The following is a 243,793-nucleotide window of genomic DNA, read 5'->3' on the forward strand; positions in this document are numbered from 1 at the left end:
CAAGGGCCGTAGGCAACAGGACAGCAGGTTGTCATCGTCATTATGTTTTTTGTTGTCGAGACTTGATTTTATGTTGGTTGAAGAGTTTGCTTGCAAGGTTAGCTTTTGCATTTAAGGAGCTAACAATCAACAAGGTTAAAAGTTTAAGCCACAGCAAAGGTATTCTTTTTCACATTCCGACCTTGTGTGTTTAACTACAGTCAATGAATTGCATATAAGGTGGCAGTGCCAACACCCAAAGCCTTTTGAAACATATGGTGTAATTTGATCTCGCTTGCTTTGCTGCGGTGTAATAAGCACGCGATCTTCTTGGAACCTTTTTTAGAAGGTAATAAACCTCAACCCATGGTCTGGATACCTTATCTAATCTTTTTAAACCAAATTATTATGGTATGTTACGCAGTAGGTGGACTTCGCTCTATAACTCGTCGTTCCTGGTGCAGTGTTGCATAATTATGTGTGGGAGTTTGAAAGAACTCATAATATTGCAATGTTTTCTATTGCTTCCCGTTATGTTTGCTGGTGTAATTCCCCGATATCGCTCCAAAAGGTTTGATATGTGCGCTAAATGACAGCATCCTATTGTATGGCAATACTTTTTGATATTTAAATATGGTTTCTCAGGGTGTTTTAGTGCGCAATGAAATTACAAACAGCTTCCTCATCCAAGACTTGTTGACGCCATCGAATGCGGCATTGCAAGAATTTTTTGGCATCTAAAGTAGCAGACCGACTGGCGTTTTGCGCCCTGACGAAGACGCCGCCAATGCAGCAGACGAGACCTCTCTGAGATAGTTGACGCGCTTTTTGTTTATGATTGTCACTTTAAATATTTAACTTGCTATACAGAAAGCGATGTCACTGAGACTCATAAATTTTTCACAATTTATTTGACAACTGTGAAATATGAACTGAATGTGCAATATGTAGATTCTTTTTTAACTGTTGACACGTCCACAGAACGTCTTGATGTTCTGTAGGCTATTTTTACGCTTTTGGGCGCCTTGGAGAGCAGGCCCTTGAATACCTTTCCTATAAGTGACAGGCCGATTTAATTTATTAGGTATGTTAAAGCATGACCTTGTTACGTCATTATCCAGGTTTGACGTCATTATCCAAGCTTTAATAAGACTTGATGACGAGTTTAAGGAGATAAAATCTTCGAGTCTAAACAAATCATTTAGAAAACCAACCACACTAAGTAACGACATCCAAGCAGAGACTATGCTGCAAATCGGATTACAGATATGACATAAAGCTATTCTACATTGATTGCTGATATAGCAGTTCCTTCTTCCTGTGATATCTGAGCAACCGCTTGGGAATGCAAACACTGCTTAATAAAAAAAGATGTGAAATGATCAGTCATCATGGATAAATTATATCTGCAAAGTATAGCGCGCCAATCTACAGAAGCACAAACATAAACTTAATCTGCGAAATTTGGAAAATTTCTCTTTAATGCATGGAAACAAACACATAAACATACCGGTAAATTGTATGTTAACACATTGTATTATTTATTTTAAGTCAAGAATAATTTAAAGGATATGGTCACACTAATGCCTAGTCTCGGGGTTTCTCTAGATTTTGAGACCATAATTTTTGCATTTGCAATGACTCGGCAACTGGGTGCGTCGCTATGCAATGTACCAATTGCACAAGGTGTGCCTAACACCTTTCCGCCATTTCTTTCAATACCTCTTAACATTTGTGACTTTACCACAAATTGGGGTATAGGAGTTTCCAGATTACGGTAGACCTACGAAAATGCTGAAGGTGTTTGCTGTTCTTTCCAGCAAAACGAATTTGTGCGGCTATAATAATTTATACAAATCACCATATGCAAGTAATGTAACACTTAAAGAACACACTGACCTTTGCAGCCTTACTTGAAACAAATGGCACAAAATGAAAAGCTTCCCTGTTCTTGCTGTATGTGTATCATTAACACAACCATGGTAGAGGAATTTCTTATCGGTCGGTGTGGCTAAAACTGCTTTTGCATTGCATGCATATGGACTTATTAAGTGACCCGATTAGCTAAGCAGGTTCGTGTTAACTCTGGGTGTAATTAAAGTTGTTGTGATTATGCACGGCGATAATGTGATCCATCTCAGCCATCAACCAAGCCACGACTCACTTGTTTCTTTGATACCACTAACCCACGTGAAGAAAGCGATATAATATTAGTGCTTATGGTACTTATAACAAAGTAGGCTTTTGCAGCTTATTTTCGATTTTAATAAGCTTCGTTGGTTCGCTCCACATCTGCGGTATTTTAAAGACATTTTTGTCTGACATGCGTTGTGCCAAGCGTTGAGATACTGCACAAAAATATGCAACAATAAACCCTGCCGTTTCACACCGTAGAGCATTGCAGTTAAAAGGTTATGATCTTTTAATCCACTGACGTTAAAGGCGCTATAGGATTTAGAAAACTCGAATTGCTTTCTTCGTTCCTCCTAACCTTGCATCAAGACGAGTTTAGAACGATATAAACCTATTTTGCATAATAAGCAGAAACTCTGGTGATCTAATTAAAGTAATTTTACCCCAACTAAGTTTCCGGTCAGCCATGGTTTATGTTACTAAATATGTATTTTACACAATATACTCGTAATTCTCCAAATAATATGTCAGAGATAAGATGACCCTCCCAAAGTCGAGACTTTATACAAGTCTTAGATGAAAACTTTATGATCAGTTATTCAAACCATTTTAAAATCGAATTATGGTTTTATGTTGTGTATTGTGCATAAGCAAACGCATTATCTTGAATTAAAGAAAATATGAAGGAAGAAAAAGTGATGACTTTTGTTCAAGGCAGTATAGTTCTATAAGGCAATCCCCTTTCATCGGCTTTTTGAAAAAATACAATCTTAACCGCAAAAAGTATACAAAACGCCTTTGCCCAATATCTCAACTTCAAAGTGTCCTTGGTAACACCAGGCTTAAAGGGAATTATATATGAAGTACTTTCAAGGTTATTTCTATACAATTGTAAGCATTTTTCTCTTGATAGTAAATGTTTTTAAGTTACAGGTGGCGGTTTTGTTTCTTTTGTGACTATTTTTAGCTGTACTTTAGCGGCGGTAAAAATAAAACCGCAGTTTGTTTTATTGTTATAACTTTACAAGGTTTCCATTTTGCACCGGCTAAATCAAGCGAAAGTTCACACGCGAAGGTTCTCGACTTTTAGAACGAATAATCTCAAGCACAAAGCCAATCCATGCTTGTGTCATCGAGTGTCAAGAGGGATTTCCACTGCAACGTGAGATCGGAATTCCAGTAATGCAGACTAGATCGCCTTCAGCGATTTCAATTTGATGAGAGTGAAGTCCCACTTTCTGCATGTACAGGAAATAACCTCCATTTACCCCGCTTTACGTAAAACTGCGTCGCCAGTTATGTGACAATTTTATCCATGTTATAAGTGCACGGCTTTATAGGCATGCCTGTGGTGTTAGAGCAGTTAGACCAAACTTGGGTGGATATCAATCCAACCCCGCCGGTGTCGAGTGTTATTTGCATTTGTGCATGAAAGAAACCTTTCCAAAGCGAGATTTTCTTACCTATAACGATTCGTCTTTGCCTCTAGTAAATATTTTTATCACTGTTATTGTAAGCCAAGATGCTCACTGACGTATATAAAAATCAGCTGAACATTCCGCATGTTTTAGGTAAGCAGTTGTGGATTTTGATCCAGCTACTGCCAGTGTTTACCGCTTGTATCAGCTTTGACCTTTTTTTGTACATCTGGGTCTTCTGTCTTGGTAACTTGCAATGTGAAGTGCTTGGGCCATGTACTTCACACAATGAATTATCTGAGAATTTTTATCGAGCCATGCCTCCGATTTGTCATTTGACATTTACATTTGCCAGAAAGAAGCTGACTGGCAATATTTGTCCTCCTTTAATAGGCTGGGTTTTTCGAGTGGAAATGTTGTCCCGCATGTATGTACCTGGAAATGAAAGGACCAAACGCGCAAAGTTTTCACTAAATTAGGTCTGGGAAAGTTTCGGTGACGTTTGTTCCCTCGTCCTGCAATCCGTACTTTGACATAAGCAAGGCACAGGGCCAGTTATTAGTTGAATTTGGAAGCTACCGCATCCTACAAGAATTGTTTCCTATTGTCATATAAGTGGAAATGTTTCTCAAGATTCATAGATAACGGGGAACAAGCTTGTGACAAACTTTAGAGAAAGGGACCTTATCTTCCTTCTGTGCTGTAACCTATAGTTTCCCTTGTTAGCGGCGACATTTCTATTTATGGTTTTGATTGTGCAAATTTCGACCTGAAACTCTCATTTGCTTCACAGAGAAGTTTTCTCACTGTGAACGACACTTTCGATTAAGCTCGTGGCTGTTATGACGAGATGTTTTGCGAAACAAAGCGATGATTATGGAAGTGTTACAAGTTGCAACGGAAATGATTAATGTACAAAACGAATTATTTACTGTACCACGTATTTATTGTTATTAGCGATGAATTTTGCAGTAATTCATACTTCAATTCACCAGGTGTCTAGACATTGTCTGCATGAAATGCTATGGTATATCCGCTGAATTGGACAAACATTACGTGTAAGTTAATTGATCTACTTTCGGCAAATCGTGCACCTGGCCCTTCAATCGGTTTCCCTTGTTTCTATATTTGCCAAGAAATCTGTCATTTTTGATATAGTGAAAACCCTAGAGAGGCATTTCCAGTTATTGGTCAACAGGATAATAGTGTCCAAGTGGTAATTGTTATCATTCGCTATTGACCCAACTTTCAAAGTAAAGTAAACAGAGCGATTATAGTAGCACGATACTGCCCGCTTGCTTTTGTTTGTGAATCAATAACAGCCAAAGCCTTTCCGCTACGAACTGGTTGACTCACCATTCCTTTTCCAGCAACCTATTTTTGCTCGTGCCAGCGGCGTCATCCAAACAGCCGGACCCCCACGGAGCCGACTTTGATAGCCCAAGCGCGCCTAACATTCTGTGTATTTCAGTCAGTCGTTATTATCCAACACACGCGTTCGACTTACATCTTCAACAAAGCTTGTTTCGACACGTTTATCCTTCTGTATTGTAGTGTATTATGAGCGAACGATGACCGTTTAAGGTTGTAAACGAGATTGGATAATGACGTAGGAAATAAATGCGTTGACTGTTATTGTGTGTTGTTTAACACACCTCCGCATATTCTTCGAAGAACGCGCATGATTACGGTAAGCTTTCGTGTTTTATTTGTTTCTGCAATTCGAAATACAAGACGCCGTTTTCTATAATCTTGCATTATTGATTGAAAACAAGATAACTGGCATCTATAGCCGTTAATTGGATGGATTTAAAGCCTTCTTATTGCTAATGGTCCTACTAGACTGCATGTTTGAAAGACTTAGCAAAAGCTCAGCATTAATTAATCTTCTTTTTCAGCTTTTGTTGCTTTTCGCAGGCTGGTAATGATGCATATTTTCAAACTTAACGTAATGTATTTTATACAATCTTCGGTGGCAAAAGAAGTTACGCTGCCACCAACCATCAAAAATTACTTTTTTGCCTTGAATCGCACAAATGTTGTAATATTTGTTTTTCAAAATGTAAACTGAGTAGGTAAGCCACTAATAGCAGGAATTTGAAGCTGTAATTACAACGCAGTGCCACAGTGGAAAAAGCCTATTAGCCTATATATTTTTTCTATTCTATACTCTGTGAGCTCACGGGGAATTACATCAAAGCATACATATCAAGACCGGCGTACACTTTCATTTATTGCTTAAAATGAAATTAAATCCGGGGGTGGTAATAGAGACGAAATTAGTTGAAAATATGTGAGAACATGATCTAGAGTAGGGTCACGGTATATGACGAATCCAGCAAGAGCGATCTCCACTGGGTAACGTAATCAAAATCGAACCCTTTTAGGGCTTTCAGGCATTCCTTCATATTGTTTGGACCACACAATTGCTGCTATTTTTGCTTGAGTGGATTTCGACCAAAATTTTTTATTGTATTGTACATTTTTTTGTTGTTTATCCAACAATCACATACCATATTTTTATCAAGAGCTGGCGCCATTAAAAACTTTCTATTTTCGGCACACTTACTTATCATTCCATATCACTTGACATTTATTCCACATGCTGACTAAATAAAACCGGAATGGCCGGTTGTAGACGTGGCAGTAAACACATCAATTTAAACCTCTTTGTTTAAACATTGTTTTCCGAAGGACTGCCTTATACCTTTAAAAGGCATGTTTGAAGCACTTCTGACAAAGGGCTGTTCCATTGGCGCGTAAAACACAATTAAATGAAAACCAGCTAATTTCGACCCAAGCTATAGTGAAAAATATGTGCTCAATATGTGTTTAATATTTCACTCTGAAAAGCGCTGCAGAACTTTTGATGGTGTTATTATGTAGTCATTGAAATTGCTGTACTGCAGGACGATGTTCAAATATTTTCTATTTTTGAAACGAATTGCGACTTGCCGTGCCAGGCGTAAACAGTACAGGAGGCATCCAGGTAAAAATAGCTCTTGTTTACTACTTCGAACCACAACAGTGACCAAGGCGCAATTTATTCCTTTTCTCGGGTGGGTGAAAACAAACGTCACAGACATTTTTGTTGGTTTTAATTTGCGTTCGTGTTCAAATGTTCTGGCTTGCGGTACGGTATTTAATTCTCTCTTTTGTTTGAAGATGAATGAATGCAATAAGACACCACTGACAGCATCGTTTTTGACTTTTGCGCACGCGAATCTACTTTTGAAAACACAAGTGCCCCGTTACCAAACTATTAAGCTACTTCCGTCCATAACGAATATATCTTAATGGGACATTCGGTTTGCGCGCGGTCCTGCTGTAACCTAATCCTCATTATGTGTCTAGATACACTGCGCATGGGCACACATGATCAATTAGTAGACTTGTTAGGCCGGTCTTATTCTTAGGCCGGTCGTATTTAAGAACAATAAAGGTGACAGCGATACGAAATGGTACAAAATTGGAGCGTGGAGCGTCTCGCGGGCTGGGGGAGCGATATTCGTCGGATCGTCCCAGGGATATGCGATTTCAGGCGCTTATTGTTCTTTTTAAAGCTGGTATCATATTTCATGTCCCATTATTAGTTTCCAATATTTGATCGAAAGTCATCACCGTAATGACATACACCAACAAAAAACAACATTTGGCTTGGAATCGCCTAAGCGCGAGTTATTCGTAAGATTCGTGTGGCAGCCTTGGTAACAATTACTCAATAGTCTGTTTAAGATTACACCGGGCTTAGTTAAAACTTGGGTTGTAATAGGAACAGCCATCTGGCTTTTGTGCATGATACTATTGCTATTAAAAGTACAACAGAGCCTTTCAAGACAAGGTATGCAAACTTTATAGCGTGGCATAGTAGCGCAGGTTACAAAACAACCAAACGCATTAATCATGCTGTTGTGTGGAGTTAAAAGTTTTGACCCGTCACTTTCCACATATGATTAATTAGTTAAAACTGTATAAATAATCGACCTTGGCCATATGCGTCATTAACTTAAACAAGTGGTTGGCGACGCGGTTGCCGAGGGTGTTTCTATGCTCACTTACGTAAACATTGATTAGATTAAGTTTCTGTAAAAGATCTTCATCTCTTGAAGGACATGTAACCCAGCCAGTTCACATTCCAAGTCCCGAACAGGGCGTTTTGAAGTTTCATCGTTTACGTTATTGTGGAACAAATCTTCAGTTTCAAAAACAGATTAAAGTCTTTTTGAAGTTTTTTGCTTTAGGGATAATCGCTGTCGCAATTCTCACATCTGGTCGGTCGTGGACTTGGCGTGGGGGCAACATTACCCAAAGTGAAGCCTGCAAATTATCTGAACAAACGCAGGTTACTTTAGCCTGCTTTTAACTGTCACGTGTTAGGTATTATCGTTTGATGCTAAATAATAACTTTTTCCAGTTTGTTTTGCTCTTTTCTTGCCACTTTGCAAACTTAAGTAACGCCTTTGTTTTTCAGGCTATTGTCGTTTTGGTGCAGTTCAGTACCTTAACTGGTTCACCTAGCGCTAGACATTCCAACAGATGACCAGAAATGTTTGTCAAGGCAAAATAATTTTATTCAGTTTGCAAGGTTTCTAGCCAAGCAGTAGACGAATACAAAAATATGGTCGCTCTGAATATGTGTGAAGTACAAATGGTATATAAATTAAAGAAACGTATAAACGAGAAGCACACGGAAACAGTTGATAAGAACAAACAAACGATGAGACAGGAGGCAATAAACTAAAATGTTGGACAAATGGACCTATTTTGACGCAAAAAATCACTCGACTAAGACATTCTAACCACTGGATAGTTCCAGTAAGTCAAACTAACAAATCAACAGGTTACTACAGTAACTGATATAATTAAGTGTGGTGCCGATAGTGGTAGTTTATCGGACCGGTCAACAAATCTACGGAATCATAAGTTGTATGCGAATGGTGTCAATAAAACGCCAGGACACATACAGTAAACACAGTTTAAAAGCTAAGTTAAAGAGGAAAAACAAATCACCTTGTACGTTAATGTCCCGGTAGATGCGGGACATAAAACCGGTGTCGTCACAGGATAGTAATAGATAAACAAACGAAAAACTACTAGTTCAGTGTAAAAGTGTGTACTTGTGAATAGTGAAAACTAATTACAAAATACGTGCGTATTGACTTTTCGACTGCGTCATTAAAGTTTTAGAAGTTTTAATGCTTTTATGGATCGTATTCACCATTTGAGGAGCAAAATATTTTAATGGACTTTGAAAACCGATAGAGCTAACAGCGCAGTGTGGGGAAAGCCTGTTTTTCTCTACGAAACCACGCAAAAAGCGGAGAGCAGGGAACTGGCATGGGAGAAAACTCGTGCGTGATAAATGCGTTTGAGTTTTCTTCGCACGCGAGCTACATACCAGGTAAAAGACAATGTTCAACTAGCAAAGGTTAGCACATTGAACCCGAATGACTTGCTCCAGACACCTAGCTGCTAGCCAGGCTGGTGAATAAGCTTAACAGCCATTGGATATTTATGAGGTATCGTAAAACAAAAACAAGCTTTCGCCGGCCGACTCGTCCCGTTTGGAGGCTTGTCGTATTGGCAGTGACCGTATAAAAGAGTTATCGGTACGCACGCATATGTCGGACAACATGTGAATACATGTAGAAGTGTGGTTGATGGCAAGATTAAAAGTGGAAAAACGCAAACTTTACGTAAAACTGTGGGTTTTTGTGGTTGCAATAAACAGCTTTCGGAAACAATATTATCTCCTGTTTTAACTGTTACTATTGAGGGTCGTGGTACAGCTGACCATGTACCAGCAATCATCTGCTACTGACAGTTTTTCTAATGAAGTCTTCCATCGACCAAGAAGGCTGACGTTTAACGCTTTGACGATGTTGTAATTCCATTGCACATAAAAGGTTGTTGACAGTGGACGGTGTTTGGGGAGGGTGAGTCCCCTTTCGGGGGGCTCACCTTTTAGTCCTCCATTAACCACTTTGTTTAACCTTTCTGATCTCTTTAATGGCAGCGGCTTATCGGGCCCTGGTTGGCCATCTCTCTATTTGTTTGGCTACATCGCTCCTCACTCTCTCCAGGTGTCCCCACCCATGCTACGGTAAGAGAAGAAGATGTCGTTGTCAGATGCACACTTCCTGCTGCACTGGCAGGACTTGATAACCATCATCCGCTTCTTGAACTGAAAGCCATCATCGCAAGTGAATTTGATAGGTTTGGTAACGGTATGCTTAGGTGTACAGCATCGTCCGTCCGTGCAGGTGCCGCAGTACTTGGGGGTGTATACCTTGCTGTGGCAGCCAGAGAACGAATAGCGGACGCGGCGTTCAGCCTTAACTGTGCGTACACATCGCTTTCCCTTCTGAAAAAAAAGTAACTCACATTTAACTTACAAGTAAAAATATCTAAGATCACTTGATCGTTAAACTTAACAGACAAGATGCAAGAAATAAGTTAATATGTTTAACCGGCATTTACCTTAATGTTGTTGTTGAATTCGGCAAGACAAGGGCGGAGTTGGCAAAGTCTGGTTTGCTTGCGTAACTTGCATGCCTTGTTATCAGTAGTAACACGTTCTGATATGCCCCAGCCGCAGGTTTTCGAGCAGGGAGACCATTCAGTTGTTTGTACATTGCATCTGTCCTTCTCACGAACTGTGATCGCAATGGGTTGAGGGCGAGAAGCTATAAAAATTTAAAAGGTGACGGTTTAGTCATTACATTCAAACTGTCTATCAGTACAGAACGCTTTACTTTATTGAAAGTATTATAGTTGTTTTTTCTGCCATTTGCTTTTTCACTCACAAACAGCTTTCCTCGTCCAGGCGCCCGATTTTATCTTTAAGCCCTAGGCTTAGCTCACACGATGCCGTGTTTTGTCGGGAGACTTCGATGACGAATTCTGTGTTCGCCCCGTAATATCCCGAAGGGAAAACCATTTTAAAATACCGCAAAGTACGTTCCATGTCAGGTACGACCATAAAAGGCGAATTTTTTACGTTTGCAGTAGGTGATGTACGTGTTTTTCCAGCCACGTTTTAAGCTCCAACGGACAAAGACCAGTAATTTTATGTATCGACTACAAACTACGGCGCGCAAATTGGTTCACTCTGTGTCAAATCGTAAGGCAAACATCCATATTGGCAAATTAACTATAGAAAACAACGGAGAATTTACAAACCGCTTTTGTTGAATTTTGCTTGCAGATCAATGTCCACGCATTACCCAGCTGCGTCGCAATACTTAAAAAGAGGTGTGTCAGAAGGCGATTAAGCACGATAGTGTGGCACAAAGCGAGACAATTCCTTTGCTCAGGCACGTATACATTACAGCATCAACGACAATCGGTAAATTTACCAGGGCACGACCCAGAACGATTTAAATTTTAGCGAAATCAGAATTTACTCTGCACAGCTGGTACAAACCGAATTAAGTTTACTTGGGCGACGTGGAATTTGGTCGGAGTTTCCGCGCGTATTTGCTTACGCACAATGGACCCTTTATTCGCCCGGTCGGCCATCGACTAGGACCAAGCATTCAAGCCTTGCATATTCGAACTCGTTCTCACTCTCGCACGCAATAAAGTCGCGCAAAGTGAGAATACAAATATCGCGTGTTAAGACCTTGTGACCCAACTGCTAATGTGTTTTTGCTTTAACAGCAGTTATGGTTAAGTGAGCGAGACCCGATTATAAATTTTTGCGTCTGGGCTAAACCCATCTTCGATATTGTTATCGCATTACTGAGCAAACATTGTCGAAATTCGCTCCCTTCAAGCGATCAATCGTGCACAAAATCGTTCACTGCTACTGAATATCTCCGGTACGTGTCTACCACCGACTATGTTGTTTTTGCACTTTCCTACATAAAGACGCCAGCACGTATTATCCATAAAGAAACAAAAATTGTTTTGGGCTTACCTGCCGCAATAACCCGGGGTCTGTGTCTCAACGGGGCGGATACCACTCGTCTCTGGCTGTGGATAGGGCGCATGGATTCGTCCGTTGTTGTGTTATTGAGACGTTTGCTAGTGCACACCCATTCCTCGCAGCATTTGCCTGGCTTGGTCACCAATCTTGGGTGAAGACAGTTCTATAAAAACACGACAAATTTCCTGTTTATCGGCTGACCCACATAAATATCAAGGACTGTTTACAGGAAAGGAAATGCCTGGAACACTTCAGAGGGAATACAAATGAAGTTCCACGACGTTAAGCGAGGTAATAACATTAAGTTGGGGTCTAAAGTTAACTTCAAATAACAACCTTGGGGGCAGTGGCGGTGATGGTAACAGGGCACTGTGGTGCGCAGCCAAGGTATCCATCTATGCAGGTGCAAGTTACTTTGCATCCGATGTTAAACGATTCGCCATTGACGTAAGTTTGGCCGCCCGAGAAACACGATCTTCCGGGTTTAGCTGCAACATAAAAATTGAGAATTGAAAATTGAAATTCAAAAACTTATTTTTCGTTTCGTCATATACAGTACAGCGCCCTGTAAATAAATTCATTTCCTTAATTTAGTCGCTATAAGAAGTGGCACGAAATTAATTAAATGTTAAATTCATAAAGATCACATTTCTATAGTCGGTTCGCGTAAAAGTTATTTTGACTATCAACAATAAATATGAATTCACAGCTTCAGGTCGTTTCTTCAAAGCATGTTCGAGTATATACGAGTGTTAATTGCGACGAGATAACTGGTACGCGCAATCGGATATTTCCATATCTTACTTAATACAAAACTGGCCATTGTTATGCGAAGAAATCCTTTGACGACACGAACCATACTGTTTTTATAGGAAGGCCTCAATCCGGAATTCGATCCAAAACACATAGCTATTTATGCTCCCTAACTCTTATAGCTTTGTTCGCTTGAAACAGTAGATTTTAATTATTATTCTAAGGCCTTTTTTATGTCCTTTCCATTGCGCAGTATTTAGGTATTACGCACACCCTATTGTTTAAACTTCTAAGCATCAACAGGAAGGTATTTGTTTAAGCGGTCCAGGTGCACCTACCCACGCATATGCCGTCATTCTCGTCAATGTCACTGTAGCTGCAATAGAGGTTCTTGTGGTGATCACACTTCATTTTGTCGTTGCAGGATTCACCAATCTGGCGTGCGCACGTCTTGCAACATCCACAGTCGTCTAGTACTAAGCTTACTCCAGGAGCACAGGACGGTGTCTTGGGGCAGCTGGAGCACTTTCGTAAGCACTTGGGAGAAGGTGTCGTGATCGCTCTTGGTACACCGGCGACACATGTCTGAATAAACAAAATCAGGGTTCAAACAGACTCAATTTTTTGAGGGTTAATTCGTGCGTAGTAAAACAGGCGATGCAAGGAATGTCGTTTTTTCGTATCACGCCGGCAAATGCCCTTATACGGAAATATTTTTCGTTACCTCCATGATACTATTTTCGTCTCGGCGCATAATCTATAATCTAGCGAACGTTTACAGCATAGTTCAGGTAAAACTGCAAACTTATGCTTTGCGATAAAGACCCAAAGGCATGCGGTAGAAAAATTTTTACAGCGCACAAGTCACAACTATATATGTTTTCTGTATTTTATGCCTTAAATTGACTGGATAGATCGCTTGCTGCTATGAAAATTAATAAGGCATAAGTGGTCAAGGTATGACTTCCTGTTTCGTGAGGGGACCGTCTGATTTTTAAAAATTCGCTCGTGGGTTGAACGAGCGCCACAAAAGGTGTAATCCAGTATGCGCCGTCCGTAACGACGAATGAACTTGTCTGGTATTTCCACGCATACCTTTCACGTGTTTACCTCAAAATTCAAACTAAGTCGCTCCGCTATTACCCGGGGCACCTGGACGTGCTTCTCGCCTACCCGTAAGCCTATATTACTTTAATTGCGCCATCAGTCCTATGTGCTTTAGTTAACAGTCATGTTGGTATGCGAAATACTCGTGTTTCGGAGCACACAATTAGCGCTTGCCCACGTAACAAGAAATCAAAAATAAAATTTTCGATCACAAGACGTTTCACGTATAGCCACTTACGTATGCCATAATTCATCGCCGTTAATTATTAGCAGTGAGCATTCCGAAGCTTTTTCGGGCGGCAAGCGCGTGTATAAGCGTTGGCTATCTACCACACAGATCTGCTTTATCGGTGGTCGGTCTTATTTGTCTTCAGAACACTGCCGTATTGTGTGAAGTGTATTTAGGGCAAATGAATTGATGCCACTATCAGCAGCACCCATTTCAATCTTTCGCCACACTGTTGTTCGAAAGAGCTAAAAAAATTTGACACCGAGACCCACTTACGCACACAATGCCGAAACAAGCTTGGGCCATTGAAGCAAAAATCGTTTAAGTTGTAAACGCTAAGTTATTTGCGTCTTCGAAAATCTAAATGTTTATTTCTTTTCCGCCATTATGGTCAGCAGCAAGAAGTTGGAGCTTTAGATTTAAGTCTTCTTGTGCAACACTTAGTTCGTTTTTTAAACTATATACCACGTTTCTACGTTTTTTATTTACAACGGACAAGCGACAATGATCAGCTGTAAAATGTTTTGCCCAAAGGTGCCATGTTTACATTTTTTATAAATTGATTGAATTTGTAACCTTTTATACAACATGGTCAATAAAAATTTGTCAAAAAATCATTTAGTGTGTAACTAACAACTGAAAATGGCAATAATATCCGATAGCAACTGTAACACCAAGCAACATTTCTATAATTATGTGCAACTTAAATACGCCACAGTCACGAATCTTTATTTATATAACCTTCTGTATCAACAGCCATGCCTTTTCTTGAACGCAACGATTTCGTCGCCGATTTGAGAACGCTAGGGCTCGGCATTGTTTATAACAACTCTACTGGTTGTCATGGATTCGAATCGGTTAATGGTGGCTTGTAACGCTCAATTAACTTACTTCAGTTTTTCTATGGTTTTAACTAAACTAAAGCATTAAAAGATAAATGTAGTAAAAGTTCAACTTACCAGTGAAATGAAAACGAGAGTAACGAAAAGAATAACGTTGTTGTAGGTCGACATGTTTCTTGGTTGCTCCTATATATTGTTGCACAAAATACTCAATACGCTGACTTTTGTCAGATGTCAAAAAATAAGGGTAGAATAAGTCCCTCGAATGTCAGTTGATTTCTTCGGTAATTCGACGTTTTTCGCCTGGCAAGGCAGTCAATTTAGCAGTCGTTGGTTCTGTGTAACTCTTAGCTTCGCGCTATCACTTCTCTTAGAGAATGACTCTCCCAATAGCCATCAAGGGTATTTATAGAAGCGTTTACTTTTCCCTGATCGTGCCAGGCGACTCAAAGGAAAAAAGTCGACGACAAAGAGCAGAAAAGAAAGACGTTTTTCCCCGCGTGGAGAAAGGAAGAAACATCATTTACAAAAGCATGGAGTTCGTTGCCAGATAGGAATGTTCCTTACGTCACAAATGATTGTTGCCTTTGTTAATGTTTCTGATTTTTGGCCTAAAAAGGCAACTTCTTCTTTTTCTTAACAGAGATCGTCAAAGCGACGTTGTTTTTTGGGCAAAAATATTTCCCGTGTTTACAACCGAGCAACTTTCAGCAACGTAATCGTTAGGGAATTGTGCCCTGTAGTAGATTGTTGCGAATTAACATTCTTTCTAACAAACTCATTACCATGAAAAAATTTTGTAATTAAGTGATCTTTTTTGAATTTTACGACGTAAAATTTCGCACTAGTTTCGTCATAAAATTGTTTTGAGCTAATCATAAATAGTAGGTAGTTTTCGTGACGACTCACAAAATTTTGAACAGGTTACATTCCTTGACGAGCATCGTGACAATGGATTAGGTCTAACGCGGCATTTTAAACCCATAAATATTGTTACTATGTTACATTGCAAAGTGGTCAGTATAGTGCGCAGGTGAACAGGTGCTGCTGCACGTAACACGTACCAGTGTAGTTCGTCTTGTACCAACAAGGTATGCAAGGAATTTGCCACGGGGTTTTTAACATGGATTCTGGCTATTTTTGCTCTCTTCTTACCTTCTAGAAGTATCTCTTTAAGCAGTCTTTTGTGTGCACGATATAATGTCAATCAAATCTAATTCACTTATCTCAAAAACTAGAGCTGGCTTAATTTGCTTTTCTACGTATTTATAGCTCGATAGCGCCACCGATGGGGAGCATTACTGTTAAACCTTTACTAAGTTTATTTGAATATTTTTTGCAGCTGTAACGCGTTTTGACACAGACGCAAAAACTAACACGAATATATTTTAAGAAATAAATTTATTGGAACATTATCTGCTACATCTAATAACTAGAAATGCTGGTTTGGTACGAATATTGTTACCATAGTGGAATTCATTTTAAATAAAATCCATTGCTTTAATCACAATCAAATTACCGGTCTCAGCTAAAAGTTTCAAATTACTTTGTCACAAGTGGTTTGTGGCGTTGATGAAAAGTAAAAAGCTTTGTAGTTCGTTTTTATTTAAATTCTATTTACTACGGCACGATTAACCAATTAGTTCCAATTAAAATTGTTTCCTTTGTTATTTTCTTTAATCTTTACCCCACCTATAACGTTCACCTTTAAATAGTTATAATCAACTATCAAAACAAAATCATTTTACGCTTAAATGATGTTGCCAAGAAAAGGTGAAAAAGCTCCTTATTCTCAAATTATGTGTGGAAGTGTTATAGCGGCTTGAAGTTTATTCCAAGTTGTGTTATGCAGCACCAGTACTATGCCTCACGTCTATGTTAACGTACATTTTAGACTTAATTTGTGCTAAGACAAAAATAAATTAGGATAGCGGTTTAAGCCTTAAAGTGACTGCCGTATGAAACAGAAAGATTTGAAAAGTTTACTAAGTTGTCATGAAATTTGTTTCTAAAAATCTTTTCAAAGAAAAGGAACAGTTAATTGCGGTTTTACTTGAGATGCTACAGGACTTGGTAAGTTATTTGTACAATTTGAACACAAATCTGTGGAATTAACGCATAAGCTACAGGTTACTCCAGGTGTGACGTCACTGACGTCTAGCCTAAGTGTGACGTCTCTCTATGTTTTATATTAGCTAATTATATTTAAACAAAGAAAACTAAGAAAGAGTCGGAGCTGAAAATTGGCAGTAAAGTTTAAAAAAACATAAACTTTTGCATTATGTAGACAAGCATTATGTAGACAGGCGAAGACCTTCCAATGATATCTTTATCGTTTTGTCTGAAGTTGCTTGCGTGATTAAATATGGACATTGGACAATTGGCCACCAGTTATCGCCTATAGTTTTTCTAATGTGCCTCGGAGAATTAACCATAAGATTATACCATAAATAGCAGTTTATGTAACCAAAATTGTTATAATGTCGTTAGCTTTAAACCGCGGTTTTGTGGTAACACTTTTGACAAGGAGTTGAACTTGCCTGGTTTAAACAGGTCTGAATTGAGTCTCATTTAGCTGTGGTGTCACACTATCTCATTATTATCGCTTTACAAGATTTCGTTTTGCGTCAGAACAATCACGGATACTGAGAGGTCAAGCTGGCATAAGCCGGTTCGAGTCTGCGCAACCTTGCTCATCATTTTTGTATCAAAGCGTTATTAACTCTTAAGCTTACCATTCAGAAGTCTGATCGCTGTGGGTAAACAGTATACACTATCAAAATACTAAAAGAGCGCTTTATTTCGTGTTGTTGACATCATTGGGCGTAAACACCGAAGCGAACTTGTTAATTTCGACTATCCAACTATTATCAACTTTGCTTACATCATCGTTGCACAACGTGGTGGTGACATTTTTTTTAAGTGCATTTTGTTTTGAGCATCGTGCAATTCAAATTTGAACGTTGTTTTAAAACTGATGTTTTCTGTTTCAAGAAGTATTTCATAAATAATTTAATTAATTAATAAGTCGGCGTAACCCCAAAAGCTTGGTGAATGTGAGCTGTGTGGTATGTTAAAAGGTCAACACATCGGGTGAAAACTTTTAATTGGCTATCAAGTGTATACACAATAAAGCCTTTTTGTTTACTTTCAATCGAGTTGAAAGTGGCATTGCGGTGTGTTGACGAACAGGCAGCCGGTGTATGACAATAATTTCACACGGTCTTTCATCGAATGCAGCCCAACAACGAAACAAAACAACATGTTTGTCGTATGCTTTAGGCCATAAACGGTTACTTCGAAAGTCATCGTAGCAAATGAAGCGGACATTTCTATGAAAATATTATTTTCACAAAACAAACGTCAAGTCGCGTCTGAAACGTTTTCCCGAATTTGGAAAGTAGAAAATTATAACTAGCGCATTCCTGCCATACGCGATGGCGCTTTTATTAAAAGGTGACCTGAAAAATTTTGGCTTCTAATTTGGACTTTTTAGCGATTTCGTGTTGTTCGTAGACGTCTTATGCAGAATTCTTTAAATTTGATCATTAGTTTGGGTTCCACATTAGGGCCATCATGAGCAATGTTTGCACTCGTTTTCTAATATTCTTTTTCTTCGAATTGTCATCTTTATTTGGACTGCAAACATCTGAAATGTAACTTTATTTCTGATTTTGTGTGAACAAGCATTTAGCCTTGCGAATGCTGAAACATTTTACGGTTAAAGAAAGCATGTTTGGCAAGCATGAGCATATTTGCAAGAATTCAAAACCTTTTATTTGAAATATTTTGATTTAACCTGAGAAATATTCAAGTTATCTGCCAAAGTTGTTTTGAATACAAATTAAGAATTTGGTCTCACAGTTCATATTTCAAAGTCACATCAAATGCTATTTGTGGAATTGAATGCCATATCGTTTCCTAGTTGCCGAATTACGGAAAACTTCCTTTAAGAACCTGTCAAAGCTTGGATGATTCTGACAAATGGGTTGTTTTTCGCAAGTCTGGGAAATATGTTGAATGACACCATTCAAGGAGAGGAAACGACGTGGTGACATCGCTGTTTAACGCTGTCAATTATAACAGTGAAACAAATAAAATGCCATTATTTCTGAATGGCTTAGTACTGTTTATTATCTGTCTTTCTTTTGTCTAAAGATGCTTTGGAAGTTTTTGAAACCAATCGCAGTAATCACAGTATGTCTTGTCGCGTTGGTGTCCGGCGCTGAAGTCCACCAGATTGCCAGACAAAAAAGGGTTATTGAACGGTACCACCATCAATGATTCTTTAAGGCGCCGGGAACAAATCCAAATCCGAGCAATTTCAACCCAACCCCAAAATACTATAAAGATGTCCATAATTGGATCCGGACTCAATTTTTATCTGTATGCCAGACCACTTCGAAAGAGCTACTTTGTTTTTAGCGACCGTGGTTCATAGAAAAGTCACTTGCCTTTGCAGTAGGTGCTTGGTTTCAAAGTGAATTACATAATGACTCATAGGAACACCGCTGTAACTATTTTAACGATAACATTATTAACTTCACTTTAGGTGAATTTAAATGCAAGATCAGCAATTATTACTTACATCGGTCGGCAACGAAGCAGAGACGTAATAATGATAAAATAATTAGCAAAAACTTCAACACACAATCATGCATTGTGTCAACTTTAGTTTGCTTCCATTTATAGCGATTTGGCGGTTGTATTTCGGGGCGTTTTCTTTTAATTTTTCCTTTAGTAAATAACCAGCAATCCTAACGACCAACTTTTCCTCCCTGATAATGGGTGGACGAAAACCAGAGATCTGTCGCTATTAATTACATAAAGCATGCGTTTCAATTTTCCCCAATCTTGTCGCTGACGTAATGGGCTACGTCTTTCATCGATAAAGGCCAACTGGTGACGTTAGCGCTGAAAGAACAATTTAAAACAAACATGTTTTCAGTTCACCAAGTGAAGATTTGTGATGACATATTGTTCACACATTTCCTACAATTACGTCTTTCATTCAAAATTCCTGCTCTTTTTTTAATCTCTTAATTTACTAAAGAAAAATATTAATACAGAAACAACAAAAATCTTGAAGGGTTTGATTATAAGTGAGCACTGCGCTTTGAAATGTTCAGAAAACATGGTGGGCCCAAGCCTAAACAAATCCATCTGCGCCATGCGTGCTGCGTCTTTCTGAACATTGTACTGTGTCTTTTGTTTTATGGCTAATTAACGACGCGCCCAAGTGCTTTGATACAAGCGGTACTGCTTAGCCCGAGCTTGGTTTTGCACTTCATGTACAGTTACGCCGTGTGAGGTATACTCTGACGAAAAGAACGGTGTTAGCAACTCCCAAGGCGTGTTCAGGAAAATCATCTTCTTTAATTACTTCTTTAATTACTCACATTTACCTCATCTTGTGGAGTTACATGACTTTTGCGGTGTTTGATCAATTAAAACTTTTACATCTTAATTCTTCGGTGGCGTAACCAAACCTTTAAATATCTTTTACCGTTGTCATGATGTCAATCATTTTAAACTGTGACAAAGCAACAATTGGTTTAATCTTTGTGGAAGCGTCTAGTACGCTTTCATAATTACGTCACGAAGCTATTTTTGTGCATTTGGACTTTCTGTAAAACCTTGGCGAAAAACCTTAAACTAGGCGGTGTCATTCATCACCATCCAAAGATTGCTGAAATAAATTACCTTCGGGCGCATTTTCCATTCTCATAACACTTGCGCAAAGACCGCAAAGCGTAATTCAGTTCCAAATATAAGACTTTCCGCGATTATAGGAGAATTTTGACGTCAAGTTTGCGTGAAACTCAATGTTTAAACCCCAGCTGGTAAAGTATATTCCTGATGAGTAACGATCGTTAAATTTTATGAGATATCGTATCATGACAGCTGCTTCTCCTTCGTTTAACTTTCTCTTTAGTTTGTACCACTTCTTACAAACTGATAAAATCTTTGCTTAAAGAATAAGTGAACTTTTAGAAAGCTGGAAAATTTCATCAACATACGACACAAAAAATTTATAATTTCATTTTTTGACCATTTAAAGGAGTTATATTTAAGGAATTTATATTTCCTTTTAAAGTAGTGAAAAGACCGACCAAACGCCTTCTGAGGCTAGAAGAATATTTATTTGGCTTCCAGCCGTATAGAATTTGTCGACACGCCGTGGAAGTTTCGTCCAACCTTCATCAATTATATCGCAACCTTTCAGCAAGCAAAATAATATAAAACTTGCAAAGATTATGACAAACAAATTTGTTTTCATGAGACATTGATTACGGTGATTACAGTGAATGGTTTGTTTTTCAGCACATACAGTCTCTTACGTTAATTGGCTACGCGTCAGAAGAACTACGACACAACCTGCTTGCGTCATCATGACGTTGACGTTTCCACCGCAAGTTATGAGGTAGTCTTATGACGCCGTGCGCAAAATTTTACAGACCTCAAATTTTCTTTGAATGTTTTGCTCGGAACTTTGTTTTCTTCGACAACAGCTAAGTTGTGAAATTACACTTTACCTGTTAAGGAAGAGATTTCCGTTGCCATGGCAAGTTTTTGCTTGACTGCCTTTGACAGGAGTCGTCATGGGCAGATAATGCCACTAATCTAACGATGGTGATAAAAAGGGTGTGTCTTCATTGAGTAGGAATGGCGAGAATGCAGTTATCCCCAGGAATGCTTCGATGTACACCCTCGCATAGTCGTTAATCTAGACGACCTTTGGATTGGTTATTATTACCTCATTACTTCGCTTTTTAGGATTGAATCACGTAAGCCGCAAATGGCCTGAAACCGGTCAAGCAGGAGCAACAATAACAGGCCACGCAATGCTATATTGTGCGTGGCTTAACGATGAGACGATGACTGATAAAAGTTAGTACTAGGAAAACACAGTCACTTAAATATGTTAACACATTTTCAGCACGTGGCCGTACTGATCATACTTTTGTGAATGTAAAAATAAGGTTGTCACGATTTCCTGGCCAGAAATATCACACATTTTACAGCAATGAATCAATCCCAGATGGCATTGACTTTTACATGGTTTTGCAAATATCTCGATGGACAAGAATAACTGATTGTCATCACCTTCTTGTAACTATATATAGCGATACGGTAATATACCACATGTTTTTGCTTTTCGATTTATATCAAAGTACTTTAGATAGATAGATAGATAGATTGTTGCATTGCTGTATCTTTTGATTTACCGACGTTCTTACGTGGACTCCAATTAAAGAACGTTATATTGATAACATTAGAAATAACTTTTTCAAAATTTAGTACTATTGCCTTGTGTCTTAACGTGATTTTACTACCAACTTACATACTACTATTCACCACTCATATGCTGTGATCAAAAACCTCAGTTTTAAATTTCGTCGTAACATAAATTAATCTGCTGCGTTCTCTTTTTGAAAGAACTTTTATGGAAGCCATTATGGGCACAAAGCGAAGCTTCTAGTAACTTGGCCTTACGTTTCTTAAATTCGGGCACAAATTTCATACTATAGGTTTCTACTAGAATATTTTAATTTATGAAGACATAGACTTGTTTCAAATTTTACTTTAAGCAAAGGCCTAATTAGCCGCTTAAAGTTATATAAACATCGAAACTGGAGTTAACTTTAAAGTTTTAGATGTTGTGATAGTCATACAATTGTTTACATGTCTCATAAGCCAACGTACCATAAAATCGATTGTGCTAGTGATAAAACGGAAACGTTTGAGTTTGAGAATTGGCTCAATACAAGAATCACGCTGCTTTTTGGAAAAAACCTCCAAAGTTTTACATACATAGTGTTTTTTTTTATAAAAATTGAGCTGAGTAATAGCTAAACTGATAGCGTTGTTTACCGCAGCTATAGAATTCCTGAAATGACCATAAACATTAAAAAATGTTATACCACTGCTATGACGCAACGTTTCAAAAAGCACTGAAATGAGAGGAGAAGGTCTTTGATCTGCTTATCATTACACGTTACCCATAAAAGGCAGTGTTGGCATTGTACTGTATTGAGAATGGCGCGACTACATCAAGTAGAAAGTATCTACCAGAGCAAGCAACATAACAGGCTGTATTGTTTTTTCTGGAGCTTATCGGCCTCGTCAGTTACATCATCTCTGTAACTGTTTCGTTTAGCCGGGTATGTATTTTCAGGTGCGTGCCTTTTTAACTTTCGTTAAGTCAAATTGACACAAAATACGTGCTTCAAACAGTAGTTTTTTGTGAATATTCTGCAAATAGTGATATACGTTAATATATGTACACACCACAGACCAACCATAAATGCTTTTGCTGATACTTTTGTCAACCTTGCTGGTAGATCAGCGTGATCAACCTTCGCTTTGACATGGATAGAACATTTCAAATGAAATGATTACAAATATCTCCGTAAGCGATTGAAAAAACTCAATGTTATTTCGAGCAAGGAACACACGGTACGCGACGAAAGATATTTTGAAGCAAGATAAGCGGGAAATTTTACGACAATCTCAGGTAAGTTTTTAATGCCATGGTTACGTCACGTGCAATTACGTAATCGTTTGGTGCAAGGCAAAATCATGACATAATGAATAGTCCATGAAGTATGCGTTTAGCACATGGCCCAACCGCAGTCGTAATACCAGACAGTGTAATTGCCAACACGTTAAGTTGTGTCTTAATTCAGTTTATTTTTATTGTCGCATTAATGTCTTTGTTATTAATCTTGGGTCATACAACTCTCAAACTGATTTACACATGTATACTCGTACAACGGTTGATTTATCTTGCGCAAGGGGGACGGCGTCGTCAATTAATCTCCATAAAATATCAAATAATGCCGCACAGGTGCAAGCTTTCAGTGTTACGTTTAAAATAATTAAGCCATAAAGCACCGTTTAAGTTTATAATGTCACGTGTTGAATTCCATTTTTTAAACCAGCATGTAACCATGTAACCACCATACCACTTGTGCGAAATCATTAGCTACAATCATAGCTGACAGATCAACTAGATTCAGCATTTTTGGAACGTTCTATTGCTAAAGTTATTTAGTTCTGTTCATTCAGAATGTAGGCCATAAATTTTGTTTTGTCTCTTCTGTTATTTATTCTTTACGACACTTCTAAAAATACAAGTTTCGTTGATTAAATGGTCATATAGATCGAATTTTGTATGATGATTGCACAGAGAATGCTATCTATCGGTATCTTACTTCTAATTTCCGTGTGGTAAGATAACTTGAACTGTTTTTACTGCTCCAGATAATTTTCAAAAAGTTGGAAGACTGTTTTAATGAATTGTATAGCAATTTTTACTTTATAGCTTTGAAACTGATTTAATAAATTTTGTCTGATAACATGCACATTTAATTCACTACAACAACTGCAAGGGCAAGACTTTTTTAGTTTATTTTTAATTTTTTTTTAAATTATGAAGTTTTTCTAAGTTTTTTTTTATAATAACGGAATAACACAAAGGCAAACACACAAAACACTCTACAACGAAATCCCGAGCTCAGAATATTATAACCACCTAAAGATATTATAATTTCGTAAACATTGATAATCTCAAAGAATACGTACGCTCATAATAAACAGGGAATCAATATACACATAAAGATACGGCCTAATAGCCTATATTGGTACTATATGAGATTACTCTATTTTACACGGTGTTGTTGAGGGTGTTTGGCAAGCTCGTTTTTTGTGTACGCTATCACCAAGAAACCATGAACCCAACAACGTTGCCTATTTACAGTGTACCAACTGCTCAATAGCGCTACCTTGCGCCAACTATTTCGAAGATGTACCTAACACTACTAGTGTTATTGTAGCCAAAAGCAAAATGTTTATTCTTTGGAGCAGGCCTATAGTTTTGCTGTTGTTCATAAGATATTGTCGTGCATCTAAAGCACATGACACTGACACATGTATCAAAAGCACATTGAACTTTATGCTAAATTATACCTTAAAACCTAAAAGTTTACCTAAAAAGGTTTTTATTTAAATACTTCTACTTCTACTCTGAAAGATTTCGATATAAAATATTGTTTTAAATTTTTGGTTTTAATCACACCTCCCAATCACAAAAAGGAAGTGTGTTGATCACAAGCCCGAGCCCGAACTACCTGTAAGATCATCACCAATTTTGTATTTTCTTACAAACTTGAGCATTACTCCTGGATTTATCTGAGCGGTTATTGTGCAAATAAAACAAAGCTTTTGAGTAACATACTTCATGACCCTGTTGGACACTTAGAGTTGGATAGCGTTAGCTTCTCTCCTGCATCAAAAGCGAAATACGAAAGAAAAATTCCGTAAAAAAATGCGAAAACACTTTAGACATGTAACAGATAGCAAGCAACGTCAACGTTAGGACAATTAATTCACAGAAAGTGAAGATCGGTTTTCGAAATATAACCCCTACATGTGCATATAGGCTTAGTACTGAATATACGTATAGTCTTTTGTTCCATAAAACAAATAGCGATCTTCTTGAAATTTAATTCAATTTATCCATTTATTTTAACGGAAACTTTTTCCTGAATCATTATTAGCTACTCGCAGTCGTTTGTAAGCTATTTAGTTGCTGTAGCCTGACTATAATGGAATCCATGTATCTGGTACGCAGAGTGTCGCGCCTATGACAGCCAAACCAACGCTGGGGTTTCTTATGAATCAAGTTATTTCGAAAGCCTTATCATAAAGTCACATGAATTATCAGCACGTATACATACACCTAGTATGCATGCAAAAGCTGTTGTTCGAATAGTAAATACCAGTCACATAGCAAACGTACGTCTTTGGCTAGCAATCATTTTAGTTCATTGGCTTTTGTATTTATTATTTGAACAACCCGCAGCTCCCATTACTTAGCTTTTAAGATGTAATGTTTTAGAAACCTATGCTGTGGATTGAAATCAAAAATCTTGCTTATATAGTCATATGTAGCAGCCAGCAACCATCTGATCAAATCGCCGCTTATAGGTATATATATTCTTTCACCTCATTTACCTGATCAATTACGTTTATTTTTGCCATTTACAACAACTCATCATAATTTGACAAACACGAATGCATAATTAATTGGGATGAACTACAACTACTTGTAGTTAATTTCAAAAAGTATGAAAATAAGCTTTTAACAGCAGCTATTTTTAGCATTGTCACTAATAATGGTTTTATGAAACAAAAGTTGAAAACAATTACTTGAAAACTTTCCAAGTCCATATCTAGCATAGAAAAGTTGAATGTAATAACAGCAAATATTTACATGTATCTTAAAAGATGTTTATGTCAAAATGTTTGTTAAAGATATGCCTAAATTTTGTAGTCAACATCCGCTATTCATATGATGATAAGTGCGCAGAAAGCATCAAGACCATCGATTATGATTTCATTGCCACGTTACTGTGAAAATAATAATATATACAAAACTGAGCGGTTTCAAACGGTGCGAAAACTCATGTCAAACATGGAAAAAAGAAGCATAATCGAATAAAAGAAATTTCAAAATGTAGTTTTTCTTTTATGGGGCAGCTTTTTCCTCATCGTCCTGTGGACTTCTTTTCAACAATTTCGGTCCCAATAAACCAATTGCAGCTGCTCCAGTCGGCGCAGTCAAAAGAATTGAAAGTACGGCTATTGTTAATACCTTGGAAAAGAAAACTTTTGATATAAAAGTTGAAAGCTGTAGTTAATCTTGGTATATGTCGTAAGTCTAAGCATATTAGACAAACATTGCATAAATCAGTTAATACATAATTATAAACCTTATAAAAATCATATTCGAGGAGAAAAACATAACAAAATTTACCTTTGTCCCGTAACCAATGACTTCTTCGGATGCCTCCTTTTCTGTTGCCATATCTAATGCAACTGCCCCAATAGCTGCCTGAAACAAAGGAGAGCAAATTGTTAGAAACAGCGAAGTGTTTCAACCGATGTCAGTTATTGGCTCCCTGGTTACTTGTTCAGTTACTTCTTCGAAACATGATGCTAGTTACAAGTTATACTTAGTTACTTGTTCTTTCATACTTATTCGCAGTTTACGTGGGTTATCTCTAACCTGTCAAAAGTCACTGGCTATATTTAATTTTGTTTATGTAAGGAAAGCTTTATATATTCTTCTTCTTTGTACAAAACAACACCAAAATGTCTTACTTGTACAGTTGCTTTTGGTACCCAGGCGACAGTCATAAAAACTTTTTCTTTCATGTTGAAGGCTGTCCAGTAAACAGCCAAGAACGCTGTTACACTCCTGAAGGCTAGGCCGGTAAAAATCAATGCAGTTCCCATGCCTACAGAGTAAAAGTTTAGAACATCCAAAAACTCTTTATTATAGACTAATGATAATAATAATAATAATAATTATTTACCAACTGTTTCTGGTTTTAGACTCTCAATCTTAACTGACGCTCCTATCAGTCCAAACAACAGCGGCTGAAAGATCACCCACAGGTTTGCAAAAGTTTTTGCTACAGGTTTTTTCTCCTTTCCCCACCTGCAGTAGCAAGACGTTCAGTGCTTATCTAACTTACACGGTGAGTTTACAACAAAACGAATTCTTACTTTACACCAGCTACAAACGACATAACGAGAGTAGCTAAGGCTCCAGCTCCGGCATAATGCACAACTTTGCTTCCAAAACCGCAGAACAGAGCCAGTCCAAGAAGCAGGCCAGTTCGATAACCATTACGTCCTTTCTGCACAAACGCAGTATAGCTGTAGGTAATAGCTAAATGTCATCAGGATAAATTAAAAAATTTACTAAACTTACCAAATTTGCAGGAGGAAAATACCACAAAAATATTCCCAAGATTACTCCGCCACCGATTCCAAATACTAGTTCCAACGGACCATGAATAATTTTTTCTACCAAGTCACCTGCAATAATGAAATTACAATCGAAATGTTTAATAAACCGTTGTCAACCAATCAGCAGACATGAATGCCAGCGGAGGGTAAATATAATTGCGTAAATATAAAACAATCTTTGGAATTAACATCACAAAAAAGTTGGTTTGTAGCTGGTAATTTCTTCAAACTATTTACCACATTTCACGCTACGTAACATGAAGAAATGTCATTTACCGACTGAGTTTCACACACAATGCCTGAATAGGGTTGACGCAGATGTCGCGATTCTCACGCAGTGAGAGTAATAGTGCCATAATACATGACAAGCTTGTCATATAGTTATTTAAACAGCTTAATCTGGCTTGATAATACCTTCTTGAATGCATTAAAATTTTTAACTATACATTTATGCCAATACGCGTTGGCTCAACACTGCGTGAACTCTAGAGTTCTAACACTGAGAATACGGCTAATTGGATTAACACAGTAAAACCAAAAGAAACAAGTGAGAAAGCCAAAAGTAAATTTTTACCGTCTGAGAAAATCATTCCTAAGACGACGTTGAACCCTGTGATCCCAATTACGTCATTCAAAGCTGCCCCTGCAATTAGAAATGTTGGAATTCCTCCTTCCACGCCAAAGCCCTTGTCTTGTAAATAAAGCAGAGACGGGACGACCACTGCAGGCGATACCGCGCATAATACAAACCTGCACCACAAGAAGTTGGATTACTGATTAAATTATAGAGCAGTTTATTTTATCATTTTTTCTAAATAATTAACGATGTCATCTAATTTAGAATGGTTTTACCAATTTATTGCTATTTAGCTTTTTGATTATTATTATTTTACCTTTATCTTAAAAGAAAATGAGATTTGAATAATTTTAACAATTTGATTTTCTTTGGTCACCATATTTTTATTTTGTGTGGATGCTTACCCAATCACAAAACCCCAGTCCCACGGAAAACCAATCATTATCGTTGAAAAAGCTGCCACCACGACACATTCTACTATTGAAGTGGAAACGGCGAAACCAAGAAGGACCCATTTTAGCTTGAACAATGCCTTAATTTAAAGAAATGGTCGGTTTATTTTCGTTGTAGAAAATAGAAATGCACTAGCGAAGGAATAAAACCTATCCTGAGCTCATACTTTGCCATCTAGACCGATTCCAGCTCTTGTTAAAATAACTGTGAGAGCTATTGTTCGTAACGATGAAGACCATTTTGGTTCGATGTATTTTGCCACATCAATGTAGGGAACGTTCCGAAGCACAAATCCCATTATTAACATTCCTAAATTATGTTCAATTTAAACATTAAGCCTAACGTGACCGTGTTCGAATTGTTGATGACAAACACAGTCGTTGAAAGACAAAGAAAAAGTGAAATGGTTTAAGTGTGAGAAAACAAATATAGTTGTACAGTTGCAGCCTTTTAACTTTTCAAACTTGTTCTACTTGCCTAGCAACGGCGGAAGGGGAGGGATTCCTGGTAATGGAATGTGACTAATAAGCCAACCAGCGGCTAAGCAAGATAATAGAAGAATGATGATTCCAAAAAGGTTTCCTCCAGGCAAAGCCTCGTCGGGAACAATGCTCCACGGTACCGCCCATGTCAAGAAAGCCAAGACCACTAAATCATAACAAAAGATAGATTTGCAAAATAATATTGTTCCCGCATGGCTATTGATGTTATTAACTGTAAGCTATCATGTTTTGCTATTATGAATATACGGTAACATTCTTTGCAGCAGTTTAAAAATAGCTGCAAATAGAATTCACATCACGAATCTGGAGCCATACGTTGTTAATTCAATATGACTTTAAAAGCAAACCTGAACGCCACTATACACGGCCGTGCAAAAAGTTATAACATGTCCAACAAAAGGTCTTTTAGGTAATGGGTTCTAGTAAAAGGTTAACTTGTCCTGATAATGCTATCGGTATGCTGGTTTTCTGAAAGGTTTAAGCCAAATCTTATATTGGACCTATACTGCTTTATTTGATCGTAGTGAATCATTGAAATCTTTTTGTCTACAGCAAGCTTTTGTGAAAAAAATTCAAGCAAGTCAAAGATAGTTTCGCGCACTTAAACTCAACCTTCAATGTGTTTGCAAAAATGAGCTTGAACATATATTAACAAAAGATCTACTCTTGGTAAAAATGCGTCGAATAAAACATCATCGAAACAGCATTAGCAGAAAAAGCTGTTGTTACAGAAAAGCTGTTGTTACGTTACTGCGGTAAATTTTTAAAAACTAACGCAGTAAAGTGAAAACAGATTTAGACAAAGCCAAAGGAACACTTTCACTTAAACATCTTTACTCACGTATGCAAACAAGCTTGGCAATACGACCGTGAGGTGGACACATGAGATACCAGGAGCACTTTTTGCAACATCCATCATCATCATCTGGCTGGTCATGATACTTCCACATACAGCATTGACAGACATACTCCAGTCGGGAGCACCAAGAACCTGATCGCGACGTTTTAAGGTCATTTATCATATCAACGTTTAAATAGTGATTATCTTATCAAACTTCTAAACTCAATTAGTGTATAAGCCTATCTTTTTTCTATTTTTTATTTTAATCGTATTGTTTCATATAAGCTGAAAGTAAATAATGCATATTCTCAAAACAATCAGTTTCTTTATGAAACTTGTGCGGGCGACCTTTTGTGCTGCTCGTTTGGCTGTTGCGTCCTTCTGAACGTGCTAACAACGACTTGGTGTCTTCTTTTTCTTCTCCTTTTTCGGAATAATCTGTCGACTGCAACAATAAAAAATAAAATTTATTCACTGAAAAGTATTTTATTGCATTTTATTGTCGCCTGATATAATTTGAAGCCCTCGGGGCAATAGAAATGATGATCGTTGCATTAAACAGACAAAAATTTTCGAACCATAATAAAAGCAATTAAAGCAATCCTTGATAAGCAAGGGTCAAACAAGGATAAAAAAGAGCAAGAACTTTGATTTTTTTTTTTACAAAAATCTTTTTGCTTTTTGATTTAGCGAGGTTTTCATATCTGGAAAAAAGCTTATATATAAAAACCTGACACGAGTCTTATAGGTTTGAAGAAAAAATATTATGATAAAAATAAATTTTAATAACATTACTTTCGCATATGGATATAGTGTATTATTAAAGTATTTTATTTTATTACCAAGTCGATGGCAGTTTGCTGTAGTTATATAGTTAAACAGCGTATGGCTTACATAGGTCGGGATAAATATTATCAATTCCATTTAAGCGTAGTACAAAACACTCCAAACATAAGATATTTTTCCCAAAACTTTCTAATAAATATTTATCAATAAAAATGTAGATTAGTCGTTTAGAGGTAAATAAACTTTCGTGGTAAACAGTCCGACAGCAAAAAGAGCTCGTTCTGCCTCAAGTGGTGTGAGTGGAATGCTGAGTAATGCATTGTAAAAGTGCTCCAATTTTCTTGGTTTTAGCCGGTATAGCTTCAAAGATTTTTGTTTTCTGTTTGATTATTGTGCAGATTCCTTCATTACATGACAGATGTGCGGACCTTGATAAGTGTGCAATTTTCGATACGAGCCTTTCAAATGGCTCATGACAACCAACCAATTGGTGACCAACTCGAGAAATTGTATCCTTTGTTCATCATATAGCATGTTTATGTTCATTCATATTCATATAGCATCGATAGATAAACCATTTACAGGGGCAAGCTGCAAAACAATGTTCTGCAAACTCTATTTCTTACTTCGTACAAACGACAAAACATATTTCTATTGACTACTTATAGCCGAAAACTATGCTTGCTTTTCAAGTGACGGAAAAGGCTACTAGTTGATTCAACTTTGCCACATAGCTTTTTAGAACAGTGGTGACACGTAGCTTGATCATCGATTTGGGCAAATTGTAGCCAAACGTTTTACTGGCTTTCTATATACGTACTATTTTGCGACTATGTAGTGTATGAACGTTATACAACTGCTTCTGAAATCTGGTTAAAACGATCAAGCAATCGACCGAACGTGAAAATGGTGCAGTTATATTGAACATGTTGAAAATTATTTGTCATGAATAGTGCAAGAAGTAGAATAATGACGATAAATAAAACATATATTTGCATCTTAATTTACAAATATTCCAAATTGTGCATTAAAAATAACAAATAACTAATGTTAAAAGCAAAATGTGTTTGCTATAATTATAATTTTCATGCAGTTTCAAGTGCAAAATGCCATAACAATGTTTTTAACCAGTACATTGTTTAAAAATTGGGTGATGTTTTTGTAGTGAACTGTTTGCAACTTTGAATATATTTTTGCAATGTAATCAATTGTCTTAAATTATAAAATATTATATACTTACTTGACTTGAAATTCAGGCAAACTTTTTATAAATCGTATTTTTATAGTTAAAAAGTTGAGTTTTTAAGTCTATTTAAAAAATTATATATTCAAAATGCAGTTATTTTAGTTTTTTTATTATCATGCAATAAATCATTTTATTGTAATAGTCAAAAACCCATAAAATATAAAAACATATTATGGTCACAAATTAATTTTATATACAAGCAACAAGCATTGAAACAAAGTTTTTATTGATAAACCTAAACTACATACAAATTAAATAACTTCGCAAACAGACTAAACATAGAAAAAAAGACTTCTTACAGAAAAATTGGTTTCTTTCATTGGTATCCCGTTGAAATCTTCGTGTCCGTTTAACGGAGCTCCATCTCCATTGAGTTGAAAGACTTCATCACTGTGGCTCGCTTGGATCACCACATCTTGACGACTTATCAAATTTGCATCAGTGATAACCGACACCATTTTACTTTGCTCACACAACTCAGCTAAAAGTCTTCTGCTATAAAATTATTTTTAAAACGTTTGGGAAAAAATAAAATTAAAAGTTATGTATAGTACAATCATTTACCCAGATGTACGTACTTATGCAGCTTGTTCCGCAGACTGTTTATTTTGATACAAACTAGACTGAAGTGCGTTCATTTGAGCTGGTATGATACTGAAGCGAATATATTGCACTTGTACTAATAATTAAATGAACTATAAACTATTTGTATTGGAAAGACATAATGATTTTATTTTCAAATTACATATCGCTAACCTGAATATGTTTTTAAGTGACAGAATTTATAAGATAAGATAAAGTAAAGTTAATAACGATGCGTTGTGACATTTTTATTCGAAGAAATATCTAAACCTCTAAGCGGATTTATTTTTATAAAAATTGTAAAATTATTTGCAGCCTATGATAAAGTTAGCAATTGTATGATTTCATCAACTTATATCTTAAACTATCTTTTCTAATATCAAGAAATTTCTAAAAACAAGTTTTTCTCAAAATACAGCACACTTAAGTACGCAACTTACTCAGCTGTAGAAAGATCGTGAAAAGTTGCTTTCTGTCGGAAATATAGATCTTCAGCACCAGTTTGCACAACCGTTCTGCACGGTGGCGACTTGATAAGAAGAATATTTATATTGCTCTCTTTTCCTCCTGCAACACGTGACCAATCTTTGCTCCTTGGAAACCTCCCACTGATTTGCGTCACATCGCATACAGAGAAGAGAATGTTAAATATGTTTAAGCGATATAATGATAATATGGTGGTACTTCGGCAATTGATTAATATTTTTCCAGGTTAAGTTACAAGAAATGTGAATAAGAACAAGTGCTTTGAAATCTTTGTTCCATCTCCAGAAATTGAACATTTGTATTAATATTCCAAATTTGCGTTGGTTTTCAAAAGACTTTTAATTTGTTTTATATGGTAAAGTCAATATAGATTTTATGTAGAAAACGACCTTCTTTTGAGTTCCTTATATGAAGTAAAATGACGATGCAGCAATAGTGTGCTTCGCTCATTTAGTTAATTATTGCACCAGCAGGTCTATTTGAACATGGCCCTCCTTCTATTAAAACTAGCCCATAATTAACACCTACTACACCATCACATCACCTAAAGCAGATGGGGTTTTGAAATATCTCGCTTTTGTTTTCTAAAATAAGATAGCATCCGGTACAATCATTGTTTGTATGCTTAATCCCATCCATCACTCTAAATCACGTGCTTGTTATGGCCACCAACTTTTTTGTTATTTCCGCTTTTTAAGCTTTTGCATCTTAGTATATACCTGGCATGTGATTATACCAAAGCTTATACGTGTAAGTGTATATACAGTACTTTCCTTAGTGCCGTTTAAGTGATTTGCAGAAAATGCCGGTTGGTAATTTGATCTATACTATATTTGATGGAAACATGCAGTACTCGTATCACTTCATAGGTAAAAATCTATATGAAGCAGCCAAATTATGTTCAAGCAACTATGTCAAAGGTAGTTTAGTTTATGACAACAAGAAAGCAATAAAGTTTGTTGTTGCCAATTTACCAACAAGGTCAAATTTTGAGTTTTGGCTTCCGTATGTCAAGATCAGAAGAAACTCGAAAAATTATGTTTGGCTCAAGCCCCCTTTTCAGCAACCCAACCAAGGGGTTCCCTGTTTTGGGTATACTTATTCCAGTCTTTACCGTTTTTCCCCTACCCGCTCAAGAAGACGATGTAATTACATAACTCCATTTGTTTGCCAGAGCACCAACTCTTCAAATTTATCTATCGGTACACCTTACCCAACAATGCCAGATATAACCCAAATGCAAACTACCTTGACGCCAAGATCAACCTCAAGCAATCTTTATCAACTTAACAATCTCGGCTTGATATTGGCAGCTGCTGGATTGCTTTGTTTTTTGCTTGTTCTGCTTCTCCTAGGAATTTTATGCAGATATAAGTGGAAGATAACCAGTCAAAAGCAAGCTCTTATAAACAACGAAAGCGCTCCAGCAAAGAGGTCATCACATTTGGATGAAAACACCACAGGTTTATAGACTTTTTCTGCCGTTGTGTGTTTTCTTATTAGTAAAGGCAAAAAAATGTTTTTATTTGATTTTCTATATACCGTTTTTGTATTAACTTTTTAAAATTGTTACCAACGCTTTGCGTATAGAATCAACATACGTAATACCGAAGGCAAGTTTTGAGCAAATGGTATGAATCTGGATCACTTAATTTTTTACATGCAATAAATATATTTTCAGTAGAGCCTACTAGAGCAGGCGGAAGCTACGTCCAGAATGTGTTTACATTGAAACCTAAGACGCGAGAACACGGCGAAGAAGGATATTATTCTATACGCACTAATCTTCAGTCAGAAGTGCCCAGAATAGATGAAGTGGTTTACAACGACGTCGCCCCCCAAATAAGACCTGCTGCCAAGAAAGCATTTTACATAAATTCAAATTAAAGTCCGCTGGGAATCGAAACATCTTTTCTTTTAAAAATATTTTTTCAAACTAAACAACATGCCTAACTGTTTGTACAGCGATTTGTTTAAAAAAGCTTTATCCACTTCTTACAAATCAAATAGAGAAGCTATTATTACGACCATGAGAGAAAACTTTGTGTAATTATAGTGTGAAATAAGTAAAGTTGTAAAATATAGCAAGCGTATATATACATGTATAGGCATTAGTTACATTGCGCTTTCCGATTGCTTTGTTGTTATTGTAATACTATTCATTTTAGAAGTTATTGCCAGAACCAGTGTTAAAAATGAACTCAAGTAAATAATCTTAATTTGTATTTGTTTAAGCCTAAATATTTTCCATGTTATCGAACATGTTTTTGTTTTCATGAGTCTTGTAGTATCACATGGTGTATGTGGTGTGATAAACCTTTTGAAACAACAAATATGACGTGCTGGTTTCCATGCACAACTATACTGTTGAAAGGTATAAATAAACGCCCTGTGTAAAACGGTAATATTTACTCATATTTCTGTCAACATATCTACTCCACGTCTCCACATCATCAACAGCTTATATGTGCCAATATTCTGTGATTTCTGTTGATCTTTTTCTCTGTTTTTCCAGACAGGGTGTCCACAAAGTCTGGGTGCATGGTTAAAAATAAGACGATCCTTACGATAAGTCCGTCCTTCTCGTCCACTTACCAACTCGATTCGTTTTTCTTTAGACGGATCCATCATTCAATCTGGAAAAAAATAAAGGAATTAATAAAATTCCCTATGTACCCAACCTTTATGAACACCCTGTAGTTTGTGTCTGATAAAGTATGGCAAGGAATCAATATTATACTTACTCATAAACACACTAAGTTTAATGCTTCTTGGCACTGACATTCTAGCTATCCCAAACAAGCACGGTTATGGTTCCGGAAAAAAGATACTGTAAAGTCCGTTTCATTATACTCGACATGTAACTTAACTTAGGCTATACAATGAAAAAAGTTTTCAACAAAAAGATATGAGAATATACAGGCTAGGTTATATTCTGACCGAAAACAAAGGGGGTTCATGTGAAAATGGTTGGAAAAATCCATTTTTTTATAATATTTTAAATGCCCTGTATCATTTGCGTAAACTATATAAGTCAGCTTAATACACAATTCACGAATACATAATTTTTGAAATGTTGACCACAAGTCTTAACAATTGTATAAAAAGCTACCTGTAGATGCAGTGACTGATTTACAATGTAGCAAAAGTAGCAATTACTACGGGCCCTGCGTTAAAGCCGTCTTCTTGTAACAAAAAAAATCTATGAAAAGAATATGGTATAACATTGACGCAGGAATTTCCAGCCAGGGGTTCGTGGAAGTTGTGGGGGAGGGGGAGGGATGAGGCCCGTAACGACTTTTAGTAAAAACCTTTGTCGAACGGTTTTCAGTTACTTTTGCCCATGTCTGGTTTGCATGAACAAAATATTGGTTTTAAAAGATCAGTTAAAATTTGACGTAAATAACTAAATCTATTGGGATCAATGAGATTATAATGACATCATAGCCTACTCTACAATCTACATTATTATTTTAGGTACAAAGGCAAAATGCACAGAGTGTTTACTTTTTTAGAACATATCTTATAGTACGGTACACCTTAAGAAATAAGCTCAAGCTGCCAAAATCTCGTGTTGAATAAGTAAAAGTTTACCCTAAACATGATACAACATAACTTATTCTGCTTTTTTATTAGATACATAAGTAAACACTGTTGAGCCACTATCAACTTTAAATATATCATTTTCGGTATCCTATTATATAGCAGAGTTTCCACCCTATTTAATCGGCGCTACACAAATTCAACGACACACAGTATTATATACTGTATTGTAGGCAATCAGCGTGCAGATAAAGCAGTAGCCTATGTCCAGTAGAAGCTTTAGGGTGAGGCGAGCGAGGCAGTCACCCTGGGCTCCCCCTGCAAGGGGCCACCCTATATCTGTATACACTCTATAGAAAAATAAACATTGCATACAAATATTATTACAAATATAGCTTGATGCTCAAAGGCTCACATGATTTAACACATCTTGTAAAGACGAAGAAGAAGTTTTGTTCTCTACTGACAAACCTCTGAGGAATACGGCGCTCGACAGCAACGAAGAAATGAAGGGTGTGAGATCTTGGGGGCCCAGAGAACAAAAGCAATAAATAAACAAATCTCAGGTAGTTTGATTTTTGAAAGAAAAGTAAAATTTTATGCATTTTAGACCATGTAAATTCCTACTTTTCCGGGAGAGCATGCCCCAGAACCCCTAGAATACATTTCTACGTCATCCGTCATTTTGAAGACTGCAAACGTAAGTCGCGCCGTTTAACTCATTAACACGTTGGTTTGTTTGCTTAGCGAGTACGTTATATACGCGCTAACCGTAGTCGGACAGATGAAGATGATAACGTGACACGCCCAATTTTCGCGATAATTAAGTTGCGAATGTCAAAATCCTAACTGTACCTATAGCATACTAAACATTCAAGTTCAAACCATCGGCATTGTATAAATTCGAGATTTTTGACGACGTCTGTTGTGTTATTTTCCAATATACTGGTTTATATAATTGAAAACAGCGGCATTTATCACTACATTTAATGAAGTATTCAAATTATTTTGGTCATATTATGGTCCCGCAGATTTTTTTTGCTACAGGTCCCTGCTCGGGCCCTATGTGTATGGTTGTGTTAGATTCGAGTTTTGTTAACGTTATCTATGCAGATGCATAGCTTATGATATTAAACAAACATATCGAATTTACGATAAACTTCTGAAACTTCATATAAGCTAGTCTTGTATACAGCACGTTATGTAGCCCAAGTTAAGTATGTAACTGTACAAACAGAATTTTTAAAGTCAAAAGGGAGTGAAAATTTCAGATTGAATTACATGCTGGTGTGTAATTTAGTTTTAGGTATAAAAAACAAAACGAAGAATGAGTTATAATAATTTATACCGTATCTTTAAAGTTTGCAACAAAAGTCCAAAACCATTAATAGACTAACACAATTCACATTAACGCAGTTAAAATTCTATACTTCTGGGCTACATATTACAGTTTATCCTGTACTAAATGCTATACCTAAACAAACCTAATAACTATTGAATATAAAAAGAATTAAAATAAAAGAATATTTTCTCATTAGCTGATCCGCATAACGTCAAGTAAAACCTGATAAACCGCGGCAAATAATAAGTTTTTATCAAGGGTCTAATATAGGCAAGTGTGTAAAACATTCCTTTTATGAGCTGTTGCATAAAGACAGCAAGGAGAAATTCAGATGAAACAAGTTATGTAGTGTTGAGCGAGACAATTTTCGGAAAAAACATGTTTTTCCATTACCTATATAGAATTGAAATGACGTCAACAAATAATATTTGGGTGTCTATTCTTCTGTCGTTAAGAAACATTAAATGGCTAAATCTTCACAAACGGGGCAACGTATCGTTTATACTTTGTTGTACTTTTACGAGCTATTTGTTTGAAAGTCTTGTATGAGTCATGACAAAATCCAATGCAAACACGATCGATAATGAAGAAGTTATAATAAATGAACTCGAATTGGGCTTATCGAACTGTATTCAATAAGTTAATATTTTCATCTTCAACATTTTTAAAGTAATAAATTACAAAGTGTCATATGTATACCTCACTATTCTTTTAATTTCACGATGGACATTTTAAAGCATGAAAAAACAAGTTTGTTGTTCAAATGACAAATAAAAATTAGTTACTTGTAAGTTACAACTCTCAAAAGTTTGCTCCTAAAAACAGTTAGTTTATTGGCTGAAGTAAAACATTTTGCGTTAGATGAGCATTTCGTTTACAAATTGAAAGATTGTAATGAGTTTTTGCAGACAATTTGTTTGTTTTGGAATTTTCTCTAACCTTATCGTACTTCGAGCAACTTGTTGGTCATGGGAGGACAATTTATCCTGTCCAAAAAATATTTGCGCAAAGGTGTACGTAATTAGTTTATTCGGAAAGTATGCCATATCAGTTTGTTTAATTGTTTGTCATAAAACAAATCTACTTTTTGAAAGCCGTTCAAATTAAAAATTAACGTTCCTTTACTCAGTTAGTAGGTTGGCGATGTTTAAAATGCAAGCTTTTGGATGCAATTCTGTTTTCTTGATAAATGTGAAAGAGCATTGCATGGAATGTAGTATAAAACAAAAAATGAGGGCTAATCATAATAACACTACTCAAATAATTGGAATTGCTTCATGCAAATCCAGATTGGCTTTTTGCAATGTTCTTAACATAATTAATATCCGCAGCTATATAGGCCTACTGCTAACTATATTTTATTCATTTAATAAGAAAGCATTTTTGGAAGTAAAGTAGGCTACAAATGATTCCATTCAATTAGAGCATTTCAAGTTACTACAACGGATTTTGTTACTTACTATATAGGTAACCTCGTATATATAGCCTATAGATTGGCTTCCAATTGAATAATTGAGTTGGATTATATCAATATCAGTTATAACGTCAATAACCCATCAAAGATAATCTCATCCAGTTCTGATCGTCAAATTATCTGTTTATTTTGCTAAATTTATATTACTCAAAGATAGTTTAAAATCCAGTTTTTGTATTCGTTTCGTGCGCGTATTTCACTCAAGCTTACAAAAAGATGAAACAAAAAAGAGTTAAAGCACTAAGGTACCATGCGGGAATTACAAAGTCTTTGCTAAATAACCTATTTACGAATTGATCGCAACAGTAGCGTTATACTGTAACACAGTCTCAAGTTAGTTATTCAGGAATATATTTAAAAATGGACCGAAGATTCTAAGTAGGCTAAAACTGCACAAAAATCCTATAAAGCATTACTCCAGACTGCCACCAAATGACAAAGTGTTTTTAACTACCTAAAAATATCTGCTTGAGCGCGTTATTAATATTTAGCTTCCCCCTTGCTGGAGCAATTCTTTACTAGTTTGACATTTAAATCGTTAAACGTAATAAACGGCCACGTCATATTTGATGTAAATTGAAAACTTGTTTTTCAAAACTCGATCCAGTTTATAATTTCGATTAGTCTCTCAATTAACAAATTGATTTAGTTTTTTTTTAATTAACTGTTGCATAAGGTCAAAGAAAAACTCAAATAAAATACCATAAAGCTTATGTGTTATTGTGCGAGGTTAATTTCATTTCCTTAAGTTAAGACCTGTTCTGTATAGGCCTATAGCGTATGACGTCTGCACAGGGAAGAACAGCCTAATTTGAGCGGTAGAGTAAGTTGCGTAATGTAGGCCTACCGACCTGCCTTTCTTCCAGAATAAAATGAATCCAGAGCGTCACCTGTGGGTGGCCGTTGATATTGCTGACTTGGAGTAACAATACGCTTTCTAGCAACTAACTCTGAACGATGTGAAAGCAGCTATTGAAAATCAAACTTATCTTATCCAAAAGTGGAATTCACTATCCTTAGCCTCTGGATAAAAATTATTATACTATACGATTACGAAACTTGTTTAATCTCGAATGCACCTTATTTTATTTCTTAAAAAAGATTATAAAGCAAAGTTTAATTAGTAGGCTTACTGCAAAAGACTTATCTCAAATTGTAAGCAGTCTTTGCAATTTACAAATTCGCTAAGCTTACTATTAACAACACCTAACTCAAAAGGTATTCAACAGCAAAAACGCTAGTACAAATGACATAACAATACATGGTGGAAAAAACCTGAGTTTGTACAGGACTTCAAACATCTAGGCTTTCTAACCGGTGACAAAGGTTTGAAGCCAGAGATCCTTGCATGAACTGTTCAAACAACCGAAGCACTGGCGAAGTTAAAACAAATATGGAAAGACAAAAGAATCACCATCAGCCACAAAGTTAGACTCATGCGCGCTTTAGTACTTCCTTTAATTTTGTATGCTTGCGAGACATGGACACTTACAGCAAAATAGCAGAAGAAAATTTAAGCCGTGGAAATGAGTTGCTATCGCAAGATCTTGGGCATTTCATACCCTTGAGCTCTTCACCAACGAATCCACGAACGAATCCTCACCGACGAATCCAACCATCATCCAACCTATAGGACCATATAGTGACCTAATGAACATAGTGAAAAAACGAAAACTGAAATGGTATGGACATACTACAAGATCTTATGGTATTGTCAAAATTGTTTTACAACGTACTGTATATAGGGGAAGAGAAGAAGAAGCAGTCATTTGCGGAGTTACAAATACGTGCACATGACCACTTAAAATGGAAGGTGTATGGAATGAATGAATTGAAGTGAACCGGTGGGTATCCTCGCCTGCCACTGGCTAGCTACAACCAAACAGATGTGGCCAACTCATACCAAAAAGGCTGTAAGCAGTTTTACGTTTATGAAGCGTTCTGTGGATGCAACTTATCTTTTGTGATACCAATTATAGTTGTAGCGAAAACCTAGGCGCTACACAACTTCCCCCTTGGTGAGGAGAAGGCGTCACCAATGATGTTGACTCTGTCGATTCCTGATGAAATGCATCACCCATTATGAGAGCGTCTTGGAGGGCCGCTAACATGCTTTGATGATCAGCGCCAGGAGAGAATGATCGAGACAAGAACAACAGACGGTTGTTATCAGCATCAGACTGCATGTACATCATGTCAGGGTCACCACTGTAGCGGAGTTGGTCTTCGCCTGCCGCTGGCTGCTTACAAACAAAAAGATGTGGCCGACTCACACATCAATAGTTGTAAGCAGTTGTGCATTTGTAAAGTGATCTGTCGAAGTAACTTATCTTTTGTGGTAGGCTACCAATTATTATAGCTGTAGCGACAAGCGGGGCGCTACAGAAGTTATGCACGAAGCAGGTCAGTCTGGGTTACTCTGGTTTCGTTTAATTTTAATATGAACGGATTCTGGGTTTGTTGGCCGTGCTTCCATGGTTGTAACACCACTGTAATTAACGAATTGCACGATTTAAGCTGTCAGGACTTTGCCGCCTTTTCCCGTTCGTTGATTGTCTGTGAGCGTACTTCTTGTTTGAATATTCTACATTGAGGTTGGCACAATACTTTTCGCTCTCCACAGTCAATGGCGAAAAATGAACAATAAAATATAAATAATTATCGAGGTGCCTCGGTGGTTCTAGTTAGAACTAAAGAACCAAGAAGAAGAAGAAGAAGAAGAAGAAAACTCAAAACATTAACTCCTAAACTGATGTTTAGCTGAAGATCAACGTTAAATTCTACTGCATCAGGAATCAGCGCTTCAAATATGCTCAGTATACTTCAGGTCATCAAATAATCTATCCTGGTACACAACGTTTCTCGCGAGTTGAAGTGAACAGATCTTTACGTCGCATTTGCGCGTTCGTCACATTGGCGACTTGGGAGCGGAGTAGTATTGCCCCTGATGAGTGGTCAGCAAAGATTGAAACGCAATGGAGAGTGAAGATAACGAATAATGGAATGACATGTGTGAAACATGGTAAATTACTTTTTGAAATGCACCTAAGATGAACGTGTTCCCTACATGGAGGGGAGACCGGGGTTAGTTGGAAAAAATTTTAGGAAAATTTAAACCACCAAAATTCAGAATGATCTTCGAAACCTTTATCAGGTCTGGCATAATGACTACGATCATCTACAACTTATTACAAAAGACTGACCAGAAATTGTTACAGGTTTACGCACAAACTTTAATTTTTCACATCTCAGTCACGTGTTTCAACTAACCCCGAAGCCGGGGCTTGTTGTAAAACCGCACGGGGTTAGTTGAACATACATCGATTTGTGATATACAGTATTCAAAAGTGTCTGTTCTTTGAATGTCAATCAATCTATTGTGGATTTTAGCCCGACTAGTCAACAGGGAAGACAAATTTCTGCTGACAGCGTTTCGTTGATCCGCGTAGATCCACGTTGAGTTTTGCGTTTATACTCGCGCATACTTTTAATTATAAAGTGTAGCTATTTATCGATCTGTATCAAATAACAAGTTCCAACTTAACTGTACGAGGCTGTATAAGTAAAAAATATGAATTCCATCAAGCATTAATAAAAGAAATTTTTACTCATATGATTTTACATATTCCAACTCCATTCAAATTTTTCCAACTAACCCCGTATACACATGGGAGAGAAAACTTACTTTTTATGTAGCCACTAAACCAGGTAATTTAATTGCCTCTGTCCTTTCTGGTACCATGGCATCTACGGTCAATATAGACTAATGAACTTTCACTTATCTCTCTAGAGCACTATGTTACACTATATTTACCAACAAGCTCGAATTTTAGTTCAAAGTGTAAAAAACAGAAAAACGTGTACCACTCTTATGCTTCTGCTCTGAGACCAATAAAATTAATATGGCGAATAGTTAACATAGTTGTCAATCACTAAGGGGCAGTAAAGATTTACAAAGATGTTCGGGGAGTACTAAAACAGCTATGTTTCAACTAACCCCGCTTTCCAACTAGCCCCGGTCTCCCCTACATATTTGAGAAGATAAACGTATATATGAGAAACGCTCCAACCTGCAGTGAAGTCACATATTTGGGAAAAAACAGACTTCACAAAGTTTATGACACGTATGCTTTGGATGTAGTATTTTTCCTGCGATATCGTTGCATAGCATCATTGTATGGCTTCTACTGTGAAACGACTTTAAATAACTGAAATCGTTGTATGTAAATGCAGTTATCCAGATGGCTTAATATTCAGAAAATATTTTAACAGTAATTGTATCATTTAAACACAAACTTTAAATGTTTTCTATAGTGAAGTAAGCCACAAACAACTACGTAGTGAACATTTTAAGTTATTATTCATGGTTTTACTGCTTTAAGCGGGTAGACTCTACGAATTTGCCTAACAGTCGATTTTAAGATATCAGATGAATCAAAACGATGACAATTTCTATGCAGTTCAAAGTTCAAACCTTTAAAAGAAGTATTTTCGTTAAAATATCAACTATTTTTATAAAATAGTGCACGTAACTCGTCACAAGGACCAGTTTAAAAAATATGTAATAAAATACATTTAATTTTAATAAATGCGTGGGGACAATTATAGTCTATTTGCTTCGACTTCTGCTGACACTGTAAAAATGTACTTATTTCTGCCTTTCTGAACCTCATCTCAGCTTTTTACCAAATATGGTGATCAAGAACGACTACCATTGATGCATTGAATTCATATGTTTGCTAAACATTTCGTTCTCAGACGCATCAATATCTGAACATGCAGTAGTAAAGGCGACTTCAATTTTCTAATACAATCATCTTGCAAGCAGTTAAAAAGGGCGAAGGAAATTAATTTTATTTTATCCAACATTATAAAAACACATTAAATAAAGCTTGCAAATTAAGATTTCAAATAAAATTTGAAAGATATGAAGGCAGTTGTAAGTATCAAAAAAGGCAGCATCCGAAATAAAACTACAAATTAAAGGTAATGTCGATTGTGGCAGTGCCAGAGACATCGCAATATTTACTTTTGTATGGTAGGAAAATTCCAAACGAAAAAATCGTATCAATCAATTATTCTGCTAACAAACGATTGTGTGAAGCAACAAATAAAAGTGTTGGCAAAAGTGCACGAAACACACACAACAAAACATAAGTAGTTAATGAAATACAAGCAAATACAGATAAACATAATTAAATTGCTGTGGTTTCCTCCTAGCATTAAAACTCATAAGCAATGAGCATACGTTACTTAGACGTACTTCCTTAAACCAAACCCTTAAACCCTTATCAAGCCTCCCAAAACAGCTTATAGGTCAAAAAAGTTTTCAGGGAATAGCTACTGCTTAGGAAGACAATTTGGAAACACTTTCTGAGTTGGGCAAAGCTGTTGCGGTGATATCAAACAACTCTGCAATACCTTCGCTGTCATCCAGACTGAATAAATAATCATCTGGATTCATGGTGGGCGAGAGAGCTATGAATGACTCAGAATCTTCATCAACAAAAGCAGAGTCAGCTTCCATCTCACCTTCATGAAGTTGATCATCTGTTTGAAAGAGAAGGGGTTGGGTTGATTCCATTGAAGGAGAAATATTTTGATCTTCAATAAGTGGGGATTGATATCGACGTCGGCCTGAGGGCGACTTTTCTTTTGGCATTTCTAATAAAGAATATTTTAGTGATGCTGTAAGAAATGTCAAGACGCTGTTACTAATAATAATATAGTAGGCATATGTAGTTCACATTTTAGTCAAAATAATACCGCAAATTCCTCTGTATGCAACCTTAATATTAGATACAGTATAAATATTTTACTTTTCATAGACGGAGAACTTTCTATAGTGGAGTCTGAAAAGCAATCTTCAGATGAAGATGGTAAAGACATATTTTTGGACGGTGAGGCAACATCCTGAGGATCAGGACAAAGAAAAACATCTATTTCACCTTTCGTGCTTTTCAGGAGCATTTGGATTTTCTGCAAAATGCAAATGATGCAGCTCAGCATCACATGAATAAAATGTCATGGTACTAACACATATTTTCAGCATATTATGGAAACAAATAAAGTTTTGAAGTAAATGATTGAAGAACAATTTACCTCTCCCGGGTCAGGCACTTCAAGCTTAGTATCCTGAGGAGCTTTAATACAAATGACAATTTGGTCCTTGAAGCTCTTAATACTGCGAATGTCTTGGTAAGTCACATATGAATGCGTAAATGACAAATCAAAAATTAAGGAATGGAAACAATGTTCAATGCATCAGCTTCAAAAGATTTTCTAGCACCAATGAAATAATACAAGTTTGAACTTAAAACAAGTCGAAAACAAACAGGGATAGCAAGGCATGCATCCATATTTGTAATACTAACAATGGTTTAGAAATATAAACGTTTTCTAGTAAAAAGGATATTTCGAATTTGATTCTGACAATCGTTCCAATTCGATCTGTCGTTGTTTGATCAACATGTCCAATTCTTCTTCTTTTTCTCTCAACTTTCGAACATCTGACTTATATTCTAAAATCTCATTTTCACTGTGTGGTTCATCACCTGTTTTTGCAGCACTGAACATGCAGATTCAAAAGAATAAATTATCATTAAGAAACCACCACAGAACATAACGAAGTCTTTCAGTGACTAGAAGATTGTTTGTTGACATTGGTTAATGCTTAGAAATAAAAATTAATTTAATTAAACAGCATCCTAGCAAAGATTCAACTAAAAATACAGAAACAAACATACTTACACCCATTGGACATTGTTTTTGGATCGTTTTTCTATGAGCTTGATTCCCTCAAGCACATTAGTTATGTCATAAATACGACGTTTTTGAACTGACAATCTCTCAGCTGCCTGGTTTAAATCTAATATACCATCTTCAGCTTCATACATCAGTTGAATAAATCTGGTAACAAAACAACATGAAAATTTGCAGAAAAGTTAAAAGGAAAATGTAGTAAAATCTTGTAAAACTTTCCCTTACCTTTTTGTTAGTAACCCCAAAGACGTGTCATATCTTGACTTCTCACCCGGTGAACGCTGAACAGAACTATTTGAACTGGTTCGCGGCCTTTTTCTAATTGGAACATTTGTGCTGAGAGCTCTTTTATCTTGCCTGACACCAACCTTTATCATTGGTTTGAAAGAAACAGGCTGTGAAATACATTATATAACAGTCACTTTAAAGTAAATAGTCGGTGTCCAGTGCCTGCACCATATGAACAGCCTTGTGTCGGAGAAACATTGATAAGTTTGTTTGTCGCCACAACTTCATAAAGGGTTACAGATGACATTACGTAGGTAATGCACTATATTTGCTCATACAAAATGCAAAAAACAAATCAAAATATTCGCATAAGAAACAACACAAACATGCTCTATGATTAGGAGATGAGTGTTGGAATCATCTCTAAGTCATACGAACACTCTATTAACATCTCAATTCAAAAATACATATTGTGATACCATATCATTTTTAAAACTTACTAAGGTATATATATTTTTCCAAAGCTAGGAAAGTAGCCAATTTTCTTTAGCGGTTAGCTGGTGGTTAACTGCCAGAGTCTCTTATTTTCATGCCAAATTGTTAATCACAGGCAAAACTGGTGTTTATTATTTAAGAAAGATGATGATAAGGGTTGTATTAGCTGCTTATGTCACGCTAGACTACAAAGTTTTATCAGGAAAACTAAGTATGAAGCATTAAAATGATTAACAGAGTAGCAAATTTCCTTGAACCAATGGATTACCAAAAATTTTGCTCCAAGTTCTCTCCTCTATGTACGTTTTCGGCTAATGGCTAACAAAATCTTTAGTAGCTAAGAGCTCTTAGCCGTTACCGGCTATTGGCCGGCCAAACTTTCTCAGCCTTAATTGATTCCCTTGTATTTTAAAACGAACTTTACATACTTAAACAAAATATTCAGTAAAAATATCAAACATAACCTGATTTGCAAAAAGTAGCCTAAAGTTGACCTGACAGACCTGACTGACCTGACCTGACAGTTTGCAGATATATCAATTGGCTAAGAAACATGATAAATATGGAGTGTAGAATTGTGTAAACCGCAACAGAAAAACTATATAACAAACTGATAACTTTCAGCAAAAATTACCTAGCACATTTTTAGCGAATCTAATGTGCTAATTTAATAACTGAAATCATTATCTGAAATATAGAATCAACAACCATCTTAAAAATTTAAGGTAACAACTCAAATATAAATGTGAAATATAATAACTACTTCCCTGCCAAAATCACCAACTCAAATCTAATGACAAAATACCTCACACAACATTTTCATATTTAATTCTTAATTAAGTATAATACCTTGTTAAAGCCTTGCAATATAGCCGGTGCTTGATGTAATTCTTGATCAGTTAAAGATGAGAAAATTTCACTCTGCATAAAAATATTACACTTATCACCAAATATTTTGAAATTTACACCAAATCAGGAACATCATGGAAATGATATATAATACAGGCAGGCCTCGCTTATCTGTACACCAAAAACTGAAATCCCCGCCATCCAACAGGAAATTGCTGGAAACAGACTTCTTCCCATGGATTTTATTTTTACCTCTTTAATCTGGAAACCTTGCTGTTCAACTTGACACAGAAGTTTAAAAGTAACGAATATGCCAAATCAAAAGCAAAAGCATCCACTAATCCAGATTTTAATGCGGGTATTTTTATGTCTTAATCCAGTAAATGACATATCATCCCTATGCCCAACCATGCGAGGAGAATTAAATCTGATGCATGTGCTCTGTACTCTGTGAACAAGAAGTATGCAAAAGATACTTGCTATGTTCATCAACAAAGCAGATGAAATGGATGACGACAACGTTTCTGATATAATCAAAGAAGTGCCTAAGTCATATGTAGAGGCGCAATATCATCATTGTCCTCAGTGATATGAATGCATCCATCGTCATGTGAGCCAGATGTTCATCGGAAAAGACACAAGTCGAGCAGTCAATCGGTCATGCTGTGAGCCATAGCTCATAAGCCATGTACTGTGGAGGACACAACAGACGGGAACAATCAGATACGACATGGTCTACATCTTTCTCTTCCAGGCCACCATTCAAAAACCACTGATTTTGTCACTGCCATTGGTACTAAATTGAGCAGATAAGCCCAATGCTAAATCATGGGCAATAAGCTGAACGAAGAACACACTAGGCAGCGAAAGTCCACTGAGATGAGAGTAGGCATCAGTGATGAAACTATGAAGTCTTACAGGACTTGCCACTCTGCATTTTATTTATGGTGCACCGAACAATCCACACTGGTGCCTAAGTTCTTGGTATGTTTTAACAGTTGCAGTACGGCTGGGACAAATGGGGGTCTGATTTCAGTCCTCTGGCTTGCCGAGATTGTTGAGGCGAAAAGTGGAGCAGAGCTGTTGAACAAAAAGTAGCAGCCTCAGCAACCAGAGTTTCCAATTTCGGCCAAGTTTCAAAACCCGGGATTCGGGTAACCGTGTTAAAAAATGTAAAGGCCCGTTTTTTTTCAGGATTTGAAAACAAGATCTTTTACAATAACAAACCCAATATTATTGTAAAAATCACTACTATATGTATATTCACTTTGTCTTTTATTAATGAATTAGTAACTAAGCATTTATTTTTATAGAATAGTTTTCATGGATTCTTGCAGTACTGACAAATGAAAATTAAAGCGTTGAGAATTTCAGCATTCAATCTGTTTCTGATTTCGTGACAAACAGACTCATGCTAAAAAGCCCTATCTGGCTCCACTAATGAGGGTTAGAATGTAAGGAAACCAATAATCAATTTTTTAATCTTAAATAGCGAAAAACTTGTCATGATTAATTCATCCTGATTGACACAAAAAATTTGGAACTAAACCGAGCAGGGCTGGAAAGGGTCAACAGAAGGTCAAACAAAGCAAAGGCTTTTCCCTGTATTGTCATGTCATTCGTTACTATAGTCATATAAATTTGATTAGCGTAGGCTAATGCAGTCCTTTTTCTTCTTTGCCAGAAAAAAAACTTTGATCTGTCATTAAATAAAAAACCCAGGTCTTCACTTTCTAAAACCCAGTTGCAAAATAATAGCAAACAAATTGGTTTTAATTTGGGGAAACTTGAGTTGGAAATGCTACCAGCGAGTTATTTAAACAGCTCGAGGTGTGTTTCCTGCACAGTGACTCAAGATGTCAGTGATATGTGACACCGTTTTGGTTTTGCTGAGCTTCTCCATTTCGGGAGACAAAGTAATAAAACAGTCATTGTCTTCGCAAAGCGTCCTCTCCACTATTTCCATTACCTATCTGTGTATGCAATCGCAGGTTGCCATATACTAATCAAAGACATCATCATCACTAAATGTTTCACAGAGCTTGAACAAGCTGAGGCCTTCCTAAGGCTGTTCTCAAGCAATTTTAAAGTTTCAAAAAGCTTTCTGTTGCTACTCCAATGCCTAGGTTAAATAATTCAACTTTTTTGAAATTTATTGAGCTGTTACTTTCTTTTTGTGAACTTACAACGTGAATTTTGGATAGTATGATCAGGTGCTTCAAACAATACACACGTGCTAAAGGGTACAGAAAAAGCTGCTTTTTCTTGAACAATGAACATTTCTATTGAAATGAGTATATATGTTATAAGTTTGTATGGGGGTGTCCTTAGATTTTGTAAAGTATTTTCGTAAAATTTTCTAGCGAATGGTTAGTGTGTCCTCTATGTTAACTGATATTATATATACATCTATCAAATTAACTATCCCATATTCCCATGTTTATATGAGCACAATGCACATACAACTGATAGAAATGGCAAAAACTTTTTGCAAAGAGACATTATAAAATGCTAACCTTGCCAAAGAAAAATATCACTTACTTGAGTTGAAAAAGTGTTCGGCATTGTATTGTCCAGAACAACTGGCATACTTGCCATATCAATAACCTCAGTGTTCCCAGTTAACCATTGCATGTCACCTTTATTTTCTATGGCAGAAACTAAATCTTGTGGTAGCAAACTAAAACATATAAAAATCGAAATGTTAAACTCATACTTACTGCAGCTAGCATACTCGTTCAAAATTGCAATGAAATATTTGAGTTTGAAAAAAGTACACACATTACATACTTTGTCACAAGAGTATTGTTGGTGGGCATGGCTGGAGATATGGATGCCAAGTTATTAGTAAAATTTTCCCGTGCTGTTGTTGTAGAAAATACTCTGTCACTTTGTGAATTCATCATAATTCAACAAACTTGCATTAACATCTGTAAATTAATAACAAAACACAATTCAATAGCATAATATAATTAATCAACTAGAAAAGTTTCAATGGGTGTTGATTGTCTGAGGAAAAGACATAATACATAAACTGAAAAACAAGTCATATTTTTACACTGCCTTGTTTTGTAATGCAAAAAGTTTCTTTTAAACACATTGAATCTTATGAGTTTAATGATTCAATGGTATCACTTTAAATTAATACAAAGATGAAAAAATTGGTTCTCAACTCAAAAAAGGGTGGTCATGATTAATGGAGTAAGATTCTTAAGTCACACTGTATTAAGTTAAATTTGTTAAGCAATTTATATGACGAAACGCAACGCATGTCAGTTAAGAAAAGTATTAGTGCTATCCTCGTCACTTCATTTCTCTTGTTGAATACTTATTATGTAACAATGAGCATGTTACATATGCTAGTCGTTTGTCACAAAATGACAGCAAGCTGCCAACTGAAAAAGATCCTTGTAGGCATAGACCACACCGTTGACAAGACAATGTAGTTTACGAACTACTACATGAGAACTTCATATTTGTTATGTATTACCATGGTGTTTGTTTTAGCTACAACGGCTTTCATGAGTGTTCTCATGAAAGATGCTTGGCTTCTACTGTCAACCACCAGTATACTTCTTATTCCTGTTTTTTGCCCATTGCGTTCTCATCAAGGTTACTTGGTGATTGACATGTAAACCACCAACCCCTGGTGTCTTGGGATAACACAAAGATTCTCTTCGGCAACCAGACCAAAATTGGAAATTTAAGTAATTGTAATGTGCATGGAACATGATTACATTGCAGTTTGTCGTCATTTTGCAGTTTCCCATGTACGTATGGGAAGTTGCATATTCTTCGGTTTGTGAGTGTGGCATGGAAGAAAAAACTGCAGACCATGTTAAATGCAATTGTTTTATATAACATGTTGTGATAATGATAGCAAAAAATAATAGCTTGTGAGTTTTTGGAAGATAGCAAGATCAATGGATGCTTGACTTATGCCCAGACATCTAAGCCGAATGGTTGAACAAACCTGGCTCATAGAAAGAAGAAATAAAGTCACCAATTTGTCCATTGGACAAATGAGCATTGAATCAGTCAAGAGAGAACTGGCGTATGTTTCAGGGTGTAAGAAGAAAAACTCCACAAAAACGAACTCCATGCAAAGAACCAAAGTCCCGTTTAGGCAGCATAAGGTGAGGGCAAAGTAAGAAAGCCCTGCTTGGCAGAGGTTGGCTGTGGGAGCAAAGTAAATAATGATCGATTACTTCACTCATGCACTGCCCAATAGTTTGATCAGCTTGATTTAAGTGGCATACATTGACAATGATGTCCGACGGGAAGGTTTTGCAGTTTTCAATGAGAACTCGTGTGTGCAAGATGTGAATTTTGGTGGGATGGTGGGCACTAAAGTCTCAATTATTTGTTTATTTATTATAAATTGGTACATTGATACCAATTTATGGTACTTATTTGGTAAATAAATGTTGGTTAATAATTTGGTAAATACATGAACATTGAAAAACTGGTCAGGCAACCAGTTGATGTACGACGGTGTATGGTAGTGATGTATGACTTGGAAGAGTTGAACAAATATGAAGCCCGGTTAGAACTAGAAGCATTTTTGACAATCCAAGATCATAGGTTTATATTTTTGCTAGAGTGTATGGCAACCTTCTTGTTCTAAGGTTATCTCACTGGTGTTTTAAAAAATAATCTTTTACCATGCAACTGTACGCTACTGGCGTAAATATCAGTTTCCGCCTTATTGGCGTGGCGTGATAACTCACAAGAAAACAAAAATTGCAAGTGCAAGCAAATGGCTTTCCAGTTCACGTCGCCTCCATTCGACTAAGAATGAAGCTAGGTCTAGGCTAGTTGTGGCGGAAAATAATTAAGAGTTAATGTTGGCGTTACGTAAAAGATAGACCCTAATTTTTGGGGCGTAAACTTCCTTGTGCTATAATGCAAGCTTTCGATAAAGGACCACCCAAGAGAGAGAAGTGGACTTTGAATTTACAGCAAGTTACCAAGAATTGCAATGTTTTTATAAGGTACAATGTGATGCAAAACAAATACAATAACACAAAAATGATATAAAAACTGCAAACAAGGTAACATAGGTACATGAAGTAGTGCTTATTAAATGTTAATTATATAATGGACTCACATAGTTAGATAGTGCAATAACCAGTTACGTCACAAAAGCACACTCAAAGCCGAGCGTAAACAAAACGTTTTGACATAATGGGATGCCAGCCTGGTCATACCAGGATGGTTGTTCTCCATTAGAGACCGAGAAAAATTGCAGCGACACGGCATTGGGTGACTGTTCTTTTAGCTATTGTTAGTAACTGATTACGGTTGCCATTGATAGCAATGATGGATTCGCTCAGATACAGTTGTTTGTAACATGTTAGTGCGAGTGACCTTCACCTTACCTGACAGACCTAGCTTATTACCGATCACAAAAAATTTATTTCCAACCATCTCTTGCTTAAACTCACCTCAAACACCCCACACCTTAAGCTTGGCCTTTTTAATTTATGTTTTGTGAGTTTAACTAATTTTGTGTTTAGTGGTCGTGCTAGCTGTTACCAGCAAGTATTACCTTAGTCATTTTGACTTTCAAGCATGTTTTCAGTGTTAAGGTTAAGAACACCTGGCTTGAGTTTTTTCATCCCCATTAAGCTTTCGACGAAAAATAAAATGATTGATTGATGTACCGGTAGGCCTAGGCTTATATTTAAAGCGTGTTTAACTGTTCATTTTTTACTGCATTTCCATTTGATTGTAAAAAATATACTCAAATTCGCATAATCTTAGGTTAATCAGTAATGAGTTATCAAAAATTGCCCACAGAAGACAGCATAATGCCATGCTGTTTTCTCGATCTCTACAACTGGGCATGACCGTTCTGGTACGACCAGACGAGTGTATGGCCAGGCTGGCATCAAATATAATGTATTGACCTAACGTAATCATCGTAATGTAAAAACCTAAGTTTCATTTCATGTTTGTGCCTGTTTTAGGCAACATGGTTAATTTAAAAAGTTTAAACTAGCCTAAGGTTTATGACTGTATGACGATTGAGAAGTAGGCAATAGCTTTTTACAGAAGTCTAGTACAGAAGTGCACAAGCAGATGACGTCACAATTTGAGTAGCTGGGGCCTAGAATACAAAATCATCCCGTGGTTGTGCACTTCAGCACTAGACCCACTCTTTCTTATATAGCAGCACTTGAAATCACTGTTTATGAAACTACCAGTTAGGCCTAGACTTTGACTACAAAATACTCTTACTCAGTTAGGTAAAACCAAATAGAAACCAATCTATTCGCTCACAGCACAAAATGCACATTTCGGTACCCGTAATGAATAGTAACATAGGCTATAGGTCATAAATACCACATCCTTCCAAGATGTGAGAAACCTTATGAAACTTAGCCTAATTCCTTTTTGAAGAACTTTACAAGTATGATGCAACTAGGCCTAGGCTACTTAAAAAAAATCATCGAAAACTTACGGCTCGGCCTTAACAATCAGTTTCACGCCTATCCGAAATAAACCTCGGGCCACAAAGCACCAACGACTCTCTCACTCCCCACAGTGTAACAACCTGTATCAATAAAAGCAAGCGCGCGAATGATCGAATTTCGCGCGAGTAGCTGGGCACGTGATCAAATCCTTCTATTTTTTTGCAATGCCGTCACTTGGTGGTGGTATGAGGTCAAAGCGTAAAAGATTGCTCGTTTTCCAACAGCTGATTGTTTGATATGATACCAGAAAAGGCAAACACCGGAAAACCAAAGATTGCCTTGAAATCAATTAATTTTAGAAACTAAAACCTAGAACAAATGCCGTAAAGTAGTACCAAATCTATTCGGATTTGATTGAGCCAAATCGGAATCAATTTGAATTTATTCCAGGGCTAATTCCAAGCCTATCGTTTTGTTTGCTCTAATGTATGGCATGACTAGCAGATTAGTTAGCATATTTCAAAACTTAATAATATCACAAAACACCAAAATGCTAAAAACGCATTTGCCAATAACACAAAAATTGGTTACGCATATCAAAAATTTCAATTTAACCTAAGCTAGGCTTATATGTGATAATGCGTAGGCCTAGTACTTAGCAAATTTGGCTATAATTTTATGTTTTCTGGATTATTAAGTTTAAGCTTAAACTACACATTTTCTACGATACTGCAGTGAAAAAGTATCGCTCTCCTATCAGGTAATTCTTTAAGGCATATTTAAACAAATAAATAAATCAATAAAGCAAAGAAATCAATGTTTTGTGAAATGTTTGGTGTTTTAGTAAACAGACAAAGAGTGTAGCCTACATCTTACGCCGTCACAAGAGAAGGTTAATTAGGCTAAACAAAATATGCGTTGACATTTGCCTTAGACATGCAGTTTAGCCTAATCCAACTCAGTGATTTTGTTTACACCTATAGCGTAAAACCAAATTCGTAAATGTCTACGCTCAACTGATTTCAGTTGAGCTCAATTCCACTCGACTTATGGCCTGACTTGTTTTATTAGACAGTTCTGCGCTGAATTGGGACGGCTTGACACTTTAGGCCTACGTTCATAGCTGTTTTTACGAATGTCGCTTAACCTTACGTGAAAGTTGTCTTAAACCAACCTAACTTCTAAACTTAATCTACGTTTATTGTAACAAAGTTGGGTCACCACGGCCGTGGTTATAGGTTCACACTCTATACGTCCAACATTAATACCAAGATTTGCCACAACTTGTAAGTTGGATAAATTGCGTAGGACACCGTTGGTGGTCAGTTTACGTTTAATAGCAGTTCTCCAAAACTGCTGGCATTCGTACCGGCCGAACACCACAGTGAATTAATTCAGCAGATTACAGCACTCGCACAAGTTCCGACACAAAATCACCATCTTTGCACTTACGTATAACTTAATAAAAAAAAGACAACTCGGAGGTATTGCAACGCATATATACAATTACTGTATCATATACATATATACATGATTGTAGCCTTAACCTTCTGTACGTTTAAAACTACACGTCCGTACAAGAACGTCCTTGACAAATACATTCGTAAAACAACTAGGCAACAGTACCGGCCAACTGAAACATTGAAAATGAATAAAATATAATGAATCAGACGCGAAGTGCTTATTAGTATGATGTTGAGCGTAGCATAGAAATGGGATAGATTATAAAGTGGCTTCCGCATTCACTTTTCATTTTTTTACAGAAAGCCAATGTTATTTTTGGCCACAATAACTTATACAGGAAAAGAACAAACATAATAAGTGTTTAGTACAACAAGCATTACCGACGGTCTAAGACGATTTTTTTATAAAATAAATATACAAATACACGTTAACAGACATGGCTTTAGTTCCCGTGCACAAGCAAAACAACATTGTTTCATATGTACATGTATACATTACGACATTACATACGCACTATATATATCAGAAAAGATAACTATGTTTGGGATTTTCCCATGGCAACCAATAATTTAGCAAACAAAAAAATAAAGAATAGTAGAGCAGACACCAGTCACACTTTTTTGCCAGAAAGACAATTAAACGCAGAAATATGGTTCGACAAAACAAGCAAAACAGCAAGTTCTAACCAAAAGGGTTTAATGACTCATCGTAATCGCTTTTCTTACTTTCGGCTTCTTCAATCCCATTAGAGCCCGTTTCCTTTAGTTCTGATTTTGTCGAGGTTGCGTAATCGTCAGGTTGCTGTCAAGATATACATCAAATAAAGAGTCTAAAAGTTTGCTTTTGCTTCTCGCTAGCGCGTTGTAAACGTAGCAGCTAAAAGCATCCACAAAGTATGGGCAAAAGTGGAAAGCATAGCAAGTCAAAAGCGAGGAATGTTAGTTCTTCATAACATCAATCGATTTTAAAAATTATATCATACTTTACTGTATTACTAACCTCTGTTTCTTCAGCAAACGGATTTAGCGCATCGTCGTAATTAGCCTTATCATTATCCTGTGGTTGAAAATAATAAGAGCTGTTTAACGATCATTACATGTTGTTGACATATTACATTGAAAAAGTACCGTATAAGTTCAGTAGTTTTAACATTTACAACGTGACTTTTTATAGTCACCGACTGGCTTATACAAAGTTGTTACGTATACGAATACTGGCGTATACGCCAGGGTTAACAATCAAACGTACATATTACTGTATAGTTTAATTAAAGCAATGTTTGTAACTTATCAATTAGTCGTGTTGATTCGTCGCGTTATATTTTGGAACAAATGTCGGCATAACTACCTCGGATACAACAGGCGGTCTTTTCACTGAGGGTGGTTTTGGTCTTGGAGGCGGAACTTTAGTAGATCCGGACCGAGCGGGTCTAGGACTTGCAGTAGCCTTTTCCATTTTAGGTCTCGGTGGAGGAGTTCTACCAGCCGCATCCTTGACGGTAGCTGCTGGCTTCGTAGAAGGTGTTGTCGCTGTTGTTACGGGAGCAATTTGGCCGGGAGGTTTGGGTGCTGCGGATTTCTTCTTCGATGGCAGCGGGCTAGGAGGAGCGGGAGATAAAGACGGCGAATGAATAGAAAGTCCAGCTGGCGAGGAGGAGTGCGGTAACGACTTGCTTTGATCTTTCGGAGGTGAAGCAGGCCGACTCTTTTTCGCCTCAGCTTTTCCATTAAGTGAATCTTTCTTTTGAACAGGCATCGACACAGTTCTAGGCTTTGAAATCGGAGGTTTGCTTAATTCGTTTGAATTTTGCTTCCTAGCCCTCGGTTTAGGTGCTTGGTTCGGTTCTGAGGAAAGTGTTGCTGTGGCATCTTTTCCATCGTTTTCAGATTTCTCGCATGCTTTGTTTCTTTCTGCTGTTTCAACTTTGGAAGTGTCGGAAGCAGTAACGGCCGGTTCTCTTCTTTCTTCCTCATCCAATGTATTTTTATTCTCTGCTTTATCTGATAAAACTTCTTCCGAGTCATTTACTGAACCCATTTCCTGTTTTTTAGCAACATTAGCAGATTCCAGTTTAGACGTTTCCTTGGAAGGGTTTTCGTGCGATGGGTGCCTTTCCTCTTTCATTTTTTCCAACATTTTTGCTTTCCGTAAGCAGTTCAGCATAGATACATACACAGTTTCCAATTCTGGAAACCGCAGTTGAACTTCTTTAAGGCAAGGATATTGTGAAAGCTTTTCTTCGCAATTTGATTCTTCTTCCGCTATTCTTTTCGGGAATTGTGTATCATTGAACTGTAAAATTTTATGCAAAATCTCAAAAGCGTGATCTAATGATGGAGATGGCTCTTTCTTTCTGTTCGTCTTCCCTTCAGCGCTAATCGTAGGTAACATTTCTTCGCTTCCGTCAAATGTCAACATCCAACCTAATCTTGACATGGCGATGTCAGCGCATATCTCCTGCACCTGACAATGAAGAAATAGACAAAATGAAAATTGAACATATTATCGTTAACGAAAACATAGGCTAACCAAACGCGTATAGATTTTACCTCTTTCATTTCTGAAATGATTGCGGCCAGTAGAGTAGGAAGCAAATTCTTTTCGTTTATTTCAAGTAACCCAGAATAAGCAAACTTTAGTATAGTACGAAGCCCGGCTGCCGTGCAATCAAAGTTAACCTCAGTTACATCGTCAGCTATTCTTTTGGTCTTCGAATTAACAAAATGTGACCTGAAATTAATTTTTTCATTTTCTTGTTTACTTTTTGCCCAAAAACGATGGCTTTGATAAAACAAATACAGGTAAGGTTTAGTTAATTTAGACTTTTTCCCGATTAGTGCTCTAGTAGGCAATTGTAGTTTGGCTAGGATACGTCTCACAACCACATACCTAAACATTCCGCCACAAGCTGCAAGCACAACCTTATGGGCTGACAGGTCTTCGTCTATAGTTTTCAAGGTGACATCGTAAAAGATATGTTTGTTGCGGAACTCATCCAGCCTTTGTAAAAGTTTGTGTCCATATTGAGGCACCTCTTGTGTCCATTTAAATTTTATATTCTCAATCGTGCTCTTAATTTCGTTATTATTCACTCCGTTAATTTCGTCTCCCATTGTACAAAGAATATCAGTAGTCATTTAATGCAAGTAAAAGTTGAACACAAAATCTGCAAACGTAAGTGGTAACTTGGATAAAAACTTACGTCGCTACTCTACACTGCGCATAAACTGTCATTGTAGCAACATCTACAAGTTGAGACGATTAAATTGTTACAGCACAAGATAAATGTGTAGTACATCCTGTAGCATATCAGAGCCGTGTTCTCAAAATGTAATCTGAAGCATATATAAGTGTGGAAAAAGCAAACTAATGTCGCGGAAAAGCAAACTAATGTCGTGGAAAAACGTTTCTGTATGTTTTCTTTGCTGTTACTGTCGTACCCATACTAATGTAGTCATACTTTATAGTGTATGCAGAACTTCCGGAATGCATGCAGAGTTTAGACATGACATCAGAACAGTGCGGTCCAACACAGAGCAAAGTGCTCTACGCAGTCTCACGTGAAAGGTAGATCCATTTATTATGCTAATAAATTATGCTGTACAGTGCCACTTAAAATAATAAATGCTTGATTTAACCTGCAACGTGTTCAGATAGCTTATCAACCTTGATTGTTTAAGACTATAAGTCAATTAGAGCCACCTCAAAATGATTTTCGTCTCTGTACTGCAATACTTCATTTACTACAAAAAGTAAAAAACATAAAGATGACGTAGCCCATTACTTCATCTTCAGCATAACTGCACAGCTGTTGAGTATAATAAGAATACAGATAAGTTTAACTATTGTCATAAAAATGGATTAGGCCTACTTCAGTTCACACCAAAGTGCTTCCGCTTCCTGTCATTTACTTGAAGCTTTTTCGAACGAATGCGCAAACTTTGACGGTAATACCGGTACTGCTTGATGTCTGTCAAGGTTGCGTATTGTGTTGTTATTAAACGCTGTTATGAACATTACCACTTTCTAGGAATTCTTCCTTAACACAGAAAACAATTCTGAAAGTATCAAACTGCACAAAGTGTATTTTAAACGTTTAAACTCTGTAGGTTTTCCATTTATGTTTCCGCCGCTATTACTGCGGTTCAATCAACGCTGATGTTAAAATGAAAAAGCATCAGCCAAGCGATTTAATCAATATACCAGTGGGTTTCCTCATTGACGAAGCGATTTTGGCTACGCAGACGAAAGCCCTCTGGCAAAAACAACTGCGCTAAGCTAGAAACACGTACAGATTATCTTCGGAGACAGAGCGTTCAAATTACCGCTTAGCAATGTCGTAAAGGAAATTAACCAGGCAACAGAAATAAGAACGTAACGCAGAAACTTCACCTCACGTCCTGCTCAGACAGTGCTTTCCGCGACTTATTGACTTGTTTTCCTGAATCACAATGAATCATGTCTTTAGAACTTTGAAAATTGCAATAGCTATAAACCACTTCCTTGTATAATATACAACTGTGTAGCTGTCTTCACTCTACTGTGAACCCTGAGTGACTTTTCTTGGCCGCCCGTCTACGGCGCTTTAATAAACTGGAAATCACATAGCGCAGCTTCTCGGTCCATTCTAATAGCATTGATTCTGTATTGCCTTCTGGAAATCCCTTTCATACAGTATGGCTCTCTTATACTAAAAGTAATACCTAACAATGCTCGCATATTGAAAACCCTGAGTATGCCAAGTACTTTACCTATATGCCTTGAATAGGACAAGTAAAAAATTGAGTGGCATGCGCCACTTTACAGCAAGTCCTCCTTATGAAAACTGTAGTAATTCAGCACACGTTTTTTTAGGCGTGTCACGAAATGAGCCTCTCTGAACAACACGATAGAGTTGAAACATTGCTTCTACGTCATCTATGCAACCTTTGCGCATGAATGCATCCCGAACGCATGAAGCATGACAAGCCCGCAGACATAACATGCTGCAGTATCGCAATTTATATATTTATCATAGTCACTATTTCAGTATATGTAGGTCATGCAGCTTGTTGTTAGAGGTAGGCGGTGAGGTTACGAAAATAGGTATGCAAACAGTTGAATTTAGCTATTTAAGGTTTCATTGGAGTTAGATGTAGATTAGTAGGTAGATTTAGGTTAGGTTACTGTGTTATAACATTTAAGCTAGCCTAACAAGGAACTGTGAAATATAGCTTCAAACACACGATTTTTTTGGTGAAACCGTGGCAGCCAATATGCTATTGTAACATAGTTCAATGTTATCGCTAGTGTGGTATTGTGACGGTTACGTCACGAGTCAAGTTGCTTTCGAAATGCAGAAATTTTGTTTTGGGATTTTGCAATTCAGTTGTTGATCAAACTTAAATTCTCCTTAATGACGTTCAGATTAATCACCTCGCTTGAACTGGTGTGCCATATATATACTGTGGTAATGTTTGCAATCTTTCTTTTACTGTTTTACTCTTTCACTTGTTACGACGGCGCCATGTAACATTCAGTAAGCTTTGCCCAAAGGTGAAAGCCTTTGTATCTGATAATAAATAAAATGGGAACTTTATCATATAGTAATATGCATTGACAGAATTTAAGCGACTAACAGCATTGTCACGCCGTTTGAGAAATGAGAACTCACATCATCGAAGCAGAAGTAAAACGAGATTATCAACCATCAATCGTCCTCGCTCATCCTGTAACTACAGCCGCACTTTTGCCTTTTCTTGTTTTTGTTTTAAAGCCCAGATCAGTGTAACCTGCGTACAACGTCATTCAATCCTGATTCGTTATGATGTTTTTTGCATTTAACAATTGATTAATGTTTGACAGCTTAACCACACCGTATTATATTAACAGTATTGTATGTTTCATTTGTTAAAAGTGCCATACAGTAAAATATCTAGAAATAGCCCACATTTCAAAGATAATACTGTACCGGAACATTAATACTTGGTAATGTCGGTTGTCATTTGTATCAAGCTGTTTTATGTTTGCGACATGTCACTGTTTCAAAGTTTATCATGGTTTTTGTTTGAAAGAAAATAACGAGTTGCAAATTGCAATACGACCATGCAATGCACATGCAGTACGCACAACTCGTGTGAAGAGTTAAAATAAGGAAAAAAAATTGAGGCACACAACACCCTTTACTTCTTAAACATCTCGTTCCGGATTGAACTGACGGTGGTTTGACTATATCAGCAGGCGTGCAACGTGAAAGTAAACAACATGTTACAAAGCGTGTGTTTAAGCATAAATGCGTTCATTTAAAACAGAATTGAAGAGTTAACAATAAAATGTCACCGATTTTGTTCATTGCGGAATTAGCCAAAGTCATCAACGCAATCGTTCTATTTTATGCTGCAAATACTTAGGAAGTTTGTCTAAAGGAAACATTAGTGAAAACTTAATTTACTATATAGCCTACCGCAGGAAAACACCTTTTGAAAACACTTGTAGTTTAAATTTTCACTGAGATTAATATGGTGCTAAACTACATTTTTAAAAACACTTAAGTTATTTGAATGCAAGGGAAGGTGTTCTCGCGCAGAAGCCGCAAGTGTTGTGATTCCTCCCGCTCAGCATGAATCCATACACAGTAATAGGTCTACCGTGTTTATCCAGAAATAAGACAGGGCTTATATTATTTTTCGCTTAAAAATATGACACTAGGACTTATTTTAGGGGATATCTTTTACTTTCATTTATTAAAAACAAAGTTGAGAATTATGTTTATTCTAAGTTCAAACGCGTAACTTCAGGTCATTGCACTTTCGTGCTACCGACTAGGTCTTATTTTCAAGGTAGGGCTTATATCAAAATCATTCTCGAAATGCAGGCTAGGTCTTATTTTTAGGGTAGGTCGTATTTTTGGAGAAACACGGTATGTGATGTTATAAATGAAATTGAGGCCTGCATTTCTTCACAATCGATTCCTTTTTTCACTCGTGTTTTAGATACAATTTCAAAGTACTGTACCTGTAGCCTAGGCCTAACTTAAAATACAAGTTGGTCGTGACAAAATAAAATATTACACAAGTCAGTTTGTAGAACCGGTTATTAAATTTTTTGAATCCCTCCATTCACGAAATGACTCGAGTCACTTCTTCCAAATGACATGACTTGCAAATCTAGTTTGATGACTTGATTACGACTTTGGAAATATCCTTAGTTATACGTTAAGCTTGCTAAATACAAGTGAAGCCGTCATCTTAATTAGAATACTAAAATACTTCGTTTCATCATTTAGTTTCAAAGTAATGCTTCTTGCAATAAAAAATGGCACTTTTTGGCTCTCACTTATACCTACAGTTTTACCAGACATTCCACAGCACTTAGGTATTAAGTATTTGCACCATGTTCTTTATGTATCCAAGTGATAATGCCAGTGATTTGTTTCACAGGGCTCGACACATCAGTGTGTGTTCACCAAACAAAAGAACCTTATTAGTTATTACCCTCACATTAGTTCAAGGGAATGTACAGGCACTCGTGGGCATCAATATCGTGACTCTTTTGGAAACAGATAGGTTGTTTAAAATCGGCAAGGGGCCCGGTCATCAGTTCTTGCATTTGGTCTGGCCTTTGGCTACTAACTGGGCTACTGCACTTACAAAATAATTATGAAAGTACAATTCATTTATATGTGATTTTAAAAGGTAGAAAGGAGCACCGAAAATTTTGCAGCCCGAATTACTTCGGTCGAATCAGTTAAAAATACCCGAATTCGGTTTTTGACCGAATTTTTTTCCAAATTCGGCTGAATACCAAATAGGCTATAGGCTAAGTAAGGGAGGCTATAGGCCTACTCTTAAAATCCTTCAATCCTAGAAAACCATACTGTATCAACAGCTGATATCATTGTTTTTCACGTAACAGGAACACTATATATGTTATTAACGTACCATTCTGTTGCAAGTAACAGCTAACTATATTTGTAAGCTTAAAGTTGTAGGCTTATTATGTTTTGTTCGCTTTTACGATGCGATATACGATACGCTATTACATTGCATTACCTGGCCAAAAAATTTCGTTTCTTTTTTCAAAAATTCGGTTTCGAACCAAATCCAAAAAAACAAAATTTGGTGCCTTAGTTTTTAAACGGTTTTTGAACCGTTAAAGCGCCAAAGTCTGCGCGGTGCGCATGCTTTTGGGATAGGGGAAACGATTCGACCCCGATTTCGGTGCATAACTTCTCTAATACTTGACCGTTGGAAACAAATGTGGTATCGTCGGAGTCGGGAAAAACTCCCGTTTCCTCGCCGTAGATCACTTTCATTTAAGCAAATTCCCAACACTACGCCACCGACCGAGTATGAAACTTGTCCTAAATTTAAGGCGTAATATCTCGCCACGTGGTATCGCAATTTCGATCAGACCACGACGGAGCCTCAGAGCAACCACTCCTCTATAATTGTGTCTAGTGGCAACAGTATGACGTAATTAAATAGCAAACTATTTCCAGGTCTAACACGAAGGTTAGTTGGAACGTATCCGATCTGTTTTATCGCCGTTTAAAATTCGTTCAATTAGTAACATGACGTCTTTTCCAGATCACAAATTAATAAGTTTGCTTTGTTAATGTAATTTATTAGAAGCTAGAAAAATGCGTTTTTTGATCTTTAATAGGGGTTCCCCCCCGGAAATTAAGACGTTACTTGGTACGACGACGTTGTAGTGACATCAAATGTGTGGTATCTTTGAAGTGTTCTGCATTTCCGAACGAGACCCAAAAGTGCAGGCTATGCAGCCAGTTGCAACATCGTACACTTATAAAAGTAAACGAAGTGACTATTTCACCGTATGTAGGTCACGTACCTGTATGGAAAGAAAGCGTTGTGCATTAAACATGTCTGATGCAAAACGTAGCTATTTGGTGCACAAAATGGTTCAAAAAATCTTCCTTGTGTGCCTAACGTAAGTAATTCCCAAATAGCGATATTTGGTGTACACTCGCGCATACCGGTGAACACTTTTTGTTGCCAAAAAAACTTACATTCTGTACTGGGTCACTCGGTTAGGTTAGGGTTAGGAGAATGGGTAAGCAAAAAGTTGATTTTAGCAATTTAATGTTTGGCTGGAGTTACATTTAGATTAGAAGGCAGATTTCGGTAAGGTTTAGATCACTATGCTATAAAATTTAAATTAGGTTTACAAGAAACTGAGAAAAATACTTTCGAATTCACGATTTTTCCGTGAAATAGTGGTAGCCAAAAGTAAAACGAATATGCTTATGCTATTTCTCCTGCCAATGCCATAACTTACCGAAGTTTACTGTTAAGGAAAGATTTTATTAATTAGGCTTTAGAACAGTGGTTCCCAAACTTTTTCAGCTTGTGGCACACTAGAAAAATTAGAAAACGCTCGCGGCACCCTTACAAGAGAAGAAATGTTGCTTTAAAAAATTACCCTACTCTATCGACAATGCCATAATTGGTTTCATCGTCACATGAGCTTATTTCTCAGCTATTGAAGCAGCTAGAAAGCTTTTAAGTTGCATATGCTTGTCTGCATGCCTTATTTTAAATATTTATCCAGTTCTTTTCCAAAATTCCAAAAAGATTCGCGGCACACCTGAGAATCTGTGGCGGCACACAGTTTGGGAATCACTGCTTTAGAAGGATAAACTACCATACCTGAATGCTAAAGATAGTTGTCTATGTTGTAACTTAATGTCTCTGTTGAGCAGCAAATGATGGCGTTACAAATTACTATAGGTTACAGTCAAGAAAAACAGGCTTAAGCCTTGGTATTAAAAACATGAATAGGCTAGGCTTACGCTCTGTTTTTAGTGGACATTAATTACATACAGCATTTTTTATGGTGAAACCAGCGTTCGCACAGAATTGTTAGAAATATATTCAAGTAACCGTATCTGAGTGTATCCTTATCCTTCATTGCTATGTTTGCGTGAGTTTATGTGTTTGACCGTAACCATGGCAGCTAAAGTGCACAACGGTAATCAGTTACTAATACTAACTGTCGGCATATTGCTATGTATTGCCAGCAGGATGATCGGCTTAATGCCATATCACTATATTTCTTTTTCGACCTCTAAAAAGTACAACCTACCAAAACATACGACCTTGTATGATCTGGCTGACATCTCGGTAATATCGCAATGATACTAACTAACAGAGTAGTCTATAAAGACTCTAGTGCAGAAGTGCTAGTCAAATGCACTAAAACCTATTTTTAAATAGTATGCTTAATTCACAGGATATTTGTATACCTGTATTTATAGTAAACTTTACTAAGTTGATAGTTTATTAATAAATCATAAGAGCATTATGAAATAGCTGGCAAAAGATATAACTGGAGAACTACATGGTTTAACATCTAAAGGTCGTAACTTACTGAACCCTTACCTGATTGTTAAGTGTCAAGAAGTGTGTGGAATGCATGTAATCGTCAAAGTTAATAGACAATGGTTGTAAATTATTCAAATGATCCCAGAAGCAGAGAAGATATGACTCGCTTCATTGATTATTTCTTCATGTGTGGTTTAAATGTGTCAGAAGAACCAAAGCTCTATAAACATTTTGAAGAACCTTCACAAGGTATCATACATATTATTCATCTATATACATTGTAAATTACACTAAGTATTACAGCAACCACAATCTCTCCAGTACATTGTTTGCTAGCAGCTATATACAAATGTTATGAAAGAATATATTATAAGATGTGTTATCTTACTTTCTATATTATCTTCTATTATCTTACTTCATCGCTATACAGTTATTATTTAGAACAAGGGTCTGTAATTATTTTTTGGTGTGACCCAAACGTTTGGTGGGCATGATATTTTGCAATTTGTTTTTTTTTTAATTCAACACCTAGCACTGTTAGACTCTTTCATTTTAGTAAGGATTGGGTCATTACCAACTTGAACACTTGAAATGCAACAACACTAAATAAATTTTGATGTCTTATGACTCAAAGTAGAAGGTCTGCTGACCCAAACTTGGGTTGCAATGATTCACTATTTGGCATTTGCGGACTCTTAATTTTGAAGATAGTTGTGGTTATTGAATGTGTCAAACGGCTGTTTTGAACACCGAAAAATTGCGTTGAATGCATAATAGTATTGTTGAGGAATACAGAACTACGGGTGTACCGCCATTGTAATAATTAATATATATATAAATATATATATACGCACATATTCTTTTAAACTTTACACTTTTTGCCTCCTGCACATTTGTGTTCTCCATTATGAAAACACCATTCATGTTGAATTTTCTTACAGTCAAATAGTATATAGCTTGGCAATACATATTTGTATATGATATCTGTTAATGTTGTTTGTATGCTCTATGTTTTAGACTAATTGAGAACTGTCTTAGATACTACACAACCAGCTAGAGATGACTTAAAATACCACTTTTGAAGACCAATCAAGCGTAACATAATTTTTGAAGTTAATTATCTTGAAACAAGAATGAAAAAACAGTTTCTTTTTTAACAAATGATGCAACAAAGCTAAATGTGACGTAACAAACAAGTGTACTCGTCTGTACCTTTAACATTCATGAATAAAAAATGTAATACTAATTACCCAACACTTTTAATCATTGAACCTTTCAAAATCGGTTGACTCGACTCACATTGCAATGTAAAATGGATACCGCATGCTGCAGATTCGCAGGTTATTCTCCCAAATCTGATTTTTTGCAAACTGTATTTGGTCATATCATTTATTTTATACCATGGTACACATGTAAATAAGAAATCAACAGCCAAAGTTAAAGTTTTTGTTTGTAAAAATATGTGATCAACTGATACCACGAAGACAGGTTGCAAAATATTTTTGTTCTTTATATTTAAGTGAAAAATAGATAATTTGTATTTTTTTCATTCGCCAACAATATGACATGTTTAAATGTAAATCCTGATGCCTTGTTTATCAGGTGGACTACATTCATTAAGCGAAAGAACAACATTAACAAATTTAAATTTACATCCGGATATTAAAATCTGTTGTTTGTATTTTCACGAATCAAAGTAATTTTCGATATTTCATGTCACTGCTCTAAACAGATTTTAATCACCATATACAGTATGTATCTATGCATATTGAATATTGCTCTGTTGTGTTTCATTCATTCCCGCCTGTTGTATACCCTAACCAGTCATTCAAAGCGAAGCTTTCATTAATTTCTCAAAGTAAGCGCTTTGTCGTCACGCATCATAAATTTTTTTATTGCCATGCGAGTTTCTGCCAAGTCTATGATGAATGTCAAATTTGGGCTTTTTTCAGCAAAAATAACCTGACCATTGGAATTCTTTTAAAAATTCTTTCACCAGTTTTCTCGCTTTAGTGCTCTTTGATGCACAAGTATTCCGTTACACACCCTATCAAGTTTATATTCTTTTTGTTCTAGGTTTAAAAGGTAGAAGAATAATACCATCAGTTTTATGTCACTTTCCTAACGACATTTCTGACAATCCCTGGAGTTCTGCTGAGGTTTTGCTGAATAAAAATATTTTTCTTGTTTATGTTACATACATGACCTAAATGTGCAAGTAAAGTATCATATGTAAACAGGTATTCCATATAATTATCCATCATATGATTTCAATTATAATTGAATGTATTTTTTATTGCAGTTATGGAGGTTATGTGCTCCTGGTGGACTTTCAGTTCATATTGGAAATTCCACACCTGCAGTGGAACCTCACTTCCATTCATTTGCTATTACACGAGAAGGCGGTTCAAAGATATATGGCCATGTACTTACATTTTATGAAGTTTGTGTGAACCCAGATCAGCAAGGCAAACTTGCAGGTAAGTTTAAAAGCCGATATGTTTTTTCAAGACTTTCATGAAATCCAGTGTTGTTTGTTGACAGTATCATTGTTTTTCCATATTATGTTTCCTGTGCATGGTGTCAAATTTTCATGGTGCTAGTTAATATCATCACCTTGTAAGGAACATTTTGTGCAGCACGAAATGTATTTTGGAATTTTCAATTAATAAGTTAAACAGTTTTAAAAGCCTAATAGTGAGATCTTTGCTGATTTGAAACCAGACAGAAGTAGCGAAAAGAAGAAGTTGACAGCAAAATAGCCAGTCAAAATATGATGTATCGAGTAGAGTAAATTATAGATTGTATTCAACATTTGTACAGCGTTATGTTCTTAATGACTTATCTTTTGAACACTTTAGTGTGTATTGCAACCCTCGGGTAATATTAGAAGTCTTCATTTGGCTCTCAGAGCAATTTGTGTAATTTAAATCCATGCTATAGCTTATGGCACTGTATGCATTATAACATTTTATATCCTTGGCTTTCCTGTCTGACTTGTTTGCTACTCCCTAACCATTCTTGTAGTTGTTCATATGGGACAAAGTTTATCTTAGGGTGAACTTTGACTCACCACAGTTTGTCAGCCATAAAATAGAGAGGGACAATGCTGCTGAAATACCCTAATCTACTTATTACTTCCACTGTTTTTACTTGATCACAAACATACAGACTTAAATGTGTGTATTGTTCACTGTTTTATTGTCTTAGCATGTGGCCATGAATGTCTTTTGTATACTTTTTATTATTACAGATTGCCTAGGACTTGATTGCAGTGATGACAGCAAAAAGATATTTGTACAAAAGTGTGCTGGTTTCATCACCCAGCTTGCCCTTATAAACACTTGTGAGAAAGTTTTAAAGTCGTTGTACAAATCATTTGTCACAAATCAATCAGCAAACATTCAAACATCCAACAATGCCCTGCCCATTGAAAGCTACATTTACAATCTACTGTATGAGGTATATAGCTTATATTAAATATATGTAAAATATCGGTAATCGTATAATCGCTGAACTTCACTGTATTGCCAGTTCACAGATTTTAAGCTTTCTTATGTTGTGTAATATTAACTGGCATAATATCAATCTCCATATTGTTATGTAGAGTAGCACAATATGAAGCATTGCATGAAAGCATGACTAACCTTACTGTAGCTCTGATCAAAGTAGCTCTGATATAAGACTATTGTTTTGATATCAACACTGAAAGAGGATATCCAGAATTAGTGTTAAAGATTTCATTACGTGATTGTCTTTCATGACAAACTTTGTTCCAGGGAAAAATTTTTGACAATTACGTATCAGTATGTTCTGACGTTATCATTGAATTATCATGCAAACCAATTTTAGCAATCTTTTTTTTATATTTTTAAAGGTTCCGCAGTTGACTCCAGGCTGCAGTCTCAAACTCTCTTGCATGGGTCACGTCGATCCAGTTATTGTTCATCAGCCTGGCAGTTCCGATTTGCCACTTCTTGATGTCAACTTATCAACAGTGTATGGTTTATTAGGAGGCGCCAAAAACCTGATGAACCTCCTCACTTCACTGTTGTACGAACATCAGATTCTGTTGGTGTCAGAAGGTAGATTTGAATGCATTATCAAAATTGTTTTACAATCTTACACGTTTTTATGTGAAGATGGGTTTTTTATTGGTAGATAGCTACAAGCTGTCATTGGTGGGTGAAGGGATTACTTCACTGCTATTTCCTTTTCAATGGCTAGTCACTTATGCCACTGTGTTGCCATATGAAGTTGCCAAACATTTCTTTGATGCCCCTGTTCCTTATGTGATTGGTGTTGTTGTTGCTAGTGATGAAAAGAAGTTAGTGCGGCAAGCAATTGAAGTAAGGATTATGACTATTGCACTTTAACTCTAACATGTTTACTACTATCATGGACTTGCAGAAGTAAATTATGTGACTATTTGAAAAAAGGATGCGGTTGATTTTGGATCACTAAGCATTCAGTTAAACTTTTTTTTTATTCTATTACTGTATGCAGCTTGTTATTGTTGTCTTATGTAGGAGTAATAGCAATGGGTTATGGGTATTATAATAGGCTAAAGTTTAAACAGGAAAATCCTGGCAGAGTAATTCTCACCCAAATCTTATTTTGATTTTCTCTAAGGGGCTTTTTGAACTGATTTGATATGCATAGATACTGAAGGCTCAAGGAACTAATATTTCCGTGTGTCTGCAGGTAAATCAGTGTTATGTTGATTTGGATGAAGCCAGTGTGGAAAGCCCAGAAGATCAGCCGGGTTTTCCAAATCAAGCAGAAATAATTCTTAAAATTGAACATGTTATGGAAGCATACAAAAACGAGGTGAAAGTCTTTAACTATTTTGCTATTTTTATTTAACCATTTCCCTTATATGTAGTGCATAATTTAGTTATAGTTTATTGCCAAGAAAGTAGGGATGCTACACTACAACGTATGACTGCTATTATGGATATACTTCAATTTAACATTAACTAATGTTAGACTTTTTTTGTGTGTACATCACATCTATACTGGTTTAAATTTTTGTTCTTTAGGCTGAACATAGTTTTGCTTTTGAAATACCATGGTAGCTTGTTTAGTCAAATTTGAAGGTATCGTATAGATTGAATTACTTTGGCTCATTCAAAGTTTCGACTATCGAAGTTAATATAATTCAAATTTGTGTCAAATAACCATGAAAACTTGCCTAGCAACAGTAGATACTTTTTTGCAAACGTCTAAGATGTGTGTTTGTGTAGGTACTTTTTTAATGAAAAACAGTTTTGAACCAAAACAGTCCTTCCCCAAGTAGATGGTTACACCCACTGTGGGTGCTGGAAAGTTCAAAGTTTTTTTTGAAAGAGGGTTGATAGAGGAGGCGTCAAAACAATAGTGCGGTGAACTGGTAACATATGTAGAATCAGAATGTTTTACATTGTGTTAATATGAGTTTTCAGTAAGCAAGAGGAGCAAACTTAGGAGAAAATCTGGCTGTAAGTAGTTGATGACTACTGACTTTCTACTAGATAGGCTGCTTTTTTCACTACGTTTTTTGACGATATAGTAACTGAATTTTTATATTTACATACCTTTTTATATACTTGAATTACTTATTTTGATGTGATCTTTTCAACCAAATTGTAATATTTGTCTTTTAAAACACAGGTGTGATACAGTGCCATTTCATAATGATATTATAAATAAGTACTTGTAAAGCAGAAATGCCATGTATACTGTATGCTGAGAGTTGATTGTGTACCGTACGCTGAGAGAACTGATTTAACCAACAAGCCCACCATACATAAATATATATGTATCATAACAAACTTAAGAACAACTTTAATTGTAGCAACAAGAAATGGTTGTTTGTTCAATTTAGCGTTTTTTTGCCAAATAATGGTGAAAGGAACATAATGGAGACATGGCAATTTAGATATGTAAAACCAGCTTTAAAGATTTCTGTTTGGTTGCTTTTATAACGTATTGTTTCTGACAAGTGACTGATTAAGGCCATTTAAAGAAATATAGTGGAGGTAATCGGCATGGAGACCTCAGATTATCAGATAGCCTTTTTTTTAAATGTAACTATTTCATCGAGTAGGTCACAGAGAATATTAGGTTAACTTTAATTTATTTAAAAAGTATGTAGCTTGGGAACTATCGTGCCAGTGTAAGTAGTCAGTGAATATTTTCAAACTTCTTATTAGTTATATTGATAAGATAGTTGCATTGTTTGATTTTGTATACATTATTTTGAGCTATCTGGTCTCACATAGTTTTGTGATTTGGGATGTGCTAGGGATTTTTTGAGAGCAAAGATGGCGCTGAAATACTTATCACAAACAAGCACTAGACTATGATAATGGCATTAAACGTTGTCCTAAACAAAAATGTTTAGTTATTTTAACTGTTACGTTGCAATTGTTTCTTTCCAATGTTGCTTACGTATCTCTGTAACCTTTCAACAACAGCATTGTGACATCTTCACCTAGAGTTCCTAAATGTTATACTGGCATCCACATAAGAGTTATCAGGTGGAGAAGCGTTTATAGAATGCAGAACTAACATTTGATATTTCCTTCCTATAATTACTCATTATATCAAAACAAATCACCATCATATTACATTGCAATGATTGATTTTTTTGATTAGTTTCAAGATAATGAGACATGTTATTCGAGCGTTTGAGTTACAGAGCTTCCGGTTATCCATAGCTGTTTATGGACATTGGGCTCTTTTCCCACACATTTGGAGTTACTGAAATTTTAGTTGATCTGAAATTTCAAAGTATGCAAGATTAATTTATCAAGCTTCTATTTTATGCAATTTAACAGATTAACGCTTCAAAACAAAAAGGGACAATTAGCACTACAAGTACATCTTCTTCAGCTCCTAAGAATTTATCTGTCAGTAGTGAAAATGGAAATACTTCAACTGGTACCAATAACAACACAAGTAAAGGTAACCTATGTTTAACTGTCTTATTTCTTACACTACAGTGCACATGCATTTGTTATCGAATATTTCTTAGCGGTTCTGTTAGTATATGGTCTTTGGAGTGAAGTACTTTTGCCTTTAGGGTAATTTCATTATAATATGAACATTGGTTGGAACCACCATATTTTTTGCTTGCTTAAATGATTCTGTTTAATTTTCTGTTTTTCGAAAAAAAGTTGCGCATTGTTGTTTTATTGTCGTTCAAAGTTAGGAGGTCAAAAATTTCTATCTCAAAATGTAGAGAAAGCCCACCCCTGAAAACATGGGTTAGATCAAAAAATTATCCAAATACAATTAACAGATCTCGAGACATTACAGTTTGTTTGTTGCTGCTTGATTTAAAGCCATTTAATGGTCAAAAACATTTTCGCCCATAACTTGACAACTGCTCATCCAATTTTCGTCAAATTTTCACTGTTCATCTTGGAAAATTGAATAAAATCATTCCAGCAAATAAAAAATAGGGTGGTTCCAAAAGTTGAAATTTTTGTTCCTATTGTAATGAAATGACTCTTTATAGAAATTTCCATGGAAACTATTTAAGCAACATGGTTATGAACATGGTTAGACAGAGACAACAAAAAATATTTCAACTATGAATATGTAATTGTGTTGTATAATATATAGGTTATATTTTTTATTCGATGTCGGTACTAAAGGTTGATTTCTTATTTACACTGCTCCTGACAACTGTTTCATGAATATTCTTTGTTTATCGTAGATGTGGCTCAAAGTGAAGAAAGCTTGACAAAACTCCAAGCAAATGAAACAGTGTCTCGTATTGCTGATATTGCTCGTAAAGCTGGAGTCATTAACTCCTTGGAGGACATCGACAGTTTACATGCCAATGTCGCTTCTAATACAAAATTTGGTCATAGATTGCAGGTGAAGTGTAGCAATCGCATGGAATGTTCAGCCAAATGTGGTGATTTGTGGAGTACAAAACTCTTTTTCTTGTAGTTGTCCTTTTCTGTAGCTTAGGTGTTAGGTATCTTGTATGACCAAGGTTTTTGAAGTGTTTTGGGTGGAAAAAAAGTCTTAATTTTCTCGAACGTCTCTTAAAATTTACCCTTCTACAACTGCTGCAGAAAACCAGCAGATAGCCTAAGTTAAGAGTCTTAAGTCTCTTAAAATCTTATAGCAATGGCCAAAGTCAAATCTTAAAAAATAACGAGTTTGAGTATGAAATATCACTATATATCACCACTATATGACAAATCAATGTGGTATAAAATCAATAGTGGCTAGCTCTATTTCATCTTACAAGTACTTAAAATTTATTTGTTGTGTTTTCATAAAAGATGCGATTTGTTTATCATGAATAATAACAATTTTTTTGGATCAGAGTGCTTAATTTGGTATTGTTATTTCTGATTATGACAGTCACTTGGGAAGTGGTAAATGTAAAAACTTTGAGCCAGTTCAACATGAGCATTGGTGTCACTGTGACGTGTTGATGTATTTTTATTTTAAGGTAAGTGAAGCAGTGTTTTGCGAGCAGAAGTTCAACATTGCTATTCGAGAAACGTTGGCTGCATCGTTTCTCTCAATTTTCTCACAATATGACAAGTTTGTAATTCACCCCAATCTTGATGAGGAGGGTTCATGGAGTGAAACCCAGGATAATTTTGACAAGGTAAGCTACATCACATGCTTTTGATACTTTAATATAAAACTCATTGCTAAATGCTAATCAATTCTGATATGCGCTTTTTTATGTTTACAACATCTTTTGTTGGTGAATCATCTGTAAATATGATTACAAGTTTAAATGGTGTATCACATTATGCAGACATCATTTCTATCAGACCAGCCAGAGTCCAGATTACCCTTCCTTTTTTCTTTCCTGGAAACGCAAATTTTTGCCTCTTTTGTTGACAATGCAATCCTGGCTCATCAAACTCAACAAGACGGTGGCAATGCCAAGGTGAAGCCTATTTTTAATTGGAGTGACATTGGTAATTTGATTATACTGAATCTTTCTTTCTGTGAAGTTTATGACAAAAATATTAAGGGAGCTACTGTAACTAGTAATGGACTGGTACTAGGTAGGGTGAATTTGTTTTTGATTTCACAGGATCCATTTTTAAGACTTTTTGATGATCGCATTGAGCAGTCAAAAATTCCTCCTGATCATACTAAGAGTCCAACTACATTGGATCCTCCAACGCCAGAAGGAGTCTTTCGAACATTGTCAATATCTTCATCCCATACTATCACTTCTCCATATGTTGAGTCATGGATCAAAGATGCAGGTATCATCTTTTTGAGATGCTTCTCTTGTTTCTCGCTATCAATATTTACATTAAAAGCAGTTGTTGGGAAGATATTCTATTTTTGATTAAGAGTTTTAAACGTTGGTTTTTCATTGTTCAGCTAAATGCTTTGTTTTGAAAGTGTTGCCCAGGTTGTTGTTGTATAATCAAATCAACATGGTAACCTCGGATTTTGGAATATTTTATTTAAAATAAACGTTTTTAGTTTGTAGCGGTACTTTTTTTTGTAGAAAATGCCGTCGAAAAGAGATTAAGTCATGTAGATATGGTCAGTTGCCTTCCGCATCCGGTGCATGTCGCAATTCCAGAAGATACTACCAGCATCCCCATAATGAACGCTCAGGGTACATTTCCAGTGATACGAGTGAGTCACATCCTTCCCTTAAATTTAAAAGTCTAATGTGTTGCTTTTATTGTCATTATTACATACTTATTCCTATCAATTTTATATAGAGTGTGTTGTTGGAATCTGAAGCCTTTGAAACCAAGAAACATCACCTAAAAAGAAGAGATCAGTCCAGAGCCGCCTTTAAAAAGCAGACTTCAGTTCGTGCATCAAAATGGGTGAGAAATGGACAATGAAATATCCCTAATGCTCTCCTGTTATTTTCATTACATCGTAACATGCAATAGAAACATCCTATTGGTTATGATGTTTTCACAAAATTTTCTGTATCATCAGAAAAAGATTCAGGAAGCTCGGTCAAAATTATTACGGCAGCCTAGCATATCAGAATATTCACCTGAGCTTATTGCACAGACCAACTGGATGTTCGTTGAAAAATTATTGAAGGATGTCAAGAGCAAGGTTTCTTGTTTGTATTCAGCCATATCACTGGTCTACTGACTTGTTTCTTTTTTACAGGTTTTCTTTAAAATAATTACCTTTGTCCATTTTTGCAGACAAAGAAGATTCTGGTAGGCAAAATGGGTCAGGAGGCGATAGAGCTTGGACATGATGATGTGAGTGTCTCGGATCTGGAAGAAAACACATGGATTGCAAGTCTTTGTGATTTGCTTGAAAGGGTCTGGAGTCATGGTTTATTAACAAACCACAAGAAGGTAGCATAAATTAAAAAATTATATTTTTATGGCAAGAATTTTTTGATTTGCATTAGCTACTACCTCATCAGTTGAAAAGTTGAATTTGTTGGTTAAAATTAAACAGTTATAAAACGTTTAGTTTGTTTTTATTTTAGGGCAAATCCGCTCTTTGGTCTCACCTGCTGCAGTATCAGGTAGAAGAGGAAGAAAAGGCTCGCAAGAAAAGTTTTCAGCGATTTGGCGGGAGCTCACCTTCCCTTGTTAATGATGCCGTCGAAGATGACGCACATGTCTCTTCACCTTTCAACCCAGTCACATCCTACTATTCACTTCCTCGATCTTTTCCAAGGAAGAAATCAAAAGCTGTTCGTCAACAAAGTGAAGGTATTTGTTATAAAAGCGAGATTTTATTGAATGTAGTTCCAGCAGACCAACGCTGGTAAACAAGGTTGCAGTAAAGTTAACATTGAAATTAAACCAAAATCCATCTGAATAGCAGAGAAATTGCTTACAAATAGCATGATTTTCTATCATATTGGTATGTATTTAAATGATCTGAACCTATTTGAGCAAAGACGTGTTTTCGTCTTTTTTTGCTTTGTTGCATCTTGATCCTCAGGATTGCTTTTTTATCATCAAAGAAATGTCAAATTAGTTTTAAAAAGTGTATGGCTTTTGAAGTATGCGCTCTTAGTTTTTAAATTTTTCCTACCAAATTTATTAAATGCGTGACGTCAAATTACTCTCCACTCCGTAAATATAATATAGTTTGATCGAACATACAGTTTACAACGATATTATGCTTAGTTACAACTAAATGTTAAAATTTTGCTGCCTTAATTGCAGATCGTAATTCTGAAATTTCAAATTCCTCCAGTCAGCAGAACATCCCATTAATGGAATACACTGTGATCACATCGCTGGAGTAAGTACTATCGCTAAACAGCAAATTTAAACTTGTCCTTGTCTAGTATTCTATTTACAATAATGAAGGTAAAAACTATAACAGCTCTTTCAGACAGTAGTGTGGCATGGCTTGTAACATTTTCAAAGTCATGTTAAGTTATGTAATTTTGTGACTCCTTCTCAATTTTAGACGAATCCAGGCGATGCGAGAAGTCCAGACAGAAGTTGGAAGAAGTAGAGCGTGGATCCGCCTCGCTCTTGAGCAGAAGCAACTCCATACTTACCTCAGGGAGTTGCTAAGCAAAAATAGATTGCTCGAGTAAGCAATACTCCAATTAACACTTAATATTCGTCCAACGAATAGCGTTAAATTGAAACTGTCTCAATATAAAGTATGTCATATATGGTTGATATATTTCTGCAATGAGCATGTGTAACCCAACTGACCACTCAAACAGTTGATGGGGGTAATTTAATTGTTTACATCACATCATGAAAGTTTCTCTTCATCTGATGATGAAAATAAGATAATTGATAATACTAACCTAATAGTTAATCAATACGAAGTAACGTAGTCTCTCTTAATGTTAGTGTTGCACACGATGTACAGTATATATATAATTATATATGCATGTTTTGGCGTGGTATTATTTTTCGATATGGATTTATCTATTCGTTTTCAGTCGCATGTACAAGAGATACTCCTTGCTACAGTGCGAAGATGAACGCGAACAATTTCTCTATCATCTTCTTTCGTTAAACGCAGCAGATTTCAATTGTTTCACGAACTCGTTTCCCAAAACAAGTAAGCAAAAACAGACAATCAAGTCAAATTCAAGTCAAAATCGGTTAATTTCTTTCACTATGTTGATAACAATTTAACAAGCGATTGAAGTTCAAGTTCTATAACAGATTTTATTTTCACGAATTCTACAGATATAGTTCCAGAATGTATTGGTTTTAAAATTACAATGACGCTATACCGGTATCGCAGCATTGGATTTCCCCATCCGTTTTATCTCAGATAATAAACTAATGTCATAGCACTACCATGGTTTGCTTACTTCTAGCTATAGAGTATCAGGTCTGGATTGTCCCGGGTCGTCAATTTGCGGGAGCATCCCAGACTTCCGCCAACGTTTACATGAGCATATGCGGTGAGCACTGTTACACTGAACGAATCATTGTTCCTAAGGGATGTCTGGAATTTACTTTCAAGGTACATGTCTAAAGCAAGAAATTTTCATCATTGTCCTATATTGGATAAACGGGATTTTTATGTGAATCTTTTTGAGTATTACATTCCTATTTCTAGCATCAAAATCTTGGTGTGATAACAACACTGACCATAGGACATGATAATGCTGGCATGTTGCCCAAATGGTTGCTTGATGATGTAATCGTTCAGAATAAAACCACGGGCCAGGTATGACAGTGCAAATCGCCATATCCCCAAGTAATATCTTTTAAGCTACGATTATACGAAGATTCGAAGAACTTTTTCTGTAATGATTGTAACTTTGTTGTACAACTATGTGCTTGCTGTTGTCATAAATGCAGTTATTTTTCAGACATGTTGCTTTTCTTGTCGTCGTTGGCTTGGCAAAGGTGTGGACGATGGTAGTTTAGAGCGCCTTTTAGTGGCGGAAGTGATTCCCAGGAAAATGGACGTATTGAAATTTGCTAACAATCTGGCCCACTCCAATTCGAAGCGGTACTTGCTTGTGTGCTTACCTTTAACAAAACTTTAACTCTACCTTTAACAAAACTTAGTTTCAACAAGCGAGCTTTAGTTTTTTACTAGTGGGATCGTATGTTGCAGCGCTAGCCCGACCTCAACAATACCTGAATTGCAAGAATTAGTTGGTCAAGCAGTTAACAACATCGTAAAATATTACTATAAACCAGCGCGTGACCGAAGACTCGATGTATCGCCCCCTCCAGCGTCTTTTACTAGACTTTTGTTTAACCTGGTGAGGTCGCTGGAGAGCGTGTTCACGCATGGCCTGAAAACAGGCCGCTTTATCAAGTAAGTCAATACCATTTTGCTCGAGTTATCTTATGGTATTTCCGTGGTAAGAATATATAATAGATAGCAAGTTGTTAAGTGAAAAATATCGCCATCTGTCAAGCTTCGCAATTCGCAAGTATCATTTCGTTTTCTCTTACTCTACTTTTTCAGACGTCGTCTCTTTGCACTTGACGTTATCGGGGCTTGCTTCGATTACTTCCGCGATAACATCAAACCAAGTGTCCCGACAATTCGTTTCAAGCCGACCAACTCCCCACCAACAACCTTCCACACTGTTGCCGCCGGTGGTGACTGGTTTCTTGGTAAATTCAAAATCTTATGCTCGCTAGACAAGAGATGTTTGGAATTGACAAAGCATTAATGATTATTATTAATCTTTTTATTTACAAAGCAAAGAAGAAGAATTCGATTGATCGAACTTATTTTATCAATTACCACGAACTAGCGATTATTGCGTTTGTTGTAGCTGACCTACGTCATAGTATCGTTTTAAAGCGGGCGATTTTGCTCACTTGTATAGGGAGTCGCAGGAGTTCGGCCGGTTTTCGGATGGACAAGCGGCCACGCGAGGGTTATGACAGCAGGAAAGACGTAAACGACGTTATTAAAAGTGAAGCATGGTACAGCACTTAACGTACAGTTTACTGGTTATGAATTATAATTTCGAGATGAGCTTTGATGCCGACTTAATCGGATTTTAATTGGCGGTTTAAAACTCTATATAACGTGTAAACGCAGAGTTTACGCCTTTAAGTTAATCCGCAAAACCCGTTTATTTCAGCATTGCCAAGGAGCGAGTGGCGACAGCGCGTCTCTGCCAGTTGTATCAGCAGATTTACAGCACCAGCCAACACCGAATGGGCAAGGACGACATATTCCACTTGCTTATGTGCGTCGGCATACATGAACACTCTGTCGCTTTGTGGTTGCCAAAGATCTCTGAAGTGGCTCGGGTAAGGGCAAAAACACCAACAACTAATTGCAATATACTTTGACTTTGAGATAGTAACAAACTGTCGGTGCAAGTTAAGCCCACGATAAAGCTGCACTTTGATGTAGGATTTTTGAAGGGTGTGCTTCGTGTTTGTAGGGGGAAGTAGTACAAAAACAAATTTATTTAATATCAAAGACTAGTTACCGATTAACCTCGTAAAAAATGAAAACAGATGTAGAATAGAAAGGTAATCGCTGGCAAAAATGTGTTGCGAATTTGAAGTTTATCATGACACGCTCGGCGAAACTCTGACGTCACTTAAACGATGCGTGACAACAAAAGCGCATGCTTACAGCGTGAAAATGACCGGGAGTATTTTGCCGAGTTTTGTATCGAAAGAGATCTATGTGATATTGTATATACTGTATAGATCAGTGGTTCCGAAAATGCTACGCTGTGTTTCGTGTAACCCTAAGATTCCGCGAGAAACGTCAAGGATTGGGCGTGATAGTTGCAAATATTATTAAATATAACTCGCCAGCCGCTACAGTAAATGATTAAACGTGCTGCTTTAGGGCGCGTCAAGATGACAAAAGTGAGCATCAATGTGTGCTGTGTAACCCGATTTATTTGCGGTAGATCGCAATTCTTGCCAAGAAATAAGAGTTCTAATCCATTGATTTGTGCGACGTATTCCAAATATGATACATGTCTTTTTCTAGCATCTTGAGACGTAGTATTCTCAAAATATGCCATACGAACACAGTTGCATTTTTCCATATTCACTTTTACCTAATATTACAATGTGATCGAGGGGTTTTGTCTGGGCAAAATTTTGTAAATTGATTGAATATTTGCCGCTTAAATCCAAGTACTTTTACGATTCGTGGTTTTCAAGATATAAACAACGTACACAAAAACAATTCGTTATAACAGATAGGATGGTGAAATGAGAACCCATTGTAAAATATTCAGCGAAACTAACTTTCAAGACTTTTATCTGAGGCTTAAGTAGAAAATTTACTTCAGTAACTAAAACATTTTTGTGTTTCCATTAAACAACTTATAATTGCAAACGCTGTAACTTGACTGTGAGGGATGTTAATTGCATATAGAATGACTTGATTCTGTCTGCCTATCATTTAGGCTACAAAGCAGTCCGATGAACGGACCATTACAGTCTGACGCATTACCATACCATATGTCAACCCAAGTAGGCTACGGTACAGGCATCATTGTGTTCAAAATAAACATTTTGATTATAATCTATACATAACGTCTAAAGAAATATAAATCGATCAGCGTATTTCTACATTCCATTTAATGGCCACCTGTTGCTTGTTTTATCTATAAATATTCCCGCCTTACAATAGTCAGCAAAGGACTCTCGTTAGTTCCCGTACTACAAGTGACCGTCTTGCAGTAACACTCCGTGATTTTCCTTTGTGGCTTCGTAATCACCGCCGATTGCGTCAATATCAACGTCAAATATACGACATCTTCTTGACAATAATCGCTTAACCACAGAAATGTTGCTTACTATCTTCACCAGTTTTTTCTGGTAATGATGCATTTTGATTGTTGATGAGTTTGTTTTTGCCCTGTGCATCAGTCCCACCCAGAAGTCTGTGTTAGTTCACGAAATTGTGATTTTTTTACTTTCAGAATCGTCAGGACCTGTACCTTGACTCTGCCTTTCTCTGCGATATGTCGGCTGTCGTATTCCTTGGTCAAGTTCTTAACATGCTGCATGACTTCGAGATACCTTTGGACGTTTCTTTGTTGAGAGGGAGCGATGGTATTATTGGTTTTTAAATTAAATTTCTTATGCTCTACTCACTCCTCATCGACTGTGAACATTGTGAAATACATTGGATAATTCAAAAGCTTTTTCCTAAACTGCCAATGCTGTAGGGCTGATTACCTTGAAGTAATAATAAGCTTTCATTCTTAATTCTTGCCATTCTGTGTTATCTCTTTAGTACATCTGTAAATTATTGCTTCACCGAAGCACTATTAGTGTTAGTTTTGTGAAAACTGTGTTCAAATTCAGAATTTTTGAAAGTACTCGAATTTTTTGTAATGAAAAATAGTTAGTGAAATTGTAACAGCTTAACGTAAGAACGTTAGCTTGGCTTTTTTTATTTCATTCGAACCAATTCCTTGCGAATAAGCTGGTGTCTGCTTTAAGACCACGACTTTGATGTACTGTTAAATTTGTTGTTGCGTTATATTTTAATTCCAGTTTTGCAGAGTTCTGATGAACTTTTCAATTATTTTTCGTGAACTTTCAACTTTGTGAGGTGTATGATAGCATTTAATATCAGTATTACTGACTTCAATTATTGTCCATTGCAATTGAATTTTATGCATTATGTTCCCAAATGATTTGAACGAAGCCATGAATAAGTTTTTTGTTCTTGTTTTGCTTATCCGAGTTATAGTAATACGCCTGATGTTATATCCAAAATTTTGAAGTAGAAAAATGTGTTAATTGGCTCAAAGCGCGTAAGGTATTCGTGCAAAAGGAGGCCAAGTGTTACACTTGTTTTTGTTTGGTATGGTTTGGCTAAAATCTCTCCCCGTTGTAAAACTGGGAAATTTGGCCGCTTATCAACACCGGCGTGATTCACTTATTAAAGTAACATTGCCTTTTTGTTTTACGATTTCTGCACGAATTAATTCTCAGTGAGCAGTAAATAACGTCATTGACCAGTAAAAAGAAATTGGGAGTTGTTAAATGTCTTTGATATTCCACAAATGCGTGCAATACCAACACGATTTATTTTCCCCAATTTCGCGATTTTTCTTGTGTTTTAACACGAATCATGGTTCAGCTTGTTAGATTATTATTGTTTAGCATTTTTTATCAATTAACGACTGAAATGGAATGTTCATAAAAATATTGTATGTGCTTATCGGGTCATAGTTGTAGTGAAACTTATAAAAAAAACGGTGCCAGTACAATGATTTGGTAGGCGTAATAAATCACCAATTAATTAATTACTGGAAGCGTTAAAATCTTTACCATATATTGCGTGCCTCGGATTGCCTTGTACGACCTGTATATCTGAAAGACCGTCGTTCCTTGTTTTTATTGTCTTTTACATCAAATGAACTATGATTATTCTGATGTTCTGTTATAAAATATATTTGTTTCTTGTTTTCTGTGTTTTAGTGCCCACTTCCATATTTCAAGCGCCCACTATTGTTGTTTTTGTCTTTGCTATTTACAAAATTTATCCAGTAATAATCCTGCCGTTTACTTATGCCTCGAATAAAACATCTGTTTCGTTATCTTAACACTAGAACGGTTCCAACGCTTCGACGAACTCTCAGCTAGCCATATGTCATAATGCCGACTCCAAACAACGCTGACACCTTTATTGGATCAAAATATCTTGCTATCGTAAATAGAAAGTCTGCTTGTGTAGTGTACCAAAAACGTTATCGCCTTGTTTTTCGGCGTGGATTACAACATTTTGGTTTCAATAATGACAAGACACTATACGTGTACGACGACCATAAACGTTTTTACTAGCCTGAATTTTTAACTAAGTATATTAAGGTTAACTCAGTAATTTCGTTGTTATTTGGGGTTTGTTTACACCTTGTTTTTCTCGTCATCTTCAAGATTTTTACCATTTAGGTGGACATTGCGCACGGCCCTGTCATCTAAGCCCGGTTTGTTTGCGGCACTTAAGTTTACACAGCAACCTTTGACGAACGCACTTGGGGTCGAACGACACTTCTTAGACTGTTATTTTCCTTTAATCGGTCACCCATGCCGTTTACTTTCTCCGTACGGTTCAATTGTCAGACAGGATTAGGTTGCCTGAGTATTTTGGTTTATTAGAAATTTTCAAACATACTGTCAGCATGAAGTCACATCACTAATGTCGTGTCAAATTTCGCAAAATATGTTTTTCTGCCCGGTCAAGTCTTTTAAATATATTTTTTTCTTACTCAAACTCATTTGAAATCGACGTTTGTTTTTATTTCAGAAACATAAAAAGAAAAAAGTCTGGTAAAAATAAAAATAGCACAGTATGAATAAAATCAAAGATCATGTTCAGTAACATGATACTGGGACGACAAAAGAATTACGCAATAACGAAAACTCCTGATTTTCCTTCAAAGCGCAATCACAAGCAAACTTAGCATAAGAACAAATTTCGTATCAAACGAAAATCGTTAACATACAAACCATACCTTATTTAGCTGGCAGTAGTAATAACAATATTGCAATAAAACAAAAATATAGTGTAAGTAATGATTTTTCAAAAACAGATTATGTGCGATGAACGTTGTGTCTGCTTTTTTCAAAGCAATTCTTTAAATCCTGATGTTACGTCACGAACGTTAAACATATGGGTTAGTTCAGAATCCTTCGACTTCGGGTCGTGTTTGTGGATAATTCATGTGCGGATAAGAGTTGGAAAACGATTGATTGCATCTTGAGGAGTGAAGCCCCCTACTCCTATTCCTCCTACAGTGATCATGATAAAGCGATACCATGTCTTCATCGCTGTCGGGAACAGGAGAATGATTCGGCAAAGAATGTCCGTCCGAACGGATCCTTCCTCTCCAAATCTCGTTGCGCTTCGGTTTAAAGTTGCCCGCTGAATGCGGACACGGACTGATCGCGTTAAGTGATGTATTTGAAGAAGAGGCAGAGGAGGAGGTTAGAGGAGTATTCATTCCGCTGGAAGAGCACGGCGTTAAATCAAGCGGAATGAAAACGTTATCGACACTGATAGACTTTCGAAGCGCTTTATTAGGCCTATGGGACAGAGCTGGCAGCCCCAGAGAGCTAGTGTCAGTGAGCGCGTTTCGCCGTGCTCGAGGTGAATTGAAGACGTTTGGTTTGCTGTTGGTATCACTGCTGTCGTCCTCATCACTGTCCTCCGGGATTCGATCGATGTCTCTTGAGAAATTAAAACGTTCATCGTTGTTGTTTGCGTCACTGTAAACGAAGTCTCTCGCTTTCCTGCTGCTCCCAAGTTGCATTATAGGCACGCTTGTTTGCCGCCTTAGAGTATTTCGAACATTTGACACGAGAGATCCGTTGAGGATCAAACTGGAACCGCATTTTCTGTGAGCTTCAGAAGCGCACGTGCAAGAGTTGGATTCCAAGACTGGAATTTTATCCTGTATGCGATAAGAAAACTTCTTTCTTTGACTGCTAGATGGAGACCTAGGACTTTTCTTTGAAAATTCTCTCCACAAATCTTCGAACACGCATTTGGATTCTTCCGTCGACTCTTTTACCGATATTTCGCGGAACAAGTGGCAACCCAAATCCCGCGCAAGTGCCATTCCTTCTTCAGGGGTCACCATGCGTTCCCGTTCGGCAAGGTCCGCTTTGTTTCCAACAAGAATCCAGCACGGAGTAAAGTTTACTCGCATTTTTGAATGTGTGTAACTGGCAATGAATTTTAGCCTCGAAAGTTCGTCGAAGCTGTATTTGTCTGTGACGTCATAAACAAAAATAAAGCTTTCTCCCCATTTGCATTTGTCCTCCAACATCAACGAATTTTCCTCCTGAAAGCGTATTACAGTAATAGTTTACGACAAGTTGTGTTTAAAGTTACATTTAGTACAAAATACGCAGTAAATTTCACATAAACCGTGTTAATTACATTTTGTTGATGATGGCATTTTGTAAATGGCAATGTCGTTAAAAGATTTGTTGTGTTGAACAGCTCAGTTTATCGTTTTCGCTATAGTTAGCTTAAGCCACTGTAATGATTGACGTGAGTCAAATGCTACTAATTCGTCAAAAGTACTTAAATTTCCAAAAATTATAGGTAAAGATGGCGGATAAGTAATTTTAAAGACAAATTGTGTCATCAATCAAGTACACGCCGAAATTCTTTGAAGATAAAAAAGGTTCAAAAACAAACCTGTCCAGCGGTGTCCATGATTTCGAAATTGACTACTTGGTTATCAACCTCAGTCGTATGTCGATAGATGGTTTCTACAAAAGAAAAAAACATAAAGCTTTTAACACCAGCCGCATTATCGCATTAAAATAATGTTTATGATGGCAGTGACGTCGCGACACTCACGAATTCCCAAAAGAACAATAAGCTTTAATTTGTGGGAACTTGTTCAAAGAATTGCGCGAAAGATTAATTGACAGTTATGACATGAAATCCTGTCCTTCTACAAGAAATTTATCTCGGGCGATGTGTAACTATTAAACAAAAAAGTTGAAGCAAGGGCCAACCACAAGGGATTATTTTACTTATGCATAAATAATTCAACAGCGCTCGTTATGAAACCAGGTTTGTTAACGAAGTAGCAGCCAATCCCCAATCACTGTGGTATGCATATGTAAGCTGTATGTTGTCCGTAAACCCGCAAAATAATTTGGTTGAGAGTCATTGTTTAACAAACTGGTCGTGGTATAACTAATATAGGGGTTTATAAAATCAATTTGACAAGAAAAAAAGGAAAAAACAACTCAATCTTACCCAACGTGGGATCGTAATCTCCAATGAAGCGTTTGGTGACGAAACGTACAGCCATCGCTGAAAAAGAACAAAACGCGTTATAAAACAAGCAAAGTTAATTACACGGCAAACTTACATGTCCTTGCTACTGTAAGTGTATGCGAACACTTGTTTACAATCGTTGTGTATCTTACAATCGAAAGAAAACTTCCAGTTGGCCAGAATTACGATAAAACGCTGTTGTTCTTTAGTGTGCACTCGCATCACACCGTATACTGCTCAAACATTCAGTGTACATAGTCGTGTGACCTGGCTTCAGTACACGACGAAAGCAGAAAAGTTTCGCCTTAAATCCGAAACACGCAGCACGACCATGAATAAAAGTCTTTGTTGTAATAATATGGAGAATTTAACATTGTTTAGGTAACTTAATTGCTCATAGTATAAGTCTTGAAGTGTTTGAAATGTTCAAGCTTATGCAACGACCTAAAAAACTTGGAACGTGGAAACAAAATTTTATAGCAAAAGTTTTTTAAAGTAATTCTGTTTGTAATCTTTGCAGCGAACATCTTTCGTCAAATGGTTACAAAAGTTCATTAACATGAAAGGTGCTTGTGGGATTTTTCACCAAATCTTTAATATTCTTTCTATTAAACCACATCTTAATCACTTTGACGTCAATTGCCGTATGTTTTGGTTTTAAGGCTCATCAGATATCATACTCTAACGTGGTAGGTAGGTCGGTCTTAACACGTCGCTAGATCAGAAAAAGTAAACTAAGGCAATTGACCAACATTTAATTAGAGGTTTAAATGTCGCATGACACGCATTCAGTTAATCATTAGTAAATTCTGTTAAATGCAGTCATTAGCACTGGCAGCTAGGGAAAATTGACTGGTATTTTCCATAAATTTTCAAATCACTTACTTTGGGCTATTATTTTTATAGTCAGTGTTTTCCAGTCATTCAGTATCCTGTTTTTTTGCTATAAGTGGATGACCAAAATAATGCCGAACAATTACGTTGCTTGCTTACGTCACAAAATTAGCCACGATCTGTAAGTCTATACTTTTATTTCGCGTCTGTTATTGTTTATTTCTTGGTCTTCATGGTAAGGTTAATTATTTCTTGAATACCTAACAGATGTTTTAAATGGAAAGTAGCCGGTATAAGGTTTTCCAACTGCTGTAAATAGTAATGAATGAGATTGTTAGCAGAAATATCCAAAGGAAACGCACTAATAGAATTAATCATATTAGAACTTTTAAAATAATAAGGCCCTCTATGTACAAGTACATAGGCTTATTGAACACTTAGGCGACAAAAATTGATCTTAAACTTCTATATCCATCTTACGTAATGTATTGCCGAAATGCAATACCCATGAAAATTTATTATGGCGTTTTTTACGTCAGAAAATATTACTGCAACGTTTATTTGATACAATCGCGTGCCAAATAGTTGCGTGGGAACCTTTGATCTAAAACTTTACCGTATCGAAAAATCCTGTTTTCTCTGCATAGGTATCTCATAATAAGCATGTAGATTTGTTAGGATAGAGACCACACATAACGGAGAGCAATTACTCGTAAGCATGTACACCATATAGTCTTCGTTGTAAGTGAAATTGTAGCAAACAGAGTCTTTTCGTTGTAAGTGCAAAGTCTTACGTTATTTCTTCATTACCACATTACTGTGATTAACTGAAATATATAGCAGTAAAAATAGCCTATAACAATTAGAGGTGCAACTAACTGAAAAAATTTAAAAAAAATTGGACTCAATTACCCACGTGATTTGAACTCATGCAGTTAGGAGGCAAAAGAGGTTGTTATGTCTTTAATAGATACATGACTCAAAGCAGTAAATTCTAAATCGGTTTATTGCTCACAATATTGTGAAAGTAAATGAACTCGCAAACAGGCTTATTTTGGGGGTAATTGTTAAATTGTTTTTACGTTTTGAGAAAGTCGTGTTCAAGTTATTTACTACACACAGTCTTGTTGCACTTGTATTTACGGATATTCTGTTTTCCTATTATTCAAAGTTTCTCTTACTGTCCTATGTCTGAATTGAAAAAAAATATTACATGAACCAATGTTAGATTTAAAAGTTTCAACTTTTTAACGTTGATGGCGATTAAAATTTATTTTCTCTATAGCGATTTCAGATTTTAATTGATTGATGTGATCAATTGCATAAATTAGAGCTGCTAAATTCGTTTTTTATCAACTATACGCAGTGATTAAGCAATGTCGTAAGACAAAAATAATTAATCATAAAATGAGCACACCACACAACTGATTTAGAAATCCGTCCGCGTACCTAACATTTTTCTAAGGTGTAAATGTTACATTACGTCAAGCGTACATGGCTGTTCAAACCGAGAGGTTTGGCTGTGTTATGGTTTATGCGCTAAGAAAAAAATTACAGGCTTATTTTTCAACATTAAATGTTGTTTGTTTGCGTATATAGCCTATTGTGTTTTGATTAGTTCCGAAAAAAAATTAAAAAACTTAAAAAATTTCGACAATATATAGATTACTTAAAATTTGCTGGTGTTAGATTTAACTTGAAATAAATGATAAGGTTTCAAACAGCAGTCACATGCATTCTACGTCCAATGCTGCACGAATTGGATTCGCTTAAATTAGTATATCGGTTATAGCATCACAAGAGCATTGTTTGATTTTTTGTTTACACTAAGTAATCACCTCACTAAACGTGATCAACTTTGTTGAAGCATGTGTCGTGTAATTGCAATATTAGTAAAAATTACATCCAGATTGGAAAATGAAGTCATATTTGACAACAATTGTAAAGCGTGGTCCACAAAATACCATTTATTGCATCATTTGATTGTACATCAATAATTGACAGAGTAAGTTTTGTTTATCGTTTGCTAGCAGTGAATGAAAAATTTATAATTCAGCTGTAAATCTCGTTCAATATTAGGGTCGTGCTTGTTGTGAAACAGCAGTCAGTGAGAAACGGGTGTCATTAATCGCATACCAAGTCGTTTTTATCGTTAATTAAAGGTGAGTTGTAATGCGACATTGACGTAATAGTCCACCCACGATACACGATACTGTCGCGACCTATTGAGAGTAAATATAATTGGCAAGACAAGGTTGGCCGAAGAAACATGCCTAGAAAACTCTTTAATTTAGTCCAATACCCACAGGTTATCTTAACGTGTCGCTAAGTCATTAAGACTCCGGGCAAGTGTACGTATATGTGGTTAACCGTGAATTAAAATCGTCTACCCGTGCCATCGAGGCATTAACAATTGACCTGCAAAAAAACGCAAAGAATTTGGTCTTGCAAATTTACTTAACTAAACAAACTATCAAACATGATCACATTGAGCAAGGAGATTAAGAATATTTCGCATATGTATATGTAGGCTTATGGCGAGCAGTTTAGCATGACTAACCGAATCAAGCAGAGATTTAGAAGACTTAACAACTCAGCTTCGCTGTCGAAAAAAGGTCGCATCTTCAACGCAAGTGACAAGTCAACTAACATCGCGCCACTAAAATCTGGTCGAATTATCGATTTTAGACATACGAAAGAGGTCGTGTCAAAGATGAAAACATGCAACATGCCTTAAACCTTTTAATTGTAATACAATTATGCAAACTTATAATTATATTACTCCCTCCTTTACTCATGTAACTTGTTGTCATATTACTGCAGAGTACAAACTTGTCCCCGAATTTGTATGGTTTTTAGTTATGACATAAGTTAAATAAAGGAATTTTAGGTGATGAATTTCAATTTTTGTCATTTAGGTGCTATTTTAAGAACGTTTAGCTTAGGTGGAAAGTAATTTCATTCTGAAATTTCCTCAAATGCTTTAACGGTGACTTACAGTAGTTGCAAGTAATAAACCGCAATAATTTCATCATCGCCTGAGCGTTATGTAATGTGTAATTATTATTAGTGGCTTAACATACTGTAATTGCAATAATTGTGCATTTACTTTGTCATGACACTTGACATGTTTACCTGTTATTTGTCATAAAACCGACAATACAAAGGCAATCCAAGTCTAATTTATGAGAATTCTTGTCATCATGAGAAATGCCCTTAGTTTGACATAAAATCTTAACTTTTAAGCGTCCATGACGTTGTTAAGTAGGCCAAATATTTTTCTTCTCTATTTGGTGCTCGTTAAATGTAATGAATGTTTTAACTTACAAGTGCAACCCGTTATTAGTTTAATTTTAAAAATTTGAAAAATGACAAAATATCTGGCGTCAAATGGCAATGGCGTAGATCACAAGTTATAACGGAAGAAAGTAATTTTAAGTGCAAATTTCAGACACACTACCGCGGTGCATTAATAAACGCTCAGTAAATGATAGGGCGATAACGACTGCATATAGTTGAATAACACGCTAAAGTACTAAGCACAGCTTAAATTCTTGACATATCTTGACAGCGTCAGGGCCACGACGACCTTATGACGATATAATGTGAGGTTTTTTAGTCACGACAGCAACCAAACTAAGACGTTGTATGAGATCTTTTAAACATAAAATCTGCGTTTTACATTTTTAATCCTTACCGGTTTTCCCGACTCCAGCAACGCCCAGGACCACAACTCTCACAGATCTAGGTAAAAGTCCGCCAGTGCCAGAGGACTGGGTTCGACGAATTGCGTTGGATTTTGGCAAGATGGTTCTTTGTCTAACGTTGCTGTTCATCTTGGTCAAATCGTCCAAGAAGATGTGATTGAAACACGCTCTTCAATTTCTTCAACCCTTTCAAAAGCGTCTTGCTGATCCTCACCGTTTAATCGCGATTGAAGTAAAAGCTGACTCTTATAATTGCGTTAGAAGAAGACTTTTCATTGAATTAAAACTTTAACAAAAACGTTTCAGAAAAAATAAAATCTGCAGCAATAATGAAACAGGATTTTAGTCACCATTGATTACCATCACTTTATACTTATTCACCCCTTTCTTCGTCTCGCACATGAAAACTTTTCTCTCATCTGCCCAGCCACACATCGCCGTCACATTCATTTAACTCGTTCTAATGACGGCGCTTTTTTCTCCACAACACCCTCGTACGTCAGCTACACCTCTCGCCACTCTCTCCACTCCCGACAAAAGACACCTTCAGATGCTATGCCTTGCCATGCGTTTTTCTTGTATTTCACATTTGCTCTATATGAAGACAGTGAACTAAACGCAAACATTCTTACTCTTCTCTGTTAGGATGGTGGTATTTTATTTAGTGTTCGGTTTAACAGAGTTGGATAGTAATCTTACACATTTACTTGAGACTTGTAATGTTTCTGCAATTTGCTGGCATTATAAGGCTACAATATGTGATTTGTGTTGGTTCAACCAATTTCTAAAATTTAATTTTTTAAATGTGCTATTGGCATGTGATCTTTCATTTTGTTCTAACAGTTGTAGGTTATTTCTTTCTAGTGTAGCTCCTGACTTTTTAATGCCATTTATCATTTAATGTCTTTGTGTGCTTTGGGAAGCGATTGTGACAAGTATTGGGAAGGCTAACAATCTCTATCTCGAAATCTTATCTATACGTGCTGTATTTTATTGTCAAACTTTTCATGGTGAAAATAACTTACACAATTGTATTGAACACTCACGCTAACAATTGCGTTGACAAAATATCGCTGTGTTTTTGTGCAATAAAGCAAAAGTTAGTTGAACATTCATTAGCCTTGATTCTTTTCAACCTGCAAGTTCATCAATCATCATCAGCAGCTAATTGGAGTTTAACCTGAAGTTTGTTTGCAACCCTAGGCAAAGTCATAACATTAAATTCAAAAACATTTTTTAATTAATTTTAACTCACAAGATATATCATCACGCACATTTTGAACAATAAGAATGATGGCAAAGTTTAAAGGTCGATTTCTGCTACAGTTCGTTGCGTTATTCTGTGCAATCAATGCTGGTTGACAAAAACAGTTAAAACGGTTGATGCGATTAAAACAAGCGACTCGTAGGTTGTGAATTATAGAATTGTGAGTAGTGATTATAAAGCTTATAAAGCTATAAGCTATCGCATTGTGTATATCGTCCAAAACGCATGAAATATCTTGCTTAAGCTTGTTGCTATTCTAAATAACAAAGTTTGATGGTAATATCACGGTGGTCCCCTATGAAATCGGTCAAACCCTTACTTGTGCGTAAATTTTTAAAAAAGTATAAAAACAACCATCTACTAACTTGCAAGTAAATTGAGAAACCGAATGCTTCAAAAATTGAAAGTTCACAGTAAATTATGCTCATATTAAGCCCAGCTAATTCGATGTAAGTATCGACATTTGCGTCATCACACACAAAAAATACATCAGTATTGAGACGGCAAGTCTCACGACTTACAAGATTGATTGACGCAACTCGGAAAAGGGTGTATCTTGCTCAAGCGAATTAGTATGCAGAAATTGTACAGATGTTTTAGAAACTAAATCCATAATTTTTCGTAAACGGGGCAATTATGCTAGGTAACGTTATATGATATACAGGAAATTATTCACACACTGGCTTGTTGAGTTTTTACTTTTTAAGCCAATCTGTTTTATCTTGATATTTCAATATAGATCATCCAAATAGTGCAGTATGGTATGCTTAATACAAGAATATGCTCATAACTCATTAGTAACTTATACGAATATGCTTATTGCTCATCCAAGACTGCGTTTCCCCTATTTTGTGTTCCTCTGTAGGCTTATACTGCATTTGGACATGATTTACGTTTTATATATAGCTTACCGATTACTCAAAACGAAATGTGCTTTTATTGTTTGTGGTGTAAAGAAAACTAACTTAGCCTAAGTGCTAGAATACGACAATTTGTATAAGTTATATTAAAAACCTGTTAGATTGCGTATTTAGACTAATCAGGATGACAATTTATACTATTGAGGTAAATCTTTTTCATACAAAATTCTACTTCATGCATAGGACAGCAGGTAAAGCATCTTCTGAACCACCATTTTGCATTTGAAATCCCAAAAGATCAAAAAAATAACTCGGTTACCAAGATTGGAAAACAAGTTAAAATTGAGGGATTTCGAGGCTTTTTATGAATTAATCATGTTAGGATAGTGTTATTATCTAGAGTCTAGAGTCTAGACGTTCTTATATGGCTGGTTAGGATATCCCCTAAGATGATAATTCTAATGAAAAGTGCAAATGAAAATCCGACTAGTATTTTTTGTCAGGCTATTAGAAGACTTCATACGCTATATACGGTTATACCTGTACAAACTACAGTCTTAGCTGCTTTTTTTCAGAGATATGATAAAACTAACCAATCGCTATGAGTCCTTATAATAAACAGAGGTTTGCTAACAAAAGTTCTCACTTGGGATAAAGTAACCATGCCAGCAAAAGTAACAAAGACAAAAGAGATTACGCGGACACTTTTTTGAGATGAATACTTTTCTGATGAAATTGGTGTCTTAATGGAGATACAGCTGGTGGGAAGGCTCAAAACACTTTATTGCAAACCCGACAATTCAAACCATTTTAGTTAAAAATAAATAAATACGAAAATAAGTCACCAAACTAAACAAACTTAATGTGGCAAGGCTTAGTAATTTTTTTCTCATTTCACTTATTTGTGGAGGTAATATTAAGACCCACACAGAACGTAAATTAATGCCGTACAATGGCGGAACTTTATTGTAATAGTTTTACACCCTGTATGCCAATGGTTAATTACATTGCCGCAAACTCGTAAAGATGTCAGTTCAAGTGTAAACGTCACAAATTACGTCCATTGTTACGTTAAAAGCCGCCTGTCATGGTTTGCCAAGCACTTGTCCATGTTTTGAACACAAATATTGTAAAAACTACACAGACTCGAGGCTTGTGTTAAATCTATTTAATTGGCCGACGCTGCAGTTGTACTATCCCGTTTGGCTCTTAGAGGAGAACTTTCTCATTTATTATAACAACGTCACGGCCTAGCACACATAATAAATATTATGGGATTTGGTACATACCGTTCTATAGAAACAACAATATAGGTAACGGCTTATATCTCCCACCACGACCATACAGACAGTAAGCCAAGAATATAAATGTTCTTAAAGCTAAGCCTTAATTCAATAAAAAAAACTAGGCATACATTTAGCAAGATAGCAACTCAAAAACCGCAACAACAAATAGTAAACATTTTGGTGTTTCTGAAGAGGGAATAACTTCTATATTGACTTCTAAAGCGTTGGTTTCATCAAAATATGGAAAAATTGTTAAGTGTTAAGTAATATATATATGCATATATAGCCCTTTTGCACGATACAGGCAAATTGCATGATACACGGCGGATGAAAAAGAGACCGTACATGTTGCTATACACGATAATTTTATCTCTGCTCGACTCGGTGTAATTCTTTTAAAACAGTAGGCTGGATACATATTAGATCCGTCCAATCCTGATTCAGAAAAAGTATCAGGGGACTTACTTTTTAAAAAGACCAAGTTGGTTTTATTGATTAGTGTTCTACACCAGTGTAAAAGTGCGGCTGCTTCGGCGCTAAATTGAAATGAAATGAAAGAAGTCAAATGTAATTTTCGTTCAGCGGACAATTTCGATCACGTCAAAAGCAGATATATCAATAACCAACTTACGTTCGAAAGGTTTGATAATAATTAATTGTTCGGAATTTTTTTTTTAATTTATAGGAAGAAAATAGTTGTGGTGGTATGTATATTGTATACACTGTATAGATTGCTTCCGGAAAACTGGCAAAATAAAAATTAATGAGTCGTGGCGTTTATCACTGCGGATTTATTTTTCAAAAAATTTTGCAACCAATTGTATTTTTGCATTAGAAAAACAGCTGGCATTTACTTTTATATATATGTATAACACATGTTACATAACATATCGATTATGTACATCTATAGGCCTAATTATTTTCACTTTGGTATAAGTTTATGCGTTGTTTGCGCTTCAAAAGCATTTCCATAAATATGTACCTGTTGTCTTTAACTTGTAAGTAATTTGATGTAATTAATGTTATGAAAATTATGTAATGTAATGAAAATTACGACTTGTTTTTGCTTTAACGTTTATTCTTGACTGCCACCTCGCGGCAAAGAAATGGTTACTTAATAATCAATCAAAATGTGAAACATTGCAGATTGCTCCGGGACAGAGGATTGCCTTTAACACAACTTAGAAATTTAAGACCTAACATTTAATTGCAAAACAAAACAGGTAACAGTAGTACTATATTATAAAGTTCTATGACGTTTGGGCTTTTAAATTGGAAATTACTTCAACTTGAAAAGGCCTTGTTGCTTATAATAGACAACTACAAGGTCCACATCACGCAAAAATTTTGTTCGTGAAATGGGGCGTTTAGTTAAGATTGAAGACAGACAGAAGAAAGACAATTTTAAGTATATCGTCTGAATACAATAAAAGCATTCACTCACTATAAAGCTTGCTGCTGACAGTTCTGGTTATTCACATCGTTGAATATGTTATATGTCAACGCAAAGGAGTAGTCATGGAAATGACACGAAGTCGATAAAGCGAAAGATAAAAGAAAAAATTATTTACTAATTTTAACTAAGGCATTTCCTAGAAAATGACGATGTTTTTGCTGACGGGCGACTTTCAATGAAACGAAATAATTACTTCTTAATCTACTAAAATATATACAGCTTTACAATGATGTGCTTTGTGTTTTATCCAAAACTATGTGCAGCATTGGCAACTGTTAAATTTGAAAACAAGTTAGAAACACAATTTCGGATTTATACGTAACAATTCTGCTGCTGCTTTCAAAACTTTAGACACGCGACCAGGGACCTAGTTTGCTATAAAACTTTGGAGCGGACAAACTTGGTGTGATAAACATTGGCAGTTGCAGAATACAGTTGTAATTGTTATAAACTATGATATTTGTTCAAAAGTTGGGAGGGCATGTCCCTCAGACCCCCTCCTTGAAACGAGGTCCCTGGACCCGATGTAGTGCAAGCAAAGTGCGTGAAATGCTCGAAGAATTAGATCGATGAACATAACTATTATATTCAAATAAAAGCCTGTCGCTCAACTTAAGAATTATAATTCCGTTGTTATTTTAATGTCTATTGAAAAGACCAATCTGTTGAACTTTGTCAAAATCATGCGCCTAAAATAATTCCTTTAGGTCAGGGAAAAGTTTTTTCACCGGTGTTGTTATTATACCAATTCAACTACATTAATATTTTATATGACTCTGGTCAGTTTTACGGTTGAAGTGAATGGGAAACGGCAATAAAAATTGACGGGCGCAATGTAGTATGTTTTCTTCAAATTTGATGCTTGTTTTCACAATACTTTTAAGTTTTTATAACTATTTTGAATTAACTTGAAAAATTGCCCAATAGCCGATGACAGCTGCATGACAATAAAAAGCATGCGGATCTTTCACGCAAACTATGCGAAGCATTCAGTAACTAACGTTTAAATTAAGACTATAGCTTTTTGGAGTTACGTAATTCGTAGTCTGGCCACGAAAATTCCTCACATAGCTTATTATGTAAATACAACTGCTGACAGGAAAGTTGAAGCTCATAACGCCATAGAAAACTATCTAAAGTTTCGATAAAAGTGATTATATTTTCTGCGCATAAAACTGTGAAGCATTTAAAGTTTTACAACGTTTTAATCATCTTGACGTCACAGATTTTTAACTGGCTTGACCCTACCATTGTCTGACGTTTATACCCAACAAAACTTTATAAGATTAGTGAACATTCCCGTTTTCACTATCTGTTTTTGCGAGAATGGTTTAATTGTACAATCCGTCTGTATCTGCTAACACAAAAGCTTTTTGCGAATAAATGTAAATTCATATAAATTAATTTCTTTGATGTGTGCATATATTGACTTTGTTTTTCGTGTTTTATCCACTTCTGTTACGATGTTAACTTGTAAGTATAGTCTACAACAGGGGTGGGCAAACTACGGCCCGCGGGTCCATTTTCTGCGGCCCGCCGGCACTTGCAGAAACTCCTACTCATCACTTACTGTTTTAATTAAACAGGTTACATGACAAAATATTATTCCCTTTACGAGTGTGTTTTTCTCTTCACTTTCAGTGCGTAAACACACACACGTCAGTCGCGCATGTATTGCAACATACACTTCTCACGCATTGCTTGATTCAATTGTTTGATCATAAAATACAATTACGGTAGCGGCTACCGTAGGCCTAACGTAACCGTAAAACTGTGAACAGTTGCACAAGTCTCATTAAATTTTGTGATGATGATTGCATAGATTTAAACGTAACTGAGTGTGGAATACAAAAATTGTGTTTAATATGAATATGCGTTTATTTACACACCGGGTAAATTTTCCTACTTTGTAATGAGAATGTGCGGCCCGCCGGCTGCAACATTTTTTCAAATGTGGCCCTCAGTACAAAAAGTTTGCCCACCCCTGGTCTACAACAACATATGTTTGCATTAAAGTTTAAAGCAAAAGTTTTGGTTTTTAACTGGAGCGATGTTTACTTTGAATAAGCAGCTCCTTTATTTGCATTTTTGATCGTTTAATAGTTTCTGCTGCGTCATCTCGTAAAAATTTTGCCATGTGTCAGTTGTGTGTGACACTTTTTTTTCAAAAGCTTGACAACTACCGAAGCAAAACAACTTGAATCAACTCTAATTTGGTCATATCTGACACCACAACGTGTTTGTGCTGGTAGCCATGCATAGAGTAGGTATATATATACAGTTGACGTGATAGCATCTTCAGTAACACACTGACCCTTTGTACCAAACTAAAAAGTTTAATCCTATTTGGAAAACATGTTGTTAACTGATTATGCCTTTTATACTATTGTCTTTAGTATCTCATACGTCAATCAACCACGTGACAACTACGTCCTTTGACCACATAATGCCATCAACTTTTCAGAAGTCAGTTCGGCGAACTTCAGAGGATTTGTGGTTTAATATACTGTACTATGTTTCTTCAGGACAGAATAGAAACCGTTGCTTAGCATGAAGCCACACTTTCGACTAGGACGTGATAAATTAGCCCGAGAGCAGTAGTTCGTAAAAAAGTAACGGGCAATTTTGTTATGAAACGGAACATCACCCGCAATTCTCGTTTTTGTTGTTTGTCATCTCTGATCTGGCACTGAAATCGTCTTTTCAAAACCTTGCCCACAAAATTAATCACTTCTACGATTACGTGCAAGTTTGTCCGTCACTTTAAGTGAAATTTGGCTTCTCTTGTTATTTCCTCTTTATTTAAAGCATTTGAAGTGATTAATTATTGAGCAGTAAAACGTTTTAAGACAATCGATATTTCTTTGTTTGTGCCATGAAGAAAGACCAAACAATGTGCTTTTGTAAGAATGGGTAAGATGACTACTAATTGACACACAAAGGCATACAATTATTGACCACTATTAGCTGGTAGCAACTCTTCATCATTTCTTTTAATAGCAATTAAAAGCAAGCGGTACAGAAATGTAGCTTTTACATCAATGCGCGGCAAATGAGTTTCAGTAATGACTTATATGGGAAATATATGACGCTTTGAGTTGGTAAACGTGTGAGCGTGAAGGAAGAGCAAAGCTAGAAACGTTAAATGCCGGATGCGGTGCCATTATAACGTGAGCTTTACGTCACGAAGTCCATATTTGGAAAATTATGTGCAAAATTGGATGGTCTTAAATTATTCGATGTGTACGTGCACGTTATGGATGTGCTTATTCCTGATTTTTTTTATAGAAATATTCTGATTGAAGTTTTGCTGACCGCTTTCGGTGGTTTAGTGATAGTCAATTCATCCATCAATGCACAGGAGTCAGTATAAATATAGGTGTTTGGCCATCACATGAGTTGGCAGTAAGTATCTTTTGTGTTATTACTGATATTTTTAGCATGAATTTTTTCCCACTTGTAACCAAGTTTAGCAAAAGTCTTGCAAACAGTACCTACTACGTAAAGATTATTAATCCGCTAGTTTTTATTAAGTTGAGATTTGTACATGCAGTTAACAGCTTACTTGCCTTGCGCTGTTGGACGGTCGAAATGTTTTTTAGATGAGGTGCTGCTGTCATTTTTCAGCAGATTTTGCCTGAATCAAACTTCTTTTTAGTTCGATACCAGATTTCAACGGCAGTACCGTGGTTTGTACCTTGATCTAAATGAATCGGTTACTGTTATCAGACCGTTAGTTTAAGGTTTTCATCGAAATTACAGCTACTGATTTTATACCCAAAGTCCGGCTACTCCTGAAACTGGGGCAAATATGTCAGCGATGTACTGCATAGGCTCAGATGCTAAGCAGTTTTATTTTATGTTTAATTCAAGTAGACGTGGCCAAAGCAATACCGATTCACAATAAATGCAGGACAGTTAAATATTGTGCAAGAGGAAATAAAAAGTTGAACAAAATTTCATGCTCAACACCTGGCGTTTATCAAAAGCAGTGTAGTTTGTAAGAACGCCAGTTATAGTAGGCTTGTCCTCCAGGTGGCCATGTATAAAGTCATGGTGGATTACATCAAGCCCAGATAAAAACGTCGTACAGTCACGTTCTTTGTCATAAACGCCGAATTAAACGTGTTCAAAACTTTTTTCGTAGTTAATCAAGTAAATATCAAACAGTTTAGATCTTAGGGTGTGATTGTTTATCTGGGCCAGTAGCTGCATGGTTCCACCCAATATAGAAATGCTGAACATATGTAAAGAATTTTTATCTGCGTGACTCTAAATTTAAGCGTATTTCTGCAATCTTTGGTCCATAAACAGTGCTTATGAAGTAAATTCATTCTATTAGTGAATAAACTTATCGCTTGCTTACCGCCAGACTTAAAGTAATAAAATCATTGAACTCATTTACTTGTTACGCAATCCCCATGCGATCACCTCAGCAAGAAATGGTAAGAAACTACATCGATCACTTGATCACTTGACCTACTTGATCACTGCACGAAACTTAATTGATCAAATTTAATTCCTTTTTTACTACGCGGTTTTTAACGATAGAAATTTCTTAAAACGATTGAAAAATTTGTTGGTATTATGCTGCCGTATTGTATGACAGACACTTACTACAATTGTTTGCTTTTAATTACGGCTGACAAAGAGGGTCGTTGTCATTTAAAATTGCATAGTTTGTGCGATGTGTAACTTGGAATCGCAAAGGATATCACTGCTATGCGCAATGGATTCACCGCTCTGAGCTGTTGTGTGCAAGTTGTCTATAGTCGCAAACACGAATGAGATTGATGCAAAGCAGTGAGAATTTTCCCAGATAGTTGCGAAGAAAACTTCATTTTCCAAAGAAAAAATGCAATATTCAGGGTGACCTTTTTTGTGAAAAAGTCTTTCTGGTTAAATGTGTTGATGCAACGGCAATCATGATTACGCAACTTTTGTGAATGTGTCAAGCATTGTATGTATCAACGTATAGTAATGCCGGTGAAGTGCGTCATTTCACTACAACCGGCTTTTTGGTTGACCAAAGAAGGACTTGTCTGACAGATTTTGTATAATCAGTCACGTTGCTAAACTTAGCTAAAGCATTGACATAAGCAACTAATTACATAAAAAGCTTACAGCCAAAACGGAGTCTCTCAAACTTATCCCTCAATTTGTAGATGGACTTCAAAAAGAGATTACTTGGTGCTTTAGCACCCTTACCGGACTCTAGCTATATCGCCCAGAAGCAGAACGTTTATAGGTTATTAAACTACTTTTATTAACAATAACGTCATACACCAATCACAAGAATATTTTTATGAGACAAGCACTGGTAAGATCTTTCTAGATCAGTGATTTTCAACCTGGGGGTCGTGCCCCCGGGTGGGTCGTTTGCCTTTTCTCTGGGGGTCGCGAAGACGACAAATAAATACCAATCACTATTACGAGAATGCCAATTAATTACCATAAAAAATTAACTGTAATGATTATTAGTGAATGTTGTTGACAGTGAATGTTCAAACAGTTGAATAAAAGTTGAATGTTCAAACAGTGAGCAGCCAGGAAGCAAGTTGCGAGATAGACTATTATTTTTGCAGCAGATGATAGCCTAGGCAAGCCAGTGTAAGCTTACTATTGAGTTCCCGGTATCAATCATAGGTAGCCTACGGTAGCTTGCTTAGCCTGAGGAAATTTCAAAAGCGACTGTAAAGAGCAAGGTAACATTGCTAGCTAGATCTAAGGTGTGCTCTGGCAACAATAGCGCCACGCATAGACAAGCTTGTCGCCAAGATGCAACACCAGCCATCTCACTGATGCTGCCTTGTGCATGAATTCAATAAATGAGTATTTTTTTCAACAGAGTGGTATCATAATTTATGTTATTTTTAATTAGATTTTTTGTGCTATTGCGCATGCACAAATGTATTACATATGCCTGAATCAAAATTTTTGGAAGGGGGTCGTTAGTTACACTGGGTTGTTAAAATGGGTCGCGGTATGAAAAAGGTTAAAAACCACTGTGCTAGATTTCATCCTGTGGTAATCGACTGCTCAACATTTCCACAAGTTCATGCGCTGGAAAACGAGAGATTACACTTAGTTTGATGAATATGGTCGGTTTATTTTGCATTGGTTTGTCAATTTTCTACAGAGGGCTGCGACGACAAAACAGCAGCAACGAGAAAGCAGTAGGATCTTACGCGGAGCCACTAGGCCCACAACTCAATTACGTAGACAAACCGAAATCCTGTTTATGGTGATAATAGACGCGGAACTTTAAACTTGGGTTTTTTATCATGTCACGGGACTACTCTGATGTCGCGTCGCAAAGAGAAAAAAGAACTTATGAAGACGGCGGCCCAAATCAACAACTCGGCACGAGTGATAAAAACATTGGACGCGCTTTAGAGGCGCTTCAGTCGATTCTGACAGCTGGTGTGATAGTGAGGTTGTGTTGTTAATCACAGGGTAAAAGTAGTAAACAAATATTGACGTAACCGTTGACATTTAATGTCGCTATGGAAAGGAAAACCTATATCTTGGTTTCTATATCGTTAATGCTTCAGTTTGAGATTGAAAACTTTGGTTGACAACATCAAAGTTGTTCTAGTAAAATTATTTAACATGTAATTTTACAATTAATTTTTGTTTCAGAACTCTTTGTAGATCGCAATTTATTCAAAATCATACAGAGATAAATTGTTGTGCTTGTTGAATCATCGCCGGTTCATTGCAACTTAAAAGTTAACTCGTTGCAAGAAGAAGCGATGAACAATCAAAGAAACCGGGCCATTTCAGTTGGCACAGCTCTAGCCAACCTGCCACGACCACACGGAATTCGACGAATTCAAGGCACAATGGCTTCCTTGACCCCGAAGTCTGTTCGAATTGTTTTACTGGGCTGTGGTGGCGTCGGAAAAACTGGTAAGCTTTTGCTTATCTGCAAACCCAGTCTGATTAGATGTTTGATTGCAAAACGTTTTAAATACTTTTCAGTAGAATCGTAAAAGAAACCTTTGGCCTTTATGTTTGTTGTGACAATATACAAATGCAAATATATTCTGGAACAGTTTTGACCGTTTAAAAAACTTGTTAATGAACGTTCAGTTTAATTTATTTTGATTGACGAATTAACAAAACATTTTGTTCACTTGTCAACATTTTATGTTTGGTCTTTATCAAATTTCTAACAAAGTTTTAGAAACTGCCACACGAAATTTGTGATTATTTTCTGTAATAAATGTCAACGGATTAACATAGACCAAAGCACCACAACAAATTGCGCCACTCATCTTCAAATAACTTTGAAAATAAAATTACTTTGACTAAAAACCACTAGGTTTTTGTAATAAAGCATAAGGAGGGCACAACTTAATAAGATTCCACTGGTAAAACGTCATCCATGACATTAGCTTAGATGATGGCTTTATACAGCACCTGAAAGACTGAAGCTCACTTCCATCGTCTCAGTTTACTCAGTCGTTACTGTCGCGAGTTAAACGGACAATCCTTTTCGGAAATCGAATCGCTTTGTTGTGAAACTTGTGACGAAGCATGACATAGAAATTTTTTTTGTATAATAAGTTTAACTCAAATGATGTTGACAAACAACAAACGTTTTGGACGTAACGTTATTAATTACTGTAACAAATTTTGTTTTTGCCAGCAAATGCCCGTATTACATAAAATTAGCCATACGTGACGCGTAACCAAATCTGTTCAATTTTGCGTCATGGTGTAAGTAGTGTCATAGTCAAGAATGCGTTTGATTGTCGCAAAAACAGTCAAACGGACAAAGCACTTTTGTCGAATTTATAATGTTCCTTGTGGCACTAATTTGAGAAAGTCCAGAGATCATTTTCGGTGAAATACGTAATTGGGTAGCATTACAGTAACCGCGAAAATGTTTATAAATGATTTAGAAGCACTTTTTTGCAAAGGATAAGATTTTTTTAATAGCTCAGTTTACCAAAATTGTTTGATGTGAACCGCGCATAGGCTCAAAATGGCACTCCGTTATAACTCTGAAGTATCGAGATAAGAACCCACCAAATCGGTTATGTAATAAAATATCTTGTATTGCTCTGCTTTTATAGTTTCTAATTTAGGCCGTAGTGTAGGCGTTGCATGTTGTTATACACGACAAAATTCTCTTCACTTTGGCGCCTACATCTTAACGTTATGATTGCTTTGCCGTGTCACACAAGTTTGATGTTGTAAATGTAGACATGTGAAACCTATGCCATCTTGTAAATCATTACTGGAATATACTTTTGAACAATACCGTTTAGGTTATACCGCAGCCAATATATTGAAATTTTACGAGTCGTTTTATGGTTCAAAGATCGATCATCGCACCCATCAAATTGTACCCAAAATTTACTTTTTGTACCAACCAAAGTACACCGGTATTTTGCGGCATTTCCACAAGCCATGATTTGGGACATGAAGTTTGACATGTTTGAGACGACTATCAATCAAAGGTCTCGTGCCTAGGTGGTCATAGATGACTCACTGAAATGCTATAATTGCTCTTGTAATTTTTTTTACTCACGATTCATAAGGTGTGCTGCTTGTTTACGCAAAATACCGAGCCCATTTTCGTGACAAAAATGAACGTCATTGCAAAGTTTCTTTACGAAATGTGATTTCGCCGAAATCTTATATGTTATCAAAACGGGCGTTTATTCACCTTCTTATTTCAAGAGCACAACGAAAGTTCGGTAAGTAATCTTAGTTAATGATAATTTAATGACATGAGTCAAGCGTGTAAATCGCCGGTCGATTTCTGATGGTTTCAGGTAAGGTAATTTTTTGCCATGATTCCATCAACAATATACGTGACCAATGCGTGTCTCATTTCAGTAATTGCAGGCACTTCTGGTATATGACCGAATCCAACAAAAATTTTACGAAACAAATTATACGACAAAAAACTATAACAGTCTTAACTTTGAAAAATTCCGTTTTTGAAACGAGTTGTATCAAATTTCACCGACATTTACTTATTGATTTATCTGGTATTTATTCAAGGCCATCTCACATGTCATTCTGCGAGATTTGTCATAATTCCTCTATCACTATACTTATCATATCTAATCATTTGGCACACCTTTTGCTATGCTTTTATATAATTTGTCAGAAATCTGTCTGTTGATTTCCTTGTAAATAACGACTAAGGGGTAATTTATGGAGCACAAATATTTCTGATCAGGATCTAAACGAAAAACCGTGAGCTAACAGCGTATGTTCCAAAACAACTGTTTGTAAAAACTGTTTCCTTACCACCTGACCCACATTTTGGGCACACAATGTTGTCATATCAACAGGAATAGGATTTGTAAACACACTTGTTCACATTTTGATATATTATACGTTTTGATCCGATTATATTTTTGTACGAGCTTTTAAATGACAAATTTCATACTGTCACGGCAAAGAAGAAACTCCCTAAACCGTACCCTACGTAAACGAACAACTCATGAGAATAGTGCTGATGACGTCTTCAAGTCTCTGTCGAAGGCATACCATTGGAGGCTTGCAGACTACAGCAGCATGCAAGGCTATTTTTAGCAGTTTATGCCGCCCGCTTGTCTAATTGTAATGCATCCTTTTACCGCTGCTACGTTTTGTGAATAAGTTTATTACGGTTGGTAGTGAGCTACCGCTGTTGGCGTGATTTATCCTATTAATCATAACAGCTGGCTTATAATAAAGATGTTACTGAGTGTTAAAGTTAAAATTGTATTTGGTACGATTTCATGATTGGATTTCAATCATATGTTATGCCTAGTGATATCAAAAACAGTGACTAACATTGCAGCATACTTTTAAATATTTATGAAATGAAGACATGAATAATCACACATAAACGTCCTGACCTTATGTGTCAGCATTTAGTCAATACTATTAGTTTCGTTTTGCGACACAAAGTAAGTACTTGAATCGCTTTCAGTTTTGGCAAGAAATTATCAAGGGTTAACTTAAATAACTCCGTCACATTCATAAACGACTTTGCATAATAATATTTTAGACGGGTTTCAAATGTTTTCGTCTGTAATTTCGGTTGTAAGTGTTTATGCAAAACATCTTTTGGAAAGATTTTTGTTACAAACTTCCTTTTCCTTTGTTTTTCAGCGATGGCTGTACGATTCGTCACCGAACGTTACATAGGAGACTACGATCCCACTCTAGGTGAGATAGACTCAGCATCCTGTTTTGAGAAAGTTTGAGCAAACTTTTTGCTTACGTTTTTCCTTTTTAAGGTATATCGCTCAGGCCGTGAAACTCGTTGTATGACGTAAGCAGATCGTAACGCAAGTGTATGCCAAAAATATGTTTACCATCAAAGTTGCGGATGTACGATCATATCGTATCCATACTTTATACGATTTTCTATTGATTGATTTGCGCATTGCGTTAGTTGCGAAACGATTGAAAGCACCTGATAATTTTTAGGTTTAAAAAGCTTATCTGACTACTGCTGATGATACTTTATTATCGTGGTTCTTGTGCACGCAGTGCCAAAACATCGTTGTCTATAACCAATAAACACTGGCGTATGTAATATTTTATATCGAGCGCGAACGTACGAGTTAACGCTTTATGCTACGATTGACGATCTACGTTCAATTGCTAGCCTAACAGTGTTTGTCATTCAATAACAAAATAAGTTAGCATTTGAACGAAGCATCTACTGTATTAGGTTAAGACTAGCATATAATCACCGTGGAAGCAATCGTGTTATTTACGCATGACTGTACATGAAGGTGCTAAGTTTACGAAAACTGTCATGTAATTCACCTCAGGGTAGGTATAATGTGAATTCTTTAGATACTTAGAAGACAGTTGCGTTTTAAAACTTGAAAGGGCATTTGGTTCGGGTGATATTTTTCTTTTCAAGTGAAACTGTGTACGTTGAAAACCTGTCAAACGTTACCCTAAAGTTATTGTCTGTTAATTGACACAAGTTATTTATGTTATGACACGCGTTATTTCATCTTCAGAGACGATATACCGGCATAGTGCTATCATAGACGAACAACTGATCAATTTCGAAATCATGGACACAGCCGGACAGGTAAATAAACATAACAAGTCAAAAAGCAACATAAAATACTTATTGACATATAACTTTTCTTTTAACGTTTTATGGATGTCCTACAGACCTACACGAATGTGCTTTTAAAATTTCTGTGATAGTTTGTTTAATGTTGCGCAAGAATCCCTTAGTCCGGTCAATGTTTTACGGTGTTGGTGAACTTTGTACACGTCACCACCATGCGATGCGGTTGCGATCTACCCAAGTATCCTGCCATCCTAATGAGTTGTTCATAATTATTAACGTGGGCTGACTGCTTTTTTATCGGACTCACATATAGGCGATCCCTATTTATGCCTCATGTTTCTAATAAATTGCGATAAACTTACAGATAATGTAGATTTCATGATAAGATAGACCAGTAAGATGAAATTAGCGCAGATTCTGTACAAACAACACGATCGTTAGTGGAAATTATACGCAACCAAAATTGTTATGGCATCTCATCCATTGTCTGTTTAATAGGAGGACAACTCTTTGCTTCTTGAGGACAAGTGTAAATGGGGAGAATGCTTCATTTTTGTCTATGACGTCACAGACAAGTACAGCTTTGATGAATTATCAAGGTTAAAATTCATTGCCAGCTACACACATTCAAGAATGCGTCACAGTTACAATCCCTGCTGGATACTCATCGGAAACAAATCCGACCTTGCTGAACAGGAGCGCATGGTGACCGTGGAAGAAGGAAGAGCACTTGCGCAGGATTTGGGTTGTCACTTGTTCCGTGAAATATCAGTCAAGGAGTCCCCTAGCGACTCGTGCGAAGTGTTCGAAGATTTGTGGAGAGACTTTGAAAAAAACAATCCTCGTTTACCATCCAGTAGCCAGAGGAGAAAAATGTCTTACCGCATCCACGACAAGATCCCAGTGATTAGCTCCAATGCCTCGATAAAAGCATCCGAAACTCTGAAAGCAATTTGGGAAAGCGGTGACAACAGCGGATATCTGACGTATAATTTAACAAACAATCTAAGAAGGTTAAAGAGTGCGCCCGTTTTACTTACCAACGAAATGAACAACCATAACAATAACAAAGAGAATGCTTTGGATAATACGCGGACAATTGACAGCATTCCGGAAAATGTGGAGGAGTGCGACAGTTGCGGCGAAAACGGGTTGAAACCGGAAAGTCCTATTACGTCAGAGGTTTCGGAGTCCGAACCAATGAACGTTGTGCACGAAAAGAAAACTTTTTTTCACCCGACGCTGTCGCGCTGTAAGAGCCTCACCAAGACTTTTAGCTCGAGCTTGGAGAATGTTTTTTCCTCCATCGACCTGCATCGTGCGTCATCGAGTGGGGTGAGTACCCCGCTGACATCATCAACGTCCCCGTCATCGTCAAATTCGTCGCTAAACGAAGTTGTTGCTTCCACTGTTGTCCACGGAAAATCAAAATCTATGGATAATGGTAGTGTCCGCGGAAGAAGCAGTTCGGATACCGCTTCAATGTTAAAGAAGCGAAGAAATAGTGTTAAACCAGATGACCTTATGATGGTTACAATGTATCATGAGCACTGCCGGCGGAACAGAGCAAGGTAAAGCTTATCACGCGTATTTATCAGTTATCGGATGCACTTTTATCATCGATGATGCACTTTTATCATCGATTATATCTGAGACACAAAGATAAGGTTTTTTGCACGACTTTTACCATATATAAGCCACCGGCTGGCTGATGTTTTGCAGTCTTTACCAAATATCCGATTAACTAGAACACTGCAATACAACTTTTATTATTGAATGTTCACATGCAGTATATGCTTATAGGATGTATATTTTCATTAAAAATGTCTTGCCTTTATGTTACAATTATACTGTATTATATAAGCGTGCATGGTGAAATCGAAGCTTTATAAACTTTATTGAGAAATTCAGATTATGTTACAACATATTTCTATTCAATCATTGTTTCAACATTTTATTTTATGATGTTCTATGACAAGTTTTATTTTCAATTATTCTTATTTATTTTCAAGGTATTCTGAAATGTGAATCTAACATCGACTAAATCAAACATGAAATTCGGGCTGGTCCCACTATCGGTTGCCAAATGTTTCACTGTTTCGCTTTTATTTCTTGCAACATAGTTATGGAAGAACTGTGTTTTATCCGCTACATATACCCTTTTTGTAAACTCCAGTATATTTGCACCGCTTCATGTTGTTCCCGCATTTTGCTCTGTAATAATTTAAGCTTGTTTAGTCGTATAAATTACGTCATAGCGTGAAGGCTATAACGTTAAGCCTCAGCGTCGAGTGTGATATTATTACACATTGTTGTTAAATCTGTGATTGACGAATGAATATACCTGTTGGGTTTCTTTTCTTTTAACGACTTTTACCTTTTTGTGGAATTATACATCGTCATTCATTTTCGTCTATCCTGTTTGCGTTAATAAATCTTTTACTTCATGCCAGCAAGTTGTCCGTTGACTGACAATACTTTAATGGCAGAACAAAAGTTAAGTATTATTCCAGAAGTATCTACCTCATCTGTCAGTCTTGCGAAACACCGGGAAGCGTAAATTATAAAGTAATTTCGAACGAGAACTTGCAGCCTGAAGTAAACCTTTTTATCAGGGGACACGTTTTAATTTTCGCTGTTGTTAATCAAATTATTTGAGCCCTAACAACCCTCCTAAAAGGCTAAAATAACAATGGGAATTTCACAGCAGGGAAACTAATCCTCACAAAAAGGCTGTTACGCAAGGATAAGAAAGAACAAAAGGATATAAGGTCTTTCAACACATTCTCTGATCGTCTCCACGGAGAATAAAACTTTTCTTGTTCTTGCGTAATTTGGCTTTATAAAATGTTTTGTCTGTCTACAAAAAAGAGCAGAAATATTCCAGCTGGCACAGGTTTCAAACGAAAAATTTAATTTTACAAAAATGCAAGTATTTGTGAATTACTTTCATGTCTCATGTGATGACATTTGTCTCGTGCTACAACCGGGGAAACAGTAACGACGGTGTAAAAATCGTCCGCTATATACGTAATTGCAAACCCCTTTTTTTAGTACACTTGCAAATAAAATGCAATTAGCTGCTATCGTACTCCTTCTGCTGACATCATCTTGAGCTGTTAAGTTAAAGTAACATTTAGTGCATAAAGCTTATATTTTTAAACAGCCGCAATAGAAATATGATTGAATAAACTGATGAATGGGATATTGTGGTTGAAAAATATCTACATTTAACCCCACACACCCAACATACCCACATTAACAAAAGAGTTGTTTATGCAGTTTAATTAAACGTTTGGCAAGATTGGAAGCTCCTGCGGGTTATAATGCCAAAGCTAATGTTAAAATCCTTACTAAAATGAAGTGTTATTATACTAAGTTGTTATGTAACACGTATGATACACTGTTTTTACAAAAGATTTATCCGGGCTTACGTAAATCCAATGTTTACCAGGTAGTGTGCGAATGATTTCACATAGAAATATCGCATGAGCAGCAGGTAAGCGGAAATCCTATGAAAACAATAACACGTTTGTCTGTTTTGGGTCTGTACAAACAGCTCAATGGGGACCCTAAGCGGCATAATCTTGTCGGCATTTTTAGCGTTTAATTTTCATTCGTGTCAAAATTGATGTGAACCGTACGTTTGGGTGACTCACCTTTAAATAAACGGATCTTCATGTAAGTATACGACCTTAGCACAGAACCAATAATTGCAGGCAAAATATTTTTCAACTCTTTGTGTTTATTCAACCTGAATATAAAATTAATGTAGTCCAGAAATGACGATTGTCTTATTCATCAAAGAATACCGGCCAATGGCAATTGATAAGCAATTAATTAGACTAAAATGTACGTTGTACTCACCTAAGCATCTGACGTTTTCCTACTCATGTGAAAAGGGTATAGCAAGTATTGCATGTATATGAGTAACAAAGGCAATTCATCATCGATCCTCTAAAACGAGCGAAAACTTAATTTGTTGATGTCTGTTCAATTTATCGGATGTGTAAATAACATTTACTGGTTAAACGCGACGTATATATTATGACAGTATTTTTGCATAGGTTCAGACCTATTTGATAATTTTTTCTTTTTTTCCGTTTTACAAGCCCGATGTATTTGGCGCCTCGCCTGACAGCTTGGCCGACGAGTATGAGCGGATAATTCAAAAGGTCAATTTCAGGTTCAAAGTCGCATTCCCTGCGTTTTCTTTGATACACCTATAAACCATGTGTAATTACGTCTTGCGATGTCGTTTGCTGTACGCTCAAGCAGATATTTACGAGTCCCATGTGTTGAGCAACAACTTTTATTTGCGGTTGCCAGGTAACTTGTGTTTCAACTCGTAAAAACTATTATTAGTTGGTTAACACTAGCGATAAGTATCATTTTACGAGCCCAAGAATAGAGTATTTCAGCGTCGCTTCACGCCTGCACAGCACAGCTATAACTTTATATGAGAATCTCGTGAAGCGATATTACTGACGATATTACTGACGATATTACTGACGATATTACTGACGATATTACTGACGATATTACTGACGATATTACTGACGATATTACTGACGATATTACTGACGATATTACTGACGATATTACTGACGATATAGTATATGGCGAGTAAACGTTATAGGCTGATACTATAATAATAGTAAAACAATTGCTGAGGCCATTAAGCGAAATGATTAAGGCATTCTATTAGAGAGTAAGCTCAGAAGGATTCGGTTCTTGTAGCAGACCATAAAATCCGAAATCCGTTCAACTTTCATATGACACGTTTTCAACAGTCTTTCTACAAAGGCCAATAATTTGGTTGCAATAATTGTTATCAGTTATAATCACACGGGTTGCTATTGCTTACAACAAACATGCTTAAACCGCACACTGCAAGAAACTTCATCATGTTCAGTCGAAGTGCAATATAAGCGCATGTTAGGGCATGTGAACATCATTCAAGTTATAACATAGATTTAAATGGGACAACGGTTTCCCTTAGAGCATGTATATTTGTTCTATTAATACCCATTTTGAATGCAGACAGTATCAATTTCTGGTCATAACCGCCGTCGCATGTCATCGTCTGTGTTCCGACGCTATTTACACAACATTGCTTCCACTTTGCGTCAACTATAGGAACTGTATTCGTTGTGAATTTTCAAAATCTTTCCGGTAATGTGAAATATTCTTGCCACGTCCACTTCAGCGGTCAATCAACGTCAAAAAAGTGTTTTTAAATAGTAAACCTTTCGTTGGCCCGGTAATAATAAGGCAGCTTGTTCACATATTTACGACCGTCAATTCCCCTTTTTAACGAGCATGCTCTTGTAGATTTTTTTACTGCCCGTTCAAGTCTTATTTAAAGGTTGTCGTAAACACAACTCATGCCCTAATCATGATATCAATGAAATGAATTGATATCAACTTGAGTACTACAGTACTATAAAACCGTAATTACCAATAACTGATTTAAGTAGTGATTTAGTAACAAAAGTCAGGCGAAGATGCTTTTATATGAAGATTTCAGCTATCAAAACTTTGTAAGAAAACTCACATGTGAAACAATGAACCGTGAAATATGCGTAAACCACACATATGTCACAAACGTAATAGTTGATTTAATAATAAGGTCGTCGCTTTTGTGGACAATAAATATTTTAGTTAAATGTTATCTTTTTTGATCTTTATGGCAATTTTTTTGTTTGCACGTCGTTATGAGAAAGTAAACCTTTACGCGCAATTTCATTCATAAATATTTTGAAATATTATCACAAATATGACGACATGCTTAAAAAAACAGAGGTTATCAACCGATGCATGGTTGCGTCATCAAGTAGATGCATATGAACTATATTTGACGTCACGGACTCTTAACCAGGCACGTGTTGGGCGCAGTGGAGTTACCCTTCTTTAAGAAGAGAGCAAGTAACTTGTTTAGGCTGCAGACGTGTCGTAACCGATTGAAGTCGTGATAAGAAGCGAAAGAAAAAAGTAAGAAGGCAATTTACCAGGACCAAGGTAGCACGTCAAGCACTTGATTAGAGACGGGGAAGGATTGAGGAAGTGTGTTGGCGCTCACAATTTGGTTTTAAAGCGTTAAAGGTTCTTGCACTTAAAAGTGCTTTGCTAAACCAACTCTTTTAAATCTTTTCACAAGTGCTTTAAAGAGGAATAGAGTTTTGGGATTGAGCAAAATAGAGTTTTGCAGGTGAAATCATGAGGCGTTTATAAAAGCCTCGTTAGAAGTCTCAGCATTGCCTATTATACAGTATGTTAAGAAACTAAACCTTAAACGGATGGCATAATAATACAAATGTCAGTTTTCTGAAAATAATTTGTACAGGCTTAATATAATTTGCTAGCAACATTAACGATCAATTGATGGCCAGTTTTATCGCCTTTTTTCTGCTTATGACATTGTTTAGGCCATTGCTAATAAAACTGTTGTTAACCTTTTGCCTTTCACAGGTGAAGTATTATTAATTGAACTGTCATTAGGAAGTTTCCACAGAATGTTTTGGCAAGCGTTTGTTGTGAAGCAATAGTCTTGTTGAGTTAAACTGTGGCACAAATTGGAGTGAGACTACAAAAATACAAAGAGGGTCAATTTTAACCGAACTGACGAAACAAAATCTGAACGTTAATATTTCATTTTTTATTTGGATGGTGTCTCCTTGACATCTCCAATTTGAAAAAAAGATGAATAATTCTCGGACACGTTCAATGAGTTCCGCTTTTGCTAGCATTCCTCGTCCACATCATGTGATCAGACGCAGCCAATCAACGGTCACTAGTATTAACCCAAGATCACTTCGTGTCGTCGTCTTAGGAGTTGGTGGTGTCGGAAAAACTGGTAAGCAGATTGCGATATCTCATAAAAAATAACGATAGTAGTAAATCACTTTTATACGTTTATTGTTTTACAAATAAGGTTTTCTAATATGAATGAAACATTTCATGAAGAACCACAGATAACTTTTACGAAGTCATGTCTACAAAAAATTTGTTCGTAAAACAGTTGTTTGACTGCTTTGTGTACTGGAATGCTCTTAATTCCATTTAAATCCGATGTTTGTGGTATAAAGTACACTTCTTTTCACGGCAAATAACCATTAGCATGTCGCCTACAATATGCTATATACACAATTCCTTGGGCGATTACTTTTAATATATAGGGGATTAGGTTTAACAATGTTAGGATAAAAAAATTGTGTCAGAGTAGATGCACCGTAAAATTAGTAATATCTTGCGTATAAAAGTCAGGTCAGACGTAATATGACGAATGATTCTTTGACACTCGTGATCCCGTTTCCCTGTAATCGATCGTTTTTCTTTTACGCACTCTCTAACTCGGCCATGCATGTATGAGGTCACAGCTTTTATAAATTTTATGTTGCTTTATAAACACTTAAATTTTAATTAGACGTAGTGCTTGAAATATTGTTTTTTGTATGTATATGGGTTGGTATAGTTCCAGTATGGATAAATTGGATATGCTAACCAGAATTTCAATTATATAAATTTATTTCGTAAAATGCCGTCTGAAAAGGTCTACCGTTCTAATTACAGTGCGTGACAAAATGGAATGTTTGGTCCAACCACATTTTTTAACATGTGGTTTCACATCATAAACAGTAAGTAGGCACAATTTAAAGCCGGTGTTTTTGTGGTTATTGGATCATTACTGCCATGTGCCATTATATTCAATATTCGACATTCTTGAGATTGTACAGCCTCTTCAAAGTAACATGTCATTTGCACATTGTGACATATTTAGGTGAAAATCGTTGTCCAAAGAAAAAGTTCTGCGCAAACGTAACAGAAACGGGTGAATGGGGAAAAACTTGACATAAAACTTGTGTTTGTGGTTTATGTTGATTTTGAACAGAACTTTGCACTTGATTGTAACAAAACCTTGAAACCAAAAGCACTACTTTTGTAGGAACATTGAAGAACAAACAGACTTGAAAAATCCGTCGTGAGTGAGAAAATGTTATGAGGTTAATACGCGGTTATTACCATACGTCATACTGTACAAACTATAAAGTATAAACCATACCTGTTACCAACATGAACAGTTGAAAACAATGAATAAGCGATAAAATTTCCATGACTGTATTAACATCAAGGTGACATGAATTGAAACTATCGATTAGGGCGCTTTATAGCACTCGCTTTTTGAGTTAATGGTAATTAAGGCGCTTATTTTGGGTAGTAGGTACGGACAAACAACGACTTGCTAGCATGACTTAAGATTTGCTCGGGTGGATGATATATTCCGCGTTTTTCAACAAAACTCCATCTAAGACCACATAATGTTTTAACCGTGCTCCATTAGTTTGTAAAGAGTTTTATATTTATTTTATGATTTTGGTTTGCCTCGATATAAGTTGCACGAAAATTACGACCGCGAAAGTGCTATTAAGAGGAAGCTATTAAGCCAGAGGACCACTTGTGACTAACTTTATTTAATTATGAACCTTAAAAGCCGCATTCGAAAAGTGCCATGGCCAATTAAAACGAATAAATTGTCATTGATATAAAGCTCTCTATTCTGTTTGTAATAATTGTATTTTTAACGCGTAGGGCCTTTTATTATTTGTAAGCAATGTTGAAAAAAGTCGCATGTGACTTTAACCGTGTACAGAAAAATGGTACAAAAAATTTCGATATATTGCAATGAGCTAGGTTTTGCAAGCTCTAAAAGACCGCCAAAATCTCATGTTAACAAAGAAACATTTATCATATGAAGTTCGGAAGCTCACAGTTGAAAATAACGTCGTTTGATAAAACAATCGTGAAGTTACTTGACACGGTCTGTCGTCAATTGATTTCTGGTATGTTGGTAAAATTTCCGACACGTGTTTTGGGTTGAATTTCTTGTTCGTTGTCTTCATAACGTCTAGTTGCTATGGTTTGCTACTTATTGTCGTCGTCTTCGAACGAAGAGCGATGCCATTACATGCTTTGTTTGACGTGAATGTTACCGCATTCGTTGAACTATTCTTCTTGCATTTTCCTGGTATTACAATACCAACATTTTTTGCTTGAAATCTGTTGTAATGGAGCGGTTTTAAAAATCGTGTCATTCTTCAGAAGTTCTGTATAGATGAACAAGCGATGCTGAGTGACATTGCTTTACTACTCCTTTCTTTAAAAGGACCTATATCTATATTATACCTCTACATCTATATTATTTTTTCAAAACCTAAGCCGATAATGAAACCTATCCATGGCCTCAACTTGTAACAAGTACATAACCAGCAAACTTCAAAGACGTTGGAGTGATATTAATCAGGGAATCATATTACAGGATAGTACAACATAGTAACTTGTAACGTAAACCGCGTTTAATACAGTGTATCAACCAACTGGAAGCAAACAAGAGTCTTCATCGTAAGAAGTGTCCTCAAGGTTCAGGTTTTGAAGCTAATCCAACCTGTTCCGCTGTTTGAATGCGCTTCGGGTGGCGCCTTTTGGGCGCCTTGTCGTAACATCTAAGATTTGTGTTATTGGATTTCGTGTTGAAGGGCGTATATATACTGTACAGAAGAAAGTGTACTATAGCTAAATTCTAATGAACACGTTTATCCTCAAAAATTTTTATCTTTTGTTGTTTGGTATTAACCTGCCGAGTAAAATAAGTTGCTTCAATGTGTGGTGGTGCACCTTTCCTAAAGTCATCGTTTGCATTTGCTACATCGGGTTTGCAAACCTTCGGCCCGACCACCATTCATCACGAAATGCATACCTTTTTATCGCATCGCAATATCAATGTTCATCTTAACGGTTTACTCAAATATTATCGAAATTTTCTTTAAATAATTTTTACAAGAAGCTGTTTTTGCAACCAAATAGCTCGGAGGCAGAAAATAAAATTTCAAAATTTCCCTAAATCTTTTGTGGTAAGAGATAGACACGAAACTAATTGATTGATCAACAGCGAATATGCTTTGTCAAAAGTTTTCAGTTCATGTTGTTTCTAAAAACGTTTTTGCAAATTTCCGAGGCCGACTTGGTTTGTCGACTCGTAGATAAGTAGTTTTCATCGTTGCTTAACTGAAAAGTGTTGCATTAGTTCGAACTGAGTCATAATGCAGTTGTACGCCCAAGGTTTAGTTTCCACGGCGATGATAGGTGTGTTGTTTACTGACAATTCACTCACCTTTCACCACAACCCCGATAATGGACGATGGACGAAGACGATTGCATTCACATCAGTTGGATTTTGTTACTATTATGGTGCGTTCAGTTTCCTTTTAATTAACTTTGACCATTGCTTTGTAAACAGGTCTCAGCATATGGCATTTTGTCTATTTAGTTTGCATTCTACGATTACAAAGCATTGTCAAGATGTCTTGAACTTTAATACAGCGACAAGTTTGAGGCTGTTTAACTTGTGGTAAATAAACCTTATCAGTGTCACCAGGTGTGTAAACTAAATATGTTGCTCATACAATTTCAGCGAAAATAGTTATTGTGCGTGCGCGTCATCTGAAAGCCTGCGCAAGGCTTGTCTAAAAAACAACAATATCCGGGTTAATTTTACAGATTCTTAAAACTTTTTTGTATTTCTTGTGTATATTATTAGAGAAAAAGCTGAAGATATGTCCATTAAAATAAAAGTGAAGAGATCAGGGGTTCAAAGGTAACTTTGTTAGCTCCTTAATGTAAAGAGCATTTATCTATAACCAGTAAATATACAAATAATTACATCATTACACGAACATGCACTATATAGAACAGCTTTTCTCAAAACTATTTTATTTACTGACATATGCTGATGGACACAGCTTATTAAAACCTGACATCTGCTTTGGAGTCATATACGAAAGTGTGGTGCAACTAAGCCCGAAATTTGTTGAAGGATTGTTTTTATGATTTCTATTTAAATTTCGAACTTGTATGACCTCGAAAATATTTTCCTCTATTTCTGGCTTAACTTCTTTTTAAATCATTTCAGATACGAGTCTGTTAAAACGCAATGCTATACTATAAGATAACTTAAAGCGTATGTTGTTGCTTTGTCCTTACTCATGGGTCATCTGACTAAGAATCATCTTAAATCCATGAATTGTTTCGAACGGAGTAATCCTGCAATTGTGTCGAACTGAATGAACTTTGAATATTTCTTGTGGCAATCAAAGAAAACAGGATGCCGGCTGTCTGCAGTTCCATTGAACAAACAGATACCACACAAAAACTGGACACATATACAGACTTTCACAAAATTAGCTTAGCCAGACATTTGATTCACGTTTTTATCTGGCGCAAGAATTTGCCAAAACATTGCATTTATTACCCCTTTGCCAATAGAACACGACTACCGCCTTGGCAAGATTTTTATCTTATGACACTATTAGTTTGAAACACCCCACATAACTAAGGCACAGGTGTTGATCGAATTACTCAAACTTGTCGTCTCTAGAAACTCGTAATATCAGGCGATAGTTCGGCCGCATTTCATACGACATGCGGCTACATTTGTTAATACATATGGTTGTTCTCACCCCGTAATAACCGTGCGAAAAGACAACACATTCTATTCTGATAAGTGACCACAGTCGTAAAAAGAAGATTATTGCTGACGACAAGATACCCAAGAGATCCAGCTTGTCTTCTTTTCAGTAGTTTGTCAGTTTAGACGTATTCTTATGGGCGCTTGTACCCCATTATGTATTCTGTTGTATACATTAAAGGGCATTTGTTGGCGTTCTGCACACAACTTAAATAATTTTCTCCGTTATTACAGAAGAGCCGTGTTTAGTAAACATTCCTCGACGTACTCGTCAGACAAATAATGGCCAGATTGCTGGCGAGAATAGGTGTATGTAACCAACCTTGGAACCTCTGACTCACAATATATTATTTGCTGGACGGACCCTTCTCGTTACGCTCCTTTTTCTGCCCGTGCACATTGTTACAACTGAGAACTTTAAATTGGTAAAATAAACTGGCCTAAATGATATGCGGTTTGAAGAGTAAAATGTCCATTTTGACTTTGAGCGATTGGGCCGAAAAAGTCAAACGAATAAACATAGTAATTGATAGGTATAGGGTTGGGTTACAGCGGTGTTCCTTGGATCGATTTTATCATTTTTAAAATCTGAGACTACGAAATAACTAAGTTTAACGTCATAATACGGCCTATAACTTTCAAAGCGGTTCCCTAACTTCGACTTTGCACTGCTACAAGTCGTAAATAAATACAGATATTGAATTACAAAGCATTTTTCAAACACCTGTTTTTTAAATGTCAAAATGTTCAAAGAACTTTAAGCGTGGAAACTTAAAACAATTGCTGCACAAGCATTAGACAAACACCTAATTCTCGTTCGTCTTTAACATTGCTAAGAAAGTTGGTTTTGATCTTTTTATGCATGGTTGAGAGGTGCTGACGCTCCTTGCAATAGACTAAAGTAAAGTACAGTTACATATAGGTCTATATAACGTCCAAGAGACTGTAGTGTTTGTCATTTGGACGACATAAATAGCTGAATAACAGTATTTGTTTCCACTGCAACTGTAAAAGCTGAAAATGATTTATCCTTGTTCTTTAACTACAATATAGACTAATTGATAAATCTGTTTCGCAAAGACAAACAGTCTACTTTTAATAACACAAAACATTATTTTGGTACTTTATATATTATCAACTTTTTTATTTTTACAAAGTTTGACAAGTTTTTCGCCCAGATTTTACTTGGTGATCCAGGAAAATTTTCAGTCCATTGGCGTTCATGCAATGTATCACGTATTCTAAAAATATTTTAAATTATAAAACGCAATATCGTGCTTTTACAAGTATCAACAAAGTGCCGAAATGGAGATAAGATCTGTGTTTTCTGAGATTTACAAGTCTAGGAAAAAGCAGAAGTTTTGAGAAGCTTTCATTGAATTGAGTTCGACGGTCAAATGGCAAACAACAAATTGTAGCCTCATTTTGAAAATGTTGTGGTATTAGCCTGAAAGAAAATTATTTTAAGCCATAGTTAAAATAACACATTTCAGTTTGTTTCTGCACCATCTGCACTTGTCGTTCCGCAATTTCGTTTGCGTTCACTTCCCCGCACTTGTCGTTTCACCCAGTTCCGTTTAAAATAATGTCGCTGTCGCTCTCGCCAAATAAGGGGAATACTTCGTCATGATGTCCGCAGTTTTACGTCATGCGGCGTTGTTGACAGCATTTAAGAGTCGAAAACGTGGATAATTTAGAAGAAGATGCATTTTCATATATTTGCATTGTTTTAATCTTTTTTTCCGTGGAATTTCAACGTAAACCCATTTTTAACACCCAATATAGAATATAGAAAATAGACAAACAAGTACGGAATTTTCATACGGGCTGTTTTTGAATGACCGTTCCTTGCACGGTGACACAACGTCAATCGTTTGCTAAGTCAGACTCTTACAAGCTGTTAAAAATCACAAAAATACCTTAACCACAAAAATAAGTCCTGTCAGTCATTAATGGAAAAATTTTGTTGATTGACATCCTGCTGTTGTTTCCAGTTTTGTTTTTTGTGACGGGAACATGGTTTAAAACCTGCAACCTTGGCAGATTTGTTATGACAGCTGTTGTTTTATGTTATACTGTAGGAGTCATCTTCACAAAGTTGTTGCCCTGGCCAAAGATTTAGAAGGCAACGAACTGCTGTATTTTGGACGTTAAACAACAAGTTACTAATAAGCTTATCTCTCGAAACGAGTTAATTATTATAAATTTAAGGCGATTTAAATTTCAAGAAAATGTTCACAATTTTTTCATCACAATACGTATATAATCGGATACTGTTTTGCACAAAGCGTTGAAAAACTGTTTTGTACATGCTGCCTCATTTCCAAAATTGGTCCATTTATTGAAGTTAACGTTGACCTTGTTGATCGATTTCACGAAAACACCAACTATAAGTTTTACTAATACTCCCTGAAATTTAGGTGTTTGGCAAGAACTGCTGGTGTCGTTAAACTTCAAAGCGTTGTCGTTGAACTTGGACTTTAAGTTGAGAATCGATAATCCAGGTTGAAACGTAGGACTACAGTGTAGTTTTGACGTCATTATCCTATCATGTAACGTTAAATTTTGCAACTTGGTACTCCAAAGCTGAAGTGTTAAACTGTTACTCGACATTGAAAATTTTATGTGCAGCAGGGGTTAACACTGCTTGCAACGACTGTTTCTTTTAGGATTTTTTTCATTTGTGTTCGTACATTGGCCTCTTATAAGCTGAAGGACCGTGAATGGAAATAACTGAGATATAGAAAATTTGACAGTTTTGCTGCACATGCAGGTTTTCGTCGTACGGGGAAATAGTTTTGCAAAAAGTGTAATTTGTGACTATTAGAACCATTTCCATCAAACATTTTTAATAAAATCGACAATCAGGATTAACAGTTCTTGCTGTTTTCCCTGTCAATATTTAATTATTTCGTGTGTATCATTATTCCCCATGACGTCAAACGCTTATGAGTTCTGTCAACTATAAACAAGAATAACAAGAGCAAAAGAGTATTTGAGGGCAAGTGAATCTGCGATTATAACTTCAAAATGTCATTGTTCTGGTAATCGTCATGTGAGAGCTCTTGTATTATGTCTTGGTTTATGTTTGATTCGAAATGGCTAACTTCTCCGCAGAGTTTTTTATTGACTGCGATTGGATTTTCTCTATGACCTCATCTAAGGTCAGAATGGAACCATATTACAACCACAAAATAGTTTTTGGAAGTACGAACATCAACGGGTATCGACACTGTAATTATGGTATGGTTCATTTCAAAAACAGTTTTAATTCTGTCAAATGCCAATTATTGCCTGAAAACGTTTGTGGATAACCACAAAGGTATATAACTTCACTTTACAGGGCTGTTTTATGACGCCATTGAAAGAAAATTTGGCAGTGATCGTGTGGCGTTTTTATGTTATGCCCAATATCCGCCTGCTCTAGAATTTCTAACAAGGAATGTTAATTAAACTATAAACAAATTATCGTGTCCGTAATTTTTCTATGTGCAAAGAATTAGAGACTGGATTCTCCATATTTGAATAAAACAGTGGAATTTTAGAAAATCCGGTTAAATTTCTCTAGCCGAGTTGCATTGGAGATCATGAGAAGCTTCGTTTAAGCGTTATTACGAGTCTTTCGTCCTGGTTGAATCGAGGGTTGCCCTATTAGTTGGAATTCAAAGCGCGCCGCCGAAAATGTCAAGCTATAGCGGGCATAGTTCAGATTTATTGATGCATAATTTCTATCTGGTTTGAGTGTGTGTTAATCGCTCCATGCACATTATAACTTAATCAAGTTTTTAATAGGATTTTTTACCGGTTTGTTCGATAACTTATGGTGAATGGCAATAACGAGTAGCTCAAACCTTTTGACACTTGTTTACTGTCAAATGAGTTGGAAGTCATTTTAGTTGTATAAACATCTATTAAAGAAGGATTATTATACATGGCCTACTCGGTACAGATAAAGATCTAACACGTTTATAGTAAAATATACTTTACTCAACTTGGTTAGTCATTTGGAATGATAAGTGCCATCCCTTAGATTCTATGATGACGTATCATTTTGCTTTGTGTTTTTCAGCAATGACTGTTCGTTTCGTTACCAAAAGATTTATCGGTGATTACGACCCAACTTTAGGTAAGTGTTTTTTGTTTACAAATGGAAATATAATTTTTGGTTAATTTGATATACAGTGTCTTTGGAAACCGTTACATTGAAGTATTTTTGCAAATACTGTAACACAACACGACTGCTCCAGTTAAATTGTTAGTATAAGACGCGAAGCAAGTTGTTGTTTGTGTAAAAAAGTCGGGCTGGCATATTTACGACACTATCTACAGTAGTTTCCAATATGTTCGGGTCATAAAAAGCAATTAACATAGGAGTATGAGCCACAAGGTTACTTTATTAGCTTGCTATATATAAAATACATCCGTGTGAATCCATGGTCAAACAGTGTGTTAAGGAAATAGTTTGTCATATTCTAACAGCAGTGGATCTTATAGGAATTGAACTGCTACTCAAAAAAGGTCAAATTCTTTAAAGGTTGCTCGGTCGTTTAAAAGTCGGCGGTGCTGTTATAGTTTACGCTTTGTTGACCCTCCAGTAAATCATACCCTATTAGTATTATCCACCTATTTCTAAATGTCGCCCCTTTCTTGCAGAAACCATTTATCGTCATACAAGTGTTGTTGATGATCAGTTGGTCAACTTTGAAATTATGGACACTGCTGGTCAGGTAAATGACCTTTGACATTATTTGTTCATAAAAGTTGTCTCCTACATGGGATTCCGTTCTTGCAAAGAGTCGCAATAGTTGGCGCCAGATAGTTTTTAATTTCTATTTTCATCTTCAACAAGCCAATTTGTATGCAGCAATTTGCAAAAGGTGTTTTTGTTCGAAAAGTATGTCACGGCCTTTGTTTGGCTTCCCAAAACAATACTGACATTTTTAAGTTGTCGGAATTAAATCTTGACTTCCTTAAAGTGCAACGTACTTTAGTAGCAATTATATTTCCAGTGTAATTATTAATTATTAGTGAAAGTATTAGTGTTATTGGTGTTGTTACAACAGTATTCCAGTGAACTGGCACTAGATGCACAAACAATTTTCGCAACGTAATGCACTGTAGTACAGCATTGTACTGTAACATAGCTTATTGTATTTTGGAAATTAATGATGATCAACATATTCCATTAACTAGCTATTTAAGCCAAGAAATGTTTATTAATAAACTCCTTTGATTCAAGGACGAAAATTCGTTGATGTTGGAAGACAAATGCAAATGGGGAGAAAGCTTTATTTTTGTTTATGACGTCACAGACAAATACAGCTTTGACGAACTGACAAGGTTAAAGTTCATTGCCAGCTACACACATTCAAGAATGCGATTAAACTTTACTCCGTGCTGGATTCTTGTTGGAAACAAATCCGACCTTGCTGAACAGGAGCGCATGGTGACCGTGGAAGAAGGAAAAGCACTTGCGCAGGATTTGGGTTGCCACTTGTTCCGCGAGATATCGGTACGAGAGTCAATAACTGATGCGACGGATGTTTTCGAAGCTGTGTGGAGGGAGTTTTCTAGGCGTAGCCCTAGGTCGCCCTCCAGCAGTCATCGTCGAAAATTCTCTGGTAGAATTCAAGATAAAATCCCCGTCTTAAATTCAGCTGCATGTACGTGCGCTTCGGAAGCGCTAAAGAACATATCAGTTAACGGGAGTCTTAATGGCGCCTTTGTTTCAAATCTTACAAGTAGCCTAAGAAGACAAACAAGTGCTCCTGTACTACCAACAACTCTTGTTTCTAATGCGAAAGAATTTCACTTCAGCGACTCAAACAGCAATGAAGAGCGTGTTGATGGAACACGATTTATCTCTCGCATTCCAGAAGACATAGATGAAGATGATGAGGTCGAAGAAAAACCCATTAAACCCGTTTACACCCAGGAAAGAAGACGAAGAAACGCGGTGACAAATGGATGCTCCGGAGCGAACAACAACCCTTCCCCGTCTGCAAACTTATCGCGTCGAAAAGCTTTAAGTGTAGACAATGTGTTTACCAATTTTGATTTAAGTTCAACTTCAACAAGCGACACAAGCGCAGCTCTGACGTCATCATCTGCGTCTTCATCAAACACTTCTCTTAACAACTGCAACAACGCGTTACCACAAGGATCAAAAACAAAGTCCAGTGACATGGGCCGTGGCCGAAGCAGTTCAGATGCAGGGACACTCTCCCGAAAACATTGCAAGAATGCCAACGCCGACGATCTTGTTTTGCTTTACCAGAATCATTGCCGTCGAACCCGGCCGCGGCGGATTGATTCAACCCGATCCCTGGGTAACAATTTCACTTCTATGACATTCAATCCTACCCAAGAAGTTAGTGGCTATTAGCGATTGTTGTTCCGAAATTTAAGTTATTGCTTTTCGGTGTACTGTGGTTCATGTTTTAAATCTAATTTTCTTTGTTGCTGACGTTTCGCTCTTATTAATTTATAAACGTGGAACTGGTTTTCTCGTTTTTTTACATATCTGTTATATCCGTTGTCAGTTTCGTTGTCTCAAAATTTGTTGACGTGCAAGCACCTTCAAAGCTCATTTCACGCGCCGTAGTGTTTTGTGCTTTTGTAATTTGTTTTTTGTTTCGTTTTCAAAAGAAAAAAATATTACAAAGTTATGCGCTCTTGAATCGAAAAGCAATATAGACAATGGACATATACATGGATTGCCAAGGGTAGTCAGAAAATATAGATAGCTATGATTGTAAAATCTCCCACATAACTGGTTATTTTACATGAAGTTGAAATGCAAGTCCCGTATGTTTTAGTTTCAAATTAATTGGTTTATTGTTCAGTTAGCTATACTAAATGCTATCGAGCTATATCTATCGCCATATGGTTATGAGACAATTAGCAAAGAGAATTGATAATGCTAAAGTTCATTACATAAGGTTTTGCAAAACAATAAGCTGTAAATAAAATATTTAGCAAATTAGATATCATCAGCCGCAAAACCCGCTTCGATAAATCGATCACCAACCATAATTTATACTGTATATATGTCGTATTTCGATCTTTGCATAAATAGTTGAGTAGACTCTGACAGAAAGGTTGGCTCGTCCCTATTGATAACGGAAAAGTGCAGAACAAAACGTGTTACTGTATATATTAAGTAGCCTTAACCGTGTATACGAAGCTAATATGTAAAATTACAAACTACTTCACAAATGAGCCTTCCATGCAGTGCATCCTGCTCCAGAATAAACAGCGATGACGTGGTTTCCGTATTCTGACTTGGCGTTCCAGATATTATTTGTTGGTTTGCTCGTATTTTTAATTCAGTGATTAGTTTAAAAAGTTTCTGGTAAGCTAAATCAGTTCTTGCGTTGATTATACAAACAAGATCGTTGACTACATGCGTATATAGAGTTATCGTTCTTTCATGTTTTAGTCTTTGTTATTGCATATTGTTGCATAGTTCTTGAGAAAAACAGTAATGAATCCGTTAAGGAGGCGTCAAACACCAAAAACTGCCATAAAATCTTTGTTTGTTTTATTATACAGTAATTCTACTAAAAGACCGATTACTCGAAAATTCCAATATGAGGCTCTCTGAAATTTTACATGTCAATTTAGTATGCTTTGGACTAGCATTCCATAATACGCCATCACGTTAAGCGTTTTTAAAAACGTTTAAAAGAGGCGCAAAATAAACACTAGAATTTTTGGCCTAAAAAAACAATTTTAGCTACTTTCATGCTAATTTTTAGCCAAATTCTGCACGCGACCTGGGACATTGAAGCACGCCAACTGCTAGGGTAAGTCCCAGGCTAGAAAGCAACACCAACCATGCTGCCTTCTGATTGGTCTAAACATGTTTTTTAAAGCCCTACGTTGGACGTCCAACAAAATCGTGGAGATCTTAGTTTTATGTCTTAATAGGACCTCATCCTTAAACACCGGTGTAAAGTTAGTTACCTGGTTCCTTAGTTAAGCGTTCAGTATCTTTTTCGCAGTTTAAATTGATTACTTGTCGGCTTGGTGGTGGCGTAATGGGTATAGCATGCCCGGCTCGTAGATATAGGGGAGTCGGACTCGATTTTCCAGTTGCGCTAACGTTGTAACATCCTTGAAATCTTGTAACATTCTCCAACGGTTGCTTCTGTTCAGTGGTTCGGTGAACATTTCCAGATTCAGGAAAAATAACAAAAATTCAAAAATAAAATAAATAAAAAGTGTGTGTCTGTCGGAACTTGGGGAAAGACCATTGTTCGATAACTAGGGATCGAGCAGTGAAAAATCATCCCCGAGCTCAAGTCCTAGAATGACTTTTTCTCAATCCAAGGATAAAGATCGTAATACCCTGCTATCGTGACTTGTTAAACTAGCCTTTATTGTTCTGTCTTACTCTTTCGCGTCAGTGTTGTTACTGTAGATGTAACACCAGAGTTCCTGTTGAACACTTTGATCTTTTACCTTACGGTGTACCAAGCACGGCTTGATTTGAAATTCTTTCCTAAGCATTCTGGATTCGTGACCATACCATCGTCGTTGGTACTTCTCAATTGGACAAAGTACAGTAGGTGCTCAACATTTAAAGATCTAGGCTACGTATTGCAGTGCTACCTTTTAACTTTTAACCATGAATCCTTGAAAACCCCTTTGTTTAAACCTGCACCCGTGAGCGCACTCTTTTAGTTATTATTTAAGATTCATGACAATATGTGAGAAATGGAAAGAAAACTGAGTTAAAATAGTAAGCTTTACCATCTTTGTATGCTCTGGCTTCATGACAACCGAACGTTGATGCTTACACTTGGCCACACTCGGGTGCCCAATTTAATTTTTGGCCTTCCCTTCTCTACCTGCTCGATCAGTGTTTCTCTGCACGCTTCCAGTGAGCACTGAACAGGGTTTATTGAGAGACAAAGTAACCTATCTTAGTTTTCTATGTATATTTTTATCCTGGAAGTTATTGCAAACAGTAAATGACTGATCTTACTTTTTACAACCATGACACACTCTTAACCATGGCTGATGTGCCTGCTTTTCTAGTTCATATAAAATACGAAGAGTATAGAAATAAAGCACACGCCCTTGGTAGCACACCAACATCCACTTGGAACAGCTTCGATTTTTTCGATTAGTTTCTATCTTGTCCTGTTTATTTTCTTAGTCTGTTATTACTTGATAATAAGGTTATAGTGCAGTGCGGTTTAATGAAATTAATCGTTAATATTTTTTAATGTTAATCGTTAATTAGTTAATATTGTATTTTACGCATATGGGTTATGAGTTTTAATAAGAGCACGATGTGTTCACAGGGTATAGTGTAATTTCAGCTTAATAAAGCATATACACTAAGTCCATGTGATCCTGTTTGTCACACAAACTTTAGGGCAAATGTAAAGTGATTTAATTTCCATTAGTAAGCTATATTGATACCGCACTCCTGCAATATACTTTCCAAAGCTTATGTCGAGAAACTCGATAATATATGCCTTTTTGAGGTAAACGAAGTAGACGTAAACATCTTCTGCGTATTTCCAAGACTTATGGAAAATTTTCTTGAGATTGACAATTTGATCCGTTGTGCTCCGGCCGGGAAGAAAGCCGCATTGTGTGCCCTCAAGTTTAGACTCAACTATACTTCACGGTATTGCCAACTGTTCCTTAGTCGCCCTCCCCCCCAAACTCGTAGCGATCGCATTGGAGGGTTTCCGATTACGAGCTGCTTGTACAATATAATGTCCTTTATACTTGGTGAACGAGCTTCTCTGCTTAACCTCGAAGGCGATCCTTGTTAAACTGCCCGAAAAAAGATGCTGTGGGACTGACATTCTTGAAGGTATTCATAAATGTTGTTTTAGATCAGTTTTAGTCTGATCTCTTACTTTCGACGTGAAATAGTATGGGATATACCTTTGAAAACAAAGTGTCCTTCAGTTTATCTCGACTGTTTATTGAGACACTCAAGCCTCAACGTCACGACATGGTAGGAGACAAGCTATTGAAGAGTCCATCCACCTTTTTTTGTTGTAAAATACATGCCTTAAAGTGAGTAGCAAACCAAAAAAGGTTTTGACGTCAAATCAAAGAATACAGTAGTCGTGAATTTATGATTATAAATAGCATAAAACAGGCTGAAGAATAGAACCATGTTCCCAAACGAATGCGACACCAGGGGTAATTATTTGCTGACATGCCATATTTTGCATTATTTTGCAAGCATTTTGATTTAAGTCACTTCGAAAACTTCGCCGTAAATAGTTCAAAAGAAACACCAAACAAATGAGTATGTATCGAATACCATGAAGTACCTTGTGGACCTCGCAAACGAAGATTGCAAATTTCTGCGCAAATTTCCTCGAAACAGTCAAAAGAAAAATAATGGCATGGTTTGGACACTTTACCAAGCGCACGACTTTCTTTCAAAAGCCATTGTACAAGAAACCCTACCCGGTAAAAGAAGACAATTAAGGAAGTATAAGAAATAATTGATACGGTAACATTAAGAAATGAACCGGTTTCACAATTAATGTAAGGCCTTCTCTCTATGTCATAGGTGTCAAACTCCCGGCCCGCGGGCCACATCCGGCCCGCTTTACAATAAAACTTGGCCCGCAATGCTATTTTATACATTGAACTATTTCCGGCTCGCGAGATCATTGTGCAGTATAACTTAGTTTTTTCAAGCAAGAAACAAGATTATAACAAATCGCACAATACAGCAGCACAACAGTTGCCTCATCATACGATAGAATATATCGATTTATTCCCAGCCAAAACCGTCAAAAAAAAACAAAAATTTGGTGTTGTTTCGCTGACTGTTCCAATTCATGTACTCGTGTCACGAAACGTTCAATCAAGTTTTATCCTTACGGCCCGCGGCGTTAAAAAAGGTTTGAGTTTTGGCCCCTGGTGCGATTGAGTTTGACACCCCTGCTCTATGTCGTCAGAACGGTTTGAAAGACACTGACAACTTCATTCATTCTCAGGTCCCTCTTAAAGACTAGTCAAGGGTAAAAAGGTGAAAACGAACCTTATTGTAGTAGATTCTCCCAAACCACATATTCCAACTGCATGGGATAGAACATAAAAATCGTAAACGTTTAAGATATATGCAGTCGAAAGTTATCAAAAATTTATCGCAGTGTAACAGTGGCACCTGCGACTAAGAAGTTATTGTGAACTTTTCCTATGAACGCTTTAGTTATAATATGTTCTATAGACACACCAAAGGTATTACATACAGTTTTGTAAGATATACAGGTAGCTTGGTGAAAACCAAACATTTGAATAGCCATTTCCACTTATTCTGCTTCGTTTTCGATCATGTATTTTGTAGCTGTTGGTGTATATTTTATAACAAAATTGATTTATATGTTACGCATAATCTAAATCTTTTGTCATTATGATGATGTGGATTTTCGTTTCTTGAAATAAAACACGTAACAATGTACAATTAAAGTTCTAATAGTATAAAACAAGTACTGCCCAACCTGAAATTAATCTACAGACATTATTTACCTTAATTGCGAAATAATTTGTAGTCTTGTCAATATTTCGTTTTTGTGTCTGCTATTAGGCATAACATTGCGTCAGTTTTCCGCGTCAAATAATTTAAAAGTTCATATTTAATCATGATTAAATATTTAAAAGTATAATCCACTTTTTGCTTTTGACATATAATTACATACAAATTATGGTTTAACTTGGCCAGGTTAAATGTATAAAAGCGGCCACATGTTCCCAATTCCGCAGACAGTTTCAATTGTGCTTGTGGACAGCACAGTTATTAAGTGAGTATACGTTAGACTACAACAGAAGAGGGGCAAATGCGAAGTAAGACTAAGGCTCAGTGATAAACTGAAGCAAGTAGCAATTTAAAGAATTCACAATTTGGTGAAAATGGTTTTGCAAACTTTTAATGATTTTATTTTAATGTATTTTTATTTCTGCAGTTTATTACAAAACGTACATTCTTTCATCAATAACCTGTTTTTGAAATAAAGGTAAGGTTTTTTGTAGCTAATCTTAATTTTAATATACTTAAACCTGTACGATGATTAATAATTCAAGGATTTCAACAATACGATTATTGTACGCCATTATTCTTGCAGCATTATGAATATTTTTGCGATTATTTCGTCAATCTTTCTCCTTACACTTCTGGGAGCTCAATCGACTTCTGCAAATGTCCAAGCATCAGTTACATCGAATTCCGTTGCTCTGAAGTGGAGCCCCATTTCCGGTGCCGTCAAATACCACGTAAGTTATTAAGTGTCCAAGCTCGCTAATGTTTTCAACTTAAACATGTTCTATAAATATTACTGTATAGCCTATATCTTATACTCATTAATTAATTATCGATATATGCCATATTGTTCACCAGGTACTTCTCAGTGATGACCAAAACACAGTTGTAGATAGAAACGAAACCCAGTTCGGCACATTGCTTCCAAATACTCTTTATCAAGTCATTATATCTGCCGCCGATGTGAATGGAACTAACATCGCAAACATATTACCTCTTGAATACCAATTTAGAACTGGTAAGAAACAAACCAAAGGCGTAGGAAAAATACTGAAAAGCTTTTCTTACAGCTACTAATTACATAATTATTTATCAATTAAAACGAATGATCGGTTACTATGTATATGTTAACCATTACAGTTGCTGCTCCTGTAAGCAATCTCCACATCATGGATGTGACCGAGACCTCTATCCAACTCACTTGGGATATGGACAACGAAACCGATAGTTACCAAGTAATGGTGAAAAACGACACTGGAGCTGAAATGAGTAAGAAAATTTAGAAGTTCAACACCTACAGTGCTCACCTAACAGCTTAAGTGTAATGCTAGTTCGTGTATGAATACATACCATAACTGATGTAATTGCATGTTCAGTATATGTAATATTTAATAAAGTATTTGTCAATAAAACTCGCAGGTGCAACTGTTGTACTAGGAGAAGAGGGTGCAACCATTTCTGGATTGCATCGTATGAAATTTTACAATTTTGACGTTGCCCCAGTTGGAAGCTCTGGCTTGGGTGAATCAGCCACAATAAGGTTCGTTTTACATTGGAAAGTATGGAAATAATGGAAAGATGGAAAATGTTTCGCTATCAAACACTTTGCTAATCTCATTTGTGTGTTTTTATGAATCAATTTAAAACCATGTTTCCTCAAAGTAATTGTTTTATCGGTATTATACAGAGCTCGCACTGATGGTTCCGGAATTAAGCTCATTGCCATCTGGCAAGGTAGCCAGGGAATATTCGGTGGAGCTGCAAAAATTTTCAGGTATCTTTATTTTTAATGAAACAGTTCAATAAAAACAAACAATTAAAACTTAAGCCAGAATTTTAGTGAAAGCTAACAAATAACTTCTTTAGACCGATTACAATTCCTAGAGGATCTTATTCCATAAAAGTTCAGCTTCCCTGCCCAGTTTTAGCCGTGAAAGTAAGTAGCAAAGTTTTACATTCAATCTCATTATAAACGATTTACATGTTCAACACTAACTTATATAAATACTTATACGAGTTGCGTTTGTATATGAATTAGTTCTGGAATGCTAAACTTGACAAAAAGAACTCGGTGCCAGCTGATGCAACTTACGTTTTGCGTCAAAGTAAATTGTGGCAAAGAAGAAAGGCTGAAATTGGAATGAACTTCTACTTCACTCAAGAAAATGAAACGTAACTCATATATATTGTTTCTAGCCACTAACATATGTAAAATATTTAAGAACATTTTATGCTACTACAGGACTAAACTAAAACTTTCATATTTGCTTTCAGCACCACGTGTGTCATCTCTGAAGACAATATCAGCCTCGAGTTTGGAGCGGTCGTAGAGGCTCCAAGAGATGCATCAGTAAACACTGGTGATTAATAAGTTTGTTTTATCTTATTATTTTCCAAAAGTTGTTAATGATAATCAAGCTTGCATATGTGTTAATATTTCTACTTTTACTATCTTGTGCTTTCAGCCATTCCTCTCAAAGTTGAAGAATGGGGTATCAACGGACTCGTTTCTGTTCTTTTCTCAGAACTATACAACGATACAAACGCAGTAAGTATTGTGGCATTTCATGCAGTTGTGAAGTAGAAAAAACAGTTTTAGCTTGGTCAATAGAAGTTTCAAAAGTGATCACTGCATAAATTTCAGGATATGACCAAACCAACAAATGGTACCTGGAACGCCAAGCCGGAATATGGAGACTACGTCATCGCTGTTGATTCTGGAGCTGGATGCACAGGAGGACTTATTTATGACGTAGGGCTATAAGTATTTGTCATTTTATCGGTTCCTTTACAATCACCAACTAATCTGTATTGGAGTATTGGCATCTTACTTTTCCTAAGTAAAATTTGCTGTTTGATAAATAGTTATACGCAAGTTACATAAAATTTTAACTTTTGATTATATTCTTCAAAATAATAATTTATGCCTCAACAGTTCCCGCTTGCAAACATAAATCTTTTTTAATAACCAACAAATTCTTTCAATAGGCTATCTAAAATGAAAAAAAGCTTTGAAAGTGTGCCCCTGAGCTGGGCAATAGCGATGATTTCTCCTGAATGGTTCTGGTGAACAGATCCAAATTCCGACAAAACAAAAAATCCAATAATAAAATATGTGTGCCAATTGCAACTTCCACAAAGGCTCAATCAGTAACAGTGGCTCGAGCGATGAGGAATCATCGCCGAGTTTAAGTCGTGCAAAGACTTTCCCAAGTCCGAGGATAAAGATTATGGTATCATACCATACTACACAAATAACCGGTTAACTTTTGTTGGAAAAATGAATTTCAAAATATTTGTAAAAGATGGCAGCGTTTGCTGTTTGGCATAGCGCATAAGGTCACATGCAGTTGTCTATGGCGCTGATTTCAAAATTGAAAATGGAAAACTGAAAACTTGAAAACTTTTATGGGCCTGTAGAAATTTTGCTGTTTTCTATCCTTTTTATCTGTATATGACCCGATGAATAAGTACCCCTTTCAAGTTTTTTTTTGTGAATCATCTATTTCAAAATGTAGACTTTTGTGAATGATTTATCTGCCAAAAAGTAGGCTTATGTTCTTAAAATATGAATATGAGAAGCACAAACAAGTGAAATGAAGAAAGTGCCTCAGCGTGGTTCTAGCAGGCATAACATTACTGAGTTTATCTAGCCAACGTTAATATCCACTATCAAGAGACTGTTTATCCTATTTCTTCAAATCAGCTTTTTGTAATAAAGTTTATACATGTAAAGAAACAATAATAATATAGACTCCAAAAGTGAGAATTGAATTTAAATTGACAGATAAATTTGATGAGTCGCTTATGTTTTTTTCTCTACTGTAATCTACTTATTTCATTTATTTCAGGACGTGTGGGGAATGACAAGGAAATCATCCGAGGGTATGCCAGGTGCACTTCCTTCAACCGCTTACTTTGTTCAAGATGAAATGCAGTGGCCAAGCAATGAAATAGGTAAAATATTTAGTATTACCAGGCAAACTCGTGGAATTAAAAAGATTTTTAATATGTTTTTCTGGTTATCTGCAGCAAAAATATCTTTTGCTTGACTTTTGCTTCTTGTTGCAGGTTTACTTTATGGATATAACCCAGAGGTATGTGAAGACCGATCAGGAATCACGGCACAAATTATGGTTGGAGGTCCATTTGTGGATGCGGTTTTTGCGGCTGAAGATGCCTAAACTATTTGATTTCTAAATTACTTAAATCACATAACATATTTTGTGCTTTACTACAAGACAGTATAATACAATGTTAGTATAACAATATTAATCTATGCTAAACGTCTTGTACTTTAAAACCAAAAAATCTCCATGACCACTCATGTTATTTGACTAACTAACATATAGTACATGTTATTCATCATGTTTATCTAATACGAATTCTGTATTTATTTTTGACATACAGCCTATTTCTCACCAGACTCACTATATTATTGATGAAAAATATTATAAAAACATGAAATAAAATAAATGCAAGAAGTTTATTTACTAATTTGCGCTCTGAGATCAACAGTTTTATTTCGGACTTCATTTCCACTGCAGTCATGTGCACCTTAAACTTAGAATTCTGAGCTTGTACAGGTGCTTATATCAAGAATTTAGTACTAATCACAGCCGTCAACAAACAGAGTTGCTTATTTATTTATTTCATCTGAAAAGAAGCCAAAAAAACTACAGATCTGAAATCGTAATTTGTGTTCTCCCGCCCGAGAACCCTGCATAGTGTATGTTGTAAATATTTCATCAGAAAAACATTTTTTCTGTTGAAGACAAATGTAAAGTTTTCAAAAAAGTACATTTTTCATACTGAGGAAAGATTCATGCACTTCGAGACTTCAGTAGAAATTTAATTCAGTTTCTTAATAATGATTATAATCAAGTATAGAGTTCTCGTTTTACCCGGATTTAAAGTTGCTTGCAGAGCCAGTACGTATACTCGTAAAGGCAATGCTAATAAAGTAGGAAGCATTGTGTTCAAAGGAGTCATACACAGCTCGACAGTGTACAACGTCATAATTTTCTTTACCGACGTCACCGTTAGAGTTCTTTAGTTTAATCTTTTAATGTGTTAAGTCAATAAAATTGTTAATCCGCAGAAATTAGTAGAATCGAGGAGATATGTCAAGAGAATAGTAACCTAGTTAAATAACAATTAACTCAGAATATTCCACAAAGCTTTGTTTTAGTTGATCGAGGTATATAGGCATAACTGTAATTTTTACTTGAGAAATAGCTCTACATGGATTACAGATACACTCTGCTGGCGACAGAAGTGCAAAGAGAGTTGACAAAATTTAAAAAACGCAAGAAAATCTATAAAATAGAATGTAAATTTGTCATAGAGTTTGTGTTGGAGATTGTATTGCTTTTGTGCAGTACCTGCGGCAATGTCAAATTAAACAACACAACGCCAGTAAAATTTCTTCAAAATAAATAATTATCAAAAATTCTGCATACGGGCAAAAATCTACAGCCATTAATTAATCCCAAATACTTCGTGGAATATTTTTTAGCAAATGATTGCGACACTTTTTAAGTAAAATGTGCCTACTGCCAAATATTCCAGTCTTTATCCAGTCAACCAAACTTGGAATTATGTTTTAAAGAAATACAATATTGTAGAGTTTTCATCTGTTGCCGGGTGAAACTACAAATGCCAAATTCAAAAATAATTTATGACTGATTAGTATAGAGGACAGACCAACTTTAATAGTTGATGTCCGAATCTTTTTTTTCTGTGGGTTTCTAATAGCACAATTGCCAACGTGTCATGTTTCTATTGCAATGAGGCAATAGAGAACCTCATATTTGGACAATGTTGTTTTAAGTACTTTGCCGTTACATCCAATTCGAAGACGGATTTATGGTCGAAAATTTATTGCCTTGCTTAAGGATTTTACACCGCCAAGAACAAACTTGTCTTTTAAATTCGCACTTATCTCATAAAACATGAATAGTATTGAAGTACCACAGACTCGTTTGCACACAATTTTGGTGGCTGCCATTATTTCACCGACAAACAAACGTGCGTTCGAAGCAAGTTTTCACGGTTCTTTGTAAACCATCTTAACCTAACCTGGCAGAGAGTTGCCTTGCAGCAATGAGAAAGGTGGATTGCAGACACTGACTACAATATTAACCTCGATTTCTGTGGCTGTCCATCCATCATTGCACTCTGGATAGGATGAAGCAATCGGTTTCCACTTTCCAGAGTTCCTTATATATGTGGCAAATGGCAATCCCATGGATTGGGTACCGCAATTTGTGCAGGCAGCCGGGTTGAATCCACTGACCATGAATGTGGAAGCCTTCATGGAGTGAGTTTCCTGTGTGCGTATTGCTGTGACTTCGTGTTCCTGCGTAAGGTGTTCCATAATTGTGCTTTTGGCTTTTGTGAGACCTTCCACGTTTAACAGCAACTCAGGCCCGCACGTCAGTTGGAGCTGTTCGCGCTAAGAGGTGGTTATTGGGTATGCTCATGACAGGCTGCGAGGTTGCTTTCGCCGCACACCGGGGCCAAGGGTTTAGTTTTAACCTCCCCGAGTGCACTGTGGGTCGCTGTCTCTGATCGTTGTTATTCGCTTCACGTAAAATAACTTTTCCAATACTCACCTCGCGGAGTTTGACAATATGAGCCCGATGAACTCAGCTTAAAGTCGCTATCAAACTTCCATATTTTTGAGACTTGTTACTTTAGTTGATTGTATTGAGAGCTCGGCGAATTCAGTACACAGAAACAATAAGACGCAGATAGAAAGACTACCTTATAAAGAGTTCCCATATAACTGACAACATCATTCATATTAGCATAACAGACTGAAGTTAAAAACAAATTATGGTTCAATCAACAATATACACGTACAGTTTCTTCTTCTATTCTTCCTCGAATCGGAAGTGAGTCAGATATTTTTGATTTTGGAGAGTTTTTGTTTTTTCTTGTAAGCGAAGCACACTTTTAAATCATTATTAAACATAAAACACATATTCGAACGCACTATTCCATATGTAATGCGTATTCGATCAGATTGAAAATTATAATATGATTAATATATTCTTTGCTGAAATAAAAAGTGACATCACTGTAAAAGGTTTTATTTTTTCCAATGCTTTCATCTTTTTTCTTTTCCCCAGGAAAAAGTTTGTGGAAAAATTTGTTATTCCCAGAAAAAAAGACAAGGACGAACTTTACCCCTGGAAATAATTTCCTTCTTATCCTTGTCCATTGTTTCTGCTGGTCTCTGCAATTCGTCTGGCTTTCCATTGCATCCCATTTAGTTTTCATCTTGTTCCTTCCGTAGTTTTCAAACAGCGCTAAATTTTGCTTAGGTTTTAACGGTTGATTTTTTATCACTCTTTATCTTTTTTATCTTTTATTCTAATAATTTTTGATCATGAATTTACGTATGTTATCTTATGATCCCCAGTACAGCGTATATAGATTCAATAGTATTGTAGTTGGCCGAATTAGTTTTACGCTCATGAAATATGTACATCCAATGTTATCGTGCTGAAGTATAGAATCAAACATTTAGGTTTTAACTCTCTTGAAAAATTATTATTTGTGTAAGCTAAATCCTATCATATTTCTCTTATTTTGATATAACATACAGTCCTATACACACTCATGAGGGTCTTAGTAGTAGCGGTTCGTTATTTGTGGAGCAATTATAAATACCTAGCTTAAACAGCTGTGTCTAATGCAACACTATAAGCATTAGCACCAACTCAGAAGGTAGGTAGCCTTTGAGCTAACTTACCTAGAATACATGTTTAAAAGTCTGAAAATAAACTATACTGACCATATATAGCTCGAAATGAATAACAAATATCTTGCACTTGTTTTATTTAAAACTTTCATAATATTTTTCATCGTTAATTTGATGAGCCTGGTGAGAGTGAGACATTAATCACAAATAAATACGGAATTGTTTTTTGTTTAGGAAAAACATAAAAAGTCATGCATATATAGTCCTAATTAAAGCGTATGGTATATACAGATTCATGATCAAAAATACGAAACAAAATATGTAATCAAATAATTTAGGCATCTTCAGCCGCAAAAACAGCATCAACAAATGGACCTCCAACCATAATTTGTGCCGTGATTCCTGATCGATCTTCGCATACCTCTGGGTTATATCCATAAAGTAAACCTGCAACAAGAAGCAAAAGTCAAGTAAAAGATATTTTTGCTGCAGATAACCAGAAAAACATATTAAAAATCTTTTTAATTCCACGAGTTTGCCTGGTAACACTAAATATTTTACCCATTTCATTGCTTGGCCACTGCATTTCATCTTGAACAAAGTAAGCGGTTGAAGGAAGTGCACCTGGCATACCCTCGGATGATTTCCTTGTCATTCCCCACACGTCCTGAAATAAATGAAATAAGTAGACTACAGCAGATAAAAAACACAAATTAAGCAACTCATCAAATTTATCTGTCAATTTAAATTCAGTTCTCACTTTTGGAGTCTATATTATTATTGTTTCTTTACATGTATAAACTTTATTACTAAAAGCTGATTTTAAGAAATAGGATAAACAGTCTCTTGATAGTGGATATTAACGTTGGCTAGATAAACTCAGTAATGTTATGCCTGCTAGAACCACGCTGAGGCACTTTCTTCATTTCACTTTTTTGTGCTTCTCATATTCATATTTTAAGAACATAAGCCTACTTTTTGGCAGATAAATCATTCACAAAAGTCTACATTTTGAAATAGATGATTCACAAAAAAAAACTTGAAAGGGGTACTTATTCATCGGGTCGTATACAGATAATAAGGATAAAAAACAACAAAATTTCTACAGACCGATAAAAGTTTTCAAGTTTTCAGTTTTCAATTTCCAATTTTGAAATCAGCGCCATACACAACTGCATATGACCTTATGCGCTATGCCAAACATCAAACGCTGCCATCTTTTACAACGATTTTGAAATTCATTTTTCCAACAAAAGTTAACCGGTTATTTGTGTAGTATGGTATGATACCATAATCTTTATCCTCGGACTTGGAAAAGTCTTTGCACGACTTAAACTCGGCGATGATTCCTCATCGCTCGAGCCCCTGTTACCCTGTTACTTTTTGTGTTGTCGGAATTTTTATCTGTTCACCAGAACCACTCAGGAGAAATTATCGCTATTGCCTTGCTCAGGGACAAACTTTCAAAGCTTTTTTCATATAAGATAGCCTATTGAAAGAATTTGTTGGTTATTAAACAAAATGTGTGCTTACAAGCGGGAACTGATGAGACATAAATTATTATTTTGAAGAATATCATCAAAAGTTAAAATTTTATGTAACTTGCGTATAACTATTTACCAAACAGCAAATTGTACTTAGGAAAAGTAAGATGCCAATACTCCAATACAAATTAGTTGGCGATAGTAAAGGTACCGATGAAATGATAAACACTTATAGCCCTACGTCATAAATAAGTCCTCCTGTGCATCCAGCTCCAGAATCAACAGCGATGACGTAGTTTCCATATTCCGGCTTGGCGTTCCAGGTACCATTTGTTGGTTTGGTCATATCCTGAAATTTATGCAGTGATCACTTTTGAAACTTCTATTGACCAAGCTTAAACTGTTTTTTCTACTTCACAACTGCATGAAATGCCACAATACTTACTGCGTTTGTATCGTTGTATAGTTCTGAGAGAAGAACAGAAACGAGTCCGTTGATACCCCATTCTTCAACTTTGAGAGGAATGGCTGAAAGCACAAGATAGTAAAAGTAGAAATATTAACACATATGCAAGCTTGATTATCATTAACAACTTTTGGAAAATAATAAGATAAAACAAACTTATTAATCACCAGTGTTTACTGATGCATCTCTTGGAGCCTCTACGACCGCTCCAAACTCGAGGCTGATATTGTCTTCAGAGATGACACACGTGGTGCTGAAAGCAAATATGAAAGTTTTAGTTTAGTCCTGTAGTAGCATAAAATGTTCTTAAATATTTTACATATGTTAGTGGCTAGAAACAATATATATGAGTTACGTTTCATTTTCTTGAGTGAAGTAGAAGTTCATTCCAATTTCAGCCTTTCTTCTTTGCCACAATTTACTTTGACGCAAAACGTAAGTTGCATCAGCTGGCACCGAGTTCTTTTTGTCAAGTTTAGCATTCCAGAACTAATTCATATACAAACGCAACTCGTATAAGTATTTATATAAGTTAGTGTTGAACATGTAAATCGTTTATAATGAGATTGAATGTAAAACTTTGCTACTTACTTTCACGGCTAAAACTGGGCAGGGAAGCTGAACTTTTATGGAATAAGATCCTCTAGGAATTGTAATCGGTCTAAAGAAGTTATTTGTTAGCTTTCACTAAAATTCTGGCTTAAGTTTTAATTGTTTGTTTTTATTGAACTGTTTCATTAAAAATAAAGATACCTGAAAATTTTTGCAGCTCCACCGAAGATTCCCTGGCTACCTTGCCAGATGGCAATGAGCTTAATTCCGGAACCATCAGTACGAGCTCTATATAATACCGATAAAACAATTACTTTGAGGAAACATGATTTTGAATTTATTTATAAAAGCACACAAATGAGATTAGCAAAGTGTTTGATGGCGAAACATTTTCCATCTTTCCATTATTTCCATACTTTCCAATGTAAAACGAACCTTATTGTGGCTGATTCACCCAAGCCAGAGCTTCCAACTGGGGTAACGTCAAAATTGTAAAATTTCATACGATGCAATCCAGAAATGGTTGCACCCTCTTCTCCTAGTACAACAGTTGCACCTGCGAGTTTTATTGACAAATACTTTATTAAATATTACATATACTGAACATGCAATTACATCAGTTATGGTATGTATTCATACACGAACTAGCATTACACTTAAGCTGTTAGGTGAGCACTGTAGGTGTTGAACTTCTAAATTTTCTTACTCATGTCAGCTCCAGTGTCGTTTTTCACCATTACTTGGTAACTATCGGTTTCGTTGTCCATATCCCAAGTGAGTTGGATAGAGGACTCGGTCACATCCATGATGTGGAGATTGCTTACAGGAGCAGCAACTGTAATGGTTAACATATACATAGTAACCGATCATTCGTTTTAATTGATAAATAATTATGTTATTAGTAGCTGTAAGAAAAGCTTTTCAGTATTTTTCCTACGCCTTTGGTTTGTTTCTTACCAGTTCTAAATTGGTATTCAAGAGGTAATATGTTTGCGAGGTTAGTTCCATTCACATCGGCGGCAGATATAATGACTTGATAAAGGGTATTTGGGAGCAATGTGCCGAACTGGGTTTCGTTTCTATCTACAACTGTGTTTTGGTCATCACTGAGAAGTACCTGGTGAACAATATGGCATATATCGATAATTAATTAATGAGTATAAGATATAGGTTATACAGTAATATTTATAGAACATGTTTAAGTTGAAAACATTAGCGAGCTTGGACACTTAATAACTTACGTGGTATTTGACGGCACCGGAAATGGGGCTCCACTTCAGAGCAACGGAATTCGATGTAACTGATGCTTGGACATTTGCAGAAGTCGATTGAGCTCCCAAAAGTGTAAGGAGAAAGATTGACGAAATAATCGCAAAAATATTCATAATGCTGCAAGAATAATGACATATACAAGATTTGAATTATAGGCCTACAAATGTTTTCATTTATCAATCGTTTTTCAAATGTTTTCAGGTCATGGTTTACATTATGAAATATCTATAATATTCCTTACCTTTATTTCAAAAACAGGTGTATTCACAGAACAATATATGAGTAACTAGTCTCAAAAACTGCAATATAAAGGTATTAAAAACGGCACAATTACAAAAAGGTTTTATGAGATTATAACTTGCTTAAATTGCTTAAGTTGCAGTCATTGCGTCTTGGTCATAAATTAGCCTTGCTCCATCTACTGGGTATACACTCTAACAGTCTAATATATAAGCTAATCAGTAATCACTTAATGCTAGACCTGTCATCCACAAGTGAAACTGTTTGGTGAAGTGGAAGCATGACACCGCTTTTATACTTTATTCCCGCCCAAGTTAAACCTTAATTTCTGTGTAATTATATACGTCAAAAACTTAAATTGACAATTTTGTTTAAGATTTAACGTTATTATGAAATATAAACAAATCAATTGACGCGGAAAACTGACGCAATCTTATGCCTAATAGCAGATACAAAAGCGGAATGTTGACAAGATTACCAATTATTTCGCAATTAAAGTAAATAGTGTCTGTAGATTAATTTCAGGTTGGCAGTACTTGTTTTATACTATTTGAACTTTAATTGTACTTTGTTACGTGTTTTATTACAAGAATCAAGAACTCACATCATGAAGCCAACATGATTTAAGCAAATATCGTAATATGCAACGTAATCAATTTTGTTATAAAATATACATCCATGCGTTAGCTTGAGTGAAGATTTTTGCGGTTTTCTGAAATTTGCTTGTCTCAGCAATGGTATATATGAATGCGTAACAATTTTTTGGCTCGTTTTTAATCACAGGGTACAGTTTACTAAACAGATTCGTATAACCTATAACTTTGGTAATTGATAAACATGAGACAGCTGTCAAATTCACGAATACGGGTTGAAACTTTTTTGAATTGTTTTAGACTAGAATTAATGTTGTTTTTTCCCGTAGGAAGGTGAAAATTGAAAAACATTTTACCTGATTTTTTAACATCATTTACATTGGAATAAACACTTTTCTACTGTAAAAACTTCTACAATGTGTCAGTGCGTACCCTTAGCGGTGTAATGAATTTGATTTTTTACCAAAATGTTAATTACTTTCTTGAATACATAATCACAAGATTAATCATAGTCATACGCTCCTTTATTCAAGAAGTCATACTTCCGATATAAACCATATAATTTCCTCATATTATAATTAGCATGTAAGAAGTACAGTACAATTATAATTGTAATAGTAATAATAATAACTAATAACTATTAGTCTATATACAGCAAAATAATTTTGCGAAGTAAATTTAAACAAAAACTACAGTTCTTAGTGATTACTCGTTGCAAAGAATGATAAAATGAATATATACTCAAATAATTGAATCATTTATTACGCAGAAAAGGAGTTGGTTACACGAAATATAATCCCGTAGCAAAACGTACAGTCTATCAGAAATAGCATACACAATACTTTATTTCTCCACTTCTTCTTAAACTTATCAAAAAATAATACTTTGCTAAAATATTTTTTCCGGATATAAAGGAGAATACAGAATTTCGTATATTTAATAACAATAACCACTAAAAAAGATCAACTCATTGTGTACAAATAAGAAAACTGTTATTTTCAGTTGCGTATACAGTGTAAGCTATTGCCAAAGTTTATTTGAAGTGAAGAGCAAGACGAAAAACAAGTTGATCTTACATCAAAGAAGAGCTGTTAACAAACATACAGGACAAAGAATTTTTCATTGATATTTAGTGGTTATAAGCAATATCTCTAAAAATGTTTTTATCTAATACTGTATTTAAAAAATGTAAAACTATACAGTAGTTATAACAAGGACTTTAATTGCCGCATTTTTGTTGCAGTCAATCATCGTAGGCCTACTTTAATGTTTTTACAAAATCTTTTGCCGATTTTGATTTTGTTTTCCTTTTCTATCTTGAAGTTGATCATTTGTTCATTTCCATATGATTAACGGTAAGATAACTCTTATCATAAACCATTACCATGACAAACTCAAGACTCACTAAAAGAAGTTTAGGAAAGCTTAAATTGAAATAAACAGTAAGGTACAGTACTTTCACAGTTATACCCTAGAAAGATACACAATGATACTCACATCGGGTAAAAGATGAACACTAGTAAACTTGCTATATGCGGTTAATGGTACATAAAAAATTATAAAACGCGAATTTTCAATAGCTGAAAATTGTGTTTTAATATTATTGCTGTTCAAAAAAAATGCGAGCAACACAAAAATAAACGTAGCTGCAAAATGCACAAAAAATAATTTTCAGTAAAAACTACTTTAGCTTGAAGTGAGGGGCAAGTCAAAAACCAGTTAATCATATATGAAAGAACACTATTAACTGAACATTCTGGTAAAATATTTTTGAAAAATAATTTGTGGTTAGGTAGTTAGCCGCAAAAGAAAATCGCAAAAAGTCTCTGTTTTTGTCCTGTTTTGCGCCGTAGATGAAGGCTCTTGTTATGTCATACATTAGTCAAGTTGCTTGACAACATGCTGCTGCTGTTGCTTTCGTTGGGTGGCAGTCAACTGAAGTCAGAAACGTAGGTGATAGGATAGGTGATACGTAGGTGACAGAAACGTAGGTGATAGATAGGAGTTTAGCCTAGGTCCAATTAGGCGTCATGTGAAGAAATTAGCAACGTGAAGCATTGTAATTGAATAAATTATGATTGTCTTAAACATTGTCTTAAAATCCAGTAGCCCAATGATTTGCGTCGTTACGGTATCCTTTGGACCGCATAGACTACCCATCAAACCGGTACCGTACTATTTGCCGTGGTTGGGCAATAGGATGTCACTTATCAAGTCATTGGTAGTTAGGGCAATCTATACAGCTGTAACCACAGACACCTGGCTGTAACAGATACATACGTGATATACAGTAGGTGCTGCTAAATTTATGAATTTGCGAATATTGTCTGTGATTACCTATGACATCATATGAGCCTTGATCTGCGTCACAATTAAGGCAAATTTTACGATTTCCTTTTGCTTATAATTACCTAACCAAGAATTATTTTTCAAATCTATTTTACCAGACAATTCAATGAGTAGTGTTCTTTCATATAGGATTAACTTGTTTTTGGACTTGTCGCTTACTATAACCTATTCTTCATTAATGTCTTCGAAGTCGATGGTTATCTTTGGATTGGTCTCATGTTTTACAACTTCCACTCTGAACTCTTTCAGCATTTTTCTTGACGCTAGGTAAGCATTTTTTTCACTTTTTTTGTCCGAGTAATAAACGACTTTCTTTATACCTAAAATTTTTAATCATATTTTGTACATTTATTGTGACAGCTCGTTAATAAAGCGATCGAAATTTAAACCAATAAACACAGCATTTGTATAGTTTATGAGATTAAAAAGATCGCTAGCCGTCGTCGTGTAAGCAGCATGTTATTTAGATTCCCGATATAAATGTTGGGGCACAGAGTCGATCAGCGACTGGATCGCGCTGTCATCCAAAGTTTATGGGTCATGTATACCGCGAAGGACGAGGTATATAGGTGAAAGAGACGAAGATGACATGGACTACGATTTGATACTCAGCTGCGCCACAATCACAAGATATAGGGTTTGCCAATGTGTGCCGATTTGTATTGAGTTGAGCTGAATCGCCCATCGGCCGTTGGCTGGCAGTTGAGCTGTTCCCATTCTGGGCAGCGATAGTCCGTTGGGGTTGAGAGTCAGCGTTGGTGTTGAAATCAAGTAGAATTTCTTGCAGAGTCGTTATGATTAAAGTCAGTGACTGAACTTGAGATCCACTCGAGCCCTTTTTTCAAAGACTTGACTTGACTTAAGTCCCTTTCAAGAAAATTACATGAAGGACTTCACTTAAATCGGGATAATGTTTCAAATGACTCGACGTGACCCGAATCGGTTCATTTTGATTACTTTTTACCATTTAAGGTGCAACGAACATCTTACAATTATGCCCGAATACATCAAAGTGTGACTAAAAATTAGTTGTTTACAAAGTCGTACGGTGCTGCAAAACGACGCAAACTTTGTAAATTTTCTAAACGCTTTTTCTTGACAGAAATGGTATTTTGCTTTCAGTACGGCTAGGTTTCAGATATCGCTTGGCTTGACTTCACTCAAGTTTTATTTACCAAAAGGCACGGCTTGATTGGAGTCACTACTTCCAAATGACTCGACTCGACTTGACTTGAGTCTTAAAAGGGAACTGTCACATTCAACCTATTTACTAAAAAAGGATAAGAATACGCTGATGCGGAAAATATAACCAAAATTTTTTGATCTTCCGTTTTGTTAACCAGTTTTTGGCAAAACCGTTTTCAAAAACCCGTGCACATTGACGTCACAAAGGTTGTTGGTGTTCGAACATACTTCAAGCGCATATCAGATCAATGGAAAGTTGCTATTGCAAGATTCGTTTAGGCAAATTTAGTGGGCGTGTTGGACATTTTTTTAAATTTTTCAGTAATGAACAATTAACTAATCATTATAAAAGGAGTTTTTTATTAACCAAATGCTATCTGTATGTCAATTGTGTTGAGCCTGCAAAAAGAAAAGAAAGCTAACCACTAGCACACTAGCTAGAGGGGTATAGTTGTAGCATAAAACTTACGATCAAGTGCAGAACCATGTCCATGTGTTGTATTAGTTACTTCGTATACTAGACCTCTTCTATTCAGTTTGTAATGTCAGGTTGTTCTGCACTAGACCCAACAGTTGTGTGAGAAAGTGCTTTGAATTGTAGGCTAAAGTTACTTTTTTTTAAATAGATTGGAAAGTTTTCAAACTGCATGGGGGGTTTTAATCCGCGCGTTACTTTGTTTTGGTACCACCTAATGTTTGCATTTATGAACGTTATTGAAAAGCTTAAAGCAAAATAAGCCTTATAAAACTGTATATATTTCTGATGACTAGACTTATACTGCCTAGAGCTGAGACCAGACAATGTACATACAGATATCACTTGTATAATTATAAACTCCTTTTAAAATTGGTCAGTCATCCATTAATGAAAAAATATAAAAAATTTATAACACACCCACTAATTTTAAGATGCTCCATGCATATTATGGCTTGAGTATGAGAAGCTGTTGACTTTGGTAGATTCCGTGTACCGCACTAGCCCCGTGTTTAAATGCTTTCACTCGGGTGTTTGGAACTAATGTCATGTGTTTGCAGCGATAATAATTAATTAATCGATAGAGAATGTTGGAACAGATGAAAATTCTCAGGCACACGTTTGTTCGGTATAGGTAATTGCCTATATAACTGTAATCATCGATGCTGGTGAATGAATGCCAGGTCGGGTTTAGTTCCTGTTTCCTATCATCTGAAGAAGACAATACTTTGCTATTTATGTTATACGCTATTTCCGACGTTAATAGAGCTCGGTTGAGCTGTAAAACTCCGTTGCCACTTCTCAGAAGGAGCTATTCCCCAGCATCACAGGCGGGTTAACATATTAAAACTTCTTTATGGCAAACGCCTTCACAACGAAAGGCGTGGTAATTCAAGTTTAACTGAGGCAGCAATCAAAGTAAAGTTAAAACTGACAGCAGCTCGTGCGCTTGTCACAATAAGCTGTGGCCGAATGAATGATTGACCGCTGTAACGGAGTCACTACACAAAACACTGAAATCGCTGTAGAGACAGATAATAAATATCGCACAATAAAAATATTAAAGCCATGTAAAGCGTAGCCACCACAAGGCAAATTAAATTGTTGTTGGCCACCCAAAAAGCCTAGCGGTCTTTGTCACTGTTGATGTAGTTATTCCCCTGTTCTCTATTTAACGTAGTGACAGTTGATTTCCGCCACCATTCTTACAGACAGGGGCAAGGTAACAGTGAGAGCAACGAAATAGACATCCGCGAGTTTTGAGGATTTTGCTGTATTCATTGATGATCTTGTAATTGTCATTGTCTATCTACGCCCAATCTATCTCCGCCACAGACAAAGATTGCTGACGAGAGATCATGCTCTCATGAAATGAACCGGCTATATGACCTCTGCTTACTGTGTATAGACTCAGCTACCGAGAAATCGAGACGTCATAGCTTGTTTGTCATGCAGTAGGTCTCTTGGAAAAAGATGACAATGGCCGGATGTTTGTAGGGGAAATGCTTAATGACAGTGAGCTTATGCCCTCGATGTTAAGCTGCAGCTCTGCTTGGTAAGTTTATGTGCTATGTGGTTTTTTAATAATTAGAGATGTTTCTGAGCCATTTTTTGCTGGACATCTCGGCTAGAGGTGCTTGGGTCAGATTTCGCTGTCAATTTATAGCAAGGATATTGCCCGAAAATCTGCACGAGCAGCCATAAGGCTTAATTCCCAGCAGGGCATCGAAAAATGTAAAACAACGATTTACCATTAGGAGTACAGCTAACCGGGTTCAATTCTAAGTTGTACTACCGTTGTAATGCACTACAGCTAGGTATGAACGACGCTTTCTTCTGTTCAGTAGTCCTGATGAACTGTTCCAAATTCATACAATATAAAGAAATCATAAAACCAAATATCAAAAATAAATTTGTATTCACTAGAACTTGCAAAAAGACAAGTTCGAGCAGCGGAAAATTATCATTGAGTTTAAGTCGTGCATCGTCTTTCTTCAGTCCGAAGATAAAGATTGTGATAGCATGCCATATACAATACCAGGTTGCCTTACCTGACTGTATCAAGAGCTTGGCGCATTCATTGCACGGAAATAAGGAGACGTAGATAATACAGCCTTCCAAAGATTTCCCATAACTATTGACAACAGCATTCATCTCAGCATGACAAACTGCAAGATTGAAAACAACGGTTGATTACAATAATAACAAATGATTACAGTTTCTTCTTGTAATTTAAAGAAAAATTAAATGAAAATTATTCATTGGTTGATATACAAAAAGAAAAAAACTCTGTCGAATCGTAGGCTGTATTTAGAAGCAAGGGTATACAAGGAAACTGAAATCCCATTTGTATAAAACATTCTGCACCAGATGCAAATTTAGTTGCAATTTAGGGTTTAAAAATATCTCATGGGTCACCGTAAAACTTTTTTTCTTTGTCCAACGCTTCCTTTTTTTCTCTGTGCTCATAAGGAACTTTATTCCAGGAAAAAGTTTCATCGTTATTGGGTTCCGTTTTTGAATTCCCTGCTGAAAGTAATTGCTGTTTTCCATCCGGCATTCCATTATATCCCATTCCAACAATTCTTTTCTTTTTGTTTACTATACATGCTCCAACCTGTATAATGTCGCTAGGTAATGCTTAAAAACACTTCTTTAAGAACTTAAAAATACTAAAGGAAAACTATTTGAAAGCCTTTCTAATTTTATGAACCACTTCCAAAATTTTAAAAACTTTGTGGAAGACCTCTGTCACTTCTGTGATTCAGAAATATACCTGAGTTTTAGGATCTTTGCTTCTTTTTCCAGAAAGGAAGGCTAAACCCATAAAATAATCATCCCAAGATAAGACGTCTTCTCGTCTCTTCAAAGACCTTCATACAGCAGAAATTCAATATTGCCGGCAACGCACTAGCATGTTCGTTAACGTTAATGTAGGCTATGCAATGACTCTACTATAGTACAGTACAGTATGTAGACTGTATATTTTAATCAAAAGCTTTGCAACTGTATTACGTTTTATATTTATTAATTAATTATTAATATTTATTATATTAATTTGCATTTAAGCAAACGTACGACGTAGGTAGCTCTTCGTCTACAGGATTTATTGGATTGTTGTCAGCCATTTTCAGTTGACGTATATTTAACTTGAACGCATGGAAATGTCAAAGAAGTACTTTTATTATGCAACCTAGAAGAAAACTAAACTTTATAAATCGTCATATTTTCATTATTTTTCTCGTATAGTCCAGTTAGGTCAACATACTTAAAATGCAGAATTCATTTAAAATTTACACTTTAATAGGTATAGAATATTTTGCCACATCTGCTGCTACAGCCCAATATCTCCAAATAAACCTTGTTTCTCAGTACTATGTTTTCCACCAGGCATAACTAACCAGGCAACTAGGCAACCATAACCAGGCAATAACAAAAGGTGCTCAGCTGGTGAATTAATTCTTTTATGAACCACAATTTTCCAAACCCATGCGGGTGAGCCTCGTCAGGGCAGATTACAATAAGAGAATAGGAAACATTCTTTAAAAATTACGAAAATGATTATGATGTATGGAGCCATATATATATATATATATATATATATACATATACTGCCATATACATACATAAACCATACACCTACATCTTCCTAAACCTTACATCCTCCTACTTATATACCATACACCTCCACCTGAGCATCTTTTGTTATTGTTGTTTCTCAGTCTTCAGCCACATTATTCCGTGCACTTAGTTTCTTTTGTCGGTTTGACATAAAGTCATTGCACTCTCGAGATTAAAGTCTGCCCACAGCACACTACCAAAATTTGTTTAGTTTACAACTAATGACTTTACGACAAATATTAAGCTACTGTAATTAGGCAGAGCAAAGATAACAAAATCACCCTATGACTTTTTTCAAATTCTATTTGGCATTCAAGTGCCTGAACTATTCTAAACTTACAAACATGTCCACCCATAAAGTTTATTTGTATTAATTTTGAAATATGAGGTTCTACCACTTCTAAATATGACTGTTACGACAAGTTTTGACATGATTGTACAGGCTCTGCGCAATTCGACATAATTTCTAACTATATAGTCACATAGTCTTCAAATTCATAATTTCAACTCCATTTTCATGGTTCGGAGACAACCGAAACTACGTTTCTAAAAATTTTAAATAACACAGTGTGTTACAACATATGTGCAATAAAAGAAATCGTCTTTTTGTTATAGTTATGTTAATGTCAATGTTTAGTTCTAGTTATTCATTTATCAAGCTTTGTTTTAGAGAATGACTAAATAGGTCACGCAGCCTGTCGCTAAAGGTAAGCGGGTACGCAAAAAGTTGATTTTTGTTATTTAGAAGTTAATTGAATTTAGATTAGAAGACAGATTTAGGTTAGGTTTAGCTTATTGTGTTATAACAATTAAGTAACATTAACTAGAAACTGTAAAAAATAGCTTCGATTGCGCGATTTTTTCGGTGAAATAGTGGTAGCCTTGTTTTATTGCCAAGTCGATGTAAAATGACTCGTCGCTCGCTGCTTTGCTAGACTTGTGTAATTAAACTCTTGTAAATCTCTTCAATCAAATTCAGTTCGAGTTCTAAAATCCAGCGGTTATCAATCAAGACTGATATGATATGCTTTGACGTATAGCCTATATACTGTATGTCTGTATAGGTTTGGCCTTGTTTAACGACAATGTAGATCATTGCTTCTTATCTAAACCTTTCAATGGTGACCCAAGTCTTAAGCGTTAAAAGCTTAGCGACCCACCTCACCACAACGTTTATCAAACAATTGCATTTAAAATTATAAAGTTAAATAACTTTGCTTATACATCTTACTACAAACTGCATAAAAACACTAAACCGCTCGTTATCGTCACATGTAGAGTAAAACATTTATTCTAAATTGCAAGTTTGAGACGCTGTGTAATCGTAAGGAATTTTAAAACGTCACGCATCTCTAAAAATGGTGTTATTTATTTGTTCAACTGATTTTTTATAATGCAAATTTTAATAAATTGTATTTGGTGTGTTGGTACATTGAATTCTCATTCATTTTGTTTTTTCCATAAACTGTACAAACGGAAATTTATGCTGACACAGAGAACCAGATAATTTCGAACATACGAGTGTATTCATAGTAACGACGACCAGATCACAACTATCGCTGGAAAACATCTACATAAAACGTGCGTTATGACAAAACATAAAACAACAGAGATGAAAGTTTCATGTCCTCAGCAGCCACTCATTTTGTTAACTGGATTGTGTTTTTGTCAATATGGTATTATGTTTTTGCTGTGTTTTCCAAAATTCACTTAAGCTTTTAGTTAGCAGTCCCTTACCGTTTCGTTAGTACATTGTTCCAACGATTCCTACGCGTGACGCAGTCTCTTGTTACGCAATAGTTATCTAAATAACGAAAACAAGGTGACGCAAACACCACTTTTCTTTTTTACCTATAACGTATGCTATGTTTCGACCTATAACAGTAATAATTGCTTAACATAATTCTAACACAAGAAACACAACTTACAAATCTTAGGGGTTGAGAAGCACTGCACTGTACATGATAATTGTGTTCAGGCCGATGGTTACTTTTACAGAGTGTGGACTTAAAAAAGTATTCCCTGCAACTATGAGTTATAAATATGTGATAGCGATTGTTAACGTTGCATTTGGTGAGTCGCAGTTAGTGACAAATGTATTACAATTTAAACTTATTTTACATTATGTAGTGCTTCAATATAAGTTAACTTATAGTATTTTTTGTCGTGTGCTCGGTGTAACCTGCAGTATACCTGCCTTCAAGGTAGCGTTGTATTCACGAGTTACTAATACTGACAAGCAATGTGTACATTTAATACAAATAACCCTTGTTGTTCTTAAACGCCGCGTTCAGAAAAGATTTCGATTTGGAACTGACTTGACATGTCTTGATATTTGCTTGATTCGAAAAGCATAAACATCAATAACTAATAAAAAAAGCTTTTCAAAAGGCAAAAGCGAGTTGTAAAAATACACCCATTACATCGCTAAAAAGCTCTTCTGTCCAGTTATAACAAAATGATTATCTCTATTCCCACTGGTAGTCAAAAGTGATGTAAGGTAAAGTTTACCTATCTCCTAAAAATCAAGCATCTTCATAGTTGACATCAGACATAAAGCGTCTTTCTCATGATTTTGAGAAATGTATTTTGTCTTCAATATACATAACATAAAAGTTTACAATTACTTTAAACTTCTTTGCTTAGTGGCTTATATCGCTATTGACATAACACTAAGTGACGTGTGGGGCGTGGGCACCTTAGTCGTTTCTTTCTTTCTAAAGTCATTTTCTTTCAAAAAACAAACTGCCCAAGATTTTTCGCTGCTTAAATCTTGCTCTATGGCTCCCAAGATCTCACACACCCTTCATTTCCTTGTTGCTATCGAGCGTCTAATAACTCAGAGGTTTGCAAACAGAGAACACGATTTTCTTTTCGTCTTGGCATGATGTTTTAAATCACGTGAGCGTTTATGCATCAAGCAATATGAAGATAATTTCAAAACAGGACCAATTTACACGGAGGTTCGATATACACAACTTTCCCCCTATTCTAAATACAGTTCGTACAGCTAATCAGCTTTAACCAATGAATGACTGTTGTCCTGAAAAACTGCGAATAGTTAACAATAATACTCGTATGAATTGTTTGTTCGTTTAGGGTGCGTATACACGAACAAGGAGGACCGAGGCGACCGCCTCGCTCGCCTCACCCTAAAGCCAATACTGGCTGAAGTAACCAAATGCTATTTGTTTCTTCAGTTGAATTGTGTTCAAATTTTGCTAATGGTTAACGAAAACCTAGCGTCCTTAGCAACAGTGGCTTAGAGGGAATTTTGCACGACAGAGACAACTTGAACTATTTCGCTTCTCCTTTTTCTCTTATAAATGAATAAATTGAGCCAGTTGCATATTTAGAATTGTGTTAAAGGGGGAGAAAAATATTTTAAAAGCTGGGTCCAAAACTCCCGCGTTTAGCAACCCAACAAATAGTGTGGATTTTATGCCTCAAAAGCTTTAAAAAGGCTATTAATGTTGAAAGATGAAGTTGTGGTTTTTCTAACGGAAAAGCAATCTGACTTGGTCCACCATTTTCGCAACGACAGCTGGCTTTTGAAATTATTCTATTTGTCAGATGTGCTTGAAAATCTGAACAAACTTAATTTGTTCCTCCAAGGAGAAAACACCAATGTTTTTACGCTCAAATCAAAAATTGAAGCGTTCATAAAAAAATTGAACATCTGGAAACAAAAGGTTGAAAATGACTCATTTGAAATGTTTTCATCTACAGAAGATTTTTTAGCTAACAATGATGCGGAATCAAACGTTATTAAGCCTCTTGTAATCGACCATTTGTCAAATCTGTTGAAACAGTTTCAGAAGTAGGCTATTTTCTTCCAGAATTGGACAATACAAAATTATATTGGATTCAAAACCCATTTGCAATGCAAAAATAAAGTACTGAGCACCTCACTCTTAAATCTCAAAAAGAGCTAGCTGAACTATCCTCTGACTCTAAGTTGCGACTGGAATTTTCAGGAAAAAAGCTTCACACTTTTTGGTTTACCGTTAGAGAAGAATATCCATCATTATCTGACTCAGCAGTAAGCGCACTCCTGCCTTTTGTCTCAATGTATCTGTGCGAGTCAGCATTTTCAACATTAACGGCAATCAAAACAAAATACCGTTTTAGCCTAATCAACATTGAAACCGCCTTGAGATCAGCATTAACAGATATTTAGCCGCGACTGGACTTGCTTTGTAGCAGAAAGCAGTCGCACCCACCACACTGAACAAATGTGTGGGCTTTTTTGTTTCCAGTAGCCTACATATGTGTAAAGTAGTAAGTAGGCTTTGAGTACTGGTTGCTTGAATTCAGTCTTTGCCTCTCGATAAATGTCTCAATAAATGGCTAATGTATATTTCGCACTGCTTATCAATTTAAACGTGAAGGGTTGCGGAAAACTTCGGAAGTTTGAAAGGGCTCGCGTGCAAAAAAGTTTGGGAAGCCCTGTCATATACCATACCAGGTTGCCTTACCTGACTGTATCAAGAGCTTGGCGCATACATTGCACGGAAATAAGGAGACGTAGATAATACAGCCTTCCAAAGATTTCGCATAACTATTGACAACAGCATTCATCTCAGCATGACAGACTGCAAGATTGAAAACAACGGTTGATTACAATAATGACAAATGATTACAGTTTCCTCTTGTAATTTAAAGAAACATTAAATGAAAATTATTCATTGGTTGATATACCAAAGAAAAAATCGAACGCGGATGCATGAACTAAATACACTGTCGAATCCTAGACTGTATTTAGAAGCAAGTGTATACGAGGAAACTGGATTCTCATTTGTATATAACATTCTGTACCAGATGCAAATTTAGTTGCAATGTAGGGTATAAAATATCTCATGGGTGACCGTAAAACTTTTTTTCTTTGTCTAACGCATCCTTTTACCTTCGAGGTTTACCTTCAAGAAAGCAATTAAAGCCTACAGCACTTGCCCAAAATGCACCATCACCATCATTTTATTTTGAAGTTGTGTCTGATCAATTTCAAGTTGGTTGTCGTGTTGCAGTCGCCATCCTAACCATGACACAGTGGCAGGGTATATTTCGCGTCTATTCTGACAAAAAGTACTTTATTCTGTCTTTTATTAAAACACAAAATTAAAAATTGCCAAACAAGTAACAAACTTGCCTCTAATTATGACAAAAGTGGTGAAAAGTGTGACGTCACCATGTGAAGTCAACAAGCTAGATGGCTGTCCTTAAAATCAAATGTGATAGCAATAGTTATAATCACCTAACGTGTTTTGGATCCAATGCAACTTTGCATGTAGGCGATGTTTACCTTTAGCATATTATTGTCACAAGTAACAATACGTGTATAAGAAAGTATTTGTCGCAAAAGACCCGCTTTTTTCTGAAACTACGTTGATACCTTGTAATAAAATGGCGTGTAATTATACGATTTTGTTATGTACTCTGATAAAGGATTTATGCAAAATCTGCTTTCATTTTGTTATATGTAAGAATTTAATACATGAAGTATTTGTGTTTTTTACAATAATTATACCCGTGTCTTATATCATACCTTCACTACTGTAAACATGTGTAAATGGAATTATATCAAATTTCAGTATGGATGTAAACAAATTGGAGTTATTTAAAAAAAATACAAAAACAAAAACAATTTACAAGAAATTAGAGAACTGGAAAAAGCTAAACAACAAATAAACAAACTTTATTAATTGTAATTGCATGTAATTGCAGAAATTCTTGAAACGGAATATTTCGAAAAAAAGGCAATAAAATATATATGGAAATAGTTGCTTTGACAAGTTCTTGTTTAAACTAACGCAACTTCTTTAATTCTTGTTTGTATATTTTCGGTTTTCTAATTTTCTATTTATTAGTTTGTTTCCTGTTTTGAAAATAAAATTTCAGTTTGTTAAATTCTGTACTGGAATTTTATAGCGCAAGCGTTATTTTATGTTATAAATCTCCCAGTTTTTAGTATGGTATGACATCAGAAATTTTATCCTCGGACTGAGAAAAGATTTGGCACGACTCAAACTCGGCGATGATCCAGCATTGCTCGAGCCACTATAACAGATCTTGTCTTCATGCAAGTTTCGGTGGATATGCCTACACATTGACATTTGTTTATTTTTGTATTGTAGTATGCAAATTTGAAACTGTTAACCAGGACTATTGCATAAGAAGCATGCTTTGCTCATTCCTTGCTCAAAGGCATTATAGTGGTAGCTCAACTGAGAATCAAACCCTATTGGCATTTCTTCAGCACTTGCCATCCCTTTTAATTAATGTGTGTCATGCCAATATACATTTTGGCGTGTAATGTATTGGAATTTTTTTTAATAGTCTTGAGGTAAACTAACATCGTAAATGAATATACTAATCACCAAATTTGACAACAGTGCATACAGTAAATATCTTGTGCTTTGTTTTATTATTACCCATTTTTGCATTATTCTCTAACGTTAACATTGACGAATTAATATGACATTCATAAGCTAAACGTACAAGGTTAAAGAACAGATGATAAAAGGTAAATCAACGTAAAACATAGCCTAGTTGAAGCGCATATTAAATATGTTATCTGAGTAAAACACATCTAGAAATACAGAATAATTTATGTAGGAAATTATGCATCTTCAGCCGCAAAAACCGCATCAACAAAGGGACCTCCAACCATGACTTGTGCCGTAATTCCTGATCGATCTTCACATACCTCTGGATTATATCCATAAAGGAAGCCTGCAGCAACAACAACAACAATTAATAGCAAAACTTTGAAGTTATAGGCTAAATTAATCATTAAAACTATAACATTATTGTTAGCTACCAATAAATTTTAATTTGTTTCGAATCTAATGCTATGGCCAGTTTTTTACCCATTTCATTGCTTGGCCACTGCATTTCATCTTGAACAAAGTAAGCGGTTGAAGGAAGTGCACCTGGCATACCCTCGGATGATTTCCTTGTCATTCCCCACACGTCCTGAAATGGAAACGAGCAATGAACGTCTCATCATAGAAGAGTTTCTGCATTAGTAATAGAGCACTAAAGTGTCCAAAAGTGATAACTTACAGCGAAAAGGAGCCCTCCAGTGCATCCAGCTCCGGAATCAACAGCGATCACGTACGTCCCATAGTCTGGCTTGGCATTCCAGGTACCATTTGTTGGTTTAGTCATATCCTAAATCATCCACCGATCAGTTAGTTGAAAACAAATAAGAAAGAAATATTATAAAATATTATGTGTATTTATTCAAACATTATTTTGTTAAATCGATTATTTTAGAACGTTGCTTACAGCATTGGTGTCATTGTAAATTTCTGATACGAGGATTGAGACCATTCCGCCGGATCCTACAAGTGTTTCAGTCGTGCCGAGCCATTCATTTAAGATGACCGGAACAGCTAACAAATACAAATAGTAATACATGTTGTTCTCTGACTCACCAAGACTGATATTAAACAAAGACTGCAATGTTAAATTCAACTTTTAGATATTTCAACTTGTTAACGATAAATACCGGTGTTCGTTGAAGTGGTTCTAGCTGCTTCCATACTCACTCCAAATTCAACATTTATATCCTCACCCGAAATGGTACAAGTTGTGCTAAAAACGTTCGGTCAGTTCAATTAATTTGAAACTGTGTATATAGATGAAGTAATGTTTTCGTTATATTAAATAAACTCTTACGTTTCATTTTCTTGGGTGAAGTAGAAGTTCATTCCAATTTCAGCCTTTCTTCTTTGCCACAATTTACTTTGACGCAAAACGTAAGTTGCATCAGCTGGCTCCGAGTTCTTTTTGTCAAGTTTAGCATTCCAGAACTATTTTTAGGTAAAAGAAAAATAAAGCTGTTGTTAGAACAGTTTGTTTTTCTTTTTTAAGAAAGTTGTTCCATTTCTGTAGCGTTTTTTAAATAGCCATCTCTCTATTTCTACTCACTTTTACAGCCAACACGGGGCAAGGAAGATGAATTTTCATAGCATAAGGTCCAGTTGGAATGCTAATTGGTCTGATAAATTAAACATCATTGATCACTGGCTGTGTCATGCATTTTATTAAAGTAAAATCGAATAGGCTTTGGTAAAGATACAGATACCATGTACTTTGCCAGCCATTTGTCAGATCATATGGCAATAAAATGATCTCATAAGGTGGTGAACGAAAATTACCTGAAAATAGTTGCGGAACCGCCGAAGACACCTTGACTTCCTTGCCAGACACCATTGATTTTTATTCCGGAGCCATCAGTACGAGTTCTGTTTAAAACGAACCCGTGTAAAACATAACTTAACTTAAAATAATAACACCGATGACCGCTTAACATTTATTATCGCAGAACTTGCTTTGATAAAAAATGGGTTTTATATACCTGATCATTGCTGTGTCTCCCAGGCCGGAGCTTCCGACTGGTGTGACGTAGATCTTGTAAAATTGCATACCCTGCAATCCAGAGATTGAAGCACTGTGCTCGCCCAAGGTAACACTTGCACCTGGAAGGATAAAACCCGTTTAAGAATCTCGACAACAACAATCGTTAAAGCTTCTTTTCCCCAAGGACCGAGGTGAAATCGTCAAATATCTATACAATGTCAAACTACAATTTTAATGAGAGCTTTAACTTACTTATGACAGAATCGGTTTCGTTTTTCACCATGACTTCGTAACTATCGGTTTCGTTGTCCATATCCCAATTGAGTTGGATGGAAGACTCGGTCACATCCATGACTTGGAGATTGCTTACAGGAGCAGCAACTATAGGTTCGAAAAAAACGTTTATACAGTTTTGTTGTGATATGTAAAACTTTATGGGCGAGTTTTAATCACGTAAACAAGCTTGTTCAACTAAAGCTTATCTTACCAGTTCTAAATTGGTATTCAAGAGGTGCTATGTTTGCCATAATAGTTCCATTGACATCGGCCGCTGAGATAATGACTTGATAAAGAGTATTTGGGAGCAATGTGCCGAACTGGGTTTCGTTTCTGTCTACAACTTGATTTTGATCGTCACTGAGAAGTACCTGAGAAGTATAGGGTGATAAGTCTTTAATTTTTATAAAAGCTTTAGATCAACTAAAAGTGATTTCTTAAAAAAAATAGCTCACTCTGGGAACTTACATGATACTTTTCTGCTTCAGGAATTTCTTTCCATTTCAATGCAACCGCGTTGGATGTTGCTGATGCTTGCACATTTCCGGCAGATGCACTTCGGATAAGAGCAACAAGGAAGAGAGATGAAATAATCGCAAAAATATTCATAATGCTGCGAGAAAAATTAAAATTATTATAACCTGAAAAATTCCTTCCATTAAATAGTTTATATTATCAAATAGAACGTCGGACCAAATAAATGCTTTAACAAAATTTTTACCTTTATTCCAATAAAACAGTTTTACCACACAAACAAATAACTTAGTTATCACACTAGATTGAAAGAAAAAAAATAGAAAAAAAGTCGTTAGTACAACTTTACGCCTTAAGTTCATTTTTCTTTACTGAACCTTAACTTTATGGAAACTGTAATATTTTTCCAGGTTTTGTTAGTTAACCTAAGCTTTTGCATAGGCACAACTGACTGGTCTGTCGAAATACATTGAACCTTTGCAATATATATATTCTCAGGTCATTTTTTCTTAGATGTAATTTGGCCTATTGTCTTCAACACTTACCACTTACTTTCTTTTTACTTCCTTCATATTCTTAAACACAAGTTACAGAGAAAGAATGGTGTTACGTAGGCAGATAACGTAATGTTTAACCTAGCTTGAAACGATAAATCTTGACTATAGCTGTAAATTATATATACTAATTCATATAAGTATGAATAATTTTCTTTTCGAGTGTAAATATACCTTTATAATATAAATAATTAGCTTGCCAACGTTTTCAAGATGACGTAACTGCGTACGTTTAATTTGTCGTTTTAAGTCATACTTGAGATAGCGGATCATCATTAATAGGTGCCTAAGGGCAATATCGTGAATAAGATTTCATTACTTTTAAAACGTTTTGTATTTATTTATTTGTTTGATCGTTTAGGGTGCGTATACACGAACAGGGGGGACCGAGGCGACCGCCTCGCTCGCCTCACCCTAAAGAAAATACTGGCTGAAGTAACCAAATGCTATTTGTTTCTTCAGTTGAATTGTGTTCAAATTTTGCTAATGGTTAACGAAAACCTAGCGTCCTTAGGAACAGTGACGTAGAGGGAATTTTGCACGCCAGAGACAACTTGAACTATTTCGCTTCTCCTTTTTCTCTTATAAATGAATAAATTGAGCCAGTTTCATATTTAGAGTGATGTTAAAGGGGGAGCAAAGTATTTTAAAAGCTGGGTCCAAAATTTCCGCGTTCAGCAACTCACCAAATAGTGTGGATTTTATGCCTCAAAAATTGCACCTCGAAATGAAATCTATGCTCATATGTATTTGCAAAATAGCTAAAAATTTGTTCAACTTTGCTATCAGAAGTACAGCTAACCGGGTTCAATTCTAAGTTGTAGGCTACGATCGTTGCAATGCACTATAGTTAGGTATGAACGACGCTTTCTTCTGTTCAGTAGTCCTGATGAACTGTTCCAAATTCGTGCAATATAAAGAAATCATAAAACCAGATATCAAAAATAAATTTGTATTCACTAGAACTTGCAAAAAGACAAGTTCGAGCTGCGGAAAATTATCATTGAGTTTAAGTCGTGCATCGACTTTCCTCAGTCCGAAGATAAAGATTGTGATAGCATGCCATATACCATACCAGGTTGCCTTACCTGACTGTATCAAGAGCTTGGCGCATTTATTACACGGAAATAAGGAGACGTAGATAATACAACCTTCCAAAGATTTCCCATAACTATTGACAACAGCATTCATCTCAGCATGACAAACTGCAAGATTGAAAACAACGGTTGATTACAACAATGACATGTGATTACAGTTTCTTCTTGTAATTTAAAGAAAAACTAAATGAAAATTAATCATTGGTTGATTTACCAAAGAAAAAATCGAACGCGGATGCATGAACTAAATACACTGTCGAATCCTAGACTGTATTTAGAAGCAAGTGTATACGAAGAAACTGGATTCTCATTTGTATATAACATTCTGTACCAGATGCAAATTTAGTTGGAATTTAGGGTTTAAAAATATCTCATGGGTGACCCTAAAAATTTTTTTCTTTGTTTAACGCATCCTTTTACCTTCAAGAAAGCAATTAAAGCCTACAGCATTTGCCCAAAATGCACCACCACCATCATTTTATTTTGAAGTTGTGTCTGATCAATTTCAAGTTGATTGTCGTGTTGCAGTCGCCATCCTAACCATGACACAGTGGCAGGGTATATTTCGCGTCCATTCTGACAAAAAGTACTTTATTCTGTCTTTTATTAAAACACAAACTTAAAAATTGCCAAACATGTAACAAACTTGCCTCTAATTATGACAAAAGTGGTGAAAAGTGTGACGTCACCATGTGAAGTCAACAAGCTATATGGTTGGCCTTAAACAATCAATGGTGATAGCAATAGTTATAACCACCTAACGTATTTTGGATCCAATACGACTTTGCATGTAGGCGATGTTTATTTTCAGCATATTATTGTTTCAAGTAACAAGACGTGTATAAGAAAGTATTTGTCGCAAAAGACCCGCTTTTTTCTGAAACTACATTGATACCTTCTAATTAAATGGCGTGTAATTATACGATTTTGTTATGTACTCTGATAAAGAATTTACACAAAGTCCGAAACATAATAGTCTTTGAGTAAATATTATGACTAAATCTGCTTTCATTTTGTTATATGTAAAAATTTAATACATGAAGTATTTGTGTTTTTTACAATAATTATACCCGTGTCTTATATCATACCTTCACTACTGTAAACATGTGTAAATGGAATTATATCAAATTTCAGTATGGATATAAACAAATAGGAGTTTTTGTAAAAAAATACAAAAACAAAAACAATTTACAAGAAATTAGAGAACTGGAAAAAGCTTAACAACAAATAAACAAACTTTATTAATTGTAATTGCATGTAATTGCAGAAATTCTTGAAACGGGATATTTCCAAAAAAAGACAATAAAATATATATGGAAATAGTTGCTTTGACAAGTTCTTGTTTAAACTAACGCAACTTCTTTAATTCTTGTTTTTATATCTTTGGTTTTCTAATTTTCTATTTAATAGTTTGCGAATTTTTGTTTCCTGTTTTCAAAATAAAATTTCAGTTTGTTAAATTCTGTACTGGAATTTTATACCGCAAGCGTTATTTTATGTTATAAATCTCCCAGTTTTTAGTATGGTATGACATCAGAAATTTTATCCTCGGACCGAGAAAATATTTGGCACGACCCAAACTCGGCAATGATCCAGCATTGCTCGAGCCCCGGTAACAGATCTTGTCTTCATGCAAGTTAATTCGGTGCAGGATATGCCTACACATTGAAATTTGTTTATTTTTGTATTGTATTGTGCAAATTTAAAACTGTTAGCCAGGACTATTGCATAAGAAGCATGCTTTGTTCATTCCTTGCTCAAAGGCATTATAGTGGTAGCTCAACTGAGAACCAAACCCTATTGGCATTTCTTCAGCACTTGCCATCCCTTTTAATTAGTATGTTTCATGCCAATATAACTCTTGGCGTGTAATGTAATGGAATGTTGTTTTTAATAATCTTGAGGTAAACTCAGTAAACCTTTTAGTCTATAGACGTCTTTAGAAATAAATTTGTTACAGCCAATAACCATATGTTTTCATACTTTTAATTTGCATGCAATAGTCATTTTATGGTATTTCGGTTGTTATGGAGTGAAAACATTAAAGCTTATCGGAAAAAACCACTGTATACTTGACAATTTCCAATATCTAACAATTGCATGATTTTTTTGTCAAATGGAGTCAAAGCTAACAAATGTCTTCATGAAATAAACAGTTATTTGCAAAAACAACTTATTGTGCGTCAACCGCCGGTTTAAATGTAGGCTTACGCCTTTTGTAAGCTCTCGTAGGGTATAGTAACTGAAATGAATCTTAGGTGTACATCGTAAATGAATATACTAATCACCAAATTTGACAACAGTGCATACAGTAAATATCTTGTGCTTTGTTTTATTATTACTCATTTTTTGCAATATTCTTTAACGTTAACAGCATTGACGAATTAATATGACATTCATAAGCTAAACGGACAAGGTTAAAGAACAGACGATAAAAGGTAAATCAGCATAAAACAAAGCCTAGTTGAAGCGCACATTAAATATGTTATCTGAGTAAAACATATCTGGAAATACAGAATAATTTATGTAGGAAATTATGCATCTTCAGCCGCAAAAACAGCATCAACAAACGGACCTCCAACCATGACTTGTGCCGTAATTCCTGATCGATCTTCACATACCTCTGGATTATATCCATAAAGGAAGCCTGCAACAGCAACAACAACAACAATTAATAGCAAAACTTTGAAGTTATAGGCTAAATTAATCATTAAAACTATAATATTATTGTTAACTACCAATAAATTTTATTTTGTGTCGAATCTAATGCTATTGCCAGTTTTTTACCCATTTCATTGCTTGGCCACTGCATTTCATCTTGAACAAAGTAAGCGGTTGAAGGAAGTGCACCTGGCATACCCTCGGATGATTTCCTTGTCATTCCCCAAACGTCCTGAAATGAAAACGAGCAATGAACATCTCATCATAGAAGAGTTTCTGCATTAGTAATAGAGCACTAAAGTGTCCAAAAGTGATAACTTACAGCGAAAAGGAGCCCTCCAGTGCATCCAGCTCCAGAATCTACAGCGATCACGTACGTTCCATAGTCTGACTTGGCATTCCAGGTACCATTTGTTGGTTTAGTCATATCCTAAAGCATCCACCAATCAGTTAGTTGAAAAAAAATTTGTAAATTTTGTCAATCGATTATTTTAGAACGTTGCTTACAGCATTGGTGTCATTGTAAATTTCTGATACAAGGATTGAGACCATTCCGCCGGATCCTACAAGTGTTTCAGTCGTGCCGAGCCATTCATTTATAATGACCGGAACAGCTAACAAATACAAATAGTAATACATGTTGTTCTCTGACTCACCAAGACTGATGTTAAACAAAGACTGCAATGTTAAATTCAACTTTTAGATATTTCAACTTGTTAACAATAAATACCGGTGTTCGTTGAAGTGGTTCTGGCTGCTTCCATACTCACTCCAAATTCAACATTTATATCCTCACCCGAAATGGTACAAGTTGTGCTAAAAAAGTTCGGTCAGTTCAATCAATTTAAAACTGCATATATAGATGAAGTAATGTTTTCGTTATATTAAATAAACTCTTACGTTTCATTTTCTTGGGTGAAGTAGAAGTTCATTCCAATTTCAGCCTTTCTTCATTGCCACAATTTACTTTGACGCAAAACGTAAGTTGCATCAGCTGGCTCCGAGTTCTTTTTGTCAAGTTTAGCATTCCAGAACTATTTTAGGTAAAAAAAAAATAAAGCTGTTGTTAGAACAGTTTGTTTTTCTTTTTTAAGAAAGTTGTTCCATTTCTGTAGCGTTTTTTAAATAGCCATCTCTCCATTTCTACTCACTTTTACAGCCAACACGGGGCAAGGAAGATGAATTTTCATAGCATAAGGTCCAGTTGGAATGTTAATTGGTCTGATAAATTAAACATCATTGATCACTTGCTGTGTCATGCATTTTATTAAAGTAAAATCGAATAGGCTTTGGTAAAGATACCGATACCATGTACTTTGCCAGCCATTTGTCAGATCATATGGTTTTAAGATGATTTCATAAGGTGGTGAACGAAAATTACCTGAAAATAGTTGCGGAACCGCCGAAGACACCTTGACTTCCTTGCCAGACACCATTGAGTTTTATTCCGGAGCCATCTGTACGAGTTCTGTTTAAAACGAACCCGTGTAAAACATAACTTAACTTAAAATAATAACACAGATGATCGCTTAACATTTATTATCGCAGAACTTGCTTTGATAAAAAATGGGTTTTATATACCTGATCATTGCTGTGTCTCCCAGGCCGGAGCTTCCGACTGGTGTGACGTAGATCTTGTAAAATTGCATGCCCTGCAATCCAGAGATTGAAGCACTGTGCTCGCCCAAGGTAACACTTGCACCTGGAAGGATAAAACCCGTTTAAGAATCTCGACAACAACAATCGTTAAAGCTTCTTTTCCCCAAGGACCGAGGTGAAATTGTCAAATATCTATACAATGTCAAACTATAATTTTAACGAGAACTTTAACTTACTTATGACAGAATCGGTTTCGTTTTTCACCATGACTTCGTAACTATCGGTTTCGTTGTCCATATCCCAAGTGAGTTGGATGGAAGACTCGGTCACATCCATGACTTGGAGATTGCTTACAGGAGCAGCAACTATAGGTTCGAAGAAAACGTTTATACAGTTTTGTTATGATATGTAAAACTTTGTGGACGAGTTTTAATCACGTAAACAAGCTTGTTGAAATAAAGCTTATCTTACCAGTTCTAAATTGGTATTCAAGAGGTGCTATGTTTGCCATAATAGTGCCATTGACATCAGCAGCTGAGATAATGACTTGATAAAGAGTATTTGGGAGCAATGTGCCGAACTGGGTTTCGTTTCTGTCTACAACTTGATTTTGATCGTCACTGAGAAGTACCTGAGAAGTATAGGGTGATAAGTCTTTAATTTTTAAAAAAGTTTCAGATCAACTAAAAGTGATTTCTTAAACAAAAATAGCTCACTCTTGGAACTTACATGATACTTTTCTGCTTCAGGAATTTCTTTCCATTTCAATGCAACCGTGTTGGATGTTGCTGATGCTTGCACATTTCCGGCAGATGCATCTCCGATAAGAGCAACAAGGAAGAGAGATGAAATAATCGCAAAAATATTCATAATGCTGCAAAAAAATCAAAATTATTATAACCTGAAAAATTCCTTCCATTAAATAGTTTATATTATCAAATAGAACGTCGGACCAAATAAAAGCTTTAACAAAATTTTTACCTTTATTCCAATAAAACAGTTTCACCACACAAACAAATAACTTAGTTATCACACTATATTGAAAGAAGAAAATAGAAAAAAAGTCGTTAGTACAACTTTACTCCTTAAGTTCATTTTTCTTTACTGAACCTTAACTTAATGGAAACTAAAATACTTTTCCAGGTTTTGTTAGCTTTTGCATAGGCACAACTGACACAAACAACAAACTTAAAAATTGCCAAACATGTAACAAATTTGCCTCTAATTATGACAAAGTGGTGAAAAGTGTGACGTCACCATGTGGAGACAACAAGCTGGATGGCTGTCCTTAAAATCAAATGTGATAGCAATAGTTATAACCACCTAACGTTTTTTGGATCCAATACGACTTTGCATGTAGGCGATGTTTATTTTCAGCATATTATTGTTAGAAGTAACAATACGTGTACTAAGAAAGTATTTGTCGCAAAAGACCCGCTTTTTTCTGAAACTACGTTGATACCTTTTAATTAAATGGCGTGCAATTATACGATTTTGTTATGTACTCTGATAAAGGATTTACGCAAAGTCCGAAACATATTAGTCTTTGAGTAAATATTATGACTAAATCTGCTTTCATTTTGTTATATGTAAAAATTTAATACATGAAGTATTTGTGTTTTTTACAATAATTATACCCGTGTCTTATATCATACCTTCACTACTGTAAACATGTGTAAATGGAATTATATCAAATTTCAGTATGGATATAAACAAATAGGAGTTTTTGTAAAAAAATACAAAAACAAAAACAATTTACAAGAAATTAGAGAACTGGAAAAAGCTTAACAACGAATAAACAAACCTTATTAATTGTAATTGCATGTAATTGCAGAAATTCTTGAAACGGGATATTTCCAAAAAAAGGCAATAAAATATATATGGAAATATTTGCCTTGACAAGTTCTTGTTTAAACTAACGCAATTTCTTCAATTCTTGTTTGTATATCTTTGGTTTTCTAATTTTCTATTTAATAGTTTGCGAAGTTTTGTTTCCTGTTTTCAAAATAAAATTTCAGTTTGTTAAATTCTGTACTGGAATTTTATAGCGCAAGCGTTATTTTATGTTATAAATCTCCAAGTTTTTAGTATGGTATGACATCAGAAATTTTATCCTCGGACCGAGAAAAGATTTGGCACGACCCAAACTCGGCAATGATCCAGCATTGCTCGAGCCCCGGTAACAGATCTTGTCTTCATGCAAGTTTCGGTGCAGGATATGCCTACACATTGAAATTTGTTTATTTTTGTATTGTATTGTATTGTGCAAATTTAAAACTGTTAGCCAGGACTATTGCATAAGAAGCATGCTTTGTTCATTCCTTGCTCAAAGGCATTATAGTGGTAGCTCAACTGAGAACCAAACCCTATTGGCATTTCTTCAGCACTTGCCATCCATTTTAATTAGTATGTGTCATGCCAATATAACTCTTGGCGTGTAATGTAATGGAATTTTTGTTAATAGTCTTGAGGTAAACTCAGTAAACCTTTTAGTCTATAGACGGCTTTAGAAATAGATTTGTTAACACCAATAACCATATGTTTTCATACTTTTAATTTGCATGCAATAGTCATTTTATGGTATTTCGGTTGTTATGGAGTGAAAACATTAAAGCTTTTCGGAAAAATCCACTTTGTACTTGACAATCTCCAATATCTAACAATTACATGATTTTTTTTGTCAAATGGAGTCAAAGCTAACAAATGTCTTCATGAAATAAACAATTATTTGCAAAAACAACTTTTTGTGCGTCAACCGCCGGTTTAAATGTAAGCTTACGCCTTTTGGAAGCTCTCGTAGGGTATAGTAACTGACATGAATCTTATGTGTACATCGTAAATGAATATACTAATAACCAAATTTGACAACAGTGCATACAGTAAATATCTTGTGCTTTATTTTATTATTACTCAATTTTGCAATATTCTCTAACGTTAACATTGACGAATTAATATGACATTCATAAGCTAAACGGACAAGGTTAGAGAACAGCTGATAAAAGGTAAATCAACGTAAAACATAGCCTAGTTGAAGCGCATATTAAATATGTTATCTGAGTAAAACACATCTGGAAATACAGAATAATTTATGTAGGAAATTATGCATCTTCAGCCGCAAAAACCGCATCAACAAAGGGACCTCCAACCATGACTTGTGCCGTGATTCCTGATCGATCTTCACATACCTCTGGGTTATAACCATAAAGGAAGCCTGCAGCAGCAACAACAACAATTAATGGCTCTACTTTAAAGGTATAGGCTAAATTAATCATTAGAACTATAACATTATTGTTAGCTACCAATAAATTTTAATTTGTTTCGAATCTAATGCTATGGCCAGTTTTTTACCCATTTCATTGCTTGGCCACTGCATTTCATCTTGAACAAAGTAAGCGGTTGAAGGAAGTGCACCTGGCATACCCTCGGATGATTTCCTTGTCATTCCCCACACGTCCTGAAATGGAAACGAGCAATGAACATCTCATCATAGAAGAGTTTCTGCATTAGTAATAGAGCACTAAAGTGTCCAAAAGTGATAACTTACAGCGAAAAGGAGCCCTCCAGTGCATCCAGCTCCGGAATCAACAGCGATCACGTACGTCCCATAGTCTGGCTTGGCATTCCAGGTACCATTTGTTGGTTTAGTCATATCCTAAATCATCCACCAATCAGTTAGTTGAAAACAAATAAGAAAGAAATATTATAAAATATTATGTGTATTTATTCAAACATTATTTTGTTAAATCGATTATTTTAGAACGTTGCTTACAGCATTGGTGTCATTGTAAATTTCTGATACGAGGATTGAGACCATTCCGCCGGATCCTACAAGTGTTTCAGTCGTGCCGAGCCATTCATTTAAGATGACCGGAACAGCTAACAAATACAAATAGTAATACATGTTGTTCTCTGACTCACCAAGACTGATATTAAACAAAGACAGCAATGTTAAATTCAACTTTTAGATATTTCAACTTGTTAACGATAAATACCGGTGTTCGTTGAAGTGGTTCTAGCTGCTTCCATACTCACTCCAAATTCAATATTTATATCCTCACCCGAAAATGGTACAAGTTGTGCTAAAAACGTTCGGTCAGTTCAATTAATTTGAAACTGTGTATATAGATGAAGTAATGTTTTCGTTATATTAAATAAACTCTTACGTTTCATTTTCTTGGGTGAAGTAGAAGTTCATTCCAATTTCAGCCTTTCTTCTTTGCCACAATTTACTTTGACGCAAAACGTAAGTTGCATCAGCTGGCTCCGAGTTCTTTTTGTCAAGTTTAGCATTCCAGAACTATTTTTAGGTAAAAGAAAAATAAAGCTGTTGTTAGAACAGTTTGTTTTTCTTTTTTAAGAAAGTTGTTCCATTTCTGTAGCGTTTTTTAAATAGCCATCTCTCTATTTCTACTCACTTTTACAGCCAACACGGGGCAAGGAAGATGAATTTTCATAGCATAAGGTCCAGTTGGAATGCTAATTGGTCTGATAAATTAAACATCATTGATCACTGGCTGTGTCATGCATTTTATTAAAGTAAAATCGAATAGGCTTTGGTAAAGATACAGATACCATGTACTTTGCCAGCCATTTGTCAGATCATATGGCAATAAAATGATCTCATAAGGTGGTGAACGAAAATTACCTGAAAATAGTTGCGGAACCGCCGAAGACACCTTGACTTCCTTGCCAGACACCATTGATTTTTATTCCGGAGCCATCAGTACGAGTTCTGTTTAAAACGAACCCGTGTAAAACATAACTTAACTTAAAATAATAACACCGATGACCGCTTAACATTTATTATCGCAGAACTTGCTTTGATAAAAAATGGGTTTTATATACCTGATCATTGCTGTGTCTCCCAGGCCGGAGCTTCCGACTGGTGTGACGTAGATCTTGTAAAATTGCATACCCTGCAATCCAGAGATTGAAGCACTGTGCTCGCCCAAGGTAACACTTGCACCTGGAAGGATAAAACCCGTTTAAGAATCTCGACAACAACAATCGTTAAAGCTTCTTTTCCCCAAGGACCGAGGTGAAATCGTCAAATATCTATACAATGTCAAACTACAATTTTAATGAGAGCTTTAACTTACTTATGACAGAATCGGTTTCGTTTTTCACCATGACTTCGTAACTATCGGTTTCGTTGTCCATATCCCAATTGAGTTGGATGGAAGACTCGGTCACATCCATGACTTGGAGATTGCTTACAGGAGCAGCAACTATAGGTTCGAAAAAAACGTTTATACAGTTTTGTTGTGATATGTAAAACTTTATTGACGAGTTTTAATCACGTAAACAAGCTTGTTCAACTAAAGCTTATCTTACCAGTTCTAAATTGGTATTCAAGAGGTGCTATGTTTGCCATAATAGTTCCATTGACATCGGCCGCTGAGATAATGACTTGATAAAGAGTATTTGGGAGCAATGTGCCGAACTGGGTTTCGTTTCTGTCTACAACTTGATTTTGATCGTCACTGAGAAGTACCTGAGAAGTATAGGGTGATAAGTCTTTAATTTTTATAAAAGCTTTAGATCAACTAAAAGTGATTTCTTAAAAAAAATAGCTCACTCTGGGAACTTACATGATACTTTTCTGCTTCAGGAATTTCTTTCCATTTCAATGCAACCGCGTTGGATGTTGCTGATGCTTGCACATTTCCGGCAGATGCACTTCGGATAAGAGCAACAAGGAAGAGAGATGAAATAATCGCAAAAATATTCATAATGCTGCGAGAAAAATTAAAATTATTATAACCTGAAAAATTCCTTCCATTAAATAGTTTATATTATCAAATAGAACGTCGGACCAAATAAATGCTTTAACAAAATTTTTACCTTTATTCCAATAAAACAGTTTTACCACACAAACAAATAACTTAGTTATCACACTAGATTGAAAGAAAAAAAATAGAAAAAAAGTCGTTAGTACAACTTTACGCCTTAAGTTCATTTTTCTTTACTGAACCTTAACTTTATGGAAACTGTAATATTTTTCCAGGTTTTGTTAGTTAACCTAAGCTTTTGCATAGGCACAACTGACTGGTCTGTCGAAATACATTGAACCTTTGCAATATATATATTCTCAGGTCATTTTTTCTTAGATGTAATTTGGCCTATTGTCTTCAACACTTACCACTTACTTTCTTTTTACTTCCTTCATATTCTTAAACACAAGTTACAGAGAAAGAATGGTGTTACGTAGGCAGATAACGTAATGTTTAACCTAGCTTGAAACGATAAATCTTGACTATAGCTGTAAATTATATATACTAATTCATATAAGTATGAATAATTTTCTTTTCGAGTGTAAATATACCTTTATAATATAAATAATTAGCTTGCCAACGTTTTCAAGATGACGTAACTGCGTACGTTTAATTTGTCGTTTTAAGTCATACTTGAGATAGCGGATCATCATTAATAGGTGCCTAAGGGCAATATCGTGAATAAGATTTCATTACTTTTAAAACGTTTTGTATTTATTTATTTGTTTGATCGTTTAGGGTGCGTATACACGAACAGGGGGGACCGAGGCGACCGCCTCGCTCGCCTCACCCTAAAGAAAATACTGGCTGAAGTAACCAAATGCTATTTGTTTCTTCAGTTGAATTGTGTTCAAATTTTGCTAATGGTTAACGAAAACCTAGCGTCCTTAGGAACAGTGACGTAGAGGGAATTTTGCACGCCAGAGACAACTTGAACTATTTCGCTTCTCCTTTTTCTCTTATAAATGAATAAATTGAGCCAGTTTCATATTTAGAGTGATGTTAAAGGGGGAGCAAAGTATTTTAAAAGCTGGGTCCAAAATTTCCGCGTTCAGCAACTCACCAAATAGTGTGGATTTTATGCCTCAAAAATTGCACCTCGAAATGAAATCTATGCTCATATGTATTTGCAAAATAGCTAAAAATTTGTTCAACTTTGCTATCAGAAGTACAGCTAACCGGGTTCAATTCTAAGTTGTAGGCTACGATCGTTGCAATGCACTATAGTTAGGTATGAACGACGCTTTCTTCTGTTCAGTAGTCCTGATGAACTGTTCCAAATTCGTGCAATATAAAGAAATCATAAAACCAGATATCAAAAATAAATTTGTATTCACTAGAACTTGCAAAAAGACAAGTTCGAGCTGCGGAAAATTATCATTGAGTTTAAGTCGTGCATCGACTTTCCTCAGTCCGAAGATAAAGATTGTGATAGCATGCCATATACCATACCAGGTTGCCTTACCTGACTGTATCAAGAGCTTGGCGCATTTATTACACGGAAATAAGGAGACGTAGATAATACAACCTTCCAAAGATTTCCCATAACTATTGACAACAGCATTCATCTCAGCATGACAAACTGCAAGATTGAAAACAACGGTTGATTACAACAATGACATGTGATTACAGTTTCTTCTTGTAATTTAAAGAAAAACTAAATGAAAATTAATCATTGGTTAATTTACCAAAGAAAAAATCGAACGCGGATGCATGAACTAAATACACTGTCGAATCCTAGACTGTATTTAGAAGCAAGTGTATACGAAGAAACTGGATTCTCATTTGTATATAACATTCTGTACCAGATGCAAATTTAGTTGGAATTTAGGGTTTAAAAATATCTCATGGGTGACCCTAAAAATTTTTTTCTTTGTTTAACGCATCCTTTTACCTTCAAGAAAGCAATTAAAGCCTACAGCATTTGCCCAAAATGCACCACCACCATCATTTTATTTTGAAGTTGTGTCTGATCAATTTCAAGTTGATTGTCGTGTTGCAGTCGCCATCCTAACCATGACACAGTGGCAGGGTATATTTCGCGTCCATTCTGACAAAAAGTACTTTATTCTGTCTTTTATTAAAACACAAACTTAAAAATTGCCAAACATGTAACAAACTTGCCTCTAATTATGACAAAAGTGGTGAAAAGTGTGACGTCACCATGTGAAGTCAACAAGCTATATGGTTGGCCTTAAACAATCAATGGTGATAGCAATAGTTATAACCACCTAACGTATTTTGGATCCAATACGACTTTGCATGTAGGCGATGTTTATTTTCAGCATATTATTGTTTCAAGTAACAAGACGTGTATAAGAAAGTATTTGTCGCAAAAGACCCGCTTTTTTCTGAAACTACATTGATACCTTCTAATTAAATGGCGTGTAATTATACGATTTTGTTATGTACTCTGATAAAGAATTTACACAAAGTCCGAAACATAATAGTCTTTGAGTAAATATTATGACTAAATCTGCTTTCATTTTGTTATATGTAAAAATTTAATACATGAAGTATTTGTGTTTTTTACAATAATTATACCCGTGTCTTATATCACACCTTCACTACTGTAAACATGTGTAAATGGAATTATATCAAATTTCAGTATGGATATAAACAAATAGGAGTTTTTGTAAAAAAATACAAAAACAAAAACAATTTACAAGAAATTAGAGAACTGGAAAAAGCTTAACAACAAATAAACAAACTTTATTAATTGTAATTGCATGTAATTGCAGAAATTCTTGAAACGGGATATTTCCAAAAAAAGACAATAAAATATATATGGAAATAGTTGCTTTGACAAGTTCTTGTTTAAACTAACGCAACTTCTTTAATTCTTGTTTTTATATCTTTGGTTTTCTAATTTTCTATTTAATAGTTTGCGAATTTTTGTTTCCTGTTTTCAAAATAAAATTTCAGTTTGTTAAATTCTGTACTGGAATTTTATACCGCAAGCGTTATTTTATGTTATAAATCTCCCAGTTTTTAGTATGGTATGACATCAGAAATTTTATCCTCGGACCGAGAAAATATTTGGCACGACCCAAACTCGGCAATGATCCAGCATTGCGCGAGCCCCGGTAACAGATCTTGTCTTCATGCAAGTTAATTCGGTGCAGGATATGCCTACACATTGAAATTTGTTTATTTTTGTATTGTATTGTGCAAATTTAAAACTGTTAGCCAGGACTATTGCATAAGAAGCATGCTTTGTTCATTCCTTGCTCAAAGGCATTATAGTGGTAGCTCAACTGAGAACCAAACCCTATTGGCATTTCTTCAGCACTTGCCATCCCTTTTAATTAGTATGTTTCATGCCAATATAACTCTTGGCGTGTAATGTAATGGAATGTTGTTTTTAATAATCTTGAGGTAAACTCAGTAAACCTTTTAGTCTATAGACGTCTTTAGAAATAAATTTGTTACAGCCAATAACCATATGTTTTCATACTTTTAATTTGCATGCAATAGTCATTTTATGGTATTTCGGTTGTTATGGAGTGAAAACAGCTTTTCGGAAAAAACCACTGTATACTTGACAATTTCCAATATCTAACAATTGCATGATTTTTTTGTCAAATGGAGTCAAAGCTAACAAATGTCTTCATGAAATAAACAGTTATTTGCAAAAACAACTTATTGTGCGTCAACCGCCGGTTTAAATGTAGGCTTACGCCTTTTGGAAGCTCTCGTAGGGTATAGTAACTGAAATGAATCTTAGGTGTACATCGTAAATGAATATACTAATCACCAAATTTGACAACAGTGCATACAGTAAATATCTTGTGCTTTGTTTTATTATTACTCATTTTTTGCAATATTCTTTAACGTTAACAGCATTGACGAATTAATATGACATTCATAAGCTAAACGGACAAGGTTAAAGAACAGACGATAAAAGGTAAATCAGCATAAAACAAAGCCTAGTTGAAGCGCACATTAAATATGTTATCTGAGTAAAACATATCTGGAAATACAGAATAATTTATGTAGGAAATTATGCATCTTCAGCCGCAAAAACAGCATCAACAAACGGACCTCCAACCATGACTTGTGCCGTAATTCCTGATCGATCTTCACATACCTCTGGATTATATCCATAAAGGAAGCCTGCAACAGCAACAACAACAACAATTAATAGCAAAACTTTGAAGTTATAGGCTAAATTAATCATTAAAACTATAATATTATTGTTAACTACCAATAAATTTTATTTTGTTTCGAATCTAATGCTATTGCCAGTTTTTTACCCATTTCATTGCTTGGCCACTGCATTTCATCTTGAACAAAGTAAGCGGTTGAAGGAAGTGCACCTGGCATACCCTCGGATGATTTCCTTGTCATTCCCCAAACGTCCTGAAATGAAAACGAGCAATGAACATCTCATCATAGAAGAGTTTCTGCATTAGTAATAGAGCACTAAAGTGTCCAAAAGTGATAACTTACAGCGAAAAGGAGCCCTCCAGTGCATCCAGCTCCGGAATCTACAGCGATCACGTACGTTCCATAGTCTGGCTTGGCATTCCAGGTACCATTTGTTGGTTTAGTCATATCCTAAAGCATCCACCAATCAGTTAGTTGAAAAAAAATTTGTAAATTTTGTCAATCGATTATTTTAGAACGTTGCTTACAGCATTGGTGTCATTGTAAATTTCTGATACAAGGATTGAGACCATTCCGCCGGATCCTACAAGTGTTTCAGTCGTGCCGAGCCATTCATTTATAATGACCGGAACAGCTAACAAATACAAATAGTAATACATGTTGTTCTCTGACTCACCAAGACTGATGTTAAACAAAGACTGCAATGTTAAATTCAACTTTTAGATATTTCAACTTGTTAACAATAAATACCGGTGTTCGTTGAAGTGGTTCTGGCTGCTTCCATACTCACTCCAAATTCAACATTTATATCCTCACCCGAAATGGTACAAGTTGTGCTAAAAAAGTTCGGTCAGTTCAATCAATTTAAAACTGCGTATATAGATGAAGTAATGTTTTCGTTATATTAAATAAACTCTTACGTTTCATTTTCTTGGGTGAAGTAGAAGTTCATTCCAATTTCAGCCTTTCTTCATTGCCACAATTTACTTTGACGCAAAACGTAAGTTGCATCAGCTGGCTCCGAGTTCTTTTTGTCAAGTTTAGCATTCCAGAACTATTTTAGGTAAAAAAAAAATAAAGCTGTTGTTAGAACAGTTTGTTTTTCTTTTTTAAGAAAGTTGTTCCATTTCTGTAGCGTTTTTTAAATAGCCATCTCTCCATTTCTAGTCACTTTTACAGCCAACACGGGGCAAGGAAGATGAATTTTCATAGCATAAGGTTCAGTTGGAATGTTAATTGGTCTGATAAATTAAACATCATTGATCACTTGCTGTGTCATGCATTTTATTAAAGTAAAATCGAATAGGCTTTGGTAAAGATACCGATACCATGTACTTTGCCAGCCATTTGTCAGATCATATGGTTTTAAGATGATTTCATAAGGTGGTGAACGAAAATTACCTGAAAATAGTTGCGGAACTGCCGAAGACACCTTGACTTCCTTGCCAGACACCATTGAGTTTTATTCCGGAGCCATCTGTACGAGTTCTGTTTAAAACGAACCCGTGTAAAACATAACTTAACTTAAAATAATAACACAGATGATCGCTTAACATTTATTATCGCAGAACTTGCTTTGATAAAAAATGGGTTTTATATACCTGATCATTGCTGTGTCTCCCAGGCCGGAGCTTCCGACTGGTGTGACGTAGATCTTGTAAAATTGCATGCCCTGCAATCCAGAGATTGAAGCACTGTGCTCGCCCAAGGTAACACTTGCACCTGGAAGGATAAAACCCGTTTAAGAATCTCGACAACAACAATCGTTAAAGCTTCTTTTCCCCAAGGACCGAGGTGAAATTGTCAAATATCTATACAATGTCAAACTATAATTTTAACGAGAACTTTAACTTACTTATGACAGAATCGGTTTCGTTTTTCACCATAACTTCGTAACTATCGGTTTCGTTGTCCATATCCCAAGTGAGTTGGATGGAAGACTCGGTCACATCCATGACTTGGAGATTGCTTACAGGAGCAGCAACTATAGGTTCGAAGAAAACGTTTATACAGTTTTGTTATGATATGTAAAACTTTGTGGACGAGTTTTAATCACGTAAACAAGCTTGTTGAAATAAAGCTTATCTTACCAGTTCTAAATTGGTATTCAAGAGGTGCTATGTTTGCCATAATAGTGCCATTGACATCAGCAGCTGAGATAATGACTTGATAAAGAGTATTTGGGAGCAATGTGCCGAACTGGGTTTCGTTTCTGTCTACAACTTGATTTTGATCGTCACTGAGAAGTACCTGAGAAGTTTATAGGGTGATAAGTCTTTAATTTTTAAAAAAGTTTCAGATCAACTAAAAGTGATTTCTTAAACAAAAATAGCTCACTCTTGGAACTTACATGATACTTTTCTGCATCAGGAATTTCTTTCCATTTCAATGCAACCGTGTTGGATGTTGCTGATGCTTGCACATTTCCGGCAGATGCATCTCCGATAAGAGCAACAAGGAAGAGAGATGAAATAATCGCAAAAATATTCATAATGCTGCAAAAAAATCAAAATTATTATAACCTGAAAAATTCCTTCCATTAAATAGTTTATATTATCAAATAGAACGTCGGACCAAATAAAAGCTTTAACAAAATTTTTACCTTTATTCCAATAAAACAGTTTCACCACACAAACAAATAACTTAGTTATCACACTATATTGAAAGAAGAAAATAGAAAAAAAGTCGTTAGTACAACTTTACTCCTTAAGTTCATTTTTCTTTACTGAACCTTAACTTAATGGAAACTAAAATACTTTTCCAGGTTTTGTTAGCTTTTGCATAGGCACAACTGACACAAACAACAAACTTAAAAATTGCCAAACATGTAACAAATTTGCCTCTAATTATGACAAAGTGGTGAAAAGTGTGACGTCACCATGTGGAGACAACAAGCTGGATGGCTGTCCTTAAAATCAAATGTGATAGCAATAGTTATAACCACCTAACGTTTTTTGGATCTAATACGACTTTGCATGTAGGCGATGTTTATTTTCAGCATATTATTGTTAGAAGTAACAATACGTGTACTAAGAAAGTATTTGTCGCAAAAGACCCGCTTTTTTCTGAAACTACGTTGATACCTTTTAATTAAATGGCGTGCAATTATATGATTTTGTTATGTACTCTGATAAAGGATTTACGCAAAGTCCGAAACATATTAGTCTTTGAGTAAATATTATGACTAAATCTGCTTTCATTTTGTTATATGTAAAAATTTAATACATGAAGTATTTGTGTTTTTTACAATAATTATACCCGTGTCTTATATCATACCTTCACTACTGTAAACATGTGTAAATGGAATTATATCAAATTTCAGTATGGATATAAACAAATAGGAGTTTTTGTAAAAAAATACAAAAACAAAAACAATTTACAAGAAATTAGAGAACTGGAAAAAGCTTAACAACGAATAAACAAACCTTATTAATTGTAATTGCATGTAATTGCAGAAATTCTTGAAACGGGATATTTCCAAAAAAAGGCAATAAAATATATATGGAAATATTTGCCTTGACAAGTTCTTGTTTAAACTAACGCAATTTCTTCAATTCTTGTTTGTATATCTTTGGTTTTCTAATTTTCTATTTAATAGTTTGCGAAGTTTTGTTTCCTGTTTTCAAAATAAAATTTCAGTTTGTTAAATTCTGTACTGGAATTTTATAGCGCAAGCGTTATTTTATGTTATAAATCTCCAAGTTTTTAGTATGGTATGACATCAGAAATTTTATCCTCGGACCGAGAAAAGATTTGGCACGACCCAAACTCGGCAATGATCCAGCATTGCTCGAGCCCCGGTAACAGATCTTGTCTTCATGCAAGTTTCGGTGCAGGATATGCCTACACATTGAAATTTGTTTATTTTTGTATTGTATTGTATTGTGCAAATTTAAAACTGTTAGCCAGGACTATTGCATAAGAAGCATGCTTTGTTCATTCCTTGCTCAAAGGCATTATAGTGGTAGCTCAACTGAGAACCAAACCCTATTGGCATTTCTTCAGCACTTGCCATCCATTTTAATTAGTATGTGTCATGCCAATATAACTCTTGGCGTGTAATGTAATGGAATTTTTGTTAATAGTCTTGAGGTAAACTCAGTAAACCTTTTAGTCTATAGACGGTTTTAGAAATAGATTTGTTAACACCAATAACCATATGTTTTCATACTTTTAATTTGCATGCAATAGTCATTTTATGGTATTTCGGTTGTTATGGAGTGAAAACATTAAAGCTTTTCGGAAAAATCCACTTTGTACTTGACAATCTCCAATATCTAACAATTACATGATTTTTTTTGTCAAATGGAGTCAAAGCTAACAAATGTCTTCATGAAATAAACAATTATTTGCAAAAACAACTTTTTGTGCGTCAACCGCCGGTTTAAATGTAAGCTTACGCCTTTTGGAAGCTCTCGTAGGGTATAGTAACTGACATGAATCTTATGTGTACATCGTAAATGAATATACTAATAACCAAATTTGACAACAGTGCATACAGTAAATATCTTGTGCTTTATTTTATTATTACTCATTTTTGCAATATTCTCTAACGTTAACATTGACGAATTAATATGACATTCATAAGCTAAACGTACAAGGTTAGAGAACAGCTGATAAAAGGTAAATCAACGTAAAACATAGCCTAGTTGAAGCGCATATTAAATATGTTATCTGAGTAAAACACATCTGGAAATACAGAATAATTTATGTAGGAAATTATGCATCTTCAGCCGCAAAAACCGCATCAACAAAGGGACCTCCAACCATGACTTGTGCCGTGATTCCTGATCGATCTTCACATACCTCTGGGTTATAACCATAAAGGAAGCCTGCAGCAGCAACAACAACAATTAATGGCTCTACTTTAAAGGTATAGGCTAAATTAATCATTAGAACTATAACATTATTGTTAGCTACCAATAAATTTTAATTTGTTTCGAATCTAATGCTATGGCCAGTTTTTTACCCATTTCATTGCTTGGCCACTGCATTTCATCTTGAACAAAGTAAGCGGTTGAAGGAAGTGCACCTGGCATACCCTCGGATGATTTCCTTGTCATTCCCCACACGTCCTGAAATGGAAACGAGCAATGAACATCTCATCATAGAAGAGTTTCTGCATTAGTAATAGAGCACTAAAGTGTCCAAAAGTGATAACTTACAGCGAAAAGGAGCCCTCCAGTGCATCCAGCTCCGGAATCAACAGCGATCACGTACGTCCCATAGTCTGGCTTGGCATTCCAGGTACCATTTGTTGGTTTAGTCATATCCTAAATCATCCACCAATCAGTTAGTTGAAAACAAATAAGAAAGAAATATTATAAAATATTATGTGTATTTATTCAAACATTATTTTGTTAAATCGATTATTTTAGAACGTTGCTTACAGCATTGGTGTCATTGTAAATTTCTGATACGAGGATTGAGACCATTCCGCCGGATCCTACAAGTGTTTCAGTCGTGCCGAGCCATTCATTTAAGATGACCGGAACAGCTAACAAATACAAATAGTAATACATGTTGTTCTCTGACTCACCAAGACTGATATTAAACAAAGACAGCAATGTTAAATTCAACTTTTAGATATTTCAACTTGTTAACGATAAATACCGGTGTTCGTTGAAGTGGTTCTAGCTGCTTCCATACTCACTCCAAATTCAATATTTATATCCTCACCCGAAAAGGTACAAGTTGTGCTAAAAACGTTCGGTCAGTTCAATCAATTTGAAACTGTGTATATAGATGAAGTAATGTTTTCGTTATATTAAATAAACTCTTACGTTTCATTTTCTTGGGTGAAGTAGAAGTTCATTCCAATTTCAGCCTTTCTTCTTTGCCACAATTTACTTTGACGCAAAACGTAAGTTGCATCAGCTGGCTCCGAGTTCTTTTTGTCAAGTTTAGCATTCCAGAACTATTTTTAGGTAAAAGAAAAATAAAGCTGTTGTTAGAACAGTTTGTTTTTCTATTTTAAGAAATTTCTTCCATTTCTGTAGCGTTTTTTAAATAGCCATCTCTCTATTTCTACTCACTTTTACAGCCAACACGGGGCAAGGAAGATAAATTTTCATAGCATAAGGTCCAGTTGGAATGCTAATTGGTCTGATAAATTAAACATCATTGATCACTGGCTGTGTCATGCATTTTATTAAAGTAAAATCGAATAGGCTTTGGTAAAGATACAGATACCATGTACTTTGCCAGCCATTTGTCAGATCATATGGCAATAAAATGATCTCATAAGGTGGTGAACGAAAATTACCTGAAAATAGTTGCGGAACCGCCGAAGACACCTTGACTTCCTTGCCAGACACCATTGATTTTTATTCCGGAGCCATCTGTACGAGTTCTGTTTAAAACGAACCCGTGTAAAACATAACTTAACTTAAAATAATAACACAGATGATCGCTTAACATTTATTATCGCAGAACTTGCTTTGATAAAAAATGGGTTTTATATACCTGATCATTGCTGTGTCTCCCAGGCCGGAGCTTCCGACTGGTGTGACGTAGATCTTGTAAAATTGCATGCCCTGCAATCCAGAGATTGAAGCACTGTGCTCGCCCAAGGTAACACTTGCACCTGGAAGGTTAAAACCCGTTTAAGAATCTCGACAACAACAATCGTTAAAGCTTCTTTTCCCCAAGGACCGAGGTGAAATTGTCAAATATCTATACAATGTCAAACTACAATGTTAATGAGAGCTTTAACTTACTTATGACAGAATCGGTTTCGTTTTTCACCATGACTTCGTAACTATCGGTTTCGTTGTCCATATCCCAAGTGAGTTGGATGGAAGACTCGGTCACATCCATGACTTGGAGATTGCTTACGGGAGCAGCAACTATAGGTTCGAAAAAAACGTTTATACAGTTTTGTTGTGATATGTAAAACTTTATTGACGAGTTTTAATCACGTAAACAAGCTTGTTCAACTAAAGCTTATCTTACCAGTTCTAAATTGGTATTCAAGAGGTGCTATGTTTGCCATAATAGTTCCATTGACATCGGCCGCTGAGATAATGACTTGATAAAGAGTATTTGGGAGCAATGTGCCGAACTGGGTTTCGTTTCTGTCTACAACTTGATTTTGATCGTCACTGAGAAGTACCTGAGAAGTATAGGGTGATAAGTCTTTAATTTTTATAAAAGCTTTAGATCAACTAAAAGTGATTTCTTAAAAAAAATAGCTCACTCTGGGAACTTACATGATACTTTTCTGCTTCAGGAATTTCTTTCCATTTCAATGCAACCGCGTTGGATGTTGCTGATGCTTGCACATTTCCGGCAGATGCACTTCGGATAAGAGCAACAAGGAAGAGAGATGAAATAATCGCAAAAATATTCATAATGCTGCGAGAAAAATTAAAATTATTATAACCTGAAAAATTCCTTCCATTAAATAGTTTATATTATCAAATAGAACGTCGGACCAAATAAATGCTTTAACAAAATTTTTACCTTTATTCCAATAAAACAGTTTTACCACACAAACAAATAACTTAGTTATCACACTAGATTGAAAGAAAAAAATATGAAAAAAAGTCGTTAGTACAACTTTACGCCTTAAGTTCATTTTTCTTTACTGAACCTTAACTTTATGGAAACTAAAATACTTTTCCAGGTTTTGTTAGTTAACCTAAGCTTTTGCATAGGCACAACTGACTGGTCTGTCGAAATACATTGAACCTTTGCAATATATATATTCTCAGGTTATTTTTTCTTAGATGTAATTTGGCCTATTATCTTCAACACTTAGCACTTATTTTCTTTTTAATTCCTCCATATTCTTAAATACAAGTTACAGAGAAAGAATGGTGTTACGTAGGCAGATAACGTAATGTTTAACCTAGCTTGAAACGATAAATTTTGACTACAGCTGTAAATTATATATACTAATTCATATAAGTAGGAATAATTTTCTTTTCGAGTGTAAATATACCTTAATAATATAAATAATTAGCTTGCCAACGTTTTCAAGATGACGTAACTGCGTACGTTTAATTTGTCGTTTTAAGTCATACTTGAGATAGCGGATCATCATCAATGGGTGCCTAAGGGCAATACCGTGAATAAGATTTCATTACTTTTAAAATGTTTTGTATTTATTTATTCGTTTGTTCGTTTAGGGTGCGTATACACGAACAGGGGGGACCGAGGCGACCGCCTCGCTCGCCTCACCCTAAAGCCAATACTGGCTGAAGTAACCAAATGCTATTTGTTTCTTCAGTTGAATTGTGTTCAAATTTTGCTAATGGTTAACAAAAACCTAGCGTCCTTAGCAACAGTGGCTTAGAATGAATTTTGCGCGCCAGAGACAACTTGAACTATTTCGCTTCTCCTTTTTCTCTTATAAATGAATAAATTGAGCCAGTTGCATATTTAGAGTTGTGTTAAAGGGGGAGCAAAACATTTTAAAGGCTGGGTCCAAAATTCCCGCGTTCAGCAACTCACCAAATATTGCGGATTTTATGCCTCAAAAATTGTTTAAAGCGCCTCGAAATAAAATCTATGCTCATATGTATTTGCAAAATAGCTAAAAATTTGTTCAACTTTACTATCAGAAACACAGCTAACCGGGTTCAATTCTAAGTTGTACTACCGTTGTAATGCATTATAGTTAAGTATGAACGACGCTTTCTACTGTTCAGTAGTCCTGATGAGCTGTCCCAAATTCGTGCAATACAAAAAAATCATAAAACCAAACACCAAAAATAAATTTGTATTCACTAGAACTTGCAAGAATACAAGTTCGAGCAGTGGAAAATTATCATTAAGTTTAAGTCGTGCATCGTCTTTCTTCAGTCCGAAGATAAAGGTTGTGATAGCATGCCATATACCATACCAGGTTGCCTTACCTGACTGTATCAAGAGCTTGGCGCATTCATTGCACGGAAATAAGGATCGAGACGTAGATAATATACAGCCTTCCAAAGATTTCCCATAACTATTGACAACAGCATTCATTTCAACATGACAAACTGCAAGATTGAAAACAACGGTTGATTATAACAATGACATATGATTACAGTTTCCTCTTGTAACTTAAAGAAAAACTAAGTGAAAATTGTTTATTGGTTGATATACCAAAGAAAAAAACGAACGCGGATGCATGAACTAAATACACTGTCGAATCCTAGACTGTATTTAGAAGCAAGTGTATACGAGGAAACTGGATTCTCATTTGTATATAACATTCTGTACCAGATGCAAATTTAGTTGGAATTTAGGGTTTAAAAATATGTTATGGGTGACCCTAAAAACTTTTTTCTTTGTTTAACGCATCCTTTTACCTTCAAGAAAGCAATTAAAGCCTACAGCATTTGCCCAAAATGCACCACCACGATCATTTTATTTTGAAGTTGTGTCTGACCAATTTCAAGTTGGTTGCCGTGTTGCAGTCGCCATCCTAACCATGACACGGTGGCAGGGTATATTTCGGGTCTATTCTGACAAAAAATACTTTATTCTGTCTTTTATTAAAACACAAAATTAAAAATTGCCAAACATGTAACAAACTTGCCTCTAATTATGAAAAAAGTGGTGAAAAGTGTGACGTCACCATGTGAAGTCAACAAGCCTGATAGCTGTCCTTAAAATCAAATGTGATAGCAATAGTTATAACCACCTAACGTGTTTTGGATCCAATGCGGCTTTGTATGTAAGCGAAGTTTATTTTCAGCATATTATTGTTTCAAGGAACAATACGTGTACTAAGAAAGTATTTGTCGCAAAAGATCCGCTTTTTTTTTAATCTACGTTGATACCTTTTAATTAAATGGCGTGTAATTATACGATTTTGTTATGTATTCTGATAAAGGCTTTATGCAAAGTCGGAAACATGCTAGTCTTTGAGTAAATATTATGACTAAATCTGCTTTCATTTTGTTATATGTAAAAATTTAATACATGAAGTATTTGTGTTTTTTACAATAATTATACCCGTGTCTTATATCATACCTTCACTACTGTAAACATGTGTAAATGGAATTATATCAAATTTCAGTATGGATATAAACAAATAGGAGTTTTTGTAAAAACAAAAAAAAACAAAAACAATTTACAAGAAATTAGAGAACTGGAAAAAGCTTAACAACAAATAAACAAACCTTATTAATTGTAATTGCATGTAATTGCAGAAATTCTTGAAACGGGATATTTCCAAAAAAAGACAATAAAATATATATGGAAATAGTTGCTTTGACAAGTTCTTGTTTAAACTAACGCAACTTCTTTAATTCTTGTTTTTATATCTTTGGTTTTCTAATTTTCTATTTAATAGTTTGCGAATTTTTGTTTCCTGTTTTCAAAATAAAATTTCAGTTTGTTAAATGCTGTACTGGAATTTTATAGCGCAAGCGTTATTTTATGTTATAAATCTCCGAGTTTTTAGTATGGTATGACATCAGAAATTTTATCCTCGGACCGAGAAAAGATTTGGCACAACCCAAACTCGGCAATGATCCAGCATCGCTCGAGCCACGATAACAGATCTTGTCTTCATGCAAGTTTCGGTGCAGGATATGCCTACACATTGAATTTTGTTTATTTTTGTATTGTATTGTGCAAATTTGAAACTGTTAGCCAGGACTATTGCATAAGAAGCATGCTTTGTTCATTCCTTGCTCAAAGGCATTATAGTGGTAGCTCAACTGAGAACCAAACCCTATTGGCATTTCTTCAGCACTTGCCATCCATTTTAATTAGTATGTGTCATGCCAATATAACTCTTGGCGTGTAATGTAATGGAATGTTGTTTTTAATAATCTTGAGGTAAACTCAGTAAACCTTTTAGTCTATAGACGTCTTTAGAAATAAATTTGTTACAGCCAATAACCATATGTTTTCATACTTTTAATTTGCATGCAATAGTCATTTTATGGTATTTCGGTTGTTATGGAGTGAAAACATTAAAGCTTTTCGGAAAAATCCACTGTGTACTTGACAATCTCCAATATCTAACAATTACATGATTTTTTTGTCAAATGGAGTCAAAGCTAACAAATGTCTTCATGAAATAAACAATTATTTGCAAAAACAACTTTTTGTGCGTCAACCGCCGGTTTAAATGTAAGCTTACGCCTTTTGGAAGCTCTCGTAGGGTATAGTAACTGACATGAATCTTATGTGTACATCGTAAATGAATATAATAATAACCAAATTTGACAACAGTGCATACAGTAAATATCTTGTGCTTTGTTTATTATTACTCATTTTTGGCAATATTCTTTAACTTTAACATTGACGAATTAATATGACATTCATAAGCTAAACGGACAAGGTTAAAGAACAGATGATAAAAGGTAAATCAACATAAAACAAAGCCTAGTTGAAGCGCATATTAAATATGTTATCTGAGTAAAACACATCTGGAAATACAGAATAATTTATGTAGGAAATTATGCATCTTCAGCCGCAAAAACCGCATCAACAAAGGGACCTCCAACCATGACTTGTGCCGTAATTCCTGATCGATCTTCACATACCTCTGGGTTATATCCATAAAGGAAGCCTGCAGCAACAACAACACTTAATAGCACAACTTTGAAGGTACAGGCTAAATTAATCATTAGAAATATAATATTATTGTTAGCTACCAATAAATTTTAATTTGTTTCGAATCTAATGCTATTGCCAGTTTTTTACCCATTTCATTGCTTGGCCACTGCATTTCATCTTGAACAAAGTAAGCGGTTGAAGGAAGTGCACCTGGCATACCCTCGGATGATTTCCTTGTCATTCCCCAAACGTCCTGAAATGGAAACGAGCAATGAACATCTCATAATAGAAGAGTTTCTACATTAGTAATAGAGTACTAAAGTGTCCAAAAGTGATAACTTACAGCGAAAAGGAGCCCTCCAGTGCATCCAGCTCCGGAATCAACAGCGATCACGTACGTCCCATAGTCTGGCTTGGCATTCCAGGTACCATTTGTTGGTTTAGTCATATCCTAAAGCATCCACCAATCAGTTAGGTGAAAAAAAATTTAAAAATATATTATAAAATATTATGTATATTTATTCAAAAATTATTTTGTCAATCGATTACACAATGTAAAAAAAAAAAAAAAAATTTTTGTTCCCAGGTTCTAATCGATTTTTCCCTATTGCTTAGGACCAGTAAGTGTCGAAAATCAACTTTATTTGATATAAACTTTGTTTTTGTGGTTTAGAGACTGAAATTCTAAAATCGCAATATTTTTGAGAAAAGATATCAAAGATATGGCTAAAGAGCATCCAAGATGGATGTTAATCACTTTTAAATGTTAATATACTCTGCAATATTTGCTCATTCAGTCCACCTGAAAGAAAACTATGAGAATGTTAAGACTTTGTTGAATGTTTTAAAGTACGATCAATATAACTGGGAAGTAATTGGGGACTTTAAAATGGTAGCGTTTTTGATGAGTATGCAAGGGGGGTTCACCAAGTATCCTTGCCACCTTTGCCTTTGGGATAGTAGGGCTACCACAGAACACTACAAAAAGCAAATATGGCCAAAACGAAACGAATTTGTTGTTGGAGAGAAAAACGTAAAGCAAACTCGGTTGATTAACCCAAACAAAGTGCTTATGCCACCCCTTCACATAAAACTTGGGCTTATAAAGCAATTTGTGAAATCATTGGATAAAGGTGGTGACGCATTCCAATTTCTCAAGAACTTGTTTCCTAAACTATCAGAAGCTAAAGTAAAAGCTGGTTTATTTATTGGCCCACAAATTAAAAAGATTCTCAAGTCGAATGATTTTATCCAAATGCTTAATGATGTTGAAAAGAAGGCTTGGGATAGCTTTGCAGATGTGGTGAATGGGTTCTTGGGCAATAACAAGGAAGATAACTATGCCGAACTCGTTGCCAATTTGGTAAAGTCTTATGAAAACATGGGGTGCAGAATGTCCATGAAAGTACATATGCTTGATGCTCACTTGGACGAGTTTAAAGACAATATGGGAGCTTATTCAGAAGAACAAGGGGAGCGATTCCATCAAGACATAAAATATTTTGAAAGGAGATACCAAGGGCAATATAATGAAAGCATGATGGGAGAATATGTCTGGGCCTTGATGCGGGAAAGTGATGTAGAGTACAAAAGAAAATCCCGCAAAACATCCCATTTTTAACTGATTTTATACTTGAACTGTTTTAGCCTGAAATATTTATTTGGTTTTGCATTTAACATTTAATGATGGTATTGATTCGGATACAGTTAATACATTTATGTGCAAATTCCCATGTACCAAATGCCTGTGCTTTGTGATTTGATTTTAATAACAAAAATTCTAATTCGTTGCCTGTTAATTATGCAAACTCAGAATTAACCCTTTGCCAGACAGAAAAATAGCCAAAAGTTGGCTGTAATTTGCTTTGCGGAAAAGCAATCGATAGCCTACGACTAACGCGTCAGAATATTTAGTAAATACATTGATAGAATATAACTTCTTAGTCGATGCCAAGCGATTAAAAATGGACTTACAGCGATCAAAGACAGTTTGGTAAATATCCATTTCCTTTAGGGTAAATCAGTATAACCATGCACAATATTGCACATACCAGCAAATTCAAAAAATTACTCTCCTAACCACAAAATCAATGTTTGGAATGAACTATATTGATTTTTGGAAGTTTCTAGGTGAGAGAGATCAGGAAATATCAATTAGAACCCGGGAACAAAAATCGTGTTACACGGTGTTATTTTAGAACGTTGCTTACAGCATTGGTGTCATTGTAAACTTCTGATACGAGGATTGAGACCATTCCACCGGATCCTACAAGTATTTCAGTCGTGCCGAGCCATTCATTTATGATGACCGGAACAGCTAACAAATGCAAATATTAATACATGTTGTTCTCTGACTCACCAAGACTGATGTTAAACCAAGACTGCAATGTTAAATTCAACTTTTAGGTATTTCAACTTGTTAACGATAAATACCGGTGTTCGTTGAAGTGGTTCTAGCTGCTTCCATACTCACTCCAAATTCAACATTTATATCCTCACCCGAAATGGTACAAGTTGTGCTAAAAACGTTCGGTCAGTTCAATCAATTTAAAACTGCGTATATAGATGAAGTAATGTTTTCGTTATATTAAATAAACTCTTACGTTTCATTTTCTTGGGTGAAGTAGAAGTTCATTCCAATTTCAGCCTTTCTTCTTTGCCACAATTTACTTTGACGCAAAACGTAAGTTGCATCAGCTGGCACCGAGTTCTTTTTGTCAAGTTTAGCATTCCAGAACTATTTTTAGGTAAAAGAAAAATAAAGCTGTTGTTAGAACAGTTTATTTTTCTTTTTTAAGAAAGTTCTTCCATTTCTGTAGCGTTGTTTAAATAGCTATCTCTCTATTTCTACTCACTTTTACGGCCAACACGGGGCAAGGAAGATGAATTTTCATAACATAAGGTCCAGTTGGAATGCTAATTGGTCTGATAAATTAAACATCATTGATCACTGGCTGTGTCATGCATTTTATTAAAGTAAAATCGAATAGGCTTTGGTAAAGATACAGATACCATGTACTTTGCCAGCCATTTGTCAAATTATAGGGCTATAAGATCATCTCATAAGGTGGTGAACAAAATTTACCTGAAAATAGTTGCAGAACCGCCGAAGACACCTTGACTTCCTTGCCAGACACCATTGAGTTTTATTCCGGAGCCATCAGTACGAGTTCTGTTTAAAACGAACCCGTGTAAAACATAAATTAACTTAAAATAATAACACAGATGACCGCATAAAATTTAGTATCGCAGAACTTGCTTTGATAAAAAATGAGCTTTATATACCTGATCATTGCTGTGTCTCCGAGGCCAGAGCTTCCGACTGGTGTGATGTAGATCTTGTAAAATTGCATGCCCTGCAATCCAGAGATTGAAGCACTGTGCTCACCCAAGGTAACACTTGCACCTGGAAGGATAAAACCCGTTTAAGAATCTCAAAAACAACAATCGTTAAAGCTTCTTTTCCCCGAGGACCGAGGTGAAATCGTCAAATAACTATACAATGTCAAACTATAATTTTAACGAGAGCTTTAACTTACTTATGACAGAATCGGTTTCGTTTTTCACCATGACTTCGTAACTATCGGTTTCGTTGTCCATGTCCCAAGTGAGTTGGATGGAAGACTCGGTCACATCCATGACTTGGAGATTGCTTACAGGAGCAGCAACTATAGGTTCGAAAAAAACGTTTATACAGTTTTGTTATGATATGTAAAACTTTGTGGACGAGTTTTAATCGCGTAATCAAGTTTGTTCAACTAAAGCTTATCTTACCAGTTCTAAATTGGTATTCAAGAGGTGCTATGTTTGCCATAATAGTTCCATTGACATCGGCCGCTGAGATAATGACTTGATAAAGAGTATTTGGGAGCAATGTGCCGAACTGGGTTTCGTTTCTGTCTACAACTTGATTTTGATCGTCACTGAGAAGTACCTGAGAAGTTTATAGGGTAATAAGTCTTTAATTTTTAAAAAAGTTTTAGATCAACTAAAAGTGATTTCTTAAAGAAAGCAAATAGCTCACTCTGGGAACTTACGTAATACTTTTCTGCATCAGGAATTTCTTTCCATTTCAATGCAACCGCGTTGGATGTTGCTGATGCTTGCACATTTTCGGCAGATGCACCTCCGATAAGAGCAACAAGGAAGAGAGATGAAATAATCGCAAAAATATTCATAATGCTGCGAAAAAATCAAAATTATTATAACCTGAAAAATTCCTTCCATTAAATAGTTTATATTAGCAAATGGAACGTCGGACCATATAAATGCTCTAAAAAACTTTTTACCTTTATTCCAATAAAACAGTTTCACCACACAAACAAATAACTTAGTTATCACACTAGATTGAAAGAAAAAAATATGAAAAATTCGTTAATACAACTTTACTCCTTAAGTTCATTTTTCTTTACTGAACTTTATCTTTATGGAAACTGTAATATTTTTCTAGGTTTTGCTAGTTTAACCTATGCTCATAGGCACAACTGACTCGTCTGTCGAAATACATTGAACCTTTGCAATATATATATTCTCAGGTCATTTTTTCTTAGATGTAATTTGGCCTATTGTCCTCAACACTTAGCACTTATTTTCTTTTTAATTCCTCCATATTCTTAAATACAAGTTATAGAGAAAGAATGGTGTTACGTAAGCAGATAACGTAATGTATGGTGTTACGTGGGCAGATAACGTAATGTTTAACCTAGCTTGAAACGATAAATCGTGACTACAGCTGTAAATTATAAATACAAATTCATATAAGTAGGAGTATTTTTGTTTTCGGAATTTAAATATACCTACTTAATAATATAAATAATTAGCTTGTCAACGCTTTCAAGATGACGTAACTGCGTACGTTTAATTTGTCGTTTTAAGTCATACTTGAGATAGCGGATCATCATTAATGGGTGCCAAAGGGCACATGGAGACGTCAATGTCGTGAATAAGATTTCATTACTTTTAAAACGTTTTGTATTTATTTATATAATTATATAATCATGAATGAAATGCGAATGTCCCAAAACCCAATGTTATATCGGGTTTCAACACTCCCTTGATAAAGTATATTTGACAAAAGTCTAAGTTCTTTTAATTTTAATAAGAACGAATTAATATTATTTTTGGAACATAGCGTTGTTTTACAACATGAACCAAATATTTTGGAAGCTTGCTTCGAAACGTTTTCACATCGTTTATTTTTATCTGTGGCGTAGGTGGTTAAACACACGTTAGTTTACAACAGCTGTACACAGGATTTAAACACTACTTGTGCACTTCAACAAAACATTATACATAAAGCGCGTTGATTGAGTGCAGTTTCCAAGCGGGCGTTTATTGGTCGTAGTAGGCTACCGAGATAAGTGGAAAATAATTGGAAGTACTTAGGCTTCATGTACGACTATCTGCAGGTTCGTTCAACATACGACAGCTACAGTGATTGCGGGATATTTTGTCCTATATTCTGACACTCCCGTAATAAAGTCAAACCTGTATATAGCTTTGCAAAATGGTTTTAGTATATAAAGTAACATATGACTTTGATACATAACATCTATAGCAACTAAAGTAGCCTAAACAGTGTTTACGACAAGCGGCTTGAAATATATTTGTTACAGGCCTATACCATTATCAACATAACCATTAACAAACATTCTTATCAAATCACCACACAAGCATTATTATCCCGTTTTGAGCTTGACAAAAAAATTCACAAAAAATAATGCCTGTCCGGAGTCACTTCCATGAAATAATTAGTTTACTTTGTAACAAATTTAAATTTGCGTTGAATAGTTCAAGAACAAATATATACGCCTTTATCTTCATATACAACAATGTGAGAAATTAAAGAGTTGGCAGATCACCATGCACGTTAAAGATTAAAATATCAAAAACTTATTAATCACAAATTACACATTCGGCAATCCGAAGAACTTGGTAAACTTGTACAATTTCGAAAAGGTTGTAGTGCATTTCCTAATAGTTTGTAGCACAGCAGCAAGCACATGGGGCTATAAACGTTACAAAGCAAAAATTTACGAGATATCAAGACATTGACAATACTTCAAGAGAAACTCGAATACAGCAACCTTACATTCGAAAACATTCTTTTCCAAGACGGTATCACGTGACTTGAAATTAAACGTTCTGTGTCTAATATGCAAGCATTAGTGTTGTTGAAGATTGTCAGAGCTAACATTGCTTGCGGAAAGACAGCGTCGAACAAGTATTTTGCAGTGTCATACTTATAGAAGTTTGATAAATCGGAATTATTATAATTAGCTAATGAAAAATCATCAGTCTGACAAGCAACTTCATGGCGATTGGCACCAGTTGCCGAGTATGACGTCACACATCCGTTGTTACATGTCATCAATCTAGGCTCAACCTGGCGAACAAAAGTGTTTTGTGATGACTCTTCGCCTTCTGCCGCATCTATGTCTGATTTCAAAGGCATGCTGAAATAACCTTGGTCACATGATTCTCCCACTTGTAGCGAAGCTGTGATAGGTCCATTAAGGTTCAGATTTAGACCGTTGACGAGGGAATGAACGCCGTTATTTGCTGTCTGTCTTGCCAGGTCGCCATCAACTGTAGTACGACAGGGAAATTGCTGTAACATACTGGCCAATTCGTCTGAATCCTTTACTTTAATCATTTCACGCAGTTCGTTATTGGTTGCCTAAGTATAAAAATTGGAAGAAAAATCTATTATCGCTGAGTTTCAAAAACATACAGCTGTTGGCTTAAAAGAAATAAATAAGAAACCTAAGTTGCAATAAAATGCAATGAGAAATACGATGTAACTACAATAAAAGATATAAAATTATGGTTTAATTACGAGATAATTTAAACAGAGGCGTTAAGGTATAAACAGTGATAAATTGGGTATAAGGTTGTTGTCATTATCTATTTAACGTATCAATAAGAATAGGTCTACCTTAAAAATACGGCATTCGTTTTCGGCCCTTGCTCTATAAATTTCTGCTTCCACTCTAGAACATTCTTCCTCTATAGCGCCATCACGAGTATGAGAAATTTCATCTTTTAGCGCAATTATTTGGCATTGCTGAAAACAGGAACAAGGACAAACATCCTGTCATTTGCTTTAGTCATACTGAGTGAAAAAAATAACGCATGTAGCACGATGCAACGATCGTACTCTCAAATTATGCATAACTTGAGCAGCTATATGCATAACTACAGTACCTGTATTTTTATCAAATTTGTAGCGTCTTCCAGTTCGCGGGAAATATCTTGAAAAGCCAAATCTTTTTGCCAAAAAGGATATCTGGAAAAGTGCAGTTGAGACAAAACTTGCAATACATAATATTTGTTTTTAGTTTCAGGACACTTCAACCCAGGACGACTCCGTGGGTTAAATTGAACCACCAACCGTTTTTAAAAATCATATCGAAAGCTAATTTGATGAAAAAATACCTCTCCCATGTCATATTCGATTTTCTCTTCTCCCATTCACGCTTGTGCTGCTTACGCCGACTCTCAGTCAAGCGAAGAAAAAAAGAACGATTTCTGTGCCAGGTGTGACATGAAGTAGGAGTGACTGGTATTCTTTTAGGTGTACTTGATGCTGATCTAGTCTTAATTGTTTGTCTGCAAACAAAAAATAAACCTTAAGTCTACACAGTTAGTGATACCTAGAAGCAAGACAAATAGTTTAATGCGATTACTTACCTAAATGTATCAGTTATACTACTGCTTTCAAAACCCGTAGAAAAACCTTCTGAAGCTAAGCTACAAGTCGAAGTATGGTTTGAGTTGAGATCCTCCAAAGAACTGCAAAGTCCATGGAGAGTATTGGTGTCTTTGTTTTCGTAGATGCCTGAATTTACAGCAAGTTTTGTGGCATCGTTTGAGGTTGACGGAACAGAAAACGATTCTTCGTTCGGCTCAAAGATATTCGATCCGTCTTGGCTCTTATCGCAAATTAGTGACGCAAAATTATCATCCATGCCAGTGCAGTGTTGATGTAGTGATTCTACACCACACTTCTTTGGTGCAAGAAATCCCAGTACAAGATGATCCTTTTTGTTGGCTTCAGCTTCAAGACAACTTTCACTGCAGCTGAGTTGAGGTTGAAAATGTACTAATCCAGCTTCAAAATAAGAACAGCTAATATTGTTGGTCCTTGTTGTTTTCTGCTTAATGATATCCTGGTCTAAGTCAACTGACTTCAACACGTCTGGTTGGCTTGATATTGCGCGGTTCAACTTTCTTCTTGAATTGCGACATCGGTTATCTCTTCGTAGTGTCTGCAAAGTACTAGACTTATCGAGCTTGTTAGTATCTTCTAAAGAGACACATTTCCGCAAAGCATTCACTTCGAATGATGATGCTTTTTTGTGTGTCTGAACATCTGTTCTTGGTCCACTAACAATCGTGTTATCGGACCTGCTCGTACAACGTTGCGGTTCAATGCATAAAGACGATGAATTGCATCTTACAGAACGCTGCAATGGAAATGCTGCGGCTGACTTAGAAGATAAATGTGACTTGGTAAATACGGTTGAAGCAAATTTTAAACTTTGGTTTGTTTTCTCCGGTCTCGCCACAGCATTACGACGATGACAAGATGATGATAATTTCTTTGATGACGTTGATAATGATGACGTTGATGAAACCGGTGTAGTCACTAATGAGTTAGTTGAAGAGGTATTACGAGAAAGACTTCGTCTAGGCGAGTTTATTTTCTGTGGACGTTCGAAATTGCTCCGTATGTTGCAACCAGCTCGATTGGATCGCATCAAAGGGACCCCTGAAAGTGCTTTATAGCTATTACTTGCTTGAGAAACCAAGCTTTCCTGGGATGTTTTTAGATGCGCTGCTTGTTCACACAAATGTAAACTAGTACTTTCAAAAGCTGACTTTGAATCTTGTGGCTTCCATTTTTCGTTTCGGTGGTAAACAGGACAAACGTAAATTGTAGATGATGCTATATCCTTTTCATTCAAGCTCCTCTTCGGGGTAGGTAACGTATTGTATTTCTTTTTAAATGGGCAAACTTTTTTACCTTGAACTTGAAGAGGAGTGTTAGGGGCAGAAGTGCTAAAACCAAATCTGTTTACGCTTGTTGACGTCACTAAGTTGCGTGAACCAGTGATCTCCGCACACGCCACTTTTCCAGGAAGGGCAACATTTTGAGGTCTTTTTAGCTTTGGCTCATTTGAAACGTCTGTTGATTTCGATAGAAGTGGTCGACTTCTTGCGAGCAATTTCGACTTATTCTTTCTGTTTGAATGCATTTTGAAGTTCAGTTTAAAAATCTGATCGAAGTTGGCAGTCGACGGTCGAGGCAGTTTTCTTTTTAGTTTGGATATTGACTTGCTTTGATGGGTGTAAGCAGAACTGTTTTTGTCGTGTAGTATCACTTCTTCCGTTGAATTTTTCGACTTGTGGTGACTTTTACTGGTCAGTTGATCATTTGAAGCTGCAGTATGGATTAATGGATGTAATAACTTATCTGTGCGATCTTCGCTTGCCTGATGATAAACGACAGCTGATTTGCCCCTGGGTCCCTTTCTCTTTTTATTTGTAGCCTCTGTCATTTCGGTCAATTGTTATCTGGCAACCTGAAGCTATTCATAATTCCCAAATGCATGCAAATGAATGAAGAAATCAGAAACGAGACAAAACACAGAACATAAAAAAAACTATGACCTAAAAATGATGTTCTGCTAAGAAAATGGAATTAACTAACGCACTTACTTATCATTGCAAAAACTTGTTTAAATTTATAGCAATTTTGCGGGTGTAAAATGACTGTCTACATCTAATATGCACATTCTTTAGCACCAATCACTTTCTGAATATTATAAGGATTTAAGCTACAAGGCAAACTTGACATAGGTAAGATCAGAAAACACATACATAATTTCATTGGCTGCAACGCAAGTAGCCTACTAGTACAGAGTTCAGCTGCTTTTTCGAACAAATTCCATCATGCCAATGAATTTTTGAACTACTGTATCACTATCAGGAAAGGCTGAAGTATGCACACCAAAACAGGCTTTTAATCGATCATGATAGAATTTTCCTTTACAACCACTTCAATTCCAGTGCAGCGTTAATGAAATATCGATCTCATCAGCGAGCCAGCGTAAAGCTGCAGTTATTCTACAGCTCCGAGCTTTCTAACACTGACAGCTACCTCCCCAGTGCATAGCGAAGCAGACTGAAGAGAGCAAATGGTATTAACAAAGGTGTGAAAACAAAATCAGAAATCAGTTGGCGGTTTTCGCTAACTCAGTGAGCTTGTGTAACAGAATGCTTGGTTATACAGTATAAACGAAACTATAAAGGTGTTCTTAAGCCTTGCCAGCTGAACTTTAATTCGTCCCGGCATTTACCAATTTAAAATGATGTTCTAATATCCACACGGCCTACAAGTTTGACACGTTAATGACTTCACAGGTATATTTGCAGCAAGTTTAGCGCGATTAACTGAAGTAATGGATCTCTGGGGTTAATCTTCAACAAATTGTGACAACACTTTTTTCCTTGCTTCTAGCACGGAAAACAGCTGGATAAGACGTAATTGCTGGACTGATTAACTAAACGACCAACCAATAAAATGAGATAAACGACACGTGTAATCATGCAGAGACAATTTACAAACAACGGCTTCTTTGGAGTGCTAGCAAAATGGTGGAACCACGTCTTACTAACACTAAACACATTTTTATGTCCTAACTGTCTAACAGAAATAAAGCTAAGTCTTATAGTGATAGTCAACTGTAATCCTCAACAGTCAACAGCAAAACAGGACGCATGAACAGTAGCTGTTTCGGCAATACCTTACCAAAGAGGACAGTAACATGCGAGTTGCAACAAATTTGCAAATATTTTCATTTTGTGCTGTTGATAAATATAGTATCGCCGTATCAGTCAGCTACTGCAACACAATGCAATCTATCTTTCTCTTACGTTGTTTGTCGCTAACGTGTCATTGACTGCTACAATTTCATCTACACTTTCTACAGTATACAAGTACAAAGTGAGAGGCAAATGCTAAAGCAAATTAACTTTAAACTAATGAAAAATCAGTTCTGTAGGCTAATATACCGGACGAAGAATGTTTCAACTATGCTTATATATTAAACAGTTACACTCCTTTTTTATAAGACAGGTCGAGTTGGAGTAGGTTACGTAGTAACTACTTGCAGTAGTTGACGTTAGAACTTTAGAACTAATCAGTACTTTGCTGATAATTGCATTTTTCTTCCTAGGAACTTGATATTCCTTGAGTTTTCCAAAACAATTTTCAATTATTTATCTGTCAATATTTGTTTCACTTTTCCCTGTCAACGTTTTTTTCGGCCAGTGCGGCAGGGCGGCATTTGGAAGAAAAACCATTGACATATGTGTAACTTGTGAAAATGGGTGTTTTGCACAAAAATACTTTTCTTAAGGTACGTTACATCAATAGGCCTATGTTAAAAACCGAAGTCAATTGTTTTTTTAACTGCGGAAAGTCCGATCATTTTACAACATGCAGTTTTTTGAATAATATACAGTAATTACAGTATATTTAACAATTGAAAAGTAACTCTGTAAATTGCAAATTTACCACCTATGACGACGCGGTTAATGGAAATTGTGAGTTTGTGACATCACAAGCTGAAATAAAGAAACTGACTGCTGGTGTTTGCTTGAACTTCTTCAAGGCTGTCACTACTTCACCGGAAAAATTGTATTTTTCACAGCTTCTTGTAAATCTAACCTAAATGTTATAACAAAGCAACCTAAACCTAACCTAAATATACTTTCTAATCTACATCTTCTATCTTTAACAACAACCTGCGTGAACTATATTCGATAAAATAGTTGCTTGTCTTCTTTCTAGTACTGTTGCAGACAGTGTAGACTACGAGCTAATGCGATTTGGAACAAATACGACCTAGCAGAAAGGTGATTTGTTGCTGATGACGTATATTTTCAATATAGAAATATCATAGGTTGCAGTTCATTTACTGATAATAATAATTAGATTATAGACTGACTATTTCACCGTATGTACTATCTAGGTCACACAGCCTGCTGATAAAGATAGGCGGTTGTTACCTTAGGTTAGCAGAAAGGCTATGCAAAAGGTTGATCTTAGCTATTTAAGGTTTTATTGGAGTTAGATTAGTTAAGATCAAGTTAGGTAAACAACAAATTGTGAAAAATAGCTTTGAACGCACAATTTTTTCAGGAGTGGCAGCCTAATATTTAATACTATCGTGTCTTACTGTTACAGAAATTTTCGGTATCCGACTAAGCCGGTCTGCAGAATTGGGCAAGAACGAACTAAAGCCAGCACGGAATGTCAGTTTTTTTGTGCAAAAAAATGCATTCTGGCCTTTTGGTTAGGCTAGCGCCGAGAGCCAAGGCAGAACTTAGCCAAAGCCAAGACACTTTTAGCTTTGTTAGCTTGACCTCCACCATGACCAATACACTGCTTGAAAATCAGGCCGAACTAATAGTCCTGTTATGTCATTCAAAGCGTTTCCATTACACCATGTTCCTATCGCCTAACTACTATGTCCATAAGACAGAAGTACTGAACTAGACAGTACTGCACTTGATCCAAACAGCAACCGCCAGGCACTTAAGTTTCTGATTGTGACACCTTAATTGCTTCCACTCGTAATAATCGATGGCAAACTTGCTATCAATTTTCGGGCGGCAATTGCTTATGTTACTCAAAACGAGTAATTTACATCAGTGTTGTAATGACTCGAGTCACGTTTTTAAATTACTTGACTTGACTCGAGTCAATGCTTGAAATGACTTGACTTGACTCAAGTCTCGGAAAGTACGTTGACCAAGTCATTAAATCTTAGTTGTTAATTTATTGACCTACTGAATTACAGACATTTCATTTCATTGCGAACGATCGGTTAATTAAAGGTATAGCCAATGACATGACTTGATTTGACTTGCATTATATTTTAGCTTGACTAATCTATATATCCAATCAGTAATTTGACTCGACTTGACTCGAGTTCTAAAGAAATAACTTGGTTACAGCACTGATTTATATTGAACATTTTTTGTATCCAGTATATATTCCGGCCATTATTGATTGTTTCAAGTTCAAAGTAAATTTGTTTTAGCACTTGCTTTCAACTTTAAAAATGGGCAGACTTCGCTCGTTAGCATGATATCGCCGAAGTCGCTAGCAACAGTTTTTTTCAGGAATAGGACAGGAACTTTGCAGCATTATAAATAATTCCGTGACGTTAAGTATTGGACAAACATTGAGTATAGTAATTTGCATGAAGAAGTTAGAGTTAGGCGTCACGCTTTATAAAACCTTGTTAGACCAATCGAAGGACAGTATATTCGGTGTTGTATTAATGTTTTTTTTGGCCTGAGAATTACCCTAACAGTGGGCGCACAGGTTCAATTTTGCATGCATAAGCTCGGTTAAAATTTACTTAAAAATTGGTAAAATAAGGAATTTTGGATACGTGATTTTGTTGGAACTGTCGGAAAGTCATGGACTACATCACTATAGGCATATTAAATCCAGCTGCAAAATTTTACGAAGGGGTTTTCGATTAATTGCATTTTCAGTGATTTCACTACACTTTCACTTGCAACAAACAAGGAAATATGCACTTTTTTAATGCTTCTCAGGTTTTTAGAAGTTGTACACAGCGTTAGGAAATGTCATAACACATCGACTGCTAATTAAACTACACAGAAATTTGAGATGTCCTCTGGTAAACTTTCAAATGGAGATTTATCTGAAAACCTGACTAATCTTTGACTGTTGGCATGATATTTATTTATGCAAGAGGGATCACAACAAAATAAAACAAGAACGGAGCTATACAAAAAGGCAGCTACAAAGCTACCATACGAATAGCTGGAATTGTTCAAAACTTTCAAAAGGCTAGTTTCAACCGTAAGGAATATTTATACGCAATGATTGCGTTTGAAATAAATTTAAACAATTTGATAGTAATGGAAACAATAACTTTCGAACCCAATGATAATTTATTATACAAAAGTCTCTGATTTGTTACTTTTCGAAATACTGAATTTATTTAGTGGGACACATACTGTAGTTATGATCAAATTACCACCCAGGGTTAAAGCTATAATTAAATGAAGCGCATTTGAAGTAACGGCAGTGTCATTCAAACAGGGGAAGTATATTTAATTATTCATATAAATATTCCAGTTCTTTTCAAATGTGCCAAAATGTTATTGTTACAAACCATCAAATATTCGCCAATGGGTAGCGTGTTGCAAAAGTACAGTAAAACCATCCAAAACAGCGGAACAAATCATCACATGACTTTATATCTGCTTTTGTTGATAGGTTGATACGAATTTTGCTGTGAGAAACAAATTTTGGTTATTGAATATTTTTTATTTATAACGTGCCGTTAAGTTTGCTGTGTTTAGTTGCAGATAACAATGAAATCATACGATTAATATCAACCTTAGCACAGTATAAAGAACAAGTACCTTAAGAATTAAAACTTACCAGTCTTACTAGTTCTTCTTTTATTAATCTGGTGATCTCATTTTTCGCCTTTTGCACGGCTAATTCGGAAATAGCTAAAAAAGACTTGTTTATCAAACACGTAGAGCAAAAAAATTGTTGTTGTTAGTCGACAGTATGCTTCAGAAATTTTTAACCAAATCACGCACTTAGTACATTTTGGATTGCCAACAATATATCGTTTATAATTCGACTGTAACCAAGTCAATACAGACATTTCTCTTGATCTAATAGAAAAAAAGGCTGCTCGTGATTTTGGCAAGACAGGGATCTACCTTCAATAGCCAAGTATAACTTCCTGTCTTCTTCCCCGGGTTGTTTTCCAGGTGGGAAATACTGCCCCCTAATGGTGATGCCGGCTTCACTATATTCGCATATTTGCAGCAAAGTATCTTTTGACGTCACCTTCCATCTGCAAGTCTAAAGTAACAGCTCAGGTTAACTAGCAAGTGAGGAGAAGTGCTGTAACCAAGTCATTTTTTTAAGACTCGAGTGAAGTCATTTGGGAAGTTGATTTACGTCGAGTCGAGTCAAATTACTGATTGTATCAAGTCAAGTCAAGCTAAAATATAATGCAAGTCAAATCAAGTCGTAAAGAGAAGAAGGCAATATTACCGCTTAAGGTTAACCTAACGTAAACGTTATAAAACAAAAACCTAAATCTACCTTGTAATCTAAAACTCAGTTTAATTAAACCCTAAATGACTAAAATCAACTTATGGCATTTAGGGTTGAAAATAATTGTCTACTTCCCTCACCTACTGACCTAACCCCCTATAATAATATAGGGCCTATATCTATATATCTATGAATGAATGAAAGTATATCGAACGCGTCATAGACTACCCACACCGTACTACTGATAAAATGACTGCAACATTTCTATCCCATGTTTTACAAGCTCCAGCATTGCACCAAACACGGATGTAGGATGCGTGTCATAACGGTGCATAGTTTGATTGCCAAAAATAGAACAGGAACAACTAAACACCCTTGGTGAGGTAGTATCACATAGAAGTATCGGTGACTATACGTTTAACCGATCGTTCGCAAGAAATCAAATGTTTGTAATTCAGTTGGTCAATAACTTAACAACTAAGATTTAATGACTTGAGTCAAGTTACTTTCCAGAGACTCGAGTCAAGTCAAGTAATTCAAAAACTTGACTCGAGTCATTACAACACTGGTGAGGAGCAATACATAAGAGAAATCTAAAGAACAGAAATCAGTTATCTCTTTAACTGCAAATAGTGCGTCGAGCATCTGCAATTAAAATGATGATTAATTTCTTATGTGTATGTAGACAACATTTTCTTGCAATAAATAATAGTAGGGTTTTTTAAAACCTGAATGAGTCTATAGAAGCTATTGTTTAGTGAACAGAAATTAAGTCCATCAGTCAAAAAGAAACTGGGTTTATGCAGATGTTTAGAGAAGTTAACCTGAGGAAAATCATTGATCTCCAACTCCTCCTCGTATCTCTTCAGGACTTTTTCTTCTTCCTCCTCTTCTGTGTCAGGTTTTTCCTGAAAACAATTTAAAGTAGGAAATATTAAATGTGAGCTTCACGACTCCAAACAAAGTGTCTAACCATTGAAATACTGTTTCTAATTTATAAATATTATTTGAATATTCAGCTAGACAGTAGCAATGTAGCATATATTAGAAAGACACCCAAAGAAAACATAAAAAATATCAGAGTAAGATATAAAATTAATCACTTGTGGTACGTAGTTGAGTTTTTGGTTAATTTTCTCAGCAAGTTGTTCAGCAATGGTTTTTGCTGATACTTTTGGTGCCTGGAAAGGGCCACCTTTCATCAATGCAGTTGCAGCTTGTTGCATCACATCCTAGCGAAAACACATGAAGAGTTTTATTAAAACCCATTTGACATCAACATTGGATATTAAAAACAATACTTTAAAACAGTGATTTTCAACCTTTTTGGCGTTATGGTGCCCTTGGTGTATTTTTGAATTGATCATAAAAATGCAAGGGTTCCGAGGAACCCTTTTTGAGAGCGCTGCTTTAGAATAACACTATCTTAAAGCAAAGTTGCGAAGAGGGTTGAAAAATCACCTGAGCTCCTGCACCAAGATTCTTCTGCAGGTTGATTTTCGATGCAAGCCTCTTTGCAACATCCAGCTTGGCCTTATTAGCGCCGGCCGCAGATGCTGCAGGAGCGCCGGATCCACTGGACGAAGTTGCAATATTAGCAAGAGGACCAGTAACATCTTTGACACTCTTCTTACTGTTGAACATGGTTTCAATTTGTTGGTCGATCTGTTGAAAAATAAAGGTTTTTAGATTAAAAGTAAATTCATAGGTTAAAAACCTCCAGAAATAGAACATGGCAAGGTCACAATTGATACTCTTTACATAAGCTATGTAGTACAAAGATGTTTGAAATATTTAAGAAAAGATCCGGAATGAAATGTAGACCCTATGATACATGGTAAGACATGTTTTGCAGTTAAATTGTAACTTGTTGTAGATACAAAGAAATGTTGACTGTCTTGCTGAAATTTACAAAACACAACACAACACAAAACTCATAACATATTATATACAGTAGTTTCAAAGAGCTTGGTAAAAGGTCTAAGCGCTTTAAAATACGAAAACAACTTACATCTTGAGCGGGTTCATCTTCATCTGAGTCTTGTAGTCCGAGAGCAGCTTTCTGAATTTGTCTGCGTTCCTTTGCAAGAGCTTCTTCTGTTTCATCAAACTTGAAACCTCGACCTGAAAACCCACTGTTGGCATGGACAGACTTTCCTTGCTGAACATCATACACAACATAATATACCTTTTTGATTTTCAAAAATATCAAAATATGTAAACAAGAAAGAAATATAAACTACTGAACATGAAAACAAGAAATTATGAACAACATGACACATAAACATACAGCTTTTTGTTCTTCTTTAAATTTTGTCCATAGGTTTTCTAAATCCTGTGACACTTTAGACCCACTGAGCTCTACTGCTTTAATAATTTCTCCAGCATATCGCGCCTGATTATCAGTAATAAAAGTGATAGCAGTGCCCTGAAGAAAGGAATAAATTAATACTTGTATGGGCATAATATACATCAAAAATATAAATCCCACAGGGAAATTACTTGAAAATTATTAAGATATACAAGGAATACAACAATAAAAATCTGTTTATAACATTTATCAAAAAATGATATAGAAATAAATTGGCAAAATGCATTACCTTTCTACCTGCCCGACCAGTTCTTCCACATCGATGAACATAATCTTCGTAGTGATTTGGGCAGGAATAGTTAACAACAAGAATGAGATTTTTGACGTCAAGCCCACGAGCAGCAACAGATGTAGCAATTAATAAGCGATTAACACCACTTTTGAAATCATTAATGATTGAGTCTCTGTCATATTGATCAATGCCTAAAAAACATGTCACCATTTTTATTTCAAATGTTAACAAAAATTTACCTCTACTATAATTCAATAGTTGCAACAAAATACTAAACTGTTTATAAGTATAAACAAGCATTTTCTGTTAACCTACCTCCATGTAAAGCCATGCAGGAGTAACTACTGCCCATAAGGTCTTTCAGAAGACTATCAGCACGTTCTTGCTTGTCAACAAAGACCAAAACAGCACCATTTTCCTGATATTGTCCAAGTAATTCCAAAAGTTTCAAGTATTTCTGCTCTTCAGACAAAACCAGCTAAAAGGATAATAAAGAAGCACATTTAAACAACCATAATCCAAACACAAACCTAAATAGGCAACAAGACAACACATTTTAATTTATTATTATATTACTGCTTAAAATCATCAACATAAGAACATCATGTAGCCTACCGTAGATAATTAGCTAAATTTTTGGACGATATTCAGAAAATAAAAAACACAACACGCAGTCTACATGGAATATTAAATTCATGAAATGACTTATACTGTAAACCAAAGATATAAATATAAAGTTTACCACTTCTTGAGACACATCTGAGCACACAATGCTACGGCCACCAACTTGTACTTCAATCGGCTTGTTTAGAATACGCCTGGCCAAGGCTTCCATCTGACGTGGGAATGTGGCAGAAAAGAGGACTGTTTGTCTGTCTGGCCGGCAAGACTTGATGATATGCATAACCTAGAAGTTAACAGTTGATGGTGGCTGAACTGTGTTAAACTCAGCATACAATAAAAAAGGCCGAATAGCAGTTTAAAGATTAACTTTTAATTAATCAACACTGATGCCGAATTAGTAAAAGTTAATTTATTATACAGTAGTTATAGTTATTCTGCTTTCTTAGTAGAAATCAGTTACAGTTGTAGTTGCAGTTACATGTATTTTTTCATCATTTTAGTTTAAACTCTAGCAATTTTGGGGAATTGTTTTTAAAACCCAATTTTAGTATGTTTTTCTTTGACCTGTGGTTCAAAGCCCATATCAAACATGCGGTCAGCTTCATCCAACACCAGATATGTGCATCGTCGAACATTCGTGACACGACCTGCAAACAAAGAACCCGAAGGCAGCAAAACACAAAATTAGAAATCAGTTATCAATGTAACAATACAATACGAAATCTTTTTTGAAATTTACGTGCAGACTGTGGTCTAATACGAGAAGTATTAACATTTTTATGTTGAGCGGTGCCTAACAAGTCACATATGTCGCCATTCATATGTTTTGAAGTGAGCAAAGCTTATTATTATATGTGATAGATAACTATTCGGCAGAAAGTCGAGCAGACCAAGTGATCGCCACCATCATCGAGATCTATGGAAAGAAGTAACAATCGTTACATGGCATGTGTATAAACTGCTTCTGACCCAATGTTAGGAAAATATCAATATGACACGGTTAGACAAGCAACTTACGGTGAAGTTTACGCGAAATAACTCTGACAAGATCCGTTTGGTATTAAGCTGACACTTTACCACTTTCAACTAAAAACCAAAATAATTTCAAACTTTTTCAACATTGCACTATTTAACAACTAATTGTTTGTTATCAGGGTTCCCAAAACTGGTCTACTTTAACACGGAAAGATTTAATTCTAGCTTAAATGGGTCTGAAAGCAGCTTGAAAGTTTCAAGGTCGAACCTGTAAAAAATGGAATGGATCAGTATCTGCCCCGCAAAAAAACAGCTCAGGGCTGCACAATACTAGAGAATGCAAATACAAAACAAGGTGAGCCAGTAAAAAACAAGTCGTTTCAAACAACTTCTGACTGAATTGCACACTTTCTTATAACGTCTTTGTAGAATCCAGAGTTAGAATCCCACTTCCGAAGTCAGTGCAGGAAAAAAGAAAAATTTGTTTTGTGAAAAAGTTAACTTTTTTCATTATTGGCGTGTTGTCATCTGTTTGCACAATCCCTAGTTTTATTTAAGGTATTGACCCACCACTGTTAACTGTGAGCATGTCAATCATTCTTCCTGGAGTGCATACAATAATCTCTGCTCCTCTTTTCAAGTCGGCAATCTGAATATCCATATATAAAAATAAATATCCATGAGAGCATACATCAAATATTTTATACCAGTCAGCACATATACCTGTGCGTTAAGAATATGTAATTAAAATGAGATGAGTGCAATATTCACCTGCTCCGAAATTCCAGTACCACCATAAACACAAACAACTCGAAGTTTAAGAGATTTTGAAAATTTTTTACATTCGCGGGTAATTTGAAGTGCCAGCTCTCTAGTTGGAGTCATAATGACAGCTAAAACAATAAAAATATTTAATACTGTTCACAAAGAAGTTAGTGTATTTTTAACCACTAATATTCAATTGCCATCATACAGATAAATTAGACCAACCAATCGGCCCTTCTCCATTTTCCAATGGACGTTGATCCATGATCTGACGAAGCATGGGAAGAAGAAATGCAACAGTTTTTCCACTTCCAGTCTTAGCGATGCCAATTAAGTCATTTCCAGCCATAATAGCCGGTATTGCTTGAGCTTGAATAATGGTGGGTTTTTCATAATTTGCTCTATGAGGCAAAAAAGTATATTTCAAATAGTTAAATAAAATACACAATTCAATGCAATATATATGTATTCTACTGCTAAAGGTGTTAAAATCGAAATTATGTTAAAACTATCATTTAATTCACTAAAGCAATATGTTTTTGCAAGTGCAGGAATACAGTTTTTCTCTTTCTCAAAGCTTAGTATTGGCTGGTATTGTGTTTACTTACTTTTTTAGAGCATTTAACATTTTGTATGAGACACCAGCTTGCACCCAAGCTTGCATTGGTTTTGGACAATTTTTTCCTCGGATCTTAATATTTTCCATGTTCATCCGCATTTCATCAACCTCTTCTTGGGATAATGCTGCTAGTTCTGGTACCTTATAAAAAGAAGAGCAAGGAATTGAAAATTACTTCAAATAGAATATCAATGGAATAATCAAATGGAAAAATCCAACTGAATTGTGCTTATAATCACACTTTTTTTCTTTTATGTAAATCCACAAACCTCAACATAGAAGTTTTTACGAAATGGCTCATAGTTAATTTTTGAATGATCAATTTCCGCCTCCAGTTTCTTTGGTTGCTGTTTGTTTTGGAACTGGCTGAAGGTTTTCTCTAAAGTCTCTTCCTCTTCTTCAGATGAATACTGAAAATATTTCGGGTATGGGAATCGTGTGATAAGATCAGGAATCACACAAGAAGGAATGATAATAACATTGTAAATGTATAACATTTATTGTATTCTAAATAAACACAAAAACAGGCTTAGATTTTTAATAATTGAAATAAAAATTGTTGTTGATTGCCTTAACAAAGTCCATGTATCAATTTGCTCATATGAAAGTTTGGACCAGATACCATTATCAATGGATGCAGGTTTGCAGTAACCACTCACCTCCATTGCATCCATGTTTCCCTCCATCAATTCTCCTTTACTGGGTGGTTCTTTTGCTTTTGATTTTTTGGCAACAGCAACGATTTTGCTCACTTTAGGTCCACCATTTATATTTTCAGACATCTTTCCCTTCTCGTCCTAAAATATGTCAATAATTAAGGAAAAATGTATTTATAGAATGGTGAAGCACACAATTGGTAAACCATTATGCAAAATTTCCAAACACTTGAGCAACTACCACATTTTCATCCTTGTATTTATCTTTTGTGAGATTTATCATAAACGCATCAAGAGGATCGACTTCATCATCTTCTGGTTTCTTATCTTCTGATTCTTTTTCACTTTCTTCATCTTCTTTAGCATCAATGTCCTTTTCTGTATCATCTGTTACAGACAATGGTTATATATATATCAAAACTAGATTGCCCGCCATCCTCTGGATGGCACCTTTCTTTGCTAAAAAGATTCTTTTTATTTTTCTTTGTCCACCCAGCCTCAGATACACCACATACAGCGTGTTTTATGTTCATCCGCTGTATTCCAAAGCGTCTTTTAACAACTTTTTTAACCACTAACAACTTCCAAAGCGTCTTTTAACAACTTTTTTACCAACTAACAACCACCCGTTGTTCAAAGTAGTATTGTTGGTACGTTGTCAATTCTCCCCCACTAAGGCGTCGATCTTTAATAGCAGGCAAAGTAATGTACCTGTACGTACGATAAAACAGCCACTTTCAAAAATTCAACGCCCAACCATAAACCTTCAAACATGTTAGCATGTTTATTTTCAATGCATATTGTTGTTGTTACGTGCTGTCGAGAGATAAGCTACATAGTTGTGTAGTTAAAGTTGCCAACACATCACTTATTCACAACTACCTAGCCCTAGCCTATACATCGCATATTAAGTCAGACCGAGAATTGTGGCATCGCATGAGCTTGTGATTCAAAATTTGCGATGTCGCAACAGTCCTTGCTTGCTGGTTTGGTTTTGCTACCCAGAGTAAGGCTCCTATATGTTCGATTTCTTCGCCTGTTACCGCAGTTAAACAGAAAGCGATTTCACGGTTGGAAAGGGGAATGTCTTGCCGTGATAGAAGTGTTTTAAATTAAAACAACTTTTAATTGTCGAAATCGACCTACCATATGTCGAGTAATATTAGTGAAGTTCAAAAAATTTCAGGCCGGTTTTCGTGCTGGATGCGCAAGCGTACACAATACACATGCTTTTTCCTCATTTTTTCTCGATGGCGGCAGGTTCGAGAGAAGGGCCCTGGTGTCAGTTTTTCGCCCCTGGCGCAGCTCCCGATGGGTTAATCAAAAATCAAAGGGTGTTATAATATTTCCGGTTAACAGTTCCACCTTCTGTGAAAATCTGGCGTTTCTAAACCCCGCCCGTAAAAACCTTTCCGGTTTGTAACTCACACACCGACTGAGTAAATCACAGATATATATATAAATATATATAGATAAATTATAAATGACAGTTACAAAAATTGTGTCCAAACGATTTATTCAATCTAATTAGGATCATATGCGTAAAATAAGTTGGCTGATATTACTTCTGCTTAAAAATAATTTTTGTAGAATCTCACTCCAAGGACAAAACCTGTTTTAAAATTATTTTCTCAAAAAAAGCAGAACTTCAAACTAATTCAGGCTCCAATTCATTCATTCATCAGTTTATTTTTACCTTCATCATCTTCATAATCATCATCATCATCTTCAAGAGACCATATCTTTCGAGGTTTACTTCCATCCTCATCATCAGCACCTTCCTCTTTATCACCTTTGATCGAATCAACTTTGAGTTTCTGTTCTTTCCTCCACTTTTCGACTCTCTCTCTTCTTTTATTCATTTCATCCTCCAACTTTGCTTGTTCAAAATCTTTTGACAGCTTTTAACAAATTCGTTATTACCATTTAAAATGTTTAACAAAAATGGCAGTGGAATCTCACCCTAATCAGTAACACATAAAATATATGCACATACTGAAAATAAAGTATCATGATGTGACAAAATTATTTCATGTTACATACAGGATCATTGTCAGTAAACTTTGATGACATCTTCCTTGTTTCTTTTTCAGATGTCAGTTTTGACTTTTCCTTGTCATGAGATCGAGATCTTTTTCGTGATCTAGATCTGCAAGTTTAACGTGATCGGCAAGTGTTAAAAAACAAGCTAACCTCATACAAAACAAGAGCTGTTGCCTGTCAAAAAATATGCCAGAGTTTTCAACAATGCTTAGGATAAGTGGCTAAGTAACTATTGCCAAAAATATGTCGTATATTTGCGGCGAGTCATGATATAGTTGGTGACAATTATTATGAAAAACCCATGTGAGTGAAAACCAGTATTTCAACCAAGTAACAGCTTTGAATAGGACAACGTCTCACGGTGGTAATTGACAAGAAGCAGTTATATATCGTATATACTGTATCTGCATGTAAATACCACGGCATATATCAGGGGTGGGCAAACTGCGGCTCTCCGGCATGTTTTTTTGAGGCTCTTCTAGTCGAATCGTAAAATTTCAAAAAAATTATAAAGGCTACCAAGAGTACTGTTTATGAACGTTTTTCTCTATTTTTCTTTTCCTTATTTAGGCCAGCATTGATGACAAGTTGTTAATTATCCAAATTTAATGATATTTTTCGATTGAGGAATGCAGATATGGAACAATTAAATGACATAAACCATTTATGACGTCATACGTTCTTATGACTTGGCTCGTCAGTAAAAATTTAACAACCAAAGCGGCTCTCGGGTTCAAAAAGGTTGCCCACTCCTAGCATATATTGTAACTGCCATTGTTAAAAAACGTACTGAAGTGGATAACAGGAATATTATAAACCTTTCAAGCAGTAAGTTCAAGCAAACAATTCAGTGTTAGATACTAGGCCACGGCTCACTGAGCTCAGTCTTGGCTCTAGCCCAGTGCTTCTCAAACCGGGCCACTTGGCTCACCAAAGGGGGAATTTTTAATTCCAGGGTGGAAATTTTCTCTAGGGAGGAATTGGGGAGGAAAAACTTTAGATGAAAAAAACTTTAATTTTTTAACTTTATTTGTAACAGAAAAATCCTCTCGAAGAAGTTGTTTAGATGTCTACAATAGTGCGCGAGGACAAGCTCCTTAACTGTAGTGATGGACGTTATAAACGTGTCTGTTTGGTTCATAATGGCTATTGTTTTCTCTTTATTGTTAGTACGGTACTTATAGAACTAGCTAGTAAGCTAGTGATGAAAAAAAGAGGAACACACGATATTTGCGGAGACCTTCGAGCAAAACTCACACGCTTTTCTCCTCGATTTTCTTTATTAACTTCTCAACATGAGGCTCACGGTTCTCACTAATAATGAGCAACGATTTGTTTGTAAATTTGTTTGGTTATTTTGTAAGAGCTTTCTTTTGCAATTTTAAATTTTATTCCTGAGATAAATCTTCAAAAGACATCATCCAGGGACAATATTCAGGTAGTGTAAAATTTTGGAAATTATTTTTTGTGATTTTTTGGGGGGGGAGAAATTAACGGTGTTTTGGTTGGTAAGGGAGGAATCGGAAAAAAACTTTGAGAACCACTGCTCTAGCCTAATCCATTACTGTTATTTGGTGCAAAGACACAATAACTAAATTATCATTAAACATATACTATAACTAACAATATAACCAAACTGAAATTAAATGTCATCCGTAATTAACTACCCGCGGGTAGGTGTATGTATTCATTCAAAAACACATTAGCTACCCTACACATACAACCATACCTGAATCAAACGCGAGCTGGTATGCATGTTGACTCAGTCCACATTGTTACATCACTGTTGCGAGTATCAGCATTACAAGTAAGTGCAAATTTACGACAGATTTTAGGCAATAACTGCTTAATCACTAACTATATAACTATCAAATTCTTTCCCCAGTACACTTAATTAGAAATTTTCTTTGATTGAATGTTAATTTATCTTGGCACTTGCTCCTCACTTTTCTTATTCCGGATAAAATTTTTAACAAAGAGCAAACAATTTATCATAAAGTTTTACCAAATCTAATTTTGGCATAACTTGCTTTTAAACACATCCAACAGAAAATATATCGTAAGTCTTTTATAACAAGATTACGGTGCAATATCACAAAGACAAAAGAAGTAAACATGGCGACATCAAGTACCTTCTATCACGTGATCTTGATCGTCTACTCCTATCCCTTTCCCGGGATCGACGATGACGATCTCGAGATCTAGACCTTCTCCTACAGAACATGGATATTTATTATCATTTAAAAGTATCAAACTGACAATACACTACCTTTTGATCAAGCCATACAGACATAAGTTCAACAAACACAGAAAACATGATTTTTATGACAATCACTTCTAAAACATAAAAAGTATTAGTTTATTGCAATAACTAATAATTGTAACTGAGTGTGAGGAAAACACAAATTAATACCTTTTCCTCCTGTGTGGAGATCTTGATCGAGATTTTGACCTTTTACGTCGATCAGTTGACCTTGAACGTCTGCTCGTAATCAAAATAAAAGTTATCTATATCACCAGTGTGAAAACATCTAGTAAACCTTCTATAACCAAGTATATTGCATAATATTTCTTTGTTTAGACTTCATATACTTCCGATTTTTTCTTTCTCTGTCCTTTTTTCCGTCAGGTTTTTTAACGTTCTTGGCATCATTTTTTTCATTGACTTTTTCCTCTTTCTCAATTGAATTTACATTGTTATCATTTTCACTGAAAACCAATCAAATTTTTTAATACATTTGGCACTTAAAATAAAAAAGTATTACCTTTACCCCTTAAAAACGTATATGCATCAAAAACCTGTAAATATTTGAATATTAAAGAAACAATATATTTCCATACACATATATTTCCATCAGCAAAACTGAAGCATCATACAACTACGGAGGTCAGTGGGCAATGATATCAGTATGTAGGCTAATTCATTTGTAGTACACACGAACAAACAAAGGTATCATACCACAGTGAATTACTTTAGCTAAACTGATTACTTTACTTGTAAACATTAAAACAAGGTTTAGCAAACAATGTAAACAATACAAATAAGTTGGCTACGCAAAATGGTCAAAGTTGTAGGAAGCTTGAAAAATGCTGAGTAGTTGCAAACTAAAGAAATATAATTGTTGTGTTAAATTGGACATTTATTAGCAAACACATACCTTTGTTTATCTTTGTTGTTATCAACCACAGACTTTGAATTGACTTCAGATGGATCTTTTGACTTTGACACAGCTTTTTTATCTAAAAAAAATCAGAGAAATATAAAATACCATAATTTTAGTGCGTGTGGGTGGCATGCCATGGCAGCCAAATTTAGAATTGGGCATCCAACACTGAGCTGAATGGGATTAAGTCTAATTTAGGGGCTGGAAAAAAGGACTACAACATTCACGAATATTCTCGTGAAAGAGTATTATGAAAACAATTTAAGAATTGTTTGCAGAATAGATTTTCATTTCTAACCAACACATTTTCATTTCTAACGTTGTAGACCCTCACAGCTAACATAACATAATATGCAGGAAGTGTTTCATAATTTAAAAAATACATAAGACAAATGAAAATTTCATAATGCATTGCATATTACGTAAGCACTAAGCATTTAGACTAGTGGCATAGGCGTCAATATTTCAAAAGCAAAAAATTGGGAGGGCAAATTGAAAGTTTGGGATCCCCTAGTTTGAGGTCACAAGATCTACACAACATTATGTTGTTATTTATTTATGTAATGCATTATCACAATGCGTTTTATGAAGTGACTCACTAAAGACGCTATTTAAGACAATTTGCCAACATATCTCGGAACATGGAAATTTGAAACTTACTTCGTAAAAATCTTTAAAGCAAATTATCCTTTCGTTTCATTGAATTAATTAGGCCTATATATAGTTTTAATTATGTATGGGAAATAAACGTTTGGCTTTATCAAATAATTCATATCTTAGGAGTAATTTTTAAGAGCAAACTTTTCACTTGGGTCTACTGCTTAACTGACTGCCCATTCGTTAACAACGGATTGAGACGTTTTCAGAAATCCTCCCCATATTACGCTTTCTAGTTTTTTATTATCTCATTTCACACTTTGGGCTTCCATGTCACACTTCTGCTTGTCTGTCACATGTTCTATGCCCTTGCAGCTGTTATCTCTTTATTATCTTACATTATCCCTTCTCTCTCAAGGTAAGCAAGTGTGACTGTCTCTCTTTTCTCCCTCATTTCGTTTTGTATTTTTTCTCCTTCTCTTAGTATCGCATTGCTTTTACATTTCAATGTGCTAATTATTATCTTCAATCATATTTATGCCCAGCCACCTCAATGACAGTGCAGGTGACTTCGACAACTTTTACTAAAAATTTATAAGAAGTTGCAAGAGTTAACTGAACACCAAACACCAACCAACCAAACACAACTGATGATGAAACACCAAAGCATAATGAATGTAATAGCTCGTTAACTGATAGCTCGAGTTTTTCGTTTGGTGATTTTTAGGGGTGGTGCAATACTTTTTCAGGTAATGGTATCATAAAAACTAATCTCGGACACCTTTTTTTTCTTCATCTGAGGACCCACTGCTACCGGACGAATTTGAACGGCTTCTCTTCCTTTTCCTGCTTCGTGACCTACGTGATCTTCTCTCTTTTGAACGAGACCTACGAAACGATGTACGTTTTGGCAGACTTTTTCTATTAATACTTAATCCTACCACAAACTTTAACAACCCACCTCTTTCTCCGTCTATCACGAGATCTAGATCTTCGATCACGTGATCGAGAACGCCTCTTTCGTCTTGAAGGGCTTCTGTCAAAGAATAAAAAATTAAGATATATAAATAAAATATATATCAATAGCTAGCACTTAACAGATTCACTCAAGTATATACATTACTCCAGTTTGCACGAGTTGCTAACACTCAATATGAACAATAACAATTAATTATTGTTATGTTAATTAGTTAACTTTGTTAGAAATAATATTATAATTAATTTCAGTTAAAGTTGCTCTAAAATGCATAATTTAAATACCAGTGCTTCAATACTGAGCTTGTGACAAATTTACCTTCTTCGTTTAGGAGATCGATGTTTCGATCGAGATCGTCTTCCTTTGGATCGTGATCTTTTCCTGCTCCTGGATCTAGATCGATGCCGCTTTTTTGAAGACTTTGAGTCTTTTTTTATTGCAGTCTTTTCAGAAGACTTTGAGTCTTTTTTGTTCTTACTTGTTGACTTCTACATAAAACAATAAAATATTTTAGAATTGACATATGCTCTTTGCACATCAAGGACAAAAACTCACAAACTGCAAACATTTTTCATAGTAAACAAAAAATGATTCATACCTCAGTAGCTATTCCATTACTAACTGATGCAGCCGCCACAGAATTTGTTGTTAAAGTTTCAGCTTCACTCATTGTAAAATGCAGAACTACAGCATTGCTTGTAAGTAGTCTAACTCATTTGACTAGAAATGCATATATCACACAGTTTAAACTTAAAAGCAATTTGAAAGAGATTCAACTCAAAATGATAAAAGCCATAAGCAATTAGAAAACCTTTACAGGTATTTATATGCTTAAATGCCAGGTAGAACTAACAGTTTGCACTGAGGCACACCAATTGATTACAATCACCCCGCAATATATGGCACTTTATGGGTATAATTCTTTATCTTACTGAGAGCCTGTAACTTCAGCCTGGTGGGTAAATGTCTAGTACTTGAGCACACCAGCATATCATTTTGCACACAAGAGCAACTACCTTTGCACATAAAGGATCTCTTTAGAAACGTAATATATATATACAGACCAGGAACCAACTAGACCAGCGGTTCTTAACCTTTGCATCTGTTTTTCCATCTGCACCAACTACCCAACACAATTGAATGTAACCAACCAAACACTTCAATTTAATTAACAAATTTGTTGACATCAAATCATTACATTTCTGATACATTCCAGTACCACAAATGCAAAGTCTACGCAGCATACTAATATATAATACTCGAATTTTCTTAACACCAATTCATATTTAAGTCAGACACACCTCTTTGGGTGTATAAGGCGAATAGGCAGTGGCTACGCTGCAAAATACGCATTAAACAGTAAGCTGCAAGCAAATGGGGAAACTCTAATGTTAGCGAAGAGCTGGGTTTACAGTTCATGCTTTGCTGTACGACCAATAACGCACTCTTTGATACTTTGTACTTGTTTGTGACTTTGCTTGCAACAAAAAGTTAAAATGATCTCATGTTGGTATTGTCATACAATAGCCGTATAATAAGGCAATGTCATCCCATAATAATCACATATTTATTTGCAGAGGTGGGCAGCACCACGGTGCTATAGTACCGAATTACTGTACTGCAGTACTTTTTCAGAAACGATACCAGTACCGTCAGTACTTTTTTATAAACTACCGAATTACTTCTTTCAAGAAATAAAAGTCGGTCCCGGTACTTTTAAAATGATTACTTGAAGGTTTTGATAAGTATGTTTTTTAAAAACTTCATTTCAATTAAAACTTAAGGCAAATTTTAGTACTTTTCGTTCTTTTTTGTTCTACAAATGTCTAATAAAATTGCAAAGAGGTGCTTTGGTAGGTGCTAGCTTGGCGCATTGCTTTGGTATGTGCTAGCCATAGCAGAAAGAGTAGCACTTGCACCCCTGAGATCCAGCATCAGCCCATCAATTTATACGGCTAATGGCAAAATTCTCGTTTCTCGGCAAATGCCTGGAAGGAACGGAATGAACAACCTCCTCAAAAATCCATCCCTGATTGCAACACATGATAAAAAGACAGGCATCACCATGAGAATCCTAGGTCCAGACAAAGAGATTTAAACACTTGTGTTTAAATCTCTTTGGTCCAGATAAAAGAGTAAAGAGGTCATGGGTCCTTTAAAGTCGAGCCTAGGTCATAATTAAAGAGGTCATGGGTTCTGAAAATTGAAGTAGGCAGTGGTAGTTTGGGTATAGGTATTAGAGAGATCTACACTGTCTGGGTTCCGTAGATGTGCGTAGATAATAAGTATGAAGCCTGGGGCCGAGATTGGAAAAGTCATGGCTTTTAGCCTATAAACTGAACTATTGAAGCGTTGAAGCCTGGGTCGAATAATAGAGTTCATGGGTTCTGCAAACTGAAGCCTGCTAAGTCGAGATTGAAGAGGTCATGGCTTGCATGCACAAACTGGACTACTGAAGCCTGCGAAAACTCACAACACTGCAGTTAAGTGACCTAATGTTCCGTTAGCGATTAGGCTCGCCAGCCAGCACTTGATGCTCGTAGTGCGAGTAATATAAGACTAAGCGATGCGGCCTACTCACACCTGTGGTCATATAGTTATTACCTATGGTCGAGTAAGCTGTGTAGACTTTGCGGTTGTGATGCTAAAGTGGCAGTTGAAAGCGAGACACTACACCGCACTGTTGGTGTTTGATATCCAGTGACGCCGGCTATACTATTGTTACGTTGTAAATTACAACTTGTAATGCACTTGGGCAAAGCATTAACGCTATTGATCATGCTTGCTCCTGTTCAGTGCACCTGATGAATAGTTTTAAATTCGGGCAATACAATACTGCTGGTGAAATACTGTAGACACTGCCTAAAGTTTATCATACCAAAGATTACTATTGAATCCTCGATCTTACCGTACCATACCTCGTCCTGGTCATCACTGCTCATTGATGGAACGCAGTTACACCAATGCGCACCATAGATATCTTATTTATAAAAATATGAGGTACCGTAAGCAAGAATGTCGCAAAAAGCGAAGCAGGACTGAAGAACACATCCCTTCCAAAAAGCGTGAAAACGCATTGGCGAGATATGGAGTTCAACCGATTTTTGTCTCAGGGGCGTTTTATGCTTTATTTGCATTCTGCTTAGGCTTACCATACGTCCCGTTTTAGCCGGGACAACCCCCCTTTTTAACGTCTTGTCCCGGCATCCCGATCGGTCGGCCAAACGTCCCGGTTTGGCATTCAGTCAGCCAGCATAGGCATACCGCGTAGAAGCCATACACGAACATTAGCATGTTCTTATTATTGTTTTTGCTGTGTAGCGTACCGGTACTTCTTGAAGAAGAATTCGTGATCTTGTTTGTTATTTATTTCATTGTATTCGATAGAAATGTTATTGTGATGTCATTGTTAGCGGATATTTGGTACAGCTTGTTACTTTGGCTAGTGGTTTCATTGTTAGCTAGTTAGGCCGTTAGGTTAGGAGAATAGACACGCAAAAACTTGATTTTAGCTATTTAGGATTTAATTGAAGTTAAATTTGCATTAAAAGGTAGATTAAGTAATTAGGTTACTACATTGTAACATTCAAGTTAGCCTAGTTAAGTTAAAAAGAACCGGTAAAATTACGCTTTGAACTCACGATTTTTCCAGTGAAATAGAGGCAGCCATCTTTGTATCGTTAACGTCAATTCCTTCCCATTTTTCGAATTGAAACCGATATTTAGAGAACAAGCATTTGAACTTTTGATGACAATATGGTCAATGAAGACAGCTAGGGTGGGTTTAAATGTAGGCCTACGTAATAATTCCGAAAAATGTCAAGTTAAAAAATCACAGCTAAGGGGTTTGTGTTGTTTGAAAGCGTCCCGCTTTGAAGCCACAAAATTATGGTAAGCCTAATTCTGCTAGCTGTGCGTATTGTTGGGGTTGTGAACTGTTGTTAATTATTGTTTGTTTGCTAATCTGACTCCATTGATAGCGCGTTCATTGACCCCTGAAAGCCAGTTCAGCATCACAGTACCAAAGCCAAACTGTCAATGTCTTGAATAATCATTTGTTATTGGTTCTCAATCGCCATTTTCTAACGCTTCAAATCATATCGACAAAACATCGTCATTGCAACTAAAACACTTCGAAGAAAATAATATTTAAATCCACTCTTTCCCAAGCCATACATTATCTGCTGGAATGAAATATTTCGAAATTTTTCGTGTAAATCGTGTAGATTTTCATGGACGTTTTAATTCCTACTACATTTTTGTTAACTCGTATAGATCTAATGCTTCATTGCCTTACAAGTGTTGTCCTATGTTGAAATATCGGCATCATCTTAAAATATCACCATAGTCGCTAAAGCATATTTCCTTTTCATTTTACTGAAACAAAGTTACGAGCAAGTCAGGCCTACAGAACTTAGCTCCGAATGTTGCAGGCGCAAAGTAAGCCATATGTTACTGTAACATCGCTAAATATACCTTTATATTATTTATACCTCGGGCTAAGCAACAACGCTCTTGCCCGGGATGGGGTTTCTTTTACGGCGAGTTTATTTTCCCGACCACTGATATAGGCCTACAGCATTGAGGCAATTTTCATTCATCAGTTGCTTGAACATACCACTTGCCCATCTGCTTAATTTTCGCTTTCTCAACTCATGTTTTATCGATTTAACTAATTATACAGGTTTAGTGGCCGTGCTAGTTGTTACTAGCAAATATGAGCACGTTAAGCCTTTTCGGCTTTGTCACTTTTTCCTGTTCATTGGAACGTATTAGTAACAACTGGCTTGATTTCGTCCCCACCGCGCTTTTGACGAAAAATAAAATGATTGATTGATATCACTAAATTTTTACGCGGAAGTGCGCATAAGTATATGACGCGTGCTCGTAACTGCTGTTGTCATTGATGTCCATGCTGGTGCTTGAAACATCACGGCTGAGACGGATGGACGCTAAAGCCTACTTGAAATGACGTCATGCGTTCGCTTCAGAGTCGTAATGGCTGGAGTCACTTTTTTCAATGACTCGATTCCCTTTCTAAGAAAGTACATAAATGACTTGACGTGACTCGAGTCAGGTCGTTTTGTTTACGTTCCAGTATTAAAATAAAACGAATATCTATTCTTTAGTCAGAAATCAGAACACGTTAAAGCGTAGGCCTAACTTAAAATGATATTATTTGTCTACGAATGCGTACGTTGCAGCCAAATGAAGCAAATTTTGTAATAATCCTAAACGTTTTTGGTTGGTAGAAAAGATGTTTTTGCTTTTGTTTGGCTTGGTTTCGAATGTTAATCGACTCGACTTGAGTTTTAATAGGTAAATGACTTGACTTGCGACTCGAGTTTGGTGACTTAGTTACGACTTTGTTTCCTTCTGACAAAGAGTTCAATTTACATAATCTGTTTCGGATCGGATTGAAATCATGTGGGGTCGAGGAACTACTTTTCGTGCGTCGTTTAGGTCTAGATCTTAATTACAGGCAGTGATTTTACGACAGCTCTAAATAAGACTTTGATGAAGTTTATTGCCAATGCATGTGAAAGATAAACTTTTGTTATAATGTTCACAATAAATTATCGAATACACTGCACTAGCCAGACGAAATCATGTGGGTTGATTTGCCGATACGCAGCTCGGTGAAATTCTCACTTTCATGTCAAACCAAGGCCAGCCTATTTTAGCAGGCCCACCAATTGTTATTAGCAATGTTTTTTTTTCTACATGTTGCGGGAGATGCATTGCTTTTTCAGTTTTTTTTTGTACAGCGTGCTGGTAATTGCTTTTAGAGAAAAGTATTGAGTATTCTATTTGCGTGGCGGGGATGACAGGTCTAGTCTAGCTATTGGTATGACCACAACATTAGCACTTGTATTCAACTTTGATTCAACTTACAAAACCACACAGTTCTTCGAGTCGAAACAAGAGCGTTTCAAATCCGACGTGCGTTTTTCTCTTTGTCAAAAACGAGAGATTCGTATGGGCGAGTTGAACTTGAATCTATCTTTGACACTCATGCAAATGGATCACTCCTGATTCATGCAGAGGTAGGGCTGCAGAATCTCAAGTAATCATAGCAACAGATAAAATGCGACAAAATTTCTTGCGACACGTCACACGTGTGATTTCACCAACCTTTCATTTTATACCGCATCGCGAATCATGAAGAAAACTACGACAGCAAGTCAAAAAAATTTTAAGCTCAGTGATCCGAGCGAGCGCACTCTCGCTTTTCTTTTTGGCGCAATGTTTTTTGCACCCACACACTTCTGTGTCATGTGATCATGATTAGCTGATCTACTTGTTCGATCGATCTTTACAGCTGTTGATTTCAGTTGATAAAAATTGTCACTCCATTAGCACAATGCACCAGTGAAGAACAACAGTGATCCGATTTTTATGGTCAGAAGGCACATCAGGGCTTAAATTCACAGGAGCCTATTAGCACAATTTAAAAACAGTGCGCCACAGAAAAGAACTGTGTATGAGTGGATTGAAAAATTTGAAAGTGGTTGGACAAGCGTGAAACATGCAAGAGCAGGACATCCATCAACCTCTACCACTGACGAGAAGACTGAGCAAGCTCAAGAAGTGGTACTGGCGGACCGGCGCATTGCTATTGATGAGATAGCACGCTCGTAAAGTGTCAGCGAGGTGGGCGCCAAGACAGTACACGGTAGAGCAAAAGCGTAGACGTCTAGTATCTGCCTAATGTTTTTGAACTGCAACAACAATGAAGGTCAAGAATTTTTGAGCAGAATAGTCACTCGAGATGAAACATGGGTTCATCAATACAGTCCTGAATCCAAAAGGCAAAGCCTGGAATGGAAACATCCTTACTTACCAGTAAAAAAGAAATTGAAGCCCCAAATTTCTGCAGGAAAGTTTATGCTACGTGTGCTTTTTTGGGATTTTAACGGTCCTATTCTGGAACACTACCTAGATTCTAGAAAATAGGAGCACAGTCAACAGTGCCAAATATTGTGATATGGTAGCCAACAGCTTGAAACCAGCAATTCGCACCAAACGCAGAGGCCTACTGTCAAAGAAAGTTTTGCTGCTGCATGCTGCGCACCCACATACAGCCAGAAAAAGTATTGAAGGGCTACAACATCCTACATACAGGCCAGATCTTGCGCCTCCCGACCACCATCTCTTCGCTCAAACATGCTTTGCAAGGTCATAAATTTTCTTCAAATGAAGCGGTGCATAACTGGTTGTATGACTAACCAAAAAAATTCTTCTCAGATGGAATTCACAAGCTTGTGGGCCGCTGGAATAAGTGCATCGAAAAAGATGTGGATTATGTAGAGTATGTGCTTATGCAAATAAATGAAAATCATGAAAGTGCGGAAAATTTTTTACTTGTATAAGTGGACCGTTTTGCAAACAATTTACAAAAGTTTGAGAACAACTACGATAAAGTCATTAAATGGTTATGAAGCCTATAAGTAACACAGTTTGCTGGATAAGATACGAATTTCTTTTCGAAGGTAAGCTTCTTCCATCGCTTCTACTTACATACATATAACATTAATCCTAGACTGGAATAACGGAATGTTGATATGAAAACTAAAACTTAATTCATTCAGACGTTCTTGGTTAAAATATTGAATGGATTTCAATCAATTGCTGTAAAAAGCAGAAAGGATTCTTTTTGCGTGCTTTGGATTATATTTTAGCGTGAGGATTAAGATAGGGACCCATCCCGGTGACAAAATAAATTTAACTAATCAAAATGTTTTATCAGACAGAAAATCATTCCAAGAAGGAATTTACAAAATTGCTTCACATACGCATTAAAACGTAAAATGGCAGTTTGTTGCAATGCAAATAAAGCGTGGTATCAAATGTCATGAAGTAGCAGCATGTATGAAGCACCATAGTTAAACCTTTTCACAAGATCAAGCTGTGCTTAACTATGGCCACAAACAGTTCGAAGATAATTAGCGATTAAAAATACGGCCGATTGAAATTCTATCTGACAATCATTCGTTATGGTATTTTGACAACTAAATTAACTAAAACTGCAGTAGTTATTTTTGTTACTTTATAAAGCAACAATACTAGTCACCAGTATGAACATATCCAATACCTTATGATACAATAAGTACTACAGCACGTATACGTCATTGTTCAAACTTTGACGTAAATGAGAATACTGATAAATAAGGTAAGAGTAGACATGAATTGTTCAAATAATAGGATATTGTCTCTTCATATTCAAAAGGCTTGCAACTTGGTATAGTTCGTTTAAAGCCTCTCAGCAAATTGACTCACGTTTCAAACAACTGGGAATACGCCCAGATTGAAAGAAATAACGGAATTAGCCAATGATGCAGTAGAAGTCAACTCTGCAAAAGGATTATTGAAGTACAGTAATTTCATTTGATATGGACAATACCACTTTTAGATTGCTTGCGCCGCTTTTCTGAGTGTGGTCGTGTTAGCTGACCTTCATCCATCAGGTCATTCTGCACCAGAAGACCAGGAGTTCCACAAGAGGAATCTTCGTCCTGACAGAAAAAATGCATATTTCCACAATTTTTAGATCACACCCAAAAGTGTTGAAACAATAGAGGTAGAATCAAAGTGAAGTCGTAAGTATTTACCAGTTCTTCCATATTAGGTTTCCATAATGTGTCATTTTCATAAGGAACGTACTTCGCCTTTTCGGAAGGTGGCGTTTCCTTCTCATCTAAGATTGCGTTGGGTTCTACTCCTTCAAAGAGTTGTGTTACAGTATATTTACGAAGTTGACGGTGGCTGAAACGTGTCACCCCAGTATGTAGCAAAATAAAAAAAGCAAAATATAGGTTGGGGTTCCATAGTGATTGCACCCACACACAATTGCACATGTTCGGGCTTTGGGACTGAAAGAAGCAAGTATTGAATACATAAGGAGACACGTTACGTACGTACCACTGACAACAGTTAAATGATTTAGGACATCGTATTTAGCCAACACGTGGTTTACATGCGAAAATATAACATAAACACTATATCGTTTATAAATAGTGTTTATATTATATTTAATTATTTATGGTTACATGGCACCAAAATCGTTCCACGCGGCGTTTCAAAATTGTACACTAAAAAATGCCAGCTAAAGTTGTACGAACAAAAGCTAGAATTCATTTCATGATTTGCGCTTAGCACTTTTTCGACGGGGTAGTGAAATGTGAAAATTAAAGTTTGCTCCTTCGATGTTCATTTTTCTCATTTATTTTGACAAGTGGGGGAACAAATGTTGTCTCTGTTCCCGGGCACTAAAACCCCAGTTACCGCCTATGATTCCGCGAGGGGGCATTCTCATGTGGGTGTAATTTCAGTCCCAAATCCCGAACATATGCAATTGCGTGTGGGTGTACTTCCGAGTACAGCATAGGATGGCCTTCAGAGTTAACTTTTTTTATTTTTTGTTCTTCAACTTAAGCTATCGCTTTATTTTTGCAATCTCTTAGTGTACCTGATGAAGCAAGTTTAAGCTTGCGAAAGCTTGTGTAGAGAAATTAAAATTAAAAGTTAACCCAAGAGTGCCATACTACACCTTGCTCTTTATTTTGCTATATACAGTTTGGTTACAGTATAGCAAGCTTACACAACTAATCCTGAGATTTGGTAAATAAAATTCTGTTCTCTGTTTTTGAAATTTTGTTAGACTATACTGTACTAATATATATATAAATATAATAATATACATACCTTGACTTAGTTGGTTTGAGCTATTTTTATCTAAAAAAAGTCTTTGTTCCTTCATTAATTGATCTACGAAATCAATATGCAAGGGCAGTCTTTCTTTAACACGCTCTATCCAATAAAGCTGGAGTTCTCGGGCCAAAAGTCCATATTGCGAGTTTTCCTGAATTTTATTTTATTGGAGCGAATTAGATGTAGTGTAAAATTAAGCATAATTTCAGATTTCTTGCTGTGACTTACTCCATTAAAGCGGAAACAGTTTGTGAACATGAGTTGTATGTCCTGTAGAAATTCTGATTCGCTTTCATAGTGATTAAAATTACTGCTGAGCAACTTTTTCTTTATTTTTGATAAATCCATTGGTTCTTTGATGACTTTATGATAGTTTGGTACCTGACGTATTGCAAACAATTAAAAAGCTAGCAAACACAAGCCCTACTTTTGTTCCAAGTAAAATAAAACAGTTACGACAGTATATTTACAGTGGCCTCAAATGCAGCGTAAAAATTTATTGATTTGGATACTATAAGTAATTTCTCACCGATGAACGCACAGGAAGGTGAAATATCATACTCTGTCGATGGCAGAAGATTTCTAATAGTAATTTTTCACAGAGCTAAAAATAAAATAATGACTTAAACTACATATTATTAACTGATTGCCTGAATAAAGCAAAGCACAAACTTTCAACTCTTTTCCCATTAGGCCTGTTGTCCTTTTTCTTTTTGGATATTTCGATTCAACTTCAAGCAGCTTGTCAATATCCCGACATAACATGCACTGCCACAGGCCCCTGAAAAATTTACAGTTCAACCAATATCACCCCGCCAAAATACGTGAAGTAAATGCATGAAGCCAATAGTCTAAGCCGAACTGAAGAATGAATTAAAAGGTTTTAGTTACGGTGGAGATGACAGGATTTCAGGAACGTGGCAGTGAAAATGAAAAACCTTTGGACAAGTGTCACAACAGAGTAGGTCACCTCCATTATTACAAACAGCACACCAGTCTTCATTGGGATCAAACTAGGTTAAAAACAATATCAACGTCTTTGAAAGTAAATTAAATTACTAGATCATGCAAAGAAGCTAAACTTAACAATATGTGATAAAAAGTGTAGATACTAACGTTTAAATTACCTTTCTCTCAACTTCGTCAGTGTTAGAATCAAGCATTGGTGCATCTTTCAAATCTGCAGTAATAAAAATCCATTTAATATAACCAGTACGATGATTATTGCATTCTTGTATGTTTAACTCGATCTTTTTTATGACATAGAAAGTGTTACTTTCAAATAAACCAATTAAAACTTGCAAGGGTTTGTGCAAAATTTCTTATAACTTTTTATATTCATGGTCATAGTGTAATAACTGAAGAACTCCTTCGTGGTGGGTGAAAAACTGACAATTCTGTGTAACAGATATGAACATAGATAAAAAGTACGAATAAATATTGGATCATACAGTAAGGTACTTCAACAGAAAAAAAGGTTTCGCCAGACAAGGACATTATCAGTGCCTGTGTGAAAACAAAGACTATGCAAAGATAAAACAACAGTCTTTTTGTAAAATATAGCTGTTAATAACTGTTTAATACTGTACTTGGTTTTTCCTAATTTAAAAGCTAACAATTCTTTAGATACTTTTTAAAAACTGGTACAATACCTGCTGTTTCAGGTGATTCTTCCTGCAATTTATTGCTATCTTGATTAACCAATGATGAGAGCATCTCTTCAAATTCATTATCGCTTTTAACCTGGAAATGCAACAAACTTAAGCAAAATAGGTTACACTACTGTCCCTACAAAATCCCTCACCTATACTAACCTGCATGCTCAAATCTTGTTCTTCTTCAATCTTTACGATGTCTGTGAGATCAATCAGTGGAGGAGGTGAAAGGGTTGGTTCCCGCTTCCTGGAAGATTAACCAATTGCAGATGCAAACAAATTATCGTAAAGTCCATACCGATAAATAATAATAAATTACCCAGTAGATTCATTGACCGGACAGTCTGTTTTGCTGGTGTTACCAAACGCACTATCACAACTTGAAATGCTAGCTGCCTGATCAAGAACAACACCACTTTCTAAAAAAATCAATTGCCAATTTAAAATTCATTGGTATTGAGTGACGTTCGGCAAGAAATAAACAATAAACCACGATATAGTTTGACAATCTCTATAGCTTTTTTAAAGAGTCCCAAAGTCTTAAAACACACATCTTAGACCTAAAAAAAGTTTTGCTAATATTGAAAACCTGTTGACGTTTTGCTGGCTATGTCTCCTTTGCTTTCTGGTGTCATGGGCTCAATTTCACCAGTTAGGATAGGCAACATTTGTTGTTGGGAAATTACGGCTACTTCACCGAGAAATGAAGAGGATTGATTCTGTGGCGACGTTGATGGTTGTTTACTTATAATCACTGGAAAATCGTTCCCCAGCTGCGAAGAAGCGCTTAAATGTTGATCTTGGGGCAAACCTTAAAAATAGGAAATTGAAACGTCTTGAAAAATGATGTACTGTATTACCATGAACAATTGAAATAAACCAAAAGTAGGCCAAGTTACAAACAATATTTTTAAAAGGAAAATAAAATCTAACATTGGGTTTTATACAACAATGATAATAATAAATGCTGAAAACTTATGCAATGTGGCAAATTAAGGCAGCACTTTTTATGACTTTTTCGAACTCTTCTTTCTATTGGCTTTGAATTCATGTTGAAAATAGTTAGTATTCCGACTGTTCATACTTAACAGCTTTGACTATTCTACTTCATACAATTCTTTCTTACCAAACTTTTGCTCAATGAAGTTGAATTAATAAAGCTTTAAGTAAAAATAAAGCAGCCTCTCGCCCTCCCTGCAAGTCAATGGACAGTAAAATTTGAGCAAGTAAACTTCCAAACCACTTCTGAATAGCAGAGTGCAATCTACCCATACCTGTATTTGCAGTTGATCAAAAATGACATATTGGAAATAACGTAGGGTTGCCATACGTCCAGATTTCCCCGGACATGTCCGGAATTTTAGTGTTCAAACTGCGTCCGAGGGGAAATGCTAAAATATGCTTAAATGTCCGGAATTTTTTTAAATTGTTTGTTGCGTTACAGGTAATAACTTCATCGTTACGTCATAAACGACAATACAGCGCTCTATTTGGGATACAATGATACATGGATGAGTGGAGCTGGGCTAGTAGCTGAAGGCCTTATATGTTGGTCGATATTGCAAAATTTAGAACATGTCTGAAACGATAAGAGCGTATATTCGCTGAAGAAAATTATAAAGCAGTGAAAGCAGTAGAAAAATAGCGCAACAAGAAGTCTGTTGCAGACCAAATGAGAATACCAAGGAAATTGTCGTTTGTTTAATGCTTAGTGATTTCGAAGTGGGGCGCGGCTTTTGTTCGCACCGTCAAGGTGGGTCAAATCAGAGATGGCCCAATAACGTTTGTTAGTGAATTCACGACACTATGTTCAAAAATCCACTCCAGTATACAATGGATAGGCAAAGCATTGCTAGTGTGATGTCATATTGACAGACAATGTGTTCATACCTCATTTTAAAAAACGCTAGTGGGCACTAAAGAGTGTCCGAATTTTAGGCCACGAAAATATGGTAACCCTAAAATAACGTAAATTGCAAAAATCAACTTCACTATTTGTTACAAGGTTTATTTATTAAGATAAAGTTCCAGAGTACATATTTACAAAGTGGCCCAACTTTAACTTTAAAATATCAGTTTGGTCTACTGCTGAATAATGGCATAATGACAAGAACTATTTTACAGGTAAGTGTATTTGGTTATGGTTAGGAATATGCCGAATCAAACTTGAATCCGAATATTATGCACAAATATGGACCATTTCTGTTATTCTCACGAATCTAAAACTTGCGGGCAGATTCGCGTCAAATTTTTTATAAATATTAACAAACCGAGAAGTAGAAGTAAAACACAGAAATTCTAACTTGTTTGGTTGAGATTAATGACGGTGAAATGTTTGTGAGAGTTTTGTAATGTTAGAAATGAAAAAAACTAATCGACTGCAATCATCTATCAATAAAATAACAACTTCAAGTATTATTTACTGAACCTTCAGGAACTTTGACTACGTGCAATAAGCAAAGTTGGCAGGTTCAGACAAATCTCAAAATTCAATATTCATATACTCATGAATCCAAATCTTTTTCGATTTGGCACGTCCCTAGTTTTGGGTGCCTTTTAAGGTTAATTGAAATTTTGATCTTACCAAGCAGAATTGTTTACTAAAGCCTTAGTATCTAATTAATTATCATAAAAACTTTAGACAAAAAAATGGGTTTATCTAAAAGCAACAGTATTGCCGTGGTGGCCCAGGGCCAACAGGATTGGTGTGAACAACTTGAACCATGTCTCATTTACTATTAGTATATACTTTATAATCTATGTTACCACTAACTTCATAATAAATCACATTAATTTTACTTACATCTTAAGGCTTTTACCCTGCTTGGTGAAGTTACATTTGCATCATCAGGTACGTTTATATTTATCTGCGATAGTGGACGTTGAACAAATGGCTTAAGCTATACAACGAATAAAATAAAAATTTTAAAATTATTTATGATACAAAACACAAAATATACTAATGCACAAACCTCAATAAATCCTGAGGGATTTGCTACAGGTGATCTTTCTGTTTCCAGTATATCTATAATTTTGGACAAGAGATAATATTTAATTATAAACATCTAACACATAGTTTGCCATTTTGCTATAAATTTAAAAACATGGTTGGTCATGACACACACACTATACATTGTTTTTTCACAAAGTAGTGGCAAACTTATTAAAAATACCATTAGATATTTGCATGGTCGATGGTGGTGTTTGCTGAGAATGTTGCATCTGTTGAATTGTCAGAGTTAGTGATGGTTGCTGTTTAGGTGGACATTGTTGATTAACGCTTGGGATAACATGTTGCTGTTGTGGATGTATTTCCCCACTGACATTGTTGTTGCGGCTGGTAGCATGTCCTGACCTAAAACAGAGACTTGGAGACCATGGAAACTCAAACAGAGTATTTTATTATGAAGGTATTCAGAGAACAAAAATTCGTCTTCATGCCCCAAATTAAATAAAACTCAAGCATGACAAACATAAGGCAGTACTATTTCAGACAACTTTTATCAGGCACCAGCTCTACACAAACCTGTAAAGTTGTGTGGAAACATGAGGAGTTGTGGTATTGTTAACTTGATATACAGCACTTGCGTTATTAACAGTTGATTGAATATCTACAGCATGGACAAGCGTTTATCATGTTCCATTAAAAGTTACAGTTTACAGAATATTGCAAACATGAACCAAAGCAGAACTTTATATTTTTCATTGCAGTATATGTATTTATTATTTTATCTTAAATGCAATTAATTTATTAAGCACAAACGTTTTGGTTGATAAGGATGACTACCGGTTTGGGAATTTTGCTGCTCTGTAGGGGGAACGTTTACGAGTTTCTGCATGTCCAGTAGATATACAGAGGTAGTGGATTGAGGACCTGTGAATGTTAATTCATATCAAAATCTGCCGAAAGGTAATCACCCAAGTAAACAAGATATGTTTCAGAAAACAAAAATAACCCACCATTTCTGTCAATGTTTTCTTGTGTTGGCCTGTTGACAAACATGTTGTGCTGATACTGTTGACGTGGTAATGACATCTGTCTCTGAATTAACCAAAAACATGAGCAAGACAAAATCGACATCAAAAACAAAAAGGTTGCTTGCGGTAATATAGTTGTAAATACAAAAAAAAATAATTGCAATACACAATCAACATTTCAACTATGAAAAGTAACTGGGTGTTTCTTTACTACAAAAGCTTACAGAATGTGAAAATCTAATCTGATTAGACGATATTGGCATGGCAGGTCCAGTTTGATGCATTGGCCTCATTGAACCAACTTGCTGCTGAGGACGATATTGTAGTGTGGAGGGTGAACTCCTTGCCCTGAAACCACATCACTATTAACTTAAACAGTTGCACGCTGATTAGTGATTAGGCATAGATAAAATAATTTCGGCACATAAAAATTATTATTTCCAGGTATCGGAATAAAGCCAAATGATAAGGGGCACTTACTTGGGTTTTGCAGACATTCTAGCTTGGTGAGACATATTTTTATTGGGCATTTGTGATGCAGAAGATTGTTTCATACTTGTGGCAGGATTGCCCCACAGAAGAGAACCTGAAAGTAACCTAACATTTAGACAGCACAAGCAACAATTTAACGACATCATGATGCATTTGAAAAGCTGTGCACAAAATTGTTGTTTAATTGTAAATTGTCTATTCACTCTATTCATTTAAAATCCATTAAATCCCGGCACCTCTCAAAATATGGATTTTATATGAAACCTCCTAGTTGCGTCTTACCAAGTTTATATGAAACCAACTTTATGATATCTTTGTCAGGAAGAAAGATAATGTCACTTGATGTAACCGGATTTGTGGTAAATTTCTGTCGCATGACTGTTGTCATGTATTCTAACACCTAAAAACAAAAGGTGCCAAATGGTAGCAAGCATTTTAGAAAACATGCAAAAACGCACATTAGTTTAGAATTGCAAACTTCATTTAAAGAATCCACGTAAGGATCGAGTACAATGTGGTCCATTAGCAGAAATGAGCAAAAAATTCAAACCAGAAACAAATCTCTCAAAATTCAATGCAAATTGTAAGTTGATTTAACAACAAAGTTCTTGTTTGCATTTCACATATAAAGACATTTACAAGTTTATACTTAAAAAAATAAAGTTCCTCACCATTTGTTTTGCATCTAATAAAGGAAGATGATTTTGCTGCTCACTTGCAAACTTAATGAACTTGATGCAGTGATCAACAGCTGCACTTAATTTTCCTGTTGCATGTAGTTGTGTGCTCAGTTTGCTTTCTCTTAGGCTAAAGTAACCAAAAGAAAATCACATTACTGGTCATAGCACTAAAACATATTTACTTATGTGATCGGAAAAGTTTTCGCAGAGTCTTTGAATAAATAGGCCATTAAGTCCAACCATAAACAGTTGTTCAGGAGTATGCTGGCTAAAGCAAGTTAGTGCATGGTACCCACCTTGTCACTTCATGTATCTTGTTCAAAAAAAATTGACACTTTTGTGTGACTTGTTGCTGAAGTTGTCTATGAAAGAGTATGATGTCATTATTGGCCTTGTCTCTGCATTTGTACATGGTTTGCAATCTATCTTCAATAGTTGTTGAAGTCTGGTCAAGAAAAAATTTCTTCTCCTAAAATACATAAATGGATAACGATGAAAAACAGATCTGTTTAGGATCAGACTGACGACTAGAGACTTGTGAGGAATATACTGCAATGCTATATTTGCAATGCTAACAAAAAAAAACTTTATTGAAACAACTTCATATATAAAAAGGAAATAAAGAAGACTTCTTGGTGCTTAAAACTGGACGTGGAGTATACCTAACATCAAATTAGAAGTAAATAGAATAGAATTCAATTGAAGGTGTGGCGCATAACGTGAGCTGAAAAATTTTTAACTGAAAGTTCTGACTCCACGGGAAGGTTGGCTGTCCTTCCCAGAAAGCACACAGAATTCACGCCAACTAAAAGTGTAACTTCAACGTTCGGCAAATCAGAAACCATAAAACGACCTTTTCTGTTGCACGTGCACATGGAACTGCCTGATCAAAATGAACGCAATTAACAACAACGAAAGTTATCCAGAAGTAAAAATTAAAAGTACAAGTCCAATTTTATCTCTTAAAAACAAACAAATTTAGATTGGGGATATTTGTGTGGCACTGATCGCCACAAAGGCATCTCTATAGTAGAAACATGTTATTTCTATGTCAGTGTTCACTCTGTAACAAGAAATTTTGACAAGGACGCATAATAATTATTTGTGGATACAAATTTCATGATAATAACAAAAACAACATTGTAACAAATTGAACGATCAATTAGTTCTCGCCAAAACAAAGATTTATTTGCAGTCTGTAAGTACATTTTACGCACATGTCAAGCGGGTGGGAATTATAGCTGAAAACCTGTATCACATAAAGAAAGCTAAAATAAGCCATGAACTTATGAATCTGTACAGAATGTGCGAATGCTTCTTAATTGAATACCAATTCATTCAGTTTTCAGCCATTTTATTTTTTTCCTTGACGCAATCAGGAGGAAAACAGAGAAAGTTATGTATCATGTCCTGACGCGAAAGTGATAAAGCACAAAAGGCTTGAAATGTGCTTCATATCATACAAGAGATAAGGTTTGTAATTAATGTGTTTAGTATCAGTTGATATAGTTAATTCTGTTACAATTGAAAAGAAATTTTGCAACACATAGAAAATAAATCAATGGGGGGTTGATTATAGATGAACATTAAACACAATCACAAAAACATCAACCGAAAGCAAAAACTGTAATTCATCTGTTGAGACTTTAATACTGTTGAGTTGAAACAGAACATGAAAAAATAGAGTATGTACAAAACAGGAAATGACAACATATAACTGTAGGGGCGTAGCCAGAAAATACATCTGGGGGATGAGATTTTTGTGTCGCTAACGATGTCATAGATTGGCTGGGAGATTACGCAAGCTATCGCTAAGTAAAGAGCTCACTTTCTTTAGAAAATTCTTCAGGAAATATTTTGAAAAAGGTTTGGTAAAGATGACCATCCCTACCAGTAAAATGTTGACAATACAAGGCAACTTATGCAACTATCAATCTGTAAAAATTCATTTATTATGACAAGTTGCCACTACAATATCGACAAATTGAATAAATCATCATTACGACCATGAACAATGGCAGGTTTTTCTTTGAAGGACATTAAAGTTTGAAAGTAACGAAAACGAAAAATGGCTTTAAAATGAAACGTATGCTAATTTCAGCCTAAGTTTCATTCCATTATTATGTAAAACAAAAATACAACAACTGAAAAGGGCAAGCACTACAAAATTACGATTGTTGAGATATAACCATTTATGGAATTTCATATAAAGGCTACAGATAAAGATATAGTTATAGTTTGCAACAGGGCTTTGGAGCCGGAGCTGGAGCCCGGAGCCCCGGAGCCGTGCATTTTCACCGGAGCTGGAGCTCTTCGTGAAATTCAAATGGAGCCGGAGCAGGAGCTGGAGCCAGTTGTTTGAAACATAGCTCCGGCTCCGATGTATTTCATAAGATGCTATGCTACTAGTCTACTACTATTGGCTGAATTCACATAATTTAAGAGCAACCCTTCACAAAATTAAGAATTACTGGGGATTGGACAGCAGAGCAGTCACATGTTCATTGCTGCAACCGATGGTACTGACTACTGACTGACCCATTGAGATAGATATTCCAAATTGAGCGTTCATCCTTAAACCTCAGTTTGTGACGTAATGGAGCCGGAACAGTGGTATCAATAACCTCCGGAGCTGGAGCTGGAGCTAATTTATGATAAAAGAGAGCTCCGGAGCTGGAGCTGGAGCAATTTAAAATTTACGCCTGCTCCGAAGCCCTGGTTTGCAATGATCCTAGCATACAAGAAACATCATCAATTACATCCATTTCATTCGGCGATTTTCTGCTCCCATCATCGCAATTATACATTCGACAAATGCTTCATTTAAATGTTGCTTGTGTACGTTCAACACTGCTATGTTAAACAGACGGTCAGTGCTCATGACTGAGCGAAGCCATGTCTTTACTCGCCTTATTGTGGGAAACGAACATTCAGCTTCCACCGTAGTTGCAGGAAGCACTAATATTATCTGCATTATGTCACGAACATCTGGATAACACTTGCAGTATTCTAACAATGTTAAAATTGATTCACTACTTGTCGACTGAATGCCTTCTCTCCACAGTTCCACTTCATTAGGCAAGTTATCTAATTTATAAAGGTTTGTGGTTTCATACAAATTTTTAGGCTTGTTTGGGGGAATAATTGAAAAAAGGTTTGCATACATTTTATTTTAGAAGAATCGCTCACGAAGTGATGCCTATCCAAGTATACTTAAAATATGTTCCTGGCGTAGTAATTTTAGGTAGTTTGATCCAGACAGTTGTCTGCAACTCGTGGTACACCCAGTTCATTCTTTGCAAAAATTGCACAAGCTTCTGAAGATATATTTGCCCTTACATTATACATTATCACTGCGATGATTCTGGAGCATGCGAAACAAGCCATTTTTAAGTCGTCGAACCACAGATAGATCGATTGTGGAAGGTTGTAGTTGTTGCGTCAAGGGTCCCAAAGTGCAGCATATTTTCCAAGAAGACATTGTAACATATTGTTGGTTTTTCTAAAGCTGCTTTCAACGAAAATGCAGAAGACCTTGTTGTTGACGCACCGTCATATTTAAGCTTCTCTAAAGCATCCAGAATGCAAAAAAGTGAGTTTTAAATACCTTGATGCTCTGATATTCTGAAGAATCTCGTTTGGCACAGCATTCCCAAAACAAATCGTTGCTGTTGACTTTCTCTGAAAACTACCACGTTTTGCCTCATGATGTCACAAGTATTACGAATTACAGGCACCTGTCTCTAGTTGTTGCTGGAGAGATTGAAGCAATGGGCAGCACAATGGACAAATGTAGTTTGAAGATAAGATATCGTATTCTTCTCTGAACACCACTAACTTGTCCAGCCATCGTCGAAGCCCTGTCGTAGCCTTGTCCAACTAACCTTTTTAAGTCGACCCCAAGAACCTTGAAGCCATTGAGAATTGAGTTGGAAATAGTTTTGAAACCAATGAAATTTTTCTGAATTAAGGTTTTGTCTAAATACCTAAGAAGCAAAGACAACTGCTCTTTTCCTGACATATCCATGGTTTCATTAGCAATTACTGATATAAATGAGTGGTTGCCTTCGCAAATATTATCTCCAAACTATAGCTGCAGAATACGTTTGCAAAATTTCATTTTGAATCTGCAGGCTAGTGTACTTAGCAGTGTTTGGCATTTTTACAAAGTGGGTTGCCAACAACACTTGATCTCCCGCATAATCTTAAAGATTAGGATGTAAATGAAATTGCCAGTGCTAACATTGTAACCTCGGAGAGGAAGTTATTGGTTGCTTACAATAGAACAGTTTTTACGTTACTCCTGATAACTTTCGAATTTTACCCTTGCCAGCCTTGTATTGGCACGAGACATTTTATCGAATACTATTTCGCCACTTTTTACACTCCAAATTCTGATTCCAAATGAATTGCTAGGCTAGGTACTTTTTAAACCGATGCTACCGACCTGATCACTTTGTTTAATAATTATAATTAATTGAACATAATTCAAAAAACATAGCTTATTGTGACTCTTAAACTCATAAAGTTTATCAATTATAACTACCCTGTTTCTAATTTGAATTAATAACGTATTTTTTGCAAGAATTTGACTTAGATCTGCATTTTTTGAGAAAATAGTCCAGTAAACCATGGTAAAAATTAACTTGTAAAATACTGTAAATTTTAAAATGCTGTCAAGTGCGAGTTTAAAATACAGCTTGGGAGGTAAATAAATGAATTTTCATTGACCATGTCCTATTAACTAAGCAGCAACAGTATTTAAGGCCAAGAAGAAGTTCAATTTTCACCTTGGATTGAAAGTTATAGTTATTTTACTCCTAATACTGATTACTAGGGCGATTATTTTTTGACCTAAAAAACGAAAATTTTTGACCTAAAAATTGAAACTTTTGACAACTTTCGACATTAAAAAACTTTTTTTTGACAAATTTTGATGTATAAAGAACTCAAATAGTTAAATTATGCATTATTGTACAGACCTAGCCTATTCTGAAAAGGGAAATGAGCTAATTACAAATCACTGCCAAAAAACTGCAGCTAAGACACAACAAAAACTGTTCAATACATTTGTCTAAACTAAAGATACATGAAGTATCTAAAGCAAAACCGAAGCAAGAGCTGCACCTAACCTAGAGCTGCCGCAAAATGACTTAGGACCTACCAAAAATTTTACACATTTTGAGGTGTGTTGAGCATCACACCATATCAACCTAATTATTTCACTTAATGGTTTATGATTCACAATAAGTAGACAATAGGCCATTTACAACAGTATAAGTAGGCTACAATGTATAAAATGAAAAGTTCACTGACATTGCAACCTCTACGACACCACGACAATGCAGTTTGTAAATAATTTTGACTTTGTAAACAATTTTGACAATTTTTGACCTAACGTTATAAATTTGACCAATTTTCAAAAAATAATCATCCTACTGATTACACAAAAATACAACAAACCTGCAATTAAAAAAAAATAACGTTCATTTTCACAAAAGTAATAATTTCACCTTAAGCTTTTGTCGCATGGTCTCAAGAATCTTGGTTTGATTGTTAGCTGCTTCTTGAACAAATAAATACCTATCAAACAATATACAATATATGAAAATCTTCTTTCTTCTTCTTAATGAACCTTAATTTCTTAGAATTCACTCACTTGTGGTCTCTATGGAATTCCAACTGGCAATCTCTACAAGTAAGTACACTGCATGTTTCACAAAACAGCTTAATTTGCTCTTTAACATGCTTTCTGCAGTATTGCTTAAGAGTAGTTTCTTCACCTAAAACATACAAAATATTCTTCCAACATAGTTTTCTGAAGAAAAGCACCCCTATATCTAAATGAAATGTGATTTATTTATTGATTGAAATTCTAGCATTACAATAAAATTATGGCATGACAATCACAATTGGTTTACTTTATTAAGAAAATCTTGGTGTTATACTATACTAACATTATATTGCCATAATAATGAAACTTTTAAAATACAACTTTAGGGTTCATACTTTTTTCATTAATGGTGACTCCTGTTATTAACTGCAAAGTATGATCTTTGGTGAGTTTTACCCTTTTGTGGGCAGTAAGACAATCTTCACACAAATAGTCATCACATTCTTGACAAAATCTGCAAGAAACAGAAAATGACAGTTATCTACAATATACTAACTCCAAGGTGGTCGTCAAAGAGGACATACAAAAGAGATATAGGGCAGTGGTTTTTTTAATATTCGTGACATTTCTGAGGCTTTGGGTTCACAACTACAAGGGCTCTTCCGCATATTATACAAAGTTTTGTGGTGTCACAAGCAAGAAAACACTGAGCTATCTATAGAGTCAAGAAGCCGCGAGTTGCCGACCTATGACCTAAACCCAATCAATTTCCACCACAGATAAAGATTGCTGACAGTGATGAGAGACCTTGTTAGGCTCTCATGGATGAAAGTGACCAGGCTATATGACACATACTTAGTGTAGTAGACCCAGCTACCGATAAATGGGGAAAATCTAGATCGTTTGCTGTGCAGTGGGTCTCTTGGAGAAAGATAACGAGGGCCTGATGTTTGGGTGTAAAATGTTTGATGACAATGAACAGCGAACACATTGAACAAAAAAATGTATTATAATGTCATACTTCCGGCGTTTTCAGAAATCCCCGTGTTATGCTTTCTAGTTTCTTCTCTTATTTTATTTCACAAATTTTCTCACTTCTGCTTGTCTGTTCAGTGATGCGCTTTTTGCTATCGCAGCTGTTACCTTTCTTTAGCTTTCACCTTTCTTTCTCGCAGCTGTTTCTTCTCTTTATTATCTTGGGATATAGCTTCTTTTCTCTTGAGTGTTATCAAGGTAAGCAAGTGTTACTGTCTCTCCTTTTCTCCGTTGTTCCTATCTATCTTCTCTTATCATCGCGATGCCTTTGCATATCAATACACTAATTACCTTCAACCGTATTTATGGTCAGACCCATCAATTACAGTGCAGGTGATTTAGAAAACCATTAGCTATTGCAATTAGAGGGCAGGGGGGCAGTTTAACAATCTGGTCATGTGTTTTTAAGACAGCATTAAGCAAGTTTATTGTTTTACTCATGACAATGTGGAATTTCAGATGTAAATACGTGACTTTATGTCGGGTATGACACAATATATACTTACTATTATTTGACCAGGTTATAAGATATAATGGAAATTTACTTTAGAAAAATGTTTGATATGATTAGCCCAAGTTACTGGCAGACAAACAGGCCTTCTATCAAAGATTAAGTTGTTACGTTGATCATAACGAATGAAGCTGGTGAGGCACCTAGACGAAGAGGAAAAATAAAACCTAAACTCCTTTAGATACCCAAATGATTGCAAATTGTCTTATACTGCTTGGAAGGATTAGGTCTAGAATGATTTAATTTATATGATAATTAATCAACGTCACAAAGACAAGCAGTAGGAGCAAAGCAAATTGTCGTTAATGATGTGTTCAAATGACGTCAATATTTCAGCCACGGCAAATGGATACGAATAAATTCGGATTGGTTGAATACTGAAGATATTGAATATTGATATTGATACTAGAGATATTGAAGAAAATCACTAAGCGTGACCAGTGCTCATCAAAATAATATCTCTCAAGTGGTGGAAATTTCAAATCGCAATAACTCGAAAACCGCTTGAGATAATAAAAAAAATTCTTTATTTTTAATTCCAAATATTTTAAAGCTTTACAACATATATCCAAACCATTAAATTCTATGACTAGTGGTTACAGGGTCTGGCTGATTAATTATACATGGAATGACTCAGTTGCCTTAAAGTTTCATATTCATGAAAATAAAAAAACTTCATCGTACAACTGTGTTTTACATTTGGATGGTTGATAAAACACAGTTCTATTATGTGTTTAAGTCATTTGGCAAAAATCTATAAAGTTGTTTTAAGGTTTCTCACCGAACAGCAAGTGACTTTTCCTCGCAACTGGTGCAAAACTTTTCATCGGCACTTGTTTCAGTTGTTGCAGGAACTTCTTCTGTTTTTGCTTGAAAAGATGAGAAATAATTTCTTGCAATTACCTTGGCACGAGTATTGCACTCACAAATTTGACATTTGACAACCATTTTTCCTAGTGTGTCATTATTTTCAGCAATAAAGTGTTTCAAGGTTGTCAAGCTTTGAAATGCACTCTCAGGTAGTGAACTTAGTCCAAGGTCTTCTGGAATTTCAGGAGATAATAAACATGCATCTCCTTTTTGAGCTAATTGGCGGTCCTGTGAAGAAGACGTTATTGGGAAAATCGGTTTTAGGCACGTTATACATTAACTGAAAGCATAGGCGTCAAGTTTTGAAAATCTTTGGGTCTTCCAAACTTCAAAAAACCTAGATTTTAAAATATGGGGATTTCCTTAATTTGCGACTTTTAACTCCAGTTTATCTAAGTACAGTAGGTACTTATCTAATTAAGGATAAATACATGCTTTATGGTTCATGAATAATTTTATAATTACAATAATATTTATGATTTATTTTACCAATTCCAGGGCTCCTTTTTAATACAAACAACCAATGTTTACTAGTAATTTACTACAGATGGAACGCTACTCAAATTTTCAATATGATTTCATAATGATATCAAGGTTTAATTAATTGTACTATCATGGTACAATGTGTTTGCTAAAACCACAGCAGTTTTGCAATTACCAGGTGGCAAATAACATGCCTTTTAGTTCCTGCTTGTTAATTGCAACACAGGTAAATGTTTAGTGTAACACACATGCGATTACTGGCAGAGGAGAAGCAGTTTAAAACAGGTTGTTTATCCGGCTTTCAATGTTTCATTTTTTTTGCAAAATATTAGCAACAGCATCAAACAAGTTGAATGTTATAAACTTGTGTCAGATGCAAAGCTAAAGACGTACCAATGTACGTGTTGGTAAAAAAATTTATAGAAAACTTCTATTGCTGGTAGGCAAGTTATAAGACCTCATTCTGATACCAATCACATCATACACTTTTTTTTAAAAAGCTTTTAATTTATGACAAACAGATTGTATATTACCATGTTATTCACAAAAAAGCGGTCTTCATTGACATCTCATGCATTGCGCTGCGAAAAAGGCAATCTGTTATACCAATTACCAAAACGCAAATCTTTCCACAAGATCAAAAATAACGATATTTATAGTCAAAAAAATTAACGAAAACCACAGTGTAAGTCCTTTTCACGAGCGCATTGCAATCACCCAGCTTGATAACAACTGAGCGTATTTAGGTTAGGGGATTTCCTTACAAGTTAAAAACACTAACGTATTAGCAAATTTTAACCTTTGATTTCCTGCTCTGTGACATTGGTCCGTAGCAAAACCAGGCCCAGTGCACGCACGATTTGCGGGTCGGCTGGGTATACCGGGTATACCCAGCCGACCCGTACCCGACGCCTATCACTGAAAGCATATTTCATTATATTTGAACGAAGCAAATCTTTAGCCATTACCGTCATATGGAACAACAATAATATACAAACTAAAATTTCAAAGTACAAATTATATAGGCCTATAAAAAAACACACACATATAAACACCTGCTGTGCTTTCATTGCCAATGTGATTGAGTTGCTAATGCGAAAATATTTTCGTTTCAGGATGCACTTTGAACAGAAACTGTGTAAGCAGCCAAGGAGCAATGGATTATTGCCTTTGAGTGAGCGTTTACACATCATACAGGAGTTAAAATAATTTTCTGGAAGGAGCAAGACCGTTTTCTGTATATCTCGCTTTTTTGTCTCTGTAGCTGTGTTCAAGTCTAAACTTGGAGCAGAAGACAAAATCGACACTTCTGCACCATCTTCTATTTTTCTAGGGCCTACTTCTTTTACATTACCATCTTCTGCAACCTTTTTACTTATTGACCTACTTTCCGAGATGGTAACATCGGCACCATCGGTAGAATCTGTAAATACTTCTTTGGTAAAAGAGTTAGTTTGGACCTCTGTTTTGTCTATTGCATTTTCACAATTATCCGGCATCCTCTCAGAAGATACTGTGATGTCATCAACAGCATTTTTGCTAATTTTTGCTTGCGGAGCAACAGTTCCATCTGTTGACAATGCACGTTTTTGGCGGTGCATTTCACTGGGTTCATTTGATGTAACTTCAAGTGTTATCTTTTCTGGTGTTTGATCCATTTTCAATAAGGTTGCACAAGAGATCCACCAGCCGAAAAATGACACCAAATTCCTTACATAACAATATGTATGTTACCTGGTTATTTTCTGAAAAGTCATTAAACAAAGTAATCGGCAAAACAGTTTATCCAGAACTTCTCTGATAATCAAATAATTTTAGCGGACACCCAATTATAAGCGTAAGCAAAATCTAACCGTAAACACCCATTTATATTACGGTTTTTATATTTTTGGTACGAGTAATACAAAACAATTTCATCAGCTTGGTACAGTACATACTTGCTGGACTGTAAATGGCTGTTTTTCCCAGCAAAATATTTACTGTAAAGCGCTTGCAGCCATACAATGTTGGAAAGTGATAATGTTAATATATATTTATGAAGCAATCCAACTCCAGTATCAGTAATTAGACAGATTTTTCCAAATTAGCAAAAGATTGAAATGTTATTTAATAATTCAATAATATTAAAGGTTGCATCTATTTCTTAATACTGTATGGTCAAACAACCTAACTAGGCACAATTTTTTTGAGACTTGCTTAAACTGCTTTATGAAAAATAAAAAACAAAGGTTTACGTCTCAAAAGACACCAAAGATAAATAAGGAACTAACTTTAGACAAAAGAAAAGCAAACGTTACATGAAGAACCGGAATTTAAGCGTGAAAAGTCATCTCAAGACCACTCACGTGAACTGCTTTTTATGTTCAAAGCACAAAATGCATACTAATTGTATATAAGCCTGGAACATGCTTGCATTGTCCACCTTATGTTTTAAACGATCGGTTATGACGTCATAAAAGGCATTGTTTGTCCTTGTTGACATTGCTAATACAGTAGTTTTGAAACTGTTGATTAAACATTTTGGGTGTTGCACTTAGCCAATACCATTAAATTTTTAAAACGTTAAAGTTGCACTTATCTGATAATAATCTTAACGTCCAACATACATCTGTCAATGAATACTCTGGACAAAATCAAAAATGTTATGATGTATATCACATGGAATTATAAGGTTAACAAAGTACCACTCCATCAAATATTTAAAAATTTTGGTATCACATCAGGGGATTATATGCCTTATTGCTTAATGCCTGAGTTAGGCTAATCCAAATTAACAATCCAAGACATTGTAAATGATCATGAAGACTTGTTTGACAAATTCCTATGGGGGCACCCTAGACGATTTAAAACGTCTGGCTTGGTCTATTTTTCAACCTTGTTTTAAAACAATTGCTTTATATAACACTAACTTGGTTGACAACACTATTCATCATAAAGATTTGCAATGGTGCCAAATTATCATGTTATTAAAAGCAAACTAAAACAGACAAAACAAAAACAGATGTGCTATGACAAACGGTGATAATAGCGTTTAAGACGTGAACATTAACTATCTTGTCTGTTATTCCGCAGGAAGAAAACCAGCAAAGAATTTAAAAGAAAACTACGTTATTGCGTCACGAAACACATGACTTACAAATGCTTTCCGTTGGCAAATTTTTCTCACAAAAATATGCAGTTAATCGAACAAAAGCAGCAACCGAGACAGAAGCCTTTTGCCATAATTTCATTTTTCTTTTAAGAGGTTTGCGATTAACCAACATTTTTACTTAATGTTAGATAGGATTTAATTCAGGACTTCAGATTTGTATGCACTAAAATGATACATGCGTTTAACCTGTATGCGATTAACCGATATCGTCTGTCTACTGTAAGTTGGTGCTTAGACCTATGCATATATTCCAAATTTTTATTCTATCGATTTAGAAAACAACTCAGTTATCAAATAAAATATCTCAATCCGCTTCTAGACATGTTATCCTACAGTACATTTTTTATACGAGTCAAGTTGATGTGAGGCAGACACGTCAATTCGCTTTCCTTTTTAAAATTTCCAAAACGAGAGCTGAACTCACTTAACGATACCATGTAAAAAGGGTTCATAATAATACCGGGTAAGAGCGGTAAATGGCCTCGAAAAATCAAATGCATGCTTTGATTCAACTTTTTTGGTGCAAAAATGGTAATTCCCCATAATTAGCTTGCGATGATGTAACTGTCTCCCCAAACGTCAAATCCTGGTTCTGCCACTGCTAGAGTGTGTTGTTCTACTACAACAAATACAATTTTAATTGCGCTAATTAACGAGAGCGGCAACATACACAGTTTGCGTCATCGCATGTCGTCATGGCAAAGTAACACAAGTAGAGTAAAACTGCTCAAATCTCAAGAATACATACAACTATGTGGACTTATTTTTCTTGCATTTTATTTTCTGCAAATAACATTTCCTTACATAAGTTCCCTTGCATTATCTGATTTGCTGATTTTGCTAAACACCTTGTATCAAAGGTTGTGGCACAATACAGATATAGCCTTGCGATTTAACGTACCTGTGCGCACTAAATCAGTTTGTGAGTTGTGATGTAATAATCGCTCTTGGACAGCGTATCCAGGCATCGCTTACGAACGCATTCCATTTTTTGCAAAAGTATCAATTGCCAATGAGCTCTGTATTCAACAAATGCGATACACATGGCCAGGTAACCAACAATCCTTGCAATGTGGTCTTTTACTTAATTTTATTAGGAAAAGCAAGCAGTGAAGTGAACTTGGCGAAGAACGATTTAGTCTCTTTAAAACAAGCACAAATAGCTCACTACTCAATACATCATGGATGGGGAAGAAAGCAAGTAAACCAGCCGGGCTTTACAGAATTCCTGTTTTAGGGGAATTCCCTGTTTCAAAGGTTTTCTGTAACGTAACTCTTCATGTATCGCAAAAAAAAACTTCACTTTAGATCAGGT

The 243,793-nt window shown here is 35.8% G+C and overlaps 22 protein-coding genes across 29 annotated transcripts; 6 read left to right on the forward strand and 16 right to left on the reverse strand.

Annotated features, from left to right (window-relative positions):
- Nucleotides 1–8,079: 8,079 nt before the first annotated feature.
- Nucleotides 8,080–14,776, reverse strand: LOC143458709 (CCN family member 2-like). Its single transcript, XM_076955561.1, has 6 exons — nt 14,509–14,776; nt 12,552–12,798; nt 11,797–11,948; nt 11,452–11,623; nt 10,011–10,216; nt 8,080–9,894 (listed from the first exon to the last, which is right to left on the reverse strand). Exons 1-6 carry the CDS (start codon nt 14,560–14,562, stop codon nt 9,601–9,603), a joined length of 1,125 nt encoding a protein of 374 aa, XP_076811676.1. The 5' UTR covers nt 14,563–14,776; the 3' UTR covers nt 8,080–9,600.
- A 10,689-nt stretch (nt 14,777–25,465) lies between these two features.
- Nucleotides 25,466–32,781, reverse strand: LOC143470464 (sodium/hydrogen exchanger 9B2-like). The gene is made up of 14 exons (XM_076968621.1): nt 32,642–32,781; nt 31,919–32,111; nt 29,936–30,032; nt 29,588–29,737; nt 28,721–28,891; nt 28,410–28,552; nt 28,195–28,322; nt 27,788–27,963; nt 27,176–27,282; nt 26,968–27,101; nt 26,775–26,899; nt 26,560–26,696; nt 26,213–26,290; nt 25,466–26,050 (listed from the first exon to the last, which is right to left on the reverse strand). The coding sequence occupies exons 2-14, from the start codon at nt 32,075–32,077 to the stop codon at nt 25,925–25,927; spliced, it is 1,731 nt and encodes a 576-aa protein (XP_076824736.1). The 5' UTR covers nt 32,078–32,111; nt 32,642–32,781; the 3' UTR covers nt 25,466–25,924.
- A 649-nt stretch (nt 32,782–33,430) lies between these two features.
- Nucleotides 33,431–35,067, forward strand: LOC143456715 (uncharacterized). Of its 2 annotated transcripts, none has more exons than XM_076955191.1 (2): nt 33,431–34,150; nt 34,372–35,067. In XM_076955191.1, exons 1-2 carry the CDS (start codon nt 33,490–33,492, stop codon nt 34,572–34,574), a joined length of 864 nt encoding a protein of 287 aa, XP_076811306.1. In that variant the 5' UTR covers nt 33,431–33,489; the 3' UTR covers nt 34,575–35,067. The 2 variants fall into 2 exon arrangements, with proteins under 2 accessions (XP_076811306.1, XP_076811305.1); XM_076955190.1 differs by having other exon boundaries at nt 34,369–35,063.
- An 8,807-nt stretch (nt 35,068–43,874) lies between these two features.
- On the reverse strand, nt 43,875–53,979 carry LOC143467151 (transcription factor E2F1-like). The gene is made up of 10 exons (XM_076965018.1): nt 53,847–53,979; nt 50,171–50,310; nt 49,922–50,060; nt 47,381–47,452; nt 46,034–46,203; nt 45,797–45,955; nt 45,462–45,614; nt 45,149–45,263; nt 44,866–45,025; nt 43,875–44,710 (listed from the first exon to the last, which is right to left on the reverse strand). Exons 2-10 carry the CDS (start codon nt 50,284–50,286, stop codon nt 44,394–44,396), a joined length of 1,401 nt encoding a protein of 466 aa, XP_076821133.1. The 5' UTR covers nt 50,287–50,310; nt 53,847–53,979; the 3' UTR covers nt 43,875–44,393.
- A 1,135-nt stretch (nt 53,980–55,114) lies between these two features.
- On the reverse strand, nt 55,115–59,554 carry LOC143464053 (uncharacterized). Of its 2 annotated transcripts, XM_076962138.1 has the most exons (6): nt 59,175–59,554; nt 58,153–59,071; nt 57,813–57,993; nt 56,611–57,726; nt 56,263–56,319; nt 55,115–56,064 (listed from the first exon to the last, which is right to left on the reverse strand). In XM_076962138.1, the coding sequence occupies exons 2-6, from the start codon at nt 58,398–58,400 to the stop codon at nt 55,945–55,947; spliced, it is 1,722 nt and encodes a 573-aa protein (XP_076818253.1). In that variant the 5' UTR covers nt 58,401–59,071; nt 59,175–59,554; the 3' UTR covers nt 55,115–55,944. The 2 variants fall into 2 exon arrangements, with proteins under 2 accessions (XP_076818253.1, XP_076818252.1); XM_076962137.1 differs by having other exon boundaries at nt 58,153–59,554.
- Nucleotides 59,555–65,579: 6,025 nt separating this feature from the next.
- On the forward strand, nt 65,580–83,067 carry LOC143454071 (DENN domain-containing protein 5B-like). Its single transcript, XM_076954980.1, has 28 exons — nt 65,580–65,837; nt 67,665–67,747; nt 67,891–68,068; nt 68,842–69,050; nt 69,466–69,673; nt 69,750–69,937; nt 70,293–70,418; nt 72,410–72,536; nt 73,294–73,457; nt 74,047–74,208; nt 74,365–74,499; nt 74,650–74,827; nt 75,079–75,212; nt 75,302–75,412; nt 75,531–75,656; nt 75,752–75,910; nt 76,048–76,276; nt 76,739–76,817; nt 76,989–77,117; nt 77,482–77,603; nt 77,869–78,017; nt 78,114–78,224; nt 78,370–78,512; nt 78,621–78,827; nt 78,981–79,132; nt 79,351–79,450; nt 79,612–79,783; nt 81,430–83,067. The coding sequence occupies exons 1-28, from the start codon at nt 65,705–65,707 to the stop codon at nt 81,577–81,579; spliced, it is 4,164 nt and encodes a 1,387-aa protein (XP_076811095.1). The 5' UTR covers nt 65,580–65,704; the 3' UTR covers nt 81,580–83,067.
- A 683-nt stretch (nt 83,068–83,750) lies between these two features.
- On the reverse strand, nt 83,751–91,155 carry LOC143469254 (uncharacterized). Its single transcript, XM_076966895.1, has 4 exons — nt 90,796–91,155; nt 86,244–86,300; nt 85,671–85,744; nt 83,751–85,308 (listed from the first exon to the last, which is right to left on the reverse strand). The coding sequence occupies exons 1-4, from the start codon at nt 90,932–90,934 to the stop codon at nt 84,145–84,147; spliced, it is 1,434 nt and encodes a 477-aa protein (XP_076823010.1). The 5' UTR covers nt 90,935–91,155; the 3' UTR covers nt 83,751–84,144.
- Nucleotides 91,156–102,292: 11,137 nt separating this feature from the next.
- Nucleotides 102,293–109,182, forward strand: LOC143463043 (uncharacterized). The gene is made up of 5 exons (XM_076961405.1): nt 102,293–102,586; nt 105,800–105,856; nt 106,669–106,742; nt 107,229–108,301; nt 108,743–109,182. The coding sequence occupies exons 1-5, from the start codon at nt 102,430–102,432 to the stop codon at nt 108,756–108,758; spliced, it is 1,377 nt and encodes a 458-aa protein (XP_076817520.1). The 5' UTR covers nt 102,293–102,429; the 3' UTR covers nt 108,759–109,182.
- Nucleotides 109,183–113,205: 4,023 nt separating this feature from the next.
- On the forward strand, nt 113,206–124,916 carry LOC143464466 (uncharacterized). Its single transcript, XM_076962248.1, has 4 exons — nt 113,206–113,586; nt 122,321–122,377; nt 122,905–122,978; nt 123,491–124,916. Exons 1-4 carry the CDS (start codon nt 113,433–113,435, stop codon nt 124,634–124,636), a joined length of 1,431 nt encoding a protein of 476 aa, XP_076818363.1. The 5' UTR covers nt 113,206–113,432; the 3' UTR covers nt 124,637–124,916.
- A 5,104-nt stretch (nt 124,917–130,020) lies between these two features.
- LOC143455290 (uncharacterized) lies at nt 130,021–134,267 on the forward strand. The gene is made up of 14 exons (XM_076955077.1): nt 130,021–130,086; nt 130,206–130,256; nt 130,365–130,512; nt 130,637–130,796; nt 130,919–131,047; nt 131,198–131,318; nt 131,466–131,552; nt 131,645–131,714; nt 131,817–131,950; nt 132,053–132,138; nt 132,244–132,326; nt 132,423–132,530; nt 133,630–133,735; nt 133,850–134,267. The coding sequence occupies exons 3-14, from the start codon at nt 130,369–130,371 to the stop codon at nt 133,960–133,962; spliced, it is 1,341 nt and encodes a 446-aa protein (XP_076811192.1). The 5' UTR covers nt 130,021–130,086; nt 130,206–130,256; nt 130,365–130,368; the 3' UTR covers nt 133,963–134,267.
- A 3,342-nt stretch (nt 134,268–137,609) lies between these two features.
- LOC143451020 (uncharacterized) lies at nt 137,610–141,714 on the reverse strand. The gene is made up of 13 exons (XM_076951664.1): nt 141,505–141,714; nt 141,233–141,380; nt 140,949–141,108; nt 140,698–140,826; nt 140,427–140,547; nt 140,193–140,279; nt 140,031–140,100; nt 139,795–139,928; nt 139,607–139,692; nt 139,419–139,501; nt 139,215–139,322; nt 138,051–138,156; nt 137,610–137,936 (listed from the first exon to the last, which is right to left on the reverse strand). Exons 2-13 carry the CDS (start codon nt 141,374–141,376, stop codon nt 137,824–137,826), a joined length of 1,341 nt encoding a protein of 446 aa, XP_076807779.1. The 5' UTR covers nt 141,377–141,380; nt 141,505–141,714; the 3' UTR covers nt 137,610–137,823.
- Nucleotides 141,715–142,151: 437 nt separating this feature from the next.
- On the reverse strand, nt 142,152–151,482 carry LOC143469688 (deoxycytidylate deaminase-like). Of its 2 annotated transcripts, none has more exons than XM_076967475.1 (6): nt 151,464–151,482; nt 149,184–149,298; nt 148,882–148,978; nt 148,524–148,722; nt 148,157–148,273; nt 142,152–144,765 (listed from the first exon to the last, which is right to left on the reverse strand). In XM_076967475.1, the coding sequence occupies exons 2-6, from the start codon at nt 149,231–149,233 to the stop codon at nt 144,611–144,613; spliced, it is 618 nt and encodes a 205-aa protein (XP_076823590.1). In that variant the 5' UTR covers nt 149,234–149,298; nt 151,464–151,482; the 3' UTR covers nt 142,152–144,610. The 2 variants fall into 2 exon arrangements, with proteins under 2 accessions (XP_076823590.1, XP_076823597.1); XM_076967482.1 differs by lacking the exon at nt 151,464–151,482 and adding an exon at nt 149,507–149,604.
- Nucleotides 151,483–153,196: 1,714 nt separating this feature from the next.
- Nucleotides 153,197–153,550, forward strand: LOC143449325 (protein FAM200A-like). The gene has a single exon (XM_076949481.1). It carries the CDS (start codon nt 153,197–153,199, stop codon nt 153,548–153,550), a length of 354 nt encoding a protein of 117 aa, XP_076805596.1.
- Nucleotides 153,551–156,122: 2,572 nt separating this feature from the next.
- LOC143451004 (uncharacterized) lies at nt 156,123–159,250 on the reverse strand. The gene is made up of 13 exons (XM_076951663.1): nt 159,091–159,250; nt 158,838–158,982; nt 158,581–158,740; nt 158,346–158,474; nt 158,092–158,212; nt 157,892–157,978; nt 157,662–157,731; nt 157,410–157,543; nt 157,240–157,325; nt 157,017–157,123; nt 156,792–156,899; nt 156,596–156,701; nt 156,123–156,458 (listed from the first exon to the last, which is right to left on the reverse strand). The coding sequence occupies exons 2-13, from the start codon at nt 158,976–158,978 to the stop codon at nt 156,346–156,348; spliced, it is 1,362 nt and encodes a 453-aa protein (XP_076807778.1). The 5' UTR covers nt 158,979–158,982; nt 159,091–159,250; the 3' UTR covers nt 156,123–156,345.
- A 3,551-nt stretch (nt 159,251–162,801) lies between these two features.
- LOC143451069 (uncharacterized) lies at nt 162,802–177,342 on the reverse strand. 2 transcript variants are annotated; one of them, XM_076951668.1, is made up of 13 exons: nt 177,241–177,342; nt 176,989–177,133; nt 176,729–176,888; nt 176,494–176,622; nt 176,240–176,360; nt 169,400–169,486; nt 169,170–169,239; nt 168,918–169,051; nt 163,886–163,971; nt 163,663–163,769; nt 163,478–163,585; nt 163,282–163,387; nt 162,802–163,141 (listed from the first exon to the last, which is right to left on the reverse strand). In XM_076951668.1, exons 2-13 carry the CDS (start codon nt 177,127–177,129, stop codon nt 163,029–163,031), a joined length of 1,362 nt encoding a protein of 453 aa, XP_076807783.1. In that variant the 5' UTR covers nt 177,130–177,133; nt 177,241–177,342; the 3' UTR covers nt 162,802–163,028. The 2 variants fall into 2 exon arrangements, with proteins under 2 accessions (XP_076807783.1, XP_076807782.1); XM_076951667.1 differs by lacking the exons at nt 176,240–176,360; nt 176,494–176,622; nt 176,729–176,888; nt 176,989–177,133; nt 177,241–177,342 and adding exons at nt 169,600–169,720; nt 169,854–169,982; nt 170,089–170,248; nt 170,346–170,490; nt 170,599–170,758.
- LOC143451095 (uncharacterized) lies at nt 174,305–175,886 on the reverse strand. The gene is made up of 7 exons (XM_076951670.1): nt 175,810–175,886; nt 175,559–175,692; nt 175,389–175,474; nt 175,166–175,272; nt 174,981–175,088; nt 174,785–174,890; nt 174,305–174,644 (listed from the first exon to the last, which is right to left on the reverse strand). The coding sequence occupies exons 2-7, from the start codon at nt 175,588–175,590 to the stop codon at nt 174,532–174,534; spliced, it is 552 nt and encodes a 183-aa protein (XP_076807785.1). The 5' UTR covers nt 175,591–175,692; nt 175,810–175,886; the 3' UTR covers nt 174,305–174,531.
- A 1,792-nt stretch (nt 177,343–179,134) lies between the features above and the next one.
- LOC143451036 (uncharacterized) lies at nt 179,135–182,218 on the reverse strand. Its single transcript, XM_076951665.1, has 13 exons — nt 182,103–182,218; nt 181,850–181,994; nt 181,593–181,752; nt 181,358–181,486; nt 181,104–181,224; nt 180,904–180,990; nt 180,674–180,743; nt 180,422–180,555; nt 180,252–180,337; nt 180,029–180,135; nt 179,804–179,911; nt 179,606–179,713; nt 179,135–179,486 (listed from the first exon to the last, which is right to left on the reverse strand). The coding sequence occupies exons 2-13, from the start codon at nt 181,988–181,990 to the stop codon at nt 179,358–179,360; spliced, it is 1,380 nt and encodes a 459-aa protein (XP_076807780.1). The 5' UTR covers nt 181,991–181,994; nt 182,103–182,218; the 3' UTR covers nt 179,135–179,357.
- Nucleotides 182,219–185,863: 3,645 nt separating this feature from the next.
- LOC143451053 (uncharacterized) lies at nt 185,864–190,494 on the reverse strand. The gene is made up of 13 exons (XM_076951666.1): nt 190,430–190,494; nt 190,178–190,322; nt 189,915–190,074; nt 189,680–189,808; nt 189,426–189,546; nt 189,226–189,312; nt 188,996–189,065; nt 188,744–188,877; nt 188,574–188,659; nt 188,351–188,457; nt 186,484–186,591; nt 186,288–186,393; nt 185,864–186,153 (listed from the first exon to the last, which is right to left on the reverse strand). The coding sequence occupies exons 2-13, from the start codon at nt 190,316–190,318 to the stop codon at nt 186,041–186,043; spliced, it is 1,362 nt and encodes a 453-aa protein (XP_076807781.1). The 5' UTR covers nt 190,319–190,322; nt 190,430–190,494; the 3' UTR covers nt 185,864–186,040.
- Nucleotides 190,495–191,774: 1,280 nt separating this feature from the next.
- LOC143470209 (uncharacterized) lies at nt 191,775–195,851 on the reverse strand. The gene is made up of 5 exons (XM_076968193.1): nt 193,833–195,851; nt 193,578–193,751; nt 193,347–193,428; nt 193,078–193,206; nt 191,775–192,819 (listed from the first exon to the last, which is right to left on the reverse strand). Exons 1-5 carry the CDS (start codon nt 195,701–195,703, stop codon nt 192,202–192,204), a joined length of 2,874 nt encoding a protein of 957 aa, XP_076824308.1. The 5' UTR covers nt 195,704–195,851; the 3' UTR covers nt 191,775–192,201.
- Nucleotides 195,852–199,909: 4,058 nt separating this feature from the next.
- On the reverse strand, nt 199,910–215,042 carry LOC143444287 (putative ATP-dependent RNA helicase DDX46). Of its 3 annotated transcripts, none has more exons than XM_076943491.1 (29): nt 214,897–215,042; nt 214,617–214,786; nt 214,284–214,355; nt 214,104–214,210; nt 212,720–212,801; nt 212,154–212,270; nt 211,975–212,043; nt 211,694–211,774; nt 209,562–209,667; nt 209,215–209,419; nt 207,760–207,905; nt 207,522–207,659; nt 207,132–207,272; nt 206,852–207,003; nt 206,469–206,644; nt 206,250–206,371; nt 206,049–206,127; nt 205,068–205,150; nt 204,622–204,786; nt 204,195–204,357; nt 203,877–204,070; nt 203,567–203,704; nt 203,288–203,437; nt 202,738–202,941; nt 202,380–202,508; nt 202,101–202,184; nt 200,934–201,078; nt 200,641–200,714; nt 199,910–200,488 (listed from the first exon to the last, which is right to left on the reverse strand). In XM_076943491.1, the coding sequence occupies exons 1-29, from the start codon at nt 214,966–214,968 to the stop codon at nt 200,441–200,443; spliced, it is 3,612 nt and encodes a 1,203-aa protein (XP_076799606.1). In that variant the 5' UTR covers nt 214,969–215,042; the 3' UTR covers nt 199,910–200,440. The 3 variants fall into 3 exon arrangements, with proteins under 3 accessions (XP_076799606.1, XP_076799601.1, XP_076799595.1); XM_076943486.1 differs by having other exon boundaries at nt 207,763–207,905; nt 214,284–214,358; XM_076943480.1 differs by having other exon boundaries at nt 214,284–214,358.
- A 6,851-nt stretch (nt 215,043–221,893) lies between these two features.
- LOC143448398 (transcription intermediary factor 1-alpha-like) lies at nt 221,894–241,093 on the reverse strand. 2 transcript variants are annotated; one of them, XM_076948136.1, is made up of 28 exons: nt 240,383–241,093; nt 238,756–239,072; nt 236,824–236,942; nt 236,474–236,597; nt 236,328–236,397; nt 231,111–231,283; nt 230,806–230,941; nt 230,417–230,534; nt 230,123–230,228; nt 229,867–229,990; nt 229,625–229,706; nt 229,452–229,538; nt 229,191–229,275; nt 228,838–229,019; nt 228,637–228,689; nt 228,468–228,564; nt 226,254–226,475; nt 225,984–226,083; nt 225,824–225,911; nt 225,662–225,752; nt 225,137–225,189; nt 224,901–225,022; nt 224,682–224,790; nt 224,539–224,613; nt 224,238–224,390; nt 224,004–224,160; nt 222,911–223,020; nt 221,894–222,814 (listed from the first exon to the last, which is right to left on the reverse strand). In XM_076948136.1, exons 1-28 carry the CDS (start codon nt 240,983–240,985, stop codon nt 222,683–222,685), a joined length of 3,888 nt encoding a protein of 1,295 aa, XP_076804251.1. In that variant the 5' UTR covers nt 240,986–241,093; the 3' UTR covers nt 221,894–222,682. The 2 variants fall into 2 exon arrangements, with proteins under 2 accessions (XP_076804251.1, XP_076804243.1); XM_076948128.1 differs by having other exon boundaries at nt 229,428–229,538.
- LOC143448412 (uncharacterized) lies at nt 233,539–234,432 on the reverse strand. Its single transcript, XM_076948148.1, has one exon. It carries the CDS (start codon nt 233,978–233,980, stop codon nt 233,570–233,572), a length of 411 nt encoding a protein of 136 aa, XP_076804263.1. The 5' UTR covers nt 233,981–234,432; the 3' UTR covers nt 233,539–233,569.
- Nucleotides 241,094–243,793: the final 2,700 nt, after the last annotated feature.

The sequence above is a fragment of the Clavelina lepadiformis genome, chromosome 1 (assembly GCF_947623445.1).
Source record: "Clavelina lepadiformis chromosome 1, kaClaLepa1.1, whole genome shotgun sequence".
NCBI classification, from domain to species: Eukaryota; Metazoa; Chordata; class Ascidiacea; order Aplousobranchia; family Clavelinidae; genus Clavelina; species Clavelina lepadiformis.

What these genes read in the sequence shown, in the direction of transcription:
- LOC143458709 (XM_076955561.1), bottom strand. Translation starts at nt 14,562, where the DNA reads ATGTCGACCTACAACAACGTTATTCTTTTCGTTACTCTCGTTTTCATT. An exon ending in ACCCCGGGTTATTGCGGCAG is followed by an intron (nt 10,217 to 11,451) that starts GTAAGCCCAAAA and finishes AAATTTTTATAG; the next exon opens with CTTCTCGCCCTCAACCCATT. An exon ending in AATTCAACAACAACATTAAG is followed by an intron (nt 9,895 to 10,010) that starts GTAAATGCCGGT and finishes CTTTTTTTTCAG; the next exon opens with AAGGGAAAGCGATGTGTACG.
- LOC143470464 (XM_076968621.1), bottom strand. Translation starts at nt 32,077, where the DNA reads ATGGTGTCGGTTATCACTGATGCAAATTTGATAAGTCGTCAAGATGTG. An exon ending in AGGAATGATTTTCTCAGACG is followed by an intron (nt 27,283 to 27,787) that starts GTAAAAATTTAC and finishes TCATTATTGCAG; the next exon opens with GTGACTTGGTAGAAAAAATT. An exon ending in TCTAAAACCAGAAACAGTTG is followed by an intron (nt 26,697 to 26,774) that starts GTAAATAATTAT and finishes TTTACTCTGTAG; the next exon opens with GCATGGGAACTGCATTGATT.
- LOC143456715 (XM_076955190.1), top strand. Translation starts at nt 33,490, where the DNA reads ATGCCGGTTGGTAATTTGATCTATACTATATTTGATGGAAACATGCAG. An exon ending in TTTGGATGAAAACACCACAG is followed by an intron (nt 34,151 to 34,368) that starts GTTTATAGACTT and finishes ATATATTTTCAG; the next exon opens with TAGAGCCTACTAGAGCAGGC.
- LOC143467151 (XM_076965018.1), bottom strand. Translation starts at nt 50,286, where the DNA reads ATGATGAATTCACAAAGTGACAGAGTATTTTCTACAACAACAGCACGG. An exon ending in AACAATACTCTTGTGACAAA is followed by an intron (nt 50,061 to 50,170) that starts GTATGTAATGTG and finishes TATATGTTTTAG; the next exon opens with TTTGCTACCACAAGATTTAG. An exon ending in AAGTTCTCCGTCTATGAAAA is followed by an intron (nt 44,711 to 44,865) that starts GTAAAATATTTA and finishes ATTCTTTATTAG; the next exon opens with AAATGCCAAAAGAAAAGTCG.
- LOC143464053 (XM_076962138.1), bottom strand. Translation starts at nt 58,400, where the DNA reads ATGACTACTGATATTCTTTGTACAATGGGAGACGAAATTAACGGAGTG. An exon ending in GACCGCCTGTTGTATCCGAG is followed by an intron (nt 56,320 to 56,610) that starts GTAGTTATGCCG and finishes TTTCAACCACAG; the next exon opens with GATAATGATAAGGCTAATTA. An exon ending in CGTTTGCTGAAGAAACAGAG is followed by an intron (nt 56,065 to 56,262) that starts GTTAGTAATACA and finishes ATATCTTGACAG; the next exon opens with CAACCTGACGATTACGCAAC.
- LOC143454071 (XM_076954980.1), top strand. Translation starts at nt 65,705, where the DNA reads ATGGTTGTAAATTATTCAAATGATCCCAGAAGCAGAGAAGATATGACT. An exon ending in AATTTGGTCATAGATTGCAG is followed by an intron (nt 73,458 to 74,046) that starts GTGAAGTGTAGC and finishes TTTTATTTTAAG; the next exon opens with GTAAGTGAAGCAGTGTTTTG. An exon ending in CAGTTCGTGCATCAAAATGG is followed by an intron (nt 75,413 to 75,530) that starts GTGAGAAATGGA and finishes CTGTATCATCAG; the next exon opens with AAAAAGATTCAGGAAGCTCG.
- LOC143469254 (XM_076966895.1), bottom strand. Translation starts at nt 90,934, where the DNA reads ATGAACAGCAACGTTAGACAAAGAACCATCTTGCCAAAATCCAACGCA. An exon ending in TGCTGGAGTCGGGAAAACCG is followed by an intron (nt 86,301 to 90,795) that starts GTAAGGATTAAA and finishes GTTCTTTTTCAG; the next exon opens with CGATGGCTGTACGTTTCGTC. An exon ending in AGATTACGATCCCACGTTGG is followed by an intron (nt 85,745 to 86,243) that starts GTAAGATTGAGT and finishes TTTCTTTTGTAG; the next exon opens with AAACCATCTATCGACATACG.
- LOC143463043 (XM_076961405.1), top strand. Translation starts at nt 102,430, where the DNA reads ATGAACAATCAAAGAAACCGGGCCATTTCAGTTGGCACAGCTCTAGCC. An exon ending in TGGTGGCGTCGGAAAAACTG is followed by an intron (nt 102,587 to 105,799) that starts GTAAGCTTTTGC and finishes TTTGTTTTTCAG; the next exon opens with CGATGGCTGTACGATTCGTC. An exon ending in TCATGGACACAGCCGGACAG is followed by an intron (nt 106,743 to 107,228) that starts GTAAATAAACAT and finishes TCTGTTTAATAG; the next exon opens with GAGGACAACTCTTTGCTTCT.
- LOC143464466 (XM_076962248.1), top strand. Translation starts at nt 113,433, where the DNA reads ATGAATAATTCTCGGACACGTTCAATGAGTTCCGCTTTTGCTAGCATT. An exon ending in TGGTGGTGTCGGAAAAACTG is followed by an intron (nt 113,587 to 122,320) that starts GTAAGCAGATTG and finishes TGTGTTTTTCAG; the next exon opens with CAATGACTGTTCGTTTCGTT. An exon ending in TGATTACGACCCAACTTTAG is followed by an intron (nt 122,378 to 122,904) that starts GTAAGTGTTTTT and finishes CCTTTCTTGCAG; the next exon opens with AAACCATTTATCGTCATACA.
- LOC143455290 (XM_076955077.1), top strand. Translation starts at nt 130,369, where the DNA reads ATGAATATTTTTGCGATTATTTCGTCAATCTTTCTCCTTACACTTCTG. An exon ending in TTCACTCAAGAAAATGAAAC is followed by an intron (nt 131,951 to 132,052) that starts GTAACTCATATA and finishes ATTTGCTTTCAG; the next exon opens with CACCACGTGTGTCATCTCTG. An exon ending in GTGGCCAAGCAATGAAATAG is followed by an intron (nt 133,736 to 133,849) that starts GTAAAATATTTA and finishes TTCTTGTTGCAG; the next exon opens with GTTTACTTTATGGATATAAC.
- LOC143451020 (XM_076951664.1), bottom strand. Translation starts at nt 141,376, where the DNA reads ATGAATATTTTTGCGATTATTTCGTCAATCTTTCTCCTTACACTTTTG. An exon ending in CCGGTGCCGTCAAATACCAC is followed by an intron (nt 141,109 to 141,232) that starts GTAAGTTATTAA and finishes ATTGTTCACCAG; the next exon opens with GTACTTCTCAGTGATGACCA. An exon ending in GTGGCCAAGCAATGAAATGG is followed by an intron (nt 137,937 to 138,050) that starts GTAAAATATTTA and finishes TTCTTGTTGCAG; the next exon opens with GTTTACTTTATGGATATAAC.
- LOC143469688 (XM_076967475.1), bottom strand. Translation starts at nt 149,233, where the DNA reads ATGGCTGACAACAATCCAATAAATCCTGTAGACGAAGAGCTACCTACG. An exon ending in GACGAAGAGCTACCTACGTC is followed by an intron (nt 148,979 to 149,183) that starts GTACGTTTGCTT and finishes TGCTGTATGAAG; the next exon opens with GTCTTTGAAGAGACGAGAAG. An exon ending in CAAAGAAAAAAAGTTTTACG is followed by an intron (nt 148,274 to 148,523) that starts GTGACCCATGAG and finishes TCAATCTTGCAG; the next exon opens with TTTGTCATGCTGAGATGAAT.
- LOC143449325 (XM_076949481.1), top strand. Translation starts at nt 153,197, where the DNA reads ATGTTGAAAGATGAAGTTGTGGTTTTTCTAACGGAAAAGCAATCTGAC.
- LOC143451004 (XM_076951663.1), bottom strand. Translation starts at nt 158,978, where the DNA reads ATGAATATTTTTGCGATTATTTCATCTCTCTTCCTTGTTGCTCTTATC. An exon ending in TGAATACCAATTTAGAACTG is followed by an intron (nt 158,475 to 158,580) that starts GTAAGATAAGCT and finishes TCGAACCTATAG; the next exon opens with TTGCTGCTCCTGTAAGCAAT. An exon ending in CGAAACCGATTCTGTCATAA is followed by an intron (nt 158,213 to 158,345) that starts GTAAGTTAAAGC and finishes TTATCCTTCCAG; the next exon opens with GTGCAAGTGTTACCTTGGGC.
- LOC143451095 (XM_076951670.1), bottom strand. Translation starts at nt 175,590, where the DNA reads ATGAACTTCTACTTCACCCAAGAAAATGAAAC. An exon ending in AACCACTTCAACGAACACCG is followed by an intron (nt 175,273 to 175,388) that starts GTATTTATTGTT and finishes TGTATTTGTTAG; the next exon opens with CTGTTCCGGTCATTATAAAT. An exon ending in CTGGAGGGCTCCTTTTCGCT is followed by an intron (nt 174,891 to 174,980) that starts GTAAGTTATCAC and finishes TTTTCATTTCAG; the next exon opens with GACGTTTGGGGAATGACAAG.
- LOC143451069 (XM_076951668.1), bottom strand. Translation starts at nt 177,129, where the DNA reads ATGAATATTTTTGCGATTATTTCATCTCTCTTCCTTGTTGCTCTTATC. An exon ending in TTCACCCAAGAAAATGAAAC is followed by an intron (nt 163,972 to 168,917) that starts GTAAGAGTTTAT and finishes GAACTTTTTTAG; the next exon opens with CACAACTTGTACCATTTCGG. An exon ending in CTGGAGGGCTCCTTTTCGCT is followed by an intron (nt 163,388 to 163,477) that starts GTAAGTTATCAC and finishes TTTTCATTTCAG; the next exon opens with GACGTTTGGGGAATGACAAG.
- LOC143451036 (XM_076951665.1), bottom strand. Translation starts at nt 181,990, where the DNA reads ATGAATATTTTTGCGATTATTTCATCTCTCTTCCTTGTTGCTCTTATC. An exon ending in GGAGACACAGCAATGATCAG is followed by an intron (nt 180,991 to 181,103) that starts GTATATAAAACC and finishes CGTTTTAAACAG; the next exon opens with AACTCGTACAGATGGCTCCG. An exon ending in GGCCAAGCAATGAAATGGGT is followed by an intron (nt 179,487 to 179,605) that starts AAAAAACTGGCC and finishes CCATTAATTGTT; the next exon opens with GTTGTTGCTGCTGCAGGCTT.
- LOC143451053 (XM_076951666.1), bottom strand. Translation starts at nt 190,318, where the DNA reads ATGAATATTTTTGCGATTATTTCATCTCTCTTCCTTGTTGCTCTTATC. An exon ending in GGTTCTGCAACTATTTTCAG is followed by an intron (nt 189,066 to 189,225) that starts GTAAATTTTGTT and finishes TTAATTTATCAG; the next exon opens with ACCAATTAGCATTCCAACTG. An exon ending in AACCACTTCAACGAACACCG is followed by an intron (nt 188,458 to 188,573) that starts GTATTTATCGTT and finishes TGCATTTGTTAG; the next exon opens with CTGTTCCGGTCATCATAAAT.
- LOC143470209 (XM_076968193.1), bottom strand. Translation starts at nt 195,703, where the DNA reads ATGACAGAGGCTACAAATAAAAAGAGAAAGGGACCCAGGGGCAAATCA. An exon ending in AGTATAACTGATACATTTAG is followed by an intron (nt 193,752 to 193,832) that starts GTAAGTAATCGC and finishes TTTTGTTTGCAG; the next exon opens with ACAAACAATTAAGACTAGAT. An exon ending in TCGAATATGACATGGGAGAG is followed by an intron (nt 193,429 to 193,577) that starts GTATTTTTTCAT and finishes GCACTTTTCCAG; the next exon opens with ATATCCTTTTTGGCAAAAAG.
- LOC143444287 (XM_076943480.1), bottom strand. Translation starts at nt 214,968, where the DNA reads ATGAGTGAAGCTGAAACTTTAACAACAAATTCTGTGGCGGCTGCATCA. An exon ending in AACAACAAAGATAAACAAAG is followed by an intron (nt 212,271 to 212,719) that starts GTATGTGTTTGC and finishes ATTGGTTTTCAG; the next exon opens with TGAAAATGATAACAATGTAA. An exon ending in AAATGGAGAAGGGCCGATTG is followed by an intron (nt 206,372 to 206,468) that starts GTTGGTCTAATT and finishes TTATTGTTTTAG; the next exon opens with CTGTCATTATGACTCCAACT.
- LOC143448412 (XM_076948148.1), bottom strand. Translation starts at nt 233,980, where the DNA reads ATGTATGCAAACCTTTTTTCAATTATTCCCCCAAACAAGCCTAAAAAT.
- LOC143448398 (XM_076948128.1), bottom strand. Translation starts at nt 240,985, where the DNA reads ATGGATCAAACACCAGAAAAGATAACACTTGAAGTTACATCAAATGAA. An exon ending in CCATGCGACAAAAGCTTAAG is followed by an intron (nt 231,284 to 236,327) that starts GTGAAATTATTA and finishes TATGTATTTTAG; the next exon opens with GAGAAGAAATTTTTTCTTGA. An exon ending in CTGACGAAGTTGAGAGAAAG is followed by an intron (nt 225,023 to 225,136) that starts GTAATTTAAACG and finishes TTTTTAACCTAG; the next exon opens with TTTGATCCCAATGAAGACTG.